General features: G+C 46.1%; 1 protein-coding gene and 2 long non-coding RNA genes across 3 annotated transcripts; 1 reads left to right on the top strand and 2 right to left on the bottom strand.

Annotated features, from left to right (window-relative positions):
- Positions 1-5,357: 5,357 nt before the first annotated feature.
- On the bottom strand, positions 5,358-210,698 carry STK3 (serine/threonine kinase 3). The gene is made up of 11 exons (XM_083186984.1): positions 210,504-210,698; positions 195,080-195,160; positions 172,441-172,569; positions 170,624-170,738; positions 160,871-161,035; positions 160,621-160,788; positions 106,668-106,805; positions 92,930-93,055; positions 82,183-82,378; positions 67,139-67,314; positions 5,358-9,861 (listed from the first exon to the last, which is right to left on the bottom strand). The coding sequence occupies exons 1-11, from the start codon at positions 210,524-210,526 to the stop codon at positions 9,703-9,705; spliced, it is 1,476 nt and encodes a 491-aa protein (XP_083043110.1). The 5' UTR covers positions 210,527-210,698; the 3' UTR covers positions 5,358-9,702.
- Positions 210,699-248,738: 38,040 nt separating this feature from the next.
- LOC146079419 (uncharacterized) lies at positions 248,739-250,001 on the top strand. Its single transcript, XR_014474520.1, has 2 exons — positions 248,739-248,874; positions 249,824-250,001. It is a non-coding gene; the product is annotated as an uncharacterized LOC146079419 (long non-coding RNA).
- Positions 250,002-253,091: 3,090 nt separating this feature from the next.
- Positions 253,092-260,562, bottom strand: LOC146080087 (uncharacterized). The gene is made up of 2 exons (XR_014474796.1): positions 260,131-260,562; positions 253,092-255,813 (listed from the first exon to the last, which is right to left on the bottom strand). It is a non-coding gene; the product is annotated as an uncharacterized LOC146080087 (long non-coding RNA).
- Positions 260,563-288,358: the final 27,796 nt, after the last annotated feature.

Raw genomic sequence — 288,358 nt, forward strand, 5'->3', positions numbered from 1 at the left:
CATTTGTGCCAATAAAACTCCATGGGTTTCTTTAGTCAGGATGACTGCAGGTAATTGCAGATCACATTGTTAATGGTATGATATTAAGCAGTTTAAGAGTGCGTAAGTAATGCTTAGGAGGATATGCTTAATCTTTTGCAGTAATGAAATCCCTTACTTGTGGGGAAAGATGCATCAGGCAGGAACTGCAAAGCCTGTAATAAATTCATTTAGTTAAGTGTCCATAATAACTAGCTGGCTGATCGCTGAATGACATAATACAGGGCCAGATGACAGTGACCCTAATCTTATTCAATTAAAAACTATGAGTCCAGAGGCTACAGTCACAGGCCTGGTGTTGCATTTTTTATTATTGCTTCCTTAAAACCCTGAGGACGGAACTGCGGAAGCAGCAGGGGCTGTCAGAATTCAGTACATTACGGAGCGGCAATTCTCTCGACAATGAAAGATGGTACAAGCCTAGAACAGAAAGATCGGCACAGGCTACCTATACAGGAATAAGAGGATGAAAGGTTATAAAAGAAATATAATGTGACAATGCCATTGGAATGTTACCGAGTAACGCGGGAAGAATGACAAGGACAGGTGCGCTTCTGAATTCCGGAGCCTTACAAGTGAATGTTAGCTCCACAGTACACTCTCCGCTGTTCTAGACGCACAAACCATTATCATATATTATCTTTACAGTTTCTTCAAAGCCGCGGAGATTGCTCATTGTTTTCCACAGAGGTGTTCTTAAGTAATGAATATATTAATGAAATAACATTTTGTTTTAGGGAAAGATAGTGTGCAGCAGGGAACACAAAAGCCAATTTGATATACAAATAAAGGAAAACAATATCCTACGTTCTCACATAACCCCAAACCACCGAAACCTAGTTGGCATTCTAAGAATGTCATAAATGTGTAATTAACTATTTTACGATAAGTATATCTAAAATGTTATAGGTGATTACACATAACTGTCTTCATCATTGCCAGGGATTTTATCCCAACACTAGCTATAAAGCCTGACTTTATTTTTTTCCCCATGACTCCTTCCTTAACCCACTGTCTCTAACTTCCTGTAGAACGGATACAAGTGGGAGGGGTCAGAGGTTTTTTTTTGGATAGATTCTTTATTTTTCAATTTTACTTATAGCAGTAAATAGGCAAAAATACAAATATGCCTTGTATTTAAAATGCAAACCGTTAAAAAATATGTCTATTTGCCAATCACTATTTGAATGAAAAAACAAATGCATTCCATATAAATTACAAAGACATTAAAAAATAAAAGACCCAAAACAAAAAGTAAGACAAATAATGAGAAATATTAGGAGGTAGGTGTGTGTGTCTGGGGGGGGGGGGGGTCGTGTGGTCTTAAATTCAAGCCACGGGTACCAGGTCAATGTATATGTATTTTCAAGAGCAGTACAGTAGATGTCCTCCATATGCATGTAGAAGTCTGTTCTCGTACGCCATTCTCAGATCGTAGGCGCCGCTGCCGAACGCCAATGTACAGTTAACACTGCTCTAGCTGCGTTGCGGAATTGATTCAGCAGTTAATGTTTATATCTATCTAGCCACAGGGATAATAGAGTGTGAGAGCAGCCAGAAGTCAGGACCACTCGGTACATCATACCCTACGATCTTGGATGACAATTTTATCATTTCACACCACAATGGGGTTATGAGGGGACAATCCCACCAGATATGTATAAGGGTACCTTGTTCCCTTCCACACCTCCAACACATAGGCGATACATAGGGAGTAGTACTGAGTAAGATAAAGTACACTAATATTAGGAGGAGGTGTTGGGCCGCCTGACATGCATATGTGGAGGATTATGGGGTGGCTTTAAGTAGGCTGCTCTACAGATGGAGCCCCTCTCAGTCCGCTCCAGCGCTCACCAGCGAGTTCTGGCTGAGAGGGACTCCATTAGATTGGGATGTGCGAGCGACTCACACAAGTCCCAGTTACTCAGCCGCTGGGTGGCAGAACCCTGCCTGTCTCTGCTTCAGGGAGACAGGAAGGGCTAGGGGTTATGTGTGTGTGTGGGGGCACTGGTGACCGACAGTGACCAGTGGCGAGGAGCTCTGTCGGAACACGAGCCCCCTTCCGAGGGACGGCGTGGCCTGGCGGCTGACTATTCTATCACCAGCCCCTGCAAGAATCAGGCCGACTCCATCTGTAGTTGAGGTATAGTTAAGTTAGGGCCATTATCATGTGACTCTATGACAGTTAATATTAGGACCCAGATTGGTATTTATATAGGTTTGTGTAGCGGTGCCCCTGGATTGGGGTGGCTGGATGGTACACTATTACATTCTATTTAACACTTTTTTCCTTCACTTTTTACTAATATCTCATCACTTACACTATTCCTTTAATATTTGAATTACATCTATCACTTCTGTATAACTTTATGGGGGGGGGGGACTGGGGAGAGAGAGAACAGGCTGCCGCAGCACAGCCTCTCTCTCCAGCTCAGCACGTGCTGCTCAGTGCAGTGTGCTGAGCTGGGGAGAGACACAACTGCAGCCTGTCATCTCTCTCACCCTCTAGTTTCTTTTTTCCCCCCGTCGGGGCTTGGCCACACCCCTCCCAGAGGCCATGCCACCTCCATTTTACCGGAGCCCGGATGACCTGTCGGCGCCCCTGCCCATGTATTTGCAAATATAGGTCTCTAAATCTACTACCATGTGGTTTTTAAATCTGGCTACTGATGTTATTCAGTGTGATGGGAGAAACCAATTTGTTTTTCATAACAGACAGTACACGAGCAAGTGAAAGATCCAAAATGAAACATTGTTCAAAAATAAAGACTACATATAGCAAGAGGAAATGACAAAACTAAAGGTTAAATACAGAAACAGGATGAGCTAAAATCACTGCAGGTGACTAGCAAACAATACAGACCGTAACACAGGAAGAAACTAGAGATGAGCAGCTCGGTCTGGGTCTTGCATCTTTACGAAAAGTTGGTAACCAAGAACAAGGGCACATGTATTATCTTTCAGAAAATATAGTATCATGCGGTTTTGATTTGGGTATACATTAAGGACCTAATTCTAGTCCCTTTGCTCCCCTGCGCATTTGCATGGGGAAACGATGGTTTGCGATTGCACATACACATGTAATCAAATAGTTAATTTTTTTATTGCACAGGTTATAATCAGAGGGCTGCTAAAGGCGAAAAGTGGATTTCTACTCGCACTCCTTCTGGGGCCAGGCAGAAATTTGTCAAAACTAGGGCGATGATCCTGTTTTGTGCCCTAGTGCGACGCAAACAGCATTGCGGTAGGAAATGAAGTCGGACAATGCCGGTACTATCGACTAAATGCCCGTTAGAGTCAGCCTTGGCAGGAGCCCTGATTAGAATAGCTCCGAATAGCGGTTTTCACAGTGCCAGGGATTGAATGGACCACGAAGATCTCTCCCATTGCATTCCAAGAGGACCGGAACTGGTGGCAATTTTCCACATTCATGCCAACACTTAATCGGAATTCAATTGGATCATACCATCATGACACATGCAGTGTTCTGTATGTACAAACTCACATTCATGTTAAGGCTTGTTCACAGAAAAGTGTCACTTCCTTTTAATGCATTTTATATGACTGTCCATGTTACCCAGAACAAATAATTATCCTACGGCAGGTTATCTTTTCCTTCATGCCAACAGAGTCTTGGAGTTTGTATGTTCTTTTCCTTTTCTTGCATGGATTTTCTCAGGGTACTCCAGTTTCACTCCACACTCCAAAAATAAAGGGATACGGTCATTTGGTCTACAGCATGTTGGTCGACAAGAATTGGGTCGATACCATTAGGTCGGAGATAAGTCGATATGGGACAAGGTCAACAGGTCATTAGGTGGACACAAGCATTATGTCGATATGTCTAGGTCGACAGTCAAAAGGTCGACATGGGGGTTTGTCACTGTTTTTTTAGCTGACATGTGCCGACAGGGCGTGGTGTGAGAATAAAAGCCTGAAGCATAGCGAGCGATGCAAGGTGATGCAGTGAACTTTAAACTGTGTCCATGTTGACTGTCGCCCTTCGGGTCAAAAAACAGTGTAAAACCCCATGTCGACCTAGACCATGTAGACCTAATGCTTGTGTCCACCTAGAACCATGTCGACCTTGACCATGTTGACCTAGAACCATGTCGACCGAATGGTGTCAACCAACATGCTGTAGAACAAACAATCCCAACCCCAAATAAACTGGTAGGTTAATTGGTTCCTGACAAAAAATAAATAACTTATAGAGTTCATGCAGTAGAGAAAAAATAGATTGTAAGCTCCACTGTGGCAAGGACTGATGTGAATGGGCAAATATTCTCTGTACAGCGCTGCGGAATATGTGTGTGCTATAAAAATAGCAATGCAATACACATAGCTTGTGAAAAGAACTCTAAAATTAATAGGTTGTTTCCCTCCTATATCCCTATAGATTGTAAGCTTGCAGCAGGGCCCTCCTACCTCCAAGTCTGTCTGTTGTTACCCAGTCTGTTCTATCACTGTCTACTATTGTAAAGCGCAACGGAATCTGCTGCGTTATATAAGAAACTGTAATTAAATAAATATTTTTTTTATTTATCCACTTACCATGCAAAGAACGAGCCTGGATAAATATGACATTTATTAACAGCAAAAACGAAATGAAGATGCATTGCATGCTCACACTGACGTTACAGATCGGTGCGATTTTATGTGTTGTTTTTTTCTAGAAGAAGAATGCAAAGACTAAAATCTGGATGCAATACACATTAACCCTTTGAGTACCAAGGGAATTTTGCCAAAATAGGTGTGAAAATTGCCAAACTTTTTTGTTTTGTAACCCTTTGCGTGCCAACTTTGATGTGAGATCCTCAAAATATCCATTAAAAATGCCGGCGCCGCTCACAAAGACTGTTCCTTTTTTTTTGGGTACAATATTTAAATAAACTGGCTGTATTTGGATTTATTTCTACTAGAAGAACAGACACTGTGAGCGGCGCTGGCATTGTTAGCTGATATTTTGAGGACCGTTCCCAGCAAACGTTGGCACTCACATTGTCATCTACTGTACTGTTCCTTCTGTTTCATGTCCTTTGTGTCATGACATGACCACGCACATGAGTTTCATGAAATAGGAGTGTGCTTACTCCAATAAACCTTCGCCAGTGCAAAGAAGCCCTTTCGTGGGCAGGTTCTACTGCGATGTCTGTATACTGACCGTCGGAATCCCAACTTTCGGGTCGTCAATCCAGCACCCATCTATATAAAGACAAGGTTCCCGATGTACTGGACATCACTGGCTAAAGTAAAAATTAAACTTATATAAAAGTAGGATATTTCCGTCACCCTAAAATAAGACAAACGCATTGTGAAAAGGTTTTTGTTTTTTTTTATTCTGTACTCAATATGCCCCGCATGTAAGTTATATATTAAAATGAATTCTCATAGAAAGCAAACTGAAGAAACAGTTCTGAGTGGTTATCCTTATACATACTGTAACAAAAAGATAAAACAACAGATAGTGACGTTATACAAACTCGCACGCAAACCTGCAAACAGAACAATGCACATCTGCGCTTCACTGAATATAAACATCTGACAGAAAAACAAAACAATATAAACTAAAAAAAATGTTTTCCTCATTTTTGAAAACAGCTCTGGTAAAACGTGAGCAAACGGTAACCTTTCCCACTCCAGCTACTGCCGCTTGAGTCTGTTGGGTGTCTGCAGGAAACCGCCGGAGCCCCAATAGTTGCGTAGCTCACAATAAAATATTGTAAAATTAAAATTACAGTACATTGTATTTAATTCTTGATGAAGTTATTCCAATAGCACAGATATTTATAGAACTAATAACAACCCGCCAACAATTAAACTTCTCCACTGCTGACTACTAAGCTGCTCCCAAGGCGGGGGTGACTTCTTTCACCTATTTTTAAAATAATTGGTCCCAGGATGTTACATCAGCAACTTTGCTTTTGACCCTGTTACTCTGTCCGGTTATTCATTTCCAAGACTGTCAAACGCAAATGTTGTTTTGTAAAGCGCGTTAAACTGAATGTGCTTGTTGTCAGCAGTGACTGACCTTCAGAGCAGTTAGTTCTAAGACACGATACATCACACAGAACAATAAAGGTGCCCTGAGCGGCAGGGATTGCCCAGCTGGGTATCTCCTGGCATTGACGGTATGAGTTGACCCTTGGTGTCTTTAAGGCCGCAGAAGAGAAAAGGTAAAGAGGTCAGTTGATCGATTTTCTTGACGTGTTGGCTACACTGTAAACGTCACTAAGAAAAACCCTGTGCCGATTTCCCTGGCTGCCTGTACAAGGTCACGCTGCTAAATCCGACGCTTGGAACATAGCCTGGCAGCTAAGCAGACTGACTCACAGAATGTGAATGCACACAGAGTAAAGGTGCTTTGAACAAAGAGCATTCTATTGTAACAAAACCGGCCTGCTCGCAGCAATGTGACGTTGTGCAACCCGTATAAATGGCAGAGAAAAACAGAGGCCGGAAAGCATTTGCTACGATACGGTTTTCAGACTACAGCGGCATTATTTCTTTGGTTACTTAAAAGTTAATGGTCCCTTAATGTAATCTTTGAAACAGATTTGTTCATCCAATAAAAGCACCAGTTTACAGCATTAAAAGACAAGTACCGTTCTATACCGTAGAGCAGGGGTTCTCAAACTTGGTCCTCGGGACCCCCACACAGTTCACGTTTTCCAGGTCACCCGGCAGGTACATTCTTTACTCATTGACACAGTTTAAAATATCAACAGGTGGAACTAATTATTTCACTTGGGATTCTGTGAGGGGACCTGCAAAATGTGCACTGTGTGTGGGGTCCCGAGGAACGAGTTTGAGAGCCTGTGCCGTAGAGCTTATGCTTGAGGCTCAGCAATCGATCAAGAAGTAGAAATCGGTGAGGCAAAAATCAGGACAGTTGGGAGGTATGCTGGGGCAGAACGCAATGGGGCAGATGCAATCTTCCTTGGTAAGCTTGTAGCAGTGCCCAAGACAATTCGATTGTCAGTAATTCCGCAGGCTGTGTGAAAAGAATTCTGAGATAAGTAGGGCTTTCTGCCCTTACTATGATTGAATCTGCCCCCAAATGAGTGCAAAATGCTTCAAAAGGGAAATTCAACCCTGCCCACATATTGCAAAATCCTCCGTATATGACGGTTAAAAGGACGGTGCAGAAATTCAAAAGCATTGACAGCAAGTGATTGGCTGTTGTCTTTCGCCCAGTCATATCTCCCGAATCAGAACGCGCCCTTTTCTAAGTTCCATCAGCCTCGCAGTTGTCAAACGCATTCATTCATCACGCACAGCAAGGCCCTTTTTACGATCGTAATGATACACAATAGCAAAAACCACACAAAGTCCTTCATATTAGCAGATGAGAGGGCTCGCTGCGCATCTTTGTAACAGTAATATTAATGTGCCTGTGGACACAGACCCTACTTTAACACTGAAAATGTCCTAGTGGTTACTTAATTCTGCACAGAGGCGGAGGTGCCCAGTACAGCAGTCACGGCTTATAAAACAAAGTGGTGATTCCTTAATTGAGGGCGGACCATTCTTCACTGCGAGAATAAATAACAGCGGGATAGACCTAATAAACACACAGCAGCTGCCACAAATAACGGGGCCTTCATGCACCAATTAAGTTATGCTAAAACGTTCAATTGCTCTACGAAAATAATGTACAGGGGCTTAACAGTGGTGAGCAAACAGGCTGTAAATCTGACAAGATCAGTGCCGGAACCTGTGCTGTGGGACATTTACCAACCAGTTTATGGCCGCCAGAAAATGAAAGAGCATTGCTTGCAGCTCCAACTCACGTAAATAACATTTAGCGCTATCAAATATCCAGGAAAGTCATTACCTAGAACCGATCAAACACAGGACCAAAGGTAAGCTAGTAATTACAAGAGACGCAATGTATCCATTGCTTTACTGTCCTGACAGTGAAAGAGCTAAAGGTCATATTCTCTGATCTGCAAAGCTGACATGGTCAATAGGCTTCCCTAATTATTAAGAGAATGTTGGAAACGTGCCCCTTAGATTTCTTCTAAGCCCAATTCACAGACCGAAAGGAGTAGAAGCAATAGAACGGTCAGTAAATCGAAATCACCCGATTAAGTGGCTGCTCTGGTTTACGTGTTCTATAATGTAATATAGTGTGAATCTGTAGGATGCTTCTACCCACTGCACAACTCAGCACTTGGGGACGTTCCTACAAGTAGTAAATGAACAAAAGTTTAGGACTAATAAAAAATAAATTGCACTTCTCAGTCATTCAGATAATATGATATCTATACAATATTTAACGTGATCACGTGACTGTGGGCAGAGGTATTATGCCTGGTGAAGTCATACATTGGAAATTAATAATGCACCAGCCAATCAGCTCCTAGCTGCCATGTTACGGGCTGGGTTTAAAAAACAACAGGAGCGGATTGGCTGATGCGTTCTCACATTCCATTTTATCACTTCATCAGGCTTAATACATCTGCCCCGTGTGCATTCATTGCTTTGCACACATTTCCTAACACTTTGAATAGTTTATCCATAAATATTTCGCCAAAGACAAAACCGCAAGCTAGTCAGATCCGAACATAGAGTACAGACACAGTACTGGCACATCATGACGAACTCCAACATAAAATGCTCAATCTGCACTGCTTCTAGGGAGAGGTTGTGGCAGAACAGGTGAGTCGTTGATGACGACTCAATGGTCAATTACACAGCCGTCCACAATACCAACAACGCCACCTTGGATATTCAAGTACACAAACAGACTCCTCATACAAACTCGCCCCTCAGCTCTGATACTCCCCAGGCCATAGACGTTGGATAGAGAGTGAATCAACTGATCTAGAAGGTACGGGGCCAGAAGAATCTAATCAGATGACCTAGTCAACGGCCTCGGTAATTCGTATGGATTTTTCTTGTAGAGCTGAACGTGGTAGGTGGTGTTCCATGCTTTCCACAGCAGCCACGCAATCATTGCAGGAGGTAATGCACAGATACCATTTCCCTTCATAGATGAAGTCATGGGCCATAAGCAATCACAAGACTGCCCAGTCACGCTCTAGCACTGAAGCGTAGAACATGTAACATACGTTTAGACTATATCTCAGAAACCAACGACGCAAAAACACACAAGTTTGGTCACGAACGTCACACTCAGATGTAACACAAAGAAATAAATAGATACGATGTAACTTTAAGGCAAATTAATATTTCCGAAGGTGTTGAATGTATTGTCCCTGAAACTTTGATATGAAGGAATACTAAAAGAATATGCCGGCTGTGTTCTCCATAAATATGCGGTCACTGTTTTCCTTGTCCTCTGTATCAGAGAAAAGGATCCCCCATAACAATATCACTACATGCGTGGAAAGGGGCAGGGGGTTGCTAGTAGAAGACTCAGGGTAAAAAAAGTTCAATGCCGCCTAGAGGTAAGCTACGGTAAGGTGGGGGAGAAATATTTCTCAAAATCCACATTGCAACCAACAGCACGTCTTAGTGATCGAGAAGATAGAACACAACGTATTAAAATGCACACACACAAGTTCCCCCAACCAACCAATGCTTCACCGGTGAGGGGACCTCTGTGTGACGGACACAGGTTTTCTTTTCGGAGTTCGTATCAATTGGTCATGTCTGAATGTTGAATAAGATTCCTGTAGAGAGACTCGGCACTCGTCAGAAGTTCTGTTGCCTTCGCTTCTTGGCGTCCATGGCATCCAGGATGGGTTGTCTCTTTGCCGTGTATCGCTGCCGCAGTTCTTCTATCTCACGCTCCATCATGGGGTCGAGGGCTTTCAGCCTCATCTGCAGCTCCTCAAAACTCAAATTCTTCAGCTGGTGGAAAAAAAATATTAAAATCTATATAAATAACTACATAAATAAAAGCAAAACATTAGTGCGGAAAATGAAGAACACAAAAAAAAATAAGACCATACAGATACATTAGGATGGGTAGCATGGAGTCAACCTATGACCCGGCACATTAATACTAAAATCACCTGGAGCCGCAAGTCAACCCCAACATAATGATCGCCTGATACCAATGACAAACATTATATTGGATGGAATTCTCTGAGGGTGCACTGACCAGGTAGGGATGGCCATCCCTATGACCAGGGCCATTACATATCTGAAGCTGTCATGTTTAATCATCTATTAGGAATATATTTCTATATAGCTCATGTCCATGGAAATGGCTTTGAATATTCTGTTTATACAGAGCATCTCTCTATTGATCCTCGTTTAGTGCAAATAACTTTTTTTTTTTTTTAAATAAATTCAAAAAGTTGACAAACTGTTGGCAGGAACCCCCAATATTAACATGCAAATAACAAAATACCAGATATATGGATGGGAAGGGGCCAGGATATCTGTTAAGAGGATGGAGATTTCCTGGCCTCTTTGTTGTATCTGCGGCGACCTGATTGTGCGACCCCATTGGATAATGCAGCCGGCCAATGGTGCCTCAAGAGGCCTGATGCAGCTCAGATCAGTAAGGCAGCAGGAGGTGAGACTACTGCTGGTGGATTCCATAAAATTCAATGGAAGCAGCAGGGAGAGCAACTCCATCCACCGCCGAATCAGCAAACTCCATCCACCGCCTGTCCTCTCAATAGTGATGGTATTAAACAGAGGCACAGTTACATGCAAATGGTATGATGGAAGCCTAATGGAGGCAATATTGTAGGATTACAAGCGAATCTATCGGACAAGTGAAAATTTGAATGTAGACATCATCTGTTGTGATTGGAGAAGGGCAACTTATAACTTTGTTTGCAAAGGAAATGTAGACTGGTTTGTATATACTATAGCAGACAAATCAAGAAATGTATCACTACAAACTACTGTATACACAGCTACACCCCTAGCCAAGTAATACCCCTTTCTGAACACAAATGCTGGGGTCGCACCAGGGATAGGGAGAAGAGTCTGTCCGTGGAACTACCTGGCATTTGCGGTGTGAAAGCTCCTGTCACAGACGTCACACGGGGCGGAGGCGCATCAATGGGGGTGGGGGAGGAAGCAGTGCTTGGAGCCGACGCGGTCTCTAAGCACTGCCTCCTCCATAGTGTGAACGGGACCTGGGTCGCTCGACCCGGGTTACCCGTGCACACTGCACAGCAACCTGGGTCACAGCTGTCTTTAACCCTGCTTGTGACCAGGGTTGAAATGCTGGGTTGCTCGACCGGAGATATGTAGCTGTGGTGCTTTTACACTGTAGAACAACCCAGGTTAACAAGGCAATAACCTGGGTTGGTTTGGCAGTCTGAATGGGGTATAATACACGCAGCAAGGAGTTTAAACGTGGACCCCCCTGTAGCCCAGGTGGCAGGGATTCGGTATGAAATAGCGACGGTCAGAATCCCGACGGTCAAAATAGCGACAAGGTTAAAACACAAACAAGGTCAAAACACAAATATTTAAAATACCGACACGGTCAAAATACCGACACGGTCAAAATACCGACACGGTCAAAATACCGACATTTAAAATATACACAGGTCAAAAAGTATACACAAGTTATTCATATTTTGTTGGTCTGTATGTTGACATAGGTCGACATGAAACCCGTATGAGTGTACCGCGTCCCCTCGCATGGTTTGCCATGCTTCAGGCACGGTGCCCCGCTGCGCTCGGCACTCTATTATATTGCCCCTCCATGTCCACTGGGTTGGTAAAGTATGAACAAGTAAAATGCCAGTATTTTGACTGTGTCGGTATTTTGACCGTCGGTCAATGGTTGTCGGTATTTTGACCGTCGGTATTTTGATTGTAGGTAAATTGACTGCATCCCGGTGGCAGGGAAGCCATCCCAAAATTCTATATTTGTAAACCAACAACAGACAGATCTATAGCAATCTCTCTCATTTCAACACAGACAATAAAACTCATCTCCTTCTCTAATGTTGTTTTCAATGCAATAATAAAATCTCTAGGCAGTTTTCCACTTATTGAAAGACACAGTGGGGTCACGGCTGTCATGGAGGATAGAGGACGCCAGGTATCCAGCAGGTGGCATTTATTTTAACAAGCTGCTGGAAGATGGTTTCTTGTATTGATTTGATCTTACACATACTGTATTTTTCCACAGGGCTTCCAGACATAAATAATGGCTTCAGAAAACCTGTGTCTGGGCAATCAAAACACATCCATTGTGATTAATGAATCCTTGCGAACATCCCGAAACGCATTTAAAAGTTACTACTAAACAAAATTGGCCCTTATTCTGGTCCGTACGCAGCTAGTATGTTTCTTTAGTGCTTATGCGTATTTCTGCTCAAGTGCATACGCAGGGTGCGTGCCCCCACGGGGAACATTCATGGGGGGTCATGGGGTGGCCCAATTACCATATGGGAATGCTCAGCATTTCAGGGGGGTTCCCATGAACACGCTGGGCGTTCTCAAGGTAATGAGGCGGTGACGCGGGTGCGGGGGGCATGCGCACTACCATGCAAATCCCATTGCACAGATCAAAAAGTATGTGCTCAACTAGGTCCCGATCGCATCAAACGCATTGCATGCGATTTGAGTGCGATGCCATCTAGACCAAAACTCATGCAATGATCGCACCGTGTATGGGCACCTTTAGAGGATGCTGCTAAAATAAAGGCACATTCATTTTGTATAATGTATAACTCTTAAAGCATACAGTGATACAAATATACACCCAATATTACAATTCGGAATCAATATTATATACGTTTGATTTTCTAACAAACAAAAGTGGGACGGTAAATGTTTATTGCATACTCGTTAAAAGCCTGTGACGGTTTTTACGTTTACTTTGAGCGGTGACCGTTTTTATCCCACAAAGCCCACCCCCCTAGTCCCTTTTCCGCTTCTATCTACAAACTCTGTCTTTACAGCTCCCTCTCTCCATAGCCAGTGTGTTTGAAACAGATCAGTGTCCCTGCAAAAATTGCTTTCACTTTCTGTTAGGACATATCCTTTAGTAGTAGTAATTAGGTCTGTGGAGTGGCCCTTAGTGGTAAGTGGTGGTACTTCACCTCATAGAGGGGAGGAGTAGTTAGCCGATAGATAGATAGGCCTACTTTAACACACAACCCCACTGGGTGAAATGCCAAAGGGGTCCGCTAGGTGCGAGGGACGGCAATGTAAACCACAATTTATACAGCAGCCATGATGTTATGCATCTGAATTGTTTTTATTTAAACATATTTATTATGCTTTAGAACCATGAAATGCGTCACCAAGGTCAGTCTCTTTCTATAGCTACCTGTTGGGCTGTGAAACAGTCACAGGTGAAGCGATGCTGTTCCGCTTATAACCGCAAACAGGGCTCACACAAATGCGGTAGAAGTGAGCAACACACTGGGCAATTTTGAGCTGAAAGTCGCTCAAAACAGCAGCTCAAAGCCGCCCCGTGGGTGTATGGTCCGGCGATGAGCGCTGCTGCAACATCGCCGGGAAAGCCGTTCATCTGCTGGTTATACCAGGAGATGTGCGGCTTTCAGGACGCCTTTGCATAGCGCTCAGCTATGCAAAGCTGTCCTCCCCCCTCCGTTGGCGCCGGGCAGGGGGAAAGCCGCTCAGTGTGTATGCACTGAGTGGCTTTCCCCCCAGCGATGACAGCGGACATCCCTGTCCATACACACTGGGCATAGTCGCCCAATGTGTATGGACCTTTAGAATGAGAAATAGCTGGGCATGAATAAGTGGGTCTTGAACACATGTTTAAAGTTATGTGTAGAGTCTGATGGGGCTGGGTAGAGAACTACAGAGATAGGAAGCACCACAGTCAATGGGGTGAATTTATGAAGCTTGGAGAAGTGTTATCTATCCCCATAAAGAACGTTAAGTGCAAGGTGATAATGGTTCAGCCAATCAGCTCTTACCTGTCAATTTACATATTGTAGCTGATTGGCTGAACCATTATCATCTTGCTCATAACGTTCTTTATGGGGATAGATAACACTTCTCCAAGCTTCATAAATTCACCCCAATATCTTGGGAGGTAGGAGTGAGAAGAGAGAGGTGGCGTGCATTCGTGGACAGAAGAATGCGGGTGGTGGGTGTAAAGAGAGATAAGGTCACTATTTTTGAGATGAAAACAGCAGAACTGAGAGTCCTACAACTGGTGTATACAGCGCAAAAAATGAATCTAATTAAAGTTGTCCTTGCACCTAGTTAAACCTCCCACATGGAAAAATAAACCAGTTGCTGCAATCATGGATATTGCAGCTTCTGGGCCCTTATAAGAAGTGGTAATACAGCTCCCTGGAAACTATTCAGCATCGTGACCAAAACATCAAGCACAACCGCAGAACGTGCCTCCGGCTATTGGGGGAAACGGTAACTACATTCATCAAAGTGTCACAGTTTCTGAGCGCTCAAATATACTCTTTAAGCATTTATTCTCTATAGGCCCAATATTTGTGGCAGATCTGACACGAGGAATTAATCAAGAACAATTGGGCTGCATTTACAGTCTCTTCTCGGTCCTGTCATAGTCCAGAGCATTTTGCAGTCTCATTAAAAAAAAATAAAAAAACCACGTCAGGAAATTGCTGTATAACCGCTGATGCATTTCATCACTCTGGAGGGTCAGGTTCATATACTGTGACGTACAGAACGAGAACGGCATCCTGGCGCTACCAGCTGCTTTCATGGATTGTTTTATTGCAGAATCCTGCGCTTGCTTAAAGTTGTAGCGTGGATGAATTAAAATGATACAGGACCACAGATCATTATCCGGGTCAGTCCGCACTTCCACAATTGCATGCCGTTTTTCCTATCACAATTACACGGCTATTTGTCAGCGCTGTGATCATAAAAGGTAATTTCACTGATGTATCATGAGCACGTAACTAAATCTTCAGATTTTTCCCCAGTAAATCTTCCATTTCTTCTGTTTTTTAAAAGACAGATCAACATCAAGGGTCGGTGAGAGGCTTCTTGGCAAACCCCCACTCCACCCGCCACCGTCCCCAATACCCACTTTTCAGCTCCAAAAGTGAAAGTGTGGGAGGTGGCACCCTAGGAGCTCCACAGCTGCCACCTGCATTAAGTACAATGAGGATGCCTTACTCATAGATACCCTTAATGTTGCGATAGGCTAATTCTCAACATCCCAGCGCCCTACGCAGCTGCTTAACAGGTAGAGCCACAACTGCGGACATCAGGACAGCTCTGTCCCATAAGCAGCTGCCATAGACCGGGATCACTTCTCATTGACTGTGTATGAATGCGAATGCTTAACCTATTATTTGTATCCCTTTATCAACACTCCCCATGTAAATCTGTTTTATACATTCCAGATTATGAAAGAGAATAGTTGAAATTCAATTAACTATCAAAGCAACAGTTTATTCTCATCTCCTTGTCATTACCTCCCCGGACAACAAACAAAAATGGCCGATTAAGGCTTCCGGCTCTCAGGAGCTCGTGTGATGGCAAATGTGACACCGTGCAGTAAGTGAGCACTATGCCAGGTTGAAGAACGCTTGTTAGTGAATTCCAGAGCAGCGAGTGCAAGTATATTCACCCCCATTGCAGATTAATGGGATTCATTGGGGGAAATAAAGAAGTAGATTCACATTGGTTGCCCATAGCAACATCCCATGTAAAATAGAACTCCCATCTTAGTAAATTTTCGCCTTTGACTAAAACCTGCATAAAAGTGCTCCGTTGTTACTCATGCACAGTACCAGCTGCATGGCAGTACAGTATCTATATATAGGCACAAGTAGTGTTCATTCTAGCACCCGCTATCTTTGAAAACCCATGCAGTTCCTCTTCCCTGCCTGGGGTGTCGCTGTCTGCTGTAGTGCTTCTAGCACAATGAGGTCTGTATATCAGCACTGATATGCAAACCAGACCTGTGCTAGAAACACCACAGCAGACAGCGGCACCCCAGGCAGGGAAGAGGAACTGCATGGGTTTTCAAAGATAGCGGGTGCTAGAATGAACACTACACGAGGGAATGGTGGCATGTTCTCTTTGACTTGCAGAAATGAGGATGTCGTTACAGTGCAGGCGGATGGATACTATAATAAAAGGCACACATTTTAGACGGTTGAAGATTAGCGTATGGATTCAATCGTTGCTTTCTTTGGTAAATTGAGGATGGGGGTTCCGACTGCCGGTGCTCCGATAGGGTGCTCTCGCTGTCGGTGCTCTCGCTGCGGGCCCGGTGGCTCACTACGCTCGAAAAAGGTTCTATTCTCCCTCTATGGGAGACCCCCGTGGACCCTCACAAGGGAGAATAGCCTCTGTGAGTCGGGACCCCTTGTCGGAGCACCGGCAGTAGGGATCCCAACGTCAGGATACTGACCGTCGGGATCCCCACTGTCGGAGCATCATCCGGCACCCATCTGGATGATCGGTCAACAGTTTTCTAGGTCAACACCATATTGTTGACATGGTCAAAAGGTTGTCATGGTTAAGTGGTCGACATGGCAAAGGGCAACAGGGTTGTTGTTTTTGTTTTTTCATACATGTTCCAGTTACAAGAGTTCACGTGGGTGGTAAAGTTTGCCAAGCATAGTGGTAGAGTACTGAGGAACCTTGCCTTAAATATGGCAAGCAAAGAGAGCTATGCAAGTGCACTAATTTGGGGTCCAAATGTCAAAATGTACACATTGACACCGAAGAAACTCATATTAACCATATCCATGCCGACTTTGTTGACTCCAAAAGCTTGACAGGCACAATCAAAGTTAAAGGCACACAGATGCCAGGAGCAAACGCTGACCTGTTGCTACTGCGGTACGTTGTGATACCTGCAGCAAAGGACAACAAATGAGAGCATTGCAGTGGCCACCTAATGAGTGATGAGTGTACAGTACTTCTGCTTTCCAATATCACATGCTAGATCATCCCTGTTACTGAAGCACTGCAGGGAGACAATCAGGAAAACAAGCAGCGAGTACCTGTGAATTATCTGACAAACACACACAATGCTACAATAGGTCATCAGCCAATGGCTTCAAGTTTTAAAAATGGTCATGAACTTGGTCAGACTTAGATGGGTTTAAAATTTGAATGACAAAGCAGAAAGCATGAAGAAATTGTTAAGAGTAGACTTGGGAACTATGAGAAGCTGTAATTTATGCCGGGCGCACAGAATCTGCAGTTGAAGAGCGTCATACATCATACATTCGCCTTTCACATCTGCCAGAGATCTAGAAATGTTATTTGATCTTCAATTCATCTTTTAGAGAAGCTGCCGCTGCCTCGCTCTGCAGAGGTTGGAGATGAAAAGACGCACAATGCAGGAGATTTGAAAACTGCTGAGATTTCTCCAGAACATTTCATGACTTGTGCAAATTATATTCTGCAATATGATATAAAGGCTGTTTTAAACTCTAAAATTGAATTTGGACAATTCATGAAATGTTTCGGCGACCAATATAAAATAGATGAAAAGCCGGATCCTGGCAACGAGTTATCACCTTTCTGCCTGCCCTTCGTGTCTCTGTTGTACACGATTTATCCTTGGAAGCTCTCTGGATTGTGTGCTACACACCGCATGTAATGGGAACCCACATTAATATAAAACGTACTGTAATGTTATAATATTGCAGATTATCTATTACATGCAAAGATAATCCCAATGTCCCCTGTATTTAGAGATGGGCGGTTTAGATTCCTAGGTATCCAAAGCACCCCAAACACTGGGATCCGTGTCTCACCCGAGCCACGGCTTGAGTGTTCCCACCAGACTCGGATACCAGAGCAAGGCTGAATGCCGTCCTCCTGGTGTCAGATTCCTGCAAGACCTGTATCCCATAAACATACCTCCCAACAGTCCCGATTTTATCGGGACAGTCCCGATTGTCAGGGCCTGTCCCGCTGTCCCACCCGCGGGCGGCAGTGTTGGGAGTCCCCCCTGTCAGCTGCTAAACAGCGGGGAATAAACGCTGTGCGCATGCGCACAGCGTCTATTCCCGCAGCCAGGGGGCTGGGGGCATGGCTAGAGGCTCACAGAGCCTCTGGGTCATGCCCCCATAGCGGCAAAATGGGGGCCTCGCGGGGGGAGGGAGAGTATAGGCCACGCCCCCAAATTAGGCCACGCCCCGTCCCGACTGCTGTACAACTAAAGTTGGGAGGTATGCATAAATGTTACTGCGACCGCGTCTTGGTACCATTATATAGGAAGGAAGCATACAAAGTGCACGCTCTACTGCGCACGCGGTTGTTTTTCTTCTTTGCCTGCTGTACCCCACGCTGCATCCTGTGCCCTTCTGCAAACAGTACTGTGACTGCTGGCCATGTTCCACTGTGCATACTGTACTGAAATTGCTGGCCATACATTACTGGTGCATACAGTTCTGTGACTGCAGGCCATACCCCACTGTGCATACTGTACGGATACTGCTGGCCATGCCCCACTGTGAATACAGTTATGTGACTGCTGGCCATACATTACTGTGCATACTGTACTGAAACTGCTGGACATACCCCACTGTGCATACAGTACTGTGAATGCTGGCCATACCCCAATGTACATACAGTTCTGTGACTGCAGGCCGTACCCTACTGTGAATACAGTACTGTGACTTCAGCCCATATCCCGCTGAGCACACAATACTGTGACTACAGCCTGTACCCCACTGTGCAATTCAGTACAGTGACTGCTAACTGTAATGAAAAAACGGTACTTGTGAGTTATCTGGGCGTCCGATTTTGGTACTAGATCGCATGCGATATCGTATGCGATTTACGATTTGCATGCGATTTAGCATGCAATTTGCATAAGATTTGCTATTCATTTCATTACCCCACTATCCCCAAAGTGTGTCTATCAACGTGAACCCGAAGCGTGGCGAGCGGCGGCGGTACGCGTCCTCCGACCTTTTCATGCCCTACTATCCACTAGGGCGTGGAGTGAGAATAGAATAGTGTGGCGAGCGCAGCGAGCCACCGAGCCCGAAGCGTGGCGAGCGCAGCGAGCCCCGCGAGGGGACGCGGACACCTTCACAGGTATCCGCGTGCCCTTGCGGGCTTCACAGGTGTCCGCGTCCCCTCGCGGGGCTCGCTGCGCTCGCCACGCTTCGGGCTCGGTGGCTCGCTGCGCTCGCCACACTATTCTATTCTCACTCCACGCCCTAGTGGATAGTAGGGCATGAAAAGGTCGGAGGACGCGTACCGCCGCCCCTCGCGGGCTCGCTGCGCTCGCCACGCTTCGGGTTCACGTTGATAGACACACTTTGGGGATAGTGGGGTAATGAAATGAATAGCAAATCTTATGCAAATCGCATGCTAAATCGCATGCAAATCGTAAATCGCATACGATATCGCATGCGATATCGCATGCGATATCGCATGCAAATCGCATGCAAATCGTAAGTACCAAAATCGGACGCCCAGATAACTCACAAGTACCGAAAAAACATAAGTTTTTTTATTAAAGTTTAAAAACAGAATACTATTATTTGTACTATTTGGTGCATTTTTCACGCGCATCAATAAGCCCCGTGATCAACGCATTCAAACCAGGCTGCAAAAAATGCAAAATGCAAAAATGCAATTCCATCTTGCACCACTTGTCATTGCATTATGTGCTGTTTGGAGCATTGCTTCATAGTTTATTAAACTGCCACCCTGTCTGGATGAAAATAATATATTTATAAGCTGTAAGGTGGTCACAACTGACTGGAAATGAGTGGGAATTAATGTTATTAAGGTTAATAATATCGTATGAACAAAAATGGGCCACAATTAAATGATTTTTAGCTGTTTTTATGATTTTAAAAAGAAAATACAGCTCCAAAACCAGAAGGAGAATAACATCCAAAAACAAAAAAAAACAATGAAGGAGGCTGGTGCACATCAACTCCCTTTAATACATGCAGCAGGACTTCAATGTCTGCAAGGGGTGCCGGACGGGTTCCCGACAGTCGTTTACCCGACGTCGGGATCCCGACGGTCAAAACGCAGACAGCCGGGTGCCCGACGGCCACCCGCTATTTTCCCTCGTGGGGGTCCACGACCCCCATAGAGGGAGAATAGAATAGGTGGCTCGCGCTCGCCATGCTGTCTGACTCCGGGCAGTCGGGATCCCGACGTCAGGATAATGACTGGCGGGATCTCGACTGTCAGAGTCCCGTACCACAACCGTCTGTAAGATTGCAAATCATATATATGTCCATCTGTTGGCAGCGAGTGAAACGACATATTTCTCTCTCACACATGCACAAACACAGAGGCAATCACAAGGGAGCAGACTAGCTATCAAAGCATTTGCTTCGAGCAGGCTTACTTGTTACAATTTTCAAATATGATGGCAGCATACATCTAATATCTCCCCTATTTATCCCCCACCTCCCTAATAATAATTTTCCTGCCGACAAGCTGCTTGTATCCTGAGTTAAGCTGGCCATACATCTACAGATCGATTGTCAGATCTGGCTGGTTGGAACAAAATCCTGGTAATGGATGAGAGCAAATGACAGTTGACCATTTGCTTTGAAATGCTGGAAAACTGCCAAACTGCCATTCAGATACTACCAGGTTTTTGTTCCAACCAGCCCAATCTGACAATCGATCTGTAGATGTATGGGCCCCATTACGCAAACTCATTCTGATAAATAACCTGTTTTCTATCTACGTCAGTCACTTCTTACTGGACCTGTTTGTGATATTACTGTCTTCCTGACACTGAAATAAACATTTATGAGTGCTTATGTAATTGCCTTCGAAACGCAGGCAGGTGGAGCTTCCAGGGACCCTGCCCATGTTTTTAGAGGAGGCAATCATTTAAAAAGGCACCAGCAGGCATCATCTAAGTCCGTGGTCCCAACCCTGATCCTCAAGTACCCCCAACAGTGCACATTTTCCAGGTCTCTACAGAGAATCACAAGTGAAATAATTAGCTCCACCTGTGGATCTTTTAAAATGTGCCTGAATAATGAGTGCACCTGCCGGGTGACCTGGAAAACGTGCACTATTGGGGGTACTTCAGAACCAGGGTTGGGAATCACTGATCTAAAGTGATCTGACTACTGTAGATCGCTGAGAAAATTCCCCTACATCGCTCTATATGTAGGGGCCATAGCGACAGCGATGCACTGCCCCGGGTGTCACTATCGCCTGGCGATTAATATCCAGTTGGCACATCACTCAGCACACATCACAGTTCATTGATCTTGCTGAGGGCTCTACATTGCTCAGATCGCTCAGCAGCGTCACCCTGTGTGTAGGCCCCTTCACAGAGGTTGCTTGATGCTTTCAGAGAAAGCAAGAAATACTGGCTGTCAGACGCAATGAGATGTCACAAAACTACAAGTGATCTGTTCAGCTTCAGGGGAAAAAAACAATTGTATTTTAGATACCATTAGCCAGGAAAAGATAAAGGTTTCCTTATTTGTAGATATTGTACTGCAAGAAAATCCTATTAGAGGCTCTGATCTAAAACAGATTGCTTAAATTCCTTGCTAATGACAAGCGATGAGATGTAATGAGTTATTCTAGCTTGTGCAACAATTCAATCCCTGGTTCAGCCAGTTAAAGGGAATCTTCAGTCAGGGTACTGATCGAATTAAAGGTCCCCATACACTTATCCGATTTGGTCCAATTTTGCCCAATTCTGACGGAATGGGCCCAAGAAATCAGCCCAAATCGGAAGTGTTTGACACCTCATCCAAACCGATGCGCGGTCCTGTGTGCATCGGGTCGGACCATAGCAGATTGGACCCATCAGCCGCACATCGTGGGTGCTTTTTAGTATCCATGATGTATCCAGTCCGATTCCAAGGTGTCTGCCAGCGGTACCGCACCACTGGCACACACCTTTCTGCGTGTCCTACCTCTGGGCGGCGGGTACTGAACATGCCAGGCAGCAGTATTAGAATTGAAAAAAAAAAAAAAATGTGTGAAATGACTAGCCGACCTCTGGAAAGGAGGCCGCTGATTGGCTGAGAGTGCTCTCTCTCAGCCAATCAGAGGCTGACCAGTCATTTGACACATTTAAAAAAAATTCTAATACCCGCCAGTGCCCGGAGTGCCTGCCCCACTGCTCCTCACCACCCGCGGAAGATCAGCACCCGCCACCCACCCCGGCTCCCAGGTTACATGTGATAAATCGCATTCAAAAAATGGCACATCAAGTGCCAAATCGTATGTGAGCCTCCCGGGGAGCTGCCGGGTGGCTCAGAGGAGAATTGGGTCCTTAGAACAAGTCCGCCTAATGTATAGGGGCCTTTACAACTACGTGGCAATGCAATCGGAACACGTGCTAACCAGCAAAGTGCCGCCTACTGTATATGCTTGATAAAATCCTGTTATTTGCGGGTAGAGGCAAAAAGGGTAATTTTGTTGACTGCATCCTGACGTTTGGCCAATAGTTAAAATGGAGGACTGGACAAAAGGTCAATGAACCATTTTTAAAAATTTTCACTTGCTATCCACCTACACATAACCCTATGTCGACCGCAGCAGCAGCAGAGTGCAGCACCTTGTCCAAAGCATTAAGTACTCGTTTACACTCATTTGGCTCATATGCCGTGGAGCATAAATAAAATGACCCCCTCCACCAGAAAAAAACCATACATATACTTAAGTTGACCATTTTTTCTGTACTGGTCTACATTTTCCATGCTGACCATTTTGGGTTGACATATTGAATATCAATCTTGTACTGTTGATCTAGAACCACCACAACCACCGATGGTGACCAATGATGGTTAATAAGGAATAAATATTTTGTAAACAAAAAAACTGGTCATCAATGTGGGCAGAACTGTGTGTGTGACGAAGGACTATCTATGCCCAACTTTACCTGGTGCGGCATTGTTCGTGGCACCGGTTTGGCACGCTCTGCTCCTGCCCTGTGTGCAGGTCCATATTACTTATGCCAGAACCCGGCACGGCAGCTAGTTCTCACATGAATACATCTAATGGTGCCCACACATGCACCGATCCCGGCGGTGCAATGCTATGCGATGGGGTGCGCGCTCCCGCGGCACCTCATCGCACAGTACAAAAAGTATGTGCTGCACATACTTTTTGTACTAGCTTTTTATCGCATAGCATCGCATGCACAAGGCATACGATGCGATGCTATGTGTGCTAGTTAAGCACAGAACGCACGCCGGGATCGATGCGTCTGTGACTCAAGTAATCAAATTGAAGTTACCTAGGCGATGAGACAACTGTACTAATGATAGAACCTCTTGTTTGCAGTCTTAGATCTGTAAATATAAAATCAGTTGATGTATACTGTATTTGTAGATATGACCATATTATACCAGAAGCAGAGGTTCCAGTTGGGACGCGGTTAACATCCGGGCAGTCAGAATGCCGGAGTTCAGTAGGGGGGGGGGGGGGGGGGGGGGGGGGGGTTGGGGGCTTTGGGTAAGGCTGCACAGAAGGGAAGGTTAGGGTGTGTGCAGTTTTGGTTTAGGCACTTAGAAGAGGGGTTTAGGGTTAGGCTTGGGGGGGAGGTTTTGGTTGCTAGAAGGCAGTGTAAACTGTGTGGCAGTGCACAGTTTTGTTCTCAGGCTTAAAAAAAAAATTAACAAAATACAGATGCAGCTGAAGAGGATCAGCTGCAAAAACTGAAATATTCTGAAAAACTATGCAGAAATCCTCGGTCTACTGTCCCAGGACTCCAACCCTGGTAGTTACCTGGGTTGGATCAGGGATGCTCCCGGGTCCAGGGGTAATGGAAGCGTGTATCCCGGGTCAATGCGACCTGTGTCCTGTTCACTGCAATGTAGAAGCGGTCGCTGGGAGATGCTCGCAGCACCACCCCGGCTCCACCACCTGATGATGTCACCTGGTCGGGTTTATTCAGGTGACTAGTGGGAAAGGGTCTGCAAGCCGGGTTGCACCCGGGTACAAAATCCCGGGTGCTACCCTGCTTGTCTAATGGAAAAGGGGTATTATAAGCAGCACTAGCACTGCTGATATAAGCTGTGTTTGCACTCACAGTCCTATCAGAAAACCATGGAGAGGGAGGAGGACAAACAATTCCAGTGATCCATCTCCTAACTGCATACTGTAAATTGTTTATCTGGAGGGAAGATCAGGCTTGGATAACAGAGCGGGGAGAATTTCTGCTCAATATACATCAGTGAGATATTTATATCAGTAAATGAAATCCTACACAACTGGTGCAAGAGATACTTGTAGTGTCATCATTGTAGTCATTAACAAATGCATTAAAATGTATGATAAATGATAGGTCACTTTGCTGGAAGGCTGAGAAAACCGTTGCTATTGATTTATACAGCAGAACATTTAAAAAACTTTCACATTACGAGAAGATCTCTTTAAAACTACAGAATACTGGAGTAAATATCCGCACACTTCCAACATTGTTTAGTGGTACGGGAGCAAAAGAACAAACACAAATCATTTTGTGTAAGAATATAAAATGAGTTCTACAGGCACTAAAACCTACACTGCTCTACACCAATTCCGGGGGTCGTATTAGAGGCTGAAAAGCCCAAATTTATTTACACACATTTTTTGCAGGTGTGTATAATCTAGAGGTGTACAAGGGATGCCGCCGCACAAGGCACAAATGCTGAGGGGGCGCACCTAATGCGACCTGTATTTGGCTTGGAAACATCCAAGACCCGCTAGGGGGCATCCTTAGAACTTTACCCCCTGGTCTTTGCATAGTACACAGATGAGCAGCAAGCAAAGAAAAAACACAATGTACTCCAGAAGCATAACTGCAAAAAAAAATAAAAAAAATAGAAAGGATCTAAACCTCTGAAATAGGTAAGCGTTAAATGGGCATACACACGGAGCAAATTTGTGCTATTTTCTAAGCAATCTGACTAGATTGCTTAGAAAGTAAGCACAGATCTCTCCCTGTGTATGCTCCAAGATATTAAATATCTCTTGCTAACTAAGTCAGTGCATGCAGTCAAAATCTGGTCAGATTGCTTAGCAGGTGACTGCAAATCTCTCTCTGATCCACTACCCGGACTTTTTTTGCTTAAGCAAAATTGCTTAGCACAAATCTCTGCGTGTGTATGTGCTCTCCATGGGAGATCTTGACACCAGCAAAATTGCTTAGCACAGATGTGTGGTTGCCCCTTAAGGGCTATTTCATAGGCTCCTGCCGGGCGGCGAAACCCTGCACGGCCAAGAAGCCGTGCTGCACTCAGGAGCTTAGAATGGTGGGGATGGCCAGAGCCCGGCAGCCGTCCCTTCCAGTGGTGGGATCCGGCTGCAACCAGGCTTTTCGCCGTGCAGGGTTTCACCGCCTGGCAGGAGCCAGCGCGTGTGAAATAGCCCTATGACAGAACATGCAAGAGCTGAGACAAGGACGTATGAATTAATGCCCACATAGCAAGATGCTAGCTCAGGCAGATGCGCTCGTCTCTTACATTTCCCACCACTCCTTAAGCCATTTTAACTGAGGGCAAGTGCAAACATTATTAACAGTTCCCAGTGATTGCGAAAACCACCCAAAAAATAGTGGGTCCTTGGGACCCCTCACTTCTAAAAAAAAAAAAATTGGGGTCCTACCTGACCTTTTCTGGGTCCCAATTGAGTGAAGGTAATAATCTAAAAACTTAAGCATTTAAGGCCAATATGAAACTTGCCTGGGTTATAAATGTCATTATATCATCTATAGCAGTGGTTCTCAAATAAAATAAGTAAAAAAAATTTTTTTATAATAATAAAACCTGCATGGTTGTTCCTGACGCTCCGGGACGGTGCGATGCCCTGCACCTCCCTCTACATTCAGGCAGCGTTCTGCTGCCTGTGCCCCTCTCTGTCTGCCCCTGCATAGGAGCTCTGAATGTCTCTGCTGCCTGCTCACATCTGGTGCCCGGGTCATGTTACCCCCCTAGTTACAGCCCTGCTGAAACTTATCTTTGAAAGCTGGCCGGGAACTTAATAGGATGAGAGATTCAGAAAGTGAGAGATTTGGAAAGAAATCTCCAGATGTTTAAAGCGCCAATCATTTACACTGCAAAACCACTTTGAGTTTGCAGTGTAAATGATTGCCGCTTTAAAAAAAACCTGGAGATTTCTTACCAAGTCTCTCACTTTCTGAATCTCTCATCCGATTAAATTTCACCCATTATCTATTAAATTCAGACCGAGATCAAACCAGGGATTGGAAATCGTTGAGGACCGATTAGGTAACTGCCTATATACAGTCTACTGCTTTGCACGTACTACGGTTTTTAGGCTAATGGGCAGCAGTATTATGGTCTTAACATTTCCTAGGAATCCACTAATCTGTTCTGCCTGTAAGGTTGAATTGTACCTTAAAAAACTTTCTAATCACAATGGAAAAAACAAGCGGATTATACCATTAGACGAGGTCTCCCATAATAAAGATACCCCGGGAGAATGTTGTTTCAACCATCAAATCTTAACTCAATAATTTCTATAATGCAGATTTTCCGCACCACTGGCTATACAGGAAAAGAGCGCTCTCAAGTGATTTCCACTTCTCTTGGAGAGAAGTAAAGCTGCAGAAGCAGCCCGGGATCTGGAACGGACATAAATAGTGCTTCGTACTGATTAGTAAAGTATCTGTTACACTATAATTATAGGTGGATTTTATGGTGCACTTTAATAAGAAAGTGAAGGGAGATTAAAGGCTAAACCAATGTTAGGAAGAACATTTGTAGAAATTAATCTCGGATTGTGGGAGTTCTGTCGATGCAATTACATTTCAAAGACACAGCGAGGAAACTACTGGCACTGGGAAGTTGAAACTCAATTAAGTCAGAGGGTTGAAGCAGAGTAATGACTTGGCTGGTGCAAATTCAGGCAAAATGCTATACTGTGCCCTACTTCAGGTAATATTCAACCACTAGGTCAAAAGGCTGGTGCTAGCATTGTGTTTGGCCCAAGTGCTACTGCTTCCCCCCACCCCCCACCCCCACCCCCACGGGTGCTGCCTTGACTTCTGCAACATTGTAGCCCAGCAATGCAACCCCAAGTTTTTTGCAGACATGGAGGAAGAGGACCAGCAGCTCGGAGTGGGGGCACCACAGTGATATTAAAGTTCAAGAACAAGTGACATTGGGGGTTATTCTGGTTCACTCCTTCTGGCAAATTCCTTCTCAAATGGACAAAACCATGTGCACTCCAGGTGGGGTAGATGTTACTTGTGCAGAGAGAGTTAGATTTGGGTGGGGTTTTACTTCAAATCTATACTGCAGTGTGAAAATAAAGCAGTCAGTATTTTCCCTGCACAGAAACAAAATAACTCACCCAAATCTAACTCTCTGCACATGTTACATCTGCCCCACCTGCAATGCACATGGTTTTGTCCATTTGAGAAGGAATTTGCCAGAAGCTGTGAACCAGAATAACACTTGTACAGTGTTAAGTTTTCACCGATTTCTAAAGCCAGATTTAGTCACAAGGTAATTGGCCCCCTGATTTTTCGAGGGAAGATTCATTGACATAAACGTTTTGCAAATACTGAAAACGCTTTTAATGTCTGGTACTTCCCAGCTAGTCTCTTCTAATGAATGGTGTTAATTCAACAGCCCCCGATGGTGACCAGTACAATAAGGTGCAATATTATTCTTGCCGAGGATACAATGGCTTCACATGCAACTGATGCCGCCACTGGGTCGGAGGGGGGGGGGGATACCATTCTCCTGACTCAATATGATTGACATAAATTTACTGGGAACCAGGACATTATTAATATTGATCTTAAAGCACCATAGAGATGTCACTAATTCCAAGAGAATGGCAAGAGTAGTACCAAGAAAATTGCTTCACTGACCTTTTCATACATCCACTATCCACGTTGGCGTGGAGTTGATTTCATATAATGTGGCGAGCGCAGCGAGGGGATGCAGAATATATGTGAAGTCATCTGCCTCCCGTCGCGAAGCTCGCCGCGCTTCGGGCTCGGTGGCTCGCCACACTATATAAGATCAACTCCACGCCGACGTGGATAGTGGGGGTATGAAAAGGTTGGAGGACGCGTACCGCAGCGCTTGCCACGCTTCGGGTTGGCGTTGATAGTGTTCACTCTAGGAGTGACACCGGGCAGGGCGCTGGGGGGAGGACCGGGCACACCGACATCACAGCTGGCGGCGTGCCCGGGTCGCTGACGCCATGAAAGGGGCGTGCCCGGGCCACCGACGTCATGAAGGGGGCGTGCCCGGGCCGCCGCCGTCATGAAAGAGGCGTGCTTGGGCCGCCATTGTCATCAAAGGGGGCGGGCCCAGCCGGCACAGTCGTCAAAGGGGGCGGGCCCGGCCCCTCCGAATCCACTGTGCTTCCGGGGAAGCGCCAGGCATCGCCGTCAACGGCGACGCTGGGCTTCCCCGTGAGGCTGTTTTAGCAGGGCGCTGCGAGACGGGCAGGGCGCATTTTGCCCTTTAAAAATCGGGCAGGGCGCAGCGCCCCGCTAAAACAGCCTAGCGGGAACACTAGTTGATAGTGGGGTGGCGTTAACAATGGGGGGGGGGGCATTTAACATAGTCATTACCCATCAGGGTGGGTGTACAATCAAAAATCGGGTCTGGGGGGGCATTTAACATAGGAATCAGGCAACTGGGTGCCTGTACAATTAAAAATCTGGTCCAATTGCATCGCATCGTATGCGATCACATCACATGCGATGCGATTTTTTGGTTGTACAATGCCCTACGATGGAAAATGTGGGCGCCGTGATAATACACAAGTACCAGATATTTCAAACATTTAATTAGTACCAACGACAAGAAGTATTCTCCCACTATTGCATGGCATATACATCAAATGAATCACTGAACTCTAAAGGTGGCCATACACTGCTGCGATGTCTCCATGAGCACGGGACCGCGCGTTGGACCTGAGGGGACATCAAACTGAGCTGGTGTGGGCCAATTTCGGCTCAGTGTATGGGCACCTTAAGAACTTGCAATACATTTTCCAAAGATACAAAAACTAGAATGTGCAACAATTCTCCTCCCCTCTTACCTATATCAATCATTTTGTCTATAGATACTCTTCACATCCACTCAGCGTGCAAATGACAAGAGATGAAGATGTGCTGCTGGCTATAATCACCATACTATTGTTCTACACTACATATTGATTGGCAAGTTGCTCAATCAGATTGTGATGTCACTTAGGTGCTAAAAGGGAGCGGTAATTCTGGTTAGGGAAAAAAAAAAACATTTTGTATCCCAGTTGCACACTGAGTGAGAAATCACTACATAATAATCAGATAATAAAGAGATCTTGCTTGTGCTACACTGTCTGCTAATGGAGCATAATTATTCAGTAGTTTTGTCAACATTTACAATTGTGTTGACATCTTCAGACTGTCAACAGTACAATTGGCATAAAACCTTTCCTGTCGGCATTTAGTCTGTGATGACATGCTTCATTTTGTCTGTTGATATACTAACTGCGTTGATATTCTGAATTCCAATACAACATACACGACCATAAGGCAGAAGCACTAAGGTCTCCTATGGCTTCAGTGCACTGAGCTGAATCATCTCTCTCCCGGAGACACCAGGGCTCCCGTGTCTGGTGACAAAGATCTTCCCCCTCCTGTACACTACCCCGATATGGGCAGATTTCACCCGTTCCCAATGGAACGGGCCGAGAAATTGGCAGGGCATCAGCTGGTTATACACTGCTGCGTGAGATCTTAGTAGTGTATGGCCAGCTTAAAGCTGCACATACAATTTGCACCAACGATATGCAAGATAAAGTTATAGTTAACGATATTTTTGTGCCTACGGGGTCGTTAACGACACACTCTGTTTTCTGTACATACAGTAAAATACTGACTATATCAGCAAGGACAGCTCCTGGTTGCGGCCACTCACTGATACGGTTTGCAACATCGTTTAGTGTGTGTGCACTGTATAGTTTCTCAGGAATTTCTAGGGAGCATATTCCTATACGTCTACCCAGCGTAAGATGTCGTACCTCTGTATTAAGCCAGAAGAGCATGTGATGTGTTTTGCCAGTTTATAAACATAAGTAGGGATCATCGTGCTACAGTATGTATACAATTACACAACCAGGCTGGATTGCGAATATTGTAGAGTTAAACGAAGGGTGGAGTGCATTGTAGATATTGCTGTACATTATAGTGTATCGTGAACAATCTAACCCAGATGCCAGCACAAAAAGATTTGTATTGTTGCCATAGAAACAAAAAAGTGCTTTTCAAAAAAGGAAAAAAAAAACGTAATAAGCTGCAACTCGGTAGGAAGTAGCCAACCTGACGGATGATGAAAGCAGATAGTGGTAACAAAGGGTGTGTGTGTGTGTGTGTGTGTGTGTGTGTGTGAGAAATTCAGCTTGAGGAATGAATATATTTGACGCATAACAGTACTATTCCTTTCACACCAAACTTAGAAGCCAGCTTATTGCTGGGGCAAACAGGGTCCAGGTTTACGGTCTACACAATTTTGTGTAACCCTCTAATCTGACCTTGGTAGCTATTAGGGTCAACCCCTGCACAAACCTGGGTAGTGTACAGTGTGAACTAGGGGGCCCCGATCACACTTAAAGCATACAGAAAGCCAGATCACCAACGCTTACAGATGATGTAATCTCCAATCTAGGGAAAAGGAAAGCCCCGGCAATAATCCAGATCCATCCTGCTGTGCGAACCGGGTTTCAAGTAGCTGTGACACAGCGTGAATCAGAGTTCAAGGACCCAGGTTGGACCCAGGTCTTTGGTGTGAAAGGGTTGTAGGAAACAAAAAATCAGAACTACAGGTATATGCAGATATTCACCGATATGTCAAAGTTGTAGCCAACTATGCATAGGGCCTTATTTTGGTGGACGTGTTTGCACGGGGGAGCAATGTTTTCCTTATGCGCATTTCTGTGTATATGTGTATACGCGGGGTGCGAGCGGGCAAGGCTGTTCGCACCTAGCAGTGCGGGCCAGGGGCGTGGCCGATGGGCTGTGCCCATGGGAACGACTAGCGTTTCATAGGTGTTCCCATGGAAATTAGACCGTGACGCGGGTGCTGGGGGCGTGCAGCTGAAGTCAGCTGCCCGCCCTGTTCCCGTACAGGGAGCACGCAAAGCTAACACACCAGAGAGTGAACCTTCCAAATCATTCGATGGTCCCCGCCCAAGGCTGTGAAACAGCCATTCGCAGCAGTGCGGGGAATTTGCAGAGCGAGTAGAGGCAGGCGGCTGTGCGTTACATCCACATGTCATGCTGCGCATTTCGCAGCATTGCGCGTGGACCAGAATACGGTCCATAGGACTGCCCTCTCCCCATACACTTGGTTAAATAGCCGCTACCATCATAATGACCATGAGTACAACACATAAGAGGAGTCTGCAACCAGAGGGATCTCTACATCCGCACAGCCAGCAATGCCTCCAGTTGCATATACATGACCTCACTAAGCCAAGTCCACATGTGATACCTGGTGAGAAGCATAGTACTCAAATACTGCTATTAGATCTGTTCATCCGGCTACAGAGGTTTGAACCCAGTAAAGTACTACAGTGCCGTTAATCCAAATAACAATATAACAGAATGGCAACATTCATATCATTTATAAAAGAAGAGTTTACTTTCCTAATACTCCTTTCACACCGCCTCAATAACCTGTTGTGAAAGAATCTCTGAAAAATAACCCAGGTCTAGTGACCTGGGAATCCAACCCTGACCACAAGCATAGTCATTGGTACGACCTCATCTAGAGTACTGGGTTCAGTTCTGGAGGCCATATCTCCAGAAGGATATAAATACATTAGAGACTGTACAAAGAAGAGCAACTAAAATGGTGCATGGCCTACATCACAAAACGTACCAGGAAAGACTAAAAGATCTTAATATGTATACTTTAGAGCAGAGAAGGGAAAGGGGGGACATGATAGAAACTTTCAAATATATCAAGGGCTTTAACAAGGTACAGGTGGGAGACATTCTTCACAGGAAGAGGAGCAGCAGAACACGAGGACAAGCACTGAAACTAGAGGGAGGAAGATTCAGGGGAAATGCGAGGAAAAATGACTTCACAGAAAGAGTAGTAGATAAGTGGAATAGCCCCCCATCAGAGGTGGTAGAGGCAAATACAGTAGTACAATTTAAACATGCTTGGGATAGGGAATACTGATATCCTTACAAAAAAATAAGGATCAAATATGGTTTGAGGTAACATGTTTAAAAAAGGGGCAGACTAGATGGGCCGCCAAATTCTATGTTTCTATAGTTGGACCCAGGAATGACCCGGGTAACCTGGCAGTGTGAACAGTAATACCCAGGTCATCTGACCTGTGTCTGACCCAGGATCGGAGAGTTTACCCAAATGGGAACACTTTAAATCACATTGATCAAAGCAAAAAGGGGAAGTTGTTTTACCACTGCTGTCTGGATCCTATACCCCATTATTAAGGGGGTTGCCTTTTGAATAATAACGATTCAATGAATTAATTGTTTGAAGTTCCGTTTTCTTTTTGACTCAAGTTTAGCTCATGTATTTTATCTTGTGTCAGATGGCTGCTCGAGTGTATGCTAGCTGTAGCTGATGTGCATCAGACCATATTTCTTATTCAAGCAGCAGATTTAATTCCTATGCTCTGAGTAGAAATAAGCCCGATGCAACGTGAGGCAGGAGAAAGCAGCTGATGGTAAGATCTCCGCTCTGACCTAAGGACATGGCTGCCGCTGTCAGATCAATCACCTTAAAGCACACAGATTCCAGACAGCAGCGTGAGTTAGTTCTGGCATTCTTGCTGATAAATCAGCCCAAATGTATTCCACTTTAATCGGTAGGATATCATCGGGAGGCTGTTCTAGAGGGGTGCTGTCTGTTACCCAGACTCAAACTGAATGAGACACAGGGAGGACAAGTACTTATTAAAATCCTTTCAGCGGTGAGGTTTACAAAATCAGATCGGAACACAACACTGCAGCTCTTGCATTAGTATAGGAAAGAAGCACAATGTAATGTGCCCATTCCAAAATAGCGCTTTGCCAATCTCCCAGGAATCGGGAAGCAAAAGTTGTAGATTAAAAAATTGAACGTCCTTCTATTCACCTTTAGATTTTGAAAAAGGAACAGAAATAGAAACAAAAGAAAAACACAACAATCCTTACATTCAACTCACAAGCACCATCTACAATAGGAGGGTTGTATGCCCAGTGCACCTTTCTGGAATTCCCTAATTATAGGAAATGTGAGCTGCATGGAGATTGTGAAATTCAGCTTTCCCTTGCAATTCAACATGCGGCCCTCGAGCTGCGGTGGAACTAGAAACTTCAGCATGCCCTGCCAGAGTTGCTATTAGGGCATGCTAAAACTGTAGCAGGATCTTTTGCAGAGAGAGAGATAATTCATTAGCACAGAGGCATAACTCTGGTCATGGAGTCATCTGCCACTGGGCTCCTGCTCCCAAGGGGGCACCTCTCCTCCCTTGCAAGTTTGAATCAATTAATTGAAAGCCGTTGGTATTGCTTCTGTGGATGTCTCCACATCCTAGCAGGACCATACATGTATATAATTAATTTTTATAATATACATAAAATTCATATATATTTATAAAAGGTGCTGTATGTGTGTATGGGGGGGGGGGGGGGGGGGGGGGGGGGGGGCGCGCACCAATATTTATCTTGCCTCCGGGCAACTGGGGCAAACTTACGCCACTGAATTAGCAAGATAATAGAATAGCATTAATCATAACTTACTGAAACAGGTACCTTGGCTGGAATAATTATGGGGGTTAAATGCAGTGTTCCCGTTTGGCTTTTTTAGCGAGGCGATGAGCCCTGCCTGATTTTTAAAGGGCAAAATGCTTTCTGTCCATCTAGCATTGCCCTGCTAAAACACCCTGCTGCCTGTCCCCACGGGGAAGCCCAGCACCGCTGTAGATGCAAGGCGCTTCCTTGGCAGTGACTTTCGTGACTGCGCTGTCCGGACCCGCCCCCTTTCATGACGATGGCGGCCCGGACCAACCCCCTTTTGTGATGTCGGAGGTCCGGGCCCGCCCACATTTGTGACATCAGCTGGCCCGGTCCACCCCCTTTAAGCTGCCCCCCATTCAGCACCGCCCTGCCCTGCCCAGTTCCTAAAAGGATCACTAATATAGAACGCAATGAAAACATTGATAAATGCTACTCATCCCCCTATATTCCACAGCAAAGCCTTACGACTCGGGAACAACGTTAACAGGAAAAACAGACAGCACTAGCCGCTCTGTACTACATAATAGAAGGGAGAATGGGCTAAGTCAGAGGAAGCCATAAGAATGACATTGCCTGTATCACCCTTTCTGCGCAGCAGATACACTGTATCTATGCACAACCGGGTTTCCAAATTAAGTAGCACTGTAAAACGGATACAGATGGTTAATAGCATGAAAACATATTTTTTCCATCATAAGCTGCAGCGTCTTCTGCTGCCAGGAAAATCCAACAACTGTAAATTTTCCTTACGGGTAAACAAAGCAGCTACTCGCGAGAACGCAACCTTTATAGGAAAGTGTTACAGGCGGCGAGCGAGGCGGCTGCAACATGAAGAGTGGTACGAGGTGACACACGTGGCAGAAGAATATTGATAGAATTTGCAGAAACAGCTCCGGCAAGTACAAGCAGGTGCCACCGCCGTGTTTGTAACACCTGAGGCTTCCTTCCCTGTATGATTAATTGCAGCAACGTATAAATACAACTCAATATTTGTATTTAAAAAAAAAAACAATGGGGGGGGGGGGGGGGGGGGGGGTAGGAGAGAGAAAGAGGGGGCGCGACGACACATACTGAACCAGTAAAAAAAAAGACAGCTTAGCTCCTATATGTTCCTACTTCCAATCTCTGTCTAGGGATGGTCATCGACTATCGATGATTAGAAATCATTGGTTTAAGGCCCATGTTGAATAGTTTTGACATCGATGAGGGAGAATCAGATGGTTACCCACCATCGACGTGAAGCTTAACTGAATAGTTTCGCTTTTCTTTTTTTTTCATCAAGGGGCTGGGACTTGGATCATAGCTCCACCCCAACCCCCAAGAAAGCCCCGCCCCGGTATTTTGATTGGCCCACAGGCTAATCTTTCAAAGCAAATGGATGGCCATTGATATGTAAAAACATTGATGGTCATCCATTGCATACTTGCACTACCATCAATGGCAAAGGCAACAATGGCCATCCCTATTTCTGTCTTCACAGCTCCCTCTTTCTATATCCAGCTAGCTTAAAAACAGATCAATTTACTTTAACTTTCTAAGGCAGTGGTTCCCAACCTGGGGTACTAGTACCCCTGGGGGTACTCTGCAGACCAGTTGGGGGTACTTGAAAATAGTATTGGTAATGGCGGAAGATGAAAAAAAGTATTTTGATGGCAGAAGAAGAAGAAGACCCACTGCTATGGAGAAGAACCATGTTGTGTCACTTATGGTTCTGTCATCAGCGTCTCATTGTGCTTTTGCCTGACCAGTAATTCAATGGGAGCTACCAGTGCTGCCCTCAGACATCAGCGATCATCTGCCTCGCGCTGACACGGGTGGAAGAAGCAGCGGCATTAATCCTACAGGTGTAAGTGGGAACCCTGGAGACAATACACAACCAGCGGACAGACACGGAAGGGCACGATTCCTGTCCGCTACTCCTTAATATAAGGACATGCATAAGGACACGCATACCGCTCACTTCCACTCCACTCATAAGTACTGTCTATATTTTAAATTGAGAGGAGGGGGTACTCATCAATGAAAAGCCTAATCAAGGGGTATGGGAGAGAAAAAAGGTTGGGAACCACTGTTCTAAGGAGTAATTTAGTTAATCTAGTGGCCCCTAGTGGTACCTTACCTCATAGGTGAGGAGAAGTTAGCCATAAATATATATATATATATTTATAATTTTCCTTAAGGAGGCACTCTAGGGTAAGGCTTAGAGGCAGATAAGCAGTGTAATGCAATCAATATCGGGTGCCTTCCATAAAAGTAACGGTACTTTGAATATAGCCAGTGGGACGGCGGCACTCCAAAGAAATAACACCAGAGACAGGCTTAGGTAAACCGACGTTTCAAGACCGTCAGGTCTTTTTATCAAGGTGCAAAAGAGATGATTATATATATATTTATATCTATCTATCTACTAGTAATCCCACTGAAAGCGAATGCTTCGAAAGCTAGTCTGCTACCTTGTGATTGCCTTTGTGTTTGTGCATGTGTGAGAGAAAGATGTAGGTTCATTTGCTGCCAACAGATGGCAGTGTTTTGGAGGGGATGCGGTCATTTGGTCTACAGCATTATGGTCGACAGTCATTAGGTCGACATGGTTCTAGGTCGAAAGTTCATTAGTTCGACAGGTCATTAGTTCGACAATGTCTAGGTCGACATTCAAAAAGTTGACATGGGTTTTCACTGTTTTTTGTGCCGACAGGTGGTATTTCATGCCCTACCATCCACTAGGGCGTGGTGGGAGAATAAAATAGTGTGCCCGACACATTGCAAGCGCAGCGAGCGATGCGAGGGGATGCGGTGCACTTTAAACTGTGTCCATGTCGACTGTGTTGACATTCAGGTAAAAAAAAACAGGGAAAAACCCCATGTCCACCTTTTGACTGTCGACCTAGACAATGTCGAACTAATGACCTGTTGACCTAGAACCATGTTGAGAGTTGACTTATTTATTGGCATCAATATAGAATATAGAATCTCCAGAATGAGAAGGACATAGATTTCCTGTAACGTGGGAGTACCGTTAAAAAAATAATACTATATTAAAAAACATATATAAAAGGACTCTTCTTTTCCCACCTCATTACATAAGGTAGCAGAGAATGGCCCGAAAGTAGATATCCTGTATATTATTATCCTTTATGTGCATAGAACTAAATTATTACATAGCTGTATCGGTGTACATCAATGTGTTTATGAAATAACAATTGTTAATTTATAAATTGTTATCTATAATTGTTATTATTGGGGAAAATAGTTAGAAGTATTAATCACCCATCACTACTAATGCAACCACTGGCCTCTGGAATTGCTGTGCAGGTACCAGTGGTGCGGTACTGGTGGACAGTGGTTTACATTAAAGTTGAATCAGCTCCTTTGTCATTATATGCACATTTACAATGTTGACAATGATAGTGTTGACAGATATTCTGCATGGACCAAAGGGTTAGGCACTAAAGGGAAGGTTAAGCTTAGTGATATTCACAGCCGGAACCACTGCAGGATGAGACAGACGTTATGATGAAATCAATAGGCTCCCCCAACCAGGTAAGCCACCACTAGACCACCAGGAACATCTGGTCGACTTTTCATCTGCGTCGACACGATAATTGTCAATGTTGATATGCTGCACAATATGACCATGCCGATAAAACATGCTGAACACCCTTCATCAGGTATCTCAAATGGCCCTGATTCTGGAGAAGGCTTTTGCTACCGAGCTGCCCAGTTGAAGTTTAGAATATTCCAGCTTAAATAGTGATAAAATGGGGAATGATAAACCACCAGCCAATCAGCCCCTAACAGTCATGTGAAAGACTGTTCGAAAAACAGCAGTTATGAGCTGATTGGTTGGTTTATCATTCTCAATTTTATCACTTTCAAGGCTTAGAACATCTCACCCTCGCTGCAGCATTTAGGTTTCTTCTAGTATTCACATGATCCCATAATTGTACCGCTGAAACTCCTGGACAGGTACAGACGCATAAACATTTTACAAGAATTAGTTTTCTTTCTTATAATAAACACACCAAGTCTTTTTTTTTAGAAAAACCTAGAATGGGAAAGTTTCTCCAGAAATGATAGCAGATATATCATTTTTTTTTTCTACGCCTCAATCATACATAATGTTGCTTCGTGACAGTTTTATTGAGCTTATGTATTATAATTTTAAAAAAGCCTGTGCGTATCTTCCCTGTCTCTTATTTATGAGGACTCTGCTTTATGAAAAACAGCTATTTCTGTGGTTCGCATTGTAATCTACAGCGGTTATAACAAAATGTTCGGGATGAATGTTCAGGGGAAAACATAGGCTGGGTTCTAAGAAAAACAAAACAATCAAATCAGCAAGATCTCGCCATTGCCAAGAGACGGAACCTGATCGGAACGGCTTCGGGCTTTGTATTATCTAGTCGAGAGGTAGCTCGTTCCGTTGATGTGTTCCATGGAAATAAGCTGGAGACTGGAGACTTCGGTACGATTCATTGGGCTCAGCCAATGTTGGAAACCACAACGTTCGGACAACAATGGTAGAAAACATGGGATTATTTACATCATCAACTTTTTCTTCTATATGGTCTAAAATGCACCAAATATACTGTGATAACTGCAGGTATGCGCTATGATAAAAAGTATTTTATATGGCAAATACAATTCTAACTGACCTATAATAAAACACTGCTGTTGTCATGTATATGGCAAGCTCTAAATCTTCCCACACGCCACTAATATGCTTCTAAAAACAGCTTTCTAGCAGGTACACATACGCAAGGTAACGGAGTATTGTCTGTATTCCAGACTGTAGCGTACAAAACAGGCGACTGCTGCGTATTAAATAGATAAAAGTAGATCTACTTTATGGAAGTCAGACTATGGATTGAAGTAGCAGATGAAATTTGCATGTAGGATCAACTACCTCTCAGCAACCTGATTAGTCTCATGCATGCAACACCACACATGGCTGCCGGGAGTGTCAGACGCACTTGTATGTATGTGCATCACTGCACTAAATATTAAGTGAGGGTACTTGTGCATTATCATGGCGCCCAATAAGCAAATTGCTTAGCAGGCGATTCTGCATAAGAAAATTGCATTGAATGCGGTTTTCGAATGCGATGCGATTTTCCTATGTAATTTATTCACTGCCCTCTTTTACCCCCGGGTGGTGCGATCGCATGCCATTTTATAGGGTGCGATGCATTTTACTTTACCATACACTTATATGAGATGCAATGAGATTTAGGCACCCCCACTATCCACGCCACTCCGAACCGTGGCGAGCGTAGCGAGGGGCGGCGGTACGCGTCCTCCCCGACCTTTTCATACCCCTACTATCCATGTCGGCATGGAGTTGATTTTATATAGTGTGGCAAGCGCAGCAAGTCCGAAGCATGGCGAGCACAGCGCGCCCCGCGCGGGGACGCGGATTGCGTTACGTGTATTCCGCGTCTACTCGGTCACCGTGGATAGTGGGGTATGAAAAGGTTGGGAGGACGCGTTCCGCCTCCCCTCGTAGGGCTCGCCACGCTTCGGGGTGGCGTGGATAGTGGGGGGGTGCCTAAACCTCATTGCATGTCATATAAGTGTATAGTAAAGTAAATTGCATCGCATGCGATCGCACCGCCCCGGGGTAAAAAAGAGCAGTGAATTTATTACATAGGAAAATCGCATCGCATGCGATCGCACGCAAAAACCGCATGCGATGCGATTTGCCTACGGTGTCGTACGTATGCTAATTGGGCGCCGTGATAATACGCAAGTACCTAAGTGAGAATATACTAAACTAGTATATCCCCTGTTAAAACTCTCCGCCCCTGGTCATCCTTCGTTTGGTACTTTGAACTTAGTGCCTGATTCTGTATAGTTCGGTCCCTTTCTACTTAAGTTTTGAATGATATTTTATATAATGTGATAAAACTTTTCAAGAATTTGTTCCGTGCAGTTTGAGTCTTCCCTGAGTGCATTCTGTATGTTGCGCTGGTGGTATAATGAGGAGTAGTAGGATGGCAGGGTCGGTGTAGTGGTTAGTATCACTGCCGCACAGCCCAGAGCTCACGCAGGCCATTTTAGAAGGTTAAATGGCTGTGGGTGTGCTTATGTCCCCCTGCGATAAGGAATATAGATAATAATAATTATAATGATTTTATTTATATAGCGCTTTTCTCCCGGAGGACTTAAAGTCGTTTAAAAAAATACATCAAAAGCATGGTACATTGAACAGAGCAAGCTGAACTGGGTCAGTGGCAGTGCGGATGGTGTAATGCAGTGGTAGCCAACCCTAGCCCTCGAGAGCTACCAACAGTTCACATTTTCCAGACAACCTAGCTGCTGCACAGCTGCACTCATTAATCACTGACACATTTTAAAAGATCCACAGATGGAGCTAATTCGCTAACTTGTGATTCTGTGAGGAGACCTGCAAAACATGCACCGTTGGTAGCTCTCGAGGACTAGGGTTGGCTACCCCAGGTGTAATGGTTTGCATTACTGCCTCACAGCACTGAGGTCATGGGTACAATTCCCACCATGGCCCCCAATGTGCAGCGTTTGTATATTCTCCCTGTGCTTTCGTGGGTTTCCTCCGGGTACTCCGGTTTCCTCCCACAATCCAAAAATATACCGGTAGGTTAATTGGCTCCCAACAAAATTAACCCTAGACTGTCTGTGGTAGGGAATATAGATTGTAAGCTCCACTGGGGCAGGGACTGATGTGAATGTTCAAATATTCTCTGTACAGCGCTGCGGAATATGTGTGCGCTATATAAGAAACTGTTAATAAATAAATGTGGGTGAGAGACAGAAATAGTCTCTGTAAAGCCCCATACATAACAGAGGATATTGTAAAAGATGTCGCTCAGAAAGGGCTTTCCTATAATGATATCTTTTACAATATTCTCTAGACTCTGCGGGGGGGGGGGGGGGGGGGGGGGATTTACTAAGATGTATATCAGGCCTGGGCAACACCAGCCCTCCAGATGTTGATGAACTACACATCCCAGCATGCCTTGCATCAGTTTCAGCATGGCCACATAGCAAAACTAATGCAAAGCATCCTGGGATGTGTAGTTTACTAACATCTGGAGGGCCGGTGTTGCCCAGCCCTGACGTATATTCTACTTCACATGGGATGTTGCTGTGGGCAACCAATCAGAATCTACTTCTTATTTATAGTAGACAGGATCTGATTGGTTGCCATAGCAACATCACATGTGAAGTAGAATACACATCTTAGTAAATTTCCCCCTAGATGAGTAGTTCCCAAACCTGGTCCTCAAGCGAAATAATTAGCTCCACCTATGATCTTTTAAAATGTGTCAGTAAGTAATGAGTGCACCTGTGCACCTGCTGGGGGACCTGGAACCCGTGCACCATTGTGGACACTAGAGGACCAAGGTTGGGAACCACTGCTCTAGAGTGTACACCCAATATCGTTAATTATTCCTGCTCCCACGCATCATTAATGAGCTCTCCCGTCTGACGAACATGAAGGTCAATTAGGCCAACAACCCGCATGTCGGGAGGACATCTCTGAATGCGATTGTTAATCAATATCTTTCAGTGAGTACAATAAATATCAGTCACCGGCGTCCGATATCGTTAACCATACCGGCCTTGTCCAGGATATTGGATGTGTGTGGGCCTTTAAGCTCTGAAGATTATGTGCGTAATAAAAATGTATGCACATAATTTATATAAAACAAAAAGTAATATACTGTATGAGGGGAAGCAGAATAATTGCATAGTCTATAGCACTGGTAGACTAACCTAGAGGCAGCTTGTGTATTCTTTTACTAAAGTATAACAAATCACATGGGTTACACGGGCACAGAGGACACCTTATCCTTCTCAGACTTGCATTAATGCATGAGAGCGCTTAGACGCAGGATTTACGCCTCCAGCTTGTACAGGAAACATTTACTATATGACTTACATTCTTTTGTGTGTGTGTCTCTTCTCACCCTCCATTTATGACGAACAGCAGTGTGAGGCAGTATCCAGCGGCAACCACTACCATGAGCTCTGCCTGATGGGTAGTAATGGCCATGGTGAAAGCCACAGGAGGCTTCCAGTCAGATACAACAACAATGTATTTAGTACGGATGCAAGAGGGCATGTGCAAATGTAATAAATACAAGTCGTCAGCCAGCAAATAACAAAATGATCATGAAGCGATTCGCACAACAGTGATCAACTTTGAATCAGGACCCAAAATAAGACATAAGTTGAAGTAGCATTAATGCCCCTTTCCCACTGCAGCTAAAATAAAGGTAAATTGCCGATTTTCAGCGCAATTTACCGTTTTAAGGCTGCAGTGGGAAAGTGCCAGAGTTGAAATACCGTTTAAAGTTAAATGGTATTTCAACACGTTTTTAAAGCAGAGTCCTACACATTAAAATAATGTTTAAGAGGCAGTGGGAATGCCTCTTAAACGTTATTTAGCCTCCAGGCAGTCCCAGTGCCTGATGAGACCTAGTAGTTCTCACTTTGTGCATGTGTAATGAGTGCACGTGCATAATAAAGAGCCGCTCATTACATATGTGCATATGTAATGAGTGGCTCATTATTATGCACGTGCACTCATTACATATGCGCAAAGTGAGAACTACTAGTTCTCATCAGGCACTGGGACTGCATGGACCCCCCGCTGCCTCCCCACTGCCCTGCATCCCCGTGCAGGTAAGTACAAGGGGAGGGGAGGTGGGGGCACAGGGCAGGTACGGGGGGTTAGGCACTCTTTACACTTGGGGGGGGGGGGGATTAGGCACTCTTTACACTGGGGGGGGGAATAGGCACTCTACATTTTACACGGTTCACTGCAATGGGAATGGTACTTAAATGGTATTTAAAACGGTAATCTGCTGCAGTGTGAATGCTAATACCGTTTTAAATACCATTTAAGATTACCAGTACTTTAAACTGGTCTGCAGTGGGAAAGCAGCATTAGATATGAAATACAATATACAGTATAAATACAAGACCAGAGCCTGCTGTACCCGCCTGTGTACACCCATCATATGTATTTGTACTGTTATTATAGGACAGATTTTCTTAAGAGTGGATCAGCTAACAGGTAGCATTTTTCAAAGATTTACTATGAAATAATAGGTACAACCTGGTTGGTTGCTATGGGCAACCACTCCACTCCATAGAAGGCTTGACAGATAAATCTCTTGCTACGTGTGATGTATCATAAGGGACTTTCTAGAGCTGCAGATAGTTCTGCCAACTTGCAAATTCACAATGAGGATCTCTGGAAGCTGAGTAAAATCACAGCAGACACCAGGATCACCGTAAGTAAAGTGCTACAAGTTCACCAACATAAAGCAGAATATATAATGGCTAGATGAAACAAAGAGGTCGGGGGTATTGTTTTATACACTCATACACTTCTGATGAGCAGCTCAATCTGGTCGTACGTGGCACTAATATAGAACAGTCAGTTACAATTAGGCAACCTTCTGTTCATAATTACGCTCCTAAACTACCTGGAATGTTCTAATTAAGTATATCCCGTCATGAATTAAACAAAAGGAGACACTGAATATTTTATACTGTAACAAAATGTAACTTTAAAAAAAAGTTTAAGCTTGGAATGTTCTGCCAAGAAATGCAGTTTCGGTTGTAGGGCCCTCACACGTTGTATTCTATTAATGTTCGGCGGACAGATGTCACAGGATTCCCGACCAGTGGAAACCACATTACTTAAAAAAAAAAAAAAAAAAAAAAAAGGAATGTGTAAAATAAAGAATCAGTCCTCATCTCCAGAACTACTAATGGCCAAACGGTACTCTTTACCTAGCACGGCGCCCATCGCGGACATTGAATGCACTAAAAAATCGGGTGCGATGCAACCGACGCGATGCCTGCGATTTAACATTGTTAAATGTCTCAATTGACCCGATTTTCCTGTTCAATGCCTCAATTGACCCAATTTTTCCATAGGAAACAATGTTAAATTGCCCACAGAGGCCAAATAGGCACCCTAAAGTGTGAAATGGCCCCCACAATTGTTAACGCCACCCCACGATCAACGTGAACCCGAAGCGTGGCGAGCGGCGGCGGTACGCGTCCTACGACCTTTTCATACCCCACTATCCACGTCGGCGTGGAGTTGAGAATAGAATAGTGTGGCGAGCGCAGCGAGGCGAGCCCCGCGAGGGGACGCGGACACCTGTGAAGCCCGCGAAGGGACGCGTTTACCTGTGAAGGTATCCGCGTCCGCTCGCCACGCTTCGGGCTCGGTGGCTCGCTGCGCTATTCTATTCTCAACTCCACGCCAACGTGGATAGTAGGGGTATGAAAAGTTCGTAGGACGCGTACCGCCACCGCTCGCCACGCTTCGGGTTCACGTTCATCGTGGGGTGGCGTTAACAAATGTGGGGGCCATTTCACACTTCAGGGTGGCTATTTGGCCTCTGTGGGCCATTTAACATTGTTTCCTATGGAAAATCGGGTCAATTGAGGCATTGAACAGGAAAATGGGAAATCGCGGGCATCGCGTCGGTCGCATCGCACCCGATTTTTAGTGCATTCAATGCCCGCGATTTTTTTACCTGCGATGCCCACGATCAAAATCGTGGGCGCCGTGCTAGGTAAAGAGTACCGGCCAAACTATCACATTGAAAAAATCAAAACGTCTAAGTTCCGAAGGCACTTTAACAAATGGAATATGTATATTACTGATCTCGTAAATCTGTGTCTTGGGTTTAGTCCGCGAGATAAGCCCTACAAACATATAGGGACAAATTTAAAGTTGTGTGAAATAAAACTGTACAAATAACAGCGTGTTCAGATCTGTACGCATTTCAAGATGGGCCTGCATCCACTATGGCAGAATATGGTCCTGCCTTACTATAGGTCCTACCAGTGTGTGCTGCAGTTGTCTGAACCCTGCACAATGACTACGGTGGTTATTCAGATCTGATGCAGCAACGCTTTTTAGAAGCGCGCCCCCCCCCCCCCCCCCCCCCCCCCCCCCCCCCGACAGTCTCCAGCTCCCAACACCATTGTGGTCCCAACGACTGTACAACGATGACAGGGATGATGGGACTGGCATAAGCGCGGGACCGACCTCTGTACTGCACATTCAGGCAGCAGCCCATAGCAGTGAAATCCCTGCATCTGTGCAGTACAGATGGCAGGCACCAGGACCGGCGCATGCACAGTACCGACGTTGGATTGGGAAGATTGTATCTGACCACCTGCACAAAACAGGAGTCCGACATTTCTGCCCATAGTTCATTTAAAAACATGACGTTGGTGACAAACTTTAGGACAGAATCATTCGGACCGGAATGATAATTCGCTGGTGTGCGCAATGGAAATCAGATCGCAGGGAAAATTGTACAGGAGTGTACCCAACATTTCTATGCAAGTCAGACTGACATTCTGTGGTCGGAAACAGACGTCCATTAAGACAAGGATCGCTTTAATCTTTTGTCGTGACATTCGTCTCTGAAATGCACGGGTATGGGTCATAAAATCGACACTATGAAGCGTGACATACATTAAGTCGACCACTAACGGTCCACACAGTGCACAGCACACTATTATATTCCCTCTCCACGCCCTAGTCAATGGTAGGGAATGAAATACCGCCTCTTTTGGGGAAAAACGAGAAAAACTCATGTCAACCTTTTCACTGTCGACATAATGATTGACCTTCCGACCCGGGCAACCTTAGCCATGTGGACCTATTTCAAGCATCAACCTAGCGACCGTATACCGAACTGCGCATGCTCGCACAGTCTGTAGGCACTTCATCAGGAAATATAGTAAGGAATTAAAATGTGCAGGTCTATTAGGCTAATGAGCTGACACTCTATTAGCACTCTGCTAAAAATACACTAGTACTGCAGCTGCGCTTGCCTGAAACACATAACATCGCAGGCCTGGCTGTTACTAATATCTAACAGACTTTATTTTCTGCATTTTAGCAGAAAGAAAAACTCAGTGGGGTGCACACTGATTATCATCACAAATTTCACATGCAAATTGCATTGTGGAACAGAGAACGTTGAAGAGATCCAGGCCTTGGATCTTACGCATGCAAGCAAAGTATCTGGCAGATACATTAAGTCAGGGCGTTGGATGTGACTGCACAGGAACAGCGCTTTCTACTACCCACAAAGTCTGTATGGGGAAGACCCCACTGTGTGCATTGTTTTTGGAAAAAAGGACATTACATCTCTTGAAGATACATTTTCATTTTAAATTAAATAACCTTGGAGGACGAAAGTTTTCAGAATATATTAAGACAATATTTTATTCAAGGCAATATGTCAGCATTCTATCTATCGGCTAACTCCAAACGAAAATAGGAGTCACTATGTCAACAGAGGACAGTCGGCACTGGGATCCCGGCACAGTTACAGATGGAGCAGCTCTCAATGGAGCTGCTCCTGGCTCCGACAGAAGGGGACGCGCGTGTACGAGACGCTCACGTGCCCCCTGTTCTGTCGGAGCCCTCCGCTGGTCTCCAGCAGCTCACCCAGTCTGCCCCCAACTCCATGCCCATCTCCCTGAAGCGGAGACAGGCAGGGAAGTCGCTCGCCGTCCCCTTGCTGCCGGGAACGTGCGAGCATGCCTGTCAGATGGAGCACCTGTCCACCAGCCGGTACCAGCTTCGGAGATGTGGCGATCCTGCAGGCCGCTCCATCTGTATAATTCTGCTTATTATTTTAACATCATTGTTGTAACTTTAAAATATGCCACCTTAGGAGCATGCTCAAAGTAATAATGCCATCTGGGCTGTAATTTGTATCAATAGACTCCCACTATGACCCTAACATACTTTGGCCACAAACAACCCCCCCCCCCCTTATTGCGTTTACATGCCCACTCCAACCCATGTTCCACCCCCCTTCGTTTCATACATTTGCAAGTTCAAAGTTGCGCATGCAGAAAGACACACATGTTCCACTCAGGTAGGCATGTCCAAACTATGGCCATCCAGCTGTTGTGAAACTATACATCCCAGCATGCCTTGCCATAGTTTTAGCATTCCCTAATAGCAAAACTGTGGCAAGGCATGCTGGGACTTGTAGTTTCACAACAGCTGCAGGGCTATAGTTTGGACATGCTGCTAAGGTGAAAACATATACAACTAGTGTTACATTCAACTCTGATGAAGGTCCCCAGTCTCTACCTATTTACCCTAGAGGGTCTCAACTCCAGTCCTCAAGTCCCATCAACGGCTCATGTTTTGTGGAAGTCTTTAGTCACGCACAGGCGAGTTAATCTATTTTGCAGGGTCAGTAATGATTCCGTCTTGCTTCCAGACCGACATGCGCAAAATAGGGGGTACAGGTGGGTTTTAGTTGAGAACCTGTGGTTTACACAATATGGCATATTCGATAAGCAGCAGGGTTTACAGGTGTGACATCTTCGCAGCTAGCCGCCGCAATCGCAAGTTGATCGCAACGACTAGCGTACACTGCACAGGCGCAACACATAGGACACAGCATGGATGTATATGCTCATTAATCACAATCAGGACTAGTGAGCACATACAGGCGAATCGCGGAATTGTTAGGGGTGGTGGGGGGTGGTGGTGGTGGTACTTATCTTTAATTGTCGGCACTGTCCAACTCAACTAGGTGTGGGAACCATGAGCCGTTTTTACTTTTAATAATGGGCAATTGCGACCTCTCGCCCGCCTTGCTCCTCTCCAATCCATTCTTAACGCCGCTGCTAGGATCATCTTCCTCTCCCGTCGCTCTACCTCCGCCTCCCCCCTCTGTCTATCTCTTCACTGGCTCCCCATTCCTTTCCGAGTTCTCTTTAAACTCCTCACCACCACCTACAAGGCTCTCTCCTCCTCCACCGCTCCTTACCTCTCTTCACTGATCTCTATCCACACTCCCTCCCGTCCTCTTTACTCCGCCACCGACAGACATCGCACCTAATCACCTCCACCCACTCCCGTGTCCAAGACTTCTCTCGCGCTGCCCCCCTGCACTGGAACAACCTCCCGCCACCCAAAAGGCTTTCTGATTCCCTTACCTCCTTCAAGCGCTCCCTCAAAACCCACTTCTTCCGACTAGCCTATCCCTCCTCCTCCTAACCTCTTTCGCTCCTCCTATCCTGCCTACCCTACCCCTCCATCCGTTCCTACTTATCCTATTGTTTTTCGTTTGTCCACCCACCTCCTTTTAGTCTGTTAACTCTTATGAGTAGGGCCCTCCTTCCTCACGTACTCACCCAACCTCTTTACCTCACCTGTGCTCCTGTCCTGTTCTTTCCTTCCTCTACTTCATCTTCAGTCTCCTCGACAATTTTGACACCTACTTCAGAACTGATGCTGATTTTAGTTCTACCAGCTATACCCCTATTTATGCTGTATTTTATCAACACACCCTGTACGTTACCTTGTCATTTGTTTTTTGTTTGCTATGTACGGCGCTGCAGACACTTTGTGGCGCCTTATAAATAAACAAACTACTACTAAACTAAGCCAGGGGGTTGCAAGCTACGGATGCTGTGTACATTGTAACCACTGTGTGCTGCCTTCACCTCCAGTATCTGAAGATCGGAAGAGCTCCAGCACTTTTCACACGTCATTAACCCTTTCAGTGAGAGATCCTCAAAATTGCAGCTAAAAAAGCCAGCGCCGCTCACAGCGACTGCTCTTTTAGTATAAATAAATACAAAGACGGACAAGTAAATTAAAGCTGGCCATTTTAACGGATATTTTGAGTAGCTCTCACAGCAACGTTGGCCAGCACAGTCTGGTTTGTAGCTTAGCACAGATATACAGACCAGACTGTGCTAGAAGCCCCTTAGCAGCGTGTGACACCCCAGGAAGGAAAGATGTGGTTAAAGTTGCAGGGTGCTGGAATGAACACCAACAATGTACATTATAAGCAGAGGTTGCGTATTTATACGATATCCCTCGGTCTGCCCTGATATATTTTCTCATTTCTCCATGACAACACAAGTAAATGGGATGTAATATAAAACAATTATGTGACATATAATGCACACGGTGTGTACTACGTATAGGGAGAAGGCTCCCAGCTGCAGCTAGCGAGGCAGGGCTTACTGTAGAAGACATGTCACTTACGCAAGATCAGTGAATTTATATTCATCGGTAGCATCCACTGTCTATAAACACTTGAGTACAGCACAGAAACATCCCTAAGGAGCGGGATGACAGACTACATTGTCAGGAGCGGATCTGTGAGTGAGTGTGTGTGTGTGTGGAGGGCATGTCATCTACAGGAGGAGAAAATATGCACAGCACATAACTCGTGCATTACCTAACTAAATAGTATTACAGCCAAGAGCAGACAAGCCACGGTCAGATTGTTAGGATTCTACATTGCACTGATCTAAAGCAGCATTAAAGGATTATGTGCAGACGATTTGTCTTTTATAAAGAAGCCAGTTAACCAGTCACCTGTATAGTACAATCAGACATAGGGGTATATTCAATTGATGTCGGATCCATTCCGACATTCTTTTGACGGAACGGATCCGACATTGGCTATTCAATGCAGCAGCCAAATCTCATTGATGCTCACCTGGCCGGCGAGGACCGGCGGGAGCCTGGATGAAGCCGGGTGAGCTGTGGGACAGGTGAGCGTGGTGGGACAAGTGAGCGTGGCGGGACAGGTGAGCGTGGCGGGACAGGTGAGCGTGGCGGGACAGGTGAGCGTGGCGGGACAGGTGAGCGTGGCAGGACAGGTGAGCGTGGCAGGACAGGTGAGCAGCTCACCCGGCGCCGTCTTCCGGGATGCAACACATAGCACAGAGCTATGCAAAGCCGTCCTCAAAGCCGCTCCTCTGCTGGTATAACCAGCAGAGGAGCGGCTTGCCCGGCAAAGTTGCGGGAGCACGCAGCACCGCTCACCGCCGGGGCATACACGCTGGGCGGCTTTGAGCTGAAAGCCGCTCAAACAGGCTGTTTTGAGCGGCTTTCAGCTCAAAGTCGCCCAGTGTGTATGGGCCTTTATTTTCTGGTATCAGCCATTTTGTAATTAAATTATAGTTTGTGAAACAACTAAAATAAATAAGCCTTCCCTAATGATTACAACCTCATCTCATATCTGCAGTCCTGATCATTTTTTCACACATATTTTGTGTCCTCAGATTCATGCAGGGAAGGGCTGACAACCAGTGAGCAGAATGTGTATCTTAACAGCTCATCGTGTTGGTGGCTCCAACAAGTGAATTAAAAATATATATATTCCCATGAAGAACTGATTTTTCAAATCTCAAGGCCATCCAAAAATAAATTCACTACCCCTTTGACAGTGGTCTCGGGGGACACAGACGAGCACAATGGGCTGAATGCATCCTTATAAGAAGAGAGACTGTTTTCCAAACCACGCTAAGCAGTAAAGTAAAACAGATGCCTAGTTTAAGAGGAGAGAAGGGAGGAAGGCATGTTTTATCTTCGCTGTAGCATTGCTAAACAGGCACATTCCCATAAATAATGCAGGGACGTCAGTCTATCGGCGTCCTTATGCATCAAACATTATATAGTTGTTTGTGAGAAACAAAGTATAATAAGCCTAATGGATTTTTAATAACTATAAATAAAATGACATAGGGCAGTATTCAATGAGAAAAATTCGCCCTGTTTTACGGCGAATTTGTGCTTTTTTCGCCTTGGACGGAGCATTTTGCTCTCCAAAAGCGAGCAACCCTATTCAATGTGAACTATTCGCCGTCTTTCTAAGTGATTTTCGCCGTCTCTCTCCGTGTAGCAATTCTCCATCTTTTCATGGAGAGCTGGAATGTGAACTTTTAAACTAAAAAGTTTTTTTTTTTAAATTTTGGTGTCAAAAAATCAGGATTTTTTTTCTGTGAAGGGGCATGTTATTTTTATTCATGTGCTTATAGCACATGAATATATATTTAATAAAAAAAAAATATTCAATTAATTTTTTTTTACACAGAGCAGCCAGCAGGGGGCCGGAGCTCTCGAGCCGCTCATTAGATATTCATATATTCACTGCATCCGATCATTACATATGCACGATCGGGTGCAGTGAATACTGGGTCCCCCGCTGGCTATAGGGGGGGGCAGCTTGTGCTGCCTGGGTCCAGGGGAGCCCATCTCCCCTCCACATATGTTCTGGGGCAGCCAGGGAGACTTTAATCTCCCTGGCTGCCACCGTCCCACGGCTCCCTGCCAGCTCCCTGCCGCGGACGCTCGTCCGCTGCAGGGGTTAAGACTCGCCGCGAGTGGCGGCGAGTCTTAACCATATTGAATAGTGGGAGCAGGAGAGGCAGCGAGCCCTCCGGAACAGGGCGAGTGCATGGCGAGAGAAAAAATCTCTCGCCATGCACGGCGAATTTTTTTCATTGAATACTGCCCTTAGCCATAATGACCATGGGCCAGATGTAAAAAGCTTAAAAAATTATCAAGTGGAGAGTGGTAAACCACCAGCTCCCAACTGCCATGTTACAGACTGGATTTGAAAAATGTTAGGAGCTGGATGTTTATCACTCTCCACTTACTGTAGCTTAGTACATCTGGCCCCATGGCCTTTAACTATTAATAGTCTTACAGTTGACACTGCCAAAAATTATTTCTGTGTACGATCATAAATAGTTGTATGTAGTTTATTATAAATTTTGGTGTGTGAAATGTATAAAAACAAAAAGAAACATAAACCATCTCCGAAGTATCTTCATATCTCTAGAAGGAAACAGAAGCAGAATAAAACACAAATATTCAAGAACTGTAGTCACAGAAACAAGGTAATGATTTCTCAGGGAGATTGAGCAACCAGAAAATTCTAACTATAATTCATTATTTAGAAAATTTACAAAAAGGTCTATTTAGAAATAAAAAGAAATGATAAGAAAAAAATATTATTCATTAGCAACTGAATTCCCATATAGACCTTTTTATAAAGCAGAAAGTCTTGTATTTTTGGAACATAGTACTATATAGGATGCTGTTGGCAGGTCAACACTAATGACGTTGAAAGTCAATAGGGCGACCACTATTCGTCGACGTGGTCAAAGGTCATCACAAGCAATAGGTCAAAATGCAAAAAGGTCGACATGGAAAAGGTCCACATGAGTCTTTCACCCTTTTTTTCATACTTTACCATCCAAGTGGAAATACTTAAGAGTATCATAGTGTGCTAGAAGCACCGTGGGCGAAGTGAGACATGCGAGGGGATATGGTACACTAATACGGTTGTCCACGTCAACATACACAACAAATAAATGTACAAAACTCATGTCGACCTTATCAACATGTCCATCAATCTAAGGTATGTCAACCATTGTTAGAAGTTGACTTATTGCCTGTCAACAAATAGTTGCCAGAAGGGGAGAGCCTTATACGCCAGCTGCCAGATGGGACAAGCTTTATACACCAGTTGCCAGATGGGGAGAGCTTTATACGCCAGCTGCCAGATGGGGAGAGCTTTATACGCCAGCTGCCAGATGGGGAGAGCTTTATACGCCAGCTGCCAGATGGGGAGAGCTTTATACGCCAGATGGGGAGAGCTTTATACGCCAGATGGGGAGAGCTTTATACGCCAGCTGCCAGATGGGGAGAGCTTTATATGCCAGATGGGGAGAGCTTTATACGCCAGATGCCAGATGGGGAGAGCTTTATACGCCAGTTGCCAGATGGGGAGAGCTTTATACGCTAGTTGCCAGATGGGGAGAGCTTTATACGCTAGTTGCCAGATGGGGAGAGCTTTATACGCCAGCTGCCAGATGGGGAGAGCTTTATACGCCAGCTGCCAGATGGGGAGAGCTTTATACGCCAGCTGCCAGATGGGGAGAGCTTTATACGCTAGCTGCCAGATGGGGAGAGCTTTATACGCTAGCTGCCAGATGGGGAGAGCTTTATACGCTAGCTGCCAGATGGGGAGAGCTTTATACGCTAGCTGCCAGATGGGGAGAGCTTTATACGCTAGCTGCCAGATGAGAGCGCTTTATACGCTAGCTGCCCAAATGGGACCATTTCACACACTAGTTATCAGCATGACTTCAAAACAGAAAATCTACAAAACACAACATAAATCAAAGTTCATAGATCAATTTCCTGTTCATACATACTTTCTCTGGCTTAATAGGTAATCATTATTTAAATTAATGCTAATTAGATTACAGGCCAACTCAACCAAAGATCACAGCTCTGCTATGGTGCACTTTAATCAAGTAATTAGCATAATTATGTCAGCGGAGGTAACGGAGCAGAGCAAAACTTTCTATGATGACATTCAGCTTACACTGAATACATGCACCCTGCAAAAGACTGATGGAACCGTCATTTTGTACTTCCAATGATTTTACAAATAACGCAAACACTATGGTTTAACACTGACAAAACATTTACCCTAATGACCAAGCTTTACATAACATACACTAGCCAGGGCTTTCAGCCAATCTGGTCCCACCATTATTGCTATATTATCTCCATTTACAAATGACAATACCAGTACAATAAATTATACCTAAGGCTAATTGGCATAATATATTTAGGACACGTTTCCAATTATCTAGGTGCATTTCCCATTAGGAACACTTTTTTAAATTAATTCATCGATTGTATTTAACTACGGTCTTACTACACAAGATCTGGCCATCAGTCTCAAATATATGCTGGCGCAATTGCGGTTATGTGGGCTCCTCAGCTATAGCTACACTGTGGTCCTCAATATTTGCTCTCATCTATGGTTTTGAATTTCCTGATCCCTCTGACTCTGTTAGCTATGTTAGCTAAGCATACGCTCCAGGACCAGATCTGGTCCTGAAGAAGCTCATTAGCGAAGCGTACGCGGACCGTACACTTTGTGTGTGTGCCCCATCCCCTTTCCCTCATACCAAAGCATTTTGATCTGTTTGTTTAAATATTATAGCATAGGTGTGCTCCAGCAGTCTCTTATACTGTGAGCCCGGCCGGGTAGTGACACGGCGTGCTAGGTACTAGCACCGTGATTCACAAGCTCCTACCAGCAGGCGCTCCTGTGGCACCACAAGTAGCTGCATCAGCATTATCACTGGGCGCAGCGAGTGACGCTGCAACCCGGCGAAGCCGTCTCCCCCGTACTCACGCTGACGGCACTAAGAATATTGTAGTGCTTTTCAGTACACCTGATATATGTATTCACACGGGTGATTTACTGAGATCGCTTTATCCTGCTAATATTTTGCCCATTACTAGCCGAGATATTGGACATCATATCTAATATTTCTCCGCAACCTTTAGGAGAATACACCACCCCTAGTTACTGTATCCACAACAGGCAAAAGCATTTCATTTACACTATTAAAAGTAATCATTGAATGTACCAACATCAATTTGGGTTTTGGGGCCCCACGTTGTGAGGGTAGTAATATCCTTTTTAAAACGCATGTCCGTGTCAATAGTGTATTTATGTATTATGTGTCTTTTATTTCGCTACTTATTTTAATAGATATCTTATTAAAAGTTACGTCTTATTGCGTGAATTTCTTAGGTGCACCACATAGGGACAATTGTTTCCCATTTTATTTGATTTTCTTTGTTATATGCGGTCCTTCCCGAAAGCATTGAAGAGGCAGAACGGGCCCGTTTTGCCGATAACGGTCGTGAATTGTTGAGAATCTCGACAATCCACGGCCGGTTATGCAGACACGCCCCCTTTTCACCGATCAGCAGGCGGGACATTGAATCCCACCTGGCTAGCTGCTGTCGAGCAAAATGAAAATGGCTTACGTCTGTCGGGACGGATTGACAGTTGTGATCCGGGATTGAATACCCCCCTATCTCTGCCATCCAGACAAATATATTAATGGGGATGCGTGTTGCAATTACTGGTTATCTGCTTTTAATAAAAACTTCTTTCATATCAAATAAATTAGCTTACCTGGGGTGCATGAGAACGCTAGGATGACAGAATGGTTCATTAAAATTTAACCCAAATACAGTATATATGGTACATACAGAATACCACCGCATAAATCAGAGTATTTATGTATACATGTTTGTTCCTCATGGGCACCTCCAGGACTTGATAGATCTGGACCAAACTTGGTACACATAACCTTTCATTATTAAATGCCAGACCAGGGCCATAGATCTGTATCTACATATCTATGGACAGTGGTGCTTTAAAGTTTCTGAACCCTTCAGAATGTTCTATATTTCTGCTGAAATTTGGCTTAAAACTACCTCAGAGTTTCACACAAGTCAAAAAAGTAAATAAAGATCAAACCAAATCAGACAAATGCAACAAAAATTTTTTTTTCAGGGTGGGGTTTTAAACCTGCCTCACCTGCAGTGCACATGGTTTTGTCCATCTAAGAAATATTTTGTCAGAAAGAGTGAACTAGAATAAGGGCCTCAGTTCCTGCTGGAGTCTGCTGAAAAATAGCCCTGGGTATGACCCCTTTGTGAAGCAATAACTGCAGTCCCCGTAATTGTTGCTCAGTCTTGAACGTCTGCTAGGAGGTATTAAATCCCATTCTTTTAGTTGACACCGGTCAGAATTTTAATTCAGATAATGAATGATATATATATATATAATGGTCAATAATTTCTATTTTATCTGACTATTTGGAGAATAGCATTGTTAGTTAGCCCAGCCCCCACCCCCTGTCACCTGTACATGAAGCCCAATGTTGAATATCTTGTCCACGATGCATCGTAAGCGATATCGGTCAGTTTGTATGCGCAACATCATTCGCCCATGACATCGCCAAAATAGATTTCAATACCGGTGGTGCTAGGAATCACCCAATGTGTACCCAGCAAAACACAGCCCCTGCAAACACTTGGAAAGTAAGACAACATAATATATTCTACCTTAGAGCTGTTCTTGGTTCTGTAAGGATAACACTCCCTGCAAGCTAGATTAATGGGCCCTACACACATAGCGATGTGTGTAGGGCAGGGCTTGACAAATTTCTTTAAAATCTGGGAGCCAGGATGAAAGTGTAGGAGCCAGACAAAAGCAAAGATAGGGACAGTGCGTGGCGAAGGCGTACACCCTAATGCCTATTACACATGTACACACACACCCATTACGTATTATACTACGTGCCATAATGCCCATTACACTTTATGCCACACCGTAATACCTACTGTATATCATATTATACCATACGCCATAATGCCCATTACACATACCACACGCTATAATGCCCATTAAGTGGTATAGCAAACACCATAATGCCTATTACATATTATGCCACATAAGTTACGCTTACCTACATGCTCGTTGCTATGGGTTTCATGCTCTTTGCCAGGCGGTTAACATGGTCTGCAAGTGGTAATGCTCATTGTCATGGGGTTATCCTGGTCTGCCAGGGGTGATGCTCGGTGTCATGGGGTTATCCTGGTCTGCCAGGGGTTAACCTGGTCTGCCAGGGCTTAATGCTCATTGTCATCGGGTTATCCTGGTCTGCCAGGGGTTAACCTGGTCAGCTAGGGGTTAATTCTCATTGGGTCAACCTTGTCTGTCAGGGATTAACCTGGTCTGTCAGGGGTTAATGCTTGTTGTCACGTGGTAATCCTGGTCTGCCAGGGGTTAATGCTCATTGTCAAGGGGTTATCCTTGTCTGCCAGGGGTTAACTGGTCTGCCAGGGCTTAATGCTCATTGTCATGGGGTTAACTGCCCTGCCAGCTAAATGGAAGCCCCTCATCCACTTTGCCGGTACCATTTGCGGTAACGGCAGCGGTCGGGCAGACAGATTGTCCCAGTCACGCCGTCCCGCACGCACCCCCCGCACAAGAGCAGCACCGCCTCCGCTGCAGCGTGGCTTTCTTAAAACTAGCACCAGATCGTGAGGCCGATCCGACAGTCAATCAGGGGTCGAGCTACTACTGCCGCTGCTGATTGGCTGTTGGCTCGCGATGCCAGCTGCTTGAGTAGTTCAGGTTCTGGAAATAGCCGCGTTGCTGCTGCGGCGGACCTGCTCTAGTCCAGTGAGTCTGACTACCTTGTACAGCGGGGAGGGGGAGCGAGGAGGAGGCGGACGACCACTCTGCCCGGCTCTCTGGAAGCGCACCTCGGCCAGATTCTGCTTCCTCCAAAAAAATATCTGGTCGCCAGGAGGCAGAATCTGGTCGCCGTGGCGACCTGGCTCCCGGGGTTTGTCGAGCTCTGGTGTAGGGCGACCTAGCTATGCTAGGATGGGCACTGCTGACCCGCTGTCACTCAGCACACCGAGCTGACAGCCCACACACTGCACAAGCTGTTAGGACTGTGTGCTGAATGAGCCGACCGCACCAGTGGACCAGCGAGATTGATGGACACCGATTATCAGTCTCGGCCAGCGACACGCATTGCTGTCACAATAGCCCCCACACACATACTGATGTAGGGGCATTTTCTAAGAGACTTTGCCAAACATATCAGCCTATAACATTCATCAGCCAAAATGCAGCATACATACTGTACACATCTTGCTGATCTCAAAAGGTTTACAAAAGTAATCATCGGCTAATAAACATAATCAAAGGAGAAACTTGCAAAACAAAGGCAGAGGCTCCGAGTGTGCGAGTTCTAATATAGCCAACAGATATTTTCTTTGAGTTTCTCTCCAAATTTTTGCCAAATATACTGGAAGTCACAACAGACAGAGAACGACCAAGCTCACCAATTATAAAGTGGATTAATTTGAAATAGCACGTGTGAGTTTAAGTTTACTATATAATAAACCTATGGAAGCATGGCATATTCATGGATTTAGGTAAAAAAAACACAGTTGTCATGAATTTTTGTTTTTTGCTGAATTTATGCCAATTTACTTTTCGAACACATGTCAGGAGCTAACCAAGACAGTCACTATTTTTTCTAGATTGAATTTCTTGCGCAAGAACCATTCCCGGTTAAGGGGTGTAAGCAATGTGGGATCACGGCTGTCGATCCCCGCCCTTTGCGGTCAGATCGACTGGATAACGACAGACGGGATTCAATGTCCCGCCTGCCGATGGGTGCAAAGGGGGCGTGGTGGCGAAAATGGCCGTGGATTGTCGATCTGCGGCCCGGATAATGACAATCCACTGCCATTATCGGCAGAACGGGCTCGACAGCTTCTGAAGTCGGGCCCGTTCTGCCGCGATCCCGCACCAATTTTGTCATTAATGACAGCATTGAATAAGTAGCTGCCGCTTCCCACTTTGGAAATAGCGGCTGCACATTGCATACCCCCCTAAGTACTCTATCTGCTGTTATTATTCCTATGTTTTATTTAAATGGTAAAAGAAAGTGTACATAGCTCCGTACAAGGAAAAGTTGCATGCAAAGCAGCACAGATGGTGTAGTGGTTATCATTACCACTTCACATCCCTGTTGTCTTGGGTTTGTTTCCCAACCAAGCTGCAATGAGTGTTGAGTTTGTATGTTCTCCACATATTTAATACATGTTATACTCCACACTACAAAAACAAACGTCTGTAGGTATCTCCATATTATAAAAAAAATATATATTGTAAGCACCACTGGGACAGGGACTAATGTCAATTAGGAAAACATTCTCTTTAAAGTGCTGTGTGCACTATTTAAAAAAAAATTCTAATATACATAAATCTGGACAACACAAGTGAGTGACAGCTAAAAGACAATCACAATGACCCAGTGTCCTGGGATAAAATGGGACTGAAAGGATCGGAGTCAGGGAACACGCAAAGAGAGAATAAGAGGGTGGTGGCTGCTGCTATTTTTAACCAGGGAGAAACAAGTGCGGCAAAAGTATTTAAATATATTTTTGACTGCTATGCATAGTATATTGCATTTCCTTAATTGTACTGCTTAATCATTACCATTATACGACCATATCTGTACACTAATGCAATTAAATTGCCTTTTATCAACAATGTTTTTTTTGTTATGGTCATTATACTGTTTGTAGGAGATAAATAGCTTGTGCTCAGGATTACTAGATTTCATTCTAAATGTTTATTGTTCAGGGAATGACAAGTGGGCATTTGTTTATAAGAGAGATGTGGTGTGTTAATTGGCAGTTCTACAGCACAATCACCCAGCGCGTCTCCTAGGTCTCTAAACATATGTTGGAAACAAACAGTACGCAGAAGGGGAACATGTCCGCAAAGTAAAACGAATGTAATTAATTGTAAAAGTTTGAGCCTTCTTTCTGTGGGCTTTTGTGAACGGTGCCTGTGTAAAATGTAAGCCTTAAAATAGCAAGGATTTAAAGCAGGCCAATTGATGGAAAAAAAGGCAAAAATACATGGAGTAGTGTGTTTTTCTTAATTAGTGCAGCTCTCCAACGTTCCACAGAATCTACACAAACCAGCAGTTCGGCTTTCAGAGCCAGAAGCCCCTACTGACATGGATTAAACTCTTGCCGTGGATATAAATTATGTCCCTCTGAGGATGCCAGGGCTGGTCAGCTGACTGCATAGCTCTGTCAGTTCCGAGCAAATCAGACAATGGAATCCTCGGCTAAAGTCAACAAGCTTCCGGACCCTTTATTACTTAGAGGTCTGATCTGTTGCTGGTTTCTAGCAGCTGTTGAATACTTTCCACATTTCCTTTAAATGACATAATTACTGAAACATACATTTGGTACAAGTAGAGTCATAATGCCTAATTTAAGACCGTTTTCTGAAAATCAAAATAAAATGTTCCTTAGAGCCTCTGTTTGTTTCAGATTGGCTTGGCTCACCCGCTTGCTTAATACAGAAGAGAATAAAGGATTGCTAGCTCTTTGTAGGGGGGGGGGGGGGGGGGGTTGCCAGCCCCATGTGCTGGATGTGCCAACCATACCTACGTCTCCTCTCCTTTACCATCTATAGCAGGGGTGACCAACCAATCAGAGGCAATGAGACCAAAAAAAAAAAATGTTACGGTAAGACAAAAAAGCCGATACCATGCAGAATAATGGGCGTGGCCTAGCTCCCACAAGGTCGCACCCTATTTAAAAATGGGTTGCGGGCTAGCTGGCACAAGGCCATACACTATTGTGTGTTCACACCTTTGGAACAATGCAACTAGCACTCACTACACCAGCACCTTAACTGGTATGTTATTAACTCCTACAAAAAGCACATTACTGAGGATGTATACATAAAGATTTCGAGGCCATTGAGGAAAAACATTGTATATTCATCGCATAGCGATTACTGCACGAGGGGTGATATTTGGGTAGCAGTACATTGTATATCACCCCCATGCATTAATACAGTGTATATCGGAATGTTTGATTACTGTAAATCAGAGGTGGCCAACCTGTTCCTCCCTCTGTAGAGCGGCCACTGCTTGCCTGGGCAGCATCCAGGGGTACGGGAAAGGAGGGCAGACCAAATCAGTAAAAGGAGGCGGGAACTGAAAAAGTCCTAGACTGCAGTGCAGGACAGGAGGTTCCAAATTAGAATAGCACCAGAGACGCAGAATGTCATTGTCCTCCAAGTGCGGCATCGCATATGCCAACCGATGGGTCACACTGCAGGAAAGATACGGTTGCAGAGGAACATGCGAATGCAGACAAATACCTATACTCCGGCAGCTGTAAAATAACCTGGTGGGTACGGTAGACGTATCTCAAAGAAAAGAGCCATATGCGGCTCAAGAACCAACGTATTGGCCACTCCTGTTCATCTCTACCAACAGCAGCCTGACCGCAGCAGTACACAGACCACTCCTCTACTACCTCTACTCCTCTGCTACCCTACAGCCCGGCTGTATTGTGCACTGAGCATTATGGGCTGCTGATTGTTACCCGTGCTTGGTTTTAGATTCTCAGTTACTAGTTAGGTTTAGTTCTCTGTTTTATTCTAATGCGTGATAAATGTACGGCGCTGCCAACCACTTGTGGCACCATATAAATAAATTTTACCAATAATAATAACAACAATGATAATAATAGTGTCCACATGGATAGTAAACAATGAAAATATTGACAAAACATGGCAATACCACCCAAAAGGTGTCGTCATTTGTGTGTTGACCATGTCAACCTTTTCAACCTATCGATCATATTAGTTGACCTATTGACGGTCTACCAAGACAGATCTGGATCCATCCTCCGGATACCAGGTTTTGCGCGATACATATTTAAACCGGCTAATTCTACAAAGATCTTGCTATATTATTTTTTATACTTAATCACTGGAAAATTAAAATTATTCAGCAAATTCTGAGAAAGCCATCTTTGCGGCGTTATAATCTGCAGTAAATCTCATCCGAAATAACAATAGGGTCATAAAAATGGCATTCGGTCACATCTGTCCCAAACATTCCGAAATATAACAGCACTGGCGCTGACCAATCTGCCAGAGAATTCAGCATAAGAAGCTATGATGAATGCCATCAATCGTACATAGGAGAACAGAAGGATGAACCGTTTTAGAATTCTAAGTACACATCTGTCATTGCAATCTGCATCACTCCGAAAGAACTACATACCCCCATACCTCACTATTGTCTTAATAATGTGGGCGACTCTGGCTGGATGAGGGAAGAGCGCAGCTGGATCAGGCGCATAGCATTCATAATGTTGTCAGGTATACAGTACATTTTTCCACTGTGCTGCTGGGGATCTTGTCTCTTCTGTTACCAAACTCGGGATAGATGTATTAAACCTTAAAAAGAGATAAATGCGATGGTGATAAAGAGTGATAAATGTCCAGCCAGTCAGCTTCTACCTGCTATTTTTCAAACACAGCCTATAACAGGACAGTAAAGAGCTGATTGGCTGGATGTTTATCGCTCTTTATCACACTTGAATTTATCTTTTTAAGGCTTAATACATCTGACCCTCAGTCTGCTGCTTCCATTCACCCTACTCGCATCATTTCACTGCCACAAGCACCAGTCACCTCCCAAACATAACAGAAGTGCACTAGTAATGGCCTTGCATGAAATCAGCACTCTGATTGAAATACTCTGTGCTGCTGTGAAAATGTCTGTTATAGGACTGGCGACAGCTTGTTCTATATCTGCCTACTTCAAAAACAGACAATTGTTTTATTAACTATTGTAGATTGGAAAAAAAGGAGTTATGACTTGAATTTATATAAAAGGATAATAATAAACCACATTAAGCTAAATATATATAATATATATATATATATATATATATTACTCATCATAACCCCAAACTGTAATGTGGCAGTCGACATACTGAAGGCACTACAAGCTCTGGATCGTATGCTTGGGAGCAGGCACCTCTCAGCTCTTTGTCTGTTATTACCCAGTTTTGTTTAACTACGGTTTTATTTTAAATTTTAGAGCTCAACTGAATTTTCTGGTGCTATACAAGCACAGTGTATGTTAACTTAGACTAAATGTTAATTTGGGAGACCCTATAAATACAGGGGTGGCCAATTCGACCATCAAGATCTACCAACAGTTCCTGTCTTCCAAGTCACCAGTGTATCTTCAGAATGTGACTGTTCAGGAATGCAGCACATGTTTTGAAAACATGACCGTTAATAATGACTGCACCTGTGCACCAACTAGGTCAGTGATGGCTAACCTTGACACTCCAGCTGTTGTTGAACTACACATTCCATCATGCTATGCTACACTTTTGCTATTTGGCCATGCTAAAAAAATGATGTAGGGCATGCTGGGATGTGTAGTTTAACAACAGCTGGAGTGTCAAGGTTAGCCATCACTGAACTAGGTACTCTGGGAAACACAAACTGTTGGTAGATCTTGGAAGCCAGTTTGGCCAGCACTGCGGTAATGTGACCCAATATGAACCGGAGTATATGGTAATGTGGCATGATATGAACTGGGGTGCACAGTAGCATTGCACAATATGAACTTGGAGCAATGCAGTATGGCATAATATGTAGTGGGGAACTAGAGTGGCATAATAATAGTGAGGAACTAGAGTGGCACAATATGGCATAGAACAAACTGCAAACATGTTGCTTTTGCATTTAATAAATGTACGTGTTTATTTCGTTTCACGTTCCGGAGTGCAATGTATATATATTTAGTGTTTATACATGTGTGTATTAATAGCTTGCAGAAAGCTGCACCAGAACCAATGAACTGGATAAAACGCTATTGAGCAATTAAACAAGATGATATTATGGTATCCAGGCCAAGAGCTGCCCATATTTTATTAATTACATACAGTGGGAACATCTCCACATGCTCAGTTACCAGTAGCCCTGTTGCTCCACGATCTCCGGGAAGACTGCATCCCTGTGTGGCAACCTTAAGCTTAAGGTCACAACGCCCGTCTTTTGCAGTCAGCCGTGTTTCTGATTTCCTGCGCTCATTAAACCACTGAGAGGTTGTCTCGCGTAACAGATGGTTCTTTCAAGTTTTGTTACTAATCCAGAATCTTTAGAGTACTTCGAATTTGTGTACTTAAAACAGGAAGCCTACAGAGGAAAGCAACTCGCGGGGATGTGCACATTTCTGCCGAATGCCAAACAATCTGGAATCCATGGGCCTCGTGTTCCATCAAAGTGACAGAAATCATTACACTAGCGCAGCAGCTATACACAGATTCTCGTAGCACATGGTACTTTACTTGTGCCGAAGAGGCTGACATAACGCAGAGTGTACCCTTTTTTTTAATATATATTTGCTGCAGCTAAAACTAAATTGATTCAATCGCTACAGGAACTGGAATCCCTCAGGCTCGCTAGCAACTTTACATTTTAATAGCACAATATTTTGAGGTTATTGCTTCTCAAATACGGAATTAAACAGGCGCATTTGCCAGATAGGAAAGGTTTCTACAGCATTAAGATATGCAATGCGACAAAGCCGAAATAAACATCCATCTATCTCAACTCATCTCTGTTGATGTTGTATATAGTGTATAAATAGAATAACACATCAATGAATCCAAAGACGCTCTATTATATAGGACTATAGAATCTTACTGGAGCAGTGTTGCGAGCTTAATTCAGTTTACCACGTAAGCTGCTTATAACACACTGCAAGGGGAACCTTCAGGACTTATTCATCTCGCTGCATTGTGTACTATGGTACCCACCACCAAGCACCAATTGGCCAGATCTGTTCAATCAATGACCAACCTGAAGGGACCAAAGTCAAAAGGGTGTGGTATATTTCACCGGGATGCAGTTAAAATCCCAGCGGTCGGGATCCCAGCGTTCAGAATCCCGACACTTTCTCCCTCCGTGGGTGTCCAGCGCAGCGAGCCCGCAAGGGGGGGCGATCTTCGTCCCCCCCCCTTGTCGGGATTTCGGCGGTCGGGATTCCGGCGTCGGGATTTTGAACGCCGGGATGCCGACCGCCGGGATTTCATACTGAATCCATTTCACCGACAGTCGGGATTCCGACAGTCATTACTCAGATGTAGGAATCCCGACTGTACAGCGGGGGGAGCGCAATGAAGCCCCTTGCGGGCTCGCTGCGCTCACCGCGTTGCAGGGACTGTGGCGAGCTGTGCTCGCCACCTATTTTATTCTCCCTCTATGGGGGTCGTGGACCCCCACGAGGGAGCAGTCGGGATTCCGACATCGGAGTAATGACTGTCGGAATCCCAACTGTCGGGGAGCCGTCCGGCACCCCTCCAAAAATGGTACAGCAGAACACAGCTAAAAAAAAAATCCAAAATATATTTTGGGTGGAATTGTATGATACCGATGATTAAAATCTTACTTCCCTGCACTACAGATATACCCACATACATCTAGCCTCCATTCGCATTAAACAGCAGTAGCATGTGGCATCTATTTGTGACTGTTTAGAAATACAAATAGCGTCTTACTTGCAAAACGAACATGATGCACAAGCTGCTTCTGCTGAGTAAAGTGATGCATATCAGTGTACGGCTGAGGCGCTACCTGCATACAAAATGCTACAGTACAGTGATTTCCAGGAATACACTAGCATTCCAGCCATAAGCATACACTGAATATTGGCATACCACATATACATTTTAAATCAGCAGAAGCCACTTGCGCATTTTTTAAATGAGATGCTAATCAACGGAAAATGTTGCAAGAAAAGACACCGGCAATACCGAGCTCACGTATTATGTATAGCGCAACTTGTATCGCATGGAGGATAGATTTATGTAGACCAGCGGTTCTAAAACTGTGGCTTCTGACCCCAAGGTTGGTCCTGTCCTTCTCAGCAAAGGGTCGCAACTCCAGGTGCTGACCACCAGGCTGATGACTTTCTAATCTCAGTCAGTGATTCAAGGACTCTGAAAGATCTGTTGAATTGTCTGTTATGGTTAGGCTCCTCCCATCACTCTGTGCCTCCACAATGCTGCCATGTATGTGCTGTCTGCTGACTACACATGTGATGTGATGGGTTATGGTATATCAGGCTACTCCCTTCACTCTGTGCCTCCACAATGCTGCCATGTATGTGCTGTCTGCTGACTACACATGTGATGTGATGACCACCTGCAGTCACTTGCTGGGGTCCTGTAATTATTTTTATTGTCTGATGCTAAATAGTTTGAAGACCCCTTAAGTAGACACATCTGTACCTCAATCTTTAGGATCTTGCAATACCAGTAAAGATTCAGGCATCTTTAATTTGCTTGTCCCACTACTCCCCCAGATATAAACCTTTATGTACCCAGAATAGAAAACTTAAAGAAGAGAAAAGCCCACACCGGGGGAAGAGTAGGTCTCCTCAGACTGAGGCCGGCACCACAGCACCCACCGAGCCAGCAAATTATTTCTATCACTTAAGTTCCCAATAGGATTCGTGGTGCATCCTTACAAGTGCACTCGCCAATAGCCAAAAAGCAAGGGCCAAATCAGCTATACCCATGGCTTCAGTGTACATACTGTCCCAGTAGGCAGGAGAATGTAATGCCAATGCCAAAGGAAAAGAAAGTGGCAGGATAGTTTTAGCAGCATCAAATGGACAAAATATCCACACTAAGGTCGAAACGAACGTGCCATGTAAACAGAGAGGAACTTCTTTGATTTGAGGCTGGAGAATGGATTTTGATACGTTTTGCTTGTATTACCTAAAAGCGAGTTGTTTTCTTAGCTCTTAACATACTGCACATTACATGCAGCAAATGTCATGTAAGTGTGTATTTCTTATGTATAATTCTTATAAATGTTTCACAGACAGTATGGCAGCAGCTTGAAATATTTATAGCTTTCCACCCAAAAAAAAAAAAAGTTGACACTTTAATATGAAAACCGTCTCTCCCATCGCAATCTTCACTTACAGATGTTCCAACTCCTGATTCCTGAAGTCCAGACTCATTACGCAGTTCTTAAAATCATACTAAGTATTAGCTAGAGTCTTCCTCAGATGCACGGAGTACCACAATACTTCAGGGCGAACAATCACGTACAATGAGTACTACAGTTAAAAGACTGACGGGCAATATACTAAAAAATTTGAAATGAGAACATCCCTTTATCTGATCCTGATACATTCTGAAACCACTGGATTGATTGCAATGCGTTTGGCATCATTGTGTAGGTCATTTTCCCAAGCAGGATTTAGGCTAAGTGTGGTCAGGGGGCTCTGGGCGGGACCCTGGCGAGTCGTCCTGTGCACAACTCTCGACAGCGAGAGGCTTATGCACTTCAATACAAATTGATAGGTTATTGGGGGCTGTGGGGGTTTTGGGATGTTCACATCCCCACAGCGAACCGGCAATAATGCCGATTCGCTGACATCATCAGGGAGTCGGTGCATCATCGGGGGTGGGGAGGAGGCAGCACTTAGAGCTGGCGCTGTTCCAAGTGCTGCCTCCTGCATAGAGTGAACAGGAAATGGGTTGCTTGACCCCTTTAACTTGTTCACACCGCCAAGCAACACAGCAAGGAACGGTTAAGAACTCTGCTTTCTTACCGGTTCGTATGGCCATGTTGCTACCTGTTTTAGGCACACGATAACCTCTTTCACATCTCACTAATTACCGGGCAAAAACGTCTTGTACCCGGTAATTAGTTGCGATGTGAAAGGAGTATTTGTAGGTGAGCATTGTAACAGCCTCCAACGCACCCTACATATTACCAAAATCTGAAAAACCCAGGTAACAGACTATCAACAACTCCCCCATAGTGTCATAGCTCATTTCAAAGTCACCTTAACACTACTACCACAAACACGATTTAAAATTGTATTCATACTGCCACAAGAGGAGTGGACTGTAGGTGGAAACATACCGGGCTGAGTAAGGTACCCTGAAAATAATGACATCGCTCAAAGTCCCACTGCAACCCGATGTCCTGACCACATAAATGATAATGATGTTTTATTCCTATCACACACTTGTTTCCCTGAAATGGATCCCTGATGTACTGAATGCCAGCTCTAGACACGCAGTCTGCTGCTCAGTTGCTTGGGATGACGCCACTGATTGCTGCAGAAAACTGTCTTTATTAATTCCAGTAAAGATTTTTAGTCTTAAATCGTGGAACACAATTGTTCATAATAAAATTACTCCCACATTCTATTATGAACAGAGTCACGGTAACAGACTCTGTAACAGATCTATAATACATATAATTACAGAATAATAATAAAAAATGTAAATAAGCAGAATCATAACCTTAATAATAAATTAAACTGCAGCGGTAAACCAACGGCAATTCATTTAAATATAAAGAGCCTTATCAGGACACAGTGTCCACAGTGATGGGACGGTTACATAATTAAAACATGGAGGAAATGGCATTGTTCGTTAAAACTTACAAAGTCGAAATCGCCATCAGGAGGAACCTTCCAGTTGTCGGGGAACACATTTTTGGTTATGTGGTACTGCTCGTGGACATTCTGATTGTGGTTCTCGTGGGGCTTGTTTTTAGAGTCTTGTTTATCAAAGTAATCCATGAAGGATGGTCGCGGTACTTGCGGAGAAGTCGCATTTCCTGGTGACATATAGAGAAGACTTTTGTTAATACTCATTAACGCTCAGTCTTAACAATAAACAACGTAAAAATAAAATGTAATGGGGGAAAAAAAAATACACTACTCAGATTACACCACCACGAATAGACAACCATTACTGATTATTTGCTAACTACAAGGCTTCTGTACATTCCAAATATAGGGGTATATTCAATCACTGTCGGAACTGCCATCTTGCCGAAAAGACGTGTTTTCAACACGAATAGGTCGGAGAGGGTTCCAACCTATTCAGTGTTGGCTGCTTTTTTTCCGGCATGTTCCGCGACCGGTGGGATTCACTGAAACACAGAAAAAAACAAAAGGTTTTGGCCATGTTTCCAGCAATCTTAATCCGACACGAAAACACACCGGATTGAGTCAGGGAGGAACGGCATGACTCCCAGGCAATCCTTACGCCTCCCGCCGCAGCACTCACCCCATCCCCACGCCGGCTGGATGAGTATCAATTTGGCCGCTGATTCCGGATCCATTCCGGCAAAAGAATGTTGGAATGGATCCGGCATTAATTGAATATACCCCATAGTGTGATACAGATGTGTCCCCAAACACTGCGGAATAGCGTATTTTGCCGTACTCACCTACAATACGTTATGAATGGGAAGGCAGTGATATCAGGACATAGCGCCTCCCACAGCAATGAACTAAGAGGACACATCTCTATTCTAGAAATTAGACTCAAACAACACACTATTGTAACATCGGTTAATAATCTAGACCAGGCATGTCCAACGTTGGCCGTCCAGATGTTTTGAAACTACACATCCCAGCATGCTTTGCCACAGTTTTGCTATTCGAGAATACTAAAACTATTGCAAAGCACGCTGGGATGTGTAGTTTCAAAACATCTGGAGGGCCAACGTTGGACATGCCTGATCTAGACAATAGACACAACCTACACACACAAAAAATGTAAGCAAATTATATTCACATTGATACATTAATTATTGTATAATGCACAGTAATGGCTGCTTTTCTTAATCTGGTCCAGATTACTAGGCACAAAGAAGTGTCGTAACAGAGACACCTATAGCATTGTACAGTGATAACTTTGCTAGGCAAGAACACTATTAAATCTGTTTAATTGAAACATTAAAAACTTTATGTAAAAGGTCATGAAGAACAAAATAACAATTCCATCTATTCTACAGTTACGACTTGCAACTGCCATGACAATTACTCTAAATGTCAGCACTGCGCTTTACCACTTTGTGGAAATAAAAAAATAAAAACAAAAAAAGGAAACACTTTTCAATAACTTTTTGTTCCTAAATGTCATTTGCATACTGTACATATTATGGTGAAAAGTCAGACACATGCCGGGCAGTGCAGAGCAAACCAGCAACAGCACTCTGTAACATGAATCCCCCAGCTATAATGACAAGCCCAGGACCTCCCTACCTGTATTTACTTGTATCCATTAATCTGTCCCAAGGGACTACATATTCTACAATCAGTGTCCTCCCTACATATATTACTGATACAGTCGCACCTAATACCCCGTTTCAGCACGCAAGATCCCGTGCAACTCAGCTTGTGCCAAGCTCGAATTCACAGCCATTTTTCATCAATCCGTGTCCGTTTTGAATTCCGACTGTCGTGTTCATGTCGAGCGGAACGAAAAAGGCCTGTGATTCCGACTGTGGGAACGTTCCCACAGTTGGAATCCCAGATTGAATACCCCCCACCTTAATTGTGATGCAACAAAACCGTTTCATTGAGGCAGCACTGATTAATATACACATAACGGTTTTGTTGCATCTCATTTAAATGAGAGAATTGAGAAGCCATGGTTCACACCTTTCGACATGGGTCATGTGACACATGGTGGAATGAGGCTAGGAACATGAATACATATCTGTTATTGGTGCAATCCTGCATGTGGACATAATCGTTGTCAAAACACTGAATGCTTATGGACCTGTATATGAATACCTTAATTTACCTACTGCACAACACTGCAGCGCGCAGTGGTGCCTTCCCAATCTGCAAACAACGGACGCTAGGAGGAGATGTTGGGCTGAAGCAAATATTGGGGGTTAAAACTTTCACTCCAACATCCTAGATTGTCTGTATTTGTTTTACTGCAGAAAGTCCAAGATTGCTGGGATAACTTCACCATTATACAGCTTCTGACATAACACAATATAAACAAACGGAGCGAATCCAGAACACTACCATTTCTTATATTTATTTTGCTCATTTAGTTCCACCCAAAATTTCGTTTTTTTGGCTTTTAGGCAGAATTAGCCTTTAAAGCTAAACTGGAAATTTCATACACGTTTGAGAGAATAGCTGTGCCGAATCATACTATACGGGCATTAGCCATTAGCCCCGTCTCAGCTGGAAGTAATCGCTGTCCCCAGAAAACCTTTCAAGATTAATTCTATCACTTCGTTCCAAGTTCATTTTTAGAGACCCCAAGGAAAGCAGAGTGCATGACGCGTTAACGTAGGCAAGGGAACGGCAACTGCAAGGCTGATTTCTCATGTGGCGAGAGCTTTGCCCGCAGTGGGCTCGGCAATCCCAAAAACTATAAATTGTTCATGAGATGGTTATAATTGGCATGAAAAAAAATTTCGTTTTTTTTTGAAGAACAGAACTCGTATGAATGATTTATGGTTATTCCTTACAAAACGAAAACAAATGTGGCCATACAGGAGGGACATTTAGGGGCACAATCTGGTTACAGCACTGCCTTACACGGTGTAGGGAGAGGACTGTGGCTCAGCAGAGAGAGTGGGGATACTGCACTGTGGCGCTGCTTGACCTCACAACAGAAACGCCGGCCAACTTGAAGACATACTTGTCAACTCTTTAGGAAGCTCCTGTTTGCCCACCACACTCCCGTATACCATCAACCTTCCTAGTGAATCAGGCAGGATGGGGAGAGAATACTGGAATTTGCAACCGCTAATGAAATAAACTGACCGGCTGCATCTCCTCTCCGAAGATAATTTAAAAGGGTGCAAGCATGAAATGAGCTGGTGGGACCTCATCTTTGGAGGAGGACATGCTGTTCCTTAAATTCAACCAGTTGCTAGCACAGAGCTTGGGCACTAGAAGCTGAATCACAATTGGTAACAAATTTAAAAAGCAGAACAAGTAACTTAGCACCTCGGCAAAACCATGTAGCACTGCAGGTGGGTCAAACGCAAAATGTGCATTTAGATGTGGGGGAAACGCATAGTGTAAACCTAAACTGCAGTGTAAAAAATAAAGATGTCCAGCATTTGTGGACTACCTGCAAAAAGTACTCAGTATTTACCCATTTGCAATTTGCATTGCTGCACAATTTGTCCAGGTGCTAAATAACTTGTTTGGTTTGCATTTCCTCCCAAATCAAATTAAACCCCCTAATGGGCAAAGTGTACAACCATGCAAAGTTCTTTTTAAAGGCTGGAATTAAAGCATAAGTAATACAAGGTTATCATTATTGGCTTGCCTTGGTACTTGTGTAGTTTCACGGCGCCGTGCGTCTGTCCCCTTGCGGGGCTCGCTTCGCTCGCCCGCGCTGTGGGCTCGGTGGCTCACCACGCTATTTAAAATCAACTCCATGCCAACATGGATAGTGGAGGTATGAACTATCCATGTTGGCATGGAGTTTAATTACTTTTTTGGAGATATTTCGTGGCGAGCGTAGAACCCGGAAGTAGCACGGCGCCATGCTGGCGCCGTGAAACTACCCAAGATAAAAAATGTGTTAAATTACAGACACTTAATCAAGGTTACACTAACAATTTAGGACAATAGTTTAAAGTACCATAAACATTTCAAAGAATATCAATAACGCACCAACAATCAAATACTATTACAGTGCATCCTATATCAGTACTATGGGCCAGATGTACAATGCCTCAAAAAGTGATAAACAAGGTGGGAGTCGTGGAGAATAGGTTAAAGGGACAGTCTGAGGTTTCGAATTGGTAATTGGAGTGGACTATTTTCGAGACTTCAGACCAATGGGGGACTGAGGTGGTACGCCAGTTGCGTGCCAGGAGGCGTTTGGTAGTTGAGAGAATTTGGCTGAGTACATATACCTCCGAGGGGGAGTTGGAGTGTGGAAATAAGTGAAGTAAAGCTACTTTTGGGTGTGGGTGGATTACACAATGTGAAATAGTAGATATGAGTTGAAATATAGGTTTCCATAAGTCGTTAAGTTGGGGGCATGACCAAAATATATGGTAAATCGTCCCCACTCCCTGACATTCCCTCCAACACGCCCTCGGTGAGTTCGGCCATATTTTGTGGAGCAATGCAGGTGTCATGTAGGAGTCTAAAGTCTCGAATATAGTCCACTCCAATTACCAATTCGAAACATCAGATTGTCCCTTTAACCTATTATCCACGACTCCCACTTTGAAAAAGTGGGCCCCTTGGACAAGATATAAACTTTCCGTGGGCAAAACGTAGACTCAGTAGGATATGTCAAAGATTATACACGAGGTCTTACATGATCGTTGGCTCATCCTTCGGCAGTATCTAGATGATGTTTATGTCTATTTTGGATGTCTTAACTTTATCTGACTCAGATTTGTACCATACCTGTAACCCCATCATTGTACCCCATGCCTCTCTTTTTTCCGTACCCTTTTCCTTTTTTTTTTTTTCACCCATAATGATCGAAAATCAATAAAAATCTAAAGTTGAAAAAAGTGATAAACAGCCAGCCAATCAGCTCCTAAATGCCATGTTAAAGGCTGGGTGGGAAAAACGACAGCAGCTGATTGGCTGGTTGTTTATCACTCTCGACTTTTTCACTTTTTGGAGCTTAATACATCTGGCACTTTATGTTTAGAAGCACAAATCCTGTTTTATTAAAAATTAAGGAAGTTATGTATCCAGATTTGGCAATGTGGACAAATTACCATCATCGTTAAGCATTTAAATGATAGTTGGGGAATACAATGCTTATTATTAGGACTGATTTATGCTACACTTGAGCAGAAGTGCTAATCCCATTCTCCTACGCATCATGTGAGAAAACGGTTTAGCGTTGTTTTCCACCCAATACTTCAGAGTGATGTTATTGGAACGCGCCCGCTTCTGCTTTCCAAAATCATTTTAGCACGTAAATTCGAGGGGATTAACACTGTACATTAAAATAAAACAGACACAGAATAACTTCTGATTCCTGGAGCAAACAATGAGCTTAAGGCTTTAAGAGCAGAGACCCCAAGTGCATCTGAAACCAATTAATATTAATATATGACATTAATTATTTACATCAACCCAAGAGCTTGTGCAAAAGCACGATGAATTAAAGATCAGCCTTTTAAATGTAATGTTATACGAATCAAAGAACAGAATGAAAGTGTAAGACATTATAAATCAATGAGAGAATAAGGCGGTGGTATCGCATATAGAGGCATGCACAGCCAATACTCCGTTCACTCAGAAGGGCAGGTGAGCACGGAAAATCATGTGTAATAGTCGCCGGCGACGGATTTATATTACTGCAGGCATGTACTACGTACGGCGTGAAGACACTCAATTAGGGACCAGCCATCGCTGTCAGTGCATGAGGATGTCACGGCTGTGCCTGGAGGATGTGCTAGTAGGAAGTGCTAAACCAGCAGGATTCGCTGTACGTGGGCGGCAACAGGAGACGAGTGCTGGGCTGCATACAATGAACAAACGTAGATGTGCCGCAGCGTTACTGCATATTTGGTGTTTATTTTAAATAGATGGACACCCAAAAAAAAGAATGGGTTTGGTAATGGCTTTGTAAAGAACCCTTAAGCCACCGATTGTAACCATTCTCAATGGGAAAATGCAAGGTTAGAAACACAGGCCGAGGAACAGAAAAAGAAACCTTTATATTAAAGCATGAAGGTGGCAAGAGCACTACCAGGATACTTACTAGATTTGAACAGTCCCCTGATCCCACAAGATAATGAAAATGATTGTGAAGCTAAGGAGTTGACTACAAGCTGCCTGCGATTGCTCCTACATTGAGAGTACCTACTTTATATTAAACATGGATAATGGCCCTTATGCGGTTAAAATATCTGGACTGCCTCTATCTGTAAACTTGTGTAGTTATATACTATGATAAGAGTTCTACTGAAGATGGGATGTTGCTATGGGGGCAACCAATCAGAATCTACTTATTTATTTAGCACCTTCTAGAAGATAATAAATGATTGGTTGCCCATAGGAACATCCATTCTTCAATAGAACCCCCAACTTCGTAAATAAAGGGGCAGTGTATGGAGAGGTGGTGTACTAGTCTGGTCTGCAACCAGAGAGAATGTATGGCTCTGTAGATTGTAAGCTTGCGAGCAGGGCCCTCCTACCTTTTGACTATCTGTAAATACCCAGTTTGTTGTATCGCTGTCTCCTTTTGTAAAGCGCAACGGAATATGCTGCGCTATATAAGAAACTGTTAATAAATAAATCATTAACTTAAGCGAGAAAAGAGCATAAAGGAAGCAGTAATGTTATTGGACAGGATGGAATGGTAGAAGGTTGAACTTTTATTCTATTGCGCACACCACCTCTTCAGATGAGCTGATCATCTTCCCACCCCTCCCACAATTTCATTATCTATTGATGGCATACTATCTCCTTTAGATCCCAGGTAGGCTGCACTGGAGTTATCAGTGACTCCATCTTCTTTAAAACCACATATTCTGCCCCTCACACAGGTTCTGCAGTTTCCATCTCAAAAATATTTCCAGGATCAGACCTTTTCTCACCCCGCATGCTACCAAGACCCTCATTTAGTCACTGTTCATCTCCAGACTGGACTACTGTAACATCCTCCCTGACAAATAGCTCTAGTCACTCCATCTCTCTTTCCTAACATACTTTGTATGCCCCCCAGTCCACTCTTACAATCCCTATACTGGCTGAACTTTCCCTGCAGAATCAAATCCAAGCTTCGTACACTCATAAGGCCCTCACCCATTTACATCTTTGACCTAATCTTCCTTTACCTTCCCACTAGTCCTCTTAACTTCACGAATGAACGCGGCCTCAAGTGCATCCGAGTTAGAGTCAAGTACATAACATTAACCCCCGAGAGATAGCATCTGCTTTAGAACACTGTCTGATACTACTATTCACTTGGATATGTGTTGTAAATCGTAACCTGTTACAAGCGAAGTGGGCCCATATGATTACATATTTTAATGTTCTTAATAAGTTTAATGACATTCTGGAGCAGTTTAATTATTTTAACCCAGGGGATCCCACATTTGGAACCAGAATACAGAGAACAAGAACAGTGACAATTGTAGATGGCGTGACTAAGACACATGCTCTGATACTTGCATAAATAGGCAGTTGAGTCAGATTAGTAGAACCAAGTATGCTAATGCATCCAAGCCAGAAACTTCCCATTGTGTCTCCCCTGATCGGTTTTCTATCTAGAACAGTCATGTCCAAACTGTGGCCCTTCAGCTGTTGTGAAACTACAAGTCCCACCATGCCTTGCCATAGTTTTAGCATTCCCTAAGAGCAAAACTGTGGCAATGCATGATGGGAATTGTAGTTTCACAACAGCTGGAGGGCCATAGTTCGGATATGCCTGATCTAGAAGCTTACATTCTTGCAAGCAGGAAGTAGAGAAGTACTCACCAGAATGCTAGAGGAACGGTGGTCTGACCCAGAAGTGATGTCACATGATTGCAGATGGAGCTACTGCAGCCCCTCCAAGAGTATTCAAGTCACAGCAGGGGCATCAGGACAAAAATGTAAACATTGTAACTTATCAACACTTCATTACAGTCTACATAATGAATGTTGACATGGTCAAAATGGGATGCAGTTTCAATCCCGGCGGTCGGGATCCCGGCGTTCAGAATCCCGACGCCGGAATCCCGACCGCCGAAATGCCGACAGTTTCTCCCTTCGTGGGTGTCCACGACACCCCTGGAGGGAGAATAAATTAGCGTGCCGAGCGTAGCGAGGCACCAGGCCCGCTGCGTGGCGAGCACAGCGAGCCCGCAGGGGGGGGCGATCCACGTCCCCCCCTTGTCGGCATTTCGGCTGTCGGGATTCCGGCGTCGGGATTCTGAACGCCGGGATCCCGACCGCCGGGATTCAATACTGAATCTGGTCAAAATAGTCTCAACATTTTGTTCTCAACCCATTACAAATTTGTGCTACATCCAGCGTTGGTAGTTTATAAGTATTATGTACGTAATAAAATCATTGTTCTTCTTATTAGAAGAAATACAAAATGTATAATATTTTATATACTTAATATACTGCATTTAAAAAAATATTAAGTTCCGAGTAAAGGAAAAAAAATAAAAATACTCTGTGCCTATGAAAATCTAATCCAAAGCCAGAAAGATTTTGTTGACAATGCAACAAGCGTGAGGAATGTACCACAACATATTGAGTACTGCATCTCTGAGGAGGAAAACACAAGCCATTGGGAGAGACTGTACCTAAGGCCGAGTTCTGAGTTCTGTGACGGAAAATGAGGCGTCAGACAGACACAAGGGTACAACACAATCCCTCCCCGAGAGCAGCCCTAGGACTCCTACACTAGCAAGTAATTGCAGGATGATATGATTCATACGATCAGAAGAACAGAGGTAAATAACTAGCATGGAAAAATAATGAATCTCATATTAATATCTTACATGTATTTCTTAGGTCTGATAACAAAAGTGTTTGTCCTGGATTATAATAATAAAAAGGGTAACTTTTCATGGGCAAAGAATAGAAATATCAATGAGTTACACTGAACAGCAGCTGTGCTGATTGGTGAAGGTTTATATTTGCGGTAGCCTAAAATTTTTTTTTTTGGGCTTGATGTCAAAACAGGTAATTAAAACAACCAAAACGTTTATGCCTGCATGCACCCCATTGCCCCATGATAAATGACTGAATCCGTAATACTATACTACTCCTGTGTATGCTGTTTAATTGGGATACCCATGCTTATTGCCAGAATTGTTTGGTACTAATTACGTACATAAATTAAGTATGTGGCCGTGTTTAAATGCATTGCAATACCAAGAGGAGGCCACAAAAATACCCATGCACCAGGAATGTAAATTCGATGCAGCTTAAAATACTATAAAATAATATCCATATTTAGGGATTAGTTGATTAAAGCAACTACATTCAATCTTCATTGAATCCAGTGCTTACCCCTATTGTATGCCACCAAAAAAAAAGTAAGAATTCTATTCGGTTACTGGCATAATTGTGAAGTCTAAGCCTGTATATCAAGACAGATAGGATCAAACTAGGAGTGACAGCATAGAACCCCCATGGCCTTATAGTCCAAGCTGTGCTTAAAGCGCAGACTCCAAGACATCTCCCACTGGGGTGCAAAGTGCTGTGTTTCCTTTGGAATAAAAAATATGATCCAAGAAATATGTGGAATATTGTTAATATATTGACTGGCAGTGCAGATGGTGTATGACATTTTTACACTGTTGCGGACATTTACAACAGTGCTCTTTGCCAGTAATGGCAAAGAGCACTGAGGTTGTGGGTTGTATTCCACTATGTCCCTGTGTGAAGTTTGTATATTCTCTCCGAGCTTGCCTGGGTTTCCTCCAACATCCAACAAATGTACTGCTAGGGTAATTGGCTCCTCACAAAAATGAACCATAGCACAGGGATTCTCAAACACAGTTCTCAAGGCAAACCAACAACACAGGTTTTAAGGATATCCTAGGCTCTGAAAAGATGGTTAAATCAAACTGCTTGAGGTACTAATTAAGTCACCTGTGCCCAACCATGGTTATCTGGTCAATTCATATCAAACGATCCACAATTAAATTGGTTGCTTGATTTCCTTTATTGAAGCATGACTATATAAAATCTCAAAGAAAAGAAATTCAAATTTGACATGTTTGGCAATAGTATTATGTAGAATGCAAATCAGCTAAATATCACATACAAATGTTACTAAAGAAGCATTATTCATATAATAATAAAGACTCAAAATAATCACTCTGACCCGTCACTGTGGCCAGCCGGAGCGGTGGTAGTCCAAAGAACAATCGGGATGTCTTGAGAGTGTACATGGTACATTTTGTACCATAGCGTATTTGTTGATCATTTTTTATTTTATTTTTATGTGTATGATGATGTAACTTAGTAATCAGAAACCACCATTACTTTATTTTTTATTTACCTTTATCTAAAGATGGCGGCCATTCTTGTATCATGGTGTATGACATTTTTACACTGTTGCGGACATTTACAGCATATTTCAAGCTATAAACTATTTCCCTACTTCTTTAGGACTGAAATTTGAGCCCAAAATGAATGGTCAGATTTAAAAAACAAAAGGTCTTCTTTTTTTGTACTTCAGTGGGAATGAATACAGTACAATTTCAAAGTTGTTATTTTTACTGGAATACCTCTCTCTCAATATATATATCATATATAAATGCAAAACCCATTTTGAAATATGTATCTTTTTTTTTTATTCAAGCAATTTGAAATGCTAGCTTCTCTGTTTTTCACCGAAAATGACCTCTAATATCGCTGGTGGGGGACACATACAAATGGCAAATTCACAACATACACAATGCTCTATGAGGGATAACTGTAGAAAAAAATATAAAAAAAAAAAATTGGAGTTTGAAATTTGAACAAAGTTACACCAACCTGAAATCCTTGGAAAACCCAGAAATGCAATTCTTCTGTAGGTGAATAATTACTAAAAAAAAAGTCTACTTTTGTTACAGTATATGCTGTGAATACGTGTTTACCATGGTGGTCTATAGGAAAGAATGATAATGAAGAAGGGTGCCTTAAGGACAGGGCCCCTCTGCCTTGTGTGTGCTTGTACGTGTATTTAGGGCAGATAAGATGGGCCAAGTTTTTCTAATTTGCCATCAAATACTAGGGTAGATGTATTAAGCTTGGTGAAGAGAAAGTGGATATAAAGTAGGAGGAGAATGCACCAGCCAATCGGCTATGTTTGAAAAGGGACAGTTAGGAGCTGATTGGCTGGTGAGTTATCTCCTTCTACTTATATCACCTTTATCTCTTCAACAGGCTTAATACATCTTCCGCACTGTTTCTATGTAATGACATATGTTCAATGTCAGAAGTTTCCTTTCCCAACATCAAAACTGGGAAACAAAGGGATGGGGAGACGGCAAGATTAACAAACAGTAGAACCTCATTCAAGACTGCCTAGTCTCCATTTATAATCAAGTGAGAATACAATCTCCTTTATGCATACTAAACTTGCTGTTTGAGGTGGATAACGTGACCGATCCCTGTTCTCCAAATCCAACCACAGGGGATTTATGATATTGATGTCCAGCAATTAGAGGGGGCAGGAAAGAGGAGACAGCACATATGAATGGTCATAAAACCACGATCGGATGACATGAGCTATATGAATCAGTGCCTGATCACCTATCATTTTGATACAAAGAGTCACCTGCGAAAAACATAGAGGGCTGTTATATAAAAAAAAAAACTATCATTTTAATCTAGAAAATTGAAAATTATCATGTGAAATATTTTCTATCCAGGGGTTTTAGCTTTAGAATTCAATCCGTGCAATATAATATTGTATACAACATGTATGTATGTATGTATTTATTAGAAGTGACAAAAATAATTTAAATGGCCTCTTGGCTAGTGCATGTGTATTATAATCTGCTCTTCGTTTCCATCTAGTGGCTAAAGACTATATAGCGTCACTTCACTAGGCTATGCACACCTTCAAATTAATAGCCTTCTAAAATATTACACAAGGAAAAAAAAGGTAAAAAACTGCTATTTCTATAATCCTGCTATTAAATATTTGATATGACAAGGTAGTATAAAAAAATGGAAGTGATTCTCTACTGGGGGATTTGGAGGCCAAGTTAGTGCCTTGAACTCATTGTCATGTTTCTGAAAACATTCGCGAACACTTTTGCAGTGTGGCAGGATGAATTATCCCAGTGGTTCCCAAACCACCCTGGAGTATCAAAATTGTTTTCATGCCACCCCTAGGCCAAAGGTTTCTCAAAGTCAGAAAAAAATATTAAGTTGATTGTATTTAGATCTCATCCTTAGGATCATTATGAGGGTAATGGACAGAATTCACATCTGTTTGTCCACAATTTGTCTATTACATTGGCCATAAATTAATTTGAATTGGTCATGGACTACCAAACCAAGGCACCCTTGAAAGTCCCCCAGGGGCAAGGCACACAGTTTGGGAACCACTGCATTATCCTGACAGTGCCATCAGTGATTACAGCTGCCACGAGGGGATAACTTGGTCTGCAACAATGTTTAGGTACTGTAGGTGGTAATTGTCAAAGCATTAATCAGGTAACACAAACTCGCCAAATTTGTGTAATCCCGGGGCTGAAAAATCTCAATCCAAGGAATTCAGAGATTTAATTGCCCCAACAGTTAAAAAGGAAACCAAAACAGGTACTTAGCACGGCGCCCAGATATTCTACGTACGCTAAAGTAGTGAAATCACATGGTACGTTTTTACCATGCGATGTGATGCGATTTCACGCCCTCCTGTCAGACAATTCTTCCCTCAGGTGCTGGATGATGTGCTGTGGCTGACAGCCAGGATCACAAAACCCCCCACTATCCACACCACCCTGAAGCGTGGCGAGCGCAGCTAGCCCCGCTAGGGGCGGCGGAACGCATCCTCTGTCCTTTTCATACCCCTACTATCCATGTTGGCCTGGAGTTGATTATAGTGTGGCGAGCACAGCGAGCCACTGAGCCCGAAGCATGGCGAGCGCAGCGAGCCCCGCGGATTACTTTACATGTATTCCGCGTGCGCTCCCCACGCTTCGGACTCGGAGGCTCGCCACAATAACTAAAATCTACTCCGCGCCGATGTGGATAGTGGGGGTATGAAAAGGTTGGAGGATGCGTTTTGATAGAGTACTGATCTATTATATGGACATACACTTCAAATGAAAATGAAGGCAAACTGGATATATCAGCAGCAGCTGTACAAGGGTTCGCTATATGCATGGAGAACCTTCAAAGTTGCATCCAAACCAAAATACTTACATCCAGCCCTGCTGCACTTCCCCTACATAGTCCATCTGTATCCCTAGCATCCGGACCCATCCTGCAGTGTCAGGTAGGGATCCCATCTATTCCCCTGTAAAATGGACAACCACCACCCCCCGTCCCCCACTGTCTCTGTCCTGCCAAGACGCTGCATTACATGCTGGTGGCAAGAAGGGGCAGTCTGTACTTAGCGGGAGAATGGGGGAGCCCAGCAGCAGCAATACTTCTCCTTACACCTGCTCTCCATCATCAGCACAGGACAGCCTGCCAGCCTCCAATGTTCCCAGCACATGCCGCATCTCAGCTGTTCGATAATGCCCAGCAATGCCAAAGCCAGAGCAGCACTATGGTGACTGGCTGTGCCACTGCTGAGGACACCACCCCACTCTTTAACTAATACCAAAATCTCAAGATTGAAACCCTCAAGCCCACTGCATATAGCGGCAAACCTCAATGTTTTGGCATCAGCGCTCGCCGATACCACCTCTCTGAAAAGACCCAGCGAGGTGGAAATGGCGAGTGTGGGGGGTGTCAGTTGTATACTGACCCGCGAGCTATCGACACTGCTCACTGTCATACTGTAGCTCACCATATAGCATTGAATACACCCCATAATAATGAGAGCGGGTCTGCTCTTACTGCTTAATGTCGTCATATATTGATTTCGGGAACCACTCCTAGCAGCACCTGGGAAGTTCCCTTTCTCCCTTACTCAGGAATATTTATGGGCACCAGGGGAGAGCCAACGTCATGAAGACATGAGAAGGCGAGAATGAAGAAGAAACGATATGGCTGGAGCACACTGTAAATGTGACATGAGTTTATTTACAGGCTGTCTGTTCAGATATTGCTTTCGTGTGCAGCGGATGTGTTGGTTACAAGCAGGTTGTTATAGCTTACAGCTATTTGCTAAACACGCGGACACTATCCATATGATGGATTGGTGTGACCTCAGCGGTACTGGTGAGCTAATCACAAATAGGAACCGCTCACAAATCTGACAGTATTTTATTTATTACCCTTTTTCTTAGTTACCAGACAGTTAGAAGAACTGTTCTATGAGACTCTTTAGGCCAGGGGTGGCCAAACCGGTCCACAAGATCTATCAACAGTTTGTTTTCCAGGCCAACTGTGGATCTGTAAAATGATTTTTTTTTTGGGAACGAATGCAGCATGTTTGAAAATGTGACAGTTAGTAATGACTGCACCTGTGCACCAGCTAGGTGACCTGGGAAATGTGAGTTAGTAATGACTACAGCTGTGCACCAGCTAGGTGACCTGGGAAACGTGACAGTAATGACTGCACCTGTGCACCAGCTAGGTGACCTAGGAAATGTGACAGTTCGTAATGACTACAGCTGAGCGCCAACTAGGTGATCTGGGAAATGTGACAGTTAGTAATGACTGGATCTGTGTACCAGCTAGGTGACCTGGGAAATGTGACAGTTAGTAATGACTACAGCTGTGCACCAGCTAGGTGACCTGGGAAATGTGACAGTTCGTAATGACTGGATCTGTGCACCAGCTAGGTGACCTGGGAAATGTGACAGTTAGTAATGACTACAGCTGTGCACCAGCTAGGTGACCTGGGATATGTGACCGTAATGACTACAGCTGTGCACCAGCTAGGTGACCTGGGAAATGTGACAATTAGTAATGAATGCAACTGCGCACCAGCTAGGTGTCTATAAATTGTGGACTATTGGTAGATATCGAGGACTGGAATTAACTCAATACTCCTAAAAACGACTGTGGCTGTATATATACTCCTGATCCTCAAAGAAGGTTTGTCCAAAAGAGGTGTTGGAGGACACAACATTATTACGTCATGGACCCTTTATAGCGAAACCTACTTTTCATAGTTCCATCTTCCTCCTCCTCTTCCTCGTCGCTGTTTATCACCATGGTGCCCAAGTCTGACTCCAGCATGGTGCTGTTGTGCTCGATCATCGTTTGGGCACCTTCGCTCATTGTGCTGGCCGCTCTCATGGTCCCTGCACTCTCCGAGCTCGTTTTTACCATGGTATGAGAGTCCAGCTCGTCTTCCTCCTAGATAAAAAGGGACACAAAGGGTTACCGAGCAGAACAATCGTCTGATTAGCTTTTTATGGAAACACTTTGAAATATATTCCCCGAGTCTAAAGATCAGTTTATATAAGAATTTTTTTTCGCCCGTAACCACATCAAGAAAACCTCAAACCGTCGTATAAATACTAAAAGTCCCATGCTGGAAAACATTGAACTTTAACCACACGTTTTATTAGTTTGACTACTTCTCTGGGTCATAATTTACAATGAAAGCCTAGCAAAGACAGTAGGATTGGCAAGAACACCAGGAGGCACCTTTACACCGCTAACATTATGTGTGATGTCAATTTATGGACGCTGCCATATTTTACTGCACTCTCATCCCAAAAAACAAGCGAGTCATTTTTAGCAACAGAGAAAGTCTGCGCAGCAGATGCTGGGGAACTGTTGAAAAGAACATATTCCAGCATTGGATACAACAGCATTTCCAATCAGTGGCAGTAATGTTCCTGGAATGCAAAGCCGAATTGATGATAATCCAGTGCATGATTCATAAACCCCATATGGAGCACAAATATTTGAAAACAAAGGAAAGTCGTTGCTTCTCCCCACACATTTTAGTCAGACTTTTAATGAGGCGCTATTTGAGAGCGTAGCAATTAACCAGTGAATAGAATACAAGACAATGATGGATGGTAAAGAGATCCTGGGTATTTGCAGCAAAGGTGTAAATAAAGGTGTCTGCAAAACACAAAGTGGAAGGTTTGACATCTGGGAACAGACAGGCAACTCGGATTCCCAATGGCTGTAGAATTATGAGTTATGGAGCCAGCTCGGAATTTGTTCGAAACCTGGCAGTTGATGTTCTACTAAACCTATACGGACACTATGCCACCTCGCGGAGCAACGCAGATGTCTCTACATCAAAGTTTATTAGGTTTATTGAGTTTGTGTATTGCTTATAAATTTCTATAAAAAAAAAGTCACTTTGCAGTTTTGCACCCAAGCTGCAACAGACATAGTACATTGCAGCCATTCCCACATTGGGGTGGATCAATAACCATCAAGTGCAATAAGATAAACAAAATCAACCTTGGCCAACACAGTTGGACATAGCCAGTGGCGGATCCAGAGGTGGGACTGCAACGTCACCAATAAGGGGAGCCACACAAAAAAACAAGTTTAGAGTGGTATTTGGTGTCTATTTGAAGTAATGACGGTGCTGCCACCGATCACAGCACTGAAGTCTTGTGTTCAATTCCCACCAAGGCCCTATCTGTGTACAGTTTTCATGTTCTCTCTGTATTTCCCTAGAAGTGTCCTCTGAGTACTCGGTTTTCCTCCCACAATACAAGAATATAATGGCAGGTTTATTATATTCTGACAATAATAATCCCAGTGTAAGTAGGCATTTGCATGTAGTACGGGATATACGGGCAGATTTAACAAAGTTTGAAGAGAGATTAAGGGGGATATTCGCCGGGCGAAAATAGCGGCCTGTCATTATTAGGTCGGTTGCCATTCGAACTATACAATGTGGGGTTCCTTCTTCCAACTGGCGGAGTAAACCCTAACAGTCAGAAAGTTCTGGCATTGGCGAAAACAGGCGTTAATCATCGGAAATGGCCGCTAGGGAGGCGAACCTGTTCCAGGGGAGTTCCGGCCAGGATTGAATACTGGTCGGCCGCTGTTTACGCCGGCATAAATAGCGGCCGGGATAGAATAGCCCCTAAGTAGAAAGGATTAAAATACCAACAACCCCTGTAAAAATGTCACGAGTTGATCGATTTCTGTTTTATCGCTTCTCCAAGCTAAAATAAATCTGAGATTTTAAGCTGAACCAGGTCAATGATTGATGTGAATGTCCAAATATTCCCTGTACACTGCTGCGGGAAACTATATATATGCAATCTATAAATGACTTTATAAATACAAACAATAGAGAAATACTTTTTCCTGTACTGCACAATGCATTGAGGAGAATGGACGTTAATGGCTTTAAATATTTTCCAATCAAAGTTTGTTTTGAAGCGCCAAATCCGACAACTGAAGAGGGGATCTGTCCTATAGCCATTATCTGTGCAGGTGATCCGCTAGTTCCCAAACCAGTAGTTACTGGGGCAGAGAACCCCCCCAGCCATCGCTGTAACACTAGTGGCAGCAGTACCTGATCCGCTTACTGTCACACGACCACCCCCCGGGTGGGATTAGGCAGCATTAATGAGAACAATATGTAATATTTTATTTGCTGTACAGGACAAACAATTTCTCAGCAGTATATCTTCCAATAATGGTTATATGAAAAGACAGCCAGCAATTAAGAATGGATTGAACAGTCAAGTATGTTCGAGCTCCCCTCATCTGCATTGTTTCCCAAGACATGATGCTGCCAAACTGGCAGGTTGCTGTTCTTTGTCAGATGGTCTGAGTTAGCGGAGTCCGATGACCATGTGCTATATACTAATTACTTTTACAGTGTGTTCCTGCCTGTCCTTGGGTTCTCATTCTCTAGCAAACGTGTTATCAGCGTAGAAACAAAAAGGAACAGGGGAGGATGTGTAATGCCCATACAGTATGGTGCTGCATAATCCGGACCATTTTGAGGAGGGGGTGACCCTGGCGTGGCGTTTAAGGCACCCATAAATTTTGCATGAGCATCCAAGTAACTTTTCCATATTTATGGTTTACAAATAAACACTTGCACAAAGAAACTTTTTTTAGTACGGGTCGGGTCTCCCTTATCCGTGTATTCCAAAAACCGTGGTTTTTCAGAATATTTTGGTTTGTTGTTGTTGGGTTTTTTTTGGGAGGGGGGGGAGGGGGTGGACACGGTGGCCTCCGGGATTCTCTTCAGCGGCATCTCCAGTCCCAGAGGTGCATTGCGTGAGTGCTGGGTTGCGTCGGTGACGTCACCAATGCGGCCGCGCAAAAAAGTTTGTGAATCCCAGCATTTCGGATAAGAGATACTCAACCTGTGTGATATTTTTGTGAGGTATTGTGAAGGACTTTTACCAGTTAATAAAAATATAAAATGGATTATAGCCACAGCTATGAACGCAAACAAGGTATCTTTAATCAAGAGCCAATTCATGTTTAAAAATAATACATTACAGGCCCCCCATACACTGCGGCGAGGGGAGAAGTCGCCGGCGATTCCCCCCTTGAGCCGCCCGGGACCTCTCCAAATTCTGTGCCTTTGGCATGTTATGCAAATAAGTCACGAGGACACGCCCAGCAGACATCCTAAAGCTACAAGAAAAGATGGCGCATCCGAATGGGAATTGGTAGTGGTAAAAACAATAGCTTTTATCTGTTTTAACTAGTTTTGTAAGTATACTTCAATCAAATGCATTTGACTGAAGTGTTCATCTGACCTTGTCATCCTCACATAAACCATATGGATGTGTAACACATGCAACGTTTGTAATCCAGACAGTCCATGCGATTTCCATTCACTATACATAGAAAGGAGATGTTGCAGTATGTGTGGCTGTGAGTAAACTACACATAGACAAACTACAAAAAGCAGCACAAACAATTTTAATTTTGCAAATAGCACTAAAGGCACAGTGTGTGTGTGTGTGTGTATGATCTTATATATTGTAAGTGCCACTGTAGCCATGAAAAGAAAGACTAATGGTTTGTGTTCAGTGCTGTGTAATGTGTGAATAAATGTGTGAATTGAATAAATGTTAAAAATAATACAATGTATTTTCAGTATTAAACAAGTGCTACATGTATATTAGATGGATGCAGTTCATTTAACCAACACAAGAGGGTGCTACAGACAGCAAACTGAATGGCGATGAGCACTCTACTAGAAGTCAGTTTGCAGCTCAGACCAGTGAATATACTGTAACTGCAGAGCAAGTTAATGTAATATCATTTCCTCAGTATGCAGTAAGTAATAACAAGTATTGCGATTAATAGTTAAAGGTGGAGAAGAAAAGGGTAAAATTCGATAAATAGTTGTACAGTGATTCAGAGGTTTACTTGTCTATTTGCACATTCATTTAAAAGCACCTGTGAGAAGTATATGAAGCTAATGCTCCCAATAAATGGGTATCATAAGTATAACCTAGTAAGCCCTAATTAGCTTGGGCTGTATCCCAGTACTTACTGTACAGGCATACTGTATGTTGCAAATGCAGTCTCTACACCAGGGCTTGCGAAAAAACAAAGTCCTCAAGGAACTCCAAAAGCTGGGTACACACTATAGAATTCTTAGAGTAGGGAAAAATTTCTTATTGTCCCCTTACAGTTACTCTGAATTAAAGTTCAATCAAAATTTCATCAGGCGGGGCCTGATGAAAGATTCCAGGTACCCCAGGCTCATACACATGTATCTAGTGTAAGGTGCTCAGTCTAATTGCAATGGGTGTCCTGCTGCAGGTTAAAAAAGGATTGCTAGACCCTTGTAAATCGCATAAAAGACAAAAAAAAAATTAAAAACTGCGCTAGGTAAAATTGTTTAGCAATTAATTATGCACATTTATTTATATATATATTTTTAACTTTCACCAGCCAGTGGCAACATAAAAGCACAATTGATAAATAAAAATAAACATACGAATAATGAATAAATAAAACCTACTACAGGTTGAGTATCCCTTATCCAAATTATTCTGAAAACCATTCTAAAATGTACTTTTATTTTTTGCTAAAAACCTACTGGCTACATCTGTAACTGGCACTACTGGGGAAATAACATGTAACTGGCACTAAATATGTATTCAAATTAACTGCCATAAATGCAAGATACTTCATTCAAATCTAAAAATATTCCAAAATATGGAATAATCCATTATCCAATATTCTTCTGGCCCCGAGCATTTCGAATAAGGGATACTCAACCTGTACATACTTTTAGACAGACAACACAACACATAAAGGGCCATATTCTAGTTCACTCTTTATGACAAAATCCTTCTCAGATGGACAAAACCATATGCACTGCAAGTGGGGCAGGTGTAACTTGTGCAGAGAGAATTAGATTTGGGTGGGGTTTTACTTCAAAGTGAGATCTACCGTATATACTCGAGTATAAGCCGAGTTTTTCAGCCCTTTTTATTTGCTGAAAATTCCCCACTCGGCTTATACTCGAGTCAGTGGCTTTAATACTGTAGCCGCGGCTTAGGGAAGATGGCCGCGGCTACAGAAACATGGCCGCCGGCCTCCTGCATTGAGGACATGTATGGTGCAGGAGGCCTGGCCATTACAGAGCAGAGGACGGCGACGGCATCAGCGCGACGAAGTCAGCGGCTGCCGCCGCGCACCCCCCTCCCCACGTGGAGCCTGTCAGCGGCACCCTCTACCTCCCTCTTGAGCACTGCGACCAGGGCAGCAGCAGCGGCAGCGGCGAGCAGGGCAGCAGCGGACACACCAGGAGGACAGCGGCGGCTGTGCACCCTCCTCCCCCCGCCTCTCTGTGGAGCCAGACAGCGCGGCAGCTGCAACCCCCCAGTACAGGGGATGGAGGTCAGTCACACTTTAAGTGAGGCTAAAAGGCTTGTGGCGTTTTACACCAGTGTCCCTATTGACATTAATGCCAGGTGGTTGCTGTCATGTAATGTGGGTTGTGAGCCAGTGCTTGGAGATGGGATCATCTCTCAGTGCTGGCTATGTCATTGGTGAGAATGGGCCCCGGGTTGCTGTGACCCGGGTCACCCATTTACACTGCACCGTGAGCTGGATTGAACAATGCCTGTGGTGTCCCATGCAGGGGGAGAAACCTGTGGTGTCCCATGCAGAGGGAGAAGCCTGAGGTGTCCTGTTATTATGTAGGGGGAGCAGCCTGTGGTGTCCTGTTATTATGTAGGGGCAGCAGCCTGTGGTGTCCTGTTATTATGTAGGGGGAGCAGCCTGTGGTGTCCTTGTATTATGTAGGGGGAGCAGCCTGTGGTGTCCTTGTATTATTATACAGGGGACTTTACCAGTAGCTGCTGCATTTTCCACCCTCGGCTTATACTCGGGTCACTAAGTTTTCCCAGTTTTTTTAGGTAAAATTAGGTGCCTCGGCTTATATTCGGGTCGGCTTATACTCGAGTATATACGGTATATTGCAGTGTTAAAATAAAGCAGTCAGTATTTACCCTGCACAGAAACAAAATAACTCACCCAAATCTAATTCTCTCTGCACATTTTACACCTGCCCCCCTGCAGTACACATGGTTTTGTCCATCTAAGAAGGATTTTGTCAGAAAGAGTGAACTAGAATAAGGCCCAAAGCCCATATACAATAGTGTTAGTTGTGTATATAGGTAAATTGATACTTCTGTTTGAGTGTCACAATTGTTAGTCCATTTGGACTAACAATTGTGACAGACTCAAACAGTAGTATCAATTTACCTACTGTATATCCACAACTAACACTTTATGGCAGTGGTTCCTAAACTGTGTGCCGTGGCACCCTGCAGTGCTTTGGGGGACTTGCAGGGGTGCCCTGGATTGGTGGTCCATGACCCATTAAAAGTTATTTTATGACCAATGTAATAGACAAATTGTGGACAAACAGAAGTGAATCCTGACATAACTGACACTAAGGAATAGATATAAACACAATGTACTTACTTGAATATTCATTTCTTACTTAATCAATTAGAAACGTTTGGGCCAGGGGGGCCGTGAAAAATGTTCTGATACTTAGGGGTGTCGTGACTGAAAAAAGTTTGGGAACCCCTGATTTATGGGCTTTGTGTGTTATGTCTTGTTTGTCTAAAATTATTTAGTGTATTTTTTATTCATTATTCGTATGTTTATTTTTATTTACCAATAGGGTATTTATACGGTCACTGGCAAGTGAAAGCTAAAAATATATATATATATATATATATATATATATATATATATATATATATATATATATATATATATATATATATATATATATATAAATGTGTGCAATTAACTGCTAAACAATTTTGCCTTAGCGCAGTTTTTGGTGTTTTATTTGTGTTTTATGCGTGTGATGAAGGTCATACAACACGCATGTAGGAGCTAATGCTTGTGGCATGTGAAAGACTTTGACTTCAGGCTGACTGGCTGGTGTTGAAGCACAATATACAGGGAGAGGGAAAAATAAGTAACCCACTTCAGAGGGCTCGGGAGTACGTTCTACTGCTCCGAATGAGACAAAATTGAAACTACCGTTAATTCAAATCATGTGCTAGTCATTTGTTTAATAAAAATGTTTATTTCATAAATCTGCCGAAATGCACACAAATAAATGTTCAATAGGCTTATCATTGTAATGTCCAATAACCTGCACATGAATGTTTAATATGCTTGCTCGGTATGTCCCCCTTCAGTAAGAACAAGGTGCTTCAGTAGCAAAACCCTAGTGTCTATCGCAGTGAGTCTGCCTGACTATCCAGAACATTGTGACATTTTTTGCTAACCCTGTACATAAAGTAAAGGTTCCAATAGTACGTTACATTGGCAAAGCCATCTGAGTTAATTAAGACATCACGTTCCCCGTAGCGCCAGTAACATATCCCATCCCCAGTAGTGCCAGTTACACATCACGTCCCCAGTAGTGCCAGTTACACATCCCGTCCCCCCGTAGCGCCAGTTACATATCCCGTCCCCAGTAGCGCCAGTTACATATCCCGTCCCCAGTAGCGCCAGTTACATATCCCGTCCCCCGTAGCGCCAGTTACATATCCCGTCCCCCCGTAGCGCCAGTTACATATCCCGTCCCCAGTAGCGCCAGTTACATATCCCGTCCCCAGTAGCGCCAGTTACATATCCCGTCCCCAGTAGCGCCAGTTACATATCCCGTCCCCAGTAGTGCCAGTTACATATCCCGTCCCCAGTAGCGCCAGTTACATATCCCGTCCCCAGTAGCGCCAGTTACATATCCCGTCCCCCAGTAGTGCCAGTTACATATCCCGTCCCCAGTAGTACCAGTTACATATCCCGTCCCCAGTAGTACCAGTTACATATCCCGTCCCCAGTAGTGCCAGTTACATATCCCGTCCCCAGTAGTGCCAGTTACATATCCCGTCCCCAGTAGTGCCAGTTACATATCCTGTCCCCAGTAGTGCCAGTTACATATCCTGTCCCCAGTAGTGCCAGTTACATATCCTGTCCCCAGTAGTGCCAGTTACATATCCTGTCCCCAGTAGTGCCAGTTACATATCCTGTCCCCAGTAGTGCCAGTTACATATGTCCCCGGTAGTGTTTTTAGCAACAACAAAAAACCTAATTATGGAAGCTATGATTTTTGGAATTATTTGGATAGCAGGTATACGGATACCTGTACTTACATTTGGGAGTTCCACCTTAAGTGCAGAGCATCAATGCATCAATTATTATAGTAACTTTTTTTTAAATGCATTGATTTAACTTCATATTGTTGCCAAATAAAAAACACTTCTTAGGATTGAACTAATTCGGTATTTGCATACATTTCTACATGAATTTATAGAACAGAATACACTTGCACAGACTATAATTCCATGGTCAGTTTCTCATTTCTCTCCTTTTTGGGGGTCATGTTTATAAAACCCGCCAGTGAGTTCACCTGCCCTTTAAACCTTAATAATGTCATGACTGAAAATGCCCGTGTGTGTGAGGGGTCACGGGGATTCTTTATATTTTTCCAGTAGCCACATAACTATTTATATCAGAAGGCAAGCACACCTACATACAAATGCACAAACCATAGACCGCAAAGCCTTATAACACACGGTGTTCCTGAGCCGGGGCGTGCATGCGGTCATCAGAACAGGTTATTTATTCTTAACGGATTTAAAATATATTACCGTCCTGAGCTGTGTGATGGAAACCTCTTGTGACAGCCTGACATGTTATGATAGGTGCTCAGGTAAGTAAACAGATTTTTTTAATTAGCCGAAAACGGCAAGCAAAGTATTCTACTGGGGGGGTAACGGAGATCTGAGTGCTTCGATGTTAGTTTAAGCATGCTGACTATGACTGGCCTCTTCTAGAGAATTTTAATTTTTTTGGATGGGATTTTTGATTCGGGAGGTCAAGCAGCTGTGCGGTGGAATGTATCCCAATCAAACCTCAGTTCATGACAGCTTGCAGGGAATACGGCCAGATATTTATTACCTTAAAGAACAGGGTCTTTCTGCTTTGTGTTTCAGAAATGTTGCTGCAGATTAAGGCTTATTTTAGCTTCGTGTCTCTGTGGCTTTTACCCTTTATTAAGGAGAACTCATGCAATACATAGGAGGTAAATACCCGGCTGAAAGATTCATTACCAGATATTAATATAGAGCGCACACACTCCTCGGCGCTTTACAGAGACTGTATCAGTCGCTCACACGAGTCCCTGCCCCAGTGGAAATTGGAAAACGGTTGTTAAGTTGGAATTTGGTCTACAGTAAGTGGATCGACACCTTTAGGTCGACATGGGTCAAGGTCAACATGGTTCTAGGTCGACATGGTCTAGGTCAACAGTGAAAAGGTCGACGTGGTGTTTTTTCACTTTTTTTTTTTACCTGAATGTCAACACAGTCGACATGGACACTGGTTAAAATGCACCGTGTCCGCTCGCCATGCTTCGGACACACTTCTATTCTCCCACCACACCCTAGTGGATGGTAGGGCATGAAATACCGCCTGTAAGCATATGTCGCCTCAAAAAACAGTGAAAAACCCCATGTTGACCTATTGACTGTCGACCTAGACCATGTCGACCTAATGCTTGTGTCGACCTAGAACCATGTCGACCATCGTGCTATTAACCAAAGGACCGTATCCCATTAGGTTGACATGCATTGGTTCAACCATTGAAGGTTGACTTTTTTACTTTTATTTCATGTGCCGACAGGTGATATTTCATACCCTACCATCCACTAGGGCGTGGAGGGAGAACAGAACAGTGTGCCGAGAAATTTGAGGCAACGTGCCCGAAGCATGACATACTGCTATTTGCTAGTACAATGCTATATAAATGATTTGGTGAGAATAAAAGGTTGAAAAATAATTAAATCTATCCTATTCAACCATTCAAACACAGATACTGAGGGATAGCAACACAAACCCGTACAGCTCATTTTTCGTAGTGTTCATCCTGGGCCAACAAACATTGGGGCAGATGTATTAAGCCTGGAGGAGCGATAAACTGGAGATAAAGTGAAACTAGTTAATGCACCAGCCAATCAGCTGTGTTTGAAAATGACAGTTGGGAGTTGATTGGCTGGTGCTTCATCTCCTTTCACTGTATCTCTTCTCCAGGCTTAATACATCTGCCCCACAAATCAGCAGCCCCTATATATTGCTTTATGTATACAGTAAAGAACCCTTTTGCTCAAAGCTGGAGATTAAATCTCCTATCAGCCACAAGTAGAAGCCATGTGTTCGCTTTGGGGACCTTACATTATTCGTGTATGGCTGGTATATTAATGTCCCCTAGTACTTGTTCTTTACAGAACTTGGATCAAATACTAAATCCTGATTAACTGCTCGAGACAGAAACAGACTTTGGCAACTAGAGGTCCTTATAATACGAAAGGACTTAAGCTCAACAACAGCTGAAGAACCACTGGTTTCCCAACTGGGACATCTTATTTTTACCAAGTTTGAAAAAAAAAAAACACCTACTGAGTTTTCATCTTCCTCTTCCAGCTCTCGCTGCTGCTCCTCGTGTCTTTTTGCCTTAATGTCCATCGCTTCTGTGATGAGGTCTCTAAGAATCGATACAGGCTTAGCATTTTTGATAAATGTGTGCTAGGGGAAAAAGAGAGAGAGAGAGAGAAAAGATGAGCATCACGTTGCAAATCATAAACAGCCATGTAGACCACATTTACTGCACTTGTACTGTATCTTGGTTGTATATGAATCGTTGTACTGATTGTATGTGGACATTATTATTAAACATGGTCAGGCTACTAAAAGGTGCCCATACATGGTACAATTATTGTATACAATATCGCATCTCATTGCATCGCACAGGTTTTGCAATGCAATGAGGTGAGATCTAGTACAAAAAGTATGTGCTGCTAGTATGTACTAGATCTCATCGCATTGCAAAACCTGTGCGATGCAATGAGATGAGATGCGATATTGTATACAATAATTGTACCATGTATGGGCATCTTTACAGAATCTTATGCTGGACTAAAGGGTCGCACACACTGGGTGATGCCGCTTATAATGTTGGCCGCAGGGACCCGGGGTATGGCCCTCGTTAACGATCAGCTCCCTTGTCTGTACGTGCACAGACGACGGAGGGGGGTCGTTAATGACCCACAGAACTGCGCATCATCATTCGTCGGTCAGACTATAGACACCACAATAAAATGATCGTTATATCGCTCAATATGATCGACCAGTAAATGCAGGGCTTTACTCCATTCACGGTTTTGCAATTTACATATTTTCGTTAAAAAAAAACGCCCACACCCAAAAATAATACACCCGACACTAGAAAATTCGGTACTTCTTTACTTTCACGGCGCCACTAGATCAGAAATCGCGGTCATCGCGGGCATTGAATGCACTTAAAAACGGCCGCGACGCGACCGACGCGATGCCCGCGATTTCCCATAGAGATCAATGTTAAATTTCTCAATGGACCCGATTTTACTGTTAAATGCCTCAATTGACACGATTTTTCCATAGGAAACAATGTTAAATGGCCCACAGAGGCCAAATAGTCACCGTAAAGTGTGAAATGGCCCCCACATTTTTTAACGCCACCCCACGATCAACGCGAACCCGAAGCGTGGCGAGCGCAGCGAGCCCGCGAGGGGCGGCGGTACGCGTCCTACGACCTTTTCATACCCCCACTATCCACGTCGGCGTGGAGTTGAGAATAGAATAGTGTGGCGAGCGCAGCGAGCCACCGAGCCCGAAGCGTGGCGAGCCCCGCGAGGGGACGAGGATACCTGTGAAGCCCGCGAAGGGACGCGTTTACCTGTAAAGGTATCCGTGTCCCCTCGCGGGGCTCGCCACGCTTCGGGCTCGCCACACTATTCTATTCTCAACTCCACGCCGACGTGGATAGTGGGGGTATGAAAAGGTCGTAGGACGCGTACCGCCGCCCCTCGCGGGCTCGCTGCGCTCGCCACGCTTCGGGTTCGCGTTGATCGTGGGGTGGCGTTAACAATTGTGGGGGCCATTTCACACTTCAGGGTGGCTAATTGGCCTCTGTGGGCCATTTAACATTGTTTCCTATGGAAAAATCGTGTCAATTGAGGCATTTAACAGTAAAATCGGGTCCATTGAGAAATTTAACATTGATCTCTATGGGAAATCGCGGGCATCGCGTCGGTCGCGTCGCAGCCGTTTTTAAGTGCATTCAATGCCCGCGATGACCGCGATTTCTAGTGGCGCCGTGAAAGTACAGAAGTACCGAAAATTCTCATGTGACACTGAGGAAGTGTTTGGTATGACCAGAGAAACGATGTATAAGGAAATATCTGTACAGTACAGAACACTGTGTACGTATAGTGTGGTTAGAAACTGCTTCACTCAATAGGAATATCACGGCCTACTGTTGAGTCCCAAAATCCCATTACACATTATGTATTTTATATACTGTACATACAGTATGGAAACATAGATTTTACATACTGACAACGCAAAATTAGAGGCTACATGCAAGTAGCTTTTCTACTGTTTAGGTCACCGAATCTGCGTTCCATGACTGTAAGCATGGAGGGTCTGTAATCTAAACCGTGCCACAGGGGGAAAAAAAATTATGATATCTTCCGTAAACAAGGAAAGAGCTTAATTTGAGTCACTTACAAAATAACTTTAAACCCAATTAGAATACAATTAGATAATTTTAAATGCCATGTAGTCATGACCATGTGTAATCCTACACTGTATACATACAGCAAGGAGGAACGTACATTAACTGTAAACCTACAGCTCCCACTTGTATTAATGTTGACCACTTCAAAGGACCCCGCTCTTTGCCAAAGAGGCCATGCACTGTGTGCATTCATAAACTCAACGTCTGTGTGGAATTGGGGAAGGTTAGCTGACTTTCCCATTCATCTGGTAATAAAAATAAATTTCGCATTTCATCAGGACGATTACACACTTAATAAAATATGTGTAAGGATTGTGAATAATATCCATGATTATTTGTTTCTCACTTTCCTTTGATCACTACAGAAGAGAAGATATCAGATTTTTTTTACATTCTTTATTAAAAAGATACATGTGATAAATTTCTGGGAGAATTTTGTTTGGCGAGCAGCCGTATCAGATGCTGCATACACGCCGGGCACTAGGACCCAGAGTCTGCAGGGAGATGTGACCTCCAACCTGATGTGCTAATCAGGTTGGAGGTCACATGTGCAGATTCCAGCTATCTTTACTGTGTAGAGTGAAAAAGTAGTGTGTCGGCACATGGTAACCACTGTTAACCAATGTATTCCACAGTGTTCCTACTTATGCTGCTGCTCTCTGTGTGTGGTCCAATGGTGCGATGTACAGGTGCGATGTGCTCACCGAGGCACAGCACATAAAGTATATGCTGCCCGTACTTTTTTAACTAGATTGCATCGCATCTAGTTCAAAACGCACAAAGCTTTAGCACATCGCATGCGTTTTGAAGAAGATGCGATATGATCTAGTTTATAACACATTGCATATTGTACCGTGTATGGGCACTTTTATATCCATTATTCAACCTTTTGTGAGCATGAACTCTATGGGGTGTGTTCAATTACTTTTGCGAGCCTTACAGTGCTGCCTGCTCGCTGTCACAGCTCGCAGGGTCAGTATTCAACTGCGACCCCTGCACACGCCGTTTCCCCCCTCACTAGGTTTTTGGAGCTATGGGGAAACGGCGTGTGCGGCCGCTTAAACAGCGAGGCTCGCGGCTAGATGCAGCCGGCTCCCTGCATTAGCCACGAGCCTCAATGTTTGGGGAACACAGAATAGGGTGAGCGGCCGGCGTGGGGTTCAAACGCCAAAGGGGCATTGTTTTAGTCTATCCCCGCCGTTGAACCCCCTCGCCGGCCGCATTGAATACCCAAATTGTATTACTGTACACCTCTCAAATGCAGAGCATCAAAACAAAAAGCAACTATAAAAGTACGACCTTTATTTTCAAATAGGGGTTTATTTAGTAAGATGGGAGTTTAATTGGGTGTGGTATATGGTCCCGACAGTCGGGATCCAGACAGTCATTAGCCCGATGTTGGGATCCCGACTGGCCGGACTCAGACAACATGGCGAGCGCACCTATTCTACGCTCACCACCTATTCTATTCTCCCTCTATGGGGGCCGTGGACCCCCACGAGGGAGAATAGCTAGTAGCAATCGGGACCCCGAATGTTGGGGTTTTGACTGTTGGGATCCCTATGTCAGGATAATGACTGTCGGAAAACTGTCTGGCACCAGTTTAATTTCAGATTGGATGTTGCTACCAATCAGAGTCTACTGCTTATTCTACAAAAGCTTTCAGTCGTGCACAGGAGAGGAAAACCATTCGGAATCACTCACCATCGATGGTTTCCCCCCTGTTCGCAGTGCAGAGTAAGCCTAGACTCACCCGCTGCCGCTGTGGAGGCCGTGTGGAGAAGGAGGCTGCTGATGATGTCAGTGGCCCTCCCTAAGGCCAGGGAATGCTTGCATTTGGGTCAATTCCTGAAACTACTTGGAGGGTTTGCCCTGGGCATTCCAAGTATTTATACAACTGCTGTTCGATACCAGCAAATCCAACTGTTACTGCTTCTTAGGGTGTATATCACACCAGTAAGACTTTATAATATAGGTAGTAGACACACCTTCTTTGAAAATGCTACAGTAGGTAGCGAAACGCGTCAGGTGTTTCTGTCTCACTTCCAGGACCAGGTTATATATCAGGAGCTGATTATTCTTTCCACCATCACCCGGCTATACTGCCTATTGGAATATTCCATCTGCTGCCATGACCAGTTGGTCTTGAACATTGGCAGCCCCCTTCTGGACATCCTCTGGCAGACACATTCTCCAGCAGCCACCCTTGAGAGAGGACACATATTCCAACACTGGTGTTTACCAGGACACCTTCCACCAGCAGTTTGCAATTGGACTCTGTCACTAGAGAGGACTCCGGTACCCCCCATCTGTAATAGCTGAAGAGATTCTAGATGCACCGGATAGACAGAATATTATCAAGTGTATACTAGATAAAGTCTGTGTTACCAGATTATGGGGGGTATTCCATGCCTGACACCATTTCGGAAAGGGGAAATAGCGGCGGGCGGGCGGGCCCCTATTGAATGCTGTCTTGCCCGACAGAACCAACCTTAAAAGCTGCAGGGCCCGTTTTGTCGATAACGTCCGTGAATGGTCACGGCCGAATCTTGACAATCCGCAGCCGTTTATGCAGACACACCACCTTTTCACTGATCGCCAGTCGGAACATTGAATCCCGCAGGGCGATATGCGGTCGTGCAAAACGAAAAACGGGCCAGGGTCACGGCTGTCTGGACGGATCGATAGTTGTATTGAATACCCCCCTATGAGGGATGCCCGCTATTACATGGCTATATTTTACTATTTATATTTCTTCTAGTGCTGATGCTTTTAAACATAGTGGATTTTGCCCTTACTGCCTATAAAGATTGGGGTGACTTGAATTGCTAGTTTGTAGAATATATCTCCTCTAGTATTATCCAGTCTGAGTTTATCTCTTGAGTTTTTGTTTGTAGTCATGTCTCAGTTCCCCTGTGAAGACTATTGTTGCATAATTAATATGCCTGCTTTCACATTTTTGTCCATTACTAGAAATATGGATATACTAGCCAAAAGCCCCCAAAAATGATAGCTTAGTCCCTGTCTGCTCTGGCCTCCAATCTCTGTCTTCACAGCTCCTTCCCTCCATAGCCAGCAAGTTTGAAACAGATCATTTTGTTTTCACTTTCTGTTTAGGAGTAAATTTGCTCAGTCTAGTGGCCTCTAGTGGTCACTGGCGGTACACTACTGATACTCCTATGGATTGGAGTGAATGTTCGTATAAAGTTTATTATATGTAATTGTTTTCTTTTTATTTCAATATGTTCAAAATAAAAAGTATTGAATTTAAAATAAACTGTGTTTTAATTTCCTTTAAACAAGTATAACATTTAAAAAAAAAATAGATTTTACAGTTATTTAAAGGTTACCAACAGTTTAATGAGGGCTAGAGATTAGAGATGCAAATAAGAATTTCTTATTGACGGACTTTTAATTGATTAGTACTGAGGACAGCATCTACACGCGTTCAATTCCTGCTTTTTTCACAGAAATAAAACTGTGCAGTAAATCAGCGCTTGCACACCTATTAGGCATTCGAAGAGGAGTGGTTTATGCCAAGACAATGGTTTAGAGAAAGCAGTGGTGTCAAACTCATGGCCCTCCAGCTGTTGTGGAACTACACGTTCCAACATGCCCTGCTACAAATTTTATATACTGGATTGCTAAAACTGTGAAAGGGCATGCTGGGAAGTGTAGTTCAACAACAGCTGGAAGGCCAAGAGTATGACACCACTGCTAGTTATTTAGTGAGTAAAGAAAGAGTTAAAAGTTCCACACCTCGGTCTGCCTCTAAAGTGAGAGTCCGCAGATCTCTCTCATCCATCCAGAATTTCCACATAGAAAAGGAAATGCTTGCAATGATTTTAGATGTTGCCCTCAACATGTTAGTGCGCTGCATTCCACGCTCTCTATGTCACTGACCTAGAATAAGTCACTGGAAGGGCCGAGCTCCAGGATCTGTTAATCATTTGGGCAATCAGTGAATACCAGCACTTAGAGAGTTGATATTTATTCCATTTGGATTGCTTCCACGTTAAATCAGACATCTAAGTAACTGGCTCATAAAAGTTATTCAATACCAAAATAAGAAGCATTATCTACGGAAAGATGAGGCTTTGCGATACGCTGTAATTTACAGTGTCAGGAAAGAGCTAATTTTTTAGTGCTTCAGTGTGATCAGGGAATTACAAGGGCTTTCCAGTTACTATTGAACTCTTCAGCCAGGTCTGGTCGAGTTTTATTTGATCGCTAAAAACTTGCTACTGGTAATTGCGTAGCCGCACAAACCGGTGAATCTACGCCGCTCTGGAACCTCTCTGCTAACTTTGTGGTCTACGGAGTTTCTGCTCCATCACAATGAGACGGCAATTGGAATATAAATTAAACATTTAACTTGTGGAATACATGGGCTCATCTGGGAACCAAATTATGTTATGGAACCCATTTTTCCTTAGTAATGTCCTTAATATTATTTCATAGCTGCATACCCTCCTGCATTCTGCAGGAGACTCCCTGAAATAGCAGCAATCTCCCTCTCTCCCTCTCTCCCTAGTCTAGCAATCTCCCTGATTTCTCCTAACCCACATTACACTGTTGCATTTTTGGGGAAAAAAGGAATGAGAGACAGATACATTTACATTGAATTATCAGCACCATTTCCCAGCACTTTACCAAGTACAGTATAGCTCTTACTAACTGCTTTGGGCTCATCTACATTTGGATAGAAGTCATTTTACAAGACTCCTCTCAGATGTAGCAGTACACACCCACGCTTCTAGGTGCCATGTTCACAATCTCTTTTCACAAGAGCTCCATATATGGAACTAGACACGCCCTTTGGGAGGAGCATGACACGCCCCCTCAATTATTTGCTAAATTCTACTACCAACTATAATCTCTATGAAACTAGTTTTCAAAAGTAGGCAAGTGTGTATCATTTGCTTCACTGTGGTCTATAAAATTTAGCACATTACTGGCAAAACACTGAAAAGTAAATGAGGAATGTGCAAAAGGTTAATTGGGTGGACAGAGCCCTAGTTCAATCCAAAAAGGTCAAAAGAAAGGTCAATATAAAAATGGTCGCCACATTAAAAGTTTTTGAGGTGTCACATGGACCCTAAATTAGTGTACCTCTTGGCTCGCCATGTTTTGGGCCCAGGAGCCTCAATCCTCTATCGTTGCGCTTAGCACATTTTATCATTCACAGGGACCTAGATCGGATTACCAACCCAACTGACACATGCCTCTAAGACATGCATATCCAAACTATGGCCCTCCAGCTGTGAAACTACAATTCCCATCATGCCTTGCTACAGTTTTGCTATTAGGAAATGCTAAAACTATGGCAAGGCATGCTGGGATGTGTAGATTCACAACAGGCGTGCCCCAGTTCCTACATGCCTGCTCTAAGTTATCTGTAGTCTATATACATTACACATGACAAAGTAGCCCATAGTGTAATAACTGTACTAGAAGTTAGTGATCGGTTATGTAAGCAAAGACCAGGTCAGCAGGCATTCCTAATCAGCACAGTGATAAAATAACTAAACCCTGAACATAAATGTCTAACACGGCGGTATACATATATCATCTGACTTGTGCTTATTGCAGTCATATGATTGTACAAACACCACAATTCCCATACACCTTTGAAGTTTAACTTCAGTAGCAGTAGGGAGGCTAACACCCACCAACTGCCACAGATGTGTTTGTAAAGCAGCAATACATGTAGGGTATCGCAGAGCTGCACAATGAATACATGGGTAAGGGAGGTAGGATTAAGAACTAATTAAACAGGGATTTTTTTGGAGGCGTGGCCACACCTACCCGATTTAGCCACACCTTCTAAGTACCCAGGCCCTGTGGATGCCTCAACTGCCCTGCATTTGGGGACACTGGGAATTGGATCCACAGATAGAACTCTGTTCTAAAGAACTCCTAGCGAGCCTCAGTGATAAAAGATTTGGTGCAACTCCCCTCTCTCAAAGCTAGTTTGGATGAGGGAAGCCTCGTTTAAGCCAAGTGCGCTATTTGAGCCGTGATCCAGTGATTTCCTAATACAAAGTTATAGTGAGCAGAGTCTGATAAAAATGCAATTATAAATGTATCCGGGCCAAAGTAAATATAGAATATATGCGACAGTTTCAAGCTGCTCCCCATGGTGCCCGGGAGCGGGCTAGGCACATGTAAGATCACCACAAACCTAAAAAACGGGTATGGTTATCCACAAGTTGGTCGACATGCTGAAAGGTCGACATGGGTCTAGGTCGGCATTGGGACAAGGTCGACAGGTCATTAGGTCGACATTGGCTAGTTTTACAGTCAAAAGTTTGACATGGGGGTTTTCCACTGTTTTTTTTACCTGCATGTCGACACAGTCGACATGGACACAGGATAAAGTGCACCGCTTCAATCGCCATGCTTCAGGCTTAGTGACTCCCTGCGCTCGGCACACTATTTTATTCTGCCACCACACCCTAGTGGATGGTAGGGCATGAAATACCGCCCCCATACACCTTGAAAAGGCCTCTTTTACAGGAGAACTGCGGTGGTGGATGAGAGGGAACCTACAGTCAAATAACCCCTGCTATAAGCACCTGGACCGAACCAGCCTTTACCACTTATTTCATCATTACTCCCCCCAAGGTTTGGAGGAGCGGTCGATAGTCTGAGTGGACCTTCCTTATACATTGGCTGGGGAGTGCTACCCCAGCATTGGAACGCCACCCATACAAACTAAAGGACTGACCCACATTAAGCAAATCCTGGGTATACTGGACACCCGTTGCACTACTGGATCCACAAAAGGACACCATCAAAGGCACTCTAGGAACGGATCTCATCCTTTTCTCCAAAAAGAAATATGGAACCGTATGGACTGACCCATTCCAATAATTCCCTCTCAGACGTCTCGCTTACATAAGTGCTCATTTGTACCTACTGTTGTCTATTTGCACAAATTATTCCCAATTTTATTATTATTTTTTTATTGTGTATTAATAAATTGCTTTTATAACTAGAAAATCATTGGCACCTATCCATTTTTCACGTAAGAATTTTTAATTACTAGTGCAGTGTACACCCCCTCTTTGTTCATGAAATACCACCTGTCGGCACATGTTGGCCTTTTGACTGTCCATTCAATGACCTGTCGACCTTGTCTCATGTCGACCTAGTGGTGTCCACCTAATGACTGTCGATCTTATGACCGTAGCCCCTAAAAACCACAGGACACAAACCTGCGTATACATAACCTGCCTGCGTACAACGTCTGGGGACAAGACTAACAAGCTACCTTTTTGCACTAGAACCAAAGTTTTTTCTATGCACGGTGCACTCATAAAAAGAACCGAAGGGATTATGATAATTATCCCAGTAAAACGCAGAGCTACACAATTCAGTAAGCAGGAATTTATATTCCCAGCGGGCCATAACCATATAGTAGATAGAAGTCATTTACCTTTATTACTCCATAAAACATAGAAAAACACTATTAAAGTCCACACAACTGTGAAAGCAACTCTAGAATCACACGATAGTGTGAAAAACAGGTTGTTAAGTAGCACAAACAAAAAAAGCAGCAGTGACGTTGTTAAAGCAATAAGATTATTATGGTGCAGATTGCTTGCGACTACACACCTTGATGTGGTTATTCCACTTTGCATAACCCCATACAAGCCCATCCCATAGCTATATATAGGAAATATGGTAACAATGGCCCAATAGGTATCCGGACTATTTGTAGACAACAAGTAGATAGACAGCCATTAGGTCGACACTGCCATTAGGTCGACACTGCCATTAGGTCGACACTGCCATTAGGTCGACAGTCAAAAGGTCGACAGTCAAAAGGTCGACAGTCAAAAGGTCGACAGTCAAAAGGTCGACAGTCAAAAGGTCGACAGTCAAAAGGTCGACAGTCAAAAGGTCGACATGGTTTTTTTCACTGTTTTTTTGAGCCGACATGTGCCGACAGGCGGTATTTCATGCCCTACTATCCACTAGGGCGCGGCGGGAGAATAAAATAGTGTGCCGAGCGCAGTGAGGCATCGTGCCCAAAGCATAGCGAGTGAAGCGAGCGATGCGAGGGGCTGCGGTTCACTTCAAACTGTGTCCATGTCGACTGTGTCGACATTTCGGCCAAAAAACAGTGAAAAAATGTGTCGACCTTTTGACTGTCGACCTAGACACTGTCGACCTAATGGCAGTGTCGACCTAAAAGCATGTCGACCTATTGAGTTGTCGAACTAATGGTGTCGACCTAATGGCTGTCTATCTACTTGTTGTCTACAAATGGTCCCACATCCGGCCCAATAAGCTGCGACTTCAGCCTCCCACTGATCAGTGTGCTCGTTAGGGGAAGGGCATACATTCAAATTAAGGATGTAACTGTGAAATGTAGGTTATAGTAACATCTATGTGGAGCACAGAAAGCAGTATAAGTGTCAAAGCCCTAAGTGTCAACCTGCTCCACCCCCATGCCTTCTAGTGTTCATTCTGGTGGCAGAATACTAAACCAGCATAACTTTAAGAGAAATAAAAAGTGAAGGCCTATGGTTTATTCGACCACCCTGATGTGAGCACTGGCTGAAGTTTGAGCGTAGCATCAGCTAAAGGCGAAGTATTACTTGAGTAATTATACTGGAGGGACAGTAGATGGTGCTGTATCTTAAACTGTCACGGTGTAGTCGCTCTTTAAAGTGCACTTTCCCATTACTTATTCTTATCACCTTCCAAGGTACGAAGCTTACATGGACTGGTCCCAGTAAAGTTCATCCCACCAATTTTAACCTATTTTATATTTGAAGACAGAAGTAAATTCTGCTGAAGCCAGAACATTCACAAATCCAACTGGTACTTCTCAGATATGACAAAGTGGGAGAAACTTCCCACCTTCATCTGATATAGGTCTGTATTCAATGCGGCCGGTGAGGGGGTTAAACGGCAGGGATCGCCGATCTTCGCACCGGCCGCTCACCATATTGAACACACCGGGGGAATCGTCGCCGTCACAGGATGGCGAGGATTCCCCCGAACAGCGAGGTTCACGGCTAATGCAGGGATCCCGCTGCATTTATCCGTGAGTCTCGCTGTTTCTGCGGCCGCATATGCCAATTCCCCCTCACTCCAAAAATGGAGCACGGGGGAATCGGCTTATGTAGGGGGGTCAGTTGAATACTGACAGGGCGAGCTGTGACAGCATGCCCCGGCATTGAATACACCCCACAGTGTTTCATTGGGGTAATATGCAACATTAAGGGGTGAGGGAAGAATCCCATGATTAAGTGACTATTTGACCCTAGTAGCTCATTGTTGCAATTTGTGTTGGGGATATTCAATTAGCCACAAGAACAAATCTGCCCTTTATACAATGGTGGGGGTTAAGAACCCCAAGCAATTTAAGCTGCAGCCCAACACTATGGGCGGTATTCAATGAGCCTGATTCGCCATGTTTTTATGGCGAATTTGTGCTGTTTGGCGAATTTTTGACTAAAACGGTGAATCACCCTATTCAATGACCACATGGCGAATACATTTGAAGGTTTTTTTCGCCATGATTCACCGAGTAGCAATCGCTATCTTTTTATGGAGAAGTGGAATGTGAACTTTTAAAATAAAGTGTTTTGTTTTTTACATTTGGTGTCAAAAAAAATCAGGAATTTTATTCTGAGGAGGGGCATGCCACTTTTATTCAGGTGCTGTAAGCACATGAATATATATTTAATTTAAAAAAATATATATATTTTATTTTTTACACAGCAGCCAGCAGGGGGCGCCGGAGCCGAGCCGCTCATTACATATTCATATATTCACTGCACCCGATCGTTACGATCGGGTATAGTGAATATAGGTCCCCTGCTGGCACCCCCGGGGGGCAGCCTGTGCTGCCTGGCACCCGGGGAGCCCACCTAACCCCCACAAACGTTCTGGGCTAGGCAGAGAGACTTCCATCTCTCTGCCTGTCACCGTCCTCAGGCTCCCTGCGGCATACGCCGCAGGAGCTCATATTCGCCAGTCAGGGGCAGCGAGCCCCTGACACGTTGAATACCGGAGCCCGCCGGCTCCGGAACGTGGCAAATGTGCAGCGAATCCTAAAAAGGATTCGCTGCACCTCGCAGGTATTCTCATTGAATACCGCCCTATATATATATATTGGGACACTCTAGCCCTCCTGCCTCATCTAAAAGATAAGCACCTTATATTAATTCATTTTTTTTTTTTTTTTTTGTACTTTGAATATTTTTCAGATTGCATTTTAAAGAGAAGAAGTTTATATGCATTACAGGCTTAGGAAGCATTTGCCCTTTCAGTGCTAAAACAACAAGTGGACTCTAGCATGTAAATGCTGAGGATGAGATGCACTTGTCCTAAACAATGCATATCTTCAGAACGCTGGCTTGACTGGAGAACCCTCCATTGCTGGTTGTGGATTGGCTACAGAGATTTTAATGAAATCCAGGAAGGCAAAGTATACCTTCCAACCCTGTCGACCTAAACCATGTTGAACATTAGTGGTCGACCCAACGGCCGTATACCATTGTTATTAAGTGCAAACTTAATTATGAAAACGTGTGTAGAATCCTGCATTTTTTTTGGAAAGGTGAGAGAATGGCAACTGAAGAATCAAAAGTATTTTGTTGTTGGCAAGTAGGAAGCTATGATGTGTGGAGTACTAAAAAATGCTGGTTCATTAGGCTACGCAGTCCACATGACCAAGAAATCATGTATTTTGCTACACGGCAGGAATGGCTAGCAGCATAGTCAGCAAGGATGTACGAAAACAAAGTTTTGTAAAAAAAAAAAAAAAAAAAAAGAAGGAAATTAAACTGTGCTGTGGGACTAAATAAATTGGCAATAATCCAGTGAGATATAAGGGTAAGACTCAGGCATGTCCAAACTGTGGCCCTCCAGCTGTTGTGAAACTACAAATCCCAGCATGCCTTGACATAGTTTTAGAATCCCCTAAAAGCAAAATGGTGGCAAGGCATGATGGGACTTGTAGTTCCCACAACAGCTGGAGGGCCATAGTTTGGACATGCCTGCGTGTAAGTACTAAGGTAGGTGGTGGTACAGTAGAGGGGATAGGTGGAGAGTACTAATAATGATGGTACAAGCAGGTGGGAGGTCAGTAATACACTTACGCACCAACTAGGAGATCTGTAAATATGAAGTGCAGTTCTGAAATACTGAGTAAGTGTCAGACTATTAAGTATAACAACCTTGTGCTGAACCCATTATCCGCATGTGCCGTACGGGGCCTACATCACTGGAGGCAGTAGGGTTGCCGTAAAGCAGGTGCAGGCAATAAGCAGCCATCCAGCTGATGATGAACTACACATCCCAGAATGCCTTGCATCAGTTCCAGCATGGCCAAACACCAAAACTAAGGCAAGGCATGATGGGATGTGTAGTTCACCAACATCTTGAGGGCCACTTGTTGCCCAACCCTACCGACAGCTGCCACCACTGGGGATTACCAGAGTTGGGTGTGGGCAACAGATTTACCTCGCTCCTTGTTTGTGACAACACCACACTGCTACCGGCATAGAACGCATGTGACAATTGTGTAGCATAGTGCGTAGTAGAGAAGTTGCTAACCTGTAGGAGTTGCGTGGCAGTCGCTCTTTGTTCTGGGTTCTTGACTAGACATTTCTTCACAAAATCTGTGAATTCATCGGACCACAGCTCAGGTTTCCTAAATGTAGGTGGAGGATTTGTGGGAATCATGAAAATAGCCTAAAACAAGAGAGAGAGAGAGAGAAAAAAATGGTTAAAAGGCCCAACATTAAATATATAAGCACTGGGCAAGAATCCTAATTACAAAACCACAGGGCACAGATAGCGAGGGGACAATGTACTATAAATGGATGCCTGGAGTGTGCAGGAGTGTTCATGTAGTTACATTTTTACCCATCATGGTGCATAACCCTTAAAACATTATGTTGACAGTACAAGGGTGAGATGCATCAAACTTTCTAAATAATGTTTAGAATGTAAGCTCTAACGAGCGGGGCCCTCTCTCCTCATGTGCTTTTCTTAGAACATATCTCTGCCACTGTTATAATCTCATCAGTGTCCGCTGCTTCAACTGTCTATTTTATTTACCCAGCACTTGTCCTAATTTGCATTTGTACTGTAAATCACAATCTTTCTTGTATTGTTCTTTGCTCATCTACGTAATGTCAGGCGCTGCGGAACCCTTGTGGCGCCATATAGATAAACGATAATAATAATAATAATAATAATGCAAAGGGAAAAAGTGGTAATGATGCCCATAGCAACCCTTTGAGTGACAAAATTTCTGTGAGAGATAAGCAAAATATTGGCAAAAAATGCCAGCGTCGCTCACATTTGTTATATAAAACCAAATAAAAAATCTTGGTTAAAAAAAAATAAAAAATAATGATATTTCCTATATAAGGTAAACATTACAGGTCATTATTTATTCATTAACAGTTCCTTAGTTCCTTATATAGCGCACACATATTCCACAGCGCTTTACAGAGAATATTTGACCATTCACATCAGTTCCTGCCCCAGTGGAGCTTACAATCTATATTCCCTACCACATGTACACGCAAACACACACACACACACACACACACACACACACACACACACACACACACACACACACACACTCTCTAGGTTTCATTTTTTTGTTGGGAGCCAATTAACCTACCAGTATATATTTTGGGATTGTGGGAGGAAACCAGAGTACCCGGAGGAAACCGCAGGCAAAGGAAGAATATACAAACTCCGCACAGTTAGAGCCATGGTGGGAATCGAACCCATGACCTCAGCGCTGTGAGGCAGTAATGCTCACCATTACAACCATAATGAATAAAAATGTTTGCTTGGCAATTTTAACACCTATTTTAACAAATTCCCTTGGCACTCAAAGGGTTAACTTAAGGTGTAATGGTGTGTACACACGTTGAGATTCCTTTGCTATTTAACTTGCTATGCAATCTTTGCTAACTCATGTGCTATTTACATACAATTTATGCTATCTGCATTAGATTTGCACTACATAGTCACTGCTGCCCTGTCTATCTGGGTTTCGATTTGTGCTATCCTGGGAGCGCACATCGGGATCGCAAGGTAAAAAACCTGTGAGATCTGCATGCGATTTTGACTATACAGTTAAAATCTCATGCTGGATTGTACCTTGTGTGTGCACCATTACTCAGACCCATCATTTATCTATAATGTGGAAACCAACTCATTTAAACTAGACATTTTGTATGCAGTAACTATTCCCAGCCTGCAGGTTCCGCGGTGCGCACCTTGTGCCTAAGTATTGATTTTTGGTTTTCTAAGGCAAATTATAACTATAACCCAGCCTTTCCTACACATGTGATATTTCGGGTAAGGTGAAAAACGGTCAACTCCTACGCCACTGTCCTTGAGGCCAGCTTACACTGAACTTTAGTACCTGTAATCTCTGAAGGATCTTAAAGTAAATTTAACAGCTATTCAGTAGCTATCAAAACCCAAAACTTTAACCTCCAATGACAGCTGTTATCTATGGCCCCTACCATCACACACATTTATGTGCAGTGCTATCAGAGGTTGTAAATTACTCAGGTATTTTATAGCGTAACTACTCTTGTGCTGGGAGGGTTTGCTTAATCAATATACAGCAGCACTGCAGCTTATCAAAATCAATAGCTGCATGATAATTAAACACTGACAGAAACTAACAGACACTTTACTGATGATAAAGGTTTAAAATGCAAGTCATCAAACACAGAACATACTTCTACTAGTACGGTGTGATCCCAGAGAACAAGTAGGGTACCAGCTGATGGCATTTTACTGTTCAGGATTTATTATGGGACTATGAATTGCAGGGTGAGGCCATCTGTGGCAGGGTAGCATGCGTTACACATTTACCCAGGAGTCCTCCTCTCCTCCAAGTGGTATAGCAAGTCGAGGTAGACTACAAAAGGTTGATAGTGGTTTTCACCTTTTGATCAACGTCGACACCCAATCATGTGGCCCGCAATTAGTGTACCACTTCACTCAAAATGTTTTGGGACAGACTTTACATTCTGCCCAATAAACAAAAAAATTTGAAAAACTCACATCGGACTTTTCTTCATGAGTCAACATGGTCATTGCTTGCGCTGACCGTACAACCATATCTATGTCGACCTAGACATTGTAGGCATACCGATACCCCTCAAAACCACCTGTTCCTTGCTGCATGCCCCATCAGATGAGGTTTAAAGCACCTGTTCACCTGTTGCAGAGAAGTAGTGACCATGCTGGGCAGAATGTAAAGTCTGTCCCAAAACATTTTGAGTGAAGTGGTACACTAATTGCGGTCCACATGATTGGGTGTCGACGTTGACTAAAGATTTGTACACACGGAGCAATATGATTGCTGAGCAATATATTGCTCAGTGTCTCCTTTTCATCAGCGACCAGAGATGGTCGCTGATGAAAAGGAGACACTGCCGGGGGAAGCCGAAGTGGGACACAGCCAGTGCTGGTGCGGGCGCCACTCACCTGCTCCATGGGGGGAGGTGCAGCCACCACTGACATTTTGCTCCACGGAGGGAGGGGAGGGGGGGGGGGTGCGGCCGCCGACCTGCTGCTCCACGAGATGCCGCTGGTCACAGGAGCATGCTCCATTGCAGGGCTATATTTACAGGGTTTTTTACAGTTTCTTATATAGCGCACACATATTCTGCAGCAATGTACAGAGAATATTGCGGTGGTAAGCAGCACAAGTGGGGCCTGTGGTGTATCCGGCACTAGTGCTGGTTATTATTATTTATTAACAGTTTCTTATATAGCGCACACATAATCCGCAGCAATGTACAGAGAATATTTGAACATTCACATCAGGCCCTGCCCCAGTGGAGCTTACAATCTATATTCCCTACCACATGTACACGCACACACAGACATTCTAGGGTTAATTTCGTTGGGAGACAATTGACCTACCAGTATATATTTGGATTGTGGGAGGAAACCGGAGTACCCGGAGGAAACTTACGCAAGCACGGGGAGAATATACAAACCCCGCACAGTTAGGGCCATAGTGGGGATCAAGCCATGACCTCAGCGCTGTGAGGAAGTAATGCTAACCACTACACCATCCGTGCTGCCCTATATAGCAGAAGGTAAAAGATAAAATGCTACTTGTTTCCTAGTACGGCGCCCGTCGTGGGTCATCGCATACCTAAACTTAAGGTATGCGATGGACGCGATTTTCTGTCACTTTTGAGCCTTTATTGCCGGTAATGATAAAATCGCGCGATCAACGCGATTTTACATAGGGAACAATGTTAAATGGCCCAATGGACCCGATTTTTTATTGTATACCCACCCTTATGGGTAATTTATATGTGAAACGGTCCCCCCATTGTTAACGCCACCCCACTATTGACGCCAACCAGAAGCATGGCGACCGCAGCGAGCCCCGCGAGGGGACGCGTAATACCTGTGAAATCCGCTCGCGGGGCTCGCATTACTCTGGTCTCAGGGACCATTTAAATTGATTCCAATGTAAAAATCGCGTTGATTGCATCGCATGCGATTTGGTTGCATGCGATGGACGCAATTTTTTAGGTCCCGATCAATGCAATTAAAATCGCTGGCGCCGTGCTAGGAAACAAGTACCGATAAAATAAACAAGTGAATCTTTTGGGGCAAATTTGACAACAAAAAGACAAATGGCCATTAAAAGCAAGAAGAATAAAAATGAACGGAGGAGATTCCAATCAATTGACATGTAAATCTGGGTACAATCTAGACGACATGCACCTGAACGATAGATATCGGCTGACTATTTTCCTTGAATTTTGGACAAACGATCGATCAGACATGAGAAAAGTAAATGGTGTGAAAGATAGTCAGGACACACAAAAAAAAAAAAAGTTATGCAGAATAAGATTAACGGATAAAATTTGAGCAATAAGAAATCTCAACATAATATGACAGGGAAAAATGACAAGAATGGTCCACACACCAGGTGGATGATCTTCCCATGAGAGTGTACAGGATAGATGAAACGGAAACAAAAACAAACTGCGCTGGAATAAAAAGTCACTTTTTAATAAAACAGTACAATAAACCTACTAATACTACTGGGGGAGGTCATTCTGCCTGCTGTGGGGCTCTGGTCATCCCAATGTGGAGATTCAGACCAGACTGTGCTAGAAGCAGAGAGCGACACCCCAGGTGGGAAAGAAGAACTGCTTGGGTTTTGAAAGGTGTCAGGTGCTAGAATGAACACGATCAATGGTTACAATGCCAAATACAGGCCACAGGTCACTTTGGTAATGTCCGTGGTTCTGGAGGAGCAGCCAGCTGGAGCATAGATGAACGGTGGAGTCTAGTTTATCAGAGCCACCAAATGACCTAAGCATATAAACAGAGGCCTCCAGACATATGGTTGCAGCCTGAACACTCAGATAGTAGGAGGCATCTGCCTACCATAATTCCTGGAAATAGATGAGGTCCCATAAGCACTGATCACGGGTCCACATATAGGACAGTGATGAGCAGGGTCTTCATTGTAGGCAAATCAAATCAGCAATGATGTGCGTTGCGAGTGCCGTAATGAGAAGAAGCTGTGTCATGTGTTAAAGGACCATGGTTTAACCTCGAAAGGTATCTCCCAGAGAAAACGTTGAGCAGGTACGCCCAGCAGCCTATGGAGAACATGGGTGCCAGGCTGCAGAAAACAGCTTCCAATAGTTTGGAAGCTGCAGTAGATGTTCTGTCTACCAACAGAGTAAATCACTAAGCGGTGATGGAAAACAAGCTTAAGGGGCCTACACACAGGGCGATACGCTGAGCGTTCTCTGAGTGATGCTACTGTAGATCTCTCAACGCTCAGCAAGATCGCTTAGCACGCAATGATGTGCCAGCGCTGTGTGCTGAGCGATCTGTTAGGGCCACTGGCCCTAAGACTGGTGATTATTAGATATATACAGCATGCTGGATAGCAATCGGCAGGCGATATCGACATGTGGGGCCGCGCATGGCCATGGCCCCTACACACAGAGCAATGTGTCACAAATCGCCCCGTGTGTAGGCCCCATTACACCTTGCCACATAAACATAAACAATTAGCCCGATGAACTCAAAAAGCACTATAGAGTTATCGTCTTATCTCATCAGCCTTCATAAAAAATAACTACTGCAAATATTTCTCTAGTCAGCAGTTGCTTTGGATAAAGAGAAGAAACAGAAGCTTAGACACAAGAAAGAATTACAGGATAAAGTCCCCACTAACAGCAGTAATGTTATCTTATCTGGGGAAGAGCTGGGATAGAAGAGAAGTACTGTAATGTTGACAGATGAGATTCCTTCCCATTTTCTTTACACGTTGCTTCTAGGAACAGTACACAATCCTTTTACCGCCATAAGGTAGCAGACGGACGCGGTTCCTTGTAAAGTTTGTTACTTAATTACGGCTCGGTTTACGAAATGGGGAAAAACAACACGTTGTAATGTTTGCAATAATCCATTTTTATGAAATAGGTTTAGCATGCAGCAGCGAGTGATCTCATATATTCCACTGAGTAGTAAACCAAAAATGACAATTTTTGCGCCTTTAAAAAGTTTTTATTGGAATAAATAAAGACTTTACATGGACAAAGTTTACGCATGGCTCAATAAAGTAAAACCTGCGCTGGCTGACTATCCAAATATTGCTTGAGCTTCACAGGAGCTGTAATTCGGGTCATACATTAAACAATAATAGTCTCAAACTGGCTCATGTAGGACCATTTACAATGACCGTCCAATGCTGCACAAGGGCAGAAATATGGTCATGATCATCGATTTCGATAATCCAATGAGTTTGATCTTTCAGACCGCATTTCTTACGGTTTCGCTGACTGCGATTAACAATGCGCCAAAACGTCTTTCAGTTGAGTATTAGCTGCTGAGCTGGCCCGATACTCTGAATATAGACAATGCTCGAAGCTTAATATGAACGCCTTGACAATCTTTGATTTATGGCCAGTACTGGCCTTAACTGGGAACCTTCTTTTATCTATGATGAAAGGTTTGAATTACATTCCAAATCAATGATTGCAATGGAGGAAATCTAGGAGTCTATCTTAATTCAATATTTTGTAGCATATTAAAATATCAGCCAATCAAATGCTATTTGTGTCCAAATTGCAAAAAAAAAAAAATGCTAATATACAGAAGCAACAGGAGTATCTGAATGCAGAAGCTTGAAGCCAAAACTAGCCCCACATCCCAACCTGTTGCTCCAGAACCACACCCATAGTTTACTAATAAAGATTGGTCACATGGGGCCAGATCTATCAAGCTTTAAAGCTATCTAAGATCAACTCCACGCCGACGTGGATGATGGTGTGTGAAAAGGTCGGAGGACGCGTACCGCCGCCCCTCACGGGCTGGCTGCGCTCGCCACGCTTCGGGTTGGCATTGATAGTGAGGGGGCATTTAACATTGTAAGGACCCATCAGGGTGGTTGTACAATAAAAAATCGTATACCATCGCATTGTATGGCATACAATGCCATACAATTTTTTATTGTACAACATTGCGTCACATCGCATACCATACTTAGTCTTATGGTACACAATGCGATGGGCGCCGTGCTAGGAAACAAGTACCAAATTTTTTACAAATCGATGTTAAAAATCCACGACTAAATCATTTTTAAGATTAAAATGGGCAGACATACCAAGCCTTGGGGAGAGATACATGTGTCAATCAGCTCCTTGGCACTTTATCTCTATTTATTGACGACTTTGTACATCTGCCCATAAATCCCCGATGTGTATGAAGCAGCAGTCATACACTGCAGTGCAAGAAGAGTAATCAGTTCCCCATATATCTATATATCTTTATATACACAAGTATCTTTATTTCAGGTACAAGTTACCTTGATTTGAATGATTTCAGGTTTACTACTGAACAGTTTCTTTATTACATTAACTTCTTCCAAGCTTCTACTAAAATTGATAATCAGTGCAATCAATCTTTCTGAGTTATAAACGTTATAAATGTTATCAGAGAGAAAGACAGCACCTACTGGTACTACGAACAAATCCCACCTTTGGATTTTGCAGTTTGTACCAAGCAGATGATGGGAAAGTTACAAACTGCTTATTAACCTCCACCATCAGGATTTCACCCAACTGCAAAGCTGGACAGTAAAGGAATTCTCTATTTGCTAAATTTACAGCACTTTGCATTGGCGCCAAGTGCTGAAAACACGCGTTACTACGCTACACGCCAGTTTCTGCAGTGCACAAAAAAAAAAGAAATTCCACCAACTAGCGCCCCCATAATTTTGGATTCTAGTTGGAATTATCGCAGCTAGTAACTGTAATGCCAGGATGCCAAAAAGACTCCCAAGCTGTAGTTTAATGTAATCGGCAAAACAAATCTCAGCGTGTCACAGCTCTACTGGGAGAAAACCAATAGTAATACACAGCCAGCGGGGAATCTATTCCTCTTTCACGCACTCTATTTAGGACATTAGGAAAATAGAGGGTCAGACAGTGAATGCAATGTCTAGATTTATCCTAGCAATGGTGTGAGATAGAATATTGGAAATCAATAATTGTTTTTAAAGGCGCTTTCTTGAGATTATTAAGGGCCTGATTCAGCTTGGCTGCATATGTTCACTGCCTAGGGAACAAGTAAAGGCCGCCTGCCAGTCGGCTGACTGAACGCCATACACCCCCCCCCAAGTGCGGAATCCCCGCATTTGCATGTGAGGGGATGTTTACGCTTACACATCCCCTCGCATGCAGCCGCACGGTTGAAAAATCACCGACCATCGATTTTTTCCCGTTCCCAGATAAGAGTCAGACTAGACTGATTTTTATCTGTGCCGTAGATGGCCAATTTCGGGGCGGGCGCTGATGTAATATGTCATCAGCCACATGCCCCGAGCAGGCATCGACACCTCTGCGATCATAGGGGGAACACCCCACGTTTTTATCCGAATGCAACAAAATGCTGTGAGTTCCCCTACACCAGCCCCCTCTCTGCCCCCCTTCCCTCCCCTAACAGTGCGGACATCTCGGCGAGTGGGATGCGCTCATTAGGTCTACACCATTAGGTCGACATGGGAAAAGGTCGACATGGGTCTAGGTCGAAATGTAATTAGTTTGACAGTGTCTAGGTCGACGGTCAAAATGTCGACATTGTTTTTCACTGTTTTATGACTCGACATGTGCCGACAGGCGGTATTTCATGCCCTACCATCCACTGCTACAAAATAGTGTACCGAGCATAGCTAGGCACCATGCCCGACATCATGCTGTAGACCAAATGATCCCAACCCGTGATACTCGCAGAAGGCATTCACACAGGGAGTTTTGCACATGGGCATAATCTTATATGCGCAGACCCTCCACCATCGGAAACTGGGCCGAATCAGGCACTCAGGGGCAGATTTATTAAGCTTGGAGAAGAGATAAACTGGAGATAAAGCGGAGAAAAGGTAAAAGGAGATAAAGCAGCAGCCAATCAGCTCCCAACTGTCTTTTTCAAACACAGCTGATTGGCTGGTGCTTTATCTCCTTTTACCTTTTCTCCGCTTTATCTCCAGTTTATCTCTTCTCCAAGCTTAATAAATCTGCCCCTAAAAGCATTAACAAAGACTGGTGTCATCAAGAGGCTGTATTCTTTCCATAGGATCCAGCAGGATCCAAGTGTAATCTAAGAAAATATCACCCAGTGAACATTCATTGCAGAACCTACACAGAAAAAGAAGACGGTATTGTAACGGTCTGGATTCATTGCAATGATAGGAAGCAAGATGTACTGAGCCTTTATAAAAGTGATAAAGCAGAGAGAGAGAGAGAGATAAAACACCAATCAACGTCTAACTCATTTTTTCAAACCGCAGTTAGGCGCTGATTGGCTAGTACTTTATCACTCTCCATGCGATCACTTTTCCAGGCTAAGTACATGGGGCCCAGTGAGAGCGGCTGGCGTCCTGACAGACACTGGTATAAATATGACCAACGATCGGTTATACGCAGACATTAATCACTGCTGGTTCACAAGATGTGACAATGACAGTTCCATCGGCATGGGAACGTCACATTGCAGCACCTTTAACCTTACGCTGGTAGCTATCTTTACAACCGCAACCAGTAGTCTAACAACCATTAACTGCACACTGTAAATGTGTCCCTTTTTATTAAAAATAAGGTACAAAAGTTTTATGTGACAATCGATGCAATTAAGGCTGTAAAGTCATCTTCGCATAGACGTATAATAAAGACAACACTCTTTTGTTATGGAAACATAGTCGCATGTAACCGGGCAGGTCGATTGCAATTTAAACCTTATGGCGTGATATAATGGATTTCACATTAACTATTGATTAGCGAGAGGTATATAAATGCAAGACTGTAGTTTCCATGTAATCTGATTGCCCCCTATATATACTGTACGTTCATTGCTCAATGCTGCAGTCACAGTGTGTTGCAGTTTGGTTACTATGTTTATAAATTACAAAATCAAGCAATATCAGACACGAAACTAAAAATTCCCTATAGATTGCAAGCTTTGCACCATAACCTATGTCTGTTTGCTAGCCGCCGGGTTTGTTTGACCCTATAAAGCACTGACAAGAACAGTACCTGCATATAAAGCACACATTTACACAGAGCAAGACTGTTGTAGCCAAGTCAAAATATTTGAGTACTGACCAGGGGCTGGCTGGAAACTTTTAGCCTGTGGAGCAAAAGCAATCAAGTGGCCCCACGGGGGACCGAATGAATCAGAATAACCAACACTGCGCCAAGTAGGGCCCCTAAGAGAAAATGCACCAGGGTTACACACACGTAATGCCCATTACATATTAAGCCAACCACCAAAATGCCAATCGCATATTATGCTGCACACCGTTACGCTCATTACCTATTACGCCACACACCATGATAACCAATACATATTATGCCACACACCGTAATGCCTACTACATTTATACAATACACCGTAATGCCTATTACACATTATACCACATAACTGCCGCTTACCTATATGCCCATTGCTAGGAGTTACATGCATGTTGCCAGGTTTCTTGCTCGATGCAAGGGGTTACATCTAATTTCCTGGGGGTTACAAGCTCCTTTTCAGGAGTTTCATGCTCATTGTCACAGGTGGTGGTGGTGGGGGTGACAGGGTGTTAAATGCCAATTGCCAGGAGGGTTAAAGGCTCGTTGGTAGTGGTTTTATGCTCATTGCATTGGGGTAATACATGCTTGTTGCCCATGGGGAGTTGCATGCTTATTGCTCAGGGGGAATGCATGCCAGAGGGAGTTACGTGCTTGCTTAAAAACACTGGGCCTGGGTCCCCTGCTGCTCGCCACCTGCTGTTCACACACAGCATCTGACAGGGGAGCAAGCTCATCACCCACAGGTAGACCTGGTCAGACAAAGCTTGCCACCCACAGGTAGACCTGGTCAGTAAATGTACGTCACCCACAGGAAGACCTGGTCAGACAAAGTTTGCCACCACAGGAATACCAGGTCAGACACAGCTCACCACCCACAGGAAAACGTGGTTAAGACAACTGGTTCCTTAAATCTAAATTGGTTTGACACTGCTAAAAATGCGATAATCCGGAAAGATCAAAATCTGATATAATTAGATTAGATCTGATATGCACAACAGTATATAGGTTTGACCTTCCCCCATCAGGATTTAGGTGGGTCATTAATTTTAGACAAATCTGCCCATTGCCAAATGACATCATGTGTGCCGCCAAACTGTCTCTAGATCTGGTAGATTGATGATCCCAATAAAAATGGAAACCACACAGCTGATAAAAAAAAAAAAATACAATTATCGCCACCAACAAAATACAAAAACTACTTAAAAAAAACAAAAAACGGTTTCATGTAGAGGAAATAACATTAAAAAAAAAGAAAACCAAAACGAACAACAAAAAGCATAATTAAAAAGTTGGATAAAAAGGAAAACAGAGGTATGACGCATTCTGTGTGTTCCTATCTCTAGTTTCTATTTATCAAAATCAGAAATCTTTCCAACTTTCTCCTTTCCTGTATAAGACCAAAACTATGTCATGTTCTGTTTGTGTAACAATTATACTAATTCAATGCAGGTCACTCGGTTTTTACGGTGTCCATATGACATTTAGTAAAGTAAACATTGGCCAATTAGTTATATAGAAATATAAAAATGAAAGAAAAAAAAGGGAAGCTTGCCTTTGGCTAGGTCACACAGTGGCCATTGAACAGCTCGGGCTAGACAATCCTACAAAAATCAAGACTATAATCAATTTATACTTTAATTTATCCATTTCTTCTAAACATTTACTCAAGCTACTGACTCCGGGGGACGGGAACATATGATGCTATGATCTTAGTTAAACACGTAAAAAAAAAAAAATGTGAAAGAAAGGAATTAATAAACTTTAAAAGGTTGCCCCTGGCCAAAGAAGCCAATTACTGGTAATCGGAAATTGAATGTAGACTACAAAATAAGAACGCATAATGTCAACGGATTAGCTCAAAAAAGGTCTAAAACTCATCTCATAAACAATGATACAGAATATGACCAAATACAGCATTGGAGTGTAATCGGGAGATTCGGAAGACCCTCTGCTAGAGAGATGAAAGGGGCAATTGATTGGACATGAGCTATTAACAGAATACAAATTGTTAATGCTTTGGCTAATTAGACAAAATTGCAGAACTAATTTCAGTAATGATCTCATTACATAAAGCGGTATGAAGTAAACCGCAGGGGTCAATGGGTCTACATCATGATATTAATCTAGAACAAGGCAAGATCTAGAAAACTATCTTAGCCGTGTGATGCTGGTAGGGTGGATGAAGCGGACGGCTTACATTTGCAGGTACAGCTAGAAAAAAAGAAAGAAAGAGAGAACGCTAGACTACACTGTCAGCAGGAATGTGGACATACTGGGACCTGAACAGTTACGACACTATTTTATTTCTTTGTCTCACTTTAAATAATCATTCATACTTGACCTGAAACACTGCTGGACCAGAGTACTGCAGCATAAATGTATCACTACTCATATAAATCATAGTCATTACATAGAAGCAGCCTAAAACACTCTGCAGAATACTATTATATTCATCTACAATTTTATACACACATACATACACCTAACCGCAAAAATAAGGTCCGATTCTCATTGCCAACTGTGTCCATGTCGACTGTGTCGACATTCGGAACAAAAAAACAGTGAAAAACCCATGTCGACCTTATGACCAGTCGACCTTCCTCATGTCGACCTTTATGCAAATTCTACCTTAAGTCATGTCTACCTTGGCCCATGTCGACCTTAAGTCAGGTCGACCTTCCTGCCAGTCGACCTAGTGGGGTCGACCTAATGACTGTAGACCTAAGTTCATTCTGACAGATGTACCGCTTCCCTTCTGGCAATGTCGCTATAGAGCAGGGGTAGCCAACTCCAGTCCTCGAGAGCTACCAACAGTTAACGTTTTCCAGGTCTCCTCACAGAACCACACGTGAAGTAATTAGCTCCATCTGTGGATCATTTAAAGTGTGTTAGTCAGTAATGAGTGCACCTGTGCACCTGAGAGGTGAGCTGGAAAACATGAACTGTAGGTAGCTCTCGAGGACTGGAGTTATCTACCCCTGATCTAGAGTATGTCCACCATTTTTAAGTGTTGACCTACTCAATGTCAACCATTAGTGGCCTACCTAGTGATTGTCGACCGAGACATTGTGGACCTGTCGGATACCATTTCGATTAGGAGAAAAATTTAATTTATTGAAGTTTGGAAACCAGTTATTCAGAAAATCTCATAAAATCAGAAAAAGGAGGAAAACTGGACTAATTAATGCTGCCAACATCATAGCACTGGGTTACGGTCACTAGGTCAACCCTGGCGCAAAAAAGTGAAATTGTCGACCTAATGCGTGTGTCGACCTGCCAACTCTGTTGACCTTAGCTATGTTGACCTATTTCAGGTGTCGACCTCAGCTGTGTCAATCTTCAGTGGTCGACCCAAAGCATGTCGACCAAAATAGGGTCAACGATATACCCCATACCCAAAGGACAGTGGTTAGCACTGCTACCCTGCATTGCTAGGATCAGGGCTCTAATTTTGTGTGGGTTTACAGTAAGCTCCTCGGGGCAGGTACTGGTGTCACATTACAGGTTATCTATACAGTGCTGTGTAACGCGCTGGTGATGTACAACTTAATAAATCATTATTACTAAGGGCCAGATGTATCAAGCTTCAAAAAGTGATAAGATGGAGAGTGATAAACAGCCGGCCAATCAGCTCCTGCCGGTCACGTCACTGGATGGGTTTGAAATATGACAGGCAGGAGCTGACTGGCTGGTTGTTTATCACTTTTTTGAAGCTTGATACTTCTGGCCCTGAGACCAACTGTCATATGCACAGAGATCATCACTGAAAGCTTCCTCTTTCTTATTTACAATCAGCCCTTTCTCAAAGAGGGCTTTCATTTCTATAGCCTTCTATTTCATGGAATACTTAATATTTGCCGTGTTGTATAATTATACTGAACACTCTTTTTGCTGCATCATTTTTACTATTGGTGACTTTCCACACTGCATTACTTCAGAGATGGCTGATTTCCCCCATTGGTCACATTACTACCAATGCGTATAAACCACTTTTACACCATGGTGCATTTTTGCCCCTTTTCATGACCAAACTGGTTTTCCAGGTTTCTGATGCATCAGTTACAATTGGTATAACTTTCCAAAAGTGGTTGTGTAGTTACACATCCGGTATAGTACCAGAAGTATATGAATTAGCACAGCTACAAGTACCCCATATCCATATGACAATTGAAGGGGATTTTCAATTGTTTATAAACCACAATTAGGGTGGCCAATCCCGGGATCGGGTTTTTGTATTAGGGAAGTAATTCCCGGGATCCCAGTATTGAAAAAATGCCCTGGGATTGGCATCCCCAACCACAATGCCTCAGACTCCGGAAAAGACAGTTTTAGTTGGAAAGAATTGTGCATATTGTTATTTTGGGATTGAAGCATTGGGGTAAGCATTGGGGTAATTACTGTGCAACATTCACATAATCATGTGTAACCACACATACACACCATATGAAAGGGACAGAACGGATCAGAAAGCATGTGTCCAAAATGCAAAACTAGATTTAGCAAAGTTCTGTGCAGTTATTACTCCAGTAGCACATCAGAGAAGGTTACCAGGGAAAATGTGATTTGTAAGAACGTTTGTACAGAATAAAGGTCATACACATGGGCCCTTATTCTGGTTCACTCACAAAGGCAAATTCCTTCTCAAATAGACAAAACCATGTGCACCGCAGGTGGGTCAGATGTAACGTGTGCAGACACAGTTAGATTTGTGCGAGTTATTTTGTTTCTGTGCAGGGAAAATACTGACTGCTTTATTTTTACACTGCAATATAGATCTCATTTTGAAGTAAAACCCCACCCAAATCTAATTCTCTCTGCACAAGTTACATCTGCCCCACCTGCAGGGCACATGGTTTTGTCCATTTGAGAAGGAATTTACCTTTGCGAGTGAACCAGAATAAGGGCCATGGTCCGGATTCAGATGCAAAAGTGTCTCGAACGATACAGAAGTGTAAGTACATATTTACTAGGCGGATCTTCCATGTGTCTTTGCAAGGTAGCCATCCAGCAATTCTGAAATGGCTAGTAAAAAGATGGAATCTAGAGAGTTGGCTGCTCTTGTATCCTCTGCAGGGTGTGGTCTGAAATATTATGACTGGCATGTCAGTTCCATGGTCTTTCCAAAGATATGATGAAGGCCAAGGGACTTGATCCAGGTGGTAAAAAGAAAAAATAATAATATTAAGGGCCTGATTCATGAGGCAGGTGTCTGAGGTCACATGATGCCAGTGCCCGCCCCGTGCTTGGCCATTTACTAGTCAAATAAAAGTCAGTCAAGACTTTAAATTAAAAAAAAATCATTCTACAATCGGCGACCATCAAATACATTTTTCGGGCCGCGCACTCGCATGTGTTTGCATGCCACTGCGTATATTCGTAGGAAGGTGGTTGTTTGTTTGCCAGCCAGTGACATGAACACACTCGCTAAGCAGCAAATCACCGCTGCTTAGCATGCATAAACTGAATTAGGCCCTATGTGCAAAGACAAATCGGTCATCAGATGAGCACACCCCAGGGATCCTTTTTTGCTAGAAGCCAATAACATTTATGTATGTTTTTGTACTGTGGTAAGAAATTAGAACATTTGGAGGGAACCCATGCAAAAAGTAGAAGATATACAAACTCTGCACAGATTAGACCCGCCATGCTACACGTCCTTGATAAAGTCGTGCAAGGGACGACCAGTTGGCCTAAGATGAATGAAGAACACTGCGGTGCATTAGACTATTATTTTTGGTTTAACAGTCCAGCGGTGCTCGGTCTCCAATGAATCCAACCAGATTAGTGTCATGGGAAAGATCAGTTCTGGTTAATGAACGTCCGTGCCGGTGCAGCCGTGCCATTTGGCTTTAATAACATCACCGCCTTGTATAAAATGACCCTCAGGAGGAAGTCAGAGTCATCCGCAGATTCTCTCCCTAGGATGGCAACTTCAATACAGCAATCACGACGGTAACATAGTATGGTTTTGAAAGGACGCACGCTCATTACAAACAGATGTCTGTGGCACATTTCCCCTGGAATTATCGAACAACTTTTCTTTCACTTTCATAACAAATTAGTCAATGGTTTCTTCTGCACCTGAAGAAAAGAAAAAAGTTATGGGAATGCAGGCCTCAAGGCAAGGCATTCAGTGGCGAAACCTAAATCCCCACAGCTGTCATTGACGTTTACAGGGGAAACTGCCTCTGGCATGTAAAACTTATTAAGCCCTAATTATGATATGTTGAGTTTACGCAAAAAAAAAAAAACAGAATACATAGAATTTGCAACAGCAAGTCATATTTTACCATCAAAAGCACTAGCATGAGATCATTAAAATGCTGCCACAATCATTGGCTCATAAATAATAAAAAACACAGGTTTAATTTGTTAAAGATGTATTTTGCCAGCTTTTTTTAGCTGGAGCTTTCAACATTTTGGAAATCATCGCCATCTCCTACACGGTCGTGCAATTAGTCTTCTAGATTAGGGCTCCAAAATCAGAGTCTTTACAATCTGCTAAACTGAACTATATATATAGGATACATACTAAATTTTGGCAATCTCAAACGCCCATCTGGAGTTCTAATAAAACGATCAGAGATAAGTTAGAGTTTTGTCCTTTAACCACATTGGTGGTATGCCCGGAAATTTCTCAGGCTATGCTGCACTGCAGGAGCGGGCTGTCCCGAGAACTTGGCCAGTGGTGTCTCCAGCGGTGCACCACTAGTCTCACCACCATTCGTCAGCTCCAGCGCTCTCCCACCACCCTCATCACATCCACTGCTGGCGCAGTCACCTCCCCCTCACTGCTCGGTGAAGTTCAGGGCGACTTGGGAGTGCGTGTCTTCGGCCACCCAAACACATGAATGCCCGAAAACCCAAGCTCTCCCGAGCCACCCCCTAGTGGCCCTGAACTATACACAAAGCCAATTCCAGATGCAGCAGCCTCAGGGGAGCAGGGGCTGTTGCAGAAAGCAGCTGCCCCTTCTGTGGCAAGTATTTCTGAGGCAGGAAAAACCTGGTAGGTTTGTCCTGCCCCAGAGAAACCCACCACTCAAGGGGTTAAGAGTCCATTGCGCGCAGCATATCATACAATAAATTGTGTGTGCATGTGTGTGTCAAATAGAATGTCAATAGTGAATATATACAGAAGCCAATACTTGTCTAATGGTGCAATTCCATTTTAATTCAAATTGCGCCCAAGTGAGGTCACACAAATTTGATTGCAATGGGAACACTAAACGTACCCCAAGTGTCATGTAAGAATAAATTTAACTCATTTTTAAATAATACACCTTTCACATCACAAAAATTACCCGGGTCTCTGTGCAATGCGAAAGGGCCTTTTTTAATTTCCCGAGTCCAGCAACCTGGCATTCTGGGTTAAAAGAAGGTTTAATCCCAGGTCGGACCTGGGTTGTTGTGCAATGACGGGTCGAGTAACTATGGAGGAGGCAGCTCTTGGAGTAAGCAGGCTTGATGAACACCTGCGGGCGCCCGCATCGGATCGTCATCAAATTCACACATGATAGATTTTTAAACAATTGGTCAGTCCGATCGATCGGAAACGGCCATATTGTTTACCGTGCGTGGACACCTTAAGTATGTATAAGCACACAAAAAAACACAGACACAAAATAAATGTATGCGTCATTTGATCTTGCTCCATCATAAAACAAACACAAAATTGGTCTTGAGGTCTGATTACTACTATAAAGAATGCTCAGATAATGACTATGAAATAACGTAAGGATTTGTGGTTCAAAGTTCCGCTAGCTGTCTTTATTGCAGAGAAATCATTGTGTTAGGAACCAGGTTTCACAATCAAGCATCATAAATCCTTCACACCTCTGTAAAAAGCAGGGCTGGACAGAACTAAAAGAGTCTCGTGCCAGTGTATACCTAAAGTAGCACTGGTAGTAGTTTACACAAGAGGGCATATGCACCTTAATACCAACTAGAAACAGAAACTAGAATTTGAAGGCAGATAAGAACCACTTGGCCCATCTAGTGTGCCCCTTTTACTATGTGTAGTAGTATTTTTATTGCCCAATTGTTTGAAGATTAAGCAGGCTACATAAGAACACGTTTAATTCTGCTATGAACAATCATTTGCAATGCAGGAATTAACACTTTTACGGCTGCACTGACCGTTATGCATTCAAACAGAGCAAATTCAAAGTCATATCTCTTCGCCTTGATTTATCCTTTATCCTGACCAGGCTGAACTGAACTTGGAAAGGATAAATGGTTGGCTATTTCTGCAAGCTGAAATAGCATATGTATTACAGGCTATTTAGTCCAGAATTACCTTCCCAGCTCGCAGGCACCCCGAACAGTACATGTTTTACAGATCTCCTCAGTATCACATGCAAAATAACGTACACCATCTGTGTATCTTAAAATGTGTCATCCGGTAATGGATACACCTATGTATCCCACTAATAGATCTGGAAAACATGCACTGTGAGGGGTCCCCAAGGACTGTAGATGTGAAACTCATTATACGAACCACTAGTGGATTCTTGTGAACTACCACTAGGTGGCAGACAGTCACTTAATTAAGGTGAGGACAAAATCTGGCAGATAAAGGAGCAGTCCAGTGGTAGAAAACGTCAAACTCAATAGTCCCTATTGGAACTACAAGGAACGGAATACTTTTCTAGACAAGTAGTATATACTGGGACTTGTAGTTCCATACCAACTGGAAATCCATGTGGACTAGACCAAACACCAGGAATTGCAGAATTGATCGAAACGTAGGGTACATATACACAGTATATTGTGTATACACAGCTGTTACCTACTGTACCTGATTTGTATTACAGTGAACACACATTTTCAGAGAGGTGTTACGTTTTGTGAGAACACTAAATTTCTAAACTACCACCCTGTTTCCCCGATAATAAGCCCAACCCTTATTTTTGGACAGCGGTCCAAAATAAGCCCTACCTTGAAAATAAGCCCTACCCTTCTTTTTGGACAACTGTCCAAAATAAACCCTACCCCGAAAATAAGCCCTAGCTAAATCCTGGCCACGCATGTGCAGCAGCCCTCCCATGTCCATTTTGACTACTGCCATTTTTGATTAGGGCAAAATGCTGCGGTCACATGGTCCGCCATCCAGCCAGGGGTCATAGCGGCTGGTCCTGGTCTTTTATGGGCCAGCCAACTGGATAGTGGTTCGGTTTCCCACCAGGTCCAATCTGCCCCTGATTCCATGCAATTTATTTATGTTTACATAATAAATCTAACTTCGATCAGGCAACATCGAGACACAGATAACTTTTTGTAGGAACAACATTGAAAGAAGCCAACGTTTTAGACGAGATCAGACATTTCTCTGACTAATCTGCCAAGTTCCCCAAGGCACAAAGTTGTGTCCTTGTAACATTAATATTGTTCTACAATGAGAACCAAGTTAGCCAACTACACACCATTGCAAACCGTTCCTATTACAATAATGTAGATCCAGAATAATTTAATATAACATTTTCGACAATAAAAACTAATTTTTTACAGAAGAGAAAATCCAATGACAACACATGGAACGTGTTACTATATACAGGGATGCGAGCCATCCACTTGGAACAATATGTGCATTTCTTCTATGCTCAGGAGCCCAAGTCTAAACTCTTCTATAAATGTCAGGGGCTACATCAACATGACTGCAGGTTAAGTTCACATCTTGGCACAGGCAATTTTGCAAACCAACCTAAGAAAACAAGTGAAACAGGTATGGTATTAACAAGAAAACCCCTTCCACAATCTCCTTTCTAAAAGGAGAGCGGCTTGTCACTCATTTTATTAAAAAAAAAAAGTGATAAATTCCAAGCCGGCTCAATCTGTACAAAGAGTAGACACCTCAGCAAATTCATGTCCATACTCGGTGACATCATGCCAAGAAAGCCAATGTACTACAGGTACTATATGCTATTACAAAAAAAACATCATTAAACATACAAGAAGAATCTAATTATGAATTAAACTTACTCTACCAGAATGTTGAGGAGACTCGCTGAAATAGTAGTAATTTCCTGACTCCATGGAGAGTCTTGCAATCTCCATGAGGCCAGATGAGTGCAACGCAGTGATGATGTCATCACTAACTGACCACCATGGAGGGAACTCGCTAGCGCAGAAGGATGAGTGCTACAAGAAAATGCCCGTCGCTCTCCAGCACACTGATAGCTACACGTGGGACTGTGTCCATGGAGGAATTACCGCTGACTTGTGGCCATGGAAGCTTGAAGATGTGCGTCCCACCACAGCGCTAGTGTTGCTTTGCAGGGGACATTTGACCAAGGATCTGTACAGAAATTATTACAGTGTAACAATTTTTAATACACAGGCCCTCACGTATGGTGCACTAGGGTAAATGCTCTCCTCAGCAGCCCACAAATTGGTGTTTTGTTCACAAACTGCATTAAATACTTTTTTTTAAAAGAAGGCAAGTGAATTTAAAAAACCTCCTCTTATAAAAGTCTAATTACTTAGAACCTATAAAGTCATCGCCACACCAGGGAAGTCCTGGACAAGATTGGACCCTAAGACTTGCCATACGAGGTCTAGAATCAACTGATAGCTGGACAGAACCCCGATCCACGTTTCTATGAGCATTGTCCTTTCCTCTGTCCTTTCTGTCTTCTTTTTTGTTCTATACATTACTACCTACCTGCGACAATGTTTACATGCTTACATATTTTGATGTTGCAAAAATATGGACGATATTGTCTTTACGACTACATTTTATTTCTGATTTGTGAAGATTGCCATCTGTATGCTTCTTGGCCATGTTATGTCTTCTAAAGGTTTCCTAATATATTCGATTTTTGATATCTCTGTTTTTGATTCATGGAAAATTTGTTTTCTCATATATAACATTTTTTTTTGAAAATAAAGAATTTAAAAAAAAAAAAAAAAAAATGAAGGCAAGTATAGATGAACTATGCAAAACGATCCACCAGAACATAAAATGGAACAATTTGGTTGCAGGTTTAAGCCAATTTAACCACTCACAAAAACATACAAGGAAGATACGTGATCTCCAGTAGGGCTGCTTATAAAAGGTCAATAAAGTCTGTGGTTGTGCTTTTCTCAACAGACATGGTCATGTTATGGTCAGGATCCATTTAAGAAAAGTGGTTATTGGTTGCAACATACAGCCTTTAAAACAATTATTATTATTATTATTATTATTATTATTATTATTATTAAAGGGGCATTAATGAAGCCAAACCCCGGAGTTGCATTGGCTCGGGATGACTCCACTAAGTCACAGCAGTTCAGCAAAGTGGTCACTCTACTGACCGAGAGAAGCTGCAGGAGGGTGAGAAAGTATGATGGATATCTTTGGCATAAATATTGGTCATTTTAAATATTATATTCAGAATTTCTGGCTTTACAATTCGGGACAGAGGGTACAAGAAGGGGCCGTGGATACATCACAATGAGGGCGTGCCAGCACTTCAACTCCTTATAATCACTGGTACCTGTTGTGCTGCCTGATACCACTTTTCAGATCGCAATGCCGGGTCGAACCCAGAATCTTGATCCCGGGTCCGGCACTTTCACAAGAAACTCAGGTCACCCATAATACAGAGGCAACCCGGGTTTAACCCTTTTATTACCCGGGTCAAATTGCTGGGTTGGTCGATTCGGGTTAGGAGATGTAGCACTTTCACACCGCACCTCGACCAAGCAATTACCTGGGTTATTTTTGCAATCTGCAATCGGTATAAGCAACTATGGGCCAGATCTTGTATCAAACTTCCAAAAGTGAAAAAGTGGAGAGTGATAAACAGCCAGCCAATCAGCTCCTACCTATCATTTTCAAACCCAGCCTGCAACACTCTAGTTAGGAGCTGATTGGCTGTCTGTTTATCACTCTACATACATACCTGATATATACAGTACCTACCAACTATTTCCAAACAGAAACAAAAGTGCTTTTAAGTGGGACTACCGCACCTATTCGGGAAAGTTGGATCAAGGCGGATCAGAGGCAGAGAATGTGGATAAAATAATTTACTTTTTACCATGTTACAAATGAGACCGTGAGACTAAAGCCAGCATCAGACGTTCTGTTAAATAACAGAGTTCTATCCAGAAAACGCTTACAAATCTAATTCCCAGCAGGAAGATGTCATTCTCTAAATACATACATTCTTCCAGAGAAGAGAACATTATTAATTCTGTGGCAGACGATCGCACAAAAACTACAAAGAAGGTATCCATTTATAGCGCAGATATCCTATTCCTCCATATCATGCGCATATATCTCCCATCCAGAAGGCTCATACAGTCAGATCTAGTAAACTGGCTGCTGGGGAGTAAATAATGTAGAACATAAATCTGTCACCCTAAGACACGGTAGAGTTCCCTACCAAACATCTTGTAATGATATTTGTCACTAATTTCAGGCAGACTTCCATCAGAGCTTCATGAACTGTAAAATGGAACTCTCTATCACAATATGGGAATAATTATGTTTTGTTAGCGGGCAGGGATAAATCTGTAAAGCTCCCCAGGGACCTTTAACTCTACATTTTTTTGCTACTAGTTGCTACGGTCGCAGGGATTCTTTATCACAGGCGGTTTCCTGAACTCCATTTCTATAAGTGAAAACGATCATGTAATGTGTAATGATGTTGAGTGGATTTAATACCCCAGGCGCAGTACAAGTATGTACTTTACTTTGCTACAGCAGGGAAAAAAAAACTTAAAGCAATCAACCTAGCTTCCGTTCGCTCCATGGACTGGGGTATAATCATGTTGGGGTTCTGTAACTAAAACATGCAACTATTATTTTGCCATTTAAATTGTTTTTTTTTTTAACTACTTATTTTAGCTCTTTATTCAGAGGGGGGGGGGGGGGGGGGGGGGGAGACCAAATCCATACATTAAAGTAAAAGCTATATGGATGAGTGAAATAAGTATGAATAGTACATGATGAAAACGGTTTTGAAGACGGGCTATTGCTTTTAATATTGTTCTTTCTAATGCTTATAGCGGTTTAATCAGGTTTGGGATTATATAGATTATGTAATGTATAGAGAATCGGTCGCCAATCTTAATTGGAGTGCGAGCTACTCAAGAAAAATAAAGCCTCCTGAAGAGCTATTAAAATAATAATTTAATTAAATAAAAAGAATCTGTTAGTTTCTGAAGTGGTCTGTGTTCCTATCTGAAGGACGTCCAGCCCTTGGCCCACAATGTTGATCTGACCACCGCCTGCAGTGTGGAGACTCTTATCCATTCCGCAGTGACTCCCGTTTTCCTTCCAGCTCAGGTCCACTGTGGGTGTGTCAGCTGAGCTACTGTCTACCATCTCTATATCATGGAGGTTCTCCTGCGGATCCCCTCTCCGTCCCGCCGTGACTTCCATCTACCTTCCCGTATGCGGTCTACAACTGATGGCATTGATATTTGTAGTTCTCCGACACTGCCTCCGGTCTGTTCTAGGACATGGACACTGGATCCCCCTGCAGCTGAAGGCAGCTTCCGAGTTCTAGCTATCTGCCTTGTGGTATATCCCAAAATCAGTTTTGAATTAGATGTACGTGGTCAGAGGTCATTTCCTCTACCGCAAAACTACAGGTTGGAGACCACAGGTAAAGAGCATGAATGCTTTCTGGTTACTTTAATGTAGGATTCCAATCATATGATTAATTGGGAATTATGATAAGCAGGGCACAAATATTGTAGTTCAACTTTTAGTGCAATCCGTGCTGCCATTTCAACCAGCAGAAATAGCAGCGCTCGCCTATTCAATCCTACAGTTTCCGACAGCAATGAAGGCTTTGAAATTCAATCTTTTTTTTAAGTTGAATATGAATGGTCGGAAATGGTCGATAATGGTCAAATTCGCTGCCAAGTCTAAAACATTTACCAGCTTTTTTTCTGACAAAACATGGCCCTTCAGGCACTTGAATGCCGACTGTCACGTTACAGTCAGAACAGGTTGAAATCGGCCACAAATCAGACTGTTGGGAATTTACCGACAGTCGGATTCGGGATTGAATACTCCCCCCATAAACTGGGTACACACAACACAATGTGTATACTCAGCAATATCGGCGGGAGCGGGGTGTCAGCATCGGCAAGTGCATACACAATTGCCGATGATGAGCGATGGCAATGCTGCAGAAGCGCTCCTAAACTATGTCCTCCCTCACCTATGCATGCAGGACGACCGAGAACAAAGTTATTGACCCTCTGGAATTTGCATCGTCAACGATATACCGTGTACACAATAGACGATATGCACGATAATACCATTAACATCAACGTAGTTATCGTGCATATTGTTAACTTTGCATGACTCCAAGAGCAGTGGGAACCAGGTGGTACTCCTCAGGTTTGGTTAAAGTGCAGACACAGAATGGCCAATGTTCCAACATACCGTACACGCATGGAGTTTTTATTAAGGAGCTATATAGAAAAAAAGTTTTCTGCTTATCACCTTGATAAGAATGTCCTGCATGTATGTTGGAACGTCAGTCATTCTATGCCTGCACTTTTAATGATAGAATATATTGACAGTACACCCTTTTTAAAACAACCGCTAGGAGTGCGGCCTAGTTACTACTTTGCACTTAGGGCACAAGCCAGTCGCCTTAGGGTATTGGATTCTTTGCATAACATAAATAGATATCTTTGTGGATGTAACCAAAGTCTAAACACAGAATGCATTTATGTTTTATATATACGCCTTATACACACTGCCTTAAGGCAATTATTTAAAAAATTTTAAATAATTTTGTACTTGAAACAAAAGTTTGTGTACACTGAACCGTTAGAATTTTGTATTTCTTATTTTTGGATATGTGTGTGTGTGTGTGTGTGTGTGTAATACATGCGCGCGCACGCACGCACACACATAAGTGTGGAAGGTGGAAGCAGTGGCGGAACTTTTGAGGGTGGAGGAGAGTGCTTGCTATCCATAGGGACCCCCCCAGCTGCCGGGCCCCATAGCAGCTGCACCCTCAGTACCTTCAGACACTGCTTGCACCGTATTATGTCCCAATCAGTAATGCCCCCTTTAACAGTTTTACACCCCACGCCGTAATAACCCTTACGTGGTATTACGCCCCAAACAGTAATTCTCCTTGCACCATATTATGCCCCACACAGTTATGGCCCTATCACCATAATCTGCCCCACACAGTTATGCCCCTTACCATATTATGCCCTACACCAGTGGTTCCCAAACTGTGTGCCTAGGCTCCCTTGGGTGCCTCAGGACACTTGTAGGGGTGCCTTGGGTTGGTGGACCAGGATCAATTCATATTATTATTAATGGTCAATTTAACAGGCAAAACCAGTGCTTGTTGCTGCCAATCATAATATAATAATATATGTGGACAAACAGGAGCAAATCCTGTCCCTTACCACATAACTGTGACATATACACACAATGTACTTCATTTAATATATTTTTTTCTAAATTTCTCAATAAAAAGCAGGGTTGCCTTGAAATCATTTTGATGCTCTAGGGCAGGCATTCCCAACCACGATCCTCAAGGTACACCAACAGTACAGGTTTTAGTGATATCCAGGCTTGAGCACAGGTGAATTAATTAGTACCTGAGTGATTCTGATTAATCCATCTGTGCTGAAGCCTGGATATCACTAAAACCTGCACTGTTGGTGTGCCTTGAGGACCGTGGTTGGGAATGCCTGCTCCAGGATGCCCTGATTCAAAAAAGTTTGGGAACCACTGCCCTACACAGTTATTCTGCTCCTTACTAATTACGCCACAGTCACCTCTTCTGTTAGCAATTGTCCCCACCAAAGGGGTTGTGCCCCCCTCATCACCTGTCTGCAGGCCTGTCTGCCTCCTTCTCTGAGACTTCCTAAAATGCCCAACACCTCCTCTAGGATCCTTAACAACTGTCTCCTCTGAGGCAGTGGACATATTGGGAGAGACATGTATTCAAAATGGAACATTGTCTGTGCCCTAAAAATGGCACTACATCTGGGTCGACTTTTCAAATGGGTAGCGAGAGGGAAAAAAAACTGTTTTCTTATCCAGTGCCTTAGCAACACTGATGGTTCCATCTAAAACTGTTTAACTTTGAAAGATCTGAAACACTTGCTTTAACACACAGAGCATCAGAAAAACATCTGTCCAGAAAAAAAAAAAATATGACAGAGCGGAAATAATTATTTCACTCCATCTCGCTCCTTTCAAATTTCAGGGTGGTCTAGTAACCAGTTTGATAGCACTGTAGTTGCCGGGGAAACTAAATGGAAACAGGTGCGATCAAAATTTTTAAATGAAAGATTTTGCCGTACTTGAAACCACCTGAAGTTATGTTTCCATAAACTCTCCCGCTGCCACTGCATCAAAATTTCCTCAAATGTTTTAACAGAAAGAGGATTATAAATTACCTGTGGACCATCACATTTTAATTCAAGAAAATTCAGAGTGATTGGAAATGGTTCTTTTGAATATCATTTTGTTAAAAACACTGAACATTTTTTTTTTATTAAGTGTTTGGAAAAGGCACCGTTGGGCAAGAAATACAGCGACCATGGGCAGGAGTTAACAGTAATTTAATGTCGGAGGTAGTATCGGGTTTTATTTTTTGAAAACGAACAATAGTTCAAATCATAGGTCCAGTTAGAAGTAGAATATATTTAGAGCTGATCGCGAAAAGGGATTGTATTAAAGAAGAAAATTTAATTTCATACTAACACTAAGAGAAGATCATAGAATAATTAGGAAGGCGGTAACATATATTTAGTTGGCCAATCAATCCATAAGTTATATAAAAAGAACAGATTTGCCAGTCACACTGGAATAGAGTGGGGAATGCTGCTAGGCTGTTTCCCATAGCAATCTCTGTTCTACCGTGCATAAACCACTGGTGCGTAACATGATGAGTATAGACTTCTGATCTAACATACAACAACACATTGCTTTTGTACAGAAGCTTTAATGAAGCAAATAATTTATTTCTGAAGACCTGAATTATTCATTCATTCCTACAACAGTCTACTATGGATTCAAAAATATTGGGATCCCTTGAGAGGGATATTACCAAACAGTTACTACTACAGGCTGCTAGCTCTTCAACACCACTCTAAAGCAACAGTTCCCAACCTTTTTTTTATCACCCGTAGCCTTGGATTAGGCTTTTCATTTAGGAGTACCCCTCCGATCAATTTGAAATATCCACAGTACTTACAAGTGGAGTGGAAGTGAGTGGTATACGTGCACTTATATTAAGGAGTAGCGGAGTGTGCGGTCACGAATCGGGTCCCTCTGTATCTGGCTGCTGGCTGTGTACGGTCTTTGGGGTTCCCGCTAACACCTGTAGAATTAATGCCACTGCTACCGCTAGATGATCACTGATTTCTGAGGGAAGCACAGGTAGCTCCCAGTGGATTGCTGATCAGGCAAAAGCACGAGGAAACGCAGATGACGCAGCAGACTATACAGGAAGTGACACCACATTGTTTATCTTCACAGCAATGGGAGACTTCTTCCGCTATTACCAGTATTAATTTCAAGTACCCTTAACCGGTCTGCAGTGTACCCCAGGGGTACTTGTACCCCACCACTGCTCTAAGGGATAGTACTGGGGAAAAAAAATCTCAAAATCAGATAAATGTTTTCCTATAAAAAATATCCATGGTGTGATAGAAGTCATTTCTATACAAAAATCGGTATAAATCGGTCTCAGCAGAAAACATTTGAATCATTCAACGGCTGATTTTTCAATACATTTCAACTAGTCACACGAGCCAATAGATCACTCAAAACAGACACAAAAATAGATTGTTGTTTATCTAGCCACAAGTTGACCAAATTGGACAGATCTCACTGACTAAACATCAGGTTGAATGCATGAAATAGATAGAATGGAGAAGAATGTCTTTTTTCTTGGCGCACAGAGGTAAGTATCAAATGTGTATGTGAAAATTACAATATTAACATACACATTCGATTCTTTAACTTCCCTCTGTGCGCCAAGAAAAAAAATACATTCTTCTCTATCCATTCTATCTATACTATACAGTGTCTTTGGCTGCACCCCCTATGAGATTTACAGATCTAGATCGTCTCGTCTGGGGTTAAAATAAGTGCGAATGAAGACATGAAATACAAAGTGGCTTGAGTTTGCCCATGGTCACCTGTCAAATATTCAGAGTGGTCCATCTGCCAAATAGCTTTACAGCGGTGCCAAAAACGATGCCAGTATGGTTGCATCTCATTTTCTTTTGTTCCGAGTGATGATTTCCGATACAACACCTGACCAACAATGCTACTGGTATAGCCAGCATTAGAGAAAATGAATATAATACAAGACCCATCTCATTCATTACATGAATATTTTGTTTATGGATTAAAGGGTCAACAATCAACAGGTCAACACCAAAAAGGATGACATGCACAAGGTTGACGTGGAAACGGTCAACGTGGGAAACTGGTGACACATGAAAAGGTCGACTTGTGTTTTTTTCAGAGGTGGGAAAACTTATAATGACCTGTAATGTTTACCTTATATAGGAAATATATATATATATATATATATATTCATATGACAGGTGTGAGTGACCCCCTGGCATTGGTACGACCTCATCTAGGATTCTAGGTCCTTGGTACAACCTCATCTAGAATTCTAGGTCCTTGGTACGACCTCATCTAGGATTCTAGGTCATTTGTACAACCTCATCTAGGATTCTAGGTCATTTGTACGACCTCATCTAGGATTCTAGGTCCTTGGTACGACCTCATCTAGGATTCTAGGTCCTTGGTACGACCTCATCTAGGATTCTAGGTCCTTGGTACGACCTCATCTAGGATTCTAGGTCCTTGGTACGACCTCATCTAGGATTCTAGGTCCTTGGTACGACCTCATCTAGGATTCTAGGTCCTTGGTACGACCTCATCTAGAATTCTAGGTCATTTGTACGACCTCATCTAGGATTCTAGGTCATTTGTACGACCTCATCTAGGATTCTAGGTCATTTGTACGACCTCATCTAGGATTCTAGGTCATTTGTACAACCTCATCTAGGATTCTAGGTCCTTGGTACAACCTCATCTAGAATTCTAGGTCCTTGGTACAACCTCATCTAGGATTCTAGGTCCTTGGTACGACCTCATCTAGGATTCTAGGTCCTTGGTACGACCTCATCTAGGATTCTAGTTCATTTGTACGACCTCATCTAGGATTCTAGGTCATTTGTACGACCTCATCTAGGATTTTAGGTCATTTGTACGACCTCATCTAGGATTCTAGGTCATTTGTACGACCTCATCTAGGATTCTAGGTCATTTGTACGACCTCATCTAGGATTCTAGGTCATTTGTACGACCTCATCTAGGATTCTAGGTCATTTGTACGACCTCATCTAGGATTCTAGGTCCATGGTACGACCTCATCTAGGATTCTAGGTCCATGGTACGACCTCATCTAGGATTCTAGGTCCATGGTACGACCTCATCTAGGATTCTAGGTCCTTGGTACGACCTCATCTAAAATTCTAGGTCCTTGGTACGACCTCATCTAAAATTCTAGGTCCTTGGTACGACCACCTCATCTAGGATTCTAGGTCCTTGGTACGACCTCATCTAGGATTCTAGGTCATTTGTACGACCTCATCTAGGATTCTAGGTCCTTGGTACGACCTCATCTAGGATTCTAGGTCCTTGGTACGACCTCATCTAGGATTCTAGGTCCTTGGTACGACCTCATCTAGAGTACTGTGTTTAGTTCTGGAGGCCATATCTCCAGAAGGATATAAATACAATAGAGACTGCACAAAGAAGGGCAACTCCAATGGTGCATGGCCCATATCACAAAACTTACCTGGAGAGACTAAAATACCTTAATATGTACAGTTTAGAGCAGAGAAGGGAAAGGCGGGACATGATAGAAGCTTTCACATACATCAAGGGCTTTAACAAGGTACAGGTGGGAGACATTCTTCACAGGAAGAGGAGCAGCAGAACACGAGGACATGCACTGAAACTAGAGGGAGGAAGATTCAGGGGAAATCTGAGGAAGAATTACTTCACAGAAAGAGTAGTAGATAAGTGGAATAGCCTCCCATCAGAGGCGGTAGAGGCAATACAGTAAAAAATAAATTTAAACATGCTTGTGATAGACATATTGATAGCCTTACAAAGAAATATTAATTCAGTTAACATGTTTAAAAAAGGTGCACACTAGATGGGACAAGTGGTTCTTATCTGTTTCTTGTATTATTGTGCACCCAAGAAACAACAATAAAAAGTCATGAGAGGACAATAACACAGAGCAGTTTCCTTGGGCAAGTCACAAAGCTGCAGATGTTAAACATGACAAACTTAATAAAGAGAGAGTTTGTGGGGTTTTAATAGAGAAGACCGACCACCATCAACAAAACGACACAGGTTTGTATCTATCTGTAACAGCAAAGCATGATATTTCCGTTAAACTATCGGGATTGCGGTCGGCAGGTCGATACTAATAAGGTCAATAGGCCAACACATAAAAAAGTTTTTTTTGTATTACAAAATGGTCCACATTGAATGTTGAACAATGTTAATGTTCTTATTTTAAAGTGGCTTCAGCACTGGATCTGCTACTAGCGCTAGGGCTGTTGAGCCTGACTAGACGTTGGACCTGAAAGGGTTAAAGGTTTTTTTCCATAATTGGACATAGAGTTAGATTACAATAGTGTGCCGAGTGTAGCAAGGCACGGTATCCAAAGCATGGCAAACGAAGAGAACCATGTGACTTAGGTGGATATTCAATCTCCCGCTGCCATTCCCGAAGGGGGCAATGGCTGCGGGGTCCTATTTAATGACATCTCCCTCAACAGCATTGAACAGGGATCTCGGCAGAACGTGCCCGACTTGACAAGCAGTCGGGCACGTTCTGCCGAGAACAGCCAGGAATTGACAAGCTCCCGGCCGCAGCTCACAGATTCCCGGCCACGCCCCCTTCTTGGCGCTCTGCAGGCGGGACATTGAAATCCACCTGCAAAATCTCAGTCGAGCAGACCGAGAACGGGACAGGGTCACGGCTGTTGTGCCAGCCAGACAGTCGTGACCCTACATTGAATAGCCCCCTTAGGGCTATTTCACACACTCCGGCTCCTGCCGGGCGGCGAAATCCCGCACGGCCAGAAGCCATGCCGTGCATAGTAGTTACTAATGGACACGATTGTGTCCATTCAGACAGGGCGGCCACGGCCCGGCCGCCCATTTGCAGCCGGATCCCACCACTGGAAGGGACGGCTGCCGGGCTGCGGCCATCCCCTCCATTCTAAACTGCTGTGTGCTGCACGGCTTCCTGGCCGTGCGGGTTTTTACCGCCCGGCAGGAGCCAGAGTGTGTGAAATAGCCCTTAGTGTCCATTTCGCACTATGTCAACATTGACAGCAAAAAAATAGAAAAAAACTCATGTCGACCTTTTAATTAAGACAACCTAAACTATGTCGGCCTTTTTCGTGTGTCTACCGTATTAGTGTCGAACCCAATCCCAAAATATTAGACAGACCTGTTTATCCTATGAATAAAATACTGATGAACATTTTTGTTACTAGAAATCCTATAAACTGGAGATCACGTCAAAGATGAAACACGCGAGATCATTACTATGGAATTCATATTAAATGCTACAGTAAAACTGCTGTTTTAGAAACGATCAACTCCCATTCAACAGCACGTTACAGTGTATGCATTATGCAATATCCTACTTTGAAAGTAATACCGCAACGTTAAAACATTTGTGTATTAAGCCTTTATGTAAATATCTCAGCGGGACCCTGGTGCAGTTTTGCAGAAGATTAGCACTTCTGAGAATGTGAGTTATGCTAGAAAAATATACAGAGCCTGGTAAACACAACCGGCATCCAGTTATCCTTCACTTATCGTGGCTTGGGTTTCAAACCCGACCAGCGTGTGTGTAATTTTAAAATTACAGAACTGATTTCACTGCTTACTTAAAAGTGATTAATCAAAGTCAAAAAAGAAAGCCAACCATCAAATGGGGCATGTTTCAGATTTCCTCTTTTTTTATGTGTATATATGTATGTAAGAAAAGGGAAAAAAATGAACTTATTCCATGTAATCAAAACAGCATTTGCAAAACACAAAGTACATGTATCCCATTTAATACCAATTAAGTCTTCAATTGCTGTCTGACTTGCTCATTTCTTACCGCTCTGGTCTTGCTACTTGATTACACATTCCGAGCTTAATCTTTTCCGTAGAAGCCCCAATGACTGACAAACCCCGATTCATAAATCACTACTTAACCGTAAGGCGGGATAACTAACACACAATCGCCTAAGACCGAGGCACAGATACTGATAGCAGACTCAAAGTTTGTGCAAAGGACGCAGACTTTACACTAGTTTGGACAACACACCTTCCAGTTCAGTGTCAAAGGAGCATGATTTGTCTTCTACAAAAGATCTACTTAATAATAATCACTACCGTAAATTTATATTAGTGTTCCCGCTAGGCTGTTTTAGCGGGACGCTGCGCCCTGCCCCTCTGGCAGCACCCGGCTAAAACAGCTTGCCTCTGTCCCCTCTGTTGTGACTGGGCAAGCCCGGCACTGCTGTACATAGCGATGCCCGGCAGTGTACAGCATTCCGGGTGGCCGGGTCCGCCCCCTTCAGTGACACCGGCGTCCAGGGCCGCCCATTTGCGTGACGCTGCCGGACGGACCCGCCCCTTTTTGTCACAGAGCGGCCCGGGCACGCCCCTTTTGTGACGTATGTGGCCCGGGACTGCCCAAAACAGTGACGTCGGCGGGCCCGGTCCGACCCCCTTACGTTGCCTCCTAGAAGGAACACTATATATATATATTATATTTAGGGTACACAGCAAGAGCTATACCGGTTTGCAGAACATAAAGTTGCATTGTTTTGCTCTGTGCCAGCCAGAACGGTAAGCGCTCACATATGCACCGGTAGAGTCAGGATCAGGGAGGGAAGGACGAGAACATTGAAGGTGCGGACACACCATTGCTAGCTGATGGTCACAGACGCATACACTTGAGAAAGCCGTCTGACTTTCAGGTGGTGGAAAGTATGCGGAATAAACGGTAGAGAATGTCTAGGCCAAGGGTTCTCATACTCTGTCCTCAGGACCCCACACAGTTCACAGTTTCCAAGTCACCCGGCAGGTGCACAGGTGCATTCGTTACTAACTGACACATTTTAAAAGATCCACAAGTGGAGCTAATAACTTCACCTGTGATTCTGTGAGGACACCTGCAACACATGCACTGTGTGGGGTCCTGAGGACAGCGTTTGAGAACGTGTGGTCTAGGTCAACAGTGACTAGATTGACACCTTGAAATGGTCAAGATGCCAAACGTCAACATTGACAAAAGGTCGACACAAGCCTATGGTTGACATGAATAAGGTCGACATGAGGTTTTTCATTAGTAATTGCTTGTAAAGCTCCTCTGACGCCAACTGGTGATTTCTGTATAGGAAACCAGTAGTTGTTTCTGCGTAAACATATGGTAATAGCGGGTTTTGTTTGTTTATTTTGTTTTTATTCTTTACTTTTATTTGGGGGGGGGGGGGTTGGAACGTTAACTGCAAATGTGTTTGCTGAAATAAAAGGAGTGGTTAAAAACCGCGAGCACAAGTGCACAGGACGATGCAAGTCTGATATAAACCCGGTGCTACCGTTAAGGACTGGCTTGCATCTAAAGCGTATGTGCCCACTCTCCAGGAGTTTGCCACTTTCTTAAGCGAGGTCAGCAGGGCGGTGAAGTGGTCAGCTACAAATGTGCCCTAACCCTGCCTTTGAGACATAAGGCGGAGGATCACAATCAACCAATGTACTATCAGGCATTCAGGAAGACATTTGTAGAGACTTGACCACATCCACTTGATCTTCCCAGAGATCAGCACTCAAACGTTAGCAAATAATATCTTAAAAAAAAGGTAGTAGGGGTGAGATGTTGCTACAACTTCTAAAGAGAACAAGTCTCAAAGATGCCCAAAGCAACCAACAAGCTTCTAGTTATCATTTATCGGTTACAATCTATAAAGTGGCTGCTAGAAACCAATTCCCGATCCCACGTGCTATCAAGGCTCCTACACCTGCCTCATATTCTTCACAACTGCCTCGTATCAGGGCTAATTGGCTATCGGCCATAATGATCATGTAATGTAATTGCAGATTAATTTTTCACAGTATACATGAAAGGGTTGCAATGAATATTAGTGTAGCATTTTATAAATACAATATAATTTTGCAACTATACCTAGTGCCTGAAGATTCTAATTTGATAAAGGTTCTACAGGTTTGTAAACGAAATGCATAATATACATATATTACAACTTCGTTCCTATTTATCTTTGTTCAAAACTGTTCATACATTTTACCCATTAGAGGTTTAAGACCCCAGTAGTTTCTGAACTCCTATCCATGTCCACATAGTGTTATAGTGACTTACTGCTTCATTAGGGGATAGCTGACACCCTTTATATATAAGGGAGTGTACTGTACATATACCCTATTTTTTTTTTTTTTTTTTTTTTTTTTTTTACACATTAGTGGCGTTTAGTTTTCCACGTATATATATAGCAACTAAGTGGGCCCCACGCCCTAAACCATTTCTTATTACTGACATATTATGGTCTTACCCTTTATAGTGCCTATTCAAATATATAGCCTGCAAATGCAAGTACAGATTAAAAACACTGAAGAACAGATGATAGGGGTGTTTTTATCCACATGAACACAATATAGAATTTATGGGGGAGGGGGCAACCCCTCCCCACATATAATAACACGGTTAACCTAATGAGAGAATTGTCTTGTCTGACGAAGGCCAAAATTCAGTTACCCATGTTCAATGATCAGGGATGCCTGTCTCACCGCAGGGCTATTAGATCAGCCCTGATAAGGCAAATCAGTGTGTGTGTCTGTGTGTGTGTGTCTGTGTGTGTGTGTGTGTGTGTGTGTCTGTGTGTGTGTCTGTGTCTGTGTGTGTGTCTCACCTGTCTCCAGCAAACCAAGCAAAATCACTGGAAACAGACCCATTTTGGTCCAATAACCGGGTTCTTTGAAACGCAAAAACACAGGTTTCACTGAAACCATGTGTTTCCGGTTAAAACTGTTTTCGTGGAATTTTTTCGCTGTACTAATTGTATAGCACAGGGGGGGGGGGGGGGGTTTAAATTATTGCTGAAACATTGGAAGAAAAGTAAAAATGTCCGTTTTTTTTTTTTACCTGATGATTTTTCAGCCCTAAAGAGTATAGGCCTAGGTGAATTATGTTATATGGGGAGAAATTTGGATGCACGTTAGCCGGTACATTATTTTTAAAGTAGCAATAATTTAAAAGACACCAAGCTCATGCTAAAAAAAAATATATTCTAGATCACTGGAATTAGGTCTCACGCAGTAACAAAGTCCTACAACGGCTCCTAGCATACGGAGTAGCGAGAGATCGAGAACCCGCCTTCATCTCCTAACTGCCATGCTATAGGCTGTGTTTGACAGGAGCTGGTTGGTTGGTAGTTTATCACTCTCTAGTTTATAAATTTTCAAGGCTTAGCACATTGTGGCCCTGAGACTCCTACGGGAATTAGTAGATGATTGTACAAAAAGCATTTCTGGGGTCACAGTATTAAAACACACACACAGACGCATTTCTTGGACAAATATTAGCTTTACGACAGATATTATTTAAATCTAGATTTATCCTGACTGCGCTGCAATAAAGCGCTCAGTTTGATGAAACTCTTATCTAAATCTAAACTGTGCGCTGGGACCATCGACGACGAGTGCTAACATTTCATCCAGGGTGTGCATAATGCATGAAATGAAAATTAAAACCTCCGCGGTATATTACAGATCGATGTGTATTTTGGCAGGTGACGTTGATTTTTAAAAAAAGGAAGAAAACATCTGGAATGTTTTCTTTTACTAGTGGCTAGCGCAGCTTGCGAGATGTATTTACAATCTGTTCCTATCGCAGACTGTGCCGCTCTCAGGGCTGGCTAATGATTACCATTGGAATGGCCAAATTCTTGGCAAACAAACTTGTACAAATATGTAAATGAATGCTATAGCAAGGCACGGCCACGTGAGGGGTTTCACACTTCATAAATGTAGCTTTAAGCCAAAATATTTGCATTTGGAAAGATAATTAAAGCCGACAAGAGATATATTTTTGCGACATTTAATTCCCCCGCAAGCCTTCATTACTTTTAATGCCTTTTTTTACAGTTTTTAGAAACAATCTTGACTTTAATCCAACGTTTTTCTGATCTCCAATCCGCAGATCATCCTCCGTGATCCACATGTGTGACGAAATTTGGAGCCAGTGAGAAAATCAAGACATTGGGGGAAATTTACCAAGATGTGTATTCTACTTCACATGTGCTGTTGCTATGGGCAACCAATCAGATCCTGTCTACAATCTTCTAGAGCTAGGGTAGCCAACTCCAGTCCTCGAGAGTTACCAACAGTTAATGTTTTCCAGATCTTCTCAAAGAATTACAAGTGAAGTAATTAGCTCCACCTGTGGATCTTTTGAAATGTGTCAGTGAGTAATGATTGCACCTGTGCAGCTATGATATTAAAACCACCTGCCTATTACTGTGCAGGTTCCCCTCCTGCCACCAAGACAGCTCTGTCCCGCCAAGGTGAGGACTACACAAGACCTCTGAAGGTGCCCTGTGGTATCTGGTAGGGATGGCCATCGTTGCCGTCACTAGTGTATTGCTATTCAAATGTATGACCATCAATGTTTTTACATTTCGATGGTCAACCATTTTCTTTGATTGATTGGCCTGTGGGCCAATAAATATATGGAGGCAGGCTTCGCGGGTGTTGGGGGCAGAGCTAAGCTCAGTGCCCTGGCTCCTTGGTGAAAAAAGCAAAAACTAAAAACTATTTGTTTAAGCTTGACATCGATGGTGGGAAACCATCTGATTCTCCCCCATCGATGGCAAAACTATTCGACATCGGCCATAAACCAACAATAAATTCTGATCATCGATAGTCGATGGCCATCCCTAGTATCTGGCACCAAGCCGCTGGCAGCAGTTTTTTTAAAGTCCTGTAAATTGTGAGGTGGAACCTCCATGGGTTGGACTTGTCATCCAGAACACCCAACCGAAAGGATTGAGCTCTAAAGGATTGAGCTCTTAGTCAATACTTTTAACTCTATGATAAGTTCCTCAAACCTTTCCTGAGCATTGTGCAGTGTGAAAGGGAGCTATATCCAGCTGAAAAATGCCACCGCTATCAGGTACAACCATTACCATGAATTGGTGTGCTTGTTCTGGCATGCTGATAAGGGCTTTTTGGAGTGACAAAAGTTACAGTAGAGAAGACACATCTGTACTTCATAATGGTTTTCAAAATAAGACAAGAAATAGGAATAACACTGAATACCAGGATTTGTACTGTGCAATAAGGACCTTATTCTGGTTGATTGGCAAGAAATAGGACTAACACTGAATACCAGGATTTGTACTGTGCAATAAGGACCTTATTTTGGTTGATTGGCATGGGCGCACCTATCCCCATGCCTGCAATCTTGGGTGCGTGCCCCCGGCGAACAGTCTGTTCCCTGAGGCCGCAAACACCCTGCGTCTGCACATGTGCAGAAATGCATCTGCCTGTGCAAACGAACGGTGTGGTTGAATGGACCAGAATAAAGGCCTTAGTCCGTTTTGAAGAACAAAAAAATTCCAAAGGACACATTGGCAGACTGCCCCTGAAAATTAAGGCAAGTGGATGTTATTATCACTCTGGAAAGAAGAAAGAAAATTAAATTCCATTCAAGAAAGTCACAAATGAACAACACGTAAGGAAGTTATAATGCCTAAAACAGTGTACAACTTATACATCTAGCCTCAATGCACCACCATGCACCATGAGATACCTGGCAAGTCATCCAGTCCAGCGCAACTCTGCTAATGTCAGGCAATTTTGCTAATAAGAAGTTGCAGTCTATATGGGGTGGGGCTTCAATGTTTGCTTCTGATGGTCAGAATCACTACCAATCCGACATGAATTTGTCTGTATTCAATCTTTTGACAGTCAGAAAGAAACATTCCACCAGTTGGAATACATGTGTATTTTCTAAATCCACGTCTATTTGGTCAAAATACTTTGAAAAAAAGTAAAAATTGAAGCTGTAAATGTTCAATGCGGTTCAAAATGGCCGCATTGAATAGATGTGTAGCATTGAATTACTGCCCCCCCATAGTGCAAATAGTCAAAGCTTATATTTTAAAACCAGACTACCTGAATACAAATTGATTTAAGATCGGATTTCATTTTCTTTAAAATAACGGCCAACTTTCAAAGTTGGAAAAAAGTTGCAAAGCATTTTTGTTTTATTTTTGAATTTTAAAAACGGCTAACATTGGCAACATGAAAAGAATAGAAGCCCAGACCCCTATCATACAGACAAATGGATAAATAGAACATGAAAAATCTCATTGTTTCCTGTGCGTTAAAGGGTTAATGTAATGAAAATTGGGCTTTCACGCATGAATAGATTCATATAATTTGCTTGTAAATTGATAATAAATGCACTTTGCACGAATCAATAGTCACATAGCTTCACATACTGAAACAAATCTCTTAATTGTATATGGTTTATCTAGCTTTGGTTAAAGCATACGTTGCATGACAAGTATATCAAGACAAATGGTATTGAAACCACTATTACGCAGTTGATCAATGAAGGTTAAGTGATCATTATATCATGAACAAAGGATTCAGAGTAACCAATCTTTCCATCATTACTCTTAACCCACAAATATGTTGCTGCGGCCTTAGCCGGCCATTCTCCCCTGTGTACATGGTGAGTGTAGTTATTGGGAGGAAGCAATGCTTGTTTGCAAGGAATCCAATGTTTTCTCTCTGCCAGAACACTTGTTTAGGAAAGCCACGTTAGACTTCTATTTAAAGCTACAACTTGGCCAACTAGGAAATGGCCGGCTGGCAAGAAATCAACTTTGTGGCAGTGCCAACTGGCCTCCGGCTAAACAGTGTGCAGGATAACTTCAACATGCATTTCCAAGTAACAAAAAATGTACTCTACATAAAATGCTGAAGACCGTGGCAGAGGTCCAGGGAAAAGTAAAGACAATAAGCCCTTGGTGTGCGTGCTTGCCTTGATCGGTCAAATGTCAGAAGAAAACAAAGTCACACAAGCTGAAGAAATCCACACATGTCCACGGAAGTGTGTGCGGTCACATTGGTAAAAGTTGGGAGCAGAACAGGAAACTATTTTAAGATAGATAGATAGATAGATAGATAGATAGATAGATAGATAGATAGATAGATAGATAGGATATTTTTCGGTGTTATTTATTTGAAGCAATTAGCAGCCATGCAAATGTATTTTGCAAAATACCAGTAACACTCATATTTAACACACTGCAGTAAACAAAAATATGGCTATACCGCTCAATATATTTTTATTTTAAAAACATATTTAACATAGTAATTAAGCTTGAGAAAAGAGGCTAGTCCATCGAGTTCAACTTATCTAACTTGTAACTACTGACTTGAGTAATTCATATCTATAGGATTCCCTTAGTGGCCAAAAATGCATCCAGGTTTGATTAACCCCTTCACGACATTTGACGTACATGTACGTCATGGTCGGGAAGTACTTCCCGACATTTGACGTACATGTACGTCATGGATTCTAACTGTCACTGCGTCTATAGACGCGGTGACAGTTAGGAGATGTCTGCTGTCCCTGACAGCAGACATCCCCCCTCGTCGCCCAGGGGGGGCAGGGGTGCCCCCCCCGGTCGGCGATCGCTGTGATTGGCTGTTCAAATCTGAACAGTCAATCACAGCGTTTCCTGTGTTACCGGCGGCTAAGCCGCTCGGTAACACAGAAAACGGTGGTGATCGGTGCAGCACCGATCACCACCGAGCACCCCCCTCCCACCCGCCGGGCACTCACCCGGCAGCAGCAGCAGCTCCAGCGGCTCCACCGCTACGTCCGGAGCGCACGCTGCGCTCCCCTCCTCCCCCCTCCCCCCCGCAGCAGCAGCAGCAGCAGCAGCATCATGCTGCTGCTGGAAAAGTGAAAAATAAAATAAAATAAAAAATAATGTGCAAATGTGTGTATATATATATATATATATATATATATATATATATATATATATATATATATATATATACACACACACACAATGGGGTCACTTGTGGGGGGGTTCCACTGTATTGGTGCTTCGGGGGTCTTGCTAATGCGACATAGCACCCGCCATTCATTCCACCACCAAAAATCACTCCTTCCCTTCTGAGTCCTGCCATGCACCCAACTGGTATTTTTTGGTCACATGTGAGGCATTGCCGTACCCGGGAGAAATTGGGGCACAGATTTTGGGGTGCTTTGTCTCCTTCATTCCTTGTGAAAATTAAAAATTTTGAGCCAGAACTGCATTTTTGTGTAAAAAATTAAATTTTTTTACACAAAAATGCAGATCTGGCTCAAAATTTTTCATTTTCACAAGGAATGAAGGAGACAAAGCACCCCAAAATCTGTGCCCCAATTTCTCCCGGGTACGGCAATGCCTCACATGTGACCAAAAAATACCAGTTGGGTGCATGGCAGGACTCAGAAGGGAAGGAGTGATTTTTGGATTTTGCAGCACAGATTCTGGTTGAATGACCCCCGAAACACCCATACAGTGGAACCCCCCCACAAGTGACCCCATTTTGCAAACTACACCCCTCAGGGAATTCATCTAGGGGTATAGAGTACATTTCAAACCCCCCGGGGTTTCACCAATTTTGATACAACTGAGCTGTGAAAATGAAAAATTATTTTTTTTCATTTTCACTGCCCAGTTGTACCACAATTGGTGAAACCCCTGGGGGTTTGAAATGTACACTATACCCCTAGATGAATTCCCTGAGGGGTGTAGTTTGCAAAATGGGGTCACTTGTGGGGGGGTTCCTAACTTTTAGCATCTTATGGTGCCTAGAAACCTACATGGTGCCTAAAAAATAATCTCATAAAAAGGAGTCTCCAAAATCAAGTAGGTGCTCCTTCTATTATGAAGCCTGTGGTTTGGTCACCGTGCACACTAGGGCCACATATAGGATATTTATGAAAACCAAAGAATTGGGGGAATCAATTTTTAGTCACATTTCTCTAGTAAAATGTACTGTGTTCCTTAGAAAAATGTATTAAAATTGAAAATCCGAAAAAAAAATGAAATTTTGAAATTTCACCTACACTTTGTTTTAATTCCTGTGAAACACCTAAAGGGTTAACAAACTTCCAAAATGCTGTTTTGAATACTGTGAGGGGTGCAGTTTTTGAAATGGCATCATTTATGGGGGTGTCTCACATACAAGTCCCTCAAAGTCACATCAGAACTGAACTGGTCCCTAAAAAAATCAGTGTTTGAAATTTTCTTGAAAATTTGAGAATTTGCTAGTCATATTTGAAGCCTCCTAGTGTCCAAAAAAATTAAAAGGAAGTTGAAATAATGATTGCAACATAAAGTAGACATATGGTCTTTGTTAGTTATTAACTATTTTGAGTGGTATGATTATTTGTCTCACAAGCAGAAAATGTGACATTTTGCATATTGCTAAATTTTCCATTTTTTCACGATATTTTGGTATTTTTCACAAAAAAACACAGACTGTATCGACCCAAATTTACCACTAACTTGAAGTACAATGTGTCACGAGAAAACAATCTCAAAATCACTGGGATAAGTAAAAGCAAAAAAAAGTTATCCCCACTTAAGTGAGACATGTCAGATTTGAAAAAAAGGGCTCTGTCATGAAGGCACAAACTGGCTCTGTCATGAAGGGGTTAAAATTCATTAACAGTAGTTGCTGTAACCACCCCCACCGGCAAGGTGTTCCAGAATTTTGCTGCTTTAATGGTGAATAATCCTCTTCTTAATACAGTACGGAATCTCTTTTCCTCGAGCCTCAGCACATGTCCACGTGTCCTAAGATAGGCCTGTTACTGAACAAATCATCTCCCAGTTCCATATGATTCCCAATCCTGTATTTGAACGCACTAATCATATCACCTCTCAGCCTCCGTTTCTCCAGTGAAAACATATTCAGTCTGGTTATCTTTGTATTCTAGTGATTCAAGACCTTTTACTAGCTTAGTCGCCCTTTTCTGTACCTGTTCCAATTCATTTATGTCCTTTTTAAAGGTGCAGTGGCCAGAACTGAACACAATATTCCCAGTGTGGTCTCACCAATGCCTTGTAAAGAGGCACCATCACATTGGCATCCCTTGAATCCATGCCAGTGTCCGGTTTGCTTTTGCTGCTGCACTTGAGCAGTGTGCACTATTACCTAATTTCTCATCTATGATGACCCCCAAGTCCTTCTCTACAGCAGAATTCCCTATAATAACTCCATTTAGCCTATAAGTAGCTTGTTCATTTATGTTCCCATAATGAATTACTTTACATTTTTCAATGTTAAACTGCATTTTCCCCCATTCCAGTTTATTTAAGTCACTTTGTAGTGTATCCATATCCTCTCCTGACTTAATTTCCTTGCTCAATTTCCTGTCGTCCTCAAATATTGCAATTTTACTCACTATGTCACTTCCTATATCATTAATGAACATATTAAACAAGGTGGGTCCCAATATTGAACCTTGTGGGACTCCACTTTGGACCTTACCCCAGCTGTAATGTATGCCATTTACCACCACTCTCTGTCCCCAATTGTGCAACCAGTTTTAATACAATTACAAATTTTATCTCCTAACCCTAAATTACCTAGTTTTATTAAAAATATTTTATGAGGCACCATGTCAAAAGCTTTAGCGAAATCAAAAAGGATAACATCAACAGATTTCCCTAAGTTCAACCCCCTACTGACTTACTCATAGAAGCTAATTAAATTAGTCTGACATGATCTATTTTTGTCGAACCCATGCTGAGCTTTATTTATTTATCACCTTCTCCTGTTCAAAGAAATTTTGGATACTAACTTATTATTCCTTCTAATATTTTCCCCACAATGGATGTAAGGCTGACTGGTCTATTATTTTCAGGGTTAGTTTTGCTACCTTTCTTCGATATTGGTACTAAGTTATAGTGTTCCCTCCAGCATCCCAGGAGGGCAGGGTGCTGGAGGAAAAGGGGCACTTCGTATGCGGCGGGGCGGGCCTGTCGACCTCACTAATGTGGACGGGTCCGTCCGCCAACGCCACCAATGTGGGCGGGCCTGCCTGCCGTAGTCTGCCTTGGGGGGGTGCGGAACCGACGGGCTGTTTTAGCAGGGCGCCGCAAACCGGGCAGGGCACGGACGGTGTCCCGCTAAAACAGCCTAGAACAGTAAATCCCATCCAAAGTCTCAGGTTCTAAGGAGTCCGTCTTTTACATATTAACAAATGGGCATTGATCTGCTCTCTCTTCTTATTCCTTTGCTGTTTAAAAGCTATAATGCAAACAAATGACATCATACAATTCGCTAAACACGATCCGATGGCAACTGCAGTAAACCAAAGACCACAGCAGGAGTGCGCTAAGACATTCTACCTGAGCAGCAGAGTGTGCCCCAAAAATAAACTCTAAGTATTGCCAATTACTGTAACAGAAGGGTACAGAAAACAGTCCGAACTGGGTCCTTTAGCAGACTTAAGCCCAAGGCTGAAAACACACCATTTTTTTCAAAAAGAACAAAAAATATATCTATATCTCTGTAGGGCAGCATTATACAGCTCATTCCATAAACTAACAACACCTGTATGCAAATACACACGCTGCACTTTGGTCAGATCAATGAAATTCACATTATTTGGGAACACATAATTCAGCTATCGCTGGTTTATTCTGCTGGGGTCAGGGAGGCAGCTTAATGATGCATATTATTAGGATTAATGGAAAATAAATGGTAACAAGTAAATTTTTTCATCAAGGCCAAGAGGTCATCATCATCATAAACATTCTCCCATACACTCGGCTAATGGTGACAAAAATACTTCTATTGATTTCACCGATTACATAATAAATACTAATCTGTAATAAGGGGGGTTATATTGTTATATATAAGCCCCTTATTCTGGTTCACTCGCAAAGGTAAATTCCTTCTCAAATGGACAAAACCATGCTGCACTGCAGGGGGGCAGCTGTAACATGTGCAGAGAGATTTAGAATTCAGTGAGTTATTTTGTTTCTGTGCAGGGTAACTGCAATATAGATCTCACTTTGAAGTAAAACCCCACCCAAATCTAATTCTCTCTGCACAAGTTACATCTGCCCCACCTGCAGTGCACATGGTTTTGTCCGTTTGAAAAGGAATTTGCCTTTGCGAGTGAAACAGAATAAGGGCCAAAGCATTGTGAAATTCAAATGACGAAGCCTTATGTAATGGTATACTATTGCATTGTGACACCCAATAAGACTAATCTGTTGCAAATTTATGGGGGTTATTCATTATGGAATTCAGACTGTCTGAATGTCCCGAAAGTCGGAATCCCGGGAACGTTTTAGTTTCATCTGACAGTAACTCGACAGTCAGAATTCAGTGATATCTTTGCCGTGACATCCTGCTGCAAGGCAAACAATTCTTATTTCACGCATGTAATGTAAAAGGGTGTGAGAACCAGAAAGAGTGATTTTGTGAGAATTTTCCCATTTTTGAAACGCAGCAATCATTTACACTGAAAAATGGTTTGATTTTGCCATGTAATTGTTTGCAGCTTGCAAATTTTTTTTTAAAAGACTCACAAAAAAGGGGGTATTCAATACAGGATTCTGACAGTCGGAACGTCCTGACAGTGAGAAGCCCGGACATTTTTTGTTGCATCTAAAACTAAAAGGCTACAGCGTTTTCAACCGATTTCACCCATTCCCGACAGATTGGCCAAAGAAATCATCTAAAATTGGAGGTGTTTGATGTGCTATTGGGTCCAATGTGCATCGGACCTGAACTGAAGGACGAAGCAGGTCCGACCTCTGACTCCCCTCCCGGAGGCGGGGAACAGGGGTCACAGGTGATACATCACACGTGAAAGGACCGCATGTCTTTTCACATGTGATGTATCGGGGGATCAGATTGCTATACACTGCTGCAATACATCACAATAGTTTACGGCAACCTTTACTTGACAGTCGGAACTCAATGTTTTGACTGTCGAATGTCAGAAAGTCTGTGGATCGGCAAAAACTGCAGTTTTGTCGAAAAATGGCAGCGGATTCGACAATCCACGGCCGTTTCCGACAATAAAGACACACCTCCATAGGGTGGCGGGTCTGTAGCAGGCGAGTCCCGGCCGAGATTCAATACTGAATTGCCGATATTTCCATGGTCGGAAATATCGGTAGAGATTGAATACCCCCCAAAATCTCTCACTTTCCTATTATTACACCCTATTAAATTCCGTGTTAATATTAGAATATTAGAATACAGAATTGAGATTTCCAAACTGTCTTAATATTAGAATATGATTGGTTGTCTTTAATCAAGTTATAGAAGTTTTGCCAGATGTTAATGCATGTTCATCCTGCCAATATATTCCTGGTAGAATCTGGTCACAATGCGATACTGTCCCAGGGGATGTGTACAATCACATTCTCTCTGTAAGCGTAGTAGTGCTAGCAGATTAATTCAACCCAAAGGGTATGTAACCGGTGTCACGCTAGCTGCTGTGCCACTACACATCCCAGCAAGCCCTGCTACAGTTCTAGCTTGCCCTTGCAGCAAAACAGTTGCAGGGCATGCTGGTATGTGTAGTTCTGAAAACTTTAGTTCCACAGATTTGCCTATCCCCAATCTAGGACACTGCACAGAACAATGGTTAGGGGGCGGATAAAGCAGTGGATGAGTTCCATAATGTTAGTCATCAAGTGCTTTAAATATCATCTGCAAAGGTTAAAAAAAATGGACATATCAAGAAGAGGAGTGTGGGGGGATTAATTCCCTAAGAGGGAGCCCGACCACCAAGAACATCTGCAGAACTAGCGCCGAACTTGAGTGTACCCAATCATTATGTGAGGTGAAGATTTCTAGTACAGTTTCTTTGGGTCGAACTGTATTAGGTTGACAGGCAAGCCACGGAAGTTTGACATGACTTATGTCGGCACAAGAATTAGGTAGACATGGCTAAGGTCGAGGGGGGTCATAAGGTTGACACACAAATTAGGTAGACCATGGAAAGTTCGACAGTCAAAAGGTCGACATGTGAAAACCTCATGGCAACCTTCCAACCCTGTCGTCCTTAGCCATGTCGACACAATGTACGTGGACCTAAAGACCGTATCCAGTTAGATAGGTTGCCTTCACAGTCTATAGCAGGGGTCTTTAACCTTTAAGACCGAGTGGGCCACATAAAAAAATTAAACGAAGCCTGAGGGCCACTAAGTTATACTGAGGTGTTTTAACTATTAAAACTATTTAAAAATGTGAATGTAAGATTACAAGACATTTTCCATACTAACAAACCCATAATAAAGACTTCAAACAATAAGGTTTCAGTCATAAAAGAATTGTCTGCTTACTTTTGTTTTCTTCAAGTCAGTGCGAAACTTGGCATTGCTCACCTCGGACCCCATGTTCAGCAAAACATTTCAAAATGCAGCAAGTTCACCTCATCTCCAACCCCATGTTCAGCAAACCATTTCAAAATGCAGCAAGTTCACCTCATCTCCAACCCCATGTTCAGCAAACCATTTCAAAATGCAGCAAGTTCACCTCATCTCCAACCCCATGTTCAGCAAACCATTTCAAAATGCAGCCAGCCCCCCACCCCATGTTCAGCAAACCATTTAAAAATGCAGCCAGCTCACCTCACCCCCCACCAAAACATTTCTAACTGCAGCCAGCTCACCTCACATCCCCACCAAAACATTTCTAAATGCAGCCAGCCAGCCAGCTCAACTCACCCCCACCCCCACGTTCAACAAACCATTTCTAAATACAGCCAGCTCACCCTCTCCTGAGGCACCTGCCTTAGTGTCCCTTGCAGAGGGCTGCTGCTGCTGGCGGCGTCTGTCTTTGCGGTCTTAACAGCTAAGGAGCAGGCAGGGACAGGTGCTGTGCGTGGCTGGCGGCGGTTGTCACTCCAGTCTCCCGGCTGTCTGAAAGGGCGCGGGCGGGACGTGTGTGCGGCATCAGGTAGTAGACAATGCGCATGTCCGTGCACAGTCCCGCACGCCCCAACCTCAACCTCACCCAGCAGCATCCTCCGCCACGTCCCACTGCTAGCAGGACAGCGCAGAAGGATTTTTTTTTTCATTCAGCACGCCAATCATTTTAATAATGCTATTCATTGGCGGGCCAGGAAAAACAAGTAGGCGGGCCACGGGTTGAAGACCCCTGGTCTATAGGATTGTAATGTACTGTAACATAAGGAGAAAGTAAAACGAAAGTTCCCACATAGAACGATTATAAAGATCAAGATAATGTGGGGGTTATGTGCAAGACAAATACATTGTGTATATATATTTCCTGGTAAGTGAATATACTTTGTACACGGTGAGCATTTCACACCGGTGATAGACACCTGACAAAGGTATGTGGTACCTCTCTCTTGGCCATACTCCATCATAGCAGTGCACTGAGGGTAGCAGCTTAATTGGACAGGCTCAGGCCCAACCCCGGCTTATCCTATTGTCAGCAGTACAAGTGCTCTAATCTCCTGCATTTTTGTCATTACCTCTTAAAGCTCATGTTAGAAAATGACCCCCTTACCTTTTGGTAACTGGTGCAGTTACATGAAATTAAGACGTTTGAGCGATTCCAGCTGTGCAGTGCATGATTACATTAAGCTTGGAGATATTATGCTGAAAATCAAGCTAGGACAATCAAATAATTAATCTGTAATCAATACAGCCCTCTCGGAACAGATTACCCGTTTCATAGCGACATTTTTGACTGATTATGGGGAATGAAGGAGCACCCCCCACCCCCCCACTTTACCTAAATGTCTATTTTTGTTTAGAACTGATATATTTTCATCCCCAGCATATTATTTCCTACCACTGAGATGTGAACATAATAAAACCGCTCTTATACAGCATTTAGCCTTCTGAACTCGTTAACTCCTTCAGTGGCAATCCCGAGAATTTTCCGGGCTGTGCCTCTGTGCCCAGTCTGGCAAGCCCGGAAAATTCTCGGGATTGCCACTGTTTAGAGCCGGGCAATCACTGAACTCAGGCAGTTTCGGCGCTGCCTGGCTCCCTCCCCTCCGCCACGCCTCCTCCTCCCCTCCGGGATTTCTATTGAAGTATTATGCTTATGACAAGCCGGCTGCCAGGGACAGGGAAGGGGTGCGGGTGGGCAGGTCCGGGAAGCCACTGATTGACAGGTCAGCGGCGCTGTCCAGAACCAGGGAGGCAGTGGTGTTTTTTTTTTTTTTTTTTTTTTAAGGGAGCGCTCCCCATAAAAAAAACTCACCCAGTGGGGAGTGCTCCCCAAAAAAAACCACCACTGAAGGGATTAATGCAGTGGGGAAAAAGGACGCTGAGAAGGTGCAATGTATGTGGATCACTGATAACCATAAGAACCCGTCCCTCATCAGCAGATGAGGACCATCCCAAAACTTCTATCATTCACAGACATTACAAACAGTAATCCATAACAGCCATTCTGTACATAAGGCTAGGACACAGAATTAAGCGCACATTTGCACAATGTGAAACAACCCACTCTCATTTCAGAAGCCCAAAGCAAAATTTGGAACCGGATCTTGTTCCACATAGTATCATAGCACAATCTGCAAACACAACCAATTAAAAACACAGGGTCAGATGTATTAAGCCTGGTGAAGAGAAAAAGTGGGAGGTGATAACGCACCCAGGGCAGCCGAGAGGAATGCCAGGCCCCGGTAAAATTTTGGGGGTGTGGCCTAAGTGTGAGGGTGTGGGCACCTCCCGCACTTAGGCCACGCCCCCGAAATGTTAAGAGGAGGGTGAAAGAAAACTCTAGAAACTGTAATCTCAGCAGCAGCACACACCTACAGCATGTGCTGTGCTGACAGCAGGCTCAGCATGACCTCTCACGCTGTCAGTGAGACACTCATGCTGAGCCTGCTGTCAGCACAAAACATGCTGTAGGAGTGTGTGCTGCTGTTGCTACCCGGGAGAGACGGAGGGGGAAGGGAGGGTTCGGACCAGGGCCCCTGCGGGGCTCCTCCAGCAAGCCTGGGCCCGGGTAATTAGTACCCTCTCCCCCTCCCTCTCGGCTGCCCTGAACGCACCAGCCAATCAACTCCTGTCATTTTTCAAACATAGCTGACTGGCTGGTACGTTATCACCTCCCACTTTACCTCTTCAAGAGGCTTAATACATCTGCCCCACAGCGCAGGAGGCCGAAGAAAGAGAATCATCCTGCAGCTGCCACTCTCAGAGGAAACCCCCCATCCCTTCTACCATTATGTACCCTCCCCCAGTGTCTGCCTTGTTGCTGATCAGTCCAATGTTGTCATTTTTTGTTTTTGGGTGTTTTTGGTGTTGAGTTGTTGGGTGGAGGGGGGGGGGGGGGTTTACAAACGTAATATATTATAAAAAAAAAAAAAAAAACAATAGTTTGGACATTAGTCTTAACTTCACTCACACACAAAAATATAGATGGAAAATACAATACGGGCGAGATGTACTAATCCTTGAAAAGTGATCAAATGGAGAGTGTTAAACCTCCAACCAATCAGCTCCTACCTATCTTTTTAAAACACAGCCTGTGCCATGACAGTTAGGAGCTGATTGGTTGGTTGTTTATTACTCTCCCTTTTATCACTTTTCAAGCTTATTATTAATTGGGATCTATGCAGAGAATACTGCAAAAGTGCTGCTGCCAATGTATATTACTTACATCATAAAAAGGATGTACTGCCCCATAAACATCACAGATCAGAAGTTCTGAAAACCAAGGACAGTATTGCACCAAACAATTGTGGTTTTGAGTTTCTTTTTATTCCTGAGGACAAAAAGGATCCCCATGTGCACAATTACAGCGGTGTAGTGGAGGTCTTGGTTCGAGTCATACAGACTCTATTTACAACTCCGCGAATATGAATATAACAAATATAACAGATAATTTAAGTAAAAGGTTGACATGAGTTTTTCAAGTTGATTTTTTTTTTAGCCGCCATGTGCCGACAGGCGGTATTTCATGCCCTACCATCCACTACGGAGCGGTGGGAATAAAATAGTGTGCAGCGTGTAGCGAGGCACCGTGTCCGAAGCATGGCGTGCGTAGCGAGCCATGCGAGGGGGACGCAGTACACTTAGACAGTGTCCGTGTCGACATTCGGGACAAAAAAGTTAACATTGTCGACTTCCAGACCCAGTTGACCTTACCCTTGTCAACCAAAGGCCTGTCAACTTTCGGTGGTCGATCCAATGCAGGTCGAGCTAAAGTTGGTCGCCCCCATGACCCATACCCTTCCAAAAAAAACACCAAATGCTCTTGCGGTTTTTGTAGGGTTACAATCAGACAGTAATACATGTCTATTTCAAACCTCGAAATTGCTGCCAGTTTACAGAAAGCCAGCGACATGCTAAGTAAATAAGTGCCAAGGGATACCCAGAACCAATGCAAAGTAGACTTGGTCACTTACAGGTTCCCTAAGCAGTTCGGAATGAAATCTGCCCTGGGGTTATGCAATCCAAGATCACGGCTGTCCATCCCTCCCGTTAGCCGTGATCCTTGCCCGTTTGCGGTCTGACCGGCAGCAGATCGGCAGGCAGGATTCAATGTCCCACCTGCCGATCGGCGAAAAGGGGGCATAGCCACAAAAACGTCCGATCGGGACAATCCACGGCAGAACGGGCCCGACAGCTTCTAAAGTCGGACCCGTTCTGCTGTGATCCCGCTTCAATGCTGTCGGTAAAGGGCCCCGCCGCAATTTCCCCGTCGGAAATAGCGGCGGGACATTGCATACCCCTTTTAATGTACTAATAAATGCAATGCATGCATCTATTACCACCGGACAGGGTTTCTTGGAGGGGCTAATGCCCCTATTGATGCCCATGCATCAATAGGGGCATTAAGTGTGGTTGACCGAACATTTTAAGATCCCCAGAAGCAGTGAGAAGTACTGTAGCATAGGCCCTTCTAGTAGTAAGGGGATGGTGTTCTTAAGCAGGAGTGTTTGCAGCAGTTTGGCGATGGTTGCACTTATTCTTATTATAAAACATCAGTTTTCATTTATAGCCATCGCGGCTGTTTTTCACAGGTTTTCTTTGCCACATTTTTCTATAGGCTATAGTTTTTCTATAGGCTAACATACGCAAAATATGTTTGCAAATTTTTTTTTTTTTTTTAAATGTTAACGGAAAAAAAAACAGCAAGATGGCGATAGGAGTCGGGTCACGTATGAAAGTTGTGGTCATGCAGCCATTTTACTTTACCAAACCTGGCAGCCTGCAAGTCACCAACATTTGGAAGTATTGAACCAAACAAACTCAATAAGACTATTCAGAGCACAGTGGGATCGCTTCTTTAGGACTCAAACTATTTCCTTGTTCCTTCAGGATTCCAGATGGATCCCAGACACTGGATAGACCGGGTATGGTTAGTCAATAGAACCAACCCATATGAGCGATAGCTTGATATGGTCAACAGCTTGCCAGGTAATAGGTCGACTTTGACTAATGCGGAAAAGTACCAAAAAATTTGAAAATAATTTTTTTTTTAAATCCGGCTTTTAATCCCACCAACATTTGCATCATTTATGATCCAAGTAGACTACTGTTGGGAATTGGTGAGTGAAGAAAGCTTTGCGAGGATACACAACCCTAATAGAGGTCACTGCAACCAGACGTTCTGGACAATCAAGGACAGTAGATAACGAGCTATTGCAGCAAACTTCTATGGGAGAACATTTATACATTGGAATATAAATGGGGTTCTGGATTATGGGTTCACATGAATAAGATCAACAGTCAATAGGTCAAACACTATTGGTCGGCAAGCATTAGGTGGAGACATTAACGGGTGACACAAGAAAAGGTTGACTTGAGTTTTTCAAAAATGTTTTCATATTTCGAACTTTTTCCTACTTTACCATCCCCATGGACTACAATTGGGAACAATACCATGTGCAGAGAGAAGCGGTAGCGGAGGGAGGGTACGCTCTATTTGGGGGGGCCACATGCTCAAATTGACACACAAAAGAAGTGAAAAAGTCATGTTGACCATTTATGTGCCGAATTTCTGCTTGTGTCAACCTTATCGCAATGTCAACATTATGCATGTCCACCTTTTGGGGTCACCCTAGATACTGTGGATCCTATAATCCTCACCCTTATGAATGTTATACATTAATACATTTGTGTCACTTCATCAATGTACAATGACATAACATTAATCATTAAGGCGAAGTGATTTTTTTTTCTTTCTTTTGTTCAATTTTATGGCACTGAGCTATTTAGAATGCCCCAGGAATGACGGACAATGACTACGCAATGGCAGGAGCCCCCTACTTGTGAAGCTGCTGGCTGCTACAGATCACTGACGACCTGTAAGCTAGAATGCTGCAGCCCGGAACATCACTTCTGTGACCAGGGGGGGGGGGGCACCTAGGTTGCCTGCACCAGCCCCGGACTAGGTGTGATAGTAACAGAGTTAAAGATACTTAAATGTTTCCCAGTTTTTCAAAGTGCCCAATTTTGTCATAAGAATGATTGTACAATTGTTTTGTATTTGCGAGAGCAATAAGAGGTTAAGCAATAACGTGTCTGAGCGCACATACTGTTCTCCTATCAGGTATCGATCATTGAATAGACAAGAACTAGTTCAACATGCATTAAGGTCAACATGACTGAAGGTTGAAATGGGGTTAGGTTGACAGGGTCATTGGGTCGACAAAAGCATTAGATGGACATGGGGAAGGTTGATAGTCAAAGGGTCGACATGGGGTTTATAACTTTTTTGGCCCGAATGTCGACATGGACTATTTCATTCGCCCACACCCCCCTTGTGGATGGTAGGGCATGAAATACCGCCTGTCGGCACAGGTTGTGAAAAACCCAATGTCGACTGTTGACCGTCAACCTTTCCCATGTCGACCTAACCCCGTGTAGACCTTCAGTCATGTTGACCTTCATGCATGTCAACCTAATGCTTGTAGACCTAGTGCCCGTATCCCCTCCTATCTTTCCCAAGTTGAACGCCTTTAGGATACTCCTGAAATTTTTTGTGCTGCTGTAGGATCTCATCTATAGTACGTAGTAACATAGTAAAAAGGTTGACTAAAGACGCTCGCCCATCAAGTTCAATCTGTTCTAAAAAGATGAATTAAGGAGTACGTTCTAGGTATGACAACCTACTCCAGGATAACAGACAATAAATCAATACTTGGCTTAACTACTAAAACTGGTCATACATCAGAACGACCTGCATCCAACCTGATCGTATGCAGGCCGTAAGTGCGGTCGAACGAGCGTTTGTAGCACATACGTTCTGCTTATGACAGCAAGCCATCCCGACTGATCATACGTGCAAGCACACTTGATCAGTGGAGCAACCTCTTGACCCGCTGGCCTGTGCACACAATCGATCGCGCAACCCATCGGAATTGTACGTTCGGGCTGGAGATCGTTCAGGTGTATGGCCAGCTTTAGTGGTGTTGCCGTTATTTTGCCTGATGTTCTCTTCACTAGACCATATCGCGAGGATTATAGCCTTGAATGTTATTATCTATCAAGCACTTGTTTACCAACGTTTTCCTAAATGTATGTATTGTGCGCTACCCCAGCCCAATATAATAATCAAGAACAGTAGACTGGTGAAAAGCATCTCAACAATGGTAAACGCTATGGCAAGTAGCAATGCATGAACAAGGCCTTCCTTAGACCTGATCACACATTTGTATTACAAACAAGATAAGAGCTACACAAAACCTGTATTTTTTAAAAAGAACAATTAATCACAGCTTTGGTATAAATGACAAGTGTTCAATACGAACAGCAACAGATCATTTCCAAAAAGTACTGAAGACCACACTTACCCTCATTGGGTGTATGTCTGCGTATGGTGGCTTGCCTTCTGCCATTTCTATTGAAGTAATCCCCAGGGACCAAATATCGGCAACACAGTTATACCCGATTTCTTGTATCACTTCCGGAGCCATCCAAAACGGGGTTCCTATTACGGTATTGCGTTTCGCCATAGTATCCTAGGAAACCACAAGAAGAGTAATCTATAGAGTGAACGCCAAACAGGCTCCTTACACGTTAGCACGTCAGGGGGGCACTTACCGTGAGCTGGCCGGCCACCCCAAAATCTGCCAGCTTGGCGTGACCTTCCGTGTTCAGAAGGATATTCCCAGCTTTTATGTCTCTATGGATTTTTCTCATAAAGTGTAAGTATTCAAGCCCTTTTAATGTGGATTTAAGTATTGTAGCAATCTCATCTTCTGTTAACTGAAAGAAAAATAAACATGTACTTTTAGTTTTATTTAGCCCGTTAAAATAAGATAAAAAAAATAAATAAAAAAAAAAGACAGAACAAGTGTAAAGTCACAGTTACAGTACATGAGCTGTATGGCCTACAGACTATAAACCTGTGAAAAAAAATGGAATGGGCGGGGCTTTTTCATCTATACCCAAATACTGGCTCCAAACATTTAAAATTGAATTGGTTAAAGATGCCGTGAAACATCACACAAACAAATATATATTTTTTTAATTCATATTGACTCAGCATAACTTTATAAAATAAATAAAATAAAAGTGAAAGCCTGATCTGATCCTAATGGCCTTTGACTCATTATATCACGGTCTTTGATTGTTCTTTTATGCATCTTCAGTTGCACTGGCTAGAACTTTTTTTTTGTTTTTTTAAGACAGTGACTTGTACTTTTATTTATGTTCTTTGTACGTTCCGATCCTTAAGCCTTTGAGTGCCAAGAGAATTTGTCAAAATAGATGTGAAAATTGCCACACAAACATTTTTATTCATCAAAATGACCTGTAATGATTACCTTATATAATATAATCTTTTTTGTAAAGCAACATTTGTTATTTGAATTTATGTAACAAATGTGACCGACGCTAGGGATGGCCATCGTTGCCATTGATGATTGCCATCGATGGCAATTCTGCAACAGGCCATCGATAGTGCTAAACTATGCAATGGATGACCATCAATATTTTTACATATCGATGGTCATCCATTGTGTTTGATTGATTGGCCTGTGGGCCAATCAAAACACGGGGGCGGGGCTTCGCGGGTGTCAGGGGGCGGATCTATGCTCCGCGTCCCGGCACGTTGGAAAAAATAAAATAAAAAGCAAAACATCGTTTTGCTGTTCCATCGATGGAGGGAAACCATCTGGTTCTCCCCCATCGATGGCAAAAGTATTCGACATCGGCCATGTACCATCGATGATTTTGAATCATCGATGGCCATCCCTAACCGACGCTTGCATTTTTAGCAGATATTTTGCACATCTCACAGAGATGTTGGCGCTCAAAGGGTTAAGTATAAAAAATACACACACACCATTTCATACAAACACACACACATACTATGTATAATGTGGCTTAAAATGGAAAATTAAAAGTTAGAAGTATTAATATTATTATGTTATTTATTTCCCATAACTTCATTTTAATGGGTCATCCGCTATAAAGTAAAACAGTTCAACAAGTCAAAAAGTATTTGAACACACCTTAAAATAAGTAGTACACACTAGTCAGTAACATTCGATCACAATCTTATCAGTTCTTAATCACCTAATAACTAAAGTGACCACATAACTCTAGGCTTACATGAGCCTTGCAGAGCAATACACCAACTCGCCTCTAGAGGGGGCAGCCTGCTCCTGGAAAAGGAAAAAACATATTTTGCCTGTGCATAAGGTTAAATGCTCTCTTCCCACTTCAAAGCCCCATTTGGGGTTGGCCAGCCCTTTAAGAATGCAATATCATGCTCTGTGGTAAGTGCAGATGTTTTTTCCCCCCACCCCCGAGCAGCTGAAAAATGTACAATCCGCCTTATCTACTGCGATCAGCAAACAGGGACGTTTCTGAGGTTTAACATGATTGCAGATCCGGCCATATTAAAATAAAGGCTGCTTCACCTACAGATTAAAGGAGACAGGAGCACACAGGCAAACAAAACCGAGGCATTCACATCAGCTTGGCTGGTAGCGCTGCAGGCTGTATGGTCAGAGGGGAGCATTGTGCAGTTCTCAAAACAGATTTGGGAAGTTGAGGTGGTTGGTTTAATGCTCACAAGATTGAAGCGTATGGATAAAGAAATGTATTTAGCCTGAATCCATTAACATTCCTTTCTCAGACTGCATTTACTTTCGCTTGTTTTTGGTCACCACACATAATTTGTAATTTTCCAGTAGTTTCTATTTTTGAGCAATTTAGATGTTAAACAATTATGGAACTTATTAGAAAAGTTTCCACTGCAAAACTTTCTCAGCGCTCTCCCGTTTCACTGGATTAGGACAACAAATAAAATGAAAACCAGCCACACTCGCACTCCGCAGCCCATATAGCTGCAGCCAAAGAGTTGGTTAAGTGGAAGGCAGACGAACGATTTTCCTATATATTCCAAACAAAAGGTTAGATATCATTTCTAATGCTTTTTCCTTATATGTTATTACTGCATTTACATGTAACACATACTAGAAGGAGAATAATCTAGCAGACACTCAGACATCTTGCCACTGTCCATGGTACTGATATGATGTATTAGCACAGGTCTGGTCAACCTGTGGCTCTCTACCTGCTGTGAAAGTACAAGTCCCGGTGTGCACAGGTTTGCAATTAGGGAATGCTTAAACTATGCCGGGGCATGCTGGGACAGAGATAATCTGATTGGTTGCTATGAAAAACATCTCATCTTCAATAGAACTCCCATCTTAGACTGAATAAATCCAGTCCATAGATCTCTCTGTACTGTTAAGACATACATAACTTGCCCACACCAGAAAATAAGTACTGCTGGAGTCGGGGAAAAGGTCACCAACATCATGACATCAGGTTGTGATGATGTCATGAGGGGGTCGAGGCTTGCCTTGCACTACAGGATAAAACCCTTTGTGCTGCAAGAGATGTAGGGGTGGCAGTGCTGAGAAATGTCCTGTTTTACCAGTCCTGTAACCTAGGATCAACTGGGCACAGCTTTGTGAAAAAAGGGTAGTGCCTACCTTCCAAATGATGTGGTTGGCCCCTTAATAGTTACGGTCTGGTGTTCACACAATACCCAACAGCACATACAGCATTATATTTCCCAAGTTTGAAATGGATGATTAATTTTCCCGTTTTCAGAATAATATGCCTTGTTGGGCTACCACATTATCCCTACATTGTATGCAATTAGTTGAAGAATGCAATAATTAGCAAGAAAAAAAAATGAAATTCAGTTTTAAATATTGATCCCAACTAAGATGGGTAGAAGTGCCTTGATTGGTTGCCAGATGAAACCACTAAAGCCCGGGCCAGGTACTCAGAGTCTCGCCTCTACAAGTAAACACATTACAATACCAGCGCCTTTAATCTGATGCGGAACAGGGACGGACAATGAGGAGGACACAGGATTATAATGCAGTGTGTGGGGGTGGGGGGGAACCTCCCAAGTGTCCGTCTCAGGGTAAACTTTCTCTGGCAAACATCTACCCATGCAGACACACCCACATTGTGCTTTGATATAAATACACTTTAAAAAATGATGCCATTTAAAAAGCAAACAAAAAAAAAAGGTGATTATTTAAAAAGCCTGCAGAATAGTCACAATGCAAATCACAATGCAAAGGTTATAAATTAACTTAACATTGTACATGCTCCCGGGTAAAGAGAATTCTCATCATACCATTGCAGATCGAGAACTAGCTATACATGCGCCTGATCACTTTGCTTATTAATTACTTATTAACAGTTTCTTATATAGTGCAGCAAATTCTGTTGCGCTTCGCAATTGGACACACAAAAAACTGGGTAATAAACAGTAACAGAGGTAGGAAGGCCCTGCTCGCAAACTTACAACATATAGAATTCTTCATACACTACATTTCATTGCTACCAACTGACCCTGTTCCAATAAAAGATGAGTAAAAGAAGGTTCCATTTAATGGAGTGTTGGATGGTACACGGTCATTCGGTCGACACAATAAAGGTCGACATACATTGGGTTGACCAATGTAGGTTGACATGGGCTAGGTCGGCACCTGAAATAGGTCAACACAACTATTATGTTGACAATGTCTAGGTCAACAGTCAAAAGGTTTTTCAAAAATGTTTGAGCGGTCAGGTTGGCCGACAGATGGTATTTCAAGCCCAAACTATTTCAGTCCAAGGCACCCTTTGGGTCTCCATGTCTTATTCAAGTCACCCTTAAGCCAAAATAATTACCTAACTGTCACTTTTTTAAATAAATTGGGTCAAAACAATGAAGACAGCACCGCTGGAGCCCCAGATACCACACATTGGTATTCCAGATAGGCAAGTATACATGAATTGCTACTTACCAAATGTATACATTGCATCAAACCGATGCAATGTATAGTGATTAGTAGAAATGTATTTTACGTAGCATACATGAATAATGCCCATTTTCAGTGCAATACTGGTCAAATGCACCTGCGTCCTTTAAAAAAAAAAAAAAAAAAGCCCAGGCTTTGTAAAAAATATTTTTTTTTGCAGTCGCATAATTCAATCTAAAAAGGTTCCTGTGCATCCTTGCACCAATACCTGCCCCCCACCTGCTTACCAGCTTGTCCTCTCTTTCTCTCCCTATAACAGCGCAACGGAATATGCTATATAAGAAACGGTTAGATAACATCATCATATAATACCCAGTGGTGCAAGTACTGGAGTGGTACTGCGTACCTTTAAGGTGCTTTTCCCACCCCTCCGGAGGCTGCCGCTGCTGAGAGTTAAAGGAGAGCACAGAGCAGAGCCACAGGCTTCCCCCACCGTTTAGAGACTAGAAGAATTGAGCGCTTCCCTCACCCCTCTGGTGGCTCTCGGCCATTTCAAATACGGCGCGGCTCCTGAACCAATCAGAGCTCGCGTACAAGCAGCCACGGCGATTGGCTGCCTGGCCACGAGCTCCGATTGGCTCACAAATCGGCGCCCTATTTGAAATGGCCGAGAGCTGCCGGAGGAGTGAGGGAAGCCTACTCCACTGATAATACCCCTTTCAGACCTGCAACTGCATCATTTTGCCGGACACATTCTGACCCCCTTTCACACCAAGCAGCAAACTGGTAATTTTTTGAATAACAGGTATTTCTAGGGATGCGGTCATTTGGTCTACAGCATGATGGTCGATACCATTAGGACGACATGGGAAAAGTCCAACATCGGAAAAGTCCGACAGGCCGTTAGTTCAACAGTCAAAACTGTCGACATGGGGTTTTTCACTGTTTTTTAGCCGACAGGCGGGATTTCATGCCTTACAATCCACTAGGGCGTGGTGGGAGAATAAAATAGTGTGCCCGAAGCATGGCGAGCGCAACGAGCGATGTGAGGGGATGCGGTGCACTTTAAACTGTGTCCATGTCGACTGTGTTGACATTCAAGTAAAAAAACAGTGAAAAACACCATGTCTACCTTTTGACTGTCGACCTAGACATTGTCAAACTAATGACCTGTCGAACCAACGACCTGTCGAGCTAATGACATGTTGATCTAGACCAGGGGTTCTCAAACTATTTTGCTCTGGGACCCCGTCAGACAATAAAAATTATTATTGGACCCCAGCAAGTTACCACAGAATGGCCACCACATGTGTGGTCAGTGAAGGGAAGCACCCGCTATTGTGACTGGGAAGCAGTGGGTAATGAGGGGATGGAAATAGGGGAAAGGGGGATGGAAGAGGGAAGCAGCAGGTGTTTACTTAATGAGTTATCCCCTGTCACCCTACATAGACACATTAATCTGATGGTCAGCAAAATGGAGTCGTGACCCCATTCTGAGGTTGTTGGGACCCACCTTGGGGTCAGGACCCACAGTTTGAGAACCGCTGATCTAGACCCAAGTCGACCTAATGGTGTCGACCATCATGCTGTAGACCAAATGATCCTAACCCATTTCTTAAGGGTGAAAGGGTCAACCTGGGTCCAAAATCATGGGTCGCCGACACTGGACAAGAGCATTGTTGGCGACCTATGATTTAAGACCTGGGTTGACCCTTTCACACTGAAGAAATACCCGTGTTAAAGGACCCTTGCGCATGATCGCTCAGCACACAGCAATGTGTCAGCGCTGTGTGCTGAGCGATCTGTTAGGGCCTGTGTTCTCACCAGAGAGCACGGTAGATTAATTGCAGGGCGATAGCGAGGCCTCGCATCACTATCACTGTGGCCCCCACTTACAGTGATGTTGGGGCATTTTCTAAGCGATCTTGTGAGATTGCTTAGAATATGCCTGTATATCAGTACGCGTGAAAGCTCCATTATTCAGCAAATTAATGGGTTGAAATTTTTTACACGGTAATTTGCTGCTCGGTGTGAAAGGGGTATAAGTCACTTACAGCAGCCCCCCCCCCCCCCCCCTCCCTCCCTCCTATAGATTTCCCTATGCAGCATCTCACATTTAACATATTCATATTTTACTCACTTCCTCAGCCAGTGTCAAAGATTTTAATCAGCCATCAGGACCCTTGCACAGAGCACTCCTTGGCTACTCCAGCCTGCTAGCACCCGCACCCTTTGCTGTCTGGCTCAAGTAACAGGTTGTTGCACCCCCTGCCCCGTCCAGAGCATATCCAGCACAACCCCCCACCCCCACCACCACCACCACCGGCTGATTCCAGTCAAAGGGAACACCCCCTGGCACTACACACCCCCCATCCCTTGCACCCGAGCTGCTGGCTGACTGGGCACAGGTTACTGCCGCAAGCCAGCCGCTTTGCTCACGGCATTCACACACACACCTGGCACCTGCTGGCTCCATACTGCCCACCTGCTGACTCGGCAGAGGCAGCCTCTCTACTCCCTGCGTATTTATCCCACCCAGTGCCTGCTAGCTCCGTACTGCCTGCCTGCCTGCCCACTGACTCAGCTCAGGCAGTCGCTCTCTACAAACTCACTCACACACTGCCCGGCCTGCTCATATGAAAAAAAAAAAAAAATGAGAGACATGCGGTTGCCAAGCTGCGGCGGCACCCCTGTGACATCCCTGTGGCACCCCAGGGAGCCATGGCGCACAGTTTTAGAACCACTGCACTAAGGTGTGAAGGGAGAATATAATAGTGTGCCGAGCGTGTCCGAAGGCGAGCGCACGCAGTGCACCGATACAGTGTCCATGTCGACATCCGGGACGAAAAACAATAAAAGCCCCATGTCACAAGCAGTGGCGTAACTACTGTAAGGCAGCCCCAGCTGCCGCTTGTGGGAGCAAGCCGCTGTGGGGTCTATGTGGGCGCCGGCACCCGCTCGACGCACAGACATGCTGCTGCTTGCCGCTGCCCACTGGAGGCAAGTCAGCCACAGCGCGGGTGCGGCCATGGCAGAGACGACAAATCCCTCCACTGATTCAATTGACTGTACACAGAGCTGGCTATTGGTTACTGTGTACAGGATGGGCGGGCGGATGGGCGTGCTGGGGCGGCCTGGGATGCGTCAAAGCCAAGGGAAACAGCAGTGTATGCTGGTCTCTCTTCCTCTCTCCTGCTTCAGCTTCTCTGTTATGCGTGTGATGTCAAACACGCTGGAGAGGAGCCCGGGGGGGGGGGGCGCCACAAACTTTTTGGCAGGGGGGAGCAAAATTTATAGTTACGCCACTGGTCACAAGGACATTATTCCTTCTAACGTGTAGGATGACCAATTTAAGAAAATTTCTCAAATTTTTTCCAGAAACACCCTACATTTCATATACTTTCCTCATAATGAGTATGGGATCATTGGGGCAACCTTTGGTCAACCACTGAAGGTCGACATGCCTAAATTTGACAGGGTCAAAAGGTCGACAGAAGCATTAGGCTGACATGGGGAAGGTCAACAGACAAAAGGTCAACACAAGCATTAGGTCGACATGGGGAAGGTTGACAGACAAAAGGTCAACACAAGCATTAGGTCAACAGGGTCAAAAAGGACTACATGGGGAAGGTTGATAGACAAAAAGGTCAACATGACTCAGGTCGGCAGGGTCAAACAGTCAACACAAGCATTAGGTCAACATGGGGAAGGTTGACAGACAAAAAGTCAACATGCCTAAAGGTCAACAGGGTCAAATGGTCAACATGGGGGTTTTTTTGTCCCAAATGTCAACAAGGTCGACATGGGCACAGTATCGTTGCACTGCTGCGCTCGGCACACTATTATATTCTCCCTCCAAGCCCTAGTGGATGGTAGGGCATGAAATACCGCCTGTCGGCAAATGTTGGCTAAAAACAAAAAACCCTTGACCATGTCAACCTTAGGCATATTGACCTTTTGTCTGTGTCAACCCTCAGTGGTCGACCCAATGTATGTCGACCTTAATGGTGTCGACCGAATGTCCGTTTCCCACTCATAACATGCGCATTCTCCTTATTTGTCATCATCATCAATAACATGTCGGTAGTTTCCAGGGACAGTAAAGCAGATCCACCAATGTACAAAGCTTGGTGACATTCCAGGAAAAGGTCACTACATCTTCCCACATGAAATGGCACCTTCCGTACAGCATCTGATTTACAATGACTGACTGCATCTGAAAACATCTCATGTAACATCTTCCACCACATACAATGTATAAAATCACATGTTTCCAACTGCAACAAACATAAAAAGCAAATAAGACTTAGGGCAGTATTCAATGTGAAATATCGCCGTGTGCAGCGAATCCGGTTTAGGATTTGCTGCACACTCGCTGTGTTCCGGACGGCTGGCTGCCACTCGCTCTCCCTGTATTCAATGTCGGAGGGGCGAGTTGCCCCTCGCGGCGAATCTTAACCCCTGCAGCGTCCGAAGCAGGGAGCCGTGGGACAGTGGCAGGCAGGGAGTTTGAAGTCTCCCTGCCTGCCCCAGAACGTATGTGGGGGGGAGGTGGGCTCCCCGGGACCCAGGCAGCACAAGCTGCCCCCCGGGAGAGCCAGCAGGGGACCGGGTATATTCACTGCTCCCGATCATGCATATGTAATGATCGGTGCAGTGAATATATGAATATCTAATGAGCGGCTCGGTTCCGGCCCCCTGCTGGCTGCTATGTGTAAAAAAAATATATATATTTTTTTTAAATTAAAATATATATTCATGTGCTATAAGCACATGAATAAAAATAGCATGCCCCTTCACAGAATAAAATTCCTGATTTTTTGACACCAAAATTAAAACAAAAAACTTTTATTTTAATAGTTCACATTCCACTTCTCCATGAAAAGATGGAGAATTGCTACACGGAGAGACACGGCGAAAATCACTCAAAAAGACGGCGAGAAGTGCACATTGAATAGGGTTGCTCGCTTTTTGAGATCAAAAGTCTCCGTCCAACGCGAGAAAAGCACAAACTCGCCATAAAACACGGAGAATTTTTCTCATTGAATACTGCCCTTAAACATGCAAGGTGACACCGGAGAGAATGGGCACAATACAGTGTAGAATGAGAAAGGAACCAGTAGGGGGTATGGGTCATTGGGTCAACCAAATTAAGGTCGACATACATTGGGTCAACCACTGAAGGTCGACATGCCTAGGGTCGACACAAGCATTAGGTAGATATTGGGAAGTTCGACAGTCAAAAGGTCGACATTGATTTCTCTTGTTGTTTTGTTCCGAGTGTTGACATGGACACGGTATCGGTGCATGTCAACACTACGCTCGGCACACTATTCTGAACCCACGCCCTACTAGGTGGTAGGGCAGGAAGTACCACCCATGTCAACCTTTTGGCTGGTGACCTTCCCAATGTCTAACTTTTTACCCGGTTGACCTTAGGCATGTCAACTTTTTGTCTGTGTCTACCTAAGACCTGTCGATCTTCAGTGGTTGACCCAATGTATGTTGACAGGACAATATGATAAACTGTACATGTCAGACATTTTATTTAATCGTCTATTACTATACTCACCGTTTTATTCCGCAATCGGATGATGTCGGAGACAGACCCAGCGCCGCAGTACTCCATAACGATCCATAGGTCAGTGTTTTTGAAGTAGCTGCCATAATACTTGACTACAAAGTGGCTACACAAGGAGAAAGAGAGAAGGATTTGAGATTTTTACATACAGAACTATTTACTTGTCGTTAACTTTTCATAAATGTGACCGTGCACAATTTATTTATAGCGTCTTATGTATCGCAGCCGATCCCGTTACAGTGTCTTATGTAGCGCAGCCGATCCCGTTACAGTGTCTTATATAGCGCAGCAGATTCCGTTACAGTGTCTTATGTAGCGCAGCCGATCCCGTTACAGTATCTTATATAGCGCAGCAGATCCCGTTACAGTTTCTAATATAGCGCAGCAGATCCCGTTACAGTTTCTAATATAGCGCAGCAGATCCCGTTACAGTGTCTTATATAGCGCAGCAGATTCCGTTACAGTGTCTTATATAGCGCAGCAGCTTCCGTTAGTTTCTTATATAGCGCAGTAGATCCCGTTACAGTGTCTTATATAGCGCAACAGATCCCATTACAGCGTCTTATATAGCGCAGCAGATCCCATTACAGCGTCTTATATAGCGCAACAGCTTCCGTTACAGCGTCTTATATAGCGCAGCAGATTCCATTGCGCTTTACAATAGTAGACAGAGATAAAACAAACTGGGTAACAACAGACATACATGGAGGTAGGAGGGCCCTGCTGCAAGCTTACAATCTATAGGGACAATGCACGGCTGTTCTTAAAGTGTGAATTAAGGTGCCCATACACGGTGCGATGATCGCACCAGTTACGGGTTGGATCGCATCGCAACGCATGTGTTTTGCATGCGATTTGCGTGAGATGCGATGCGAGGGCAGTACAAAAAGTATGTGCAGCACATACTTTTTGTACTGTGCGATGAGATGCCCGCGGGAGCACACCATTGCATGGTGAATGCGCACTGTGTATGGGCACCTTTAGACCATGTATTGATCTCACAATGTTTCACACTCAAACAACACTACGCGCATCACGTGCAGACTATGGTCTGACCTCTGGCCTGTTTTAATTGCATGATCTTCAGAAGGCACAACTGAGTACGACATTCTCCTTATTACTGTGTGTAGCAGAGCTCCTCACAGGGACTGTAGGAGGAAGCGCTCAGTGATTATCTTCTGAGTATGGATTTCCTCTACTGATTAATTTACGTAATACAGGATCGACAAGGGTGGCATTTGGTGATCATATTTGTGCATCCCATGAAATCCCCCCCTCTTTAGATCCCATTAATCTGGTAATACTGTTTGTAAACAACGCTGAGCAGCTGTAATACCCTATCATTTGCCCATTATTACTATATAGAACCTAGAGCTAGAACCCTTTCGGAGAACAATTTAAATACAATACTTTACATGTTATGTTTCTACAGCCTGCATTATGTCTAGCTGTCCATCCCCTATAATGAGGACAAGCCTCCTACTGTAAGAACTGCTGACCCAGCCTGCACTACACATATACACACTGACATCACCAGCAAACAATCATTCAATTCTTCCACTTATGCTTCACAATAACTAAAAACGATTTTGCTTATGGAAAAAACAGCAACATTCAGCATCATTCCTGTGAGATCTGACCACAGCGCAAAGAGCCTGACAAGCTGCGGTGGTTTTAAAACTGCAAAGCAAAGCACCTCGCAGGGCAGTGGCTGGGACGTCTGCATCGTGGAAGCCAACACAGCAGATAACGTGAGCACAACCACTTGTAGTGACATCTGGGAATGCACCCACGTGTGACCCGCTTACCTGTCGCACTGCTGCATTATAGAGATCTCCTTAATGATTTCTTGAAGATCCGATTCCACAGGAACTTGTTTGATTGCAACAACTTGGCCAGACTCCTTGTGAATGGCTTTAAAGACGCTGCCATATGAACTACAGGGAGGGAAAATGGAAAAAACGAAATTAAAAAAAAAGTCTGGCTGAAACAAATAGTACTTCATTACAAATGAATTAAAAATACAGATCAAGGTTTGGCTGTTACACACGTATATCAAACACACTACAGTACACCTGGTAGCCACAAACCGGGGAGGGAGTGAGGGGGGGGGGGGGGGGGGGAGCAGGGGCATAAAGAAAAACTTCACTTTAGGTCTCTGACATTTCAAAGGGAACTTTGATAACGCTCCGTTTTTATGAATGAGAAATTGATCTATTATATTGTTCAAAGCCGGGTATCAGATTTTATGAAACATCCAGGAAGATATTAAAGAAATCCACTGTGATGCTTTTTTTATTTCTGAAGTGTGTTTCGCCAGAAACAGCCCAGTACATAAACTATTTGATGTCCTGAGCAGTGGGAATTACAGCTCTTCTGGTGAATGAAAGCCTTTTTGCTGATGTTTATTGACAGGAGACGGATCCAAAGCAATATCCCGCTAGATTCCATAAATAGAAACAGAGTTCATAAAAAAACCAGAGATGTAAACTTTCAAATGATTTTACTCATCCGCCGAACAGGCGGCAGTCCATGACCCGTATTCAATGCGACCGACGGGGGAGTTAAACGGCGGGGATCGCCGAAAACAAGCGATCCTCGCCGTTTAACCCCCGCACCGGCCGCTCACCCTATTCTATGTTCCAGGGGATTCCCTCAGACTACGAGGCTCGCGGCTAATGTAGGGAGCCCGCTGCATTTAGCTGCGAGACTCGCGCCGTTTCCCCCCTTGCTACAAAAACTTAGCGAGGGGGAAACGGTGTGTGTGTGTGGGGGGGGGGGGGGGGGGGCAGTTGAATACTGTCCCTGCCCTGCAAGCTGTGACAGCAAGCAGTCAGCACTGCTCGCTGTCACAGCTCGCAAAAACCATTGAATACCCCCCATTTGTGGGTTTTTAGGGAACCACTAACAATATTCTTGGGGATTCATAACAGGGTTGAAATTTATCTGACTGCCGATAACATTGTTGTGTATGCAGTAGTTGTGTATCTAGTTACTAGGACCAGATAAATATTATATTACACAGAACGAGAGTCACTACACTAAACCTTGGAGTCAGACTCCTCTATTTTACTACGGTTTGATTCCCTAAATGGTAAATATAGATTTATAAGCATGCAATCCAGGCTACAGTTTGATCCTGAGGATAATTCATAATGGGTTCGGTATGACTCCCAGAGGTTCGGGATCCCAACGCTCAGTATACAGACATCGGAATCCCAACTGCCAGTATGCCAACAGGAATAGGAGCCCAAAAAGCCTCTTGCAGGCTCGCTGCGCCAGACATGGACCCCCACGAGGGAGAACAGCGTCTGTTGGTCCAGATCCCTACTGTCCTGCAGTTGTTATGCATTCTTTATGGGCTTCTCTCCAAAATAAAAATAAAAATTTAAATTGTGAGGTCAAAATAACTCCTGCATCACACAGGCTCACTCTGCACCCAGCTTATGCTGTTACACCAAGACATGTAGCTTACATGAAAGAGTAAGATCAAACATAAAAGCAGAACGAGCACACAAATAATGTAAGTGAAGTATATTCATTTAATGAAAAACTCCACAGAAAAAAATTATATTTCAGGAACTAATCTTTGAAATAGTTTATCTGTGGGAATTCCTATGACCACCTTTTCGGTAAAATTAATGAAAGAAGGGGTATGGGGGGGGGGGGGGGTTGTTTGTACAAGCCGGTTATGGATTGAACGCTCCAATTGATCAGTAACATATATGAAAGACTGAACATTCTATGGATAGTACAGCAGCACTATATACTGTGAGATTTGTCAATAAGTATAAAAGCAGCACTAATAGCTTCAGGTTGGAATATTCTGGCAGGATATAAATGCATTTTGTAAATGATGTGGCTTCAGAGCGCTATGACCAGCTCTAGCCATAATGATAATGGGACGGCCGCTTGCACAGATATTTATCCCAGCTCGGGTGAAGCAAAAACCCTGATGTTGCCTGAAATGAACGGAAGTTTTCTCCACTTCCTACACTGTATTAGACAAGTGACAATAGATTTAGCAGCTAATAGAACCTTAACTCTTTTGAGCGCCATTTCTCGGCGAGTGTAATAAGTCGCGGTACAAAGTATCGGCAGTAGCACTTTGAAGAAAGAGAATTTAGCCAATTTAGGAGAACACATCCATTCGCTGTTACAGAGACACAGACATCTGTACGGCTCGTTCCAGCAGAACATCTGCCTCGGTGGCGCTTTATCAAAAGGATTCTAGTTTAATACAAGAAACATCTGGCGCCGTTGTCTAGGTTTGTATTATATTATTACGCTGTATTGTCATGCAGATCTCATCTGAGGGAACATCTGTTATCACACTGTCTATGTGTCATTACGTAGCGTTGCTTTTGCCCCGCACAACAAAACAAATCACCGGCTTGTTCTACTTGCGATGTATACGTTCCTATGAATCCATGGAGGGAGGTGGGTACGGGGTACACAGGCACCTACAGGACTTTGGCACTTTCCATAATCTTCCATGAACTTAAGACCACGTTTTTTAAAAAAACCTGGGGGCAGTGGGAAATGACAAGGCAGAGCCAAAAGGTTCACCTGGACAAGTTTATATAGAGCATCTTTAGGAATGCAATCAGCGCTCAGCAGCTGGACGCAGAGAGAGAGAGAGAGAGTGCGGCCATCTCTGCTGTCTCCTCGGTGAGAACAGCTGCACCAAACATGGGACACTAGTGCCGGAGCTCTGGTTCCAGTGCAAGTATGACCATGCAGAGAGATTACAGAAAGGACATAAGTAAGGACCGCACAGTATAGTGTAATATCATAACACCCAACAGCAGCTAATACAATACTAATCAGCATCCAATACATTATACTATTCTATGCCTACTTCAGGCGACTCAGGAATTTTTTTAAAGCATTACCGAACTCCCAGGACAGTTACATAACACGCACTGATCCTGCACACATCCCCATTACCTGGAAAACATGAAGTATTTGTGGATTAGCTTCCCGAAACATTGTCTGAAAGTTCCATTTGAGTCTGTTGTATTTATTACGTGACTAACTTCAGTCTTCTGAGTGCCGCTGAACATTACTATATATATATATATATATATATGTATATGTATGTACTTATGTAATATCTGGGCTCCCGTTTTTTCTTATGAGACCGCGCTCACCACGCTTCGGGCACGGTGGCTCGCTGCGCTCGCCACACTATATAAAATCAACTCCATGCGTAGTTGGATAGTAGGGTTATGAAAAAATGGGGTGCATTTAACATGGGAGCCCAGATAATACATAAGTACCTATATTATAAGGGCACGGTAGTGCCCTTATATTAAGGCTGAATCCAACGAACGGATTTTTCCCATAGGGAACTTTTCGGATGGGGGCATGGTGTTTGAGGGACTGCACCTCAAAAGTGACTGGGCGTACTGAGCTGAAATTTGGCATGTACGCGTAGAATCGTCAACCGGTGCTGCCTGCCAAATTTCAGGGCAAAATATAAAAAAATGACCAATTGGGAGCGATCTAAACTTCCAACTGCCAGTTTTTTTCGGACACTTCAGAAATGACACTTTGTCACCCATGTTAGTCTATGAGGGTTTTTTTGGGAAGGCATAACTCGGGGTAGAGGAACAATTGAGACTTGGGGTTTGTTTTATTAGGTAGATATTGTCCCAGTGGAGTGCCTTTTGGGGTTGAGGATTTTCAGATAGGTACAGTTTTTATTAAATTTAGTGAAACGTCCCCCATTATAAAGATAGGAGCTCCAACTTGTTGCGCATGCGCAGTACACAGCCGCCAGGAGGGGGTGTACTTAATAGGCTTCACTTGGGTGTACTAAGATGGCCGCTCAAAGTCTGTTGTCCGGCGCAAGTAATTATATATTTATTACAGTAAAGGGCGGGGGGGGGATAGACCGTAATTAAAGGACTCGGCTCCCGGGGAGGGGGGGGTGGGGTCGCCAGTGACAGGCAGCGGCTCCCGGGGGGGCACCCCATCCCGCCGCACACCCGGAGCCGCCAGTCACAGCACCGCAGCCGGTGACAGGCAGCGGCTCCCGGGGGGATTCCCAATCCCGCCGCACACCCGGAGCCGCCAGTGACAGGCAGCAGCTCCGGGGGGGCTCCCCATCCCGCCGCACACCCGGAGCCGCCAGTGACAGCGCCGCAGCCGGTGACAGGCAGCAGCTCCCGGGGGGCTCCCCATCCCGCCGCACACCCTTAGCCGCCAGTGACAGGCAGCAGCTCCCGGGGGGCACCCCATCCCGCCGCACACCCGGAGCCGCCAGTGACAGCGCCGCAGACGGTGACAGGCAGCGGCTCCCGGGGGCACCCCATCCCGCCGCACACCCGGAGCCGCCAGTGACAGCGCCGCAGACGGTGACAGGCAGCGGCTCCCGGGGGCATCCCATCACGCCGGGGCATGGCTTAGGAAGAAGGAGCCTACTGCATGCTGCTGCAGCTGGAGGAGATCGGGGAGAAGTCCACACTCCTCCAGCCGGTGACAGGCAGCGGCTCCCTGGGGGCTCTCCATCCCGCCACACACCCGCAGCATGGCGTTGCATGGCTTAGCCAGGAGGCCTCTCCGTCTTGCTGACCAGCAACTGATCATGCCAGGCCGACAGGTATGACCGAGCGGCTGAAGAAACTCTTTTTGCCCCCCCGTGTGTACGCTGTCTCCCATAAATGCCCCCCGTGTGTACGCTGTCTCCCCTGAGTGCCCCCCGTGTGTACGCTGTCTCCGCTGAGTGCCCCCCGTGTGTACGCTGTCTCCGCTGAGTGCCCCCCGTGTGTACGCTGTTTCCGCTGAGTGCCCCCCGTGTGTACAATGTCTCCGCTGAGTGCCCCCCGTGTGTACGCTGTCTCCGCTGAGTGCCCCCTGTGTGTACGCTGTCTCCCATAAATGCCCCCTGTGTGTACGCTGTCTCCCCTGAGTGCCCCCCGTGTGTACGCTGTCTCCCCTGAGTGCCCCCCGTGTGTACGCTGTCTCCGCTGAGTGCCCCCCGTGTGTACGCTGTCTCCGCTGAGTGCCCCCAGTGTGTACGCTGTCTCCGCTGAGTGCCCCCCGTGTGTACGCTGTCTCCGCTGAGTGCCCCCCGTGTGTACGCTGTCTCCCCTGAGTGCCCCCCGTGTGTACGCTGTCTCCCCTGAGTGCCCCCCGTGTGTACGCTGTCTCCCCTGAGTGCCCCCCGTGTGTACGCTGTCTCCCCTGAGTGCCCCCCGTGTGTACGCTGTCTCCCCTGAGTGCCCCCCGTGTGTACGCTGTCTCCCCTGAGTGCCCCCCGTGTGTACGCTGTCTCCCCTGAGTGCCCCCCGTGTGTACGCTGTCTCCCCTGAGTGCCCCCCGTGTGTACGCTGTCTCCCCTGAGTGCCCCCCGTGTGTACGCTGTCTCCCCTGAGTGCCCCCGTGTGTACGCTGTCTCCCCTGAGTGCCCCCCGTGTGTACGCTGTCTCGCCTGAGTGCCCCCCGTGTGTACGCTGTCTCCCCTGAGTGCCCCCCGTGTGTACGCTGTCTCCCCTGAGTGCCCCCCGTGTGTACGCTGTCTCCCCTGAGTGGCCCCCGTGTGTACGCTGTCTCCCCTGAGTGGCCCCCGTGTGTACGCTGTCTCCCCTGAGTGCCCCCCGTGTGTACGCTGTCTCCCCTGAGTGCCCCCCGTGTGTACGCTGTCTCCCCTGAGTGCCCCCCGTGTGTACGCTGTCTCCCCTGAGTGCCCCCCGTGTGTACGCTGTCTCCCCTGAGTGCCCCCCGTGTGTACGCTGTCTCCCCTGAGTGCCTCCGTGTGTACGCTGTCTCCCCTGAGTGCCCCCCGTGTGTACGCTGTGCCCCCTTAGTGCACCATGCAGTGTGTACGTTGTGCCCCCTTAGTGCACCATGCAGTGTGTACGCTGTGCCCTTTAATATTATTATTATTATATTTCCTGCCTAGATGCTGACCACCCCATGGTACCGCCGGGACTAAGGCGCTTCCTTTGAGTTGCCTCCGCCACCGGGAAGGCAGAAAGAAGCCACTTGGGCCATCAGAGGAGCAGCTGCACCCAGGTAAATCCGTCCCCACACTGTCCCTGTGTGTACCCTGTCCCCCACCCCACTGTCCCTGTGTGTGCCAAGTGCCCCCGTGTGTGCGCTGTCCCCCCCAAGTGCAACCGCCGTGTGTATGCTGTCCCCCCCAGTGCCCCCTCCTCCGTGTGTACGCTGTCCCCCCGTCACAGCCCCCAAGTGTACGCTGTCCCCCCGTCACTGCCCCCAAGTGTACGCTGTCCCCCCGTCACTGCCCCCAAGTGTACGCTGTCCCCCCGTCACTGCCCCCAAGTGTACGCTGTCCCCCCCAGTGCCCCCCCAAGTGTACGCTGTCCCCCCCAGTGCCCCCCCCCCAAGTGTACGCTGTCCCCCCCAGTGCCCCCCCCCCAAGTGTACGCTGTCCCCCCGTCACTGCCCCCAAGTGTGCGCTGTCCCCCCGTCACTGCCCCCAAGTGTACGCTGTCCCCCCGTCACAGCCCCCAAGTGTACGCTGTCCCCCCGTCACTGCCCCCAAGTGTACGCTGTCCCCCGTCACTGCCCCCAAGTGTACGCTGTCCCCCCATCACTGCCCCCAAGTGTACGCTGTCCCCCGTCACTGCCCCCAAGTGTACGCTGTCCCCCCGTCACTGCCCCCAAGTGTACGCTGTCCCCCCGTCACTGCCCCCAAGTGTACGCTGTCCCACCGTCACTGCCCCCAAGTGTACGCTGTCCCACCGTCACTGCCCCCAAGTGTACGCTGTCCCCCCGTCACTGCCCCCGTGTGTACGCTGTCTCCCCTGATTGCCCCCCGTGTGTACTCTGCCTCTCCCCAGTGCCCCCCGTGTGTACGCTGTCTCCCCCAAGTGCCCCCCGTGTGTACGCTGTCTCCCCCGAGTGCCTCCCGTGTGTACGCTGTCTCCCCCGAGTGCCCCCCGTGTGTACGCTGTCTCCCCCCAGTGCCCCCCGTGTGTACGCTGTCTCCCCCCAGTGCCCCCCGTGTGTATGCTGTCTCCCCCCAGTGCCCCTCGTGTGTACGCTGTCTCCCCCCAGTGTGTACGCTGTCTCCCCCCAGTGCCCCCGTGTGTACGCTGTCTCCCCCCAGTGCCCCCCGTGTGTACGCTGTCTCCCCCCAGTGCCCCCCGTGTGTATGCTGTCTCCCCCCAGTGGCCCCGTGTGTACACTGTCTCCCCCCAGTGCCCCCCGTGTGTACGCTGTCTCCCCCCCAGTGCCCCCCGTGTGTACGCTGTCTCCCCCCCAGTGCCCCCCATGTGTACGCTGTCTCCCCCCAGTGCCCCCCGTGTGTACGCTGTCTCCCCCCAGTGCCCCCCGTGTGAACGCTGCCTCCCCCCAGTGCCCCCCGTGTGTACACTGTCTCCCCCCAGTGCCCCCCGTGTGTACGCTGTCTCCCCCCAGTGCCCCCCGTGTGAACGCTGTCTCCCCCCAGTGCCCCCCGTGTGTACGCTGTCTCCCCCCAGTGCCCCCCGTGTGTACGCTGTCTCCCCCCAGTGCCCCCCGTGTGTACGCTGTCTCCCCCCAGTGCCCCCCGTGTGTTCGCTGTCTCCCCCCAGTGCCCCCCGTGTGTTCGCTGTCTCCCCCCAGTGCCCCCCGTGTGTACGCTGTCTCCCCCCAGTGCCCCCCGTGTGTACGCTGTCTCCCCCCAGTGCCCCCCGTGTGTACGCTGTCTCCCCCCAGTGCCCCCCGTATGTACGCTGTCTCCCCCCAGTGCCCCCCGTGTGTACGCTGTCTCCCCCCAGTGCCCCCCGTGTGTACTCTGCCTCTCCCCAGTGCCCCCCGTGTGTACGCTGTCTCCCCCCAGTGCCCCCCGTGTGTACGCTGTCTCCCCCGAGTGCCCCCCGTGTGTACGCTGTCTCCCCCGAGTGCCCCCCGTGTGTACGCTGTCTCCCCCCAGTGCCCCCCGTGTGTACGCTGTCTCCCCCCAGTGCCCCCCGTGTGTACGCTGTCTCCCCCCAGTGCCCCCCGTGTGTACGCTGTCTGCCCCTCGTGTGTACGCTGTCTCCCCCCAGTGCCCCCCGTGTGAACGCTGTCTCCCCCCAGTGCCCCCCATGTGTACGCTGTCTCCCCCCAGTGCCCCCCGTGTGTACGCTGTCTCCCCGCAGTGCCCCCCGTGTGTACGCTGTCTCCCCCCAGTGCCCCCCGTATGTACGCTGTCTCCCCCCAGTGCCCCCCGTGTGTACGCTGTCTCCCCCCAGTGCCCCCCGTGTGTACGCTGTCTCCCCCCAGTGCCCCCCGTGTGTACGCTGTCTCCCCCCAGTGCCCCCCGTGTGTACGCTGTCTCCCCTCAGTGCCCCCCGTGTGTACGCTGTCTCCCCTCAGTGCCCCCCGTGTGTACGCTGTCTCCCCCCAGTGCCCCCCGTGTGTACCCTGTCTCCCCCCAGTGCCCCCCGTGTGTACGCTGTCTCCCCCAGTGCCCCCCGTGTGTACGCTGTCTCCCCCAGTGCCCCCCGTGTGTACGCTGTCTCCCCCCAGTGCCCCCCGTGTGAACGCTGTCTCCCCCCAGTGCCCCCCGTGTGTACGCTGTCTCCCCCCAGTGCCCCCCGTGTGTACGCTGTCTCCCCCCAGTGCCCCCTTAGTGCACCATGCAGTGTGTACGTTGTGCCCCCTTAGTGCACCATGCAGTGTGTACGCTGTGCCCTTTAATATTATTATTATTATTATTATATTTCCTGCCTAGATGCTGACCACCCCATGGTACCGCCGGGACTAAGGCGCTTCCTTTGAGTTGCCTCCGCCACCGGGAAGGCAGAAAGAAGCTACTTGGGCCATCAGAGGAGCAGCTGCACCCAGGTAAATCCGTCCCCACACTGTCCCTGTGTGTACCCTGTCCCCCACCCCACTGTCCCTGTGTGTACCAAGTGCCCCCGTGTGTGCGCTGTCCCCCCCAAGTGCGCCCGCCGTGTGTATGCTGTCCCCCCCAGTGCCCCCTCCTCCGTGTATACGCTGTCCCCCCGTCACAGCCCCCAAGTGTACGCTGTCCCCCCGTCACTGCCCCCAAGTGTACGCTGTCCCCCCGTCACTGCCCCCAAGTGTACGCTGTCCCCCCGTCACTGCCCCCAAGTGTACGCTGTCCCCCCCAGTGCCCCCCCAAGTGTACGCTGTCCCCCCCAGTGCCCCCCCCCCAAGTGTACGCTGTCCCCCCGTCACTGCCCCCAAGCGTACGCTGTCCCCCCGTCACTGCCCCCAAGTGTACGCTGTCCCCCCGTCACTGCCCCCAAGTGTACGCTGTCCCCCCGTCACTGCCCCCAAGTGTACGCTGTCCCCCCGTCACTGCCCCCAAGTGTACGCTGTCCCCCCGTCACTGCCCCCAAGTGTACGCTGTCCCACCGTCACTGCCCCCAAGTGTACGCTGTCCCCCCGTCACTGCCCCCGTGTGTACGCTGTCTCCCCTGATTGCCCCCCGTGTGTACTCTGCCTCTCCCCAGTGCCCCCCGTGTGTACGCTGTCTCCCCCCAGTGCCCCCCGTGTGTACGCTGTCTCCCCCGAGTGCCCCCCGTGTGTACGCTGTCTCCCCCGAGTGCCCCCCGTGTGTACGCTGTCTCCCCCCAGTGCCCCCCGTGTGTACGCTGTCTCCCCCCAGTGCCCCCCGTGTGTATGCTGTCTCCCCCCAGTGCCCCTCGTGTGTACGCTGTCTCCCCCCAGTGCCCCCCGTGTGTACGCTGTCTGCCCCCCGTGTGTACGCTGTCTCCCCCCAGTGCCCCCGTGTGTACGCTGTCTCCCCCCAGTGCCCCCGTGTGTACGCTGTCTCCCCCCAGTGCCCCCCGTGTGTACGCTGTCTCCCCCCAGTGCCCCCCGTGTGTATGCTGTCTCCCCCCAGTGGCCCCGTGTGTACGCTGTCTCCCCCCAGTGCCCCCCGTGTGTACGCTGTCTCCCCCCCCAGTGCCCCCCGTGTGTACGCTGTCTCCCCCCCAGTGCCCCCCGTGTGTACGCTGTCTCCCCCCAGTGCCCCCCGTGTGTACGCTGCCTCCCCCCAGTGCCCCCCGTGTGAACGCTGCCTCCCCCCAGTGCCCCCCGTGTGTACACTGTCTCCCCCCAGTGCCCCCCGTGTGTACGCTGTCTCCCCCCAGTGCCCCCCGTGTGAACGCTGTCTCCCCCCAGTGCCCCCCGTGTGTACGCTGTCTCCCCCCAGTGCCTCCCGTGTGTACGCTGTCTCCCCCCAGTGCCCCCCGTGTGTACGCTGTCTCCCCCCAGTGCCCCCCGTGTGTTCGCTGTCTCCCCCCAGTGCCCCCCGTGTGTTCGCTGTCTCCCCCCAGTGCCCCCCGTGTGTTCGCTGTCTCCCCCCAGTGCCCCCCGTGTGTACGCTGTCTCCCCCCAGTGCCCCCCGTGTGTACGCTGTCTCCCCCCAGTGCCCCCCGTGTGTACGCTGTCTCCCCCCAGTGCCCCCCGTATGTACGCTGTCTCCCCCCAGTGCCCCCGTGTGTACGCTGTCTCCCCCCAGTGCCCCCCGTGTGTACTCTGCCTCTCCCCAGTGCCCCCCGTGTGTACGCTGTCTCCCCCCAGTGCCCCCCGTGTGTACGCTGTCTCCCCCGAGTGCCCCCCGTGTGTACGCTGTCTCCCCCGAGTGCCCCCCGTGTGTACGCTGTCTCCCCCCAGTGCCCCCCGTGTGTACGCTGTCTCCCCCCAGTGCCCCCGTGTGTACGCTGTCTCCCCCCAGTGCCCCCCGTGTGTACGCTGTCTGCCCCTCGTGTGTACGCTGTCTCCCCCCAGTGCCCCCCGTGTGAACGCTGTCTCCCCCCAGTGCCCCCCGTGTGTACGCTGTCTCCCCCCAGTGCCCCCCGTGTGTACGCTGTCTCCCCCCAGTGCCCCCCGTGTGTACGCTGTCTCCCCCCAGTGCCCCCCGTGTGTACGCTGTCTCCCCCCAGTGCCCCCGTGTGTACGCTGTCTGCCCCTCGTGTGTACGCTGTCTCCCCCCAGTGCCCCCCGTGTGTACGCTGTCTCCCCCCAGTGCCCCCCGTGTGAACGCTGTCTCCCCCCAGTGCCCCCCGTGTGAACGCTGTCTCCCCCCAGTGCCCCCCGTGTGTACGCTGTCTCCCCCCAGTGCCCCCCGTGTGTACGCTGTCTCCCCCCAGTGGCCCCGTGTGTACGCTGTCTCCCCCCAGTGCCCCCCGTGTGTACGCTGTCTCCCCCCCAGTGCCCCCCGTGTGTACGCTGTCTCCCCCCAGTGACCCCCGTGTGTACGCTGTCTCCCCCCAGTGCCCCCCGTGTGAACGCTGTCTCCCCCCAGTGCCCCCCGTGTGTACGCTGTCTCCCCCCAGTGCCCCCCGTGTGTACGTTGTCTCCCCCCAGTGCCCCCCGTGTGTACGCTGTCTCCCCCCAGTGTGCCCCGTGTGTACGCTGTCTCCCCCCAGTGCGCCCCGTGTGTACGCTGTCTCCCCCCAGTGCCCCCCGTGTGTACGCTGTCTCCCCCCAGTGCCCCCCGTGTGTATGCTGTCTCCCCCCAGTGCCCCCCGTGTGTACGCTGTCTCCCCCCAGTGCCCCCCGTGTGAACGCTGTCTCCCCCCAGTGGCCCCCGTGTGTACGCTGTCTCCCCCCAGTGCCCCCCGTGTGTACGCTGTCTCCCCCCAGTGCCCCCCGTGTGTACGCTGTCTCCCCCCAGTGCCCCCCGTGTGTACGCTGTCTCCCCCCAGTGCCCCCCGTGTGTACGCTGTCTCCCCCCAGTGCCCCCCGTGTGTACGCTGTCTCCCCCCAGTGCCCCCCGTGTGTACGCTGTCTCCCCTCAGTGCCCCCCGTGTGTACGCTGTCTCCCCCCAGTGCCCCCCGTGTGTACCCTGTCTCCCCCCAGTGCCCCCCGTGTGTACCCTGTCTCCCCCCAGTGCCCCCCGTGTGTACGCTGTCTCCCCCCAGTGCCCCCCGTGTGTACGCTGTCTCCCCCCAGTGCCCCCCGTGTGTACGCTGTCTCCCCCCAGTGCCCCCCGTGTGTACGCTGTCTCCCCCCAGTGCCCCCGTGTGTACGCTGTCTCCCCCCAGTGCCCCCCGTGTGTACGCTGTCTCCCCCCAGTGCCCCCTTAGTGCACCATGCAGTGTGTACGTTGTGCCCCCTTAGTGCACCATGCAGTGTGTACGCTGTGCCCTTTAATATTATTATTATTATATTTCCTGCCTAGATGCTGACCACCCCATGGTACCGCCGGGACTAAGGCGCTTCCTTTGAGTTGCCTCCGCCACCGGGAAGGCAGAAAGAAGCCACTTGGGCCATTAGAGGAGCAGCTGCACCCAGGTAAATCCGTCCCCACACTGTCCCTGTGTGTACCCTGTCCCCCACCCCACTGTCCCTGTGTGTACCAAGTGCCCCCGTGTGTGCGCTGTCCCCCCCAAGTGCGCCCGCCGTGTGTATGCTGTCCCCCCCAGTGCCCCCTCCTCCGTGTATACGCTGTCCCCCCGTCACAGCCCCCAAGTGTACGCTGTCCCCCCGTCACTGCCCCCAAGTGTACGCTGTCCCCCCGTCACTGCCCCCAAGTGTACGCTGTCCCCCCGTCACTGCCCCCAAGTGTACGCTGTCCCCCCCAGTGCCCCCCCAAGTGTACGCTGTCCCCCCCAGTGCCCCCCCCCCCCAAGTTTACGCTGTCCCCCCGTCACTGCCCCCAAGTGTGCGCTGTCTCCCCGTCACTGCCCCCAAGTGTACTCTGTCCCCCCGTCACAGCCCCCAAGTGTACGCTGTCCCCCCGTCACAGCCCCCAAGTGTACGCTGTCCTCCCGTCACTGCCCCCAAGTGTACGCTGTCCCCCCGTCACTGCCCCCAAGTGTACGCTGTCCCCCCGTCACTGCCCCCAAGTGTACGCTGTCCCCCCCAGTGCCCCCCCAAGTGTACGCTGTCCCCCCCAGTGCCCCCCCCCCCAAGTTTACGCTGTCCCCCCGTCACTGCCCCCAAGTGTGCGCTGTCTCCCCGTCACTGCCCCCAAGTGTACTCTGTCCCCCCGTCACAGCCCCCAAGTGTACGCTGTCCCCCCGTCACAGCCCCCAAGTGTACGCTGTCCTCCCGTCACTGCCCCCAAGTGTGCGCTGTCCCCCCGTCACTGCCCCCAAGCGTACGCTGTCCCCCCGTCACTGCCCCCAAGTGTACGCTGTCCCCCCGTCACTGCCCCCAAGTGTATGCTGTACCCCCGTCACTGCCCCCAAGTGTACGCTGTCCCACCGTCACTGCCCCCAAGTGTACGCTGTCCCCCCATCACTGCCCCCGTGTGTACGCTGTCTCCCCTGATTGCCCCCCGTGTGTACGCTGTCTCTCCCCAGTGCGCCCGGGGTGTACGCTGTCTCCCCCCAGTGCCCCCCGTGTGTACGCTGTCTCCCCCGAGTGCCCCCGTGTGTACGCTGTCTCCCCCGAGTGCCCCCCGTGTGTACGCTGTCTCCCCCGAGTGCCCCCCGTGTGTACGCTGTCTCCCCCCAGTGCCCCCCATGTGTATGCTGTCTCCCCCCAGTGTCCCCCGTGTGTACGCTGTCTCCCCCCAGTGCCCCCCGTGTGTACGCTGTCTGCCCCTCGTGTGTACGCTGTCTCCCCCCAGTGCCCCCCGTGTGTACGCTGTCTCCCCCCAGTGCCCCCCGTGTGAACGCTGTCTCCCCCCAGTGCCCCCCGTGTGTACGCTGTCTCCCCCCAGTGCCCCCCGTGTGTACGCTGTCTCCCCCCAGTGCCCCCCGTGTGTACGCTGTCTCCCCCAGTGGCCCCGTGTGTACGCTGTCTCCCCCCAGTGCCCCCCGTGTGTACGCTGTCTCCCCCCCAGTGCCCCCCGTGTGTACACTGTCTCCCCCCAGTGCCCCCCGTGTGTACGCTGTCTCCCCCCAGTGCCCCCCGTGTGTACGCTGTCTCCCCCCAGTGCCCCCCGTGTGTACGCTGTCTCCCCCCAGTGCCCCCGTGTGTACGCTGTCTCCCCCAGTGCCCCCCGTGTGTACGCTGTCTCCCCTCAGTGCCCCCCAGTGCCCCCCGGTCAGATGTCTATTACATCTGACCGTCCGGGTGTGACTCACTCTCCAGCCTTGTCAGCTCCCAGCGCTGGCTCTCTATACATCGGGGCCGCGTTGGTTGTCAGCAGACCTGCTGAGTCCCGTCTAAGACACCTGCTCCCGGTACCGTCTCCCTCACCATCGGAGCAACACCGGTAGTAGCGGGTGTCCGTCTGGATCTAACATCACCACCCCATCTACTCGCAGGAGACATCTGGTAATATAACCTGTTTTTTACAATAAGGAGCATCGCCTCACTGATAGCTATCAGCTGCACACCAGTACAATATATCAAAAGGAACTTTTACTATTGATTCCTCAGGAACTGTCTCAATTGAAGGCACAAATTATCAGTCTGGTTAACCATAAATTAGTTCACGGTCGGAAGGTTCTAACGAATTTATAGTGCTCTATGCATATTTTTAAATCTATTGTCTGTTTATTTATTTTATATATTTTTATAATGTATTAAATGTATTATTAATTGTTCAGTAAAAATTTACAATTGATCAACACAGTGCACTCTCTTCTTTGTTATATATTTCTTGTTCTTGTTGAAAAAGACTCAGTCTTTTCTTTGGGAGCAGCAATTTTTTGAGCTGTGTATCATATAGATTAAAAACATATATATTGCTAATTTTTGCGCCTGATTTGCCTTTCGGGTAATTTTTTCTTTATAACCCTAACCATTCACACACCCCGCAGCCTATAACCCTAACCATACTCCCACCCCACTGCCTATAACCCTAACCATACACACCCCGCAGCCTATGACCCTAACCATACACCCACCCTGCAGCCTATAACCCTAACCATGCACACCCGCAGCCTATGACCCTAACCATACACCCACCCCACTGCCTATAACCCTAACCATACACACCCCGCAGCCTATGACCCTAACCATACACCCACTCCACTGCCTATAACCCTAACCATACACACACACACACCCCGCTGCCTATAACCCTAACCATACACACCCCACAGCCTATGACCCTAACCATACACCCCCCCCCCCCCGGCAGCCTATTATCCTAACCATACGCAGCCTATAACCCCTTCAGTGACCCCATGTGTACGCTGTCCCCCTTCCCTTCAGTGACCCCATGTGTACACTGTCCCCCCCCATCCCTTCAGTGACCTCATGTGTATACTGTCCCCCTCTCACTGGCCCATTGTGTCTCACTGGCCCTTGCGGCTTTCTCCCCCCACACCTCCTGCCCGTACCTCTCACCCGGCCGACCAGTGACCGGCAGCTTTTATCTGCTCTGGGGCTTCTCACCCGCCGAACTCCCCTCCCCATCCTGCATAAACACAAACTTGGTCCCTCGCTACGGCTTCCTCCCTACTACTGCCTGCTCTGTCAGACCTCATCTAAACCCCCCTCCTACTCCCGCACCCTCGGCGATGCACAAGTGCTGATTCCTCTGCCGACGGGCACCTGCTGTGGGCTCTGATCATGACCCAGCTGTTTTCCGCCGACTCCATCATCATCCTGCCTGAGCTTCAAGTGAGGTCTGTTGCTGCTACATTCATTTCTATTAATTAATTGAGATGCCAGCACCTTAAGTTACATTGTTTTACCATTAATTACATGTGATTTATGTATATTTTTGTATATATTATGTGTTTATAAAATATTTTTGATATTTCAATTGAACTGAGACTTGTGTTATTATTGAACAGGGGGACCTATATTACATTTAGTTTTTAACTTTAATCAAAGGTATAATTGCTAATGCTGTGACAGCTTTCCAATTGTTTTCTTTTATTTCTTACAAGCTGGTTTGCTTGTTGTCATATGCGGCTTTCTTTGGCTATTAACTGTTTTATTCAATATAGCACCAGAGGTATGGTGTGATTCACTACCTCCCTTTTTTTAGACTAAAATAGGTCACATTTCTCTTAGCAGAATTTGATCGTAACCAAAAAACAAATTTGATCATTGCACAAAACCAAAATAGGTCCGGGAGGGCTGCTGCGCATGCACAGTCGTGTGTAGCTCGTCCCATGGTCCTTTGCAGGTAGGACCATGGGAGGAGGCACATGTGCAGCAGCCCTCTGCAGGGAGCCTGCCGCCCTGGTCACCCCATTGACACTCCCCTTAAATCTGGCGATCCAGTCTGGAGACCGCACCACTGCCATGCCAGAAGAAGGAGGCCTGGCTCTGTGTTCCTGCTCAGCATCTGCGGACATCGGGGAAGAGGGGAGCGGCTGCCTGGAACTCGCTGCTGGAGGGGAAACCATCAAGTCCGACAGAAGGAGTAGATTGGTCGCCATCCCCGGGAGGAACCCTCAACCTGGTAAAGTTCCTTAACCTGGTAGGGTCAGCGTGTCATGTATAGGTAGGTATCATTGACTCTGGCCCCTGTATCCTAACCCTGTGCACACACACACACATATATGTAGCCTAACCCTATCCATACATACATTCTCACACACCTGCAGCTGACCTGGTAGGGTCAGCGTGTCATGTATATCTAGGGATAGGCATTATTGACTGTGTGTGTGTGTGTGTGTGTGTGTGCAGGGTTACAACACAGTAGCCAAACATACCCACCCATAGTCTATCATATATGCACACACACATGTAGCCTAACCCTGTCCATACACATACCCGAACCCTATCCATACACACTCACACGTAGCCTAACAGTATCCATACACATAGTCTAACACCATCCACACACACACACACATGTAGCCTACCCTATCTACACACACGCCCATCCGCACACTCCATACATACACACACACACCTGCAGCCTAACCCTATCCATACACACACATAGCCTAAACTTATCCATTCATACACCCATAGCCTAACCCTGTACATACACACACACACTCGCAGCCTAACCCTATCCATACATTTGTAATTTGATCTATGCCCCAAGCAAGGGGCGTGGTCTCATTAAAATGGGCATGGCCTCACCAGAGAAGACTACCTTACACTCCAGTTTTTGGCCCTGCATCAACAGATCTTTGCCACCACAGGAAGAACATTTTTTCACCATATGAAGCCCCATACAGTAATGTCCCCTGCACCATATGCCCCACACTGCAATGCCCGTGATACATTATGCCCTACAGTATAGCTTCTACACACTGGGTGTCATGCTCATTACCAGGGGTTTCATGAGATGGGTGTCTTCATTGCCAGGGCTTTCATGCTCTGGGATGGGTGTCATACTCATTGCCAGGGGTTTGTAATGCTTGTAGCCAGTGGTAATGCTCATTGCCAAGGGTGTGTATTTTTAAACATTTTTAAAAATCCAATATTTATTCTTACAGTGAAAATTTCTGAATTAAAAAAAATAAATTGAAAAAAAGCTATGAAATTCCAAAGACAAAAAACCTTACGGTTTCACATGTCCCATTAAGGCTTCTTACACATGATCTGGCATTTCTGAAACCTGTTGTAACTCTTCCACTCAAACGCCAAAAAGCAATGAAATTCCGATCATTAAGGCTGACGCCTTAATGGACGTGTTCCTTGTGCAATACAGATATGGTACACCATCACAGCCTGTGGGTAAGTGCAGATTCAGCACTCTCACAGAGTGAGATTGCTGTCACTCACACAATGGTGGAGCTGCTAATTCACAGATTTGTGTGCTCATTGGAATACACACATGCAGTCTATGCAACTGAAGGTCTGAGCAGTTATGTGGCGCACTCATCCGAATAAGTACCCGCAATCATCTAACACTGTCTATCCCACTGAGTTATTAGAACTATACCACTGGGGTCTAACATCTCACAATCACTACCTACTATCCATTTCATTTAGTATTCACATGCAGATACCACAAACATCTTGCATAATTGCAAAAACTATAATACTCCAACTACTATGTATCTACACTTTCTTCTCCTACAGTATATGCCTCCATGTAGCACTGTCTTCCCCAATCCTTACTGCTGTGTGTTCTCCTATCTATGCTAGTCTGTAATCCCTCATCCACGCCAATGTGTATTCCCCACCTGTGCTGCACTGTCTTTCCACATCAATGCCACTCTGTTTCCTTCTATCTGCGCCACTGGCTTCCCCTCTATTAGTGATACTGTGTCCCCCCTCCATCCAGGCTGCTCTGTCCCCTCATCCATGCCACAGTTTCCTTCCATCTGTACTGCTGTCTCCTCTCTCCATCTGTGCTCCTGTTTTCCCTTCATTATCTTTGCTCTGCCACCCATCCACACTCCTCTGTCTACCCACCATCCCGGCTATGGTCTTTTTTCCTATCTGGGCCACCTTTAATTGTTCCACTGTTTCGCACCTAATCGCATCACTCTGTCTTATCTCCCCCAATCTGTGCCACTGTTTTCCACCCATCTGCTTTGTTATTCCCCCATCAGTGCTGCTTAGCCTTCCCATTATCTACGAATTTCTATTCCTCCCCATCCACATGACACTGTCTCCTCCCCCAATCAACACCACTTTTACCCCATCCGCTCAGCTCTCTTTTGCTCAGACATTCAGTTGCATAGACTGCATGTGTGTATTCCAATGAGCACACAAATCTGTGAATTAGCAGCTCCACCATTGTGTGAGTGACAGCAATCTCACTCTGTGAGAGTGCTGAATCTGCACTTACCCACAGGCTGTGATGGTGTACCATATCTGTATTGCACAAGGAACACGTCCATTAAGGCGTCAGCCTTAATGATCGGAATTTCATTGCTTTTTGGCGTTTGAGTGGAAGAGTTACAACAGGTTTCAGAAATGCCAGATCATGTGTAAGAAGCCTTAATGGGACATGTGAAACCGTAAGGTTTTTTGTCTTTGGAATATATATATATATATATATAGAAGCAGCATTCCTAATGAGAAAACCCCAACAAAATGGCCGCCGGCATTCACTTCTGAGGACACATACACAAGAGCCGTGTGAAAGAACCTCAGACAGTCCGATGGCTTTCCGGCGCATGCGCACACGGCGGATAAGGTCACAGCTCCGTCTGATCAGGAAACTAGCCGGGCATGCGCACTAGCGCTTTACGGACGCCGGAAACGTGGCGGAAGTGCCGCGTTTCCATACATTCTGTTTTAGATGAACATTCCAGCCACTAAAAAATGTTTTAAACATAGCGTTCTGCAAAGATGTCTTTCATTCTATCCCTGAACATGTGTCCAGACCTCTTTCTTAGTAAAGTCACGAATTTAGCCTAAGTAATTGATTAATGAACAGGAAATGATGTCATAGCTCATACTCACAGGCACATAGGTATAAATACAGGTTTGGGCTCATTCATCTCCCACCCCTTGAAGAAGTCACACCAGACGAAACGCGTTGGGCTACCTACCTCCTATCACCTCAAAAAGTTAAGAACTTTTTATCAACACCTCTCTTTATACGTAACCCCTTTTTTTTTTTTTTTTATATATACAAAAAATTTATTTATATATATATATTTTTTTTAAATTATTTTTTCTATCCTCCTTTTTATATATATAAAACTCTTTTATATATATCCCCACCCCATCTCGTACCCAAACACAGTATTTTACACCTATATACCTTTAAAGCCAGTTTTTATTGTGCAATATATGTCCATTGGTGTACAAATGTGTTTTTATCTTTATATTTTATTGTCATCTCATTAAATTTTTTTACCGTTATATTCACAATAATTAGTCGCCGATATCTTTTTCCATTGCTACCTATAAACCTGTGAGTAAACATACCATTACTCTTACTGAAAGACAGGCTGACACCCTCCATATTTTAAGGGAATATTATTGTTTTTAAAAAAAGAAAAAACCCTATCTAGCACAAGTGGCGCCCCCTATCCAGAACTAACATATATATATATATATATATATTTTATACACACACACACACACAGCAAGCGATGCCGGACCAAAGCCAGGAAGATAATGAAGGACCCCAGCCATCCCAACAATGGACTCTTCTTTCTGTTGCGGTCATTAAAACGCTACCGCTCATTGAAGGCAAACACAGAGCGAATGAGAAGGAGCTTCTTCCCACAGGCCATTAGAGCCCTCAACCAGACCTCCTAGTACCGGGACTTTCTATACCAGGGATGGCCAAACCTGTCCTCAAGATCTACCAACGGTGCATGTTTTCCAGGCAACCTGTGGATCTATAGTTTGAAAATGTGTCAGTTAGTAATTACTACAGCTGTGCACCAACTAGGTAACCTGGAAAACATGGACCGTTGGTAGATCTCGAGGACCGGTTTGGCCACCCCTGTTCTAGACCTACCCGACACACTCTCTCTACACTCTTCCTCAGCCGATCTACTTATCCTAATGTAGGACAGTTGTATAATAAGCATTTCACTACATACTGTACTATGTATGATTTTGTATGTGACAAATAAAATTTTATTTGATATGCAAAAAAATTACTGGAGTTGTGCTGCCGATCAGCGAAATGGGGAATAAAAAGTGGCACACCATTGGCTATTTACCAGTGTATGAGTATGCCAACCTGACGCTTATTTTTGTTAAAGTAATAGCAGGCATAAGAAAAGTATTTACATTTTTTTTCAATAGTTTGAAACATTAAGCGTAAAGAATACTCAACTGCTTAATACTTCAGTTAAAGCAGTATTATACGTATATATTAACCTTCCAGTAGTGGGTTTACACACACTGTACACACCTAGGAAATCACATTAGGCAGAAAAATAACATTTATAAATGGCAACCTTCTCCTTTGTCCAAAGCACGGGAACTCTGAGCACTGAGAAAGTGTTGTGTGTCCCCCCCCCCCCCCCCTGCCAAGGTATTTATTATATACAGATTGATGATCAAGAGAAAACTAAGACTGAACACTTTCTACTGCATAGATAAGGGAGAGACGGCTACTGTACTGCAACAGGAAGCTACACACAGTGGCCGGCTGCTCAGTGGGAGAGGGTCACTTCCGCTGCTGGGAATAAGAAAGCCAGAAGAACACACTGTATCAGGAACCACAAGCCACTGCTGAAAGCAGAAGGAAGCTGCCTACAGTGCAGGCTCTAGTACACAATGCAGTGGCAGCATATGTTGCCTAAAGTGTTACAGTCTCTATAGGAGTGCAGAATATAGAAATAGTCCCACCATGACCTGCAGGCTCAGGCATTAATGTTACATTACAGAGGTCTGCTATCATGCTCTCATAGAACGAATGATGATCATCGTGGGAAGAGCACTCCAGGTTTGTGATGATACACCGATTTGTATCATTACACTTATGGGCCATGCGCGTGGGGCGATGACAGACCCATTTCTAAGCGATCTGTCTAGAATGCTTAGAAATGAAGCATGCTTCGCTCCGTGTGTATGGCGACAGCGATGCAGAGTCCCACGAATCACTGTCGCCTGAATGGATTTATACTGCATGCAATATAAATATAGTCATTGTCAGTGTTCTCTCAATTGGGACCACTGGCAGTGACATACCATGAGATATCTGACAGGTGGGGACTGGGCTATTCACAATAATCATGTAAAGACGACCTATCCCTGGGACCTCCAGCATCACTATATTGATTTACTACATAGCGACTTGTGCACTAATCAGCAATAGTAACAGATGACAGGGATCCTCTAATCCTGTTCACCACCAACACCCCCCCCCCCCCTTTGTCCCTTACAGTTTTTTTCCTGTGGTTGTGGTTATCCATTGTAATTTTATTATATTATTCTACATATAGCTGAGTAGACACTACGCAATATTTGCAAACGTTACGCACGATAACAATAACAATCGCATCCCGCCAGGGGCCGGCAGTTGGGAGTCACTCGTGAATAGACGCTGTCATGCCCTCACAGCAGCAAACCCGGGGGCTAGGCCTCACGGGAGCATTGAGTAAAGGCCACACACCCCACATTTTCAGGAACGCACAAGCGACCCTCCTCCTCCCACCTCAAACCACTGAGAATATACTGTAGCTTTTCTATTCATGCCAAAAAAAGTTTATGTTATTTATATTCAAAATTAAAACCTAGGCCCAAATCTCTTCTTCATATAAAAAAAATATATATAACTATTGTAATAAAATAAGCTTTTTATATGGTTTTCAATAAAGTCTATAAAACATCTCACCTCGCTAATACAATAAATTGGACAGGGACACTCAAGAAACATTATTAAGAATAAAAAGACTTAAAAAAAAAAAAAAAAACACAGCTAAGGGAAATGAATTGTTCCAACGGAAACCCCCATCTATTGTGTATAATAAAATCCAAATCATCGTATTAACTTTTACAGAAACCGCAGCTCGTTGGTATTGAAGGACAACAAAAGTGGAATGGAAACCCTGAGTGTTTTTATGGAGGGATTTTGGCATTGATCATTTTTAATATTTCTTAATATTAGAGTGTTCCTGTACGTAAATAGAAGTGAGGTCCCCCAGAACATTTCAATGTATGCATTATAAAAAGGTCTAATAAAACGTTATACAGCCACGCTTTAAAAAAGCAAAAAAACTTAACAGACCCCATTTTATTCCTGAATCCCAGCACAAGTGATAAAAAAGAATATTACATTTTACACTTACCCTTCGCCAAGCTTTTCTAAAACATCAAAGACTTCTTCTGGCTGTTTCGTCAAGCTGTCTTCACTCAGCTTTTTAAGTTTGCTGATGAAAAAAAGAAAAGAAAAAAAACAGACATGAGATCAACACATCGCATGACCCATGAAACCACGGGATAAATGCATATAGGAAAGAAGCAGGAGAGAGGATGCTCACAGCCCTGAGGATTTAATGCATTGGTATCTGCTACACTCCTAAGGCAGGCAAGCCAATTTTACAGAGGAGACTATCTCATACCACTTTCACATCGCCGACACGTTTTAAAAACCGGTATTTAAAACGGTAATTAAAACGGGTCAGAGCCTTAACATTGCCACAGATTACCGTTTTAAATACCGGTTTATACCCCTTTCACATCGCACTTTTAAAACGGTAAATTGCCATTTTTTTTTTCCTTTTTAAAACGTTTAAGCCTGCACTGTGAATGCATAGCATTGTACACATTTACATTGCACAAAAAACGGCAAGGAACCGTGTAGGACTCTGCTTTTTACACGGTTCGAAATGCCAGTTAACTTTAAACGGTAAATCGGCTGTGGTGCATTCACAGTGCAGGCTTAAACGTTTTAAAAAGGGAAAAAAACGGCAATTTACCGTTTTAAAAGTGCGATGTGAAAGGGGTATCAAGAAATTGAATTGCTCCACAACGGCACAAATTGGACGATCCGGAAAAACACAAAAAGACAGTATCTCAAGCGCTGTCTTGAACCTCTCATAGGGAAATCCTGAAATGTTGGTCCTACTGTAACAGTGCGTGCAGCCCAGCATCATTGTACATTGAACTGGATTTCCCAGTATGCGGGTGAATGGATAAAAAGGTCATATCCTTCAGTTTGGAAGCTGCGCATACAGGAAAAAGAGTGTACTAGTTCATATTTGATCATTGTCGTATTACTTCCTCTGTACAGTTTTTGCTTGGAAATGGGTCACAACTAATAGCCGATGTGTTCCTCTACATAGGTTTTAACGAGACAAAGGACAAGCAACAGGCACTCATGAATACATAAGTGTTCCTGGTAAAAATGAATATAAGGGCAGCAGCAACAGGTGCCCAATCTCTGCAATTTAAGGAGAAGCTAGTGGGTTTCCCAAAATTAAACTGAAGGAAATGAAATGAACCCTTTGGGCAGTATTCAATGACTAAATTTGGCTTGTGCAGCGAATCCTCTTTAGGATTCGCTGCACTGTCGCCGTGTTCCGGAGGGCTGGAGCCTTCGCTGCCAGCCCTCCCTGTCCCAGTATTCAATGCCGCAGGGGCTCGCTGCCCCTGACGCCGAATCTTAACCCCTGCGAGCCAGGGGCAGGCAGGGAGATGGAAGTCTCCCTGCCTGCCCCAGAATGTATGTGTGGGGGGGGCTCCCCGGGACCCAGGCAGCACAAGCTGCCCCCCGGGAGAGCCAGCAGGGGACCGGGTAGGGAGCCGCTAGCACTGCTCCAGATTGTGCATATGTAATGATTGGGAGCAGTGAATATATGAATATGTAATGAGCGGCTCACGGCCCCTGATGGCTGTTCTATATTTAATTTTTTTATTTTTTTTTGTTTAAATAAATAGAATTTGTGGGGGCCGGCACTCATTTTCCAATAAAAGTATAAATAAATAAAAATACAGCCAAGTCAATTAATTGAAGTTTAGTTAAATATTGCACCACAAAAAAAAAAAAAAATTTAAATAATGTTGCTGTGAGTGGCGCTGGCATTTTTAAAGGATATTTTGAGGATCTCACAGCAACGTTGGCACTCAAAAAAGGGTTAACAACTGGCACTAAGAATATAGTGCCAGTAGTTAATATATGTGGTCAAAAAACAGCTTACCCAAACTTAAAATCTGGGCTGCAACTGGCAAATAAAGAGATGACCCATTAAAAATATGCTAATAATCAAAATTATTATTATGGGCATCTTATTACAAATCACTATTTGCATGTATAAAGTAATAAATTGTTTTCATAATTGTTAAGAATGAAATGATTAAATATACAAGTAACTTAAAATTATAAAAACAAAAATAAAAAACACACTATCACAAACTAAAAAAAATCAGGCCTAAAAGAGAAATGAAAACCTCAATCAGAGCTGCATTGTTTTTTGCACCTGGTCCCTTGCTCAGACACTGGCTGAGGAATGCTTGGCTCCGATTTATGGAGATAAGGGACTACATTTACATAGCGGAAGCGTCACAACAATGATTTAAACTTCACAGCGTCGAATAGGTGCTCCAGCAATGATACAAGCTTATAAGTAGGTATTGATCTATACCCAGATAAATTATATACCCAAGTGTTAGAGGATACATCTAGGTTTCAATGGAGAACTATTAATCAAGACCTATATAGCACCTGCGCATTATATAGTGCCTTTATATTACATATTTCTGTACATTGATCATTCCCTCCCCAGTTGAGCTGACATTTGATATTCCCTACAACATTATCATGCACCATAATATTAATATTAGTAGAAGCAAAGTGAGTCTATATTCAAAGCAGAGGAATTCAAATGTTCCTCCCAGCGGCCACCACTAGAAGCCACCAAAACAGACTTTTTTGCTTTGCGGAGACTACTTTAGATGGGATTAGTAGCTAAACCCTGTCTATTTGGGTATTTAAAAAGTGATAGGCACCTGACCTGATAAATGGATCATATAACATTTCAATAACATCTGTCATCGCTGCGGGGAAAACCCCTCAGTGCATGCACACTGAGCGGCTTTCCCCCTGCCCGGCGCAGTCAGCGGAGGAGGATGGCTTGCATACGGCAGAGCTATGCAAAGCCATCCTCAAAGCCGCTCATCTGCTGGTAATATCAGCAGATGAGCGCTTTTCCCAGCGATGATGCAGGAGCGTGCAGCAGCGCTCATCGCTGGGGCATACACACTGGGCGGCTTTGAGCTGAAAGCCGCTCAAATTTGCTGTTTTGAGCGGCTTTCAGCTTAAAGTCGCCCAGTGTGTATAGGTCTTTACTCTCCCCCAAATAGAACTCTCACTGCAAATGTTACATCGACCCAACCTGCAGTGCACATGGTTTTGTCCATTAAAGAAGGAGTTTGCTTTTGCAAACCAACCAGAATCGCCGCCCCTTGGCAGCTTGATACAACAGATTTTTATATCCAGTGAATATAACATATCTACAACAGAATGCTCCAGGTTAGTAAATATTGCATTACATTGTGTAAAAGCTAAAAGGCTGATGAAAAGGGATATACACTATTAGAAGATATGCTTTATATTTCGGGTTTCTGGTTGTACCCAGCTGCTGTGTGCAGTAGCTCTACGTAGAAGTCAAAATAATCCACCCCAATAAATCCTCTAAAACTGCACCTGTCTCACAGCTACCAACAGGAACTCTGGGCTCAATCCTCCCTATTGTTCTTTTGGTATTTGGTAAACTGAGCTGAGGGTAAGACTGCAAGTGGGAATTACACAGAGCGTTCAGCAACGGGATATACTGCATTTCATACAGCAATTTCATTGTAACATTTTAAGCACTTCCACAAAAAAAAAAATCTATGCACTAAAATTCTTCCTATGAAATTGTTGTCTTAACCTCTAACTTGTATTCATAACATCTGCAATGCCGAAAGCATAGAATGGGACAATGAAAAACAAAATATATGTAATGCAGGAACGGGAGGCACAGGAGCGAAAATACAGTGCACACAAAGCTAGCAAGTGGCTTCCAACTACACTATATCGGTGTTGGTACTTTATCAATATTTAATTGAACTGGTCTTCGGAGTCATTATCTATTCCGTAAATGGGAAATGCCCACATTAATTAGTCATACTTATAAATAATGCACAGTTTATTATACAGACATTTATTAGGTAAGCAAAAGAGCTACTGATGCAAAATTGACAAGGAGATTGTGCTATTGCACCTTACCATAAGTGCAGCCCCAAACTATGAGCTTCAGAGAGAACTAACCTCTCACAAGCATTTGGCTGTCCGTAGCCTGCAACTGCCTGGACAGCACGAGCCCTCATTAGCAGGACTGCAGGATATTAATGCAATGATGGCTCAGATAACTGTATCTGCCTTTTTATACAGGGTGTGGAGCATTAGGTCAAAAAGGTTCTAAGGGGGGTATTTAATCTTGGCTGCAATTTCAGACAGGGGAATTAGCTGTCGATGCTTATTTAATGCTGCAGTTTCCGACAGCATTGAAGGGGGATTCCGACATCACAGATCTGACTTTAAAACAAGTCGGATCTGTTTTGTCGGAAATGGCCGCAGATTGTCGAACTCTCAGACGTTTGATTTTTTTTTTTTTTACAAACGGAGGCCATTTTTACCGAGACACCCACTGTCCGACACTCCATTGAATTATGACTGTTGAGTTCCTGTTGAGAGGGACGAAAATGGCGGGATGTTCCGACAGTCGTAATCCCAGATTGAATACCGCCCAAGTCAGCAGTTGATAGGTCGACCACTACTGTTCGACAGGCAGGTCAACATATCGGAATTATTTTTTTTTTTTTTAAAGTCGACATGCATTATGTCGACATGGTCAAAATGTCAACAAGCAAGAGTTCTTCTGGGTTTTGCACTAGGATTACGCCCATTAAACGTGGTCATACTCTGCTATTCCCATTACATATTCCATTACATATTCTGTAATAATGACAATTACACCTTATGGCACACACTGTAAAGCTTTTAACAAATTAAACCACACACCATAATACCCATTACACATGATGGCACACACCGAAAGTTCTCAGCGCCATGTCAATACGGTGGGGACAGTGTAAGGGCGCACAGTGGCACACACAAAAGGGCAGGGTGCATTTTGAGGTATTAAAAACGGGTCGGGTGCGGCACCCTGCAAAAAGAAGCTCATGCCCCTTTCCCACTGCAGGCTTTACACGGTAAAATGCCGTTTTTTTAGCCTTTTTAAACGGCTAGAGCTGCAGTGGGAAAGCTCCAGGTTGCTTTACCCGGGTAACAAATACCGGTATTTGTTAACCGGGTAAAAAGCAGTGTTTTACCCGTGTAAGAGCCGTTTTTTTGGCAATGGGAAAGGGTTTTAAACGGTATTTAGAAATAATAATAAAGGTTAAGAACATGATTGGTGCATGTGATGTTTTTAATGACAGGCAAGGTTTACTAGAGAGTTTAAACGTTTTGCTTTGTGGTTTACACGGGTAAGTGTGAATGGGACATTTACTGCTTTTAAACGGTAATTTACTGTTTAAAAGCTGCAGTGGGAAAGGGTCTTTGTGGCTCTTACCAGGGTAAAGACCTATTTAAAAAAAAACGGGTCTTTACCCGGGTAGGCAGTGGGAAAGCAGCATTAGAGGGAACACTATATTATACCCCTTTCACACTGCACTTTTAAAACGGTATATTGCCGGGTTTTTTTTTTTTTTTCATTTTAAAACGTTTAAGGCTGCAATGTGAAGGTGCCAGAGTTGATTTACCGGTTAAAGTTAACCGGTATTTCAACACGTTTAAAAAGCAGAGTCCTACACGTTTCAAAGCCGTTTTTTAGGCAGTGTAAATGGCTCTATTTCTATGGCTTGAAACGTGTCCCTTGGGGGTTAAACGGGTTGAATGTGTGAATGGTATTAAATGCTTTTTAAAACGGTGTTCACCTGCAATGTGAAAGGTCTTAAGGTTCAGACCCATTTTAAAGTCCCATTTAAGAATACCGTGTCATTACCCATTTCTGCAATGTGAAAGCAGTATTATACTGCTTTCACATTGCAGAAACGGGTATTGACCCTGTATTCTTAAATGGGACTTTAAAATGGGTCTGAGCCTTGAGACCTTTCACATTGCAGGGGAAAACTGTTTTAAAAATCATTTACTACCATTCAAAATTCAACCCGTTTAACCCCCAAGGGACACGTTTCAAGCCATAGAAATAGAGCCATTCACACTGCCTACAAAACGGCTTTAAAACGTGTAGGACTCTGCTTTTTAACCGTGTTGAAATACCGGTTATCTTTAACCGGTAAATCAACTTTGGCACTTTCACATTGCAGCCTTAAACTTTTAAAATGGGAAAAAAACGGCAATATACCGTTTTAAAAGTGCAATGTGAAAGGGGTATTAGTAAGTCCACATTCAATCACTAAATGGGAAATCCTTCTTACAGTTAGCAATTGGAAGCCACACAACACAAGAAACAAAGACAAAAAATTGGATTAAAACAAAAAAGGCACAATGGAGAGTTCTGGATGTACAGTCAAAAAGGAAGAAAAATTAAGGTAACCAGGGCCAGAATCAAGGCACCAAGGAAACACCAAAAGAAAAAGGAAGAACAAAAAAAAAAAAAAAAACACACCACAAAAAGCAAAACTAAGGGAGAAAAGAGGAGAAATAGAGAAAACAAATGATACGTTATACAATAAATGCATAGCAATATGAAAATTAACAATAAAAATACTTCAAAAAAACTTTTCCTATTGCTAGTAAATTATTATTGTTTTATTATCCAGTATAGACTCATAATATACTGTATATGCAGGTTTAATCTAGTTTGCCCCTTATAGAGGATTCAGACAGGTTCAGTATGATTTTCAGGCGGGGGGGGGGGGGAGCATAACGAGGCACCTTGCAGGCTCGCTCAGTTCGCTACAAGCTTTTATTCCACATCTATAGTGCAACATGGTTTTGCCCATTTCAGAAAGATTTTGCTTATGCAATCAACTCTGAATCAGCCCATTGTTCTGACCATCTTGTAGATGCTATACATGGAACTTGGTGTTATAATCAGACTGTACAGACAACTGCACATCTTACATTGTTTGTATGCTGGATAGGATAAATGCAAGAAAACATGTATGGTGCATTTAATAAGCAACGACATGTCAGTATATGCACTAAGGGGGTTATTCAGAGCAGAACTGCGCACGCAAACAATGACAAAAAGCAGCAATTAATTAACCGGGCATTTTCTGGAAAAAACACAGGAGTGCCCAGGCATTTTCAGGCAAGGCCTGTGACCTCAGTTCCGGCCTTGATCAGCCTGATTCTGTTGCACAGCTGTGGAAGGGGCAGCGCTAAGTACACTTGCACAGACTGGAAAAACCATGCAATGATGAGTGAGTTGCGAAGGGATTTACAGCTGGACAGTAATCAGCAATTTTCTCATGTCATTCACAGACCTCTGCTAATTCTCACAGCAGCAACCAGGTGAGAATCAGGCCCTAAACGTGTGTGACCAAATCAAAGATTTAACTTGTTGCCTGCATCCAATAAACTGCTAACCTGCCCAATCATTTCCCACTAGGCCAGGCATGTCCAGCTGTTGTGAAACTACACATCCCAGCATGCCTTGCCACAGTTTTAGTGTTAGTGAATTCTAAAACTATGGCAAGGCATGCTGGGATGCGTAGTTGGAGGGCCACAGTTTGGACATGCCAGCACTAGGCTAAGTCACCAAACTAATGTAAAAGTATCACAGGCTGTCTCCCATATCCGAAATATGCTTGGGACCAGAAATATTTTTTATTTTAGATTTGTTCTTACTTTGGAACATTGCATACCATAATGATATATCTTGTGTATGGAACCAAGTCTAAACACTGAATGCATTTATGTTTAATATACACATAGGGTACAATTCTATTGTTTTGTGGGCGCCCATTGGAGCAACTGAGTTGTGTCGCTAACCACCCCCTCCTTGTGTGAGCGAGTGCTTGCTCATTAGTATCAGATTTATCGGTACCGCTTAGATCAGAAGTTTGGATGCCCAAAGTGCCGACTTATCGCACATTTCACCTCGCACCCAGGAGACTTTGGGCATTCTGGCATGACTGGAGCAACAACTGAATTGCTCTGTCGGGTGCTATCTTGTGGCAGCCACAGAGAACAATTGAATTCTCCCCATCGCCTAAAGGTCATTTATACAATATTAGCTTAAAATAACAGAACATCAAAATAGTAATGTATGCAGCTGTGCATCTCCAAATGGAGCAACACTTAAGATGTTTCGTCGGGTACCATGCAGCGGCCACCAACACACACACAATGCTTGAACAGCCCCATAGAGGTGAGGAGCAGTGTTCACTCTGTATTTGATAGGATTTGTAATAATTTTGTGAAATGAAAAAGTATTTAAACACTGGGCCTTTAAAAAAGCAAGAGTGAAAATTTGAGTTGGCTTGGGAGCGGGACTTGGGTGTGAGCCTGGAGGACGAGGACTGGTCAGATTTGAGGCAGCATGTGAGTAAGACCTCAATTAATACAAACATCAGAGAGACCTCCTTCAAAGTTTACTCCCGTTGGTATATGACTCCGGACAGGATATCTAGGGTTTTCCCAGGCTCCTCTGATATCTGCTGGAGACAATGCGGCCACAATGGCACCTTTTACCATATCTGGTGGGAGTGTCCGGTAATTTCTAAATTTTGGGATGAGGTCATACAGGTGGCCTCGAATATAACTGGCCAATCTATTCCTAAAACCCCTTTAAATGCCCTTCTGTGTAAACCCTTTGACTCTCTATGTAAAGCCCAGAACTCACTTTGCTTCCAATTATTTAATGCAGCGAAACTTCTTATAGCGACATGTTGGAAGCAACTAGAGGCCCCATCTTTAAATGCATTGAACAATAAGATGTGGTATCTAGCATCTATGGAGTATATTACAGCCCTTCTAAATAACAAGGTTAAAACATTTCACCTCGTATGGGATTCCTGGTACAATTTGCATCAAAGGCAAATACCGGGTAGGGAATGAGCTGGCCTCACCCCGAACCCGTTTAAATGTGTACAGTGTCTGCCTCTCCCTTTTCCCTTTATTTTTTAGTTATTTATTTTCCTCTTTCTATCTTTCTTTTTCTTACACACATCTATTTCTCTTTCTCTCTTTATTATTTCTACTAAAAAAAAATTGAAAACTAATGGCCACATTTGACAGGTTGTTATATGCAGACCAGTTATTAGCTTATATGTTTAGCTTCTTTATTAACAGTATTGTTTTGACATGGATGTTGTAATTTTTGGCTATTCTAATAAAAATATATGTTAAAAAAAAAAAAGCAATAGTGTCACTATATCAGTCGTGCCCCCAAAAAAACATAGAATTTCGGATATGGGAGATGCAACCTGTATCACAATTCATTCAAAATGACAATAGAACTCTGTGTTGATAAATTGATTATACAGACAATAAGAGTACACCTCATCCATGTCCTTTCTAAGGGATTAGATCTGAAAGCAGACTTAAGGCCCCCATGCATAGAGGCGATTTGGTCCGATTTCAGCCGATTGCGACCAATAAGCCTGTTAAATCGGACCAAACTGCCTCTTCCTGACATGCCGTCGGGTCCGATGCGCGGTCCCAGCAGGCCGTCCGACCACCAGTTCCTCCAGGCGATGAGGCAGGCAGGAAGCATGGATGCATGCGATCTATCAATCACAATGGATCGCATGAGTACCTGCCACCGGGAAGGTCCCGGCGGCTCGCACTCTGTCGGGTGTCCGTACACTGCTGCGAGACGTCGCAGGCAGTGTATGGGCACCTTAAAAAGGTACCACACATTAAGATTTTTATTTTATGGCCGTTTCTGAATGATCGGAACGACCAATCATTTAAAAACTTACCGTGTGCGGGGGTATGGTCATGATCCAATGCGGGTGCTTCAGGTCGTTCTTCGAGCCTGCTGATCCCTTCTGTAGACGGAAAGATGAACGACCCGTCGTGCATGATTGCTCACATCGTTCCACGTGTATGCATGATGAAAGATGTGGCAATGATGTGGTACATGGTTTGCCGGGTTACATGGGTCATTCAAGGAACCCATCAAACCCTTTCTGATCCTTTATTACATTTTTCTGTGTGTAGGCATGATCAGGGGTATTCTGTACTTCAATGGGAAATTGGATTGCACACAATATCTATCCTTGTGTGGGCACCTTAATGAGACCCGGGACCCGTTCACTGCAATGGAAAAGCCAGCGCTGGGAGATGCTCTCATCTCCCAGCAGCGGTTCAGGCCCCGCCCCCAGTGACTTTGACCGTTCAGCATTATGCCGGGTCGGGATGCCGATCTAAAAGTGGTCACAAGTTGGGTCGCACCCAGCTTGGAGCAGAGTCTAAAATCACGGGTGCAACCCAGCTTGCTGGTAATAAAGTGGTATTATTTGACACTGTACGATAACAGGAGATACAATAATTGGTCGGTCTGTCTGTCTGTCTGTCTGATAAGAAGTTTGATCTGACAATGGGTCTTATTCATGGATTTACATACATCCGTCCGGCTTATTATATATGAGGACTCCCCCTGTGTGTTATATTTACAGGGTATGGATCTATAATACCGCTTTTCCATTGCAATCCCAGGTCGGACCCAGGACTGGCACTTTCACATTAAACCCAGCCGCCCATTCTAAACAGTACAACATGGGTCGAATTGCCAGGTTGGACGACCTGGATTATCAGGTTTGGTGATTTCGCACTGCAACTCGACCCGTATAGAGCAGGCTGCAACCTGGCAATGATCTAGGTTTTAACTACTGTGTAAAAAGGGGTATAAGAAAGGGACTGGTATTCATAATGGTTCCATCAATTAATTCAATATTAAGTGACCTCTAGGATGGACCGGTGTGATTTAAGGTCATACACGAGTAATTGGATCGTACCATCATTCTATACCGGCAGGAATACAAGATACCGCAATCTAGAGTTCACTATTACATCAGAAAGACCGACCAATTTCCCTTCAACTCCCCGGCAGTCCGTGGTTTTTGGACACACAATGTACTCACAATCTGTCATACAATCCATCTGCTGCATGATTGAAGCTTCACTATACCGGCTGGCCTACTAGGATCACAAGGATAGAAGTACCAAAAATACTCTTTTTTTATTATTATTATTTTAATTTACAGGTTACCAGCAACTACCAATCTGCTGACATCTGCTGTGTTAGGCCATTATTAAATAGCCCGAATGCAGCAATCCTCTGAAAACTGTTTTCAGAGTAGTAACAGAACTGTGCAAAAGGACGTCCACCGCTCTCTTCAGCCGCTCACCCGTCTGCCGCTTGGAAACTTCTGCGACTCCCGGCATCTTCACTGCCACGGGCTGCCCGGAAGCTGCACCTCTCTTCTCTGCTAGTCAGGGAGGGACTGTCACATGACTCTGGTTGTATGATCCATCTAAAGACAAATTGCATGTGCTTAAAAGCACATGCAGTCTGCTCCCAATCCCAACTGATCTGACGTGCAGCATGTCAGATCAGAAGAGCAATCCTCCAATCTCCCGGGCCCGGGAGATTGTGCGATTGTATGATTGTGTACACACGTTGTGCACACAATCCATTGAGATTGTATGATTGGGTGCAATGTCTTTCTGATGTATGGCCACCTTTAGATACCCCGTTCAGGCGCCAATTTATACACCCCTTCTTCCATAACACCTCAAAGAATCACAGACAATATATATTTGCAGTTATTTACTTCTCAAGTGCTTATTGAGATTCATATTGTAAAGGTGCCCATACACGCACCGATCCCAGCGTGCGTTCTGGGCTAAAATAGCATTGCATCGGATCGCATTGCATGCCTTGTACATGCAATGCGATGAAAAGCAAGTACAAAAAGTATGTGCAACACATACTTTTTGTACTGTGCGATGAGATGCCGCGGGAGCGTACACCTCAAAGCACAGATCGCACGGCCGGGATCTGTGAGTGTATGGTCACCTTAAGATGTAGAATATGTAATTATTATTAGTACTTGCTCTCACTGAAGCTTACACATTAAATCCAGCTTTCCCTACACGACACCAACACCTTACTGGTATGGGTCTCTAGACTGTGCAAGGAAACATGAGCACCTGAAGTCCACCAAAGTTAAGGAAATATAAAAACGCTACACACTACAGGATTTTACTTGGAATCGTACCCATGACCCTATATGTGTGCGGCAGTAGTGCAAACATGTAAACCATTCACTTCCTTTATTTGTTGAGGCAAGTATGGTTCCATACCGGGCGGGACGCAAGGTAAGTATGGTAGCATAGAGGGGGCAGGTGTAACAGGACACAAGGTAAGTATGGGGGCATAGAGGGCACGTGTGACGGGAACGCAGGGTAAGTATGTTAGCATAAAAGGCACGGTGTGAGGGGACGAAGGCTAAGTACAGTATGGTGGCATACAGGCCATGTAGAATGGCATGCAGGGTAAGTATGGTGACATACAGGGCAGATGTGATGGGACACAGGGTAAGTATGGTGGTAAACATGGCAAGGTGTGACAGGACACAGGGTAATCTGATCTGTTGTAGTTTTTGAGTCTATACTCTGTGGCGCTGAATTTAAGTGTCTGCAGCACTAGTCACTTGTAGTTACTTCCCTAGTAACTGGACAATATGTAGTAATAGAAATAGTAAGTGACTTTGTGCACTGGCACCTTCCCTGTGAATGGGTGACCGTATTGAAAAAGTGAATGATTCATAGGTAATAAATATTACAGTACTTCCCTTATTATATCTATCTTCACCTCACAATGAGACTCTCCAACAATATATAAGAGATGGGGACATGAGGAAGATGGAGAAACAAATAGTGTAATATTGCCAGGGATAACAATTTATTAATACAATAAAATATTTTCACACACAATCATAAAATTGGGCCGGTTTTGGTCTCCTTAATTATATGGGTGGGGGTTTACCAGATTATGGTGATTTAGTGTTCCCGCTAGGCTGTTTTAGCGGGGCGCTGCGCCCTGCCCGATTTCTAAAGGGCAAAATGCACCCTGCCCCTCCAGCAGCGCCCCGCTAAAAGAGCCTGCTGCCTGACTAATGTTGTGCCCGGGGAAGCTCCAGGCACCGCAAACTCGGCGGCGCTAGGCTTCCCCGGCAGCTCACGGACTTCGGCGGGGCCAGGTCCGCCCCCTTGTACGATGGAGGAAGCCCGGGCAGGCACGCTTTGGTGACGCGGCGGCCCGGGTACGCCTCCTTTGATGACGCGGCGGCCCGGGCACGCCTCCTTTGGTGACTCGGCGACACGGGCACGCCTCCTTTGGTGACGCGGCGGCCCGAGCACGCCTCCTGTGGTGACGCGGCGGCCCGAGCACGCCTACAACAATGACGTCGGCGGGCCCGGTCCGCCCCCATCCCATACAGCGGCACCCTGCCCCAAAAAATTCCTAGGGGGAACACTAGTGATTTGAACGCCTGTAGGAAAGTTCTTTCAATCCTGTCTCACAAATCTCCAGCTCTGGATTCCTCCTTCCCATACACAACACTCCAGCCTCCTGCAACGCGTATCGGGAGCGTATCGGAAGCTACTTGTCCCTTCGTCCTGACAAAGGGACAAGTAGCTCCCGATACGCGTTGCAGGAGGCTGGAGTGTTGTGTATGGGAAGGAGGAATCCAGAGCTTGAGATTTGTGAGACACCTGGGACCCAGGTTTATCCGGAGAACCAAGGGCCCTCTAAGGATTGATAGAACTTTCCTACAGGCGTTCAAATCACCATAATCTGGTAAACCCCCACCCATATAATTAAGGAGACCAAAACCGGTCCAATTTTATGATTGTGCGTGAAAATATTTTATTGTATTTGGAGTGTTTTTGTATTAATAAATTGTTATCCCTGGCAATATTACACTATTTGTTTCTCCATCTTCCTCATGTCCCCATCTCTTATATATTGTTGGAGAGCCTCATTGTGAGGTGAAGATAGACATAATAAGGGAAGTACTGTAATATTTATTACCTACGAATCATTCACTTTTTCAATACGGTCACCCATTCACAGGGAAGGTGCCAGTGCACAAAGTCACTTACTATTTCTATTAGGACACAGGGTAAGTATGGTGGCATAAATGGCAAGGTGTGACAGGACACAGGGTAAGTATGGTGGCATACATGGCAAGGTGTGACAGGATGCATGGTGATTATGATGGCATACATGGCAAGGTGTGACAGGACACAGGGTAAGTATGGTGGCATACATGGCAAGGTGTGACAGGATGCATGGTGATTATGATGGCATACATGGCAAGGTGTGACAGGACACAGGGTAATTATGGTGGTATACAATGCAAGGTGTGACAGGAAGCAGGGTAAGTGGTGGTACACAAGACAAGGTGTCACAAGATACAGGGTAAGCATGGTGGCATACATGGCACAGTGTGACACGACACAGGGTAAGTATGGTGGCATACATGGCAAGGTGTGACAGGACGCAGGGCAAGTATGGTGGCATACATGGCAAGATGTGAAAGGACACAAGGTAAGTATGGTGGTAAACAGGACAAGGTGTGACAGGATGCAGGCTAAGCATGGTTTATACCTGGCACAGTGTGAAAGGACACAGGCATACATAGAACGGTATGACAGGAAGAAAGGTAAGCATGGTGGCATAAATTGGAAGGTATAACAGGACACAAGGTAAGCATGGTGGCATGCATGGAAAGGTGTGACAGGACACAGGGCAAGCATGGTGGCAAACATGGCACGGTGTGGCAGGACGCAGGGTAAGCTTGGTGGCATACATGGCACGGTGTGGCAGGACGCAGGGTAAGCTTGGTGGCATACATGGCAAGATATGACAGGACACAGGGTAAGCATGGTGGCATTCATGGAAAAGTGTAACAGGGAAACAAGGACACAGGGCAAGCATGGTGGCATACAGGCATACATGGCACGGTGTGACAGGACGCAGGGTAAGCATGGTGGCATACATGGCACGGTGTGACAGGACGCAGGGTAAGCATGGTGGCATACATGGACCGGTATGACAGGAAGCAGGGTAATCATGGTGGCATACATGGACCGGTATGACAGGAAGAAGGGTAATCATGGTGGCATACATGGACCGGTATGACAGGAAGCAGGGTAATCATGGTGGCATACAGGGCAGGTATGATGGAACGAAGGGCAAGCATGGTGGCATACAGGGCAGGTGTGACGGAATGAAGGGCAAGCATGGTGGCATACAGGGCAGGTGTGACAGGACCCAGGGTAAGCATGGTGGCATAGGGGGCAGGTGTGACGAACGCAGGGTAAGCATGGTGGCATAAAGGGCAAGGTGTGACGGAACGCAGGGTAAGTATGGTGGCATACGGGGCAGGTGTGACGGAACACTGGGTAAGTATGGTGGCATAAAGGGCAAGGTGTGATAGGATAGCTAAGTATGGGGGCATACAGGGCAAGGTATGAAGGGATGCAGGGTAAGAATGGTGGCATAAAGGACAAGGTGTGATGGGATAGGTAAGTATGGTGGCATACAGGGCAGATGTAAGGCTGGCGATTATGTATAGCACATAAGCTATAGGATCTCACTATAGCGAAAGTAACAACATGAATGGGAGCTGCACTCCCTGTATGAGCCCTGACAGGGAACTATGACAGCAGGACTCAGGCCTGGTCCATGCTCTGTCCTCCCCATCCCCCCTGAGAGAATGTGCGTCCCGGACCCTCACCTCTTCGGCGCCGGGTGCTCCATGTCGGCTCCCTCCGCTCCGTCACCCGCCGCGATCACAACAAACAGCCCGTGACAGACAACCCACTAACTCCGGGCAACTTCCATCCTGTCCCTCACACAAATCCCCGCCTCCTGCTCTGCACGTCAACTCAGCCTGTGCCAGGATCAGCGACGCCCCCGGGCTCTCCTCACCCTCCGATTGGCCGCTTAGGCTATCACCTCGTACTCTGATTGGACAGTTTCCCTGTCACGTAGAGTGACGGTTCAGCAAGCAAGTTTCCAATGTGTTATTGCTGCCCAGCCAAAGAGCAGGAAGCCGCCGTGACAAAGCGGAGCATGCTGGGGAGAGGGGCGGGCCCAAAACTCAGAGCCCCACCTCCACACTCAGGTGCCCCCTAGTTGACTCTGTGTGATGGTTGATATGTTGTGGTTCTGCTACCTAGCTCAGCTGACTGGTAGGACAGGCGAGAACTTTTCAAGAGAAACCAACCAGCTTCTAGATTACTTTTTATAGAATGTACCACCTCAGTGTTAAGCTGGGTACACATATGTACAATTTCATTTTTCTTGCGACCGTTCGATCGACCGAATACACGTTCGGCCGTCCAAAACATACGACCGATCTGCGCGTACACATATGTACAATTTTACTTGCGACGTCCGATGTACTCCCGTCCCGGCGTGCTGCTTTTGGGAGGAATGATCGCAGGAACGGGCTGCATATCGATCGAACGTGCGTACACATGTCACTTTTCTTTCGATATGGAGCCGTCCTGTCGGAAGAATATTAAGCAGCAAAGAACCTCCGACCGACCGACCGTGGACGGCCAAGAGCGTTTTTGGCCGTTTATCGGTCGCAACGAAGGGATCGGGACTGCGTACACATATATACAATCGAACGGCCGTTCGTCCGCAGAACGGAAGAACGGCCCGACGATTGTACATATGTGTACCCAGCTTAGCTGTAAGCTGATTGATTTCTCCGGGTAACACCTGCGCTTGGTCTATTTCAATTTTTTGATACATCACCCCAGGGGTTAAAGTGTGGGGGAGGGGGGGGGGGGAACTGGGTGGAATTGAGTTCCACCAACTCTAATGGTAGGGGGATCTCAGTTCCACCTCCACCACAGTCCTGCACAGTAATTGTAACAGAATAGCATTCTTCTTTTAGTGGCTTCTTTTTCTGTCACTGCGTATGTGATGTCATGCTGTCATTGCCACTGAAGTGAAGAAAGCCACTAAGAGAAGAAGGCTTTGTGTGTTATGAAAACAATATGTTCTCCTTATACATGTATGTGTGAGGAATGTGGTCAATTTCCAGGTGGTCAGAATCCCGGCGTTCAAAATCCCGACGCCGGAATCCCAGCTGCCGAAGTTCCGAAACTTTCTCCCTCCGTGGTTGTCCACGATACCCATAGAGGGAGAATAAATTATTGTGCCGAGCGTAGCGAGGCACCGGGCCTGCTGCGCGGTGAGTGTTGCGACCCTGCAAGGGGGGGGGGGTGATCCACGTCCCCCCTTGTTGGGATTCCGGCGTCAGGATTTTGAACTCCGGGATTCCATACCGAATCCATGTGTGAGAGTACTACTGTGTAGCGTAACTTGAATAAGGGGCACTGCTGTGTGTCATAATGTGACTACTATGTGGTGTAATATGAATCAGGGACACTACATGTGGTCAATATGATTGTGCTATGTGGCATAATTTGAATTGGGGGCACTGTTGTGTGACCAGACCCCTTCCCTGTGAGACCACTGTCCCTTTATAAAGTATGGCAAGTAAAGCACACATTTGCAATTTGAAGGCGGAGGGGGCAAAAACCCCGGGACTGACCCAATCTCAGTATAATGGCAGGGGAAATGAGTTCCACCACCTCTCCAGGACCACTTTAAGCCCTGCATCTCCCCCATGGGCTAGAATTTACCTGAGCATACTAACAATCTGTGTGTCTATATGCAAGGCTGTCCCGCCTACTGTTCCTATTTCTGCAGAGTGTGGTATCTAGACATGTACCTAATGCTAGGTGTGAGAAATCCCTCTGAAATAGATGTCTCATCTCCACTCACACACACTGCAGAGGAGCAGGGATACCCGCATACACACCCGCAATGCTCCCATAGAACTGAACGTAGTCTCCACCCGCATACCCCTCATAAACAACAATTTTACAGATAGTTGGATAGATCACTGGCCAAATGAATCCATACGTCCTAGGGGAATCGGTACATCTGTCAGAATGAACTTAGGTCTACAGTCATTAGGTTGACCCCACTAGGTCGACTGGCAGGAAGGTCGACCTGACTTAAGATCGACATGGGCCAAGGTCGACATGACTTAAGGTTGAATTTGCATAAAGGTCGACATGAGGAAGGTCGACTGGTCATAAGGTCAACATGGGTTTTTCACTGTTTTTTGATCCGAATGTCAACACAGTCGACATGGACACAGTTGGCAATGAGAATCGGACCCTCGCTTCGCTCGCAATGCTTCGGGCACGGTGGCTCGCTTCGCTCGCCACAGCTTTAATAACCTCCTCCATGCCCTAGTGGATGGTAGGGCATGAAATACCGCCTGTCGGCACATGTCGGCTCAAAAAACAGTGGAAAATCCCATGTCGACCTTATGACCAGTCGACCTTCCTCATGTCGACCTTTATGCAAATTCGACCTTAAGTCATGTCGACCATGGCCCATGTCGACCTTAAGTCAGGTCGACCTTCCTGCCCGTCAACCTAGTGAGGTCGACCTAATGACTGTAGACCTAAGTTCATTCTAATAGATGACCGCTTCCCGTCCTGGGGAACTTCATCCATGTGCATATACCTGATCCAGCAGTACCAGCATGTGGTGTATTAAAGGGCCCTCTGGTAACTGTAGTTTCACCTGTAAAACAAATATTGCCAAAAGACAGAATACGCTCACACACCATGAAAGTAATGCCCCTTTCAGACCGCACTTTGTAAACGGTATATTGCCGTTTTTTTTACCGTTTTAAAACGGTAATCTGTGCGGTCTGAAAGGTGCAGATCCAATTAACCGGTTTGAAAATACCGTTTTTTCAAACCGGTTAAAATGCAGGGTCCTACCCGTTTCAGACCCGGTATTTTGGGATCAAAATCGGGTCTGAAACGGTATTTAGGACCCAGCCAATGAGCTGGGTCCTAAATTCAGAGCAGCGAATATTTAATGAGCACTCATTAAATATTCGCAGCACTGGAGCACTGGAGCGTGTGTCGACACCCGCCGTGCAGCCGGTACCTTCGTTGTGGATCCCGGCAGTGAAGTATGGTCGGGGAAGCACTTATGAAAAAAAAGCGTCTTTCAAAAAATGGCTGCCCCATAGGAAAACCAGTTTTAAAAAACTGTTTTTCGTTTGGGGGCAGCCATTTTCCGCAAGTCACTTTTCAGAAAAGTGACTTGCGGAAAATGGCTGCCCCCATACGAAAGAGTTTTTTAAAACTGGTTTTCCTATGGGGCAGCCATTTTCTGAAAGACGCTTTTTATCATAAGTGCTTCCCCGACCAACTGCAGTGCCGGATCACGCAACGGAGGTACCGGCTGCACAGGGGGGGAGGGGGTTGTTAGCCCTGGGGGGGGGGATTTGGGGGTGTTAACCCCCGGGGGAGCGGGGGCGGCGCGCGCTGAAGACTGGCTTTGACCCTGTTTTTGGAAAGTTTCCAAAAACGGGTCTGCCAGTGTAAAAAAAAACGCACTTAAACGGTAATATACCGTTTAAGAGATGCGGTGTGAAAGGGGTTTTACCTGGCAGACCCGTTTTTGGAAACGTTTCCAAATACAGGGTCAAAGCCAGTTTTGCGGTCTGAAAGCAGCATAAGAGTTTATTTAAAAAATACCGGCACACTAACATACATACATACATACATACATACCTTAGTTGCCTACCCTCCTGCATTCTGCAGTAGACTCCCTGATATAGCAGCAATCTCCTTCTCTCCCTCATTAGTCTAGCAATCTCCCTCATTTCACCTAGCCCACATTACACTGTTACATTTTTTTTTGGGAAAAAGGAATGAGGGATAGATACATTTACACTGAATCATATGCCCCATTTCCCAGCACATTCCCAGGTAACTGCTTTGGGGCTCATCTACATTTGGATATAGATTCCTCTCAGATGTACAGTAGCAGTACAAACCCATGCTTCTAGGTGCCACGTTCACAATCTCTTTTCACAATCTCTCTTTATATGGAACTAGCCACTCCCTTTGGGAGGAGCATGACACTCCCCCTAAATGGGGTGATGTGCAAAATTCTACTACCCACTATAATCTCCCTGAACCTGGTTTTCAAAAGTAGGCAAGTATGATAGAGACATACATACATACATACATACATACATACAGATGCTGGATATTAATCGCCTGGTGATAGCGACACGCAGGACCGCCCACGGAGCAATGTAGGGGCATTTTCTAATGTAGGGTACACACCACGACGACCCGCTCACGATGCACATTGTGAGCGGGTCGTCAGTGTTTCTTCAGACCCGCTCACGATGATGCGGGGGGGCACGACCCGCTCACGATGTGCACCGTGAGCGGGTCCGATCCAATGGCGACCCGCACCTGGCAGTATGGTCGTTATTCAGATCCTACCTGCAGCAGGTAGGATCTGAATAACGACCGACCCGCGGGACCGCACATCGGATCGGTATCGGTCCACACCAGGACAGAAAAGGGCCAAATCACCACACAATCTACATCCAATTGGTCGGAATTGGATCTAGATTGAGGGGATCGGGCCCTAGTCGTCCTGGTGTGTACCAAGCATAAGCAATCTAGTCAAGTTAAGTCAGGTCACTTAGAAAGAGTCCTGAAATCGCCCGGGTGTAGGCCACATTAGAGGAAAGAATATTTAAAATGTGAAATTGGTATAAAACAGGTGTGAGGTTATTGGCTGCACTAATCCTTTCAAGTGCTGTGTGGTATATTACTGTAAGAAATCTCATTTCGGAATGAAGGTTCTGAATATTTTTATGAAACTTTCATATGTATTTGTTTCAATATAGGTGATGTTATCTGATGAGAAAGGGAAATTGAAGGGGACGTATAATTAAATATTAATAAAAATATACCAAATCCTGCAGGCCACCAAAATTTTTTTTAGTTGCTTTTAAAGCAACTCATTTCACTTAAACATCTAATTATTTTGCACACATTCTTCTGCCCATTTGCCAACCATTAGTTATATCATTTATAATTGCCAAGATTTGAACTTACATTTTCCAGGATCACATTGCTGCTGGGAACGTCTGGCTGTGATTCTCGCACACTGCTGGCGTCGGAGCCAGCGCCAGTGTCGGATGCAGTGAACTGATCACTGGCATTTTAAGAGAAGAGTCCCGCTTCAGCCTCGTTCATCTGGGTCCGCTACAGCCGCACAGCGCTATAGTGCTCAGACTGTAATGCACATGCGCTGATCTCCGGGGAAAATTGCACAGCTGTCATTTTTCTGGTGATTTCAACAGCGCTATTGCTGTGTCACGATCCGAGCTCTCAGACAGACTTTCTTACCGGCTAAGTGCCTCCGCAGGTTCAGCTTGCGGTCCAGACGTCATCCCTGCCGGCGTCCTGTCTGCCGTGCGCCATCACCGCTGCCATCCTCCAGTCTGCTCAGCGCTGCTGAGTCCGCGGCTGCGCGGCGCACCGCTCTCCTTGTCCCCAGTGACAGTACTCAGTGCACGGCAATCCACCTGTCCGCCGCCATTGCTCCCAGTATCCAGCATGGTGTGCACAAACATACTTTCCCGCCATAGCCTGACATGGGGGCTGCCATGTTTTCCCAGTCACATGTCATTCCCGTCCAATCCTGTGTGATCTGATCTCCCAGTCATACCTGCCCGGCCAATCCTGGCCACCCAGTGGGTATAAGTATGCTGGGAGCTCTCAGATCAATGCTAGTGCTTCAGTTGTCTCCTGTATATGGTCAGCTGTCCTTGTCTCCGTGCAAGTGTACTTCTCCGTTGGTGTTGTCTCCCATTCTGCAGAGCGTTCCAGGTTATTCCATCTCCTGTCGACATCCAGGTTATTCCATCACCTGTGAGCCTGCCTCGTCAGCCCAGCGATCCAGCCTAGCTCCAGGACTCTGGTCCTCCGATGCTCCTGCATCATCCATCTCCGATGTTCCACCATCGATAGTCCGATACTCCGGACCCACAGTCAAGCTTCCGTCCGTCATTCCGGACCCACAGTCAAGCTCCTATCTTCCGTCCGTCATTCCGGACCTACAGTCTCCATACCCGATATCCATCCGATGTTCCACCATCGATACTCCAATCATCATCCCTGTAAAGTATTGCAATCCGTATGAACTGTCATTTCTCCTGCATACTTTACTGCCTGTATTATTACAACCCTCTGCATAATAAATCTGGTTGTACTTTTACCTCTGACTGCTTATTGGCTCTGGGTGCACTGTCGCGCAGTTCATGCGCAGGGGTCCTCTCCAACCTCCCCGGTTCAGGTACCGGTCCAGGTCCCCACCAGAGGTCTCAGTCTTGTCGACTGAGTCCCCTGGTGTGACAGTAAGCACTAGCCAAATGGATCCAGCCGCAAACCAAGCTTCTCCACCCAGCCCTGTACAGCAACTGGCTGTTCGCTTGGATCAGCAAGAGGCTGCGCAGAGCCAAGTGATTCATTGCCTGCAAGATCTGTCTTCCCGGCTGGATAAGTTACAGACCACTCTCAGTGGCCCTGAGCCTGTCAGAGAACTTCCAAGTCCCGTTCATCCTCCTGTAATGGCTGCTGCACCTCGCCTTCATCTGTCTGTCCCCACCAAGTATGATGGGAACCCCAAGACCTGTCGAGGCTTCCTCAATCAGTGTGAGATTCACTTCGAGCTGCAACCCAGCAACTTCCCTACTGAAAGGGTCAAGATCGCTTACATCATCTCCCTCCTATGTGGAGCGGCACTAGAGTGGGCGTCTCCCTTATGGGAAAGATCTGATGCCATCCTGTCCAATTACAAGGACTTCGTGTCAACATTCCGGCGTATCTTCGATGAGCCGGGGCGATCAGCATCTGCCTCCACTGAACTCCTCCGTCTCAGACAGGGATCCCGCTCCGTCGGGCAATATCTGGTCCAGTTCCAGATTCTGGCGTCTGAACTCTCCTGGTGTGATGGGGCCTTATACGCAGCTTTCTGGCATGGTCTATCCGATCGTATCAAGGATGAACTTGCTACAAGAGACTTACCCTTTAGGTCTAAGTGACCTTATTTCATTGTGTGTTAAAGTAGACCTACGCTTCCGAGAAAGGGCTATAGAACGTCACAAGAGCGCTCCAGTTAAAGTGCCAACTCCTCCGCCTTCTTTACCCACTGCTCCTGCGGTCCACTCCAAAGAAGAACCAATGGAGATAAACCGTTTCCGCTTGTCTCCAGGAGAACGTCGACGGTTGGCACAGCTCTGCCTGTATTGTGCCGATCCTGCACATCAAATTTCTGCATGCCCAAAGCGTCAGGAAAACTCCTCCTCCTAGCCCGTCAAGGAGAGGGTAGGCTAGGAGTAATTAAGTCCTCTCCATCAGCAACCGATTGTGTCCTTCCAGTTTCCCTACAAGTTGGTCAGCATTTCAAGACTGTCTCCGCGCTTCTTGATTCCGGTGCCGCTGGCAACTTTGTTACTGCAGAACTGGTCCGCAAGTGGGGGTTGCCCACTGAAAGTCTTTCCAAGACTGTCTTCCTTACTGCTGTGGATGGCAGTAGGATTCCTGATGCGACAGTCTCCCGCAGAACTTTGCCACTTACAGTAAAAGTGGGAGTCCTGCACACTGAACTTTTGTCCTTCCTGGTTTTACCCCGAGCCACTCATTCTCTGGTTCTGGGTTTACCCTGGCTCCGTCTTCACAATCCTCGTCTTGATTGGAAGACATCTGAAATCCTTTCCTGGGATCCTTCCTGCTCCGGTACCTGTCTCCAAAAGGTACTCCCAGCTCGTCATTCTTCAGCCGATGCAGCAGACCTTCCGCCTCTTCCCTACCAAGAGTACTCAGATGTATTCAGCAAGTCTGGCGCTGATGTTCTACCTCCTCACAGACCGTGGGATTGCCCTATTGAACTTATCCCAGGCAAAGAACCACCCAGAGGTAGAACCTATCCTCTCTCTCTTCCAGAGACTCAAGCCATGACCAGTTACATCAAGGAAAATCTGGCAAAGGGATTCATCCGTCCTTCGACTTCTCCTGCTGGCGCAGGATTCTTCTTCGTCAAAAAAAAGGATGGAGGCCTACGTCCCTGCATTGATTATCGCGGCCTCAATGACATTACAGTAAAGAACCGATATCCGTTGCCTCTCATCACCGAGCTGTTTGACCGTGTCAGCGGTGCAACCATCTTTACAAAACTCGATCTGAGAGGTGCATACAATCTCATCCGCATACGAGAGGGCGACGAGTGGAAGACGGCGTTTAATACCAGAGACGGCCACTATGAGTACCTCGTCATGCCCTTTGGGCTCAGCAATGCCCCAGCCGTGTTCCAGCACTATGTCAATGAGATCTTTCGGGACATTCTGTACAGTCATGTAGTTGTATATCTCGATGACATTTTAATCTACGCCAATAACATCACAGAACATCGTTATTGGGTCAAAGAGGTTTTGTCCCGGCTGCGAGCTAATCATCTCTACTGTAAACTGGAGAAGTGTGTCTTCGAGGTGAAGTCTATACCCTTCCTAGGGTACATTGTCTCCGGTTCCGGTCTTCAAATGGATCCAGGAAAACTGCAGGCCATCCAAGATTGGCCAATTCCCTCTTCGCTGAAAGGTATTCAACGTTTCCTGGGTTTTGCCAATTATTACAGAAAATTCATTCGTAACTTCTCTTCTATTGTGGCTCCCATCACTGCCTTGACTAAAAAGGGGTCTAATCCAGCGAAGTGGCCGGCAGAAGCCATCGAAGCCTTCCATCTGCTGAAGCAGAGGTTCACTTCCGCTCCTGTTTTAAGACAACCTGATACCACCTTGCCCTTTATTCTCGAGGTTGATGCCTCCTCCGTGGGTGTTGGGGCAGTCCTCTCGCAGAAAGCGCCCGATGGTCGTCTTCATCCCTGTGGGTTCTACTCCCGTAAGTTCCTGCCTGCAGAGCGTAACTATGCCATCGGTGACCAAGAGCTTCTCGCCATCAAGTTGGCATTAGAAGAGTGGAGATATCTTCTAGAGGGCGCTGTTCATGAGATCACAATTATCACAGACCACAAGAATCTTCTGTATCTCAAGTCTGCTCAATGTTTAAATCCCCGTCAAGCCAGATGGACACTTTTCTTTTCCAGGTTCCGTTTCAAGCTGTCGTTCTGTCCAGGGACACAAAACCGAAAAGCTGATGCCCTTTCCCGCTCATGGGAGCAAGAAAGTGAGTCTAAGTCCACACATCAACACTTTATTATTGATCCAGTGGCATTCTCCGCAACGAGAGTTTCAAATCTCACGCCCCCTACAGGGAAAAGATATGTAAAGCCAGCTCTAAGAAAGAAGTTGCTCTGTTGGGCGCATTCTTCAAAATTCGCTGGCCATGCAGGCATTCAGAAAACTTACGAGTTTATCACCAGGTCCTACTGGTGGCCGTCCCTCAAACAGGATGTACAGGACTTTGTTTCCTCTTGTGCTAAATGTGCGCAGCACAAGACCAGTCGTCAGTCTCCTCCTGGGCAATTGATGCCACTGTCAGTGCCACATCGTCCTTGGACGCATATTTCTATGGACTTTGTAACTGATCTTCCAGAGTCTGACAAATTCACCACCATCTGGGTGATTGTTGATCGGTTCACCAAGATGGCTCACTTCGTTCCCCTCACCGGTCTTCCCTCAGCTTCCAAGCTGTCCCAGCTCTTCATCAAAGAGATATTCAAGCTTCATGGACTGCCTCTCGAAATCATCTCCGATAGAGGAGTCCAATTCGTAGCCAAATTCTGGCGAAGCCTGTGCTCCCTGCTTCAAATCAAGCTAAAGTTTTCCACAGCCTACCACCCTCAAACCAATGGCCAAACGGAGAGGGTGAATCAGGACCTTGAAGCATTTCTCCGCACATATGTCTCTTCTTCCCAAGATGACTGGGCTCAACTCCTTCCATGGGCAGAGTTCTGCCATAATAACCAATATCATTCTTCATCTAATGTCACTCCATTCCTTGCCAACTATGGGTTTCATCCTCGAGTTCCTGACTTCACTCTGCAACCTGTGTCCTCTGTTCCAGCGGTCGACACGACCATCCGGCAATTCGTCAAATCCTGGAAGCTTATTCGTTCTTCACTCCTGAAAGCTTCAAGCAGGTACAAAAAATTTGCCGACAGGAAACGCAGAGCTGTGCCAGCCCTCCGTCCCGGAGATCGTGTCTGGTTGTCAACCAAGAACCTTCGATTGAGAGTGCCATCGATGAAGTTCGCTCCCCGATATATTGGTCCTTTCCCAGTTGAGCGAGTCGTCAATCCAGTAGCTTACAAGCTTAAATTGCCGCCCTATTTGAAAGTACCAGCTACATTCCACATTTCGCTGCTCAAGCCGCTGGTCTTGAATCGCTTCCATTCCAAGCTCCCCAAGGCTCCTAAGGTTTGCACCCAGCGTGGAACTGAATATGAGGTCAGTAAGATCTTGGACTCTCGCATCCGATATGGTCGTCTGCAATATCTGATCGATTGGAAGGGCTACGGCCCCGAAGAACGATCATGGACCAATGCCATCGATGTCCATGCTCCCAGACTCATCCGGGCGTTCCACTCCAAGTTTCCCCGCAAGCCTAAAAGGTGTCCTGGGGCCACCCTTAAAGGGGGGGGTGCTGTCACGATCCGAGCTCTCAGACAGACTTTCTTACCGGCTAAGTGCCTCCGCAGGTTCAGCTTGCGGTCCAGACGTCATCCCTGCCGGCGTCCTGTCTGCCGTGCGCCATCACCGCTGCCATCCTCCAGTCTGCTCAGCGCTGCTGAGTCCGCGGCTGCGCGGCGCACCGCTCTCCTTGTCCCCAGTGACAGTACTCAGTGCACGGCAATCCACCTGTCCGCCGCCATTGCTCCCAGTATCCAGCATGGTGTGCACAAACATACTTTCCCGCCATAGCCTGACATGGGGGCTGCCATGTTTTCCCAGTCACATGTCATTCCCGTCCAATCCTGTGTGATCTGATCTCCCAGTCATACCTGCCCGGCCAATCCTGGCCACCCAGTGGGTATAAGTATGCTGGGAGCTCTCAGATCAATGCTAGTGCTTCAGTTGTCTCCTGTATATGGTCAGCTGTCCTTGTCTCCGTGCAAGTGTACTTCTCCGTTGGTGTTGTCTCCCATTCTGCAGAGCGTTCCAGGTTATTCCATCTCCTGTCGACATCCAGGTTATTCCATCACCTGTGAGCCTGCCTCGTCAGCCCAGCGATCCAGCCTAGCTCCAGGACTCTGGTCCTCCGATGCTCCTGCATCATCCATCTCCGATGTTCCACCATCGATAGTCCGATACTCCGGACCCACAGTCAAGCTTCCGTCCGTCATTCCGGACCCACAGTCAAGCTCCTATCTTCCGTCCGTCATTCCGGACCTACAGTCTCCATACCCGATATCCATCCGATGTTCCACCATCGATACTCCAATCATCATCCCTGTAAAGTATTGCAATCCGTATGAACTGTCATTTCTCCTGCATACTTTACTGCCTGTATTATTACAACCCTCTGCATAATAAATCTGGTTGTACTTTTACCTCTGACTGCTTATTGGCTCTGGGTGCACTGTCGCGCAGTTCATGCGCAGGGGTCCTCTCCAACCTCCCCGGTTCAGGTACCGGTCCAGGTCCCCACCAGAGGTCTCAGTCTTGTCGACTGAGTCCCCTGGTGTGACATGCTGTCACCATGGGACAGCAATAGCGGTAAGGAGCGGTAAGTATTAAAACAATTGGTGCAGTTCCCATAGCCCAGCGCTTAGTCATCGATTGCGATAGAAGCGGTCAGGATGGGGCCAGAGTTGACGTCACACTCCTTCCCCTGTCATGGGCACGCCTGCGTTTTCCATGACACTCACAGAAAACGTCTGGTTTACCGCCCCCAAACGCCGGCTTCATGTTAGTCAACTTGCGTTTGGCCAGCAATCCTAAAAACTAGCAGGATTTTATCCCAGATGGCCTTGCGTGGGCGCGATATGATCCATAAGCATGTGCAGTCGATCGATAATTGCACAACGTGCAAAATCGCAGCCTTCTGTCGGGCATAGCAGCGCGCTGAATGAAATAGTTCCTTGAATTGAATTGACCTCATTGAGATGTCTTATCAAAGTGTCACGGGCTTGTTGCTGATACTGGGTGCCTTCAAAGATGCAAAATCATTCACACAGGAGGATATATTCAGTCGTATAATCTGTACTGGCCATAGGGCTGAAAATGAATTCTACTGTTGCCATCCAGAATGCATCTCCCGGTCATTGTATGGACAGAGATACGCTATTTTTACATACACATTTTATGAGTCATTTGCAAGCAGATGAATTATTATAATCTCTCACATTAGCATGTTCATAGGCAAAAGCAGGGGGTGGGGGTTCTGGTGGCCTGGAAAACCCCCTCCTCTTGCCTTAAATAGCACTTATATATAATATGATCGGTAGAGCAGCCACCACACCATGCAGTGTAAGAGACAGAGCGGAGCTGCTGCACATGCCCAGTGTACCAGCTTCTTCTACTACATTTACTTTATGTGCGGATCTGAGCCCTCAAACATTGCAATAGACCAGAGAGCAGCTGCCAGGAGGAAGAGACAGGAGCCTTACCATGAAGTGGGAGATCGTGAGCTTAGAAAATGCAGTACTAGTTCTATTATGTATGTGTATTTATTATTATATGTTTAACCTTTTTCTGACCACTTCTTATTTAAATGTTTAAAACTGCCTATACTATAGACCATCTGTACGGTTAAATATAAATACTGTATTCCATACTGTATCCAGTGTATAAAAGATCAATTTTCAGGGCTGTTACCGCTCCCCAGACTCCCATACTTACTCCAGTGCGCTGCAGAGTGGGAGATTTTGGATTACATTTGGAAACCCACCTCTAAAAATCCTGCCTTTGCCACTGATGTTCAGCTATTTAAACAATTATTCCTAATCGAATGTGTTTAAAAAGTGGAGTGAGATCAACTCAACTTCTATTTCCTCTGTATGAGGGAACTATAAACGACATGCCTTTACTATACTGTATATGTCTGCTTTTGATTATTAAAAATGCCGACTTTATCAGGTGTGAATCCTTGTTAATAGACTGCCATATGCAATTGGATAGAACAGGTTTAATATGCATTTATTTGAAAGTGATTTTAAATATTTATAAACTCTGATAGTACAGTTTGATATAGTTTTGGCTCAGGCTTTTCCTGCTGTCTTACACTGATTAAGTGAACTATATATTATAGCTGCTTGTATATTCCCTGACTGGGAGCCTTATTCTGATCTGAGCTCGGTACAAATTTGAAAATGGGCAAAACCATGTGCACTGCAGTTGGAGCAGATGCAACACTTTAACCTGTGTCCATGTCGACTGTGTCGGCATTGGGGTAAAAAAACTGTAAAAATCCCCATGTCGACCTTTTGACTATCGACCTAACCCATGTTAACCTAATGACCCTGTCGACCTAACCCATGTCGACCTAGACACATGTCAACATAACTGCATGTTGACCTAATGGTGTCGACCTAATGATTGTCGACCAACCTGCTGGTAACCAACTGATCCACACCCTTATTCAATAGGATGCCAATCAGCTCCTAACTGCCATGTTAGCAGTTGTGTTTGAGAAATGACAGTTGAAGAGCTAGTTGGCTGGTACTTTATCTCTCTCCACTTTATCTTTATCCAATGTTTAGTACATCTCCCCCTATTTATGTGACTGAAAAGCATATATGACTAGATCATCAATAGTGGGAGCCAGTGGCGTCAAGAGGGGAGGGACGGGTATCTTTTACCCGGGCCCGGGTCTGCTGGAGGGTCCCCGGTCTTGCTCCCCCTACTTCTGCAGGGAGACGGGCAGTGGGGAGAGAGATGACAGACTGTCGCCGAAGCACAGCCTTTCCTCCCCAGCTCAGTGCTGTGTGCTGAGCTGGGGAGAGAGACAGCTGCTCTCTCTCTCCCTGTCATTTGATTTTATACCATTGAACAGGCCCCGGCATTTTGGCTGTTTGTCTTGAATACAGAGAAAACTTTTTGCAAGGTTTGCGTATTGATGTAGCCGTGAGGTGGAGGAAGCTGGCAGAACGCTGATAAAGATGTCAAGACTGGGCTCCACCTGCCATGTGAAACCACAAAAGAGAATATCTACAATGAGGCTGGTGGGATTACAATACTAGTCAGGCTGCACACATTTGCCTTTGTCCCTCACATTCGATATTTTTGAAAATATTTGTTAGAAATGTTAGAAACATTTGTAGAAATGTTTGACTTGGACGTTCATGGTTGACCAACAGCTTTTGAGTATCTACTGTTCTCTTTTATACCTAACTATTGTCTCTCTTCTATTGTTGTCCTGTAAACTGTATCACTCAATTCAGTCGATTATACACTGCCGCAATTTGAGATAAAATATCCATACGCACAGGGGTTAAAGTGAGGGGGAATGGGGTGGAACTGAGTTCCACCACCTCTCATGGTGAGGTGGAACATTTTAACCTCCACATTGGCCCTGCACGGTAATTCTCACAGAAAATAATTCTTGTTTGTAGGGGGATGCCAAAAACCCTACCACTGGTCCTGTCTCTGCCTAATAGGGGTAGAGGAGGGGGGTTAATTAGATGGCATAGAGAAATGAGTTCCCCCACCTCTGCATGACTACTTTAAGCCCTGCGTATGCATAGAAGTCGCAGTTTGATTGACAGGAAGCCAGTATTTTAGGGGAGGAAAATTTGCATTTTCTGGGTGTGTTTTGAGTGGGGCCAGGGCAGCCATCATGGGTGGACTGTGGGGACTCCAGTCCTGAGCCCAGACATGAAGGGGGCCCAGGATTGTAGTTTATAAAGTATAATTTGTCATAAACAAAGTTCACATTTCCCTTGAAGCAATGTAGAGGTTGGGTAAAGCGGCCAGAGCTGCGGCCACAGGTTTCACCAGGCATTCCAGGTGTTGAAGAAAGAGAAGGGGGGCCCTGCCTATTTTGTCTCCACCATTTCTGATGGCAGCCCTGAGTGCGTCTCTTACATCAGCCTGGTTCTTTAGGAAGCCCTAGACTGGTGCCCTTGACTAGTGCAGATTGAAAAAAAACCTTCGATGTTTCGGGTTTTGCAGTGTATGTGTATGCCTCGCTATTTGTTATGCATTCGCAATTTTGCAAGGGGTGTTTATTCTTTCTGTCCGTGCCGCGACTTTTGATCGCAGGTCACTGCATTTTCTCAACTTAGCGACCCATGTTGAATTAGGCCCATTCTTTGCCATTTGGAATACAAAGTCACTATCTATCTTTGTCTAATAGGTGCAGCCAGGTTTTGTAGATTTGTTTCGCTGGAAATATTTGAAATGATATGAAACACATCATAAATCACATCATAGGAACAGCATTAAGGCAAAAAGCATTTATTAAATTCAGTAAGCGTTTTACAGTGATTGTCAAACTGAGGCCACATTCTTTTTTCTAAATATATTATTAATAATCATTCTCAGATAACAGAAAACTGATGTCTCCGAGAAACATGGTTGTATGCTGTCATGCGTATATATCATTTCAGGAAGTTGTGTCTTTCAGCGTCCACTTCGACTGTAAGCTCGTATGACCAAGGCTCTCATCGCCGCTTTGTTTTGCTTTTGTTTTTAATATATGTTATTAGTCAACTTTTGCGGTAGTAGCACTACAGCTGTTTTATAGAGTGTAGTGGCTATGGGGAGGTGGAGGCAAAAGCAAGTCGTAGCTGTCAAGTCCCCGACCGTGGCCCTTATTCTGATTGACACGGACTTTACCGCATACTTTCGGATCGCGTCTTTTCGGCGTCTGCGCATGCGTGGAGAACGCAACGCGCATGTGCCACGCCTTGACTCCGTACCAGTTCGGCCAAATCCCGTACAAAACTGTTCCCCGCAATCAGTCGGGAAATATGGGCGTATTATGGGCGTCATGCGGAATGTCACATGGGCGTAGTTTCAAAGTGGGCAAAACGGGGCGGAAACATGGGCGGACACGGGGGAGTACACTTATGTTGGGGGGCGTACATTCGGATAGCACTCCGAATGCACGCGATCAAAAAGGGAAGAAATGTGCGGTGTCCACAAGTGTACTATTGCTTTGCGGACACCACTCGTTCATGCGGTAGGCGAACGTACGCCTAATGACTACAAGCATTAACACCTGAACCCAATAGAATCTACTCCTTTACTCATTACTCACTAATAGGCCGCTTGTCAGTGCTTTAATTGAAACCATTGCTGCTTCAAGGAACCCTTACTAAACACCCACATATCCTGTACTTGTCAGACACTTTAAAACTGCTAACAATGGACATGACAGAATATTAATACTAGCAATACACATGTGTATTCGACATGTACTCATGAAACCACACATTTTTGGGTAAAGTAAAAAAATGTATTTCTATACATGTCACAGTCAATGCCACTGTGATGCAATGACCAAAAAATACAAAATCCAAAAAATAAACAACATGGCAGGAATGTAGCAAAATAAATAATAATACAAAACAAATATAATTGCACACAGATGGACTCCAGCACCTCCTATGTGCCACTGCACATGCAGCCAGTGGGAAATGAGGATGCTGCTGGCCCTTCTACAGCAGGGCAACCTGCACCTGACCATTCTACAGCAGGGCAACCTACACCTGGCCCTTCTGCAGCAGGCCAACCTGCAGCTGGCTCATATGCACCATCAGCAGAATCATTTGGAACACAACCGGGGACTTCACAAGATAGTACCATGGCCATCACTTCAAGTACAGCTGACAGTAATGGCAGGCAAAAGAGGGCAACAGGGGAACCAAAAAGGACATATGAAGCAAGGGCTCATCTGGTTACCCTCAGCACGTGATTGGACACAAGAAGCTGACACACACAGCACAATGGAAGATTTGGGACCACATAACGGTGGAGATTAATGCAGCCACAAGTTCATTTGCGACCACGTTTGGCCTTGGTAGGCTCCTTGGCCTGTGCAGCAGCTCTTCGGGGACGGCCAGATGCTGGGGCAGGTGGAGCAGATGATGTTGAGGGGTTGGCTGGTCTACCCCTCCTGCCAGCAGGGAGTGTTGCCGGTGGTAATGCACCAGAAACGGATGACATTAGGACCCTGTTGCTGGTAACCAGCTCCACCATAAGCTCATTATGGTGGAGGAGGAGATCATTTTGGCGGGTGGCTTGCTCGGCCAGCACCTGAGCACTTGCAGCCATGGCCTGATGTGACTCAGCCATGGCCTGCATGCTCGCAGCGATGGCCTGCTGGGTGCTGACCAAGCTCGCCAGGATCTCCTCGGTCCTATGCATCCGTTCTGATGCCAAGTCTCCCTGCTGGTTGATGTCCCCAAGCATCTGTGCCAAGGCGGCCAAATCGGCTTGGGCCGATGGCTGCTGCTGCACAGGCCTACCACTGGGGCCAGGTGGCACGGACTCCTCCACCTCCTGAGCAGAGTCGGCACCAAGCGGTGGGGTGTCTGTGGAAAAAGATAAACACAATTAGGAGACATTCTAAGATAATTACTTGCACAAGTTTATGGCATGACCAATATTTACCTTCCAGCAAAGACGCAAACACTTCAGCTGGGGCCTCGCTATCCATCGTGCTCACCCCCCTGATCTCCTCAACTGATATACAGCTCTCGGCCATCAACTCCAGGGGGGTGAGCTCTAGCCCTGATGGCATGGGCCCGGCCCCAGATGTCTGGCTGTGTTCCCACCGCTTGGTCATCTTCCTCTTCAGGTTGGTTTTGAAGTCCTGCCACCTGCAATGTAAGTTGACATATTAATACATGTCACTCCAGATGTTAGCTGTTGCAGCCATTGCTCTGTGCTACATATTACAACATGTGATTAATGTCCAAAAGATAATATTACATGCAACTATGATATCCACCGTTACAATACACATTCACAATCACCCTACTCTAACTCTCACCGAAATAACATGGCAATAATGTATGTGTATCGTAACAACCTCACGGGCCATTTGCTAAATCCATCTAAGCATCAATTCAATCATTACTTGGCTATTACTGGGCACATGTATCACAAAACAACTTGCCTCTTCTTCACATGGTCCGTCTCACGAACTTGTGGCGCTACTTCATTAATCTCTGCCGTTATCTGTTCCCAAATCTTCCATCTGCGTGTGTGTGTCAGCTTCTCCGATGGACACTCAATCCAATCACGTGCTCGGGGAACCAGGATGGCAAGCTCCTGTGCTTCATATGCCTTATTTTTTTTGGGTGGTTCCTCTGTTGCCCTGGCTCTCCCCTTGCCACGTCCTTGGCCACGCCCCCTGTCACGTGTCGCTGCACTTGAAGTGCTGGCCATGGTACTACCTTGTGAAGTCCCCGGTTGTGTTCCAATCAATTCTGCTGATGGTGCATATGAGCCAGCTGCAGGTTGGCCTGCTGCAGAAGGGCCAGGTGTAGGTTGCCCTGCTGTAGAATGGTCAGGTGCAGGTTGCCCTGCTGTAGAAGGTCCAGCAGCCTCCTCATTACCCACTGGCCGCATGTGCAGTGGCACATAGGTGGTGCTGGAGTCCATCTGGTCAAATAGTTGCTGCAGATCTGGGTCCACCTCTGGTTGTGATCCAGACATGTTAGCAACAACATGGTCACCTTCTAATACACCTTTATATACTGTTTGTGTATCCTGTTTGGCGGACATCAGCGGCAGCTGCGTTCCGTGCGTGAGCGTACGTCGCTGTTTTTTCGCGCCGCATACGGTGGCGGAAATTCCATTGTGTAAAACCTGGCGAAAGTTCTACATGAAATACTGGGCACCAATGCTAACATTGCATAGAATCTTCTGATACACCTGTGACTATTGCACAATACACATGCTATTTGCTAGCATGACATGACATTTGATTCATGACTACTGTGGTATTGTGGCGTTTGATTGCAAGCTAAAAGTAGCCCAATCCCTTAGATAATCCAGGCCACAAGTCATGCAATACTCATCTCTACTGTTATAGACCACACATGTGAGAGCCCTATAAATAGTGACTTGCTGCTAGAATCATTTGTCTCCAGATCTGGACTTGTCAGGGTCTAAGGTAAGCTCTTCCATGCTCCTTGTAGATATGATATCCATTAACAATGTAAGTGTATGAATGTATGCACCATTGCCTCACTGACTACAGATTGTTGGGCCAGCAAAGTGCGTGTAGCATTATTGCAACATGTCACATGTTCACTATTTCACTCACAGGTCTTAAACCTGTGTGGGTTCATCTATTGCAGGACAACATGTCCCAGCAATAGATGAAATGTCTCATAGTACATGATGTCGGCAAAAAATGCTGACACCTTTATCTGAGTGTTTTGGACGGTGTGTATTGAGTTCATATTATTGTGTCATCATTATAGAGTCAAATGGATCTGAGGGATTTCACGGGGCGGCCATCTATTGTACGTATTGAAGGCTACAAATCTATTTGTAGTGGGATATGGCCATTATGTGCATAGGTGCATCAGTATTTATGTTCATTTCTTTATAGGTTGCTGAAGCAATGATGCGCTACATGGAGAGGAGGCTAAGGGCACTTGCGGCTCTCCCCACTCGTCGGCCAAGGAGGCCAGGACGTGCTAGAATCTATCGCACACGGGTGACTCTGTTTGCTATGCCCGATGATGAGGTACTTACTAGGTACCGGTTACCGCCACATGTAATTCTGGATCTGCTCACCTTAATTCAGAGCGATCTGGAACCTCTACACGGGATCACGACAGCAATTCCGCCTCACACACAGCTGCTGGCGGTGTTGCATTTCTGCGCCTCAGGATCATTCCAACAAGTAGTGGCAGTACTTGCTGGAATATCTCAGCCGGCCTTCTGCCGAATCCTGAGGCGTGTGACGTCGGCCATGTTCAGGCGCAAGGGGCACTTCATGGCCATGACATTTGCCACCGAGACCCTGCGCAGAAGCCAGCAGGCCTTCCATCAAATTGCTGGCTTCCCTAATGTGATAGGGGCTGTGGATGGCACCCATGTACCATTTGTGCCTCCATCTCGAAGTGAGAAGATATATAGGAACCGCAAATTGTTCCACTCACTGAACGTGATGGTGGTATGTGGCCCATCCATGGAAATTCTCGCCTTCAACTCGAAGTTTCCCGGAAGTGCCCATGACTCTCATGTCATCCGACAAACCGGGATATGGCAAAGACTCCAAGAGCTGGAAGGCCGTGATGCGTGGGTTCTGGGTGACTCCGGTTACCCATGTACGCCCTGGCTACTTACGCCGTACAGCTACCCAGCACCGGGCCCACAGGAGGCATTTAATCGGGCGCATGTTGCCACCAGGCAAGTGGTGGAGCGCTCAATTGGCCTTTTAAAAGGTCGATTTAGAGTGCTCCACCGCACTGGTGGTGACTTACAATATGCGCCTCAAATGGTGTCGAGGATCGTGGGCCTGTGTATATTTTTCCACAACATTGCTGTGCGGCGTGAGATACCCTTTGATGAGTGGGAGGTACCATCTGAGCCGCAAGATCCGCCCATGCGCCCATCCCGCGCCCCTGAATGCCGGAGGGGATACCAGCTGTGGGACTCTGTGGCGCAAAGATACTTCAGGTACATGTTATCGAGTTGACAGAACACACCAATTTTAGTCAAAATCAGCCCTTCAAATAAGTACAGTGTGTTAGTTGTCAGTGTTACAAAACTAAAATTAGCCAGCCTGCCCTCCTAATGGCAAAGAAATAGGAGATATTTATCATATGTGCTTAGTTTTGGGGGAAGTTCAATATAGGTGCTAATTATTATACCTTGTACAAGGGATCTTATGTGTTTGTTATATCTTCATTATTGTAGTTGATACTATCCCTGATGACTGGTGAGTACATTGATTTATTCTCTAATGTGTTGGGGATTTTTTCCTGTGTTGATGTATGATTTGTTTGCAGATATATATATATTATAAGGGCACGGTAGTGCCCTTATATTAAGGCTGAATCCAACGAACGGATTTTTCCCATAGGGAACTTTTCGGATGGGGGCATGGTGTTTGAGGGACTGCACCTCAAAAGTGACTGGGCGTACTGAGCTGAAATTTGGCATGTACGCGTAGAATCGTCAACCGGTGCTGCGTACCAAATTTCAGGGCGAAATATTAAAAAATGACCAATTGGGAGCGATCTAAACTTCCAACTGCCAGTTTTTTTCTGACATTTCAGAAATGACACTTTGTCACCCATGTTAGTCTATGAGGGTTTTTTTGGGAAGGCATAACTCGGGGTAGAGGAACAATTGAGACTTGGGGTTTGTTTTATTAGGTAGATATTGTCCCAGTGGAGTGCCTTTTGGGGTTGAGGATTTTCAGATAGGTACAGTTTTTTTATAATTTAGTGAAACATGCCCCATTATAGAGATAGGAGCTCCAACTTGTTGCGCATGCGCAAAAGCCACCACCAGGGGGAGTACTCTGAGAGGCTTCACTTGGCTGTACCAAGATGGCCGACGGAGAAGCGAGGGCTCTGCTGAATTAGCAGGGATGAGTGTCCTGAGTGCTGATGAAGAAAAGCAGAACGGTACCTGTGTCCCCGTTAGGCAGCTCTCCTCTCCCTGGCATCCTCCATCCTCCATCCCCTACCAACCAGCCCAGGACGCCGAGGCAACCCAGTTGCTGTCACAGGAGGCTCGCACTACAACTCCCAGAATCCTTGCGCCTGGATGGGGGATTCTGGGAGTTGAAGTTCTTTCGAGTCCCTGTAGCTGCTGAAGCATCGTTTTGGCACTTGCAGGGGGGGGGCAGAAAACTTGCAGTGGTTCCCAAACTGTGCACCGCGCGGCTCCCTGGGGTGCCGCAGCGATGTCCCAGGGGTGCCGCGGCCGCAGACGCATGTATTTTTTTTTTATGTGAGCGGCCGGGGGAGTGTGATCTAGCCGGAGCAGAGAGCGGCGCCTGTGCTGAGCCAGGGAAGATGGAGCTACAGGCGCCAGAGAGATGAAAGCACAGGGAACAGAGCGGCAGCGGCTGCCTGTGGCAAGTCAGTATGGAGCTAGCAGGCTATGTGGGGCTGGGCAGTGTGTGTATTGGTGTATGCACCTTCCACACATCAAACACCTCCCCCCGACCTGTAAGCGCCTCCTTGCATGTATAGTTTCTGCCTGTGGTTATGAACGTGTGTACGCTGCCCCAGTGTGTGTGTGTGCGCCCCTCACTGTCCCCGTGTGTGTGTGCGCCCCTCACTGTCCCTGTGTGTGTGTGTGTGTGTGTGCGCCCCTCATGTCCCCGTGTGTGTGTCCTCACTGTCCCCATGTGTATGTGTGTGTGTCCTCACTGTCCCTGTGTGTGTGTGTCCTCACTGTCCCCATGTGTATGTGTGTGTGTCCTCACTCACTGTCTCCATGTATGTGTGTCTCACTGTCCCCGTGTGTGTGTGTGCCCCTCACTGTCCCCGTGTGTGTGTGCCCCTCACTGTCCCCGTGTGTGTGTGCGTCCCTCACTGTCCCCGTGTGTGTGTGCGTCCCTCACTGTGCCCGTGTGTGTGTGCGTCCCTCACTGTGCCCGTGTGTGTGCGCCCCTCACTGTCCCCGTGTGTGTGTGCGCCCCTCACTGTGCCCGTGTGTATGTGCCCCTCACTGTCCCCGTGTGTGTGTGCCCCCCTCACTGTCCCCATGTGTGTGCGCCCCTCACTGTCCCCGTGTGTGTGCGCCCCTCACTGTCCCCGTGTGTGTGCGCCCCTCACTGTCCCCGTGTGTGTGCGCCCCTCACTGTCCCCGTGTGTGTGCGCCCCTCACTGTCCCCGTGTGTGTGCGCCCCTCACTGTCCCCGTGTGTGTGCGCCCCTCACTGTCCCCGTGTGTGTGCGCCCCTCACTGTCCCCGTGTGTGTGCGTGCCCCTCACTATCCCCGTGTGTGTGCGTGCCCCTCACTGTCCCCGTGTGTGTGCGTGCCCCTCACTGTCCCCGTGTGTGTGCGTGCCCCTCACTGTCCCCGTGTGTGTGTGTCCTCTCACTGTCTCCGTGTGTGTGTGAGTCCTCTCACTGTCCCCGTGTTTGTGCGCCCCTCACTGTCCCCGTGTGTGTGCGTGCCCCTCCCTGTCCCCGTGTGTGTGCGTGCCCCTCACTGTCCCCGTGTGTGTGTGCGCCCCTCACTGTCCCCGTGTGTGCCCCTCACTGTCCCCGTGTGTGCGCGTGCCCCTCACTGTCCCCGGGTGTGTGCATGCCCCTCACTGTCCCCGTGTGTGTGCATGCCCCTCACTGTCCCCGTGTGTGTGCGTGCCCCTCACTGTCCCCGTGTGTGTGTCCTCTCTGTCTCCATGTGTGTGTGTGTCCTCTCACTGTCTCCATGTGTGTGTGTGTCCGTCCCCTCACTGTCCCCATGTGTGTTTGTCCCCCTCACTGTTCCCGTGTGTACGTTGTGCCCCCGTGTGTACGTTGTCCCCTCCAGTGCCCCTGTATGTACGTTGTGCCCCCAGTGCCCCTGTATGTACATTGTGCCCCGTATGTACGTTGTCCCCCCCAGTGCTCCAGTGTGTACGCTGTGCTCCCCCCCAGTGTGTACGCTGTGCTCCCCCCCAGTGTGTACGCTGTGCTCCCCCCCAGTGTGTACGCTGTGCTCCCCCCCAGTGTGTACGCTGTGCTCCCCCCGTGTGTGTACGCTGTGCTCCCCCCGTGTGTGTACGCTGTGCTCCCCCCGTGTGTGTACGCTGTGCTCCCCCCGTGTGTGTACGCTGTGCTCCCCCCGTGTGTGTACGCTGTGCTCCCCCCGTGTGTGTACGCTGTGCTCCCCCCGTGTGTGTACGCTGTGCTCCCCCCGTGTGTGTACGCTGTGCCCTCCTCCGTGTGAACGCTGTGCCCTTTAATATTATTATTATTATGTTTCCTGCCCAGACGCTGACCACCCCATGGTACCGCCGGGACTGAGGCGCTTCCACAGCCTGCGGACCAGATTCAGGTGCCTCCTTGAGTTGCCTCCGCCACCGGGAAGGGAAAAAGAAGCCACCCTGGTCATCAGAGGAGCAGCTGCACCCAGGTAAATCCGTCCCCCCAATGTCCCTGTGTGTACCCTGTCCCCCCCCACTGTCCCTGTATGCAGCCAGCGCCCCCGTGTGTACGCTGCCCCCCCCCCAGTGCCCCCGTATGTACGCTGTCCCCCCCCCGTGCCCCCGTGTGTACGCTGTCCCGCCCCCGTGTGTACGCTGTTCGCCCCCTGTGCCCCCGTGTGTACGCTGTCCCCCCCCCAGTGCCCCCGTGTGTACGCTGTCCCGCCCCCGTGTGTACGCTGTCCCGCCCCCGTGTGTACGCTGTCCCGCCCCCGTGTGTACGCTGTTCGCCCCCAGTGCCCCCGTGTGTACGCTGTTCGCCCCCCAGTGCCCCCGTGTGTACGCTGTTCCCCCCCGTGTGTGTACGCTGTTCCCCCCTGTGTGTACGCTGTTCCCCCCCGTGTGTACGCTGTTCCCCCCCGTGTGTACGCTGTTCCCCCCCGTGTGTACGCTGTTCCCCCCCGTGTGTACGCTGTTCCCCCCCGTGTGTACGCTGTTCCCCCCCGTGTGTACGCTGTTCCCCACCGTGTGTACGCTGTTAACCCCCGTGTGTACGCTGTTCCCCCCGTGTGTACGCTGTTCGCCCCGCAGTGCCCCCGAGTGTACGCTGTTCGCCCCCCAGTGCCCCCGAGTGTACGCTGTTCGCCCCCCAGTGCCCCCTTGTGTACGGTGTTCGCCCCCCAGTGCCCCCGTGTGTACGCTGTTCGCCCCCCAGTGCCCCCGTATGTACGCTGTTCGCCCCAGCGTGTACGCTGTTCGCCCCCCAGTGCGCCCGCGTGTACGCTGTTTGCCCCCCAGTGCCCCCGGGTGTACGCTGTTCGCCCCCCCCAGTGCCCCCGCGTGTACGCTGTTCGCCCCCAGTGCCCCCGTATGTACGCTGTCCCCCCCCCCCGTGCCCCCGTGTGTACGCTGTCCCGCCCCCGTGTGTACGCTGTTCGCCCCCAGTGCCCCCGTGTGTACGCTGTCCCCCCCCAGTGCCCCCGTGTGTACGCTGTCCCGCCCCCGTGTGTACGCTGTCCCGCCCCCGTGTGTACGCTGTTCGCCCCCAGTGCCCCCGTGTGTACGCTGTTCGCCCCCCAGTGCCCCCGTGTGTACGCTGTTCCCCCCCGTGTGTGTACGCTGTTCCCCCCCGTGTGTGTACGCTGTTCCCCCCCGTGTGTACGCTGTTCCCCCCCGTGTGTACGCTGTTCCCCCCCGTGTGTACGCTGTTCCCCCCCGTGTGTACGCTGTTCCCCCCCGTGTGTACGCTGTTAACCCCCGTGTGTACGCTGTTCCCCCCGTGTGTACGCTGTTCGCCCCGCAGTGCCCCAGAGTGTACGCTGTTCGCCCCCCAGTGCCCCCTTGTGTACGGTGTTCGCCCCCCAGTGCCCCCGTGTGTACGCTGTTCGCCCCCCAGTGCCCCCGTATGTACGCTGTTTGCCCCCCAGTGCCCCCGGGTGTACGCTGTTCGCCCCCCCCCCCCAGTGCCCCCGCGTGTACGCTGTTCGCCCCCCCAGTGCCCCCGCGTATACGCTGTTCGCCCCCCAGTGCCCCCGCGTGTACGCTGTTTGTCCCCCAGTGCCCTCGTGTGTACGCTGTTCATCCCCCAGTGCCCTCGTGTGTACGCTGTTCATCTCCCAGTGCCCCCGTGTGTACGCTGTTCGTCCCCCAGTGCCCCCGTGTGTACGCTGTTCGTCCCCCAGTGCCCCCGTGTGTACGCTGTTCATCCCCCAGTGCCCCCCCTGTGTACGCTGTCTCCCCCCCAGTGCCCCTGTGTGTACGCTGTCTCCCCCCCCCAGTGCCCCCGTATGTACGCTGTTCCCCCCCCAGTGCCCCCGTGTGTACGCTGTCCCCCCAGAGCCCCCGTGTGTACGCTGTTGAACCCCCCCAGTGCCCCCGTGTGTACGCTGTCCCCATCCCAGTGCCCCCGTGTGTACGCTGTCCCCATCCCAGTGCCCCCCGTGTGTACGCTGTCCCCATCCCAGTGCCCCCCGTGTGTACGCTGTCCCCATCCCAGTGCCCCCTGTGTTCGCTGTCCCCATCCCAGTGCCCCCCGTGTGTAAGCTGTCCCCCTCCCAGTGCCCCCCGTGTGTACGCTGTCCCCCTCCCAGTGCCCCCCGTGTGTACGCTGTTCCTCTCCAGTGTCCCATGTGTACGTTGTTGTCCCCCCTCCCAGTGCCCCCGTATGTACGCTGTCATCCCCCACAGTGCCCCCGTGTGTACGCTGTACACCCCAGTGCCCCCCGTGTGTATGCTGTACACCCCAGTGCCCCCCGTGTGTACGCTGTACCCCCCAGTGCCCCCCGTGTGTACGCTGTACCCCCCAGTGCCCCCCGTGTGCACGCTGTACCCCCCAGTGCCCCCCGTGTGCACGCTGTACCCCCCAGTGCCCCCCGTGTGCACGCTGTACCCCCCAGTGCCCCCCGTGTGCACGCTGTCCCCATCCCAGTGCCCCCCCGTGTGTAAGCTGTCCCCCTTCCAGTGCCCCCCGTGTGTACGCTGTCCCCCTCCCAGTGCCCCCCGTGTGTACGCTGTTCCTCTCCAGTGCCCCATGTGTACGTTGTGGTCCCCCCCCCAGTGCCCCCGTGTGTACGCTGTACACCCCAGTGCCCCCCGTGTGTACGCTGTACACCCCAGTGCCCCCCGTGTGTACGCTGTACCCCCCAGTGCCCCTCGTGTGTACGCTGTACCCCCCAGTGCCCCCCGTGTGCACGATGTACCCCCCACAGTGCCCCCGTGTGTACGCTGTACACCCCAGTGCCCCCCGTGTGTACGCTGTACACCCCAGTGCTCCCCGTGTGTACGCTGTGCCCCCCGTGTGTAAGCTGTCCCCCTCCCAGTGCCCCCCGTGTGTACGCTGTCCCCCTCCCAGTGCCCCCCGTGTGTACGCTGTTCCTCTCCAGTGCCCCATGTGTACGTTGTGGTCCCCCCCCCAGTGCCCCCATGTGTACGCTGTCATCCCCCACAGTGCCCCCGTGTGTACGCTGTCCCCCCAGAGCCCCCGTGTGTACGCTGTTGAACCCCCCCCAGTGATGTACACCCCAGTGCCCCCCGTGTGTACGCTGTACACCCCAGTGCCCCCCGTGTGTACGCTGTACCCCCCAGTGCCCCCCGTGTGTAAGCTGTCCCCCTCCCAGTGCCCCCCGTGTGTACGCTGTCCCCCTCCCAGTGCCCCCCGTGTGTACGCTGTTCCTCTCCAGTGCCCCATGTGTACGTTGTGGTCCCCCCCCAGTGCCCCCGTATGTACGCTGTCTCCCCCCCAGTGCCCCCGTGTGTACGCTGTCCCCCCAGAGCCCCCGTGTGTACGCTGTTGAAACCCCCCCCAGTGCCCCCGTGTGTACTCTGTCCCCATCCCAGTGCCCCTGTGTGTACGCTGTCCCCATCCCAGTGCCCCCCGTGTGTACGCTGTCCCCATCCCAGTGCCCCCCGTGTGTACGCTGTCCCCATCCCAGTGCCCCCTGTGTTCGCTGTCCCCATCCCAGTGCCCCCCCGTGTGTAAGCTGTCCCCCTCCCAGTGCCCCCCGTGTGTACGCTGTCCCCCTCCCAGTGCCCCCCGTGTATGCTGTTCCTCTCCAGTGCCCCATGTGTACGTTGTGGTGCCCCCGTGTGTACGCTGTCATCCCCCACAGTGCCCCCGTGTGTACGCTGTACACCCCAGTGCCCCCCGTGTGTACGCTGTACACCCCAGTGCCCCCCGTGTGTACGCTGTACCCCCAGTGCCCCCCGTGTGTACGCTGTACCCCCCAGTGCCCCCCGTGTGCACGCTGTACCCCCCAGTGCCCCCCATGTGCACGCTGTACCCCCCAGTGCCCCCCGTGTGCACGCTGTACCCCCCAGTGCCCCCCGTGTGCACGCTGTACCCCCCAGTGCCCCCCGTGTGCACGCTGTCCCCATCCCAGTGCCCCCCCAATGTGTAAGCTGTCCCCCTCCCAGTGCCCCCCGTGTGTACGCTGTCCCCCTCCCAGTGCCCCCCGTGTGTACGCTGTTCCTCTCCAGTGCCCCATGTGTACGTTGTGGTCCCCCCCCCCAGTGCCCCCGTGTGTACGCTGTCATCCCCCACAGTGCCCCCGTGTGTACGCTGTACCCCCCAGTGCCCCCCGTGTGTACGCTGTACCCCCCAGTGCCCCCCGTGTGTACGCTGTACCCCCCAGTGCCCCCCGTGTGCACGCTGTACCCCCAGTGCCCCCCGTGTGCACGCTGTACCCCCCAGTGCCCCCCGTGTGCACACTGTACCCCCCAATGCCCCCCGTGTGCACGCTGTACCCCCCAGTGCCCCCCGTGTGTACGCTGTCCCCATCCCAGTGCCCCCTGTGTTCGCTGTCCCCATCCCAGTGCCCCCCGTGTGTAAGCTGTCCCCCTCCCAGTGCCCACCGTGTGTACGCTGTCCCCCTCCCAGTGCCCCCCGTGTGTACGCTGTTCCTCTCCAGTGCCCCATGTGTACGTTATGGTCCCCCCCCCAGTGCCCCCGTGTGTACGCTGTCATCCCCCACAGTGCCCCCGTGTGTACGCTGTACACCCCAGTGCCCCCCGTGTGTACGCTGTACACCCCAGTGCCCCCCGTGTGTACGCTGTACCCCCCAGTGCACCCCGTGTGTACGCTGTACCCCCCAGTGCCCCCCGTGTGCACGCTGTACCCCCCAGTGCCCCCCGTGTGCACGCTGTACCCCCCAGTGCCCCCGTGTGCACGCTGTACCCCCCAGTGCCCCCCGTGTGCACGCTGTACCCCCCAGTGCTCCCCGTGTGCACGCTGTACCCCCAGTGCTCCCCGTGTGCACGCTGTACCCCCCAGTGCCCCCCGTGTGTACGCTGTACCCCGCCAGTGCCCCCCGTGTGCACGCTGTACCCCCAGTGCCCCCTGTGTGCACGCTGTACCCCCAGTGCCCCCCGTGTGCACGCTGTACCCCCAGTGCCCCCCGTGTGCACGCTGTACCCCCCAGTGCCCCCCGTGTGCACGCTGTACCCCCCAGTGCCCCCCCGTGTGCACGCTGTGCCCCCCGTGTGTACGCTGTACCCCCCAGTGCCCCCCGTGTGTACGCTGTGCCCCCGTGTGTACGCTGTCCCCCCAGTGCCCCCCGTGTGTACGCTGTGCCCCCCGTGTGTACGCTGCCCCCCAGAGCCCCCTGTGTGTATGCTGCTTCCCCAGTGCCCCCGTGTGTATGCTGCCCTCCCCAGTGCCCCCGTGTGTATGCTGCCCTCCCCAGTGCCCCCGTGTGTACGCTGCCCTCCCCAGTGCCCCCGTGTGTACGCTGTTTGGCCCCCAGTGCCCCCGTGTGTACGCTGTCCCCCCAGTGCACCCATGTGTACACTGCCCCCCCGTGCCCCCTGTGTGTATGCTGTTGCCCCTGTGTGTGTATACGCTGTCCCTCCCCCAGTGCCCCCGTGTGTATACGCTGTCCCTCCCACAGTGCCCCCATGTGTACGCTGTCCCTCCCCCAGTGCCCCCCGTGTGTACGCTGTTCCTCCCCCTAGTGCCCCCGGTGTGTACGCAGTCCCCCCCAGTGCCCCCTGTGCGTACGCTGCCCCCCCGTGCCCACCATGTGTATGCTATCCCCCTCCCAGTGCCCCCCATGTGTACACTGCCCCCCTGTGCCCCCTGTGTGTATGCTGTTGCCCCTGTGTGTGTATGCTGTCCCCCCCAGTGCCCCTTGTGTATACGCTGTCCCTCCTCCATTGCCCCCATGTGTACGCTGTCCCTCCCCCAGTTCCCCCCGTGTGTATGCAGTGCCCCTGTGTGTACGCAGTGCCCCCTGTGTGTATGCTGCGCCCCCCCCCCCAGTGCCCCCCATGTGTACGCTGTCCCCATCCCAGTGCCCCCCGTGTGTATGCTGTCCCCCTCCCAGTGCCCCCCGTGTGTACGCTGTTCGGCCCCCAGTGCCCCCATGTGTACGCTGTCCCGCCAGTGCCCCCCATGTGTACACTGCCCCCCCGTGCCCTCTGTGTGTATGCTGTTGCCCCTGTGTGTGTATACGCTGTCCCTCCCCCCGTGTCCCCATGTGTATACGCTGTCCCTCCCCCAGTGCCCCCATGTGTATACGCTGTCCCTCCCCCAGTGCCCCCCATGTGTACGCTGTCCCTCCCCCAGTGCCCCCCGTGTGTACGCAGTCCCCTCCAGTGCCCCTTGTGTGTATGCTCCCCCCCCAGTGCCCCCCATGTGTATGCTATCCCCCTCACAGTGCCCCCCATGTGTACACTGCCCCCCGTGCCACCTGTGTATGCTGTTGCCCCTGTGTGTGTATGCTGTCCCCCCAGTGCCCCCGTGTGTATACGCTGTCCCTCCTCCATTGCCCCCATGTGTACGCTGTCCCCATCCCAGTGCCCCCCGTGTGTATGCTGTCCCCCTCCCAGTGCCCCCCGTGTGTACGCTGTCCCCCTCCCGGTGCTCCCCCGTGTGTGCGCAGTGCCCCCATGTGTGTGCTGTACCCCTGCAGTGCCCCCGTGTGTACGCTTCCCCCCCATGTGTATGCTCTGCCCCCCTGTGTGTACGCTGACCCCCCGTGTGTACGCTGACCCCCCTCAGTGCCCCCCGTGTGTACGCTGACCCCCCTCAGTGCCCCCCGTGTGTACGCTGACCCCCCTCAGTGCCCCCCGTGTGTACGCTGACCCCCCTCAGTGCAAACCGTGTGTACGCTGTCCACCCTCAGTGCCCCCCTGTGTGTATGCTGTCCACCCTCAGTGTCCCCCGTGTGTACGCTGTGCCTCGTTGCCTCCCATGTGTACGTTGTGCCTACTTAGTGCACCCCCCGTGTGTACGCTATCCCCCTCAGTGACCCCCGTGTGTACACTGTCCCCCCTCAGTGACCCCCGTGTTTACGCTGTCCCCCCTCAGTGCCCCCCGTGTGTACGCTGACCCCCCTCAGTGCCCCCCGTGTGTACGCTGACCCCCCTCAGTGCACATCGTGTGTACGCTGTCCACCCTCAGTGCCCCCCTGTGTGTATGCTGTCCACCCTCAGTGTCCCCCGTGTGTACGCTGTGCCTCGTTGCCTCCCATGTGTACGTTGTGCCTCCTTAGTGCACCCCCCCGTGTGTACGCTATCCCCCCTCAATGCCCCCCGTGTGTACGCTGTCTCCCCTCAGTGCCCCCCCCCGGGTGTACGCTGTCTACCCTCAGTGCCCCCTCCTGTGTGTACGCTGTCTCCCCTCAGTGCCCCCGTGTGTACGCTGTCTCCCTTCAGTGCCCCCCCGTGTGTACGCTGTCTCCCCTCAGTGCCCCCCGTGTGTACGCTGTCTCCCCTCAGTGCCCACCGTGTGTACGCTGTCCCCCCTCAGTGCCCACCGTGTGTACGCTGTCCCCCCTCAGTGCCCACGTGTGTACGCTGTGCCCCTCCCGGTGCCCCCCGTGTGTGTGCTGTACCCCTGCAGTGCCCCTGTGTGTATGATGCCCCCCCCCAGTGCCCCCCGGTTGTACACTGTCCCCCCCAGTCCCCCCCGTGTGTACGCTCTGCCCCCCCTGTGTACGCTGACCCCCCTCAGTGCCCCCCGTGTATACGCTGACCCCCGTCAGTGCCCCCCTGTATGTACGCTGTCCACCCTCAGTGCCCCCCGTGTGTACGCTGTGCCCCCGTGTGTATGCAGTGCCTTGTTGCCTCCCATGTGTACGTTGTGCCTCCTTAGTGCACCCCCCGTGTGTACGCTGTCCCCCCTCAGTGACCCCCGTGTGTACGCTGTCCCCCCTCAGTACCCCCCGTGTGTATGCTGTCTCCCCTCAGTGCCCCCCATGTGTATGCTGTCTGCCCCTCCCGGTGCCCCCCGTGTGTGTGCTGTACCCCTGCAGTGCCCCTGTGTGTATGATGCCCCCCCCAGTGCCCCCCGGTTGTACACTGTCCCCCCCAGTCCCCCCCGTGTGTACGCTCTGCCCCCCCTGTGTACGCTGACCCCCCTCAGTGCCCACCATGTGTACGCTGTCCCCCCTCAGTGCCCACCGTGTGTACGCTGTCCCCCCTCAGTGCCCCCGTGTGTACGCTGTGCCCCTCCTGTGTGTACGCAGTGCCTCATTGCCTCCCGTGTGTACGTTGTGCTCCCCCTGTGTGTACGCTGTCTCCCCTCAGTGCCCCCCCGTGTGTACGCTGTCTCCCCTCATTGCCCCCGTGTGTACGCTGTCTCCCCTCATTGCCTCCGTGTGTATGCTGTCTCCCCTCATTGCCCCCCGTGTGTACGCTGTCTCCCTTCATTGCCCCCCCGTGTGTACGTTGTCCACCCTCATTGCCCCCCGTGTGTACGCTGTCCACCCTCATTGCCCCCCTTGTGTACGCTGTTCACCCTCATTGCCCCCCGTGTGTACGCTGTTCACCCTCATTGCCCCCCGTGTGTACGCTGTTCACCCTCATTGCCCCCCGTGTGTACGCTGTCCACCCTCATTGCACCCCGTGTGTACGCTGTCCCCCCTCGGTGCCCACCGTGTTTACTCTGTCCACCCTCATTGCCCTCCGTGTGTACGCTGTGCCCCCCATTTGTGCGCAGTGCCTCATTGCCTCCCGTGTGTATGCAGTGCCCCCCTTAGTGCATCCCCCCATGTGTACGCTGTCCCCCCTCAGTGCCTCCCTGTGTGTACGCTATTGCCCCTCAGTGCCCCCCCGTGTGTACGCTGTGCCCCCCGTGTGTACGCTGTGCCCCCCCCGTGTGTACGCTGTGCCCCCCGTGTGTACGCTGTGCCCCCCCCCCCCCGTGTGTACGCTGTCCCCCCCCCCCCGTGTGTACGCTGTGCCCCCCCCCCCCCCGTGTGTACGCTGTGCCCCCCCGTGTGTACGCTGTGCCCCCTCAGTGCCTCCCTGTGTGTACGCTATTGCCCCTCAGTGCCCCCCCGTGTGTACGCTGTGCCCCCCGTGTGTACGCTGTGCCCCCCCCGTGTGTACGCTGTGCCCCCCGTGTGTACGCTGTGCCCCCCCCCCCCCCCCGTGTGTACGCTGTCCCCCCCCCGTGTGTACGCTGTGCCCCCCCCCCCGTGTGTACGCTGTGCCCCCCCGTGTGTACGCTGTGCCCCCCCGTGTGTACGCTGTGCCCCCCCGTGTGTACGCTGTGCCCCCCCGTGTGTACGCTGTGCCCCCCATGTGTACGCTGTGCCCCCGTGTGTACGCTGTGCCCCCCGTGTGTACGCTGTGCGCCCCCCGTGTGTACGCTGTGCGCCCCCCGTGTGTACGCTGTGCGCCCCCCGTGTGTACGCTGTGCGCCCCCCCATGTGTACGCTGTGCTCCCCCCGTGTGAACGCTGTGCCCCCCTGTGTGTGAGCTGTGCCCCCCCTTCGTGTGTACGCTGTGCCCCCCCCCCCCGTGTGTACGCATTGTTATTGTAATAATTATTATTATATTTCCTGCTCAGACTCTGTCCTCCCCATGCTGCCGCCGGGACTCGGTTCAGCCGCTTCCACAGCCTGCAGCCCTAACAGTCTGGTGAAGCCCCGACGTTGAATTGCCTCTGCCACCCAGAAGACAGAAAGCAGCCACCCGGGCCATCAGAGGATCAGCTGCACCCAGGTAAATCCATCCCCCCACTGTCCCTGTGTGTACCCTGTCCCCCATGCCCACTATCCCTGTGTGCACCATGTCCCCCCAACTGTCCCCCACACCACTATCCCTGTGCATACCCTTTCCGCCGTCACTGTCCCTGTATGTACCCTGCCCCCCCCCCAGTGCCCGCCATGTGTACGCTGTCCCCCCCAGTGCCCGCCGTTTGTATGCTGCCCCCCATGTGTACTGCCCCCCCTGTACTGCAGCTGCACCCAGGTAAATCCGTCCCCCACCCCACTATCCCTGTGTGTACCTTGTCCCCCACCCCACTATCCCTGTGTGTACCTTGTCCCCCACCCCACTATCCCTGTGTGTACCCTGTCCCCCACCCCACTATCCCTGTGTGTACCCTGTCCCCCACCCCACTATCCATGTGTGTACCCTGTCCCCCACCCCACTATCCATGTGTGTACCCTGTCCCCCACCCCACTATCCATGTGTGTACCCTGTCCCCACCCAGTGCCCCCGTGTGTACGCTGCCCCCCCGCATGTACGCTGTCCCCTTCCCAGTGCCCCCCCGCATGTACGCTGTCCCCTTCCCAGTGCCCCCACTTGTACGCTGTCCCCCCCAGTGCCCCCTGCATGTACGCTGCCCCCCCAGTGCCCCCTGCGTGTACGCTGTCCCCTTCCCAGTGCCCCCTGCGTGTACGCTGTCCCCTTCCCAGTGCCCCCCGCATGTACGCTGTCCCCTTCCCAGTGCCCCCCCGCATGTACGCTGTCCCCTTCCCAGTGCCCCCACTTGTACGCTGTCCCCCCCAGTGCCCCCTGCATGTACGCTGCCCCCCCCCGTGCCCCCTGCGTGTACGCTGTCCCCTTCCCAGTGCCCCCTGCGTGTACGCTGTCCCCTTCCCAGTGCCCCCTGCGTGTACGCTGTCCCCTTCCCAGTGCCCCCTGCGTGTACGCTGTCCCCTTCCCAGTGCCCCCTGCGTGTACGCTGTCCCCTTCCCAGTGCCCCCTGCGTGTACGCTGTCCCCTTCCCAGTGCCCCCTGCGTGTACGCTGTCCCCTTCCCAGTGCCCCCTGCGTGTACGCTGTCCCCCCCAGTGCCCCCTGCATGTACGCTGCCCCCCTCAGTGCCCCCTGCGTGTACGCTGTCCCCTTCCCAGTGCCCCCTGCGTGTACGCTGTCCCCCCCAGTGCCCCCTGCATGTACGCTGCCCCCCCCAGTGCCCCCTGCGTGTACACTGTCCCCTTCCCAGTGCCCCCTGCGTGTACGCTGTCCCCTTCCCAGTGCCCCCTGCGTGTACGCTGTCCCCTTCCCAGTGCCCCCTGCGTGTACGCTGTCCCCTTCCCAGTGCCCCCTGCGTGTACGCTGTCCCCTTCCCAGTGCCCCCTGCGTGTACGCTGTCCCCTTCCCAGTGCCCCCTGCATGTACGCTGTCTCATTGCCAGGAGTGTGTTATCATTAAACATTTTTAAAAAATCTAAATTTATTCTTACACTGAAATTTAAAATTTAAAATAAAAAAAAAAATAAATTGAAAAAAGCTATGAAATTACATTGACAAAAAACCTTACGGTTTCACATGTCCCATTAAGGCTTCTTACACATGATCTGGCATTTCAGAAACCTGTTGTAACTCTTCCACTCAAACGCCAAAAAGCAATGAAATTACGATCATTAAGGCTGACGCCTTAATGGACGTGTTCCTTGCGCAATACAGATATGGTACGCCATCACAGCCTGTGGGTAAGTGCAGATTCAGCACTCTCACAGAGTGAGATTGCTGTCACTCACACAATGGTGGAGCTGCTAATTCACAGATTTGTGTGCTCATTGGAATACACACATGCAGTCTATGCAACTGAAGGTCTGAGCAGTTATGTGGCTCACTCATCCTAATAAGTACCTGCAATCATCTAAAACTGTCTAGCCCACTGAATTACTATAGTGTTCATTCTAGCACCTGCCATCTTTGAAAACCCATGCAGTTCCTCTTCCCTGCCTGGGGTGTAGCTGTCTGCTGTAGTGCTTCTAGCACAGCGTGATCTGTATATCAGCACTGCAAACCAGACCTGTGCTAGAAACACTACAGCAGACAGCAACACTCCAGACAGGTAGAGGAACTGCATGGGTTTTCAAAGATAGTGGGTGCTAGAATAAACACTATTACTAGAACTATCCCGCTGAAGGTCCAACATCTTTCACACTCACTACATCTATCCATTTCATTTAGTATTCACATGCAGTTACCAGAAACATCTTTCATAATTGCAAAAACTATAATACTCCCAACTACTATGCATCTACACTTTCTTCTCCTATACGCCTTCAGGCTGCTCTGTCTTCCCCAATCCCTACTACTGTGTGTATTCCCTCATCCGCACCAATGTGTCTTTTCCCATCTGCCCTGCCCTTCCTTTCCACACAGATGCCACTGTTTCCTTCTATCTGTGTCACTGGCTTCCCCTCTATTAGTGATACTCTGTCTCCCCCTCCATCCAGGCTGCTCTGCCCGCCTCATCCATGACACAGTTTCCTTCGATCTGTACTGCTGTCTCCCCTCTCCATCTGTACTGCTCTGTTTTCCCTTTATCCCCTTTGCTCCGAACCCCCTCCCCCATCAGTGCTGTCTTTCCTCCAACTGCTCCTCTGTTTCCCACCCAATCGCATCACTCTGTCTTGCCTTCCCCAATCTGTGCCACTCTTTTCCACCCATCTGCTTCGTTAGTCCCCCATCAGTGCTGCTTAGCCTTCCCACTATCTATGCATTTCTATTCCTCCCCATGCGCACCACACTGCCTCCTCCCCCAATCAACACCACTTTTACCCTATCCTCTCGGCTCTGTTTACTGCTCAGACCTTCAGTTGCATAGACTGCATGTGTGTATTCCAATGAGCACACAAATCTGTGAATTAGCAGCTCCACCATTGTGTGAGTGACAGCAATCTCACTCTGTGAGAGTGCTGAATCTGCACTTACCCACAGGCTGTGATGGCGTACCATATCTGTATTGCGCAAGGAACACGTCCATTAAGGCGTCAGCCTTAATGATCGTAATTTCATTGCTTTTTGGCGTTTGAGTGGAAGAGTTACAACAGGTTTCTGAAATGCCAGATCATGTGTAAGAAGCCTTAATGGGACATGTGAAACCGTAAGGTTTTTTGTCAATGTAATATATATATATATATATATATATATATGATATTTGAATTTATTCACATGTTTCAACATTTCAAGGAGCAGGCACCCAGGCAGGCAGGCAGGCAGGCAGGGCTGGTGTATAATGCTGGTCTCAGGATACCTGCAAGTATGTGTATGTGTCTTTTACACATAAATGTACGCATACACATAGATGCATAGAGTAAGTAATGCTAACTACAGCTATGCGTTGCTAAGCTATAGCACGCGTTGCTTGGCGGAGCGAGGCGTCATTGGATTTGCTAAGTGCATACACACTGTGTTTTATATATATATCAGATTTGTTCATTGCCATACATCAGCACTACTGTTTTGAAGGCATGCGAATTTGTCACCATTTGTGTTGGCGCAGAGACGCTGTTCATGTAAAGATGAACAATAAAGTTATTAACACAAATAACTGTGATCAACCAATGCCACCACCTGATTGGTTGATAGATGCCATTGTTAACATGGCGGAGACACGAAGGGCAGACCCCTTTACACATGCGGAGCTGAGGGTTCTGGTCTCCGTCATGGAGACAAGGCTGGGCCGTGCGGGGCCCTTTATCACTAACCGCCATAAGCGGAGGGCCTATGCTGCGGCAGGGCGCCGTATTTACGCCCGCACTCGGGTGCGGAGGTCCCTCGGGCAGCTCGAGAGGCGGTGGTCGGACCTCCGCAGGCGCCAGCCCCAGCTCTTGCAGCAAATCAGGGGCGAAATTGCTGATTGTGAGTATTTTAGCTATGAAATTTCGCACTTACAACATAGCATATATAAACAATAACATGTGTCTCATGATAAGTGGGTGTCCATGGGTTTAAAAGTCCATAGACTGTTATGTGTGCTTCTTCCTGGTTAACATGCAGTCATGTGGCTTTTATATGTAATGACATAGCATTGAGGATTCTGATGCATACAATGTGCCAGATCTAATATGTGTTACACATTGATAAATGCCAGGGTTGTAATGTTTGAACAAATTACTAACAATCACATAATAATTTAAATGTCACATTTTTGAGTCCATTAACAGTAAGGAGCTACTTGCCTGCATCGTTTGCCATCATTATCACCCTTCCATGTATGTCTTGTTATGGATTAATACATGTGCCCCAATGACCCGACATTGACCATGATTTTTTTTTCTACCACACAGCACGAGCCCGAGCCCGACAGGCCCGTGAAGAGGCCGAGGCAGACCTGGCCCAGGAGGAGGCCCAAGACCCTGAGGAGGAGGTGGCGGCAAGGGTGGAGGAGGAGGAGGAAGTGGAGGAGGAGGAAATGTTGGAGGAGATGGTGGAGGAGGTGGTGGAGGAGGAGGAGGTGCCTGAGGAGGTGGTGGTGGAGGAGGTGGAAGAGGAGTTGGTGGCAGAGGAGGAGGTGTTGGTGGCGGAGGAGGAGGTGGAGGAGGAGGTGGTGGTGGTGGAGGAGGAGGTGGAGGAGGAGGAGGTGGAGGAGGAGGAGGAGGTGGAGGAGGAGGTGCTTGTGGCGGAGGAGGTGGACGTGGTCATGGTGGCAGAGGAGCTGGCGGAGGAGGGGGCTGAGGAGGCCACGGTTGCCCCAGAGGATTCCAATTCCGAGGGGGAGGAGGCGTGCCAAGCCCCGGAGTCCCAGCAGATCGGTATGTTTACATAATGCATCATTCATGAAGTAGTTGTAGTGGTATTTGTTATGTAGCACTGGTGATTAAAAATTTTGTTCCAATACTATTCATATAGACCCCAAAGTGGGTAGCTACAGATACAGGTACGGGTTAGATGGGGTGTCCAAGGCATCCCTTTCATCCAGGACACCTCTCAATTACACAGGTTTGTGGGATGGGTTGGAGCTCCATTTTGACTGCCACATAACCGTTGTAGTTAAACAGGATCCTGGAGTAAAGGGATGAGTGGATCATTTGTGGATTAAATTCACCTGCTGCAATCGTAGATTATGACCCATCAAATAGTGGAATCTATATTGTTGGTGAATGTTATTTATAAACTCTAGGATGTATGCTATAAATGGAGTATGGCCCGGCCTACCTTGGAATGGAGTCAGAAGTTGCCAGTGTCCCAGGAGCCTCCTCTACCTAAACACCCCCTGTAGTTCAGATTGTTTTTTTGCCCTCACAGAATTGTAGGTTGGTTTAGACAGAATTATGATTTTGAGGATGTGTACTGTGCATTCCTGACATTTGCATAACTCCCATGCCACGAACCATCACTGAACTTAGACTGAGCAGATTGTGACAAGTTCTTATTGACGGAGGCCATGACATGCTTGTCATTGGTTAGTCATGGGTGGGTTGTGACTGAGAAGAAACACTATGACTGTTATGTCTTCTGCAGAGTAAAGGGTAGAGGCAAAAAAAGACAGTATGTAGTAAATAAGTTTGCATGTATGTATATATGTATGTGTCATATCTATTTATCTATGTGTGTCTCTATCTCTCTACATAGATAGATATATAGATATATATATATATATACACACACATGTCACCTAGCATTTGTGCAATTTATGTCGCAGTATGTGAAATGTATGCATGAATAACATGACTAATTTTTGCCCCTTTGACATGCCCACAGATGACACCACACCGGCAGATGAGGGGGTGCGTGGGGCCCTCCTGCGGGCGGAGCACCACTTGAGGCTCCTGCTAGCCGACCTGCAGGACCTCAGAGATCTGCTGATTTAATTTATTATTTGATATTTTTTTATTTATATGTTCATTGTGTTTTCTAATAAATTGTTTATGCAAGTTCACAGTTGTTGGTTTTCTTTGCACATTAAACAGTATATGTGTAGATTGTTTATAATCTTTTACACAGGGTGTAATACAAACCATTGCACTTAAATTGCTGTAAGGGTTAATGTGTGCAATGCATGTGTTAGGCATGCTTGTAAGGATATATTGGCATTTAATTGATTCCAATTCCAAATAAGCAGTTTTTTATGAGGATAGGTAATTGAATAAGTGGGTCATGTGATGTCTTGCAGAAGATACTTAATAGTGGGTTGTTTGGCGTAAATACTCCGCTTACGGGCGGTAGCACCGCTTGGCTCCCGGTCGGATGCGGTATTTCCGAGCATACTCTGTAATACTCTGTAATACCGTGCATAATCGGAGTGTTTCTCCCGCACACGCATGGTTTGTATGTCATCCGTAAACACGCCCTGTTCTTAAAGAGTGAGTCCGTCCGAATGCGGAGGACACGTGGGCGTTTCTACGGACGATGGCCGCATGCGGCAAAACACCGTGGCGTGCGGACCGCTCCGTAAGAATGCGGGAATATCCGCACCGATCTGAATAAGGGCCCAAGTCATAGAGTACCGTGCCATAGTTTACCCTGCAGATTAGTCCCAGCACAATAAAGTACTGCAAATATACAGAAATAATAAAGTCCTACAGTGTGGAAGTGTGGGGGTCCTGCAGTGTGGCTTACTATGAAGTGTGGGGGTCCTGCAGTGTGGCTAACTATGATTTGAAGGTCTTGTAATGTGGCTTACCATGAACCGGGGGTCCTGCGGTGTGGCTTACTATGAATTGGGGATCCTGCAATGTAGCTTACTATGAATTGATGGACCTGCAGAGTTAAATACTATGAATTGGAGGTCCTGCAATGTGGCATACTGTGAATTGGAGGTCCTGCAGTGTGGCTTACTATGAATTGGGGGTCCTTCAATGTGGCTTACTATGAATTGGGGATCCTGAAGTGTGGCTTACTATGAACCAGGGGTCCTGCGGTGTGGCTTACTATGAATTAAAGGTCTTGTAATGTGACTTACTATGACTCGGGGGTCCTGCGGTGTGGCTTACTATGAATTGGGGGTCCACAGCCTGCTGCGAGTCACACCGGCTGCAGAATCTGTTGGATCGCATCCAAGCCATGCTGGCTTGGCAGGGATCACATGCGATATATCGGATGCAATCCTGCCATCCAGGAAGGTCCCGGGCGGCTTGAGGGGGGATTGGCTGGTGACTTCTCCGCTTGGAGAAGTTGCAGCCAAATATGGGGGCCTTCACATTATGGACCCAATACAGACCTGATTGTATGGCATGGATTGCACAGCATGGATTGTACGGTGGCCGATAACCGATACACTACGCAAGTGTAAGGTTGGCAGTACGCATGCCCGAGGCTGTGCTGCAACAAAATCCTGCTACTTTTTTTATCCGCAAGCCGTTCACAAGGTGATTGACAGGAAGCAGGCGTCTGGGGGTGGAAACCGGCCTTTTAGTGGGAATACTAAGAAAAACGCAGGCGTGCCTACGAAAATGCTGGGCGTGTCTGGTAAAATGCTAGGCTGTTTTAGGGGAGGGGGTGTGACATCAGCTCCAGGCCGGAAATGAAGTTATTACTAACTGTCACATAGCTGGTGCACAGCTGTATTCATTACTAACTGTCACATTCCCCAGGTCACCTAGCTGGTGCACAGCTGTAGTCATTACTAGCTGTCACATTTCCCAGGTCGTCTAGCTGGTGCGCAGCTGTAGTCATTACTAACTGGGACATGTCCCAGGTCACCTAGCTGGTGCACAGCTGTAATCATTACTAGCTGTCACATTTCCCAGGTCACCTAGCTGGTGCTCAGCTGTAGTCATTACTAACTGTCACATTTCCCAGGTCACCTAGCTGGTGCACAGCTGTAGTCATTACTTACTGTCACATTTCCCAGGTCACCTAGCTGGTGCACAGCTGTAGTCATTACTGTCACATTTCCCAGGTCACCTAGCTGGTGCACAGCTGTAGTCATTACTAACTGTCACATTTCCCAGGTCACCTAGCTGCTGCACAGCTGTAATCATTACTAGCTGTCACATTTCCCAGGTCACCTAGCTGGTGCACAGCTATAGTCATTACTAACTGTCACATTTTCCCAAGTCACCTAGCTGGTGCACAGCTGTAGCCATTACTAACTGTCACATTTTGAAACCTGCTGCATTCATTCCTACTATAGATCCACAGGTTGTCTGAGAAACATGAACTGTTGGTAGATCTTGAGGACAGGTTTGCCTAGGCCTGTTCTAGAACAACCCTCACTTTATGTGCTGCAAAGATGAAAAAATGACAGCTGCTGACAAAGATCTGGAGAGAGAAGGGGAGCGGTGCAGAGACTGTTCATGCTGATAACAAAACCTCTAGGAGACAGTCAGCAAAGCCTAAATGTGTGGACAGTGATGATGGTACTTGTTTGTAATGTATCATGAAGGCACATCACATACAGGCATATTTATCATTCTCTACGTGCAGGATATTAAGGCTCCCTCAGATGTACAGTGCAGGAATTGCATCCGATGCCTACAATATCTTTCCGGAGTCCCTCCATTTCCGACCATAGATCATACTTGTCTACCCTCACAGAATGGCCAGGGGGCTACCGACATGTGCAGCTGTATATTAGTCCAGTAGTGCTGCCCTGTGCTACTGGATATTAGTCCAGTAGCGCTGCCCTGTGCGACCATATATAAGTCCAGTAGTACTGTCCTATGCTTCCAAATATAAGTCCAGTAGTGCTGCCCTATGCTTCCATATATAAGTGTAGTAGTGCTGGCCTGTGCAGCCGTATATATATATATATATATATATATATATATATATATAAGTCCCAGGGCCGGTGCAAGGCACCGGAGCGCCCCAGGCTAGTCGGGGTGGGGGCGCCCCGGTGCCGGGGGGAGGGGGGGTGGTACCTGTGTAAAAAAATTGCTGCCCCGGTGTTGGGAAATCGATCATGCGCCGATGTATCGATTTCCTTATCTATTAATTACCTTATTTGACCTCAGTGTGAAGACCCCTTAGAGCTCCGTGAGAGTGTAACCTTATATGATATGACCAGTAACGATGACCACAGATACAAGGTTTAGCTCTGATTTAATGATGACAAAACGACATATTTATACATAACATACAGTGCTGGTTCAATTACATGATTGGTTAATATTTGGTGCAGAGGTAGGGGAATAACAGCATAGAGGTGGGGTGGCTTATACGTCGCCTTACAGGGGAGTGTAGCATTCGTAAGTTATGAGAAATCACAGAATGTACTATTCCTGACGAAAGTTACAAAGTACGGGCTAGCAAGCGAGAACTGGAAACAAGCCAGAACATAACTTCTTGAGATAAGCAAGAACAGAGACTATAACACAGAGAAACAAGATGGCTGATTAACCCTTCAAAGAGAAACAAGATGGCTGATTAACCCTTCAATCCCCTCTTAGAATCAATGTCCTTTTTAGACAATTTGATTCTTGTAGATGGCATCTTGTTTGGTACGGTGAATTTTGACATATTCACCATAATCTTCTGGTGAGGGAGGGCTTTTGGCAAGATCAGTGTACATAGCAGGTGTTACATTATCCAGGTACTTGGAACCAATCTTCTTGCATATGGGAAAGACACAATATCCTACTATCATAAGTACAATAATTACAATGAGGATAAATATGCCTATTTGTGTTAGTGCGTGTTTCCAATCATTTAACCATCCGAACCAGCTACTCCAGGGGTCCGTGATACCTGAGTTCTTCTTGAGTTCGATGGATAAATTTTCTAGATGTTTAATAGCTAGGGTAGTTTTTCCATTAGGACCTGTGTTGTCTGGGATATAAGTACAGCATCCATTAACCTTACCTATGTACACACAGGTTCCTCCTTTCTCGGCAAGCATCATATCTAAAGCCATGCGATTCTGAAATGTCATTTGTGATGTAGCTTCTAACTGTTCAGCAATACCTTTCAAAGCGTCCCTAGTATCATTAACGAAGCGCTGTTGATTATAATATATGTAATTTATCCAGTTCACATTTTTATTGATGGTTACCTGGGGAAGCAGGGACTCGAAGCCGGCAGCGACCTCATCACGAGCCTTAAATTCTTTAGGAACTCCCCGGGGAACACCAATAGTGTCTATGTATATGTGTGGATCGAAGCTTTCCTTTGGAGCTTCTCTTTTGTTTCTGGAGTTTGTGGTAGGTTTATTTGTGGGAGGAGGCTCAGACAAATCGGCTGGGAGAATGTGTATGGGCATAATGATCTTTGCCAGGGCACACTCTCCTTTCCAAGGATTGTCCAGCTTTGTCCTGAGTCTCATGTCTCCACAAATAAAATAAATGTCTCCTAATGATTTTTTCATGGTGGGTATACTGATATGTCTTCGTTCAGCACAATACCCATCAGGAAACAATTTCAGATCTACAGTGTTTTGTGCAGTGCTGTTTGAGTAATAACATGTATAATTACCAGGATAAATGGTTATGGTACTACCAGGATTGGTATTCTTTACCATTATGGGATATTCTTTCTTCCATTGTTCACATTTGGTTTCTTCTACAATAGTATCAGTATACAGGCTAAAGAAACATTTATCTTGGTCTGAAGGTATGTGTATGGGCACCGTACCCAAGTGGGGTCTGGATTTTCCACACACATAACAATCAGTTTGATTAACTTTACGTGCATTATATTTCATCCATTCTAGCCAATAATTTACGTCAGATAACCCAGTCTCTATGGCTATAGTGTCTTCGTAAGTGGGGTTGTTAATGGCTAACATTTCATTAAAAGTAGTGACATGTGGTTTAAAGAATGATGGTGGTGTTTTAGGTTTTACAGTGGTTTTGAGGGCGGTGTATTCTGGGTTATCATACATGTCTTTTAAATGAAATCTTCCCCTTGGGCCCCCGCTTTCTCCTGATTGATATTTACCCATGACATATAGTCCGGCATCGCCGGGGGCCGGGTTTTCTAGGTTAATGATAAATTGGCTATTGCAAGTGCCCTTTTTTCGTAGGGACATACGGGTTAGTAAGGATCGACCATGGGACCATTTCTGGAGGCCAACATCGGGGTGATATCCCCAGTTTTGGCTGATATCAAAGGCAGTGGTATCTGCTCTAGTGTTCCACCCAACAGCCCCCCATGAGTTGCAAGAATCTCCCCAGTAAGTACTAGTGACACAGATATATACGTGACTTACAGCGTGTGGTGTGTGGTGGATGTTACACAGCCAGGGCAGCGGTGGTTCTCCTCGATTCCCGCCTTGATTGTTTGAACAAGATACAATATCACAATAAGAAAATATAAAAGTAGCGACAGTCGTGCTAGAAGAATTATACCAGAAGGTAAAGCGTCCATCATTTTGGGTTATATCAACTTCAGCAAAACAATTATAAAGAACAAGCCCGAGTAAAATCACTAGGGCTAAGGTGGGGGGAGTCATATCCTGTAGCGTCGTCCTCGGCTTCAGAATGTTGTACCCCTGATTCCTCGTCACCTCCAGCCGGCAGGTCTTCTCCAGGTTGGAGGTCAGAGCCACTGGCCCCCGTTATTACCTCTCTCGTCCCGTCTGTGTCAGTCTCGGGATCGGTGTCGACCTCTATGTTGACGTGTGGTGGAGGTGGAATTTTCTTCACTCTGGATGCATGGATCCACGTTGGTCCTTCGTCGGTGAGGACAGCCGTCCTGGTAACCGCGACCACTTCTGTTTCTGGACCGTAGGTGAAATCTCCTGGATGTTTATTTCTGGGTAGGATCTTTACAACGACCTTGTCTCCAACCCTAAATGGGTGAGTGGGTATCTGTGGATGAGAAGGATTCTTAAAGATAACATTTTGTTCAACTTCATTAAGTTTCTGTATTAGGGATCTGACATACTCTTCTCTTATTATTTCTAAGTCTCCTTCTGTGGTAACTAAAGGGTTCTTTGCCCAGGGAGTGGGGAAAGGTCTGCCCATCAGTACTTCAAAGGGGGAGTAACCTAGAGTCTTTTGTGGAGTCATTCTCTGTGGGTGATATGGAATGTGAAACTTCCATTCTATTTGCAGTGCTTTGACTAGTTCTGCTGTGACTTTGGCTGTGAAGGCTGAACCTTTATCGCTATTGATTTGGAGCGGGCATCCTCAGCGCGGAATGATCTCTCGCGTGAGTATGCGGGCTACTGTTTTTGCATCTTCTGATTTAGTGGGATAAGCTTCCTGCATTATTGATATGTGTAAAATCTATTTGAAGATGTGTGAATGGTGTGGTTGGGTATTCTAGATGTTGGTGTCTTGCTTTATTTGGGTTGTTTGGGTTGTTTCTAAGACACACTATACATCTACTGATGTACTGTTTTACAAGTTCTTTGGCATTAGTAATGTAGAAATCATTGGAGAGGAGTAAAGTAGTTGTTACTATACTATGGTGTCCTACTCCGTGGTAATGTACTATGAACAATGATGCACTGGTTTGGGGTATACATGGTTCCCCCTCTTTGCAGATTAATCCAGTCCGTGGATTCTTCTGCAATATTGGATATGTTCAATCTGATAGATCTGAATTAGAGGCAGCAGCCTGTAATTCTGTCAGTAGGTATGTATCATCTAGCGAAGGAGGCGAGATGACAGCAAGAGTGAGGTTATATGTTGCTGTAGTGGCAGCACGTTTAGCAGCGGTATCAGCGAGAGCGTTGCCTTTGCTGATGTCATCCTTTCCTCCAGTGTGTGCTTTACAATGAAGGATGGCAATTTGAGATGGTAATGTAATTGCGTGTAAGAGATCTGTGATGAGTTGCGCATGTGATATGCCTTTCCCATCAGCGCCAGTGAAGCCTCGGCGTTGCCTGAACAACTCCGTAAGCGTATTTGGAGTCTGTGTAAATTGTGACAGGTTTGTTTTTTGTAAATGTGACAAGCTCGAGTGAGTGCAATGAGTTCTGCAGCTTGTGCTGACTGTAAGGGGACTGTCTTTGCTTCAAGGGTGGTGTTTGGAAGTTTAACCACTGCATATCCTGCCTGGTACGTGTTGTCATTGGGACGGCTGCAGGAGCCGTCAACAAATATTATGTCGGCATCGGGGATAGGCACAGTCGACATATCTTGTCTGGGTGAAGTTTCTGAGTCAATTGTCAGAGTACAGTCATGTTGAGGCGGCGCCTCGTCGTCAGGTCCTTTAAGACCTAAAAGTGCGTTTAGTACAGGGACAGGTCCTTCTGAGTTTGTTGCGTATTTTACAGTGAGAGAAGGATTCCCTAGTAGGAGTACTTCATAGCCGCTGAGTCTTTGGGCAGACATGTGTTGTGTGTGTAGACCTTTGAGGATGGAGAGGACATTATGTGTGGTATGTAACACAGTAGGATGTCCTAATGTAAGTGATGTGGACATCTCAACAACCATTGCACAGGCAGCCAGTGCTCGAAGACAAGCTGGCATTCCTTGCACAGTGACAGGCATTACTTTTGAAAAAAAATGCGACAGGGCGCATTTTGCCTCCGTGAAGTTGGGTCAGTACACCCGCCATAGTTGTACATGTGTCCCTTGCAAACAAGTGAAATGATAACATATAGTCCGGGAGACCAAGCGCGGGACTCTGTACTAACATTTCTTTCAATTTTTTAAATGCAGAATACATTTCATCTGACCATTGTATAACCTTGGGTTTGTCTTTGAGTGTGCATTGTCTCAAGATATTATCATAGTAGGAACAATCAGAAATCCACTGTCTGCAGTAACTTACCATACCCAAGAAAGACAACATATCCTTCTGGGTAGTTGGGGTGACCAGGCCCAATACAGACTGTATGCGTTGTGGACTGATTTTCCTTTCTCCCTCAGAGAGTACAAAACCCAGGTAATTGACATGCGTTTTACACCATTGCAATTTTGCTCTTGACACTTTGTGTCCACATTAACAATGAAATTCCATTTAACCGGCTGGCCTCCTCGGTGACACTACAGAGAAGCAGATCATCTGCATACTGTAGCAGGACAGAACTATGGGGGGGGTGCCATGGAGCCAATGTGGCTTGGAGGACTATGCTATAGACCACGGGAGAGTCAATATAGCCTTGGGGTAAACGACACCACATTAATTGTTTACCTTTAAATGAAAAAGCAAAGAGTAATTGGGTCTCTGTGTCAATAGGAATACTTGAAAAACGCATTTTTTTTTTTTTTTTTAAGTCTATGACACTAAAGAAAGCTGCGTTTGCAGGGATGGCTGAGATGAGTGAATTGATGTCAGGTACTATGGGTGCAATAGGAACAGTCTTTTGCAGTTCACCATCATAGTTAAGGGAACATAGAACACTGGTAGTGGCCCCACTGTCCACCAGGAAGGACAGTCCCTCATCATCTACATATAATGTGATGAGGGGAGAATCTTCCCAGTGAGTAGTGAACTGTACAAAAGATGGAATACCCTCCTCCGGGCCCCGTCAATGGGTAGGGTCGGTCCAGTCAACTCTGAAAAGTACGCTTTCTTGAGGTGGTGTAGGACCCTGTCGGGAAAGCCCTTGTTGGGGTCTTGGCGTGCAAGGTTGTTGTGGTTTCCGAGAAGGGAAAGGGCAATCTCTAGCCCAGTGTGTGTTCTGGCCACAGTTGAAACAAGTAGTCTGTTTATGAACTGCGCCAGTGTTGTTGTAATCCCTGGTGTATGGTGGTGCACGAAAGGTTTGGTTCTGTGGAGGCCTTAAAGGTCTCCTGTTACTTTGTGGGGGTCCCCTATTTTGTCTATTGGGCGGACCCTTATTACTGTTCTGGAAGTTGTGAGTAGAGGAAACTGCAGTTTTCCTCATGTCAAAACAACCAGCTGATTCTTTCTCATACAAATGATCACTGAATTGTGGGCATGTCTCGTTAGGTAGGGGAGGTGGATATGTTACAGTCTTTTTACTTTGTTTTGAATCCATGTTTATGTACAGTTCTATTATGATTCCGTGTGAATGTTTTCCACTTTTTGATTTGTTGTTGATGACTATAATCTTCACTAAGATCTATGAAGTTTAGAATCTGGCTACTTTCTGGTAATTGTTTTATTTGTTCAATAGATTTTGGGCAAATAATGGGATAGGTGAAAAGATTGATTGGTAGATCTGTCACGAAGAAAGGATAGAGTTGATCAATATATTTACTGGTGATTTCTGTGCGTAAGTGACAACCTACTATGAGGACTGCCTCACACACAGTGCCATTAGAGAATGTTTTAATTGTGGATTTAAATCTTATCCTTTGTTTGTTGACAGATACCAATATTGGATAATATTCTGGATTCTTATACCACAATATTAAACTACTTTGGCAACTATTGCAATTTCCTATCGGTGGACATTCATAATCTGACATGTAATATGAGAGCGTGAAAAGATTCAAAGTGTATTAGATCAGGGGCACCGTCACAGAGAGGCAGGTAAAACCTGTTGCAGCAGACTGTGAGGGTTAGTCTTTATCCAAACACTTATAGAATCATGTATTCACTTTAGACATCTCATAAATTGTTATTTATATATGGTTTGTTAGTGGAACCACAGACTGTCTACGTGACAGTGGATAGAGTCCAGTGGTTATAATGTGAAAACTGTATATGAAGCCTCACGTTGCGTTACTCCGAAGGGGAGAACATAAGTCCGCAAGTCTGTTGGCATACAGTAATCAATGAGACAATAGAGTTATTGTGCGTGAACTTACCAACCGCACGGTTTACAAAGAAATACAGATATCACAAGTGTGTATACTTACCAATCACACAAGGATATTGAAATAAGAAAAACTTATACTTCAAACTAAACATAGTAAAGAAATTTGGCCAATGAAATAGTGGGTGTTCAAAATGAGGTTCTATTTGGATAAAGACCCGTGGTCTCTTCGTACACCAAGTACGGTATCTGATCCTAGATCAGTGTGTACACAAAACAAAGATAGAAGATTTTAACTTCTATGAACTGACATCCGATATCCCCCAGGGATAGAGTCATAGGTTCAGGATCGAGTTTGTCCGTAACCTCACAGCGGTCTCAGATTAGACTTTTGGAGTCTGCTGACAACCGTGTAGGAATGAACTTCGAATCCCGCGGCGAGCCCCCAGCTCTGTTGGGAAATCGATCATGCGCCGATGTATCGATTTCCTTATCTATTAATTACCTTATTTGACCTCAGTGTGAAGACCCCTTAGAGCTCCGTGAGAGTGTAACCTTATATGATATGACCAGTAACGATGACCACAGATACAAGGTTTAGCTCTGATTTAATGATGACAAAACGACATATTTATACATAACATACAGTGCTGGTTCAATTACATGATTGGTTAATATTTGGTGCAGAGGTAGGGGAATAACAGCATAGAGGTGGGGTGGCTTATACGTCGCCTTACAGGGGAGTGTAGCATTCGTAAGTTATGAGAAATCACAGAATGTACTATTCCTGACGAAAGTTACAAAGTACGGGCTAGCAAGCGAGAACTGGAAACAAGCCAGAACATAACTTCTTGAGATAAGCAAGAACAGAGACTATAACACAGAGAAACAAGATGGCTGATTAACCCTTCAAAGAGAAACAAGATGGCTGATTAACCCTTCACCCGGCGTCCCTGCAGTGCTGGGGCGGTCAGGGGTGTCCGTGCCGTAGGGGTTCCTGCGGCGCCAGTTCGCTGGAGGTGAGGGGCGAACTGCCGCCCTCCAGGTGCCGGCGCCCTAGGCAAATGCCTAGAGCTGCCTAGTGGTGGCGCCGGCCCTGATAAGTCCAGTAGTGCTGCCTTGCGCTGCTGTATATTAGTTCAGTAGTACTGATCTGTGCAGCCATTTATAAGTCCAGTAGTGCTGCCCTGTGCAGTCATATATAAGTGCAGTAGTACTGTCCTGTGCTTCCATATCTAAGTCCAGTAGTGCTGCCCTGTGCTGCTGTATATAAGTCTAGTAGTGCTGCCCTGTGCAGTCATATATCAGTGTAGTAGTACTGTCCTGTGCTTCCATATCTAAGTCCAGTAGTGCTGCCCTGTGCAGTCATATATAAGTGCAGTAGTACTGTCCTGTGCTTCCATATCTAAGTCCAGTAGTGCTGCCCTGTGCTGCTGTATATAAGTCCAGTAGAGCTGCCCTGTGCAATCATATATAAGTGCAGTAGTACTGTCCTGTGCTTCCATATCTAAGTCCTGTAGTGCTGTCCTGTGCAGCCATATATAAGTCCAGTAGTGCTGTCCTGTGCTGCCATATATAAGTCAAGGAGTTCTGAGCTTTGCAGCTATATATAAATTTGGTAGAGCTGCCCTGTGGTGCCTTATATAGGTCCAGTAATGCTGTCCTGTGCTGCCATATATAAGGAGTTCTGCGCTGTGCAGCCATATAGTTTGGTAGAGCTGCCCTGTGGTGCCTTGTATAGGTCCAGTAGTGCTGTCCTGTGCTGCCATATATAAGTCCAGGAGTTCTGCGCTGTGCAGCCATATATATATATATATCTGGTAGTGCTGTCCTGTGCTGCCGTATATATTGTTAAATTGCGTTCCCAGGAATTTATATTTCTTACCCTTAAGATTTTGCAGAAGCAGCTAGAGAAAGTGAAGGAGGAGCTAAAATGGAGCGCTTCCACTAAGTATGTGGGACGTGTAGCCCTTCATTCTCTTTGCCAGGATTCAAGGGTGGTCAATCTGTTGAAATCACAACACTACATTTCGGCCACCGTGCTTGATCCTAGGTTTAAAGCTTATGTTGTTTCTCTCTTTTTGGCGGACACAAGTCTGCAGAGGATCAAAGAATTGCTAGTTCTAAAATTGTCAGATCAAGTAGAATGTGACACGGCAACTGCTCCTCCTTCATGGAGATGTTGCATGGCAGTCAGGAGCAAGTTTGGACATCTGGGCCGGACTGAAGGAGCTGCCTACAATTACTAACATGTAGACAGTAGGTCTGTCACTGTATATGATGCTGTCACCATTGAATGAATGGTGAAGAATTACATTGGTGACAGCATCCAAGTAGACATGTCAGACAGTCTGTACCTGTACTGGCAGGGAAAAGGAGGAATTTCTAGGCCCCTGAACGAACTGGCTTTATATTACCTAAGTTGTCCCCCCTCCATGTACTCCAAAAGTTTTTAGTGCAGCCGGGAACCTGGTCAGCGAGCTGCGTAGGAAGTTGCATCCACAAAATGTGGAGAAGATGATGTTCATCAAAATTAATTATAAATGACTCCAGGAAGACCTGTAATTGTCTCCAGAAAGTACAGAGAGACCTGTGATGGTGGATTCCAGCAGGCAAAAATTAATACTCTATGAGGATAATGATGCACACACTGAAGGGGGTGAGGAATTGGTGGATGAGGAGGACATCTTGCCTCTGTAGAGCCAGTTTGTGCAAGGAGAGAGATTAATTGCTTCTTTTTTTGTAGGGGCCCAAAACAAACCAATCCTTTCACCCATAGTCATGTGTCAGACCCTGTCGCTGAAATGACTAGTTTGTGCATATTCTATTTACTATACAATACAAGGGTGGGTGGAAGGGCCCAAGGACAATTCCATCTTGCACCTCTTTTTTGCATTATGTGCTCTTTGGGGCCTAGTTTTTCAATTTGCCATCCTATCTGCCGCTGCAGTGCCACTCCTGGATGTGCCACATGTTTGTGCTACCCACTGGTGTCACTTAGCGTAGTCATCCAGCTATCTTGGTGCAACCTATTGGCCTAAAAACAATATTGTGAGCTCTGAGGTGTTCAGAATAGACTGTAAATGAGTGGAAATGAATGTTATTGAGGTTCTTATTACTGTGCTAACAAAAATGATTCTGTGATTTTATAAAAAAAAAAAATACAGATCCAAAACCCAAAAGGGTGGTTTTGGCAATTCCAATCCAGATCCAAAACACAAAGGCAGATCCAAAACCAAAACACAAAATGTGAAAAGTGCACATCTCTAATTTAAACTAAAACACAAGGATAAGTCAGAACCAAAATCAATACGTGGATGAATTAAAATAAAAAAAAAATCAAGATTCACCCTGACCTACCCACATTGTCTCTTTTCAAATCAAAATTGTTTTATCTTTTCCATGTGGCCTGGGTGGAGGTAGCCCAAGAAAAAGGGAAATTTTTTAAAATGTGGGAAAATGTCATTGCAATTCTTTCAACAGATATTCAAATTCAAAATTCTCTGTGAAACACCTCCCCGTATCTTTTGATAGAGGGTGATCCTCCGATCTCAGTGTAGGGTTTGGGGGAGTGGGCAAGTCTATTATCTTATATTTTAGTCCAATTGATCTAATTTCAATTTCGGTACCTATTTTTATGTACAAAATAGGGGGTCTGAGACGCGTACATCTCTAGACATAAACCCGTCTTTTGAGGTGGATCCTTCCTACTATGCAGAACTTCCACAGGTTCTCGTGTCCCCGGTCTGACTCCCTAAGAGCAGTCAATGATAATAGTACAATAAGATCACAATACAGAGAATTCCAATTGGTTCATTCTGCAGCAAATAATTAAGTTCAGAAACATGTGCGCTCCATTCTAGACCCCTTATTTTAAGATTATAAAGCAAGTTCTATGGTTAGAAAAAAAAAAAAGGATAAAACTCAGCTGTTTCCAGGTTTTGCTGACATACAAAAATAATTTACTGGGAAAACACTTTCGTACATATACTCTAAATTGACCATATGGTTTGTCTGAAGCCGTCCTCTCACAATACTGTACATGAGCGCTTGGGTTTTTCCTATAGTTTTGTCTAGGTGCCAAAACTCTAAATATAATATTTTTCCCCTGATGCTAAAAGAACGTGCTTTATAACTCATACTGTAAAGCTGAATTGAGATTTTAATGATCCCCATACCCTCTGCCCCATCCCAGCTTCCAATAAGCATAGCAGCTCTCACTCAATAAACTACAAACTCTGTTTGAAATACAAGAGGTCCACGGTTTTTCACCTCTTCTAGTTAAACGTCCATGCTTATCATATGTTTTCATGTATTTTTGGAAAACAGCGCAAGTGAAGATGTGTGTGTTTGCTCTATTAACCTCCGTGAATATTTTCTCACAGAGAGATCTGTGGGTAATTTCATGCCTTCAGCTAAATCCCATATTGACTTTTTCATTTAGAAGAAAAAAAAAAAGTTTCTCTGTAGAGGGTTTAGAATTTTGATTCAAATTTTTCAAGTCAATATAACTTGTGCTAAAGTTTCCCACAACTCCCAGAATAATAATGTAAATAAACCTCTATATTAAGCATTGGACATCAATGAATGAATGAACGAGCGCATATGGGAAACTAAAGCAGGATACACAACAGACTCTGTTCAGCGTGAGCAGCCTTCTAACGGTTGATGAACTCAAGCAGAATAGAGCGCTGAGCTTCATCATGAATACTGGCCAGAGTTACAGTATACCCTATAGCAAGCAATGCAGACTGGACTTGATGTAGCTTACCGCGCAACATGTGAGAGACGGAAAGCAGGACCCTACCTTGTATCGAAATTTGAGGTGTGACCTAGTGAAAATGGGCATGGCTAAAATATACTTGCGACGCTCCCGCGAGGCCACAACCCCCTTTTTGGTGCTGTGGAGACATGGCTAGCGACTCTGTGATCCACTGGCCATGCCCCCAGCCCCTCTGTCCCTGGGAATAGACGCTGTACGCATGTGCACAGCATCTATCCCCTGCAGAACAGTGCCAGGCAGGGAAGACTTCCAACTGCCAGCTCCGGGTGGGACGCGGGACCGCCCCCAAAAAAGGGACAGTCCCGCGATAATTGGGACAGTTGGGAGGTATGATGCAGGAGTGACATGATGTGGTGCCATGGCATACATCCGCGCACAAGCCACAGGCAATGCTGATGATCACGTTGTTTCATGATGTTCTGCAACATTGAGACAATGTGAAAATGTTGAAGGCCAGACACTTTCCATGGGGCTAGTGCAAGTTATGTGTTCAAATTAAATGAAACAACTATGATGTAATCTCTGACACATCTTTCTCATCCACCATGACTAGTGTGGCCAATCCCGGGATCGGAATTGGCGGGATCCCGGGATTTGGCCTAAAAAAGTCCGGGATTTCCGCTGCCCCGCTGTTCCCGTAAACTGACCCGGCGTGCGGCCTGCGTAGCGTGACAGTAGAGGTCACGCTGCGCAGGCCACACGTCACCAGTGACCGTCCGCCTACCCGCCGGCCTGCCTCCGCCTGCCCGCCTCTTCTCCGCCGCCCGCCTGCACGCCAGCCTGCCTGCTGTCTTCGATGGAGGTGCACTTGCCGGGAGGCACCGTGCACCTCCAAACCCACTCCCGGCCGCCCGCCCGCTCCCTTATGTAAGTAGATGTGCGGGTCGGCCGGGGTGGGTCCAATGCTAATAATGGGCTTTTTGGTTTGGATGCCAATCCCGGGATCATGGGAATCCCGGGATTGAGCATTTTTCAATCCCGGGATTGAAAAAATGCCCCGGGATTGGCATCCCTAACCATGACGAAACGTATGAAGATCTCCCACTCGCTGTGACCAAAGAAAGAGGGCTACGGCAGTCCAACCGCAGGTCCAGATACATCAATGTATGAGCTTCACAATAACCAGTATAGCGCTGCCACGTCTACCTATAGGACAGAAAAGCAGAGACCGTCTCATTACTTCTCAATCAGCCCTCGTATGGACAACGTTATAGGCATTCTGCAAGAAACAAATCAGGCTAGAGAGATTATCCACCCATAGGTACAAACACATATAGCAAGAGGAACTATTTCCCACAATACCATTCACCAAATACACATAGCAGAAATGACACGTGCCAACAATAGTAGACACATACTAACTTCCATATTAAGTTGAGTAAATAACCAAGGTTTTTGCACAGGGACAAGGGTCCTTGGAAAACATCAGGGGTCGAGTTACCAGGGTAGAACACGGGTATGACCCGGAGTGGAAACGGACAGTATCTGGGATTTTATACACGGGTAATGCACAGAGACTATTACTGGTGCTTCAGCGGCACATGAAGATGATGTCATCCATGGGAGACATTTTGGGAGGTGCTGGTATCGCAGCAGCTTCCAGAGACTCATGCTGAGCACATATTGGCATGGCAGCAGCTTCCCAAAAATCGATCAGACTCCAGTGCTGCAATGCTGTAGGAAGTTGACACCACCCCTCCCCTTTTGTCCCTTTTGTGACCTAAATCTGGTTTAGAGAGGAAAATAGGCCATTTTTTGTTGCCATTCCCTGCAGAGCTAAACTATTGCACACTCCTTCCGGTCTTATGTGTCATTTTCCGGTTGGCCACATGCTACAAGTCCAACTGAAAGATCTCACATGCGGTTCAGTGAAATGTAGGACGGAACAAGATTAGTTCCATCGTTCACTGCTACTGGCATGGTGTGGGCCAAAGGAATACCGCACTGGCCATCGACCCAAGTGCCAATCGGGAAAAATGTCAAATGGCCTACCCCCTTGGCTTGTTAATGAGAAGCCGTACTGTAGTACCAAGAAATATAAGGAAGGAGCTCATGTGTTTGCAGACTAATGGAGTAATCCAGTAGGTGATGGTTGACCGACGAGTCTTCCTGATGAAGTGACGTGTTAGTACAATAAACGCATAGGCTTTGCAGTATGAGTCACACTTTCCTCCAACCGTTTCATGTTTAAAAAACAACAGTGGGCTGATCATGTCAACCTGATATCCTGACTTATCCAACTTGTGCATATGAGATATCAGTGTGACCCTAGCAAACCTTTCCATACAAGCACAGCAGGATGGAATACAAGGGACAGACGTAGGTAAAAAACAAATACACTGTATACAGGTTGAGTGTTCCTTATCCAAAATGATCGGGACCACAAGCATTTTGAATAAGGGATTTTTTTTTCGGTTTTTGGATATTTTATTTCCACCCATAATTACCTGGTCCCCTGGTGGTGCCCCGATGGTCCCCTGATGTCCGCGGTGTCCCCCAGCGGCCTCCGGGATCCTCTTTAGTGGCAAAACTGGTCCCAGGGGTGCATTGCGCGACTGCACAGTCGTGCCAGTGATGTCACCGGCGCGACCGCGCACTCGCACAATGCACCCCAGGGACCGGAGATGCCACTGAAGAGGATCCCGGAGGCTGACGTGGACATTGGGGGATGAGGTAAGTATGAAAAAAGGGGTGGGTGGAACAAAAAAAACCCCAAATATTCAGAAAAAACACGGTTTTCAGATTATTTTGGTTTTTGGAATACACGGATAAGGGAGACCCGACCTGTTTACTAATTTAGAGTCTACTTTTTCATTTAATGGGGGTAAAAAATGGCAACAATACAAATCCAAGGACTAGATTTATCAGAGCTTGGAGAAAGATAAAGCTGAGAGAGATAAGCTACTAACCAATCAGAGTCTAATGGTCATTGGGCTAAGCTTCAAAAGTGATCAAATGGAGAGTGATAAACAGCCAGCCAATCAGTTCCTACCAGACAGTTTTCAAACACAGTCTGTGACATGTCAGGCAGGAGCTGATTGGCTGGCTGGTTATCACTCTCCATTTTATCGCTTTTGAAGCTTAAGGCCTCTGGCCCACGGACTGTAAAATGATAGTTAGGAGCAGATTGGTTGGTACTTTATTTCTTCACACTTTGGGTCTGATTCAGCAAGGATCGCTAATTAGAGAGTTTGCAAATCGAGCGATTATTGAAATTGACATTGACATTGCAAATGCGCGAAGGGAAATAGCAACTGAAAAATGCGTATGGACCGTAAACGCAATGGGGTCGCAGTTTGAGTGACAGGAAGTCAGCGTTTGGGTGAAACCTGCCATTTTCTGGGTGTGTGATGAAAAATCACAGGCGTTCCCAGGCAGATAACGGCATGTCTCTGACATGACTGCTGGCCTGTCTCAGTCGCAGATTAATGGCAGTATCAGACCTACTCTAATTTTGGTACTTGTTTCCTAGCACGGCCACAATCGCGGGCATCGTGTGTCATTTTTAGTGGTATACGACGCGACCGACGCGATGCCCCCGATTTTGCCATTGAAATGCATTGAAAATAGTCAAAATCGCGTCGGTCGCGTCGTATGCGGCTAAAAAAGCCTTAAATGGTCCAGATGCGATGCCCACGATTTCCCCATAGGAAACAATGTTAAATGGCTCAATGTACCCGCGATGCCCCCGATTTCTCATAGGGAACAATGTTAAATACCTCAATTTCACCAAATCATGGTAAATGGGGCAGAAAGCCCCAAAAACACCCCAGAACAGTGAAATGTCCCCCCAAAAGTACTTTACGCCACCCCACGATCAACGCGAACCTGAAGCGTGGCGAGCGCAGCGAGCCCGCGAGGGGCGGCGGTACGCGTACTCCGACCTTTTCATACCCCCACTATCCACGTCGGCGTGGAGTTGAGAATAGAATAGTGTGGCGAGCGTAGCGAGCCACCGAGCCCGAAGCGTGGCGAGCGCAGCGAGCCCCGCGAGGGGACGCGGATACCTTCACAGGTAAACGCGTCCCTTCGCGGGCTTCACAGGTATCCGCGTCCCCTCGCCGTACCCTAATTTTCACCGCCGGCAGAAACTCTTTGGTGTTTCGGGATTTGCGCACAGATCTGCCAGTGGATAGCGATCCATTTGCAAATTTGCGCTGAGCGATCTATGCTGAATTAGGCCCTTTATCTCTCTCCCAGGATAGCAAGGCACCGTTTCCGAAGCATGGTGAGTGCAGCGAGCCATGTGAGGGGGGCGCGGTAAACTTTGACTGTGTCCATGTCGACTAGGACGAGATTCAGGACAAAAAAAAAAAACTTAAAAACCTCATGTTGACCTTTTGACTATCAACCTACCTATTGTCAACCTAATACTTGTGTCGACCTTCCAACCCAGTCGACCTTAGGCATGTTGACCTATATCATGTGTCGAGATGAGCCATGTCAACCTTTTGTGGTCGACCCAATGACTCATAACCGTTTTAATTGAGCGGTGGTGACAGTTTAGATAAATACTGATGAGCATGGTCAAGTAGTTGGCACATGGTAGAACCCAAGAGCGCCCCCTGTTGAGAGGGATACGGTCATTGGGTCTACAGCAAGTTGGTCGACAATAGTTAGGTTGACATGGTTCTAGGTCGACATGGGTTTAGGTCAACAGGACATTAGGTCGACACAAGCATTAGGTCATAAGGTCGACATGGGGTTTTTCACTGTTTTTTTGAGCTGATGTGTCGACAGGCAGTATTTCATGCCCTACCATCCACTAGGGCCTGGTGGGAGAATAAAATAGTGTGCCCGAAGCATTGCAAGCGATGCGAGGGGATGCGGTGCACTGGAAACGGTGTCCATGTCGACTGTGTCGACATTCTGTAAAAAAAACAGTGAAAGCCTCCATGTCGACCTTTACACTGTCGACCTACACACTGTCAACATAATGCTTGTGTCGACCTATGGACCTGTCAACCTAACCCCATGTCGACTAGGCCCATGTCGACCTTGTCCCATGTCGACATTGTCCCATGTCGACCTTTCCCCATGTCGACCTAACGGTGTCGACCTAACGATTGTCGACTAACTGTCTGTAGACCCAATGATCCCAACCCTGTTGAGGTATATGCCTATCTATTGTACTTCTCCCGCGCACCTACAAGTAAATCATGTCTGGAGTTCAAAGGTAATGAAATGTTTTAAGTGTTGCTTGTATTCATTGTTCTCCCTATAAAATATGATATATTTGAACGTATTGTGTTATCCAACAGAAATATCTCAAGTTCTGTTTTTTTTTTATTATTTTCTTTGCAATTACTCTGAGACCTAAGATATACAGCGGAGTTTATTGCACATGTGTATTCATTTTTGATGAATAATGATCTTTAAGAATTGGACTGTATGTACTTTATAATAATACCCAGTAATTTATGAACTGTTAGAATTGTTTGTTTGCATGAAGACTTTACTTTTTTTGTTGTGCAGAAATATATGTATGGACTTCATAGAAAAATGTGTATTAATAAAGATAAAAATGTCTAAACCATGTTTGCAATGCAAGGATTACTTTATCCTACTTTATTCTACATCCCCAAATGTGATTGGATGTATTCTCTGTATTTAAAGCTTGCTATGATTATTTATTTACTTACGATTACTTATATAGAGGCAGCACAGGGCTGGATTAAGGTCTGTGGGGGCCCTGGACAATAAAATGCCCAACGAGGATCCCTGCACCAGATGGGCAGTCAACGGCAGGGGTCCCTGCGGCAGATGGGAACTAGTAGTGCTACTAGTTCCCATCTGCTGCAGGGACCCCGCCGCTGACTTCCCATCTGCCGCAGGGACCCCGCCGCTGACTGCCCAGCCGCTGTAGGGACACTCTACCTGCCCTGCGCTGCCCGACCCAGCTGCCTGCTACCCACCCGCCACCACCGCAGCAGTGCCTGTGTGGGGGCTCCGGGGGGACCGCCCCTGTCGCCCCATGGCTAATCCAGCCCTGGTGCAGCAAATTCTGTTGCGCTTTACAATTGGAAACAGTGATAAAACAAACTGGGTAATAACAAACCAACATAGAGGTAGGAGGGCCCTGCTGCAAGCTTATAATCTATAGGGATAATAGGAGAGACATGTAAGGATAGGATTCCATAGCATGGCAGACCCATCAGATTACAAGACAGGCCTGATGGGATGCAATTGGATATGAATGCTACTGGAGGTTGTGTGGGGAAATGCTAAAACAAATAGTTATATGCTAAATAGAATAATAATGTTCATATTCTAACAGTGCGGATGTTCCCAATGTAGCCAACTAGGTGCTGGTGTTCACTAATGTAAATCAGAACGACTATCACTGACTGGTTGGAATCAGTGGAGGTTCTAGAGGTGGCGTTGAAGCACAGTAGAAAATCCAATTAGGGAAGCCACTGAGTTCCAACCAATGATGTGTGACAGTGGTTGGGGTGGCAGTTGGTGTGGTTCTCCTATTTGAATTTTGGCCTGCGCTACAGCACCACCTCTACAACCGCCACTGGTGGAACAATAACATTATGACAATCGTCCGTTTGCTCCTATACATTCGGAAAGGGCCTATTGGAACAATTGCTTATAATTAGTTGGCAGACTATTATTATTAATTTATTTTATATAACGCACACATATTCCGCAGCACTTTATAGAGAATATTTGGCCATTCACATCAGTCCCTGCCCCAGTGGAGCTTACAATCACCACATGTACGGAACATGCACACACATACACACACACACACACACACACACACACACACACACTAGGTTTAATTTTGTTGGGAAACAATGAACCTACCAGTATATTTTTGCACTTGGAGGAAACCCACGCAAGCACCAGGAGAATATACAAACTCAACACAGTTAGGGTCATGGCGGGAATCGAACCCATGACCTCAGTGCTGTAATGCTAATCATTACACCATCTGTGCTACCCCAATACCATAACCTGACCCAATACCATGACCTCAGTGCTGTGAGAAAGTAACGCTAACCAGTACTCAATCCGTGCTGCCCCATTACCATAAAAACAACATCAAATGTTCATTGAAAATAAGGACATGAAATAGGTATTGCTATGTGGTGTTGTTTTCAGTACACCAGCCACGCAAAGTGCGCCTATGCCAACACAATGCCATAAATCTAGGCAGCACCGTACAAACAAAGACATACTGCGCGGTGTAAAATAGCCGATTAATTAATGCCCTGTAGGGTCTTCCCACAAGATCCTTTTTGTGCCCAGAACTAAGATTACACAGCTGCTCTCTCTGCCACGTACCCGTCTTCCCCCTACTTATAAATCAAATTCCTACATCAAAATTCATTACACTTGTATAAAATACAGAGAGTGGATCTGTCAGGTGTATGAAATAAATTGCATACATATTGCAATTTAATATTAAAATCATAAATCTTCTCAGCTTACCCGTGGACAACTTATCTTTTTCCTTTTTTTCTTAAGGTGTTTTTTTTTTCCTTTAAAAAAATAAAAACTGCTTGTATTTTTGCAAACACGGCACTCTCAGATGCACAAGGTCAGGCTGACAATTATTCAAGATACCTTCAAAATTTCAGGCAGATCGCTGCCAAAAGGTCCGTCAGGTATTTACAAGCAATTCCATCCATGTTCTCTGGTTACCTCAGTAGTCCATCAGGAAAACGGCAATTTAATGAAGACAAGTACTGTATGTTCACTTTGTATTTACTCAAAATATCACGGGAGATTTTGTGGTTCGCCGTGTCTAATAATTCTGTATCTTGACTTTGAGGCTATTTATTTTTATTAGTTAAAAATGTTTTCCTTGACTTTACTTTAGCGAGCGCCATCTATATAACCTGGTGATCCAAGGCGTTTACTGTCCCTCTCCCCAACCTTTTTCTCGGTAATCGAGAAATGTTGCTTAGTACATTAACAGGGACCAAACGATAAACAGACTTATGCTGCGTTCTCATTGCTGCCCCTGCAAAATCCAGGGTTTTTGTTCCGGTGTTTTTGGCGGGGCATAGAGCTCTACAGACCCCATTCATACTGCACCTTCCCGTGTCTGCCCCGTTCACACTGCTTCCCCTGGTATGCCTGCCATCAAGTGTGTGGCATCTAAGAGCAGATTTGATTGGATGTTTAAAAAGTATTGTTGATTGGCTGTTTAAAAAGCAGCTTTGAGCAATGCAATGAACTTGCTTTTTTTCATTTTGTGAGAGAAACCTAGGTCTAGCCTGTTCACACTGCCATACACCCCTGTATTACCCAGGGAAAACCCTGCAAAAACCCGTGTGTAATTCCCAGGGCATAACACCCCAGAATTTAACAAAGACTCTTTCACACTGAGACAGGACACGGGAAATTACTGCTCGCCCTGGCAAATACCCGGGTTTTTGCGGCAGTGAGAAAGGGGTATAATGCCATGTTCTCACTGCGAGTAAGAAAGACACAGCTTTTACCCAGCATTAAAATGCCAGGGACTGCCGCGCTAGACCCCCGTTCTCACTGCAAGGCAAATTCCCGAGTGAAGAAGTTCTACCCGGTAATTTGCCTTTAAACACGGGTTTTTCGGCAGTGTGAACGGGTCAACCCGTGTCTACATATCCGGATCTCAGACACGGGTAAAAAGAAGGGTTTTACCCGAGTATGAGATCCGAATATGCTACCCGTTCACACTGCCAAAAATCCCGTGTTAAAAGGAAAATTCCCGGGTCTACATGCTAGACCCGGGAATTTGGCTGTAGTGAGAATGGGGTATTACACTGCACTTCAATCCGAATTATTCCCTGGTACTGCCCTTTTACACTGAAAATGGGTCAGTCCTGCCTTTCCTTGCTGCTGTCATTAAAAATGTCCTTTTTGGGCTGTTTATGATGAGCTCACAAGAAAGGGAACAGGAAACTCTTCAAGTTTTTTTGCTTTATTATTCTGAAAATATGCCTAAAATCTTCATACATTTGTAATCTTTATAGATGTTATACATTCTCATAATGAAAGATTAAGATGCGTTTGAGTAAGAACTGGCAAAAACTTGGAAAATAGACCAAAAGCAATACTTTTTGCCCAAAAAGTTTTACATCCTGGACACTTTATAAAAACATTACCTATATTGCACAGGTGCTGAAAGTCGGTCCACAGGACCCCACACATTGCTTGTTTTGACCTGGAAAACATGAACTGTGTGGGTTCCTGGGGACTGACTTTGAGAACCACTGGTATAATAAAACTCCCTAAAAAAAAACTTAACCACATGACTGCTCCTATAGGGAATTACACAGACATAAATATAAAGAATTAAAGTGCAACCTTAGGTCAAATTCCGGTATGCAGGGGGGAGGGGGGTATCCGGGAGGATTGCCCTGCATAATAGCGGGTTGCCCTGTGCTGGGTGCCACACTCATTCCACTACCAGGAGCTGTAGTTTTGCGACTCAGGCTCTGTGTTCAATACTTAATGACTGTGCTAGCAAACATTATAGCTTTTACTGTTTTCATGTCCTTATATTACACTGATGACAAAAAGTTATTGTATTAAGTATAATTTAATGGGGACCATAAATAGATAGTTGTATTTGACAATAGCACCAGAAAAACTATTACTGTTTGTGGTGTAGTCCTGGAAAACAACCATTAACCTGCAAATATTGAGTTATACCCTGAATAACCACCCCCCCCCCCCCCCTTCCTCTCCCCATGCTTTCAAGTGAACGGCAGCCCCCACACAAACTTATGGGGGCTGCTCTCTTGTCAACTTTAACAAACATCTGACGTTGATGAAGATGTCTAACTCAGCTCCACTGACAGTAGTGGGAGAAGGATCCTTAGCATGTAAATCATGGGTGGGGAACCTTTTTTGTGCCAAGGGCCATTTGTATGGGGGAAAAATCCTTCGGGGGTCATATCTAAAAATGTATCTTACAAATTGTCCTCCTGCAGCCGTCCCATGCTCCGACTGTCTGTTGATTGATTAAGAGGAATCTCGCAAGAACTACCGACCTCTAGCGAGAATTCCCCTGTACTTGACTCGTGGCAAAGCCGCCGGGCGGGTGGGAGGGCCACTCAGACCGGCTATGGAGGCCGCATACGGCCCCCAGGCCTGAGGTTCCCCACCCCTGATGTAAGTGGATGTTTCACCGACCATCGAAAGACGTGGAAGGTGCTCTGAGCAACCTTACATATGCGTGCACATTCAGGAGGAAGTGGTGATGTCAGCTGCCTGCCCCCACATGTCCATCACGGCCGCACACACACTGGGTGACTTTGAGCTGGAAGCCGCTCAAAGCAGCATGTTTGAGCGGCTTTCAGCTCAAAGCCCCCAGTGTGTATGTCCCGGCGATGAGCAGTGAGCGCTGCTGCGCGCTCCCGCATCATCGCCGGGAAAGCCGCTCATCTGCTGGTATTACAAGCAGATGAGCGGCTTTGCATAGCGCTGCTCTATGCAAAGCCACCCCCCTGTCAGCGCCGGGCAGGGGGAAAACCGCTCAGTGTGTATGCACTGAGCAGCTTTCCCCCCAGCGATGAGCGCGATCATCGCCGTCCATACACACGGGGCATTGACATTTACAACTGAGTGATCGGGATTTGTACATGAAATTGTTAAGAGATCTACTTAGTAGCAAAGATTATATGATCTCATCACTAAATGTGCAGTGTGATTACTAGGTATTTACTGTGCGGTGCAGTTTCCTTTTTCTGATTCTATGCAGACTTTGGTCTTGAACTTTCTTTTGATTCATCGACCACATACTTGCCACTGAAATCTGGTTTTAATACTCACAACCAGAGCACCTAAAATATGTGTCGGACAGATTCCATCAAATATTTTCTTAGTTAATTCATATGTTTAAGGAAGTGACTAAGATATGATCATTCCGTTATTTTATTTTTTTATTTAAACTGGTAAAATATTTCGTTACAATGTCCATCCATTCTCCCCAGGTTCTGGCTTTGGTTTGCTGGAATCCATTCCTGTATAATGCGTTTTTTGTAATACGTGCAGTGTGCACAGTGCATAAGGGCCCCTGAGACCCAGGGGGGCCCATACCGCGCACGCTGCACCCAAATCTGCCGGAATCACCAGAAAAATGTCATGGGAAAAAAATGCACAATAGAGTGTAAGTGCTCTAGTGCTCAGACTATTGCGCTGGGCGGCCGGAAGAGAGGAGGCTGCACACAGGCCAACCCTCTCTAGAAGTGCCCCTGCTGCACACCCTGCTTGGCTCTATTTAACACCTATGGCCAAAATAGAAATTTGTAGGCTCCATCGTAACCTTTCGTAAGGATCCTGGTATACTAGCAAACACACACATTGAGCTTTGATGGGACCCCTAAGATGTGGACCTGTATCGATACTTTCGCCAGCCCCTGCAATGAAGTGGCCGGCTCCATCTGTAGTGAGTAAAATTGCAATATTTGCGGACGACACGAAACTGAGTAAGAAAATTAACTCCGGAGAGGATGTGGAAACACTACAAAGTGACTTAAATAAACTGGAAAGGTGGAAAATGCAGTTTAACGTTGATAAATGTAAAGCAATTCATGAACAAACTACTTATAGGCTAAATGGAGTTATTTTAGAGAATTCTGCTGTAGAGAAGGACTTGGGGGTCTTCATAGATGAAAATTTGGGTAATAGTGCACACTGCTGAAGTGCAGCAGCAAAAGCAAACCGGACACTGGCATGCCTTAAAATGGGAATGGATTCAAGGGATGCCAATGTGATAGTGCCTCTTTAGTGCCTCATTGATGAGACCACACTTGTAATATTGTGTTCAGTCAGGTACAGAGAAGGGCGACTAAGCTAGTAAAAGGTCCTGAATCACTAGAATACAAAGGTAGGTTAACCAGGCTGAATATGTTTTCAATGGAGAAACGGAGGTTGAGAGATGATATGATTCGTATGTTCAAATACAGGATTGGGAATCATATGGAACTGGGAGATGATTGGTCACTAACAGGCCTATACTTAGGACACGCGGCATTACTGAGGCTCGAGGAAAAGAAATTCCGTACTGAATTAAGAAGAGGATTCTTCACCATTAGAGCAGTAACATTCTGGAACTCATTGCCGGTGGGGTGATTACAGCAACTACAGTTAATGAATTTAAATTGGATACATTTTTGGCCACTAAGGGAATCCTATAGACATGACTTACTCAAGTCAGTAGTTACAAGTCAGATAGGTTGAACTCGATGAGCTAACCTCTTTGGTACTTATGTAATATCTGGGCTCCCGTTTATCTTATGAGACCGCGTTCCCTCGCGGGGCTCGATGCACTCGCCACGCTTCGGGCACGGTGGCTCGCTGCGCTCGCCACACTATATAACATCAACTCCATGCGTAGTTGGATAGTAGGGGTATGAAAAAATGGGGCGCATTTAACATGGGAGCCCAGATAATACATAAGTACCACCTCTTTTTCAACCTTAATTACTATGTTACTATCTGCATCTATGGTAGCTACACCCCTGTATATAACACATGGCATGGAAGGTGGCCCCTCTCAGTTATGGGCCCCATAGCAGCTGCATCCGTGTACCCAGTGGCGGATTCAGGGGGGGGCACCCGGGCACGTGCCCCCCCTGTCATTTATTTTGTAGCTGAGGACCAGGGCTTTCCAACGAGCCCAGCCCCGTGTCTCTAGCCCCCCGGGAACCGGAGATATCGCCTGGCAAACCTGTAACGGATAATATGGGACCCGTCAATTCCGACCCCCACCCAGTTACGACGGCTGCCAGTTCCCGCCCTGGCATCACAGAAGCTTGTGGTTGATTTCATTGAATTCCAAATCACTGGGCCTTCAATATGATACCAGGCTGGTCCAAATCGGTCAATCGGTTCCAGAGATATCGCGTGTAAATCATTTTTTTTATTTTTGAAATGTAATTTCATGGCTGTTCATGTTCTTTGAGGGCAGATTACTCTGGAACCAAACGTTCCAGTTTCACTGGACCAAAATCATTCAAAGCCCACTCAAAAGTTCTTCAATATAATACTTGTCTCATGTAAATTGGTCAGTTGGTTCCGAAGATATAGCTGGTTAAATGAGATACCTGGTTAAAGGGAGGAGGGGTGGTTTTCTCTCCCCCTCACACCAGAAAATGCAGGGACTAGGCTGGTGTAAAAGGGGCCAATCTGGGAATGCATTTTCTGGTGTGAAAGGGGTATTATTTCAAGTAGCCGGGACTTGCAGTGCTCTGAATACAGCCAGGCTCTGCCACTGTCAGTGGCTATCACTTCTGCCTGGCGGCGGCTGTCCCCCATTTACCACGAGCATGTACTCCCCCTTGGCAATGAGCATGTAATCCCACATGGCAACGAGCATGGAACCTCTGGCAATGAGCATGGAACCCTTGGCAATGAGCATGTAGAGAAGCAGCACTTATGTAGCATAATTTTTAATAGGCATTATGGTGTTTGGCATAACACATAATGGACATAATGGCGTGTAACTTAACGTGTAATGGACATTATAAAGTAAATGTTTAATGCGAGCCTTTGGTGGACAATGTCCCTGTTTATGAAGTGTATTGTGAATTTTGGCTTAATCTGTGTGGCATTATGTGAATTCTGGCTCAATCCGTGTGGCATTATGTGAATTTTGGCTCAATCCATGTGGCATTATGGGAATTTTGGCTCAATCCGTGTGGCATTATGTGAATTTTTTCCCAATCCATGTGGCATTATGTGAATTTTGGCTCCATCCGTGTGGCATTATGTGAATTTTGGCTCAATCCATGTGGCATTATGTGAATTTTGGCTCAATCCGTATGGCATTTTATGCATTTGGCTCAATCCGTGTGGCATTATGTGAATTTTGACACAATCCATTTGGCATTATGTGAATTTTGGCTCAATCCCCGTGTGTTTTTATGTAAATTTTGGCTCAATCCATGTGGCATTATTTGAATTTTGGCTCAATCCATGTGGCATTATGTCAATTTTGGCTCATTCCATTTGGCATCATGTGTAAGGGGCAAGTATAATGGGGTCTAGTATTTTGTTGCATAATGTGTAGAAGTTGTATATGGTGTTGACACGCCCCCTGTTGAGTAGCCACACACCCTTTTCCAGAGTGCGCCTTTGGCGCGCGCACAACTACATCCTTCACTTTTGTCGCCATGGTGGGCCTGCGTACTTTAAATGCCAGGGCCTATTTTTAATTCCATTCCCACCCTCTCCTGCCGCTCTCTTAGCATGTACACTGGCACCACTAACACCGCCCCTCCCCCACCCAAACCCTTTTTTATCATGGTGCCCCCCCTGTCATTTTATCCTGGATCCGCCCCTGCGTGTACCTATGGTAGCTACACCTTTTTATATAACACATGTAACTGTGACAGGGAAGGTGGCCCCTCTCAGCTCTGGGCCCCATAGCAGCTGCACTACCTGCACGATGGTAGTTACACCCCTGTATATAATACATGTAACTGTGACACGGAAGGTGGCCCCTCTCAGCTCTGGGTCCCATAGCAGCTGTATTCCCTGCACCTATGGTAGTTACACCCCTGTATATAACACATGTAACTGTGACAGGGAAGGTGGCTCCTCTCAGCTCTGGGCCCCATAGCAGCTGCACTCCCTGCACCTATGATAGCTACACCCCTGCGTATAACACATGTAACTGTGACAGGGAAGGTGGCCCCTCTCAACTCTGGTCCCCATAGCAGCTGCACTCCCTGCACCTATGGTAGCTACACCCCTGTATATAACACATGTAACTGTGACAGGGAAGGTGGCCCCTCTCAGCTCTGGGCCCCATAGCAGCTGCACCCCCTGCACCTATGGTAGCTACACCCCTGTATATAACACATGTAACTGTGACATGGAAGGTGGCCCCTCTCAGCTCTGGGTCCCATAGCAGCTGCACTCCCTGCTCCTATGGTAGCTACACCCCTGTATATAACACATGTAACTGTGACATGGAAGGTGGCCCCTCTCAGCTCTGGGTCCCATAGCAGTTGCACTCCCTGCTCCTATGGTAGCTACACCCCTGTATATAACACATGTAACTGTGACAGGGAAGGTGGCCCCTCTCAGCTCTGGGCCCCATAGTAGCTGCACTCCCTGCACCTATGGTAGTTACACCCTGTATATAACACATGTAACTGTGACAGGGAAGGTGGCCCCTCTCAACTCTGGTCCCCATAGCAGCTGTACCCCCTGCACCTATGGTAGCTATGCCCTTACCTGTACTTGAGTAGAGGAACTTTGAACCCGATGCCCAGAGGTTGGGTCCAATGACCGCCTAGTGTCCATGTACATGGCACACGATAAGCCCACATATATGTGCTGTGCAGTAATGCCTCTGGAAATTGCAGCTGCTTTAAACTATGCAAATGGCACAGGAAATTCAATATTTTTCTTTTAGAAATCCTATTAATTCCAATGTTTAAAAAGGCATTCTCTGGTGGCCATAAAAGTATTTTACAGATGTTAGAGTAATCGTTTAAATGAATAAAATATCATTATTTTTTTTCTACAATGTTTGGCAGAGCATGGCTGATGGGGGGGGCAGGGCACTCGTCACGGGAGTATTACCTGGTGGCACACGCCTATCTTTCTACATGCCAGGGCGGAGCTGCTCAGCTACTCCAGGTCTCTCTGCATGGCCATGCTGGCACACCAGGTCACTGGCCCTTCTGACAAAAATGTCAGATGGCCAATCAGAACCTGCCAGTAGCCTTCCCCTTCACAGGCTTACTAAGAAACAGATTATATTACCACAATCTGATCCTTTCAATGCAATCCTGCTAATAGATATCAGCATCATTATTATGAGAACGTTAGCATAAATGGGTGGGATTTGGAAGTGGACAGCTAATTATATGCATCTGCCAGTTATCATCATCTGTTCTCAAGTCTTCCACCCTATCCCAGCCACCTTTGTGCAAGAAGTTGTATGTGCTAAAAGTGACTCGGCCAGCTTGTGAAAAAAAAACAACCAGCAGGTATCACAAATGAGGGCACGCAGATCATGGGGGTTATTGTGGTTGATAAACCCCGCCCGGTGAATGCCGGGCAGGGCACCTGAAGAAACTTTCCATATGCGTGAACCTTTGAGAGGAAACAAGCGGGCAGCTGACTTCCGGTGATGTCAGCCGCCTGCACACCCCCCCCCCCCCCATTCGCGTCACTGCCTCATTGCCATCAGAACGCCCAGTGTTTCCATATGGTAATGGGGCTGCCCACTACCTCACGCCCCTCTGCGCCCCCCGCCCACATGCACCCAGCCCTTGCGCATGTGCAGAAATGCGCACAGCCAGACCATCAGTCGGACTGCGAGTGTATTCTGGTTGCGAGGCAACAGGAATACCCTCCCATGTCCATATCATTATAGTATGTATAATAATCAAGGATACATCATAGAGAGTCTGCCTCGTTCAAACTGCATTGGAGGGGACTAGTTGGCGAAGTGCGTGTTATAAGCTGAGCGCCTTCGCCTGTTGTTACAAATTTGTGCCAAGGCATCCAAAGTAATACAGAGGAGGATGCAGAGAATAAATGAGGCATAAATCCAGTCTTCATTAAGGGGGGTGTGTTGTTTCCAGGTGTGCACCCATTATAAATAGGCCAATGTCTGGGCCCTCCACATGCTATTCTTGCTACTAGTACCTAGAGGCAGAACTCTGGGAGGCAATGGAGTCATCTGCTGCCGGGCTCCTGCTACAAGGGGCACCTCTCCTCCCTTTTGAGTTGGAATCAGTTAAATGAAAGGCATTGATATCGCTTCTATGGCTGACTCCCCTTCTAACATAATTTTTGCAAGTGTCACACCCTGTATTAGAACCCATGACCTGTCTTACTGGAGAGGGACACCTTACCGATTGAGCTATTTAGGGGGGCACCAATATTTATCTTGCCTCCGGGCAGCAGGGACAAACGCCACTTCCAGTACCCTTTGTCTATTGTCTCTTAGCGCCAGATGTGTTGAGATCAGCACCTGTCTCTTGTTGGCAGCAGTAGCAGCCGCAGCCCGCAGGCTATTTGTCCCCTTTTGCTCCCAGTCCCCTTGTGTGAGCATTCCCAGTGTAGACGCGCACCCACTGTGTCCATTGGTAGCAGAACGTGCACTTTCCAGTCAGAGGGATAGCCCGCCTTTACTTTTAGTGTCAGTGCACCTTGTCAATCAGGCTGTGTCCTGCACTGTGCGCTGTTTATGAGACAGAGCCATGCAGTGTGTGACAGGACGGCACCATTAATCCGTACAGCACATCGGGGGTTATTCTGGTTGGTGCGGCCAAACGTGCGTACGTTACATATTAGCGTACGCTCTCCGTACGCGGCCGGTGAGGTTAAGTCCACCCACAAATCAGCCGCATACGTACGGCCAGAAACAACGTCGAAGGGGAGTGGCGTACAATTGAGCGTACGCCAACGTACACGGACGGATCAGCCCTTAGACTCCGACAACTGGCGTACAACAGAGCGTACGCCACCGTTTACGGACGTCTCTCGTCCGTCTTCCCACCGACTTCTTGCGGCTATCTGAGCGTACGCCACCGTGCACGGGTGGGTCTCTATTGTTTATTAAATTCATAGCAGATCAGAAAGTGGTACAGTTCTGTATTTTGGGTACTATACAAAGATTGTGTGCAAAATAGTGGGCATGGGCTGAAAACATTGCTGAAACATCCTTTGTAGCTGTTAGATGTGGTTTATGTATTTGTATCATAAATACAAAACATATGTTTGTATTAGAGTGAACACGTTGACACATGTCGACTTGTGTAGATTGAGTGTGCTACTGTGTAAAGTATATGAAAACACGTAGTCAATGTGTATAAATGTTTAACAAATACCTACCTTAGCATATATAAGCAGGTCTTAAAAAGATTCTTACCTTAAATTAAACAAACCTTTAAATGTAGAGAAGTGTAGAAAGATAATCTTCCAATGTGTTTGAGTGCTGTGTGTAGGCTTGCAGGTAGTGAAATCATGGTTTGGACTTAATAGACTGCAGCATTGCTTATTACATTCAGGTGTATGTGTTTGAGTACTAATCAGCGTAAATTAGCAAACCCAGGCGCACGCTGGCATGCGGTATCTGTAGGGGTGGTCTGAGGTGGCGGTTGGCGGCCGCCTGTTTTGTGTCCGAAATGAACGGTGCTTTAGCCGATCGAGCGGTAGTAGCACTGTTCATTTTTGGTGCACACCCCCGTGTACGCCCATGTTTACGCCCATTTTCCCTCATTATTTCGGCCGCTCCCCTCAACACGCCCCTATGCCGCCCCCAATGACCGTACTCTCGCGTACAGGTTTTTTCGCACGGAGAGACCCGTCCGTAAGCGTTGTGGAGTGTTCGCGCCCGCGCATTGGAGATCATTAAAAACCCCGGAACGTACGCGTACGGCCCAGCCGCACGAACCAGAATAAGCCCCATCCTGAGTCCCCGCTATCTACCCCACACTGTGCACTGTGTATGAGAAGGAGCCCTACAGTGTGTGACAGGATGGCACCATTCATCCGTATAGCGCATCCTGAGTCCCCGCTATCTACCCCGCCGGAGAGAGAGAGAGGGGACCTGTCAATCACCGTCTCAGTGAGATTCCCTGTATAGCACCGCAGCAATACCTCACAGATACTCAAGTTTCAAGTCTGCAGGCTGTAACTTCTATGATTTGGCCTCCATAATCCTCCATTGCAGCAACAGGAACGATAAGTACACCACCTGCACCATATACCTGAGTAACCTGCTTGTTATATACTGTATACCTGCAAGATAACCCTTTCACTGAATCGTAACTCTGTGCATACCACAAATAAACTACATTCCTGGTTAAGCTTTCAAAACGTGTGTAGTCTAACAACACCACAAGCGCCGCTATATGCTCTGCCAAAAAAGCTGTACTAAGCTTAAAAAGTGATCAAATGGAGAGTGATAAACAACCAACCAATCAGCTCTTAACTGCCATGGCACAGACTGTGTTTGAGAAATGACATCTAGTAGCTGATTGGGTGGGGTTTATCACATATCAAGGCTTAGTACATCTCGCACCTTAGACCTTAGAAGAGTGACTTTGTGGTCACCCTTCATTGAGTACAGGTTGATTGAGTGCTGGACTGCCATCCAGTATCTTTGACTCAGCAATCCCTTGTAGGTCAGGAAACCAATGTAATCCATCCCCATAGTCTCTGGGCGGTATTCAATGAGCCTGATTCGCCATGTTTTTATGGCGAATTTGTGCTGTTTGGCGAATTTTTGCCAAAAACGGTGAATCACCCTATTCAATGACCACATGGCGAATACATTTGAAGGTTTTTTTCGCCATGATTCACCGAGTAGCAATCGCTATCTTTTTATGGAGAAGTGGAATGTGAACTTTTAAAATAAAGTGTTTTGTTTTTTACATTTGGTGTCAAAAAATCAGGAATTTTATTCTGAGGAGGGGCATGCTACTTTTATTCATGTGCTGTAAGCAGGGGGCGCCGGAGCCGAGCCGCTCATTACATATTCATATATTCACTGCACGCGATCGTTACGATCGTGTGTAGTGAATATACGCTCCCCTGCTGGCCCCCCCGGGGGGCAGCCTGTGCTGCCTGGCACCCGGGGAGCCCACCTGCCCCCCACAAACGTTCAGGGGCAGGCAGAGAGACTTCCATCTCTCTGCCTGGCACCCTTCTCAGGCTCCCTGCGGCAATCGCCGCAGGAGCTCATATTCGCCTGTCAGGGGCAGCGAGCCCCTGACACGTTGAATACCGGAGCCCGCCGGCTCCGGAACGTGGCGAATGTGCAGCGAATCCTAAAAAGGATTCGCTGCACCTCGCAGGTATTCTCATTGAATACCGCCCATTGCCGTGACAGTCAGGACAAACGTTCTAGTTATCGGGACATGCAGACTATCCCACAGAATCTGAACAGCTCCACTAAAACCGGGAGCCTTGGAAGTTGTCCAACCGCAGTGTGTAGGATGTTTCCAGCATTTGTTTGGCCACACTAATTTGGTAGAATATTATGTAGGCACGCCTGCGTTTTCCCTGCCATTTCCAGCATTTATTTTTTTAACACGCCCATGAAAAGGTCGGTTCCCACTCCCACACGCCCACTCCCTGTGAATCCCATTGCTTACGACCAGCGAACAGAAAAATTTGCAGTACTTGATTGCAGCTGGGCGCCTTGTGGCCCCGCCCATACGCATGCACAATGCATCGATAATCGTCCGATGCGTAAATTCGCAGACGTGCAATCACGTCTGAATCAGACCCCATGTCCCAAGGTTTTACATAAATCAGCATATTTGGAACCCTTCACCAACCCCCTCTATAAATAGTACATTGAATTACATAAATTTTCTTGAAAAAAAAAATATCTGTTATTGTAATCAACTATTTCATTAGATTTTGGCAAGCGTGGATTCATACACACATGAGACCAAGAACTAGAAGTGAGAGATTGATACAAAGGAACTGAATGTATATGGGTCATGCTGACAGGTCTGACACTGGGGAGAATCGGGTGGAATGGGTGATTCGTGCAGCTATATATTCACCAAAGGACGGCGGTGCGCTGTAGAATGTAACTCTGCTGATCAGTACTCAGGGATAGAACAGCCTCGCTGCTGTTTCAGGTGGAAAGGCTAAAGCTTCACAGACTGTACGGAGCAATGTATCATATATATATATATAATAAAACTCTTTTGAAGAAATTTGGAAGAGTGTAATAGTTGGTTGGGGACTTAAATGACGCAGTAGTGACTATAACATTTGATGTGTAAACACAATGAAACCCAATAATCTCTGGATAACATGGCTATGAAAATAAAATAATTCATCTTGTACAAGCAGGGGCGTAGCGAGGGCGGAGCCGGTGGAGCACAAGCTCCGGGCGCCGGAAGATATCAGGGCACCGTAGCCGTGCCGGCACCGCCAGATCGCCTGCTATAGACGTGCTGCTATTTAAAATTCACGTCTCCCGCTGGACCGCTAGCCAATAGGCGCTTGCGGTCCAGCAGCCAATCAACTGGTGGCTGCTGGACCAGGAGCGCCTATTGGCTAGCGCAGCCCAGCGGGAGATGTGAATTTTAAATAGCAGCACGTCTCTCGGACACAGTGGGGAGCCGGCAGGCCTGGCGACAGGGGGGGGGGGGGATTGGGTGAGCGGATTGCACCACTGCTTCTGGGGGGGGGTCCGACCGCACACACACACACACGCTCGCACGCTGCATCTGTTAGCTCGGACGGTGCTGACTGCACACTGCCCCTGACAGCTGGAGGTTGAGGGGGGGTGCGTGGTCCCCCCCGGCTGCTGGCTAAGTAAGGAGTACTACCACCCACCCTCCCTGCTCAACACTACTACTCCCTCCCACCCTCACTCCACACTACTACTTCCACCTTCCCTCCCTGCTCTGCACTATCACTCCCACCCTCCCTGCTCCGCACTATTACTCATTCCTATTACTCATTCCCTCATCCTTGATAGGGGAGGGGGGCCCCACAGATATCAGTGTAGGGGCCCCATGATTTCTGTTGCCGGCACTAGGAGCAGGCGGGGGAGCCGTGGGCAGGGGAGCTGGCGGTGCATTGAATTGAAAATAGCTGCGGGGAGCCGGGAGCGGGCTGCTGCACAGTTCTGTCCCCCTTGGCAACGAGCAATTTCAGTCCCCCTTGGCAATGAGCAATTTCAGTCCCCCTTGGCATCAAGCATGAAGCCTATGGCATCGAGCATGTAGGTAAGTGGCACTTATGTGTCAAATGTGTAATGGGCATTACGGTTTGTTATATAGTATGTAATGGGCATTACGGTGTGTTATATAGTATGTGATGGGCATTACGGTGTGTTATATAGTATGTAATGGGCATTACGGTGTGTTATATAGTATGTGATGGGCATTACGGTGTGTTATATAGTATGTCATGGGCATTATGGTGTGTTATATAGTATGTAATGGGCATTACGGTGTGTTATATAGTATGTAATGGGCATTACGGTGTGTTATATAGTATGTAATGGGCATTACGGTGTGTTATATAGTATGTGATGGGCATTACGGTGTGTTATATAGTATGTCATGGGCATTGCGGTGTGTTATATAGTATTCAATGGGCATTGCGGTGTGTTATATAGTATGTGATGGGCATTATGGTGTGTTATATAGTATGTCATGGGCATTACGGTGTGTTATATAGTATGTCATGGGCATTACGGTGTGTTATATAGTATGTAATGGGCATTACGGTGTGTTATATAGTATGCGATGGGCATTACGGTGTTATATAGTATGTGATGGGCATTGCGGTGTGTTATATAGTATGTAATGAGCAGTACGGTGTGTTATATAGTATGTAATGGGCATTACGGTGTGTTATATAGTATGTCATGGGCATTACGGTGTGTTATATAGTATGTCATGGGCATTACGTTGTGTTATATAGTATGTCATGGGCATTACGGTGTGTTATATAGTATGTAATGGGCATTACGGTGTGTTGTATAGTATGTGATGGGCATTACGGTGTGTTATATAGTATGTGATGGGCATTACGGTGTGTTATATAGTATGTAATGGGCATTACGGTGTGTTATAAAGTATGTAATGGGCATTACGGTGTGTTATATAGTATGTAATAGGCATTACGGTGAGTTATATAGTATGCGATGGGCATTGCGGTGTGTTATATAGTATGTGATGGGCATTACGTGTTATATAGTATGTGATGGGCATTACGGTGTTATATAGTATGTAATGGGCATTGCGGTGTGTTATATAGTATGTCATGGGCATTACGGTGTGTTATATAGTATGTAATGGGCATTACGGTGTGTTATATAGTATGTAATGGGCATTACGGTGTGTTATATAGTATGTAATGGGCATTACGGTGTGTTATATAGTATGTGATGGGCATTACGGTGTGTTATATAGTATGTGATGGGCATTACGGTGTGTTATATAGTATGTAATGGGCATTACGGTGTGTTATATAGTATGTGATGGGCATTGCGGTGTGTTATATAGTATGCAATGGGCATTACGGTGTGTTATATAGTATGTGATGGGCATTACGGTGTGTTATATAGTATGTCATGGGCATTACGGTGTGTTATATAGTATGTTATGGGTATTACGGTGTGTTATATAGTATGTAATGGGCATTACAGTGTGTTATATAGTATGTAATGGGCATTACGGTGTGTTATATAGTATGTAATGGGCATTACGGTGTGTTGTATAGTATGTGATGGGCATTACGGTGTGTTATATAGTATGTGATGGGCATTACGGTGTGTTATATAGTATGTTATGGGCATTACGGTGTGTTATATAGTATGTTATGGGCATTACGGTGTTATATAGTATGTAATGGGCATTACGGTGTGTTATATAGTATGTCATGGGCATTGCGGTGTGTTACATAGTATGCGATGGGCATTACGGTGTGTTATATAGTATGTCATGGGCATTACGGTGTGTTATATAGTATGTCATGGGCATTACGGTGTGTTATATAGTATGTCATGGGCATTACGGTGTGTTATATAGTATGTAATGGGCATTACGGTGTGTTGTATAGTATGTGATGGGCATTACGGTGTGTTATATAGTATGTGATGGGCATTACGGTGTGTTATATAGTATGTTATGGGCATTACGGTGTTATATAGTATGTAATGGGCATTACGGTGTGTTATATAGTATGTAATGGGCATTACGGTGTGTTATATAGTATGTAATGGGCATTACGGTGTGTTATATAGTATGTAATAGGCATTACGGTGAGTTATATAGTATGCGATGGGCATTGCGGTGTGTTATATAGTATGTGATGGGCATTACGGTGTTATATAGTATGTAATGGGCATTACGGTGTTATATAGTATGTAATGGGCATTGCGGTGTGTTATATAGTATGTCATGGGCATTACGGTGTGTTCTATAGTATGCGATGGGCATCATGTGTGGCCTTATGTGTAATTGGCATTATGGTATGTGGCTTTATGTGTAATTGG

Source organism: Crinia signifera, chromosome 5 (genome assembly GCF_055691185.1).
Source record: "Crinia signifera chromosome 5, ASM5569118v1, whole genome shotgun sequence".
Taxonomy (NCBI): Eukaryota; Metazoa; Chordata; class Amphibia; order Anura; family Myobatrachidae; genus Crinia; species Crinia signifera.

Bases quoted from the DNA above. Each gene is read 5' to 3' on its own strand.
- STK3 (XM_083186984.1), bottom strand. From the start codon at position 210,526: ATGGAGCACCCGGCGCCGAAGAG. The intron at 161,036-170,623 runs GTGAGTATAGTA...TTTTTCTTTCAG, and splicing joins TCCGATTGCGGAATAAAACG to TTAACAGAAGATGAGATTGC. The intron at 160,789-160,870 runs GTAAGTGCCCCC...GTGGTTTCCTAG, and splicing joins GGGTGGCCGGCCAGCTCACG to GATACTATGGCGAAACGCAA.